Source organism: Saccopteryx bilineata, chromosome 9, assembly GCF_036850765.1.
Source record: "Saccopteryx bilineata isolate mSacBil1 chromosome 9, mSacBil1_pri_phased_curated, whole genome shotgun sequence".
Classification (NCBI taxonomy): domain Eukaryota; kingdom Metazoa; phylum Chordata; class Mammalia; order Chiroptera; family Emballonuridae; genus Saccopteryx; species Saccopteryx bilineata.
The window spans coordinates 24,721,277-24,983,528 of NC_089498.1; the positions used below are offsets into that span (position 1 = coordinate 24,721,277).

General features: G+C 45.6%; 3 protein-coding genes, 1 non-coding gene and 1 pseudogene across 22 annotated transcripts; 2 read left to right on the plus strand and 3 right to left on the minus strand.

The window, feature by feature from the left end:
* Nucleotides 1–16,041: 16,041 nt before the first annotated feature.
* On the plus strand, nucleotides 16,042–137,111 carry ZNRF1 (zinc and ring finger 1). Of its 4 annotated transcripts, none has more exons than XM_066244092.1 (5): nucleotides 16,042–17,134; nucleotides 124,699–124,794; nucleotides 133,233–133,338; nucleotides 134,932–135,023; nucleotides 135,220–137,111. In XM_066244092.1, exons 1-4 carry the CDS (start codon nucleotides 16,711–16,713, stop codon nucleotides 134,987–134,989), a joined length of 684 nt encoding a protein of 227 aa, XP_066100189.1. In that variant the 5' UTR covers nucleotides 16,042–16,710; the 3' UTR covers nucleotides 134,990–135,023; nucleotides 135,220–137,111. The 4 variants fall into 4 exon arrangements, with proteins under 4 accessions (XP_066100189.1, XP_066100190.1, XP_066100188.1 ...); XM_066244093.1 differs by having other exon boundaries at nucleotides 135,898–137,111; XM_066244091.1 differs by having other exon boundaries at nucleotides 16,043–17,134; nucleotides 135,452–137,111.
* TRNAP-GGG (transfer RNA proline (anticodon GGG)) lies at nucleotides 49,986–50,061 on the minus strand. The gene has a single exon. It is a non-coding gene; the product is annotated as a tRNA-Pro (tRNA).
* Nucleotides 137,112–137,540: 429 nt separating the features above from the next.
* On the minus strand, nucleotides 137,541–145,734 carry LDHD (lactate dehydrogenase D). 8 transcript variants are annotated; one of them, XM_066244088.1, is made up of 12 exons: nucleotides 145,613–145,734; nucleotides 143,925–144,037; nucleotides 143,564–143,705; nucleotides 143,231–143,372; nucleotides 142,926–143,085; nucleotides 142,404–142,603; nucleotides 142,181–142,309; nucleotides 141,975–142,102; nucleotides 141,441–141,531; nucleotides 141,251–141,362; nucleotides 141,002–141,158; nucleotides 137,541–138,311 (listed from the first exon to the last, which is right to left on the minus strand). In XM_066244088.1, exons 1-12 carry the CDS (start codon nucleotides 145,685–145,687, stop codon nucleotides 138,309–138,311), a joined length of 1,452 nt encoding a protein of 483 aa, XP_066100185.1. In that variant the 5' UTR covers nucleotides 145,688–145,734; the 3' UTR covers nucleotides 137,541–138,308. The 8 variants fall into 8 exon arrangements, with proteins under 8 accessions (XP_066100185.1, XP_066100180.1, XP_066100179.1 ...); XM_066244083.1 differs by lacking the exon at nucleotides 137,541–138,311 and adding an exon at nucleotides 140,171–140,438 and having other exon boundaries at nucleotides 141,007–141,158; nucleotides 141,251–141,308; XM_066244082.1 differs by lacking the exon at nucleotides 137,541–138,311 and adding an exon at nucleotides 140,171–140,438 and having other exon boundaries at nucleotides 141,007–141,158.
* A 12,520-nt stretch (nucleotides 145,735–158,254) lies between these two features.
* On the minus strand, nucleotides 158,255–160,121 carry LOC136313587 (NADH dehydrogenase [ubiquinone] flavoprotein 2, mitochondrial-like; annotated as a pseudogene).
* Nucleotides 160,122–163,374: 3,253 nt separating this feature from the next.
* On the plus strand, nucleotides 163,375–218,349 carry ZFP1 (ZFP1 zinc finger protein). 9 transcript variants are annotated; one of them, XM_066243030.1, is made up of 5 exons: nucleotides 163,387–163,505; nucleotides 164,272–164,389; nucleotides 168,162–168,218; nucleotides 212,526–212,652; nucleotides 215,073–218,349. In XM_066243030.1, exons 3-5 carry the CDS (start codon nucleotides 168,204–168,206, stop codon nucleotides 216,149–216,151), a joined length of 1,221 nt encoding a protein of 406 aa, XP_066099127.1. In that variant the 5' UTR covers nucleotides 163,387–163,505; nucleotides 164,272–164,389; nucleotides 168,162–168,203; the 3' UTR covers nucleotides 216,152–218,349. The 9 variants fall into 9 exon arrangements, with proteins under 9 accessions (XP_066099125.1, XP_066099127.1, XP_066099126.1 ...); XM_066243029.1 differs by having other exon boundaries at nucleotides 164,280–164,389; XM_066243028.1 differs by lacking the exon at nucleotides 164,272–164,389 and having other exon boundaries at nucleotides 163,375–163,505.
* The last annotated feature ends 43,903 nt before the right edge of the window (nucleotides 218,350–262,252 follow it).

The following is a 262,252-nucleotide window of genomic DNA, read 5'->3' on the forward strand; positions in this document are numbered from 1 at the left end:
GCTTGCCTGGTCAAGGCACATATGGGAGTTGATGCTTCCAGCTCCTCCCCCCTTCTCTCTCTCTGTCTCTCCTCTCTCTCTCTCCCTCTGTCTCTCCCTCTCCTCTCTAAAATGAATAAATAAATAAAATAAAAAAAACCAAACAGCTGAAGATGCTACCTAAAACCAGTGGGGCTTCTAGAAAATTTCAGTAACTTTACTAAAACGCTTATTGCTAAAGGTTTAATTTTTAATTTATTTATTGATTTTTAGAGGGCGGGGGGGGGAGAGAGAGAGAGAGAGAGAGAGAGAGAAAGGGGAGGAGCAGGAAGCATCAACTCCCACATGTGCCCCGACCGACCCCGGCAAGCCCAAGGTTTCGAACCGGTAACCTCAGCGTTCCAGGTAGATGCTTTATCCTACTGCGCCACCACAGGTCAGGCCCTTATTGGCTAAAGGTTTATTCGCAACCAATTAGAAAAATTTTGCCAGCAGGAAAGGAATAATTAAAAAGGCCAGACTTAGAATATATTACAGGAGGCATAATATCTGAGTGTTTAGTTTATGTCCAAGTAAATACTAAGCAAGTAAGAAAATTGTAAAAAAAAAAAAAAAACAGGGAAAAAGGAACTTTCCCAAGTAAACATTTAAAAATAGACTTTACTGAAATAATTAACAAATGAATAGAAGCTTATCCTACTGGAAGTGGGGCCACAGTGACAGTTGTTAGAAAGTTGCTGTGTGAAATTCTTTCCAGATTTAGCTTGCCCATTCTAATGTTAGACCTGCATTTGTGTCCAATATCTCACAGCTAGTAGGAAGGGAACCCAATATTAATTAGAACTTAATTAAAAATTACATTGTGCCTACAGACCCCAAAATGTTCAGGATAGGTAGAATGCATGAATCAAATAGTGAGGGAAACTTGAACCACATTTGTTTTTGAAACCGTGAAAACTGGCCAACCTTACTCCCACTGGCCCTCCTTAGGGCAAGGTGTACCCCCCATAGAGAAGAATTTACACCTTTTGAAATAATGTTTGGAAAGCCCCCTCCCTTACTACCAAAACTCAGAGAAGAGATAAAAGCTGAGTTAAGTAACCACTCCTTCCTTAAGTACTTGCAGAATCCATAAATTACTCAGCAGTCTGTTCAAAAGACTGTTCAAGAGGCACTTCCAGGCCTGACCTGTGGTGGCGCAGTGGATAAAGCGTCAACCTGGAAATACTGAGGTCGCCGGTTCGAAACCCTGGGCTTGCCTGGTCAAGGCACATATGGGAGTTGATGCTTCCTGCTCCTCCCCCCTTCTCTCTCTCTCTCTTCTTTCTAAAATGAATTAAAAAAAAAAAAAAAAAAAAAAAAAAAAAAAGAGGCACTTCCAGCACTGCCAGGAGATTCAGTACATCTTTTTCAGCCTGGAGACTTAGTCTGGGTAAAGAAGTACATCACCCAAGAACTGAATCCCATGTGGACGGGTCCACACACCGTGATCCTGACCACTACCACTGCTGCCAAGGTAGAAGGCATGGCCACCTGGATCCACGATAGCCAGTTGAAACCTGTAGTCCCAACAGAGACATCTTTGTGGACAGCAGAGACTGACCCCACCAACCCTTGTAAGTTAACCCTGAGAAGGACAGCATGCCCTGCTCCAGCCACAAACCAGAAGCTGGTTGGTCTATGGATGGCTAATGCATGAAGAAACTTACTAAGGACTCCTTTTGTGGGTTTTTGTGTTTTTTTTTGTATTTTTCTGAAGTTGGAAACAGGGAGGCAGTCAGACAGACTCCCACATGCGCCCGACCGGGATCCACCTGGCATGCCCACCAGGGGGTGATGTTCTGCCCATCTGGGGTGTTGCTCTGTTGCAACCAGAGCCATTCTAGCACCTGAGGCAGAAGCCATAGAGCCATCCTCAGCGCCCAGGCCAACTTTGCTCCAATGGAGCCCTGGCCGCAGGAGGGGAAGAGAGAGAGAGAGAGGAAGGAGAGGGGGAGGGGTGGAGAAGCAGATGGTCGCTTCTCCTGTGTGCCCTGGCCGGGAATCGAACCTGGGACTCCTGCACGCCAGGCTGATGCTTTACCACTGAGCCAACCAGCCAGGGTAAAGACTCCTTTTAGCCTGACCAGGTGGTGGCGCAGTGGATAGAGCATCAGACTGGGATGCGGAGGACCCAGGTTCGAGACCCTGAGGTTGCCAGCTTAAGTGTGGCTTCATCTGGTTTGAGCAAAGCTCACCAACTTGGACCCAAGGTTGCTGGCTCGAGCAAGGGGTTACTCGGTCTGCTGAAGGCCCACGGTCAAGGCACATATGAGAAAGCAATCAATCAACAACTAAGGTATAGCAACGAAAAACTGATGATTGATGCTTCTCATCTCTCTCCGTTCCTGTCTGTCTGTCCCTATCTATCCCTCTCTCTGACTCTCTCTGTGTCTCTGTAAAAAGAAAAAAAGAAAAAAAGGACTCCTTTTAATCAGACTTTGAGGAAGAAGGGAAGCAGAGGTAAAAGAAAACTAGCTTGGTTGTCACTAAAGGTCAAGATTTTTTAAGAATTTTGAGGCTGGCCTGACCTGTGGTGGCGCAGTGGATAAAGCGTTGACCTGGAAATGCTGAGGTCGCCGGTTCGAAACCCTGGGCTTGCCTGGTCAAGGCACATATGGGAGTTGATGCTTCCGGCTCCTCCCCCCTTGTCTCTCTCTGTCTCTCTCTCCTCTCCTTCTCTGTCTCTCTCTCCTCTTTAAAAAAAAATGAATAAAAAGAATTTTGAGGCCCTGGCCAGTTGGCTTAGTGGTAGAGCGTCGGCCTGGCGTGTGGAAGTCTCAGGTTCGATTCCCAGCCAGGGCACACAGGAGAAGCGCCCATCTGCTTCTCCACCCCTCCCCCTCTCCTTCCTCTCTGTCTCTCTTCCCCTCCCACAGCCAAGGCTCCATTGGAGCAAAAGATGGCCCGGGCGCTGAGGATGGCTCTGTGGCCTCTGCCTCAGGTGCTAGCATGGCTCTGATTGTGGCAGAGCGACACCCCGGATGAGCAGAGCATCGCCCCCTGGTGGGTGTGCCGGATGGATCTTGGTTTGGCGCATACTGAAGTCTGTCTGACTGCTTTCCCATTTCCAGCTTCAGAAAAATACAAAAAAAAAAAATTTTTTTTTAAAGGAAAAAAAAAAGTATTTTGACTAAAAAAGGAATTGTATAATTTTAGTAACTAAAGGTATAGGGTATGAAAACACTTTCGAAAGAGAAAGGAAGAACATTTATGAAATTAAGAATTTATATAAATTACATAAAATTTGTGCAGGTTGTAAGAAATAAATCAATAGTATTTGTTTCTTCAGTAGACTGTATTACTATTAATAAAAGCATCAAGTCTACCTGATAAATATCTGTTGCATGTTATAGGCTGATATTCCTACTCAACAGCCTCATGCACCTCGTTAAAAATAAGTCAAGGATTTGACTCAGGATATAAAACCAGTGGGGAATGTGGTAAGGTACCAAAGAACTGTAAAACTTAGTATTGGCAATGCCATTTTATTATATTATATTTATTTATTTATTTATTTTACAGGGACAGAGAGAGAGTCAGATAGAGGGATAGATAGGGACAGAGATAGGAATGGAGAGAGATGAGAAGCATCAATCAATCATCAGTTTTTTGTTGTGACACCGTAGTTATTCACTGATTGCTTTCTCATATGTGCTATGACCAAGGGCCTTCAGCAGACTGAGTAATCCCCCGCTCGAGCCAGTGACCTTGGGTCCAAGCTGGTGAGCTTTTTTGCTCAAGCCAGTTGAGCCCATGCTCAAGCTGGCTATCCTGGGGTCTTGAACCTGGGTCTTTCTGCATCCCAGTCCAATGCTCTATCCACTGTGCCACCGCCTGGTCAGGCAGCAATGCCATTTTATAGAGGAAAAGTCAGGCTTTCTGTCCTGTCCTTTCTTTGGAAAATGGAGGGAAAAGGATATAGAAATCTTTTGACTTGCTAGGACAACTGGGTCATTTTGTTTTAGCTCTCTGAAAGGATTAAAGTTATCTGAAGAACTTTCTTTCCCTTTCAATAAGAGACAAAATTTACATACCACCCTACACTGATTTTAGCTCTCCCTCCCTTCCTGGAATCCTGAGATTAATGTGTACCTCTAGGCAAAGGAGGAAACATAGACACTATAAGGTTTATGAATGTATTTTGATATGTAAAATGACATCACCATTGTGTTACCTCAAAAGTTTTTTTTTTAAAGATTTTATTTATTCATTATAGAGAGGAGGGGGGGGAGAGAGAGAGAGAGAGAGAGAGAGAGAGAGAGAGAAAAGGGGGGAGGAGCAGGAAGCATCAACTCCCATATGTGCCTTGACCAAGCAAGCCCAGGGTTTCGAACCGGCAACCTCCGCATACCTTGAAAGTTTTAACGTTTTTTTTTAAATCCCCTAGACAAGTGTTATAAGCTTGTGTAAAGCCAGTAGCCAGGGCCAGACCCACTATCATAGCAGCCCGGTCCATGCAGGTTCGCATTGGATTCGGACAGTCGGCAAAGAAACAACGGAGCCAAAAACTGATGGACCATAGTTTTTAATTCTAGCTTGCACCCGGCGGGCAAGTAAAAATACACACTGGGCTCCAAAACCCAATCACACTCAGTGCTCACAAAGCCACTGACTTATCTGAGTTTCCTAGAATCAAAGGTTTCTAGCTCACCAGCTTTATTCTCCTCAGTTCCCCATCTCCTTCCTTATCCCAGATACAAACTCTACACAAACTGGCATCTCACTCAGCACTCCACCATCTTGGCTGCTTTTCCTGGCCTCCTCCACGTGGCCTCCTTCTGCTCTCTGAAATGATCTCTCTCTGCTCTCTCATGCTAATCATCCCAGGAACCAAGAGCGCCCCAGCTCCTGTTCTGCCCCTATTTTATAGTGTAGCTTCACAACCTCTAATCCAATATACAAAATAGGGAAGTCTCTAATACAAAGTCACTTTCTGAGGCATGATAGGATTGTACCGCCCTACATCAAAAAGGGTGGGAAAGGCTTAATCCCAAAACCAGGCTACAAGGATTCTCAACACACATTAATATCACCTGGGCGATGGCCTCACGTGGGCAACGTCATCTTTAACAAAGTGAGCATAATATATTTTATCTGCCCAACAGCTTGTTAATGATTGTCATGTATCCCCCCCCCCAACCTGTATGTGGTCAAAGGGTATATAACCAGCCTCTGAGATATATTTGAGGCCACATGATTTGGGTCAGATATGCCCCGTGTTAGTCATATTTGGCTTGCATATTAATAAATCTCCTCCTTTTAATAAAACCCTTCAAAATTCATCTAGACTTGATGTCTCTACATAAACCCACGGAAGGGAGGTACGGTACTTTACAACATCATTGCTGGCCTGACCTGTGGTAGCGCAGTGGATAAAGCATCGACCTGGAAATGCTGAGGTCGCCGGTTCGAAACCCTGGGCTTGCCTGGTCAAGGCACATATGGGAGTTGATGCTTCCAGCTCCTCCCCCCCTTCTCTCTCTCTGTCTCTCCCTCTCCTCTCTAAAAAAATGAATAAATAAATAAATAAATAAATAGATTTATGTTGGGCAGATAAAACGTATTATGCTCACTTTGTTAAAGATGGTGCCTCCCACGTGGAGGCAGTCGCCCAGGTGATATTAATGTGTGTTGAGAATCCTTGTAGCCTGGGGCTTGGTTTTGGGATTAAGCCTTTCCCACCCTTTTTGATGTGGGGTGGTACAATCCAATCATGCCTCAGAGAAGTGACTTTGTATTGGAGACTTCCCTATTTTGTATATTGGATTAGAGGTTGTGAAGCTACAATATAAAATGGGGGCGGAAAGAGAGTTTGCGCTCTTGGTTCCTGAGGTTAGCATGAGAGAGCAGAGAGAGTAGAGACAGCAGCGGAAGGAGGCCATGTGGAGGAGGCCAGGAGAAGCAGCCAAGATGGTGGAGTGCTGAGTGAGATGCCAGTTTGTGTAGAGTTTGTATCTGGGATAAGGAAGGAGATGGGGAACAGAGGAGAATAAGGCTGGTAAGCTAGAAACCTTTGATTCTAGGAAACTCGGATAAGTCAGTGGCTTTGTGAGCACTGAATGTGATTGGGTTTTGGAGCCCAGTGTGTGTTTTTACTTGCCTGCCGGGTGCAAGCTAGAATTAAAGACTATGGCCCACCAGTTTTTGGCTCCGTTGTTTCTTTGCCGACTGTCCGAATCCAATGCGAACCTGCATGGACCGGGCTGCTGTGATAGTGGGCCTGGCCCTGGCTTCTGGCTTTACAATTTATTTAAAAAAAAAAATCATTGTTCCCCATCCCATCAGGATATGATCCATGGTTCTCAGGACGCTGCTGTCTGCCCTGAGGACTGTTAGATTCAGGGAGTACTGACATGCTGGGGCTGCCAAGAGTGTACAAGGTCCCTGTGACACTGAGAACAAAGAGTTCAGCAACATTCTGCATTGAGTCAGAGACCCTTATCAGAAGTTTATGTTTGAAATTCTCCACTGAGTAATACCCCCCCCCCGTAACTGCGCACAACCTCCCTAGCCAATGACTAACAGCCACATCAGCTTCTGTATGATGCTTGCTCACCCTAGATAGCCACCCTATAAAAAGGAGCCATTTTAGAAGCTCGTGGCTGCAGTACTCCAGTCTCTTCGGAGGCGTGGGTTGCCTGCAGTCCCTGTGCAGGTTTGGGGGGCTGCAGTGCTCCCTTGCGTGGGTTGCCTGCAGTCCCTGTGCAGGTCTGCAATAAAACATATAAAATTCACTTTGTGTCTGCTGTGGCCTGTCTCCTAGGATGTAACAAGGACCAGCTTCATCTTTGACTCCTACCTTCTCTCATAGTAGTTCTACCATATCCTTCAGTTCCTTGAAGATGCCATGTTCTTCAGGCCTTCAAACACGCCGTTTCCTTTGCTTGGAACTGTCTTCTCTTCCAAAAAACACAGTTCTCTCCTTCTACCTCATTCTGTGGCTAATGTCCAGCTCACCATTTAGGTTGTTAAACAGAAAACCACAAACCCCAAATGGCCATCACTCCTGCTGAAAGCCCATGATACCAAACCTAGATTTAATAATACCTGATTCTAACTTCAGTTTCAACCTTTCCTAGAAGCATAATCTTAATCAATCAGTCTGGAATTTCCTGATCAATACTAGTGAGGTAATCTGTGTGATAAGATATCCCTGCCTTTTCCTAAGGGAAGGTTTGCTTGCCTGAACCCTTTGAATTTTTATTTTAAAGATTACTCATTTATTTATTTATTTTTATTTTTATTTTTATTTTTTGTATTTTTCTGAAGCTGGAAACGGGGAGAGACTCCCGCATGCGACCGACCGCAATCCACCCGGCACGCCCACACGGGGGGGAGCTTTGCCCACCAGGGGGCGATGCTCTGCCCCTCCGGGGCGTCGCTCTGCTGAGACCAGAGCCACTCTAGCACCTGGGGCAGAGGCCAAGGAGCCATCCCCAGCACCCGGGCCATCCTTGCTCCAATGGAGCCTTGGCTGCGGGAGGGGAAGAGAGAGACAGAGAGGAAGGAGGGGGGGGTGGAGAAGCAAATGGGCGCTTCTCCTATGTGCCCCGGCCGGGAATCGAACCTGGGTCCCCCGCACGCCAGGCCAACACTCTACTGCTGAGCCAACCGGCCACGGTCTGAACCCTTTGAATTTTTTAGTCCCACCTTCATCCATTGTTTTTAACTTCTTAGTCCCACCCTCTTTCTGCTTATAAAAATCCTTCATTTTGGGTCGTGGCCACGTGGCTTAGTGCACAAAGTGCCATCTTAGTACACTAAGGTCGCATGTTTAACGCCTGGTCAGGGCACGTATGAGAAGCAATCAATGAATACACAACTAAATGGAACAACTTTAGTAAATAAGCCCATGCTTCTCCCCCCTCTCTTTTTTTTTCTCTCTCTCACATTAATGGAAAAAAATTTTGGGAACCTTTCATTTCATACAGTTCATTCATGCATTCTTTAGTAAACCTATTAGATTTTCAAATTTACTTGGTCGAATTATGGGGTTTTTTGGTTTTTTTTTTTGGGGGGGAGAGTCAGAGAGAGGGACAGATAGGAACAGACAGACAGGAAGGGAGAGATGAGAAACATCAATTCTTCATTGTGGTTTCTTAGTTGTTCATTGATTGCTTTCTCATATGTGACTTGACCGGGGGGCTATAGCAGACCGAGTGACCCCTTGCTCAAGCCAGCAACCTTGGGTTCAAGCTGGTGAGCCTTGCTCAAACCAGATGAGCTTGCACGCTCAAGCTGGCAACCTCGGGGTCTTGAACTTGGGTCCAACACATCCCAGTTCAACGCTCTATCCACTGCGCCACCTCCTGGTGAGGCCGAATTATGTGTTTTTTTTGGTTTTTTTTTTTTGGTGGTTTTTTTTTTTACAGAGAGAGAGTCAGAGAGAGGGATAGACAGACAGGAATGGAGAGAGATGAGAAGCATCAATCAGCAGTTTTTCACTGCAACCAACACCTTAGTTATTCATTGATCGCTTTCTCATATGTGCCTTTGCCATGGGGTTACAGCAGACCGAGTAACCCCTTGCTTGAGCCAGCGACCTTGAGTCCAAGCTGGTGAGCTTTGCTCAAACCAGATGAGCCCGTGCTCAAGCTGGCGATCTCAGGGGTCTGGAACCTGGGTCCTCCGCATCCCAGTCCGATGCTCTATCCACTGCGCCACCACCTGGTCAGGCCGAATTATGTTTTTTTTTTGTTTTGTTTTGTTTTTTTGTATTTCTCTGAAGCTGGAAACAGGAATAAACAGTCAGACAGACTCCCGCATGCGCCCGACCGGGATCCACCCAGCACGCCCACCAGGGGGCGATGCTCTGCCCCTCCGGGGTGTTGCTCTGTCGCGACCAGAGCCACTCTAGCGCCTGGGGCAGAGGCCAAGGAGCCATCCCCAGCGCCTGGGCCATCTTTACTCCAATGGAGCCTCGGCTGCGGGAGAGGAAGAGAGAGAGAGGAAGGAAAGGGGGAGAGGGGGAGAAGCAGATGGGCGCTTCTCCTGTGTGCCCTGGCCGGGAATTGAACCCGGGACTTCTGCACACCAGGCCGACGCTCTACCACTGAGCCAACCGGCCAGGGCCCCGAATTATGTTTTTAAACAAGGTTTTAACCTGACCAGGCAGTGGCGTAGTGCAGTGGTGCTCAACCCCCGGGCCGTGGACCAGTACCGGTCCGTGGGCCATTTGGTACTGGTCTGCAGAGAAAGAATAAATAACTTACATTATTTCTGTTCTATTTATATTTAAGTCTGAACAATATTTTATTTTTTAAAAATGAGCAGATTCCCTTTGTTACATCTAAGACTCACTCTTGACCCTTGTCTCGGTCACGTGATACATTTATCCATCCCACCCTAAAGGCCAGTCCGAGAAAATATTTTCTGACATTAAACAGGTCCATGGTTGGCCCTGGCCAGTTGGCTCAGTGGTAGAGCATCGGCCTAGCGTACAGGAGTCCTGGGTTCGATTCCCAGCCAGGGCACACAGGAGAAGCGCCCTTCTGCTTCTCCACCCCACAGCCCCTCCTTCCTCTCTGTCTCTCTTCTTCCCCTCCCGCAGCCGGGGCTCCATTGGAGCAAGGTTGGCCTGGGCACTGAGAATGGCTCTATGGCCTCTGTCTCAGGCGCTAGAATGGCTCTGGTCTCAACAGAGCAACACCCCAGATGGGCAGAGCATTGTCCCCTGGTGGGCATGCCAGGTGGATCCCGGTCGGGCGCATGCGGGAGTCTGTCTGACTGCCTTCCCGTTTCCAACTTCAGAAAAATACAATAAATAAATAAATACAAACAAAAAAAAACAGGTCCATGGCTCAAAAAAGGTTGGGGACCACTGGCGTAGTGCATAGGAAGTCGGAGTGGGATGCAGAGGACCCAGGTTTGAAACCCTGAGGTCACCAGCTTGAGCGTGATCTCATCTGGTTTGAGCAAGACTCACCAGCTTAAGCCCAAGGTCGCTAGCTTGAGCAAGGGGTCACTTGGGTCTGCTGTAGCCTCCTCCTCACCCAGGTCAAGGTACATATGAGAAAGCAATCAATCCATAACTAAACAGCTGCAACAAAGAATTGATGTTTCTCATCTCTCTCCCTTCCGGTCTGTCCCTATCTGTCTGGTTTTAGCTTAGAATCATTGTGTTTGTGCCTGTCTCCTTCCATCAGAGCACACTGTTTTACTCTCCTAGCACCTAATCATTCATTCATTCACGCGATGAATATTTATTAAGTGCCAGTTACTTGCTAGACACCTTTCCTAGGCTTATCTTTTACACCAGTGGTCCCCAACCTTTTTTGGGCCACAGACCAGTTTAATGTCAGAAAATATCAATATTTTCACGGACCGGTGTGAAGCCAGGAGCCGCCATTGTGGCCATTCACATGCAGTTTCGCATTGGATTCGGACAGATGGTAATGAAATAAGAGCCAAAAGCTGTTGGGCCATCATCTTTAATCCTAGCTTGCACCCGGCGGGCAAGTAAAAACACACACTGGGCTCCAAAACCCACTCACATTCAGTGCTCACAAAGGTACTGACTTATCCGAGTTTCCTAGAATCAAAAGTTTCTAGCTCACCAGACTTATTCACCTCTCTGTTCCCCATCTCCTTTCTTCTCCCTGCACAAACTCTGCACAAACTGGCTTCTCACTCAGGACTCCACCATCTTGGCTGCTTCTCCTGGCCTCCTCCACATGGCCTCTCTCTGCTCTCTTCTCTGCTCTTTCCTCTAATGCTAATCTCAGGAACCGAGAGGGCAAGCTCCAGGTCTGCCCCCCTTTTTATAGTGTAGAAATCAAAACCTTTAATCCAGTATACAAATAGGAAAGTCTCTAATACAAAAATCACTTATCTGAGGCATGGTGGGATTGTATCACCACATCAAAAAGAGTGGGAAAGGCTTAGTCCTAAAACCAAGCCCCAGGCTACAAGGATCCTACCTGCCCACAGCCTGCCTCCAACACACATTAATATCACCTGGGCGATGGGCCTCTATGTGGGCAGCGCTATCTTTAACAAAGTGAGCATAATATATTTTATCTGCACAACAACCCGCCTTTAGAGTGGGACAGATAAATGTATCACGTGACCGAGACAAGCGTCAAGAGTGAGTCTTAGACGGATGTAACAGAGGGAATCTGGTCATTTTTTAAAAATAAAACATTGTTCAGACTTAAATATAAATAAAATGGAAATAATGTAAGTTATTTACTCTTTCTCTGCGGACTAGTACCAAATGGCCCATGGACCGCTACCGGTCTGCAGTCCGGGGTTGGGGACCACTGTTTTACACTGTATTGTTCCTGCCTGCTTCAATACTTCACATGCACGTGTGTGTGTGTGTGTGTGTGTGTGTGTGTGTGTGTGTGTGTGTGTGTATTACACTGTAATTCACATACCATAAAATTCATACATTTAAGTGAATAATTCAGTGGTTTTTAGTATATTCACAAGGTTTGGCAACCATCACCATTATTTAATTCCAGAACTTTTCACCACTGCAAAAAAAGGAAACCATTAGCACATTAGCAGTCATTCTACATTTTCCCCTTCCCCTAGGCCCTGACAGCCATGAACATTTCTATCTCAATGGATTTGCCTATTCTGGACATTTCATATACATGTAATAACAGAATATGTGGTGTTTTGTGATTGGCTTCTTATACTTAGTATAATGTTTTCAAGATTTATCCATGTTGTAGCATGTATCAGCACTTTTTTTTCCCTGTTAGCACTTTATTTCTTTTTATGGCAGAATAATAGTCTATTAAATAGATATACCATATTTGCTTTATTCATTTATCAGCTGATGGTCATTTGGGTTGTTTCCACTTTTTTAGCTATTTTGAATAATGCTGCTATGAACACTCATATACAAGTTTTCCTGTGAACATATATTTTCATTTCTTTAGGACTATACCTAAGAGTAGAATTCCTGGGTCATGTGATAACTCTGTTTAATCTTTTTGAGAAACTGCCAGACTGTTTTCCATAGCAGGTATACCATTTTACATTCTGTCAGTAAGGTAGAAGGTTCCGATTTCTGTACAACTCACAAACAAACACTTGTTATTGTTTTCTTTGATTTAGCCATCTTGGGTATGAAGTGCTTCTTCTAAATCTCTATGAGAATAGGGACTTCTCCATCCATTTAGGTCACCACTGTACCCCAGAACTAACTACAATGTCTGGCATTTATTAGATACTCATATTTTGTTTTAATTAATTTTTCTATTTACTGATTTTAGTGAGAGAGTCAGGGAGAGGGAGAGAAAGAGGGAGAGAGAGAGAGAGAGAGAGAGAGAGGAATATCAATATGTTCCTGTATGTGCCCTGACTGGGGATCGAACTGGCAACCTCTGCACTTTGGGACTGTTGGGCAGAGAAAATATATTATGCTCACTTTGTTAAAGATGGTGCTGCCCACATGGAAGCCCATCTCCCAGGTGATGATATTAGTTGCCCTTATGCTTGGAATGGGCGTAATTATATTAATGTGTGTTGGAGCTGGGCTGTGGGCAGGCAGGATCCTTGTAGCCTGGGGCTTGGTTTTAGGACTAAGCTTTTCCCACCTTTTTGATGTGTGGTGGACTTTGTATCAGAGACTTCCCTATTTTGTATATTGGATTAAAGGGGTTTTGATTTCTGCACTATAAAGTGGGGTAGACCGGGAGCTTGTTCTCTCGGTTCCTGAGATTAGCATTAGAGGAGAGAGCAGAGAAAGGCAATGTGGAGGAGGCCAGGAGAAGCAGCCAAGATGGTGGAGTCCTGAGTGAGAAGTCAGTTTGTGCAGAGTTTGTGCAGGGAGAAGAAAGGAGATGGGGAACAGAGAGGTGAATAAGTCTGGTGAGCTAGAAACCTTTGATTCTAGGAAACTCGGATAAGTCAGTAGCTTTGTGAGCACTGAATGTGAATGGGTTTTGGAGCCCAGTGTGTGTTTTTACTTGCCCGCCGGGTGCAAGCTAGGATTAAAGATGATAGCTCACCAGTTCTTGGCTCCATTGTTTCACTACCATCTGTCCAAATCTAATACGAACCTGTATGTGAATGGCCACGATGGTGGCCGTGTATACTGGCTTTACAGGGACGATGCTCTTAACCAACTGATCTATATGGCCAGGGCATATTTTGTTCAATACACTAAAAAGTGTTGAATGACTAGGTAAATCAAAAAGCTGGGCCTGACCAGGCGGTGGCGCAGTGGATAGAGCGTCAGACTGGGATGCAGAGGACCCAGGTTCGAGACCCTGAGGTTGCCAGCTTGAGCGCAGGCTCATCTGGTTTGAGCAAAGCTCACCAGCTTGGACCCAAGGTCGCTGGCTCAAGCAAGGGGCTACTCGGTCTGCTGAAGGCCCGCGGTCAAGACACATATGAGAAAGCAATCAATGAACAACTAAGGTGTTGCAACGCGCAACAAAAAACTAATGTTTGATGCTTCTCATCTCTTCGTTCCTGTCTGTCTGTCCCTGTCTATCCCTCTGTCTGGCTCTGTCTCTGTAAAAAAAAACAAAAAAAAACAGCTGGTTAGATGGTTACAATATATTGATTTTAAGAATGTAAGAAAAAAGCCTGACCGGGCAGTGGCGCAGTGGATAGAGCGTTGGACTGGGATGCAGAAGACCCAGGTTTGAGATCTCGAGGTCTCCAGCTTGAGTGAGGGCTCATCTGGTTTGAGTAAAAGCTCACCAGCTTGAGCCCAACGTCCCTGGCTTGAGCAAGGGGTTACTCGGTCTGCTGAAGGCCCGTGTCAAGGCACATAAAAAAAAAAAAAAAAAAAAAGAATGTAAGAAAAAAGTCAAAATGTTCCAATATCCAAAAAATTATCTGTAACTGCCTAAATGACAAATTTATGCACACCTAATATCCTAATGAGTGATCTAAGAAAAACAAGAAAGCTTTTATCTCCCTAATAGAGATCTCTATTTCCCCAATAGAGATCTTTTAAAGGGTCTGGTATTCTTTATTCTGCACAGTATTGAGCCAGCCCTTTTCTGTTACCATAGACTTTCTTCAGGGAAGAAATTGGGTTAAGTATAAATTTTCTTGTTTTTCTTTAGATCACTTAGGATCTGAAGTGTGCACACATTTCTCATTTATGCACTTAAAGATAATTTCTTGGGTATTGGAACTTTTTTTTTTTCATTTACATTCATTTTCTCTACAGAACTCTTGACTTCCTTCTGTGGCGCTTTTTGCTTACTCCCAAGCACTCCATGCTTGCAAATAGCCTTCCTCCTGTTTCATTCCAAGTTAGTCACACTGGGACAATCAATACCTATGACAGACTGAGCTTCATTTTTTTCCTTTTCTTTTTTTTGTTTTCTTTAAATATTTCTCTACACCCTTGTTGACATAAGAAACATCCAAACTACCTGACCAGTGGTGGCACAGTGGATAAAGTGTTGACCTGTAGCACTGAGGTCACTGGTTCAAATCCCTGGACTTGCCCGGTCAAGGCACATACGGGAAGCAACTAATATGAGGTAATGCTTCCTGCTCCTCTAATCCCCCCTTTCTCTCTGCTCTCTCTAAAATGAATAAATAAAACCTAAAAAAAATAAAAAAGAAACACTAGACAATTTTTGTGTGTTTGAGCTCTGGCAGAGTAGGTCAGTTGGTTAGAGCATCGTCCTGATATGCCAAGGGTGTGAGTTCAATAAGAGTCAGCCAATGAATGCATAAACAAGTAAAACAATAAGTAAAACAACAAATTTATCTTTAATTCGTCCTCTTTCTCTAAAACCAATAAATAAATAAATAAATAAAACTTAAAAAGAAAGGTATTCCAGCCAAACTGATGACAATTACTACCAGGAAGCAAGATCTCAAATGCTCTGGAGAATAAGAGTTTTGCAGCTTATACATTTGGAATTAAGGGGAAACATAAGGAAGAATACATAAGGGTGGCAGAAAGCAATGTACAGGGTAGTTAACATTATGTGCTCGCTTGAGGATGGTTATACCTTCCTTCAAGGGGTCTGAAAAAGAGGCATTTCCAAGGTGTGTTAACCTATTGTAGATGCACAGAAACAATGGACAGGGCTTGCTTAAGGGAAAGATAAAACTTTTACTAACGTGACTATTCATCATGACCTGCCCAGTTAGGGATTTCTGTTCAGATCACCCTGTGAGGTTACTTTCTCTTAGATTTACCACAGCGCCCCTTTTTTGTCCACACTGTTTCTACTCTTTTATTTGGAAGTCAGTTACACCAGAGACTGGGTGATGCTCATAGACAGAACTGAGTCATAGAGAATGAATGAATGGAGAACATGTGAGAGGGATGTGTTGCAAAATGCAGACTTGGTCAACAAATACTTATTGACTATCCATTGTGTCCCAGCCCTGTGATGCATGCCAGGATAAAAGGTAAACGAAACAGGAGACCTTCCTTGGATTAGGGAGTTTCTAAAATCACCGGTTCTAACTGCATTATTCCATTTCTATGTATCTTTTCACCTTTTATTACACAATATTTTAAGGATCACATTTTAGCTAACGTAACTACTCATTTACTTAAGCCCAAAATAAGTTCTGATCTGCTGTCAGCAAAATATGAATTCAAAAATGCCCCAGGGCGTTGTTTATCCCCAAATACTAAAAATCCCCCAAATGTTAAGCTTCCTGATCTTAGGGGTCCTTGGAGGGAGAACCTCCTAAAGAACCGACAAAGCGTCCACCAGAGGGTGCTGTGGGGGCAAATTTGCGCTGGGAGGGGAGCTTGACCAATGACCCTCAAGAGGTAGGTAGGCGTCTTTAGTAATCTTCAGTCTTCCTTATGTTTCCTTCCCAACCGCCTTGAACCATCGCCGCCCCTCCCCCATAGGTGGTTCCCTCTGAATAATTAACCACTTGCAGGGACTTAAGGCTTTCTTTGAAAAGACGCCTAGCTTCTGTTTCTGACGCCCCGTGCATCAGGCCACTCAGGTCACAGGCCCGCGGGGGCTGGGTGGCTACGTGGGGGCCTCCGGGGCGTCAGCGGCCAAGCGCCGCAGGGGCGCCGAAGGGGTTAAGCCGGCGGGGGGGAAGGGGAGGGGGCGCGGGCCGCGCCTGCGCTCTGCCGCCCTCCATTGTCTCCTCGGCGGCGAGGAGCGCCGGCGAGCACAGCCCGGGACTAAGCGGGGCGGAGCGGCTGGCGGGGCCAGCAGCAGCTGGAGCGAGAGCGCGACGCGAACGGACCGCGGCTTCCCGAGCTCCGCCTGGCCGCCCAGCGCCGCAGCCCGCCCGAGGCCTGGAAGGATTCGGGCCGCCGTCCGTGGTCGCGGCGTCCTGAGGCGGGGGACACGTCCGGCGCCCCCAGTCCTCCTCCGCCTCCTCCTGTCCGGCCGGCGGCCTCCTCTTGCGCCTCCCCGCACCCGCCCGCCGCCTCCCTCCTTCCTTCCCTGCGGCTCCCCCGGCTTTCTGGAGCCCGGGGGCCGCCCGTGGCGCGCTGAGCCCGCGCGGGACTGCGCCTCTTTGGACCTTGAGGGGAAACATGCGCTTGGCTTGGATCGTTTCAAATTCTTAGTTTGAGATCCCCGCCCGCCTGCCTCTTCCGCCCCACGGGTTTTCTTTTCTTTTTCTTTTTTCCTTTTTTTTTTTGGTTTTTTGCCTCCCGATCTCCTTTTTGACTCCCTTCCCCTTTATGCTCGCCCAACCCTCCCCCCGCTGCTAAGAAGTGGGGGAGGGTCTCGGCCTCCAGGTTCCCGCCCCATCGGGGCCCGGGCGAGCATGGGGGGCAAGCAGAGCACGGCGGCCCGTTCCCGGGGCCCCTTTCCGGGGGTCTCCACTGATGACAGCGCCGTGCCTCCGCCGGGAGGGGCGCCCCACTTTGGGCACTACCGGGCGGGCGGCGGGGCCATGGGGCTGCGCAGCCGGTCGGTCAGCTCGGTGGCGGGCATGGGCATGGACCCCAGCACGGCTGGCGGGGTGCCCTTTGGCCTCTACACCTCCGCCTCCCGTGGGACCGGCGACTCCGAAAGGGCGCCTGGCGGCGGAGGGTCCACGTCGGATTCCACCTATGCCCAAGGCAATGGTTACCAGGAGACGGGCGGCGGTCACCATAGAGACGGGATGCTGTACCTAGGCTCCCGAGCCTCGCTGGCGGATGCTCTACCTCTGCACATCGCACCCAGGTGGTTCAGCTCGCACAGTGGTGAGTTGGCGGGTGGTGGAGGCCTGGAGGGTGGAGTGCAAAAGAGGGCGCGCCGTAGCGCCCTAAATTGGACGCGTGTGCGAAGGTTTGGATAGAGTGTGCGACGTGGATCTGTGTGTTGTCCCCTTGGTTCCCGAAGCCAAAGGACGAGTGGGAAACCCTCTAGAAAAGAGGCTTTCTGCGAGGCTGTGGAGCCGGGCGTTTTAAGGACTTCAGACGTTGGTTCACTTGTGGATGGGCAGAGTGAAGCCTGCCTATTGAAGCCCCACTTATTGTCATCACCATCCTCAAGAGAAGAGATCTGGCCTGGCTTATAGCAAGTCAGGCTCGGTGCTTTCTGTAACTGCAGCATTGTGCCTGCCTCACCCTTACCAGACAGAGATCCAATTTGACCCAGCGGTGTCTCACAAACAAAGAGTGTGAAAAGAAATAAAATTGGGGCCAAGTGGTGGTTGAATTTGGGCTTTCTCTCTAGCTGGGAGAGAGGGGTGCCCAGATTTCTACCCTGTTGAATTGTTTAAAATGAAGCAAATATCAGGCTGCTGGCATAGACAGGTGTGGCGTGCTGAATGGAGGCCCAGCCAGGGAGCCTCCCTTCCATGCTTTGCAGGACTAGGGCTCTGATCACCCGTGCTGCATGCAGTAGGCTTGGCTCAATGACTTTCACATCCCTCCATCTTTTTTTCTTCTCCTCCATGCTAAATGCTTGATCTTCCAGGTAATCTGTATCTTTTTGTAACCAAGAGGTGGGATTTTATTGCCAGGCTATTGGTAAATGATGGGAAGAGGAGGATTCAAAGAAGCTGGATGAATTCATGTGAACTTCTGGTGACAGGCCAGCGAAAAGCTAGAGGAGGATTTCCCAGGCTCTTACTGGTAGGAGCTTCTAGAGGAAAACAGGTCTGTCTGCTCAGCTTACTTGAGAAACCAGGTTAGGCTTCAAGAAAACTGGTCAAAAGGGGTGTGTGGCTGCTATTTACTAATTGGTCGTGTTTTTTTTAATAGTCTAGAATTTTTTTTCAATTTTATGAACTTTAATTTGTGAGATAGTGTGTGGGGTTTTTTTGGTGGGGGGGGAGGACTAGTGATTGATTACAAGTAACACTAGAAAGTGGCTTTTTAGTTGCTAGGATAATATTTTACTACCTGAATGAATAGGACTCTTGCTATCATTGGAGCTTGTCTGACTTGTATCAAACTCTGCCCTGAATCAGATACAAGGCTTGACTGCCTTTGACACTTTTAGACATTAGATTGTCTTTAGATATCTTGAAGTTAACTCTTTCTTATAAAATTTGGTCCAGAAAGAGTCAGGTGTATTTGTGAAATGATGTGGTTAAGTTTTAAAAATAACTATCAGTAGTATCTGTTTTTATTTTATTTGTTTAGTTTTTATTGATTTGTGAGAGAGAGGAACATCGATTTTGTTGTTCCACTTATTTATGCATTCATTGGTTGATTTCTTGTAGGTGCCATGACTGGCGATTGAACCTGCAACCTTGGCATATTGGGACAATGCTCTAACCAACTAAGCTCTTGGTCAGGGCAGTATCTCACTTTAAATCGAAAGACTATAAAGGTTTTCCGAAGTAACAGAATTTTATGTGTTATAAAACAAATTAATCTCATAGAGGCTTGTCTGAGAAAGGAGTTTCCTGTTTGCTAAAATTTCTTGTCATTTACTAGAAACTTCTTTTTCCTCACTCCATCACCAGATTTCATGCTGGAATACTAAGCTTGCAATTGGATTTCTCAGCTGTGAAATCTTAATATTTTTTTCTCATCCAATTGTGAGGATTGGAAGAGCCACTGAACCATAGGAATACAGGCAAAGTGGGAGCATATCAATCCCTTAAGGGATTAATGTTTTACTTATTTATTTTCTGAGAGAGAGAGAAACACATTCACCTGTTGTTTCACCTATTTATGGATTTGTTGGTTGATTCTTGTGTGTGTCTCGACCAGGAATCGAACCCACAACCTTAGCATATTGAGACAATGCTCTAACCAACTGAGCTACCTAGCCAGGGCTAGGGTTTATAAGGCATGCGTTGGGATCTGCTCTTAATGTTCTGGGTAATAACTTTTTTTATAGGACCATCTTTCCTTTTGCTAGACATTAAGCATATCTGGCCCTGCTCACTAAATACCCTCAGGAACTTCTAAATACTCTTAATTTCTTTTTTTATTTTTTTTATTTTATTTTTTTTTATTCAGTGAGAGGAGGGGAGGCAGAAACAGACTCCTGCATGCGCTTGGACCCAGATCCACCCAGCAAGCCCAGTAGGGAGCGATGCTCTGCCCATCTGGGGCATTGCTCCATTGCTCAGCATAGGAGCTCTTTTTAGTACTTGAGGTGGAGGCCATGGAGCCATTCTCCGTGCCTGGGGCCAACTCACTCCAATTGAGCTATGGCTGCAGGAGGGGAAGAGAAGGAGAGGGGAGGAGAGAGAGAGAGAGAGAGAGAGAAAGAGAGAAAGAAAGAGAGAAAGAGAAAGAGAGAGAAGCGATAGGGGGAGGGGTGGAGAAGCAGATGAGTGCTTCTTCTGTGTGCCCTGACTGGGAATTGAACCTGGGCCATCCATATGCCAGGCTGATGCTCTACGCAAAGCCAACCAGCCAGGGCCTCCAAATACTCTTTTTTTTTTTTTTTTAAAGATTTTATTTATTCAGTTTAGAGAGGAGAAAGAGAGAGAGAGAGAGAGAATGAGGGAGGAGCAGGAAGCATGAACTCCCATATGTGCCTTGACCAGGCAATCCCAGGGCTATAAACCCACAACCTTAGTGTTCAGGTTGACGCTTTATCCAATGTACCAGCACTTTTTTTTTTTAAGCACCTTTTTTTTTTTTTTTTTTACAGAGACAGAGAGAGTCAGAGAGAGGGATAGATAGGGACAGACAGACAGGCACGGAGAGAGATGAGAAGTATCAATCATTAGTTTTTCGTGCGACACCTTAGTTGTTCATTGATTGCTTTCTCATACGTGCCTTGACCATGGGCCTACAGCAGACCGATTAACCCCTTGCTCAAGCCAGCGACCTTGGGTCCAAGCTGGTGAGCTTTGCTCAAACCAGATGAGCCCTTGCTCAAGCTGGCGACCTCAGGATCTCGAACCTGGGTCCCTCCACATCCCAGTCCGACACTCTATCCACTGCGCCACCACCTGGTCAGGCTCCAAATATTGTTGATGGGGGTATGGGAGGTACCATCTGGATTGAGAACCATTGGTGTAAGAATTCATTTTTTTAAAATTCAAATAAACTAATTAGTTTTTCCTGTACAGTTTATTTGAGATGAATCTTTATATTTCCATTCTTCTGCAGTGGTGGTTCCATCTCCCTTTCTGGAACAGGTCCTGGATCTTCCTTCCAGGACATCCTTTTCCTCTTTTGTTCATTGTTATGAGAAGAGAAACTCATTTCTATTTTGGAACCTTTGAATAAGGTCCAAGCAGTTTTTGTTCTTGTGTCGTAAAGCATAAGGGTAAAGATTTCAATGCAGTTAACCAGTTACTTGGAAGTTGATGTGATGCTCTTGCTTGTGTTTTCAAGGTGCTTTGGAACTCTTCAAGGGCACAGAATATAGTTGTCAGTGTGCAGGAGGCTTCCTTGAAGGGAGTGAGCTGCTGTTGTATCAGGAGGTGGGATCCTGGGGTCCCAGTTCCTCTAAGTAGCTGTGACCTTGGGTGAGACACATTCCCTTGAGCCTCATCTTTGTTATTTTTATTTATTTATTTATTTATTTATTTTTCATCTTTGTTATTTTTAATATGTATGTAGAGAGAGACAGAGAGGAAGAGCAAGAGAGAGAGCATTCATTTATTATTTCACTTAATTGTGTGTTCATTGGTTGCTTCCCGTATGTGTCCTGACCAGGGATTGAACCTATAACCTTGGTGTTTCAGGACAACGCTCTAACCAACTGAGCTAACCAGCCAGGGCTCATCTTTGTTATTTTTAAAATAGACGTGTAATCTTCTGCAGCCAGCCTTGTAAGGTTATTCCTCAACTCTTGTAAGGATTCGCAGCAGTCACATATGTCTTCTTTTTTGGTTCCTACACTTTCTTGGGCTGTGACCCTTGCTAACCCTGTTCCCTAAGCCTGGAATGCTTTTCCTTACTTCTGTACATGGATAGCTCTTCCTGACCCCTTATGGCTCTACTTAAATATCTTTTCAGACCACTCTTAAAAATTGGCTTCCTCCAGTCACTCATTTGTTTCCTTAACAGCCCTTATACTTTGTATTTTATTTATCCATTTACTTTTTAAAATTAATTAATTCATTCATTCATTTTAGAGCGGAGAGGGAGAGACAGAGAGAGAGAAGGGGGGGGAGGAGCTGGAAGCATCAACTCCCATATGTGCCTTGACCAGGCAAGCCCAGGGTTTTGAACCAGCGACCTCAGCATTTCCAGGTCGACGCTTTATCCACTGTGCCACCACAGGTCAGGCTATCCATTTAATTTTTTTAAATTTTTTTTTTTACTTTTTCTGTTTAGTTTGACCAAATGTTAAGGTCCATGAGAGCATAGTTGTGCCTTTTTTTTTTTTAATTTTTATTTATTTATTTATTTTTACAGAGACAGAGAGTGAGTCTCAGAGAGAAGGATAGACAGGGACAGACACACAGGAACGAAGAGAGATGAGAAGCATTAATCATTAGCTTTTCATTGCGCGTTGCAACACCTTAGTTGTTCATTGATTGCTTTCTCATATGTGCCTTGACTGCGGGCCTTCAGCAGGCCGAGCATCCCCTTGCTGGAGCCAGCGACCTTGGGTTCAAGCTGGTGAGCTCTTGCTCAAACCAGATGAGCCTACGCTCAAGCTGGCAACCTCAGGGTCTCGAACCTGGGTCCTCCGCATCCCAGTCCAACGCTCTATCCACTGCGCCACCGCCTGGTCAGGCCATAGTTGTGCCTTTTAATCACTTGTAATTCTTATACCATGTGTGGTTGGCACAAATATTTGTTGAGTGACTGAATTTGAGTGCCCTGTGCCCATCACCTCATTTAATCATCACTAACTCTATGAGGTAACTCACATTTTACAGGTGAGGAAACTGAGGTTTAGGGAGAGGTTAAGGAACCTACAAAAGTCAGCTAATAAGTGGTGGAGCTGGGATTAGAATGCAGGTTCAGCCTGAGTCAGGACCTGAGTTCTTTTTTTTTTTTTTTTCCCTTCATTTTTCTGAAGCTGGAAACGGGGAGGCAGTCAGACAGACTCCTGCATGCGCCCGACCGGGATCCACCCGGCATGCCCACCAGGGGGCGATGCTCTGCCCATCCGGGGCATCGCTCTGTTGCATCCAGAGCCATCTTAGTACCTGAGGCAGAGGCCACAGAGCCATCCTCAGCGCCCAGGCCATCTTTGCTCCAATGGAGCCTTGGCTGAGGGAGGGGAAGAGAGAGACAGAGAGGAAGGAGAAGGGGAGGGGTGGAGAAGCAGATGGGCACTTCTCCTATGTGCCCTGGCCGGGAATCAAACCTGAGACTCTTGCACACCAGGCCAACGCTCTACCACTGAGCCAACCGGCCAGGGCCAGCACCTGAGTTCTTAATTATTACACTGTACTGCCTCCCATTTTAAAATATAAGGAAGCTGATAGGGTCCTGGAAATTGCCCTGGCCTCTGAATCAGAAAACTATGCTCATCTCCTGATTGGGCTACTAATTAACTGCCTACTTGTGGCCTTGGGCAGGTGAGTCATTTAGCTTCCTAGTCACCATTCCTTCATCTGTACCTTGTTGAGTGTCCTGAGATACCGTTTGGAAAAGCCAAATTTAAAAAAAACAAAAAGAAGAAGAAAAATGCCAAATAATGTATGAATGGAAAGTGGTGTTCCTTTAGGGACATTTCTCCTATAGTTCTCTGCCTCCTTTTATCTCAGAATTTGTTGGGCATTGAGATTTAGAACTGTGTGAACTGTTTCCCCAAAATGGAAGTTCTACACTAAAATCTGACCTACATTGATGGGCTGTTCATAATAGTGAATGCCATTCAGAAGAGCTGCTTTATAGGATCGAAGTGAGATAGTCCATTCCTTTCCACATTAAAATGTAAGTTTTGCTGTAAGGTGTTTAACTACTAATAGTATCCTGTTTATCTCAGAATAAAGATTTCTAGATATAGGGGAAAAACTTATAGGGTCTATGTTGGACGGAAGAGGTTGCCTGTTTTCTGGGTTCTTCTATAAAATGGTTGGTCATTTAGGGTTTCACTCCAGCTTGTTAGTCATAAGTATGTATACACATATATATTCAGAAAAAGCTAAACTATTCTTTGTCACCAAGCCATCAACTGGGGCTGATAGAAGGTGACTTCATAAGTCTTTAAACATGTTAGCAGGGTATCTCATGGATTCTATTTTACTGTCACCCTAAGGTTCTCAAGTGATTTAATTTTCTCTATTCTTAAATAATCAGAGAGAGTTGTCAACTCCATTGGAGTGGATCAGAAAGCTTTTTGTGCCTCACCATAGGTGTGCTAGAGGTAATGGTCCTTCACATGGTTTCTGGAGAAGGAAAAGCATTCTGTGGTCTCCAAAGAGCATGATAGGTTCTATTCTTTTGTTTTTTTAAACTTTTTTTTTTTTACTTTTATTTTTATTTTTTTCTGAAGTGAGAAGCTGGGGGAGGCGGACAGACTCCTGCATGTGCCCGACCCGACCTGTGTCCACCCGCGTGCCTACCAGGGGGCGATGCTCGGCCTATCTGGGGTGTTGCTCTGTTGCAAACTGAGCCATTCCAGCGCCTGAGGCAGAGGCCATGGAGCCCTCCTCAGGGCCTGGGCCAACTTTGCTCCAATGGAGCCTTGGCTGCGGGAGGGGAAGAGAGAGACAGAGAGGAAGGAGAGGGGGAGGGGTGGAGAAGCAGATGGGCGCTTCTCCTGTGTGCTCTGGCTGGGAATCAAACCCAGACTTCCACACATCAGGCTGATGCTCTACCACTGAGCTAACCGGCCAGGACCTAAACCTTTTAAAAAAAATTGATTTCAAAGAGGCAGGAAGGGAGAGACAGAAACATTGATCTGTTACTGTATGTGCCCTGACCTGGGAGCAAACCACAACCTCTGTTTCGGGATGATGCTCTAACCAACTGAACTATCTGGTCAGGGCAAGTTCTATTTTTTTTTTTTTTTTGTATTTTTCTGAAGCTGGAAACGGGGAGAGATAGTCAGACAGACTCCCGCATGCGCCAGACCGGGATCCACCGGGCCGCCCACCAGGGGCAGGCTCTGCCCCTGGGGGCGTCGCTCTGCTGCACCAGAGCCACTCTAGCGCCTAGGGCAGAGGCCAAGGAGACATCCCCAGAGCCCAGGCTGGGCCATCTTTGCTCCAATGGAGCCTTGGCTGCGGGAGGGGAACAGAGAGACAGAGAGGAAGGGGGGGAGGGGTGGAGAAGCAAATGGGCGCTTCTCCTATGTGCGCTGGCCGGAAATCGAACCCGGGTCTCCCGCACGCCAGGCCGACGCTCTACCGCTGAGCCAACTGGCCAGGGCCGCAAGTTCTATTCTTAATGAAAACTTTTTTTAAAGAAGAGTTTTCAGTTCTCTATTAATCATGAGGACTTATTTTCTATAAAATAAAGAATTTGGCCCTAGCTGGGTGGCTCAGAGGATAAAATGTCATTCTGGCGAACCAAGGTTTTGGGATCAATCCCTGACCAGGGCACATAGGAGAAGCAACCAATGAGTGCACAACTAAATGGAACAACTAAGTGGAATGACGAGTTGATGCTCCTCTCTCACTCTCTTCTGCTCTCTCTCTTTCTCAATCTCTCTTTCTCCCTAATCAATGGATAATTTTAAAAAATAAAAGAAGTTCCCTCAGGAGAGGATAATTTCTTGAAGGTCACAATTTACTCTCATTCATTGAGGTTTGAAAGGTATTGCAAGAAATAAAAATTTCACTCTTACAAAGTCTTTGTTTTATGGGATGTGTACGTTTTGCTACTTAACAAAGACACACCCCAAATATGTCACAAGGAGTACTTTGAGCCAGGCTACTCTTTTTTCTTCCTTCTTCTTTTCCAGGTGAAAGGAGGGGAGATAGATTCCTGCATACACCCCAACCAGGATCCACCCAACTACCCCCATCTGGAGCCAATGTTCTGCCCATCTGGGGCAATGCTCTCAACTGAGTTATTTTTTTAGCACCTGAGGTGAAGGCTCCTTGGAGCTATCTTCAATGCCCCGGGCTCTTGTGCTGGAACCAGTCAAGCCACGGCTGTGGGAAGAAAGAGAGGGAGAGAGGAGGGGGAGGGGTGGAGACGCAGATGGTCATTTCTCCTGTGTGCCCTGCCTGTAAATCGAACCTGAAACATCCACATGCCAGGCTGACACTCTGCCACTGAGCCAGTGGGCCAGGGCCAACCCAGGCCACTCTTAACTGAAGAAATCCAACTCTAATTCCTTTTGGGAAAAGGAACATGACTGTTTCAAAATTGGAAGAAACTTTATAAGGAAGTGGTGGTCACTGAAATATGTCCTGTTTCTACTAAGCCTTAAGTAAGGGTGTTTTAATGACAGTGGGTCATTGAGGTTGTGGTACTAGAATCTTGAAGTTAACCCAAAACCTAAATCCTAATCCTAGTCTTTAGGAGTGATAGATGAGTATAAATTTCCATCTGTTTCTTTTCCAAGCTTTGTGGGTGCATCTAAATCAATTGGTTTCTAGTGATTACTGTGGGTATGAGTATGAGAAGAGACTTTGTGGATCCAGCACTTCTTAATCTTCACTTCTTATTAGTATACAGATTTATTTTCATTTTTTAATTTTAATTTTTTTTTACTTATTCATTTTAGAAAGGAGAGAGAGAGGGAGAGGAGAGACAGAGAGAGAGAAGGTGGGGAGGAGCTGGAGGCATCAACTCCCATATGTGCCTTGACCAGGCAAGCCCAGGGTTTCGAACCAGCGACCTCAGCATTTCCAGGTGGACGCTTTATCCACTGCGCCACCACAGGTCAGGCCTAATTTTAATATTTTTTAGTGAGAGAAGGAGAGGCAGAGAGATAGACTCCCACGTGTGCCCCAACTGGGATCCACCTGGCAAGCCCACTAGGGGGCAATGCTCTGCACATCTGGGGCCCTTGCTCCGTTGCTCAGCAACTGAGCCATTTTTTAGCACCTGAAGTGGAGGCCAGGAAGCCATTGTTAGTGCATGAGGCCAACTCGATCGAACCAATTGAGTCATGGCTGCAGGAGGGGAAGAGAGAGAGCGAAAGAGAGAAGCAAGAAAGAGACGTGAGAGGGGGAGGAGTAAAGAAGCAGATAGGTGCTTCTTCTGTGTGCCTGACTGGGAATCAAACCTGAGACATACACATGCCGGGCTGATGCTCTACCACTGAGCCAACAGGCCAGGCCCTACACAGGTTTATTTTTATTTTATTTTATTTATTTTTTGACACAGAGAGAGAGAGAGAGAGAGAGAGAGAGAGAGAGAAGGACAGACAGACAGGAAGGGAGAGAGATGAGAAGCATCAATTCTTTGTTGTATCTCCTTAGTTGTTCAGTGATTACTTTATCATATATGCCTTGATGGAGAAGGGCTACAGTGGAGTGAGTGACCCCTTGTTCAAACCAGTGACCTTGGGCTCAAGCCAGCAATCTTTGGGTTTAAGCCAGTAACCATGGGGTGATATGTATGATCCCACGTTCAAGCCAGTGACCCCTCGCTTAAGCTGTGAGCCTCCAGTCAAGTCGGATGAGCCCGCACTCAAGCCAGCGACCTCGACGTTTCGAACCTGGGTCCTCCGCATCCTAGTCTGATGCTGAATCCACTGCTCCACCTCCTGGTCAGGCTGCAGGTTTATTTTTAAATCTAGTGACTGAGTTCCTGATTTTGATAAGGGGTAAGTTGTGGGCGTGAATGAATAACTTGAAGACCAATCCTCAAATATGAAGCAAATAAAGAACCAAGTTTAATCTTAAAGCAGCAGCTAGGAGTTTCTAGACTGATAAGATGGTTTACCTTGAGCTCTCCCAAGAGTTGTTAGAATTGAGTGTACAACCTCCCTCTTTTGGGAATAAATAAGAAGGGTGCATTCACTGGGATCCCTGAAAATGCCAAGCTAGAGGAGACATGGGAAGAATTTCTAGTGCACTCTTTGATCTATATAATAAGGAAGCAGATACAAACAAGAGTTCTTTCTATGAATGGTTCAGAGGGTTTTCAAACTTCTCTCTGCCCAGTATTCTCTAGGGGGCTTGTTAACAATGCATTCACTCCCAGAATTCGGTAGAGCTAAGGAGAGACCCAAGAATCTGAATTTGCAAATGACTGAAGATGTAGTCAGAAGACCATCTATATCTGAACTTCAACTCTACCACAAATACAGCTTTTCTCTCCCCATACAGAGAAATGACTGATTTTTTAGGTGTATGCATTAGCATTATTATTATTTTTTATTAATTTTAGAGAGGAGAGGGAGAGACAGAGAGAGAGAGGAGAGACAGAGAGAGAGAGAAGGGGGGGAGGAGCTGGAAGCATCAACTCCCATATGACCAGGCAAGCCCAGGGTTTTAAACTGGTGACCTCAGCGGAATTTCCAGGTTGACGCTTTATCGACTGCGCCACCACAGGTCAGGCTGCATTATTTTTTTTAAAGATTTTATTTATTGATTTTACAGAGAGAGGAGAGAGAGGGATGGAAGGTGAGAAGTATCAACTCATGGTTGCTTCATCCTAGTTGTCCATTGATTGTCGTATGTACCTTGACCAGGTAGCCCAGGGTTTTGAACCTGTGGCCTCAGCATTTCCATGTCGAAGCTCTATCCACTGTGCCACCTCAGGCCAGGCAACATTATTTTCAATATTACTAAACCAAGCAGATCTTTCCCAAACAGGATTCATACAAATCTTTTCTTTTTTTTTTTTCTTTTTTTGAGAGAGAGAGAGAGTCAGGAACACTGAGCTGCTCCTGTATGTGTCCTGACCAGGGAATCGAACCAGCAACCTCTGCACTCCGAATTGATGCTCCAACCAACCAAGCTAACCAAGCTATCCAGCCAGGGCTTAATTTTTATTGATTTTTAGAAAAATAGAGAGAGGAAAGGGGGGGGGGGTGGAGAAGGGAAGAATTTTTTGTTCCACTCAGTCATGTGCTTTTTGGTTGCTTCCTATGTGTGCCCTAATGGGGGATTGAACCCGCAACCTTGTTGTTGAGTGACGATGCTGTTAACTGACTGAGCTAACCGGCCAGGGCCCATACAAATATTTTCATTTGCTCCCAGAAGGTAGATTCACCCAGCAAGAGCATTGTTCATTATTTGACTTTTTTTTTTTTTTTTACATGGAGCTAAGCGTTTTCCCCCTGCCCATAGGCCCAAGCCAATCTGAGAATTGAAGTTGCTCCAACAGAAGTTAATTGTGGCAATTTCCCCTTGTCTTCTGTGCTCGTCTTCCCATGATTCTTCTAGTGTGCAGCTGCCTTTAGCTTCTTGTGCTACAGAGGGGCTTATTACCCTTTTCTATGTTGCAACCTACAGCTGGGCAAGTCAAAATCTTAGGATGAATCCAGACTTTAAATGGACAAAATACCTTTTTCCTTTTTTCTTACTGACTCAAAGTGTGAGACTTTTGTGTATGTGTGTGGAAATTTGTTGACCTAAGACATTCATTTTTTTCAACTGCTCTTTGCCTCTAGTATTCTGACCTGTGTTTAGGGGCTGTGACTATATATAACATTACTTACTTTGTTCTTCCTGTTGAAGTAATAACATCCAAACCTGTAAAGAATTTTTGTTTTTGTTTTTATTTATTTTTCTTGTAGAGAGTTTTTATAAAAATTTGAGTCAAACAGAAGATAACACCTGGAAGCAATTTCTCCACAGACTGAGATAAATGCTTCTGAGAGATGACAGTTTGAAGCTTCTTTTATACATTTGGAATTGAGGGATCCTTAAGGAAGGCTGCCTGAAGGTGGGAGAAAGCAAGGTGGGGATCAGATTACAGGATAGGTAAGGTTATGTGTACTCTTGAGGGTGATTTAGAAGGAGAGGTCTGAAAAGAGGCATTTCAAAGGTGTGTTAACCTCGATGCACAGAAACAATGTACAGGGCTTGCTGAAGGCAAATATATGCCTTTTCCGAAAGCGGTTAGATGCTTGGAGCCTAACTAAGCACCACAACCTGCCCCAGTTAGGAATTTATGTTCAGATCACTCTGAGAGGTTACTTTCCCTAGAACCCCTTTCAGGTCCACTTTTCTAAGAATCTTTGTTTTCTGACTCCATAAGAGAGTCTGAATTTGCAGCTTGTGGAAGATTGTACCGTCTTTATCAGTTGCTCAGTTGACTAAACAAAGAAATTCACGGTTTTGTTTCTGAGGCTGCTACATGAATGATTACTTCCTCTCTACTCTTCACTTGTACTATTTTTTCTTTCCTAAGCCCTAGTTCTGGGTTGGGCAGGTGATCTTTTCTTTGTGGTTCCAGTCAAGTGCCTACTAAGGAATTCCTTCTATGTCCTAGTACAGCGTGGTCCTCTATCTTCTCAATGAGAAGATCAAAAGAAGAACTTTTTCAAACTCTTTGACTTCAGGGAGGATCTTTGTCATCCTTAGAGCCAATTTTCTTTTCTGGTCATTTAACACTATTTTCTAGAAGTATGATCCACCACCTATCTCTGTGAAATCTTTCCCAAATCACAAAACCCATAAGGAAATATAGGGAACAGTTTTCCTCCTTGGTCTTCCAAGTGTATGTCTCTGTTTCCAGTAATTTTAATTTTTTAAAAAAATTTATTCATTTTTTTAGAGAGGAGAGGGAGAGACAAAGAGAGAGAGAGGAGAGATAGAGAGAGAGAAGGGGAGGAGGAGCTGGAAGCATCAACTCCCATATGCGCCCTGACCAGGCAAGCCTAGGGTTTCGAACTGGCGACCTCAGCATTTCCAGGTTGACGCTTTATCCACTGCACCACCACAGGTCAGGCCTCCAGTAATTTTTTTTTCTTTTTTTTCTTCTTTTTTTTTTTTTTTGGCATTTCTCTGAAGCTGGAAACGGGAAGAGACAGTCAGACAGACTCCCACATGCGCCCGACCGGGATCCACCCGGCACGCCCACCAGGGGCTACGCTCTGCCCACCAGGGGGCGATGCTCTGCCCCTCCGGGGCGTCGCTTTGCCGCGACCAGAGCCACTCTAGCGCCTGGGGCAGAGGCCAAGGAGCCATCCCCAGCGCCCGGGCCATCTTTGCTCCAATGGAGCCTTGGCTGCGGGAGGAGAAGAGAGAGACAGAGAGGAAGGGGGGGTTGGAAAAGCAAATGGGCACTTCTCCTATGTGCCCTGGCCGGGAATCGAACCCGGGTCCCCCGCACGCCAGGCCAACGCTCTACCGCTGAGCCAACCGGCCAGGGCAGGCCTCCAGTAATTAAAAAAAAAATTATTTTAGCCTGACCTGTGGTGGCGCAGTGGATAAAGCGTCGACCTGGAAATGCTGAGGTTGCCGGTTTGAAACCCTGGGCTTGCCTGGTCAGGGCGCATATGGGAGTTGATGCTTCCAGCTCCTCCCCCCCTTCTCTCTCTCTCTATCTCTCCTCTCTCTCTCTCTCTCTCTCTCTCTCTGTCTTTCCCTCTCCTCTCTAAAATGAATAAATAAAAAATTAAAAAAAAATTATTTTAGAGAGAGGAAGAGAGAGGCAGCGATTTGTTGTTCCACTTATTTGTGCCCTTATTGGTTGATTGTTGTATGTGTCCTCACCTGGGATTGAAAACTCACAACCTTGACTATTGGGTCTATGCTCCAACTGGGCCATCTAATCAGGGCCCGTTTTAAGTAATTTTTAAAGTCTTGTTTATGATAGGTAGCACTAGGGACTAAAATGTCATTCCCCCTGGAATAATGATTAAATCTGTATTACAGTTGAGTATTTTTTGTTCAAACTAAAGAATTTAAAAGACTGCTCCATGCTGAGACACTTGATGCCACCTTTGGCTATCAGGTGATAGCTTAATTTCTGAAAGGTAATTTTTTGAGGAACCTCACCTTACATTTAAGAATATGTGCAGCATTTTTTTTTTTTTTTTTTTTTACAGAGACAAGAGAGAAAGTCAGAGAGAGGGATAGATAGGGACAGACAGACAGGAATGGAGAGAGATGAGAAGCATTAATCATCAGTTTTTCATTGCAACACCTTAGTTGTTCATTGATTGCTTTCTCATATGTGTCTTGACTGTGGACCTTCAGCAGAACGCGTAACCCCTTTCTTGAGCCAGCGACCTTGGGTCCAAGCTGGTGAGCTTTTGCTCAAACCAGATGAGCCCGCGCTCAAGCTGGCGACCTCGGAGTCTTGAACCTGGGTCCTTCCGCATCCCAGTCCGATGCTCTATCCACTGCGCTACCACCTGGTCAGGCATGTGCAGCATCTTGACCTTAGAGAATTAACCTTGTCTTAGCATGGCTCTAGCTTTTCTGGTGATAATAACTTTAGGCCTCAAAAAAGTATAGTTAGCCTGACCAGGTGGTGGTACAGTGGATAGAGCAATGATCTGGGATGCAGGTTCAAAACCCCAAGGTTGCTGGCTTGAATGTGGGCTCACCAGCTTGAGAACTGGGTTGCCGGCTTGAATGTGGAATCATAGACATGACCCCATGGTCACTGGCTTGAAACCCAAAGGTGCAAGGGGTCACTGGCTCAGCTGGATGGTCCCCCTTCCTTAAGGCATGTATGAAAAGCAATCAATAACTAAAGTGCTGCAATTACAAGTTGATGCTTCTCATTTTTCTCCCTTCCTGTCTGTTTATCTCTCTGTCTCTCTCTTGCTAAATATGTGTAAACAAGCCATGCCTCTCAAAGGGTTGTTCTGAAATTAGTCAGTTTTGTACTCCTGCACAGTATCTTTTCATTTTTCTGAAGCTGGAAACAGGGAGAGACAGTCAGACAGACTCCCGCATGCGCCCGACCGGGATCCACCCGGCACGCCCACCAGGGGCGACGCTCTGCCCACCAGGGGGCGATGCTCTGCCCATCCTGGGCATCGCCATGTTGCGACCAGAGCCCCTCTAGCGCCTGAGGCAGAGGCCACAGAGCCATCCCCAGCGCCCGGGCCATCTTTGCTCCAATGGAGCCTTGGCTGCGGGAGGGGAAGAGAGAGACAGGGAGGAAAGCGCGGCGGCGGAGGGGTGGAGAAGCAAATGGGCGCTTCTCCTGTGTGCCCTGTCCGGGAATCAAACCCGGGTCCTCCGCACGCTAGGCCAATGCTCTACCGCTGAGCCAACCGGCCAGGGCCTGCACAGTATCTTTTAAGGTCAAAGTTGACTTGTTAGCAGGTAGGAGAAACTTAGATCTGGAGTCACCCAGATGACCTGGGACAGAGATAGGAGAACCCAAGACCCTTTAGATCCCCTCTGGCATTATCATTTGTCCAAATTTCTCCGCTCTTTGGGATCTTTTTATTGTTTCCATCTCAAATACCTTTTTTACCTGCTAAGTGTTTTTCTTTAGAGCTATTAAGATTCTTTTATCCTGAGGTCTGCCTGGTACTCTGGGAATCCTACAAATATTTGAGGGAGTCCAACCTAAACCAATGAAGTACTTGGTCTACCATAAATACAAATTAGCTTTCTGTAATATTGTTCTGTTTGGATCATTTACACTTTTATTGCCCTCTAAGGTATAATAGCATCTAAATCAGCTTTTCAAAGAAACTTTTTGATAATACTGCCTACTACTGTAATGAGCATCACCAAATACCCATGTATACCACATGTTATTAGGGTTCCTCAGTCTGGTCAGATATGGTTGACCCAGTCATACCGTTGCAGCCAGTTGCCCTTGGGAAATACGGAAAGTGTAAGACCTGTGATGAAGGCTGGCTTGTGTGCTTGCTGCCTTCCCTCTTAATATCTGACGAGCCCAGTCATGTTGGCTGTTTTTAATTGATCCATTTCCTACCTCCTCTCTCAGCTCAGAGGCCAAGTGCAACATAAAAGGACAGGGAATTTAAGCATCTCCAGTATTTTGAGGTGTAGGGATCTCCTGTGAAAAAACAGACATTGAGAAATAGTACATATTATGAGCTGTTCTATGTTTGCTATGGCTTTGGAAAACCTTTGGATTCTTCTACTGAAAATCTGTTTGAAAAAAAAAAGTCTTTTTTAATGAAACAGTGTGAGTCACAAAGCAGGCACTCCTCATAATAGCATTTCTCACCAGGGGAATTTTGGGTAGCTGTTGGGGGAGGGATTTGAGTAGGTTGTGGATGTTAAATCCCTGGGTGGAACATAACCAGAGGCTGCCATATCAGAACTCTGGTGCTTTCCATGCTGACTTTGAGCCCTGAATTCAAAGTGCAGGACAGCAGAATAGAATGGGGAGGCCTGTGCTCAGTGAATTGCCATGGTAGCATGACCAATGAGATTGGAGTTTCAACATTCAAACTCGGTTCATTAAAATATCATTGTAGTATAATAGGATCATGAAACTGAGGCCTTGGGTCAGAGGGCCAAGCTATTTGCAGGAAAAGCATCATATTTCTGGATTAAGGGATGACTGTGGACCTAATGATGAGAATTTAAGAGCCATGAGTGTGTCTTCTTTATTATATTTGAAATATAGTGGCTTGTCACTTGCCACTGGGCATGAGACTCTTTTACAAAGAGAGGGTTCATTCAAGGTCATCTGTGCTCTGAGGATTTTAGGTCTAGGCCCTGGCCAGGTAGCTCAGTTGGTTAGAGCTTTCTTCAATATGCTAAGGTTACAGGTTTGATCCCCAGTCAGGGCACATACATGATGAAACGAATCAACCAATGAATACGTGGAAAAATAGATCAATGTTTCTTGCTCTCTCTTTCCCTCTCCCTGCCTCTGTCTCTCTTTCCCCCCCTCTAAAATAGATCAATCAACAAAATTGAAATAAAAAAAAAGATTTTAGGTCTAATAAAGCACTTAGAATGACACTCAAAGTGGGTATCACCCAGTCTCTGTAAGATGATGAGAAGGAAATGCTAGAGATATTAAGAATTGAGAACAAGCCAGGGTTGTGATAGCAACATCCAGAATGCCTGTGCTCAACCTCTCTGCCCGCCCATACCTGAGTTTTGACTGTTGTCAACTTCAGTAACTTACAGTTCTTTCGTCCTTGTGTCTGAACCACCATCTTATGTAAGCTACAGACTGAGGAAAGTCTGAAAGGTCATTACAACTGTGTTAAGATTTGCTTTCCTTGGGAGAGTCATAGCTGTCTTCACTCCATGTTTTCCTGGCTTTGTACTTTTCTTCAAAGCCTCTCACCAGTTCCAAGTCTCCAGACTTCAATAAAGGGGAACAGGAAGTTGGTGTTTGATGCCTAAGAGCCAGCAATAACTAGTAAGAGAAAAGGGCACAAGCACAGAATTGGAAGGGGGTTCTGGGCCTTGACATATGAGGCCTGTAGGATTATACAGACATCTTTCAAAGATGACTTTAACCAACTCTTTCAAACAAGGAAAAAGCCATAGGAAACTGTTTGAGAGGACTAATTTTCTTAGGTAGGGGCTCAGCATTTTTTACTGATGATATAATTAAGAAGTATCTTCTAAGGAGTTCAAAACACTTAAGGTAAAAATGATTATCACTTTTAAAAAATAGCAGAAATTGGCCCTGGCCGTTTAGCTCAGCGGTAGAGCATCGGCCTGGCGTGTGGGGGACCCGGGTTCGATTCCCGGCCAGGGCACATAGGAGAAGCGCCCATTTGCTTCTCTACCCCGCCCCCTCCTTCCTCTCTGTCTCTCTCTTCCCCTCCCACAGCCAAGGCTCCACTGGAGCAAAGATGGCCCGGGCGCTGGGGATGGCTCCTTGGCCTCTGCTCCAGGCGCTAGAGTGGCTCTGGTCGTGGCAGAGTGACGCCCCGGAGGGGCAGAGCATCGCCCCCTGGTGGGCAGAGCGACGCCCCTGGTGGGCGTGCAGGGTGGATCCTGGTCGGGCGCATGCGGGAGTCTGTCTGACTGTCTCTCCCAGTTTCCAGCTTCAGAAAACTACAAAAAAAAAAAAAAAAAAAAAAGCAGGAATCACTTCTCTGCCTCTCTTTCCCATTAGGGGCCTCAGGGTGCATCCTGTCATGGGATCCAGGCTGAAGCCTGACCCATCCTTTTCCTGGCTGGTCACTTATATGAGTTGAACTCTAAAGTTTCACTGCTGTGATGGCAAAATGGGAAAGTCACAGGGATTTGTGCTATTCCATATTTAGTTTCACTTGCCTGACCGGGCGGTGGCGCAGTGGATAGAGCATCGGACTGGGATGCGGAAGATCCAGGTTCGAGACCCCAAGCTCACCAGCTTGAGCCCAAGGTCACTGGCTCGAGCAAGGGGTTACTTCTTCTGCTGAAGGCCCACGGTCAAGGCACGTATGAGAAAGCAATCAATGAACAATTAAGGTGTTGCAACGCGCAACGAAAAACTAATGATTGATGCTTCTCATCTCTCCATTCCTATCTGTCTGTCTGTCCCTGTCTATCCCTCTCTCTCTCTCTGTCTCTAAAAAAAAAACCAAAAAACAATTGGTTTCCCTTGCACATTTCAGGAAATCAAATAGTGGTGTGACTGAATAGGAGCTCTGGTCTCTTGGAATCTTTTCAAAAAATGAACTGTTTCAAGCATTCAAAAGAGATAACGGGGCCCTGGCCGGTTGGCTCAGTGTTGGAGCGTCGGCCTGGCGTGCAGAAGTCCCGGATTCGATTCCCGGCCAGGGCAAACAGGAGAAGCGCCCATCTGCTTCTCCACCCCTCCCCTTCTCCTTCCTCTCTGTCTCTCTCTTCCCCTCCCGCAGCCAAGGCTCCATTGGAGCAAAGATGGCCCGGGCGCTGGGGATGGCTCTGTGACCTCTGCCTCAGGCGCTAGAGTGGCTCTGGTTGCAACATAGCTACGCCCAGGATGGGCAGAGCATCGCCCCCTGGTGGGCAGAGCTTCGCCCCTGGTGGGCGTGCCGGGTGGATCCGGTCAGGCGCATGCTGGAGTCTGTCTGACTGTCTCTCCCCGTTCTCAGCTTCAGAAAAATACAAAAAAAAAAAAAATATATATATATATATATATACATATATATACACACACACACACACACACACATATATATACACAAAAGAGATAATGTACTTTACCTGCTAAATAGATTAATAAATAAAACATTACAGATCTAATTGTCTGTACCCTCCTTAGTTCCTGTTTTTGGTCTTCCTCCTCCAAAGGTAACCACTGCCCTGACTCCCCTGTTTATCATCCTGTATGTGTTCATACCTTTACTGCATGTTATAACCAAAACAGTATTCATTTCATTTATATAAACTTTATCATAATGTTTGTCCTTTCATATTTATGTATGTAGCCCTGGCTGGTTGGCTCAGCGGTAGAGCATCGGCCTGGCGTGCGGGGGACCCAGGTTCGATTCCCGGCCAGGGCACATAGGAGAAGCGCCCATTTGCTTCTCCACCCCGCCCCCCTCCTTCCTCTCTGTCTCTCTCTTCCCCTCCCGCAGCCAAGGCTCCATTGGAGCAAAGATGGCCCGGGCGCTGGGGATGGCTCCTTGGCCTCTGCCTCAGGCGCTAGAGTGGCTCTGGTCGAGGCAGAGCGACGCCCCGGAGGGGCAGAGCATCGCCCCCTGGTGGGCATAGCATCGCCCCTGGTGGACGTGCCGGGTGGATCCCGGTCGGGCGCATGCGGGAGTCTGTCTGACTGTCTCTCCTTGTTTCCAGCTTCAGAAAAATACAAAAACAAACAAACAAACATATTTATGTATGTAGGTACCTCAAAAGGGATTTGAGATCTGTACATCCATTGTGCTGTTTATTGTTCTACCACATTCGTTTTCACTACTGTATTCTCTCATATGAGCATAGCACAAATATCACCATTTATAGATCTATTCTCCTATCAGTGGATTCAATGGATATTGAAGTTACTTCTTTTTTTTTTTTAATTCAGTGAGAGGAGTAGAGGTCAGAGACAGACCCCTGCATGCATCGGGACCAGGATCCACCTGGCAAGCCCACTAGGGGCGATGATCTGCTCATGGGGGGGGTTGCTCCTTGGCTTGGCAACCAAGCTATTTTAATGCCTGAGGTGAGACCAGGGTGCCATCCTCAGCACCGAAGGCCAACTCGCTTCAATTGAGGCATGGCTGCAGGAGGGGAAGGGGGGGGGAGAACCGAGGGAGGGATGGAGAAGCAGATGGTCACTTCTCCTGTGTGCCCTGACCAAGAATCGAACCTGGAACATCCACATGCCCAGCTGGCGCTCTACCACTGAGCCCACTGGCCAGGGCTGAAGTTCTTTTCTTTTTCTTTTTTTTTTTTAGGTTATTTTTAATTGCTTTAAGAATGTTTTTCTGTTATATATATGTATATGTGCAAATATATATAAGTATATATGTATGCATACATTTTTAAATGAGATTTTCTAGGGTACATCCTTAGTGAGGAAATACCTGGGTCATAAGGTATATGTATCTTCAACTCTTTTTTTTTTCTCGTGACAGACAGAGAGAGGGACAGATAGGGAGAGACAGACAGGAAGCAGAGAGATGAGAAGCATCAATTCTTCGTTGCGGCTCCTTAGTCTCCTTAGTTGTTCATTGATTGCTTTCTCATATGTGCCTTGACCAGGGACTGCAGCAGAGCCAGTGACCCTTTGCTCAAGCCAGCAACCCTGGGGTCACGTCTATGAGCCTACGCTCAAGCTAGTGAGCCTGCGCTCAAGCCAGATGAGCCTGCACTCAAGCTGGTGACCTCCGGGTTTTTTTTTTTGTGTTTTTTTTTTTGTATTTTTCTGAAGCTGGAAACAGGGAGAGACAGTCAGACAGACTCCTGCATGCGCCCGACCAGGATCCACCCGGCAAGCCCACCAGGGGCGACGCTCTGCCCACCAGGGGGCGATGCTCTGCCCCTCGGGGCGTCGCTCTGCCGCGACCAGAGCCACTCTAGCGCCTGGGGCAGAGGCCAAGGAGCCATCCCCAGCGCCCAGGCCATCTTTTGGTCCAATGGATCCTTGGCTGCAGGAGGGGAAGAGAGAGACAGAGAGGAAGGGCGGGGGGTGGAGAAGCAAATGGGCGCCTCTCCTATGTGCCCTGGCCAGGAATCGAACCTGGGTCCCCCGCACGCCAGGCCGACGCTCTACCGCTGAGTCAACCAGCCAGGGCCTGACCTCCGCATTTGAAACCGGGGTCCTCCACGTCCCAGTCCAATGCTCTACTGCGCCACAGCCTGGTCTTAATTAAATATTTCTCAGTAGCTATCCAGTATGTTTGTACCAATTTACACTCCCCAAATAGCATATTTTCACTTTTTTCATGTCCTTGCTAAAACTTGATGTTGTCATAGTTTAATTTTTGTCAAGCTCTGGTGGGTGTGAAATGATACATCATTGTGATATTACTTATATATTTGATATGTATTTGCATATATTAATATATTAATTTTGTATATTTAGTCATGTTTGCTCTTCATTGAAATGCCTGTTCATATCTCTTGCCCACGTTTATATTGGATAGTTCATCCTTTCCTTACTAGTTTGTATGAATTTGTGTTTTTTTTGTTCTGGGATAATAATTCTCTTTTTTTAAATTGAATTTGCTGTGGTGACATTGGTCAATAAAATTACCGTACATAGGTTTCAGGTGCTCCATTCCGTAATATAGCATCTGTATACTGTACCATGTGTTCACTACCTTAAGTGAGATAGTAATTCTTTGTCATATGTAATACAGATGTATTTCTCCTAGTTTGTGGATTATCTCTTTACTGTCTTTGTGATTTCTCTCTTTTCCTTTTTCTTTTTCTTTTAGATGAGAGGAAGGGAGATAGAGAGGCAGACTTCTCCTACATGTGCCCCAACTGAGATTCACCTGGCAACCCTTTTGGGGTTGGTGCTTGAGTTCTGAGCTATTTTTCGCACCTGAGGCTGATGCTCTCCTACCGAGCCATCCTCAGCATCCAGAGCCACGCTCAAACCAATCAAGCCACTGGCTGTGGGAGGTGAAGAGGGACAGAGGAGGGAAGAGGAAGGGCAGGAGAAGCAAGTGGTTGCTTCTACTGTGTGCCCTGACCGGGAATTGAACATTCATTCACTGGGCTAACACTATCCACTAAGCCACTGGCCAGGGCCTTTTTTTTTTTTTTTTTTGATCAATACAAATATTTTTTATTTTTTTACACCTATCATGCCATGAATTCATAGAGAATGGGTTCTAGCAGCTCTGGCTCCTTTCTACTGGTTTTCACCAACTGTGCTTCTCTGGGCAGATCAGGCTGATGGTTCAGGTGAACCCTGATACCTTTCTCTTTGGCTTCCTTCTTTTTCTGATCATTTTCCTTCACACATTTCAGGAAGCTATCTCTGCTCTTAGTGTGCTTAATATGCTCAGTACATACATTAATTCTCTTGGCAAGAATCTTGCCCGTAGCTTGTTTACAGTAATGCTCACTGCATGCTGGGTAACACTGTAGACTCTTCCAGTTTTGCCATGGGAACACTTGTAGGGCATTCCTTTTTAGACAGTGCCCATTTCCTTGATGTTTACAATGTCACCTTTCTTGTAGATTCACAGGTGTATGGCCAAACTTGAGAATGTATAGTGGGGACCTCTTCTTTCCCTTTGTGTTGGTCATTTTTGGTGAATTACTGGAAATGGTGGTTCCAGCCAAAAATTTCTTTGTAATTTCTTACTATTCTAGAAGTTTTTAAATTTTGCCTTTCATATTTAAGTCCTTAATCCATTGAGAATTAAATGGTAAGATAAGGATATATTTTCCTTTTTCCATATGAAAAACCAGCTTTCCCAGCAACAAGTGAGGAATGGTTAAGTTCTTTTCCGACTGACTTGTAAAGCTGCCTCTCTCATATATCAGATTTCCTGTCAGGCATGGATTTGTTCCTGGGCTTTTTCTGTTCCATTGGTCAATTTGTCTACCCTTGTGCTAATACTTTCTTAATTACTATAGTTCTGTCTTGCTTTGTAGAGGGGCAAATCCTTTCATCTTGTTATTTATTCTTTTTCAAAGCTCTTTTGTCTAAGTGAAGCTTTCTAGGGGACAAATACAGAATCTGGATAGAATCAACAAAATAAAGTACAAAGTACTAGGAACTGCTCTGTTTATAGCTGGTATTCTTAATGACAGGACATCTGGCAAACTGACCTTAATGGGCAGTTTTAATTTTTTTCCTACTATATTGTACAAACAATAACATTTCTCTATGTCTTTGTATTACAAACAGCAGAATAAACAGTTTTGTGTGTTACAGATAACAATAAAAGCAAAAAACAACTGGTTGGCTATTTTTTTTTTAAAGATTTTATTTATTCATTATAGAGAGGGGAGAGAGAGAGAAGGGAGGAGCAGGAAGCATCAACTCCCACATGTGCCTTGACCAGGCAAGCCCAGGGTTTTGAACTGGCAACCTCAGCGTTTCCAAGTTGATGCTTTATCCACTGTGCCACCACAGGTCAGGCCTGGTTAGCTATTTTGGGCACATTTTGCCTCCAGATAAATTTTATTTTGTTAATTTTTTTTTTAAGCGAGAGCAAAAGAGACACAGAGAGAGGGACAGACAGAAAGGGAGAGTAATGAGAAACATAAACTCATGGTTGCAGCACCTTAGTTTTTCATTGATTGCTTTCTCATATGTGCCTTAACTGGGGGGCTCCAGGCAAGCCAGTGACCCCTTGTTTGAGCTAGCAACCTTGGGCTTCAAGCCAGCAACTTTTGGGCTCAAGCCAGTGACCATGGGGTCATGTCTATGACCTCGCGCTCAAGCTGGTGACCTCGGGGTTTTGAACCTGGGTCCTCAGCGTCCCAGGCTAATGGTCTATCCACTGTGGCAATGCCAAATCAGGCTATTTTGTTAATTTATAAAAAACTTTTTATCCATTGATTTGAGAGAGAGAGAGAGAGAGTTCCATATGTTTATTTGTTCATTAGTCGTTTGTCTTTTTTATTATTATTGATTTTAGAGAAAGAGCGAGAAACATAAGTTTGTTGTTCCACTTATTTATGCATTTATTGGTTGTTTCTTGTATGTGCCCTGACAGGATCAAACCCACAACCTTGACATATTGGGATGATGCTAAATCAACTGAATCTCTTCTTCTTGTTTGATAAAATCTGTTTGTTTGGATTCACACACCTACTTACCAAATTCTTTGCCTGTTTTTTATTCTTTCATCATATTTCATCCTTCTGAGTTAAATTACTTTTTCCAGAGGTAGGACTTAAAATTTCTTCCAGTTACAGTCTATTAATGTTAAATTCTTTTTTTATTTCTTGTCTAAAAGCATTTTTAAATTTACCATAAACACTGAACGATAATTTAGCTGGATATAAAAATCTAGACTGGCAGTTTTTTCCCCCTCAGCAATTGGAGGATGCTATTCTTTTCCATTATCTTCTTTTCTTTCTTTTTTAAAAATTTGTTTTAGTGGGGCAGGGAAGAGAAAGAGAGAGGGGGGGGGGAGAGGGAGGGAGAGAGGGATAGGGGAGAAGGAGCAGGAAGCATCAACTCCCACATGTGCCTTGACTAGGCAAGCCTGGGGTTTTGAACCAGTGACCTCAGCATTCCAGGTTGATGCTGTATCCACTGTGCAACCACAGATCAGTATCTTCTTTTTAAAAAAATAATTTTAAAAAAATTTATTGATTTTAGAGAGAGAGGAGAGAGAGAGAAAGAGAGACAGAAACATCAATCTGTCCCTGTGTGTGCCCTCACTGGGGATCGATCTGTTCCATTATTTTCTGGCTTCTAACATTGCAATTGAGAAGTCTTTCTCTCAGTTAATCTGATTTTTTTTTCTTCTAGCTACTTTTATATCTTTTCTTTGTGTTTTGAAAATTTACTGCCATGTGTTCAGGGTTTGATTTACTTTTATCTGCTTACTGTTTGTCCTTGAATCTGAGATTTCATGTCTCTCAAAGCATCTGAGAAATTCTCAGCCACTCATCTCTTCAAATTGTGCCTTTTATTCTCTCCCATTTTTCCTCTTGCAAATTATTGAAGTCCTACCTTCTAATTCTATCTTGTATGGGTTTTTTTTTTAATTCTTTTATTTTATTTTATTTTTTTGTGGCAGAGACAGAGAGAGTCAGAGAGAGGGACAGACAGACAGGAAGGGAGAGAGATAAGAAACATCAATTCTTCGTTGCGGTTCCTTAGTTGTTCATTGATTGCTTTCTCATATGTGCCTTGACCATGAGCCTTCAGCAGACCAAGTAACCCCTTGCTCGAGCCAGCGACCTTGGGTCCAAGCTGGTGAGCTCTGCTCAAATCAGATGAGCCCGCACTCAAGCTGGCGACCTTGGGGTCTTGAACCTGGGTCCTCTGCATCCCAGTCCGATGCTCTATCCACTGCGCCACCACCTGGTCAGGCTTAAATATTTGTATATTAATTTTAGAGAGAAAGGGGGGAGGAGGAGATATGAAAGAAGAAAGAATTATCACTTTGTTCTACTTATTTATGCATTCATTGTTGATTTTTGTATGTGTCTTCACCTGGGATCGAACCCGCACCTTGGTGCATCAGGACAGTGCTCTGACCAACTGAGCTACCTGACCAGGGCTATCTTTCACATTTCTTAAACTCTTGTATTTTCCAATTCTTTATCTCTGTATCTACACACTGGGTAATATATTTGGGAGGAGGAGTAATTCCTTATCTCTACCTTTCAGTATACTCAGTCTTCACTTGCATTTTAGCCCATCTATTGAATTTTAAATTTCATTGAACTACATTTTAAATTCCTTTAAATAACTTAGTGGTTGTTTACTTATTGCCTTCCAATTGTGTAAAAATAAAAATAAGTAAATCTCCTTGTTTCTGTGGTTCTAGTTTTCCTCTTTGGATAAGTAAGTGGGAGTGGCTAGTTGCTTCCTTTTTCCTCCTGTTCAAACATTCCGTGAAGCTGCATCACTGGCATTACACTGTTGAGCAAACAAGCACTATGAACAGGAAGGCAGGAAGCTGGAAGTCCATCATCATTTTGTTCTCTGCTCCCAGAGGAAGAGCAGCTCCTGAGTCATGTAGGGAAACCATTCAGCACTGTACCTCTTGGGATCTCACAGCTGGGGCACGGATCCATTTCTATGGCAACATAGGCTTAACTCTTTCTCTGTACTCAGGATATGCAGAGGGAAGTTACAGGATAAACTTCTAGAGCTTTCCACTTTCTCAGGAGGCTGGGTTTATTCTCTTTTAGATAGCACTCTCTAACACAGTAGCCACTAGCCACATGGGGATATTTAAATTACAATTAATTGAAATTCAAAATTTAGTTTCTGAGTCAAACTAGCCACATTTCAAGTGCTTAATATCCAAAAATTGCTAGTGACTGCTATAATTGGGCAGCCCAGATATAGAACATTCCTGTCACTTTAGAAATTTCCTTTGGACAGTGCTGTTCTGAACTCTTCCACAGTATTCTTAATAGTACACAGAGAATTGATACATCTGTAGTTCCAAAAAACAGATGTAGTGAACCTGTTGCTACCCTGAATCTAGAAGGCTCTCTTTAGAGTTACTGCCACTCTGCATTGTCTTTGTGTAAGAAGAATTCAGAGAGGACATTCCATTCCTTTTTTTTTCCTTCAGGTGAGAGGAGGGGGAGAGTGAGGCCGCCTCTGCCTCAACTGTGATCCACCTGGCAATCCCAAATGCCTAGCTATTTTTAGCGCCTGAGGCCGATGCACTTCAATGGAGCTATTCTTAGTGCCTGGGGTCATGCTCCAATCAAGCCATTGGCTGCAGGAGGAGAAGAGGGAGAAAAGGGGCAGAGGGAAATGGAGGAAAAAACATGGTCACTTCTCCTCTGTGCCCTGACCAGGAATTGAATCCAGGATGTCCATATGCTGGACTGATGCTCTATCCCCTGAGCCACTTGCCAGAGCCAACATAGCATTCTCAGAATGATTAATGGGATAAAATGGTGAACCCAAGCTTCCTTGTATTACCTAGAATTTGTTGCCCTGGGAGGAGGGGAAGCCAGTTAAGTAGAAAGGCAAATGAACCTCTGATGTTAAATAAACTTTTGGGAACATGAAGAAAAATTACTGCATGGGTATATTGATTTTATGCAGTTGTGATTAAACTGAGAATAGGGAGGATGAGTTTGTGAGGTGATTGGAGGAAACCAGCCCAAGGTCTTATTACTTGAAAATTTTACTCAGGCTGGAAATTCCTTGTAATGAAATCATCTTTATCTACCTCCTTGCCATCTCACTCTCCTTTTTTAAAAAGTAAGTTCTTTTTTAAAAATTTATTGATATTAGAGAGAGAGGAAGGGAGAGTGAGAGAGAAACAGTGATTTGTTCCACCCACCTATGCATTCATTGTTTGTCTCTTGCATGTGTCCTGACTGGGTATCAAATCTGCAACCTTGGTATATCGGTAAGTGCTCCAACCAGCTGAGCTATCCAGGCCACAGCATCCCTCCTATAAATTTAGTCTTCTCATAGCATGATTAAATGATCAAGTAGAAAGAGCCCAGAGCTCAGCCCCAACTGCAGAGGACATTGGGTAAATGAATTATACCAGGCATTAGGATTCATAGGAGCTCTTGGTCTTACCCTGCCTTCAATTCTGAAGCAATCCAAATACACATCTAACTTGTTCCCAAGTTCACTGCTCCTTCCCTTTTTTTCCATTTTTATTTCAGATGGGATGGTTGCTTCTGTCATCGCTAGACCTAAAGCCTAAGAAATTTTTACCTTGGAGGCCCTGGCCGGTTGGCTCAGTGGTAGAGCGTCGGCCTGGCGTGCAGAAGTCCCGGGTTCGATTCCTGGCCAGGGCACACAGGAGAAGCGCCCATCTGCTTCTCCACCCCTCCCCCTCTCCTTCCTCTCTCTCTCTTCCCCTCCTGCAGCGAGGCTCCATTGGAGCAAAGATGGCCCGGGTGCTGGGGATGGCTCCTTGGCCTCTGCCCCAGGCGCTAGAGTGGCTCTGGTCGCAACAGAGCGACGCCCCGAAGGGGCAGAGCGTCGCCCCCTGGTGGGCGTGCCGGGTGGATCCCGGTCGGGCGCATGCGGGAGTCTGTCTGACTGTCTCTCCCTGTTTCCAGCTTCAGAAAAATACAAAAAAAAAAAAAGAAGAAGAAATTTTTACCTTGGATCCATGATCAGAGCCACTGTAAAAGAAAATAGGAGGTGAACACACAATATAGTATACAGAAGATGTGTTGTAGAATTGTGCACCTGAAACCTGTATAATTTTGTTAACCAGTGTTACTCTAATAAATTGAATTAAATGAAAAAGAAAAATTTTAAAACAAAAGAAAAGGCCCTGGCCGATTGACTCAGTGGTAGAGTGTCAGCCCAGCATTTGGATGTCCGGGGTTCGATTCCTGGCCAGGGCACACAGGAGAAGCACCCATTTGCTTCTCCACCCTCATCCCTCTATTTCCTATCTTATCTCTTCCCCTCCTGTAGCCAAGGTTCCATTGGAGCAAAGTTGGCCTGGGCGCTGAGGATGGCTCCATGGCCTCCTCTCAGGCGCTAGAATGGCTCTGGTTGCAACAGAACAGCAGCCCAGATGGGCAGAGCATTGCCCCCTAGTGGGCATGCCAGGTGGATCCCAGTCAGGCACATGTGGGAGTCTGTCTCTCTGCCTCCCTGCTTCTCACTTCAGAAAAATAAAAAACAAAACAAAAATACCCTGAGATAAAATGCCTGGCTGGTGCCAGGGATGGAGACATTTCAAGCAAGGCCTGTTAGAGGCAGCTAATCATGGTTCTGCACTCAGCAGGTGGCTTTTGCTTCCTTGGGGTGCTGCAAATGGAAATGCAAACAGGCAGCATGCTGGTGGTGACTGCAGCAATCCACTGGGACCTAGACACTTGTCTGAGATTATATCCCACAAGGGAGTCTCTGATTGGCTCAATTCCCACAGCCCTATAGTCTGAGTAGCTGTCAGGTGACCGGCAGGCAATGTCTGATCCTCCCCTCTCCTTCAGTGACCTGTGGATAATAAAACTACCAATAACCAAGCATCTTACTAGAAGTGTAAAAGAAGTCTAGCCTATTCCTAAATGAACATGTGAAATATCACTAAATAAGACAAAGCATCCTCTCAAGACGGTTTTTAAAAAAATTTTATTGATTGATTTTAGAGAGAGAGAGAAGAGAGAGATAGAAAGGGGAGGGTAGTAGTGGAAAACATTAACTTGTAGTTGTTGCTTCTCATATGATATATGCCTTGACCAGACAAGTCTGGGTTTTCAAACCGGTGACCTCAGTATTCCAGGTTGCCACTTTGTCCATTGCGTCACTACAAGTCAGGCTCAAGATGTTTTTTGTTTTATTTTTATTTATTTTTTTCAAGATGTTATTTAAAAAATTTTTTTTTAATTTACTTTTTAAATTTTTTAAAAAGATTTTATTTATTCATTTTTAGAGAGAAAGAGACATTGATTTGTTGTTCCACTTATTTATGCATTTATTGGTTGTATGTGTTCTGACCAGGGATCCAACTCATAACCTTGGCATATCTGGGCTAATGCACAACTCAGTTACCTGGTCTGGCCTATAACAATCTGGTTTTTGTTTGTTTGTTTTATTTATTTTTTTTATTTTTTTATACAGAGACAGAGATAGAGTCAGAGAGAGGGATAGACAGGGACAGACAGAAAGGAACAGAGAGATGAGAAGCATCAATCATCAGTTTTTCCTTTTGACACCTTAGTTCGTTCATTGATTGCTTTCTCATATGTGCCTTAACCGCGGACCTTCAGCAGACCGAGTAACCCCTTGCTGGAGCCAGTGACCTTGGGTCCAAGCTTGTGAGCTTTTTTTTTTTTTTTTTTTTTTTTTTGCTTAAGCCAGATGAGCCCGCGCTCAAGCTGGCGACCTCGGGGTCTTGAACCTGGGTCCTCCGCATCCCAGTCCAATGCTCTATCCACTTCGCCTCCGCCCGGTCAGGCTATAACAATCTGTTTTTGCTGGTTACTGCATCTTTTAAAAATAAGAAACATGCACTATTTTTTTAATTTATTTTTCTGAAGTTAGAAATGGGGAGGCAACATGAGACAGAATCCTGTGTGCACCCGACTGGGATCCACCTGGCATGCTCACCGGGGGGCAGTGCTCTGCCCATCTGGGCCATTGCTCCATTGCAACCGAAGCCATTCTGGCACCTGAGGTGGAGACCATGAAGCCATTGTCAGCACCGGGGCAAAATTTGCTCCAGTGGAGCTTTGTCTGCGGGAGGGGAAGAGAGAGCTAGAGGGAAAGGAGGAGGTAAGGGTGGAGAAGCAGATGGGCACTTCCCCTGTGTGCCCTGGCTGGGAATCAAAGTTGAGACATCCACATGCCAGGCCAATGCTCTACCACTGAGCCAACCTGCCAGGGCTGAAACATGCACTATTTTAAACAGTAGTTAGTCTACAATAACAGTGTTACTAATGGCAGATATTTATTGTTTGCTAAGTGCCAGGCACAGTTGTAAATGCTTCTTATGTATTAACAGTTTCAATTCTCATCCTATGAGGTAGTTACTATTATCATTCCCATTTTACAGATGAGCACACTGAGTCCCAGCAGTTCAGGAACTCGCCCAAGAAGGTGATATGGCTCTAATAAGTGGTATCTGTATTGTTATTAAGTTGCAATCAGTTTGGCCATAAAAAATTAAATTGCAGGAAACTGTCCTTCCTTTCAGTTATGAGCCTATAGCATTCTTCATAGTTTTGTAAAAATTATAGAGAAATAAAACACATTTTCTTATCTTCTCAGCTGTCAGAGGTACCACCTGTGACTACATTTTTCTGTTCTTTATCGTAACAACAATCTTCTCAACAATCTCTGATTCTAACAGGATCCACAGTTCATTGATCCTATTTCCTTCTTCTTGTCTCTCATCTCCTCATGCCCTTACTTTTCTCCTTTAATAACTTGAATTCCAAAGTTGGTTATTAAAATCACTGCCTCATGTAATACCCTCTCATTCTTTCTCCCCCTCTTTTGCTTTGTCATGCTTGCTTGGCAAAACTATAACTCCAGTTTAATCGAAGATTGCCTACTCTGTGGGTGTACGTCTGGGCTGGAGGAAACACCCAGCATGTTCACTGGGCTCACACTTAATTCATGATCACTAACCTCAAGCAGGTCCTAAATGCTGCCCAGGAATTCTGTTATATTTCCAATAGTCCATTCATCCTCCTAACCTCCTAGAGGATGTTTCCATACTTTCTCCTCTTCTCAAAATTTCCTTTTCAGCCTTTGGTTAATGACCTTACTTCCTCTTTCATTGAGAAAACAAATTATTGGCCCTCACCACCATATATACCCACATACTTGCATCTCTGCTACTTTCTGCTTTCCTGTATCTCGTAAGTCTGAGTTGTCCAGCTCCTAGCAAGAGCCAAGACCTCCACCTGTGCACCAAGGTTGCTTGCAATCTCATTTGAATTTTAGGATCAGCTTATCTATGTCTATGAAAAAGGCAGTTGGGTTTTGGAATGAGATTACATTGAATTTAGATCAATTTGGGGAGTATTTGCTACCTTAGCAATATTAAGTCTTCCAGTGCATAAATATGAAATGTCTTTACATTTATTTAGATTGTCTTTTAATTTCTTTCAACTATGTTTTGTAGTTTTCAATATATGTCTTACACTTTCAAAGTTCATTTCCCATCCCCACCCCCCTAGGTGTTCCAGCACCAAATGTTAAAGACTATATTTCCTCTATTGAATTGCTGCAGAACCTTCATAGAAATCCTATTAACCATTTATGTATAAGCCTACTTCTGGGCTCTATTCTGTTCTTCTCTATATGGCTGTCCTCATTCCTATGCCACATTCTTTTGATTACTGTGATGTTACAGTAAGTCTTGTTTTTTGTTTTTTGTTTTTACAGAGACAGAGAGTCAGAGAGAGGGATAGATAGGGACAGACAGACAGGAACAGAGAGAGATGGGAAGCATCAATCATCAGTCGTTGGGACACCTTAGTTGTTCATTGATTGCTTTCTCATATGTGCCTTGACCGTGGGCCTTCAGCAGACCGAGTAACCCCTTGCTCAAGCCAGAGACCTTGGGTCCAAGCTGGTGAGCTTTTGCTCAAACCAGATGAGCCTGCGCTCAAGCTGGTGACCTCGGGGTCTCGAACCTGGATCCTCTGCATCCCAGTCCGACACTATCCACTGTGCCACCGCCTGGTCAGGCTTATTCTTTTTAATAATTGTTTAGGGTAGCCTTGAGCCTTTGAATTTTCATATACATTTTAGAATCTACTTGTAAATTGCTAGAAATAAAACTGCAGGAACTTTGATTGGGATTGAGTGAAATTTCTCAATAAATTTGGGAAGAGTTAAATTTTGGGAAAGTGGTATTGCTGGGTCATATGGTGATTCTATTTTTAATTTAGGAACTGCCATACTGTTTTCCATAGTTACTGTAGCAATTTACACTTCCACCAACAATGTGCAAGGATTTCCTGTTCTCTACATCCTCACCAACGTTTGTTATCTTGTGTCTTTGGGATACTAGACATCCTAACAGGTGTAAGGTGCTATCCTTGCACTTCCCCAATGTTTAGTGATGTTGAAGATCTTTTCATGTGCTTGTGGCTATTTATATAACTTCTTTGGAGAAATGTCTGTTTAAGTCTTTTATCCTTTTTTTTTTTTTTTTTTTTCTGAAGCTAGAAACGGGGAGAGACAGACAGACTCCCGCATGCCCCCGACCGGGATCCACCCTGCACGCCCACCAGGGGGCGATGCTCTGCCCCTCCGGGGGCGTCGCTATGTTGCAACCAGAGCCACTCTAGCGCCTGGGGCAGAGGCCAAGTAGCCATCCCCAGCGCCCGGGCCATCTTTGCTCCAATGGAGCCTCGGCTGCGGGAGGGGAAGAGAGAGACAGAGAGGAAGGAGAGGGGGAGGGGTGGAGAAGCAGCGGGGTGCTTCTCCTGTGTGCCCTGGCTGGGAATCGAACCCAGGACTTCTGCACCCCAGGCCGACGCTCTACCACTGAGCCAACCGGCCAGGGCTCCTTAGGTTGCTTTTTCATCCTGTTTTATCCTTTGATGCACAAAAGTTTTTTGTTGTTGTTGTTGTTTTTTTGTATTTTTCTGAAGCTAGAAACTGGGAGAGACAAGTCAGACAGACTCCTGCATGCGCCCGAATGGGATCCACCCGGCACGCCCACCAGGGGCGATGCTCTGCCCCTCCGGGGCGTCGCTCTGCCGTGACCAGAGCCACTCTAGCGCCTGGGGCAGAGGCCAAGGAGCCATCCCCAGCGCCCGGGCCATCTTTGTTCCAATGGAGCCTTGGCTGCGGGAGGGGAAGAGAGAGACAGAGAGGAAGGAGAGGGGGAGGGGTGGAGAAGCAGATGGGCGCCTCTCCTGTGTGCCCTGGCCGGGAATCGAACTCGGGACTTCTGCACGCCAGGCCGACGCTCTATCACTGAGCCAACCGGCCAGGGCCTTATTTTATTTTTGACAGAGACAGAGAGAAACAGAGGAACACATAGGGGACAAGCAGACAGGAAAGGAGAGAGATGAGAAGCATCAATTCTTCATAGCAGCTCCTTAGTTATTCATTGATTGCTTTCTCACGTGCCTTGACTGGGTGGGGGGGGGGGGCTACAGCAGAGTGAATGACTCCTTGCTTAAGCCAACAACCATGGGGTCATGTCTCTGATTTCACACTCAAACCAGCAACCCCGTGCTCAAGCCGGATGAGCCTGCGCCGAAGCTGGCGACCTTGGGGTTTCAAACCTGGGTCCTCTGCATCCCAATCCAATGCTCTATCCACTGCGCAACTGCCTGGTCGGGCGTATGTGCTTCAGTTTACCTGTTTTTACTTTTATTGTCTGTGCTTTTGGTACCATATCAGTTGACGGTATTATTATTTTTAAATCTGTTTTTTAATAGTTTGTTGCTAGTCTGTATAAATACAATTGATTTTTATATATTGCTCTCATATCAAATGACCTCGCTTAATTCATTTAATTGCTTCTAGTAGCTTTATGTAGTCCATAGAACTCTCTATACACATAATTACATTATCTGCAATCAAGACAGCTTCCCTTCAGATCTGAATTCCATACTTCATTGCACTGGCTAAGATCTCCAATACAATATCAAATAGAAGTAGCGAGATAGACATCCTTTGCTTACTCCCAGTCTTAGGGGGAAGCATTCAGTCTTCTATTATTAAGTATGATGCTAGCTGTAGGTGTTTATAAAGTTTCATAGTTGCTTCACTTTAGTTGTACGTTGATTGCTTCTTATACATGCCTTGACCAGGGATCAGACCTTGGGTTCAAACTGAGCCAGGGACCCCTTGCTCAAGCTAGTGACCTCTGGGTTCACACCAGCCACCTTCGGCCAACCTTTGTGCTCAAGCTGGGATCTTTGGGATTGTGTCAGTGATCCTGTGCTCAAGCCAACGACCTGTACTCCAGCGGGAGACTTCAGGGTTTCAAACCACTGACCTCAGCATTCCAGGTCAATGCTTTATCCTCTGTGCCACCACTGGTCAGGTTTCAATTATTTTGGAGAGAGAGAGAGAGACAGAGAGAGGCAGGAACATTGATCTGCTCCTGTATGCGCCCTGACTGGTCATCAAACTGGCAACCTCTGCACTTCGGGATGATGCTCCAACTAACTGAGCTATCTGGCCAAGGCGGTCAGGTTTCAATCTTACTGTTTTAATAAATTTTGGGGTTTCACCTGACCAGGCAGTGACACAGTGGATAGAGCGTCGGACTGGGATGCGGAGGACCCAGGTTTGAGACCCCGAGGTTGCCAGCTTGAGCGCTGGCTCATCTGGTTTGAGCAAAAAGCTCACTAGCTTGAGCCCAAGGTTGCTGGCTCAAGCAAGGGGTTACTTGGTCTGCTGAAGGCTCGCAGTCAAGGCACATATGAGAAAGCAGTCAATGAACAACTAAGGTGTTGCAACGCGCAACGAAAAACTAATGATTGATGCTTCTCATCTCTCCGTTCCTGTCTGTCTGTCCCTGTCTATTCCTCTCTCTGTCTCTGTAAAAGGAAAAAATAAATAAATAAATAAAAATAAATTTTGAGGTTTCATTGGTTTTCTCTGTTTTTCTTCCTTCTGTTTGGTTGATTTCTACTTTTTATTTTATTTTATTTATTCATTTTAGAGAGGAGAGAGAGGGGGAGAGAGAGAAAGAGAGACAGAGACAGAGACAGGGGGGAGGAACTGGAAGCATCAACTCCCATATGTGCCTTGACCAGGCAAGCCCAGGGTTTCGAACCGGCGACCTCAGCATTTCCAGGTCGACGCTTTATCCACTGCGCCACCACAGGTCAGGGATTTCTACTTTTTATTTCATTCTCTTTTCATTTATTTTTTATTTTTTTCTGTAAGTTTAATTTGCTCTTTATTTTTGTATTTTGTATTTCATATATATATATATATTTTTTTTTTTTTTTTTTTACAGGGACAGAGAGAGAGAGTCAAAGAGAGGGATAGATAGGGACAGACAGACAGGAACGGAGAGATGAGAAGCATCAATTATCAGTTTTTCGTGGCGACACCTTAGTTGTTCATTGATTGCTTTCTCATATGTGCCATGACTGTGGGCCTTCAGCAGAAACCCCTTGCTTGAGCCAGCGACCTTGGGTCTAAGCTGGTGAGCTTTTTGCTTAAGTCAGATGAGCACGCGCTCAAGCTGGTGACCTCAGGGTCTCGAAGATGGGTCCTCCTCGTCCCAATCCAACGCTCTATCCACTGCGCCACTGCCTGGTCAGGCTATTTCATATATTTTGATGTATTGTGTTCTTATTTTATTTCAATATCTCTTATATTTTTTGTGGGTTTTTTCCCCCTCCTATGACTCAGAGGTTACTATTAGAAGTCTCTTATTAGACCCTGACTGGGTAGCTCTCAGTTGATTAGGGCATTGTCCGGATACGCCAGGGTTGCAGGTTCAATCCTCAGTCATGACACATATAAGAATCAACCAATGAATGCATAAATAAGTGGAACAACAAACCGATGTTTCTCTCTCTCTCTGTCTTGTCCCTTCACCTCTCTCTAAAAATCAAACAATAAATAAAAATTTTGTAAGAAAGGAAGTGTTTTGGCACTGGCTGGTTGACTCAGTGGTTGAGTGTTGGCCCAGCATGTGGAAATCCTGGGTTCAATTCCAGTTGAGGGCGCACAGGAGGCATGACCATTTGCTTCTCCACCCTCTTTCCCCTTCCCTTTCCTGCAGCCATGGCTCTAATGAGCAAGTTGGCCCCGGGCCCTGAGGATGGCTCCATGGCCTCACTTCATGTGCTAAAATAGTTTGGTTGACGAGCAACAGAACAGTGGCCCCAGATGGGCAGAACATCAGCCCCAGATGGGGGTTGCTGGGTGGATCCCGGTCGGGGCGCATTCGGAAGTCTTTTTCTCCACTTCCCTGCCTCTCACTTGATAAAAAAAAAAGAAAGAAAAACAAAGGAAGCATTTTATTTAATTGCTTAATATCTGGGTATTTTCCAGGTATCTTTCTGGTATTGGTTTTTAATTTAATTCTGTTGTGATTAGAGTATACTTTGTATGACTTGAATCTTCATAAATTTTTTGATGTTTGTTTTTGGTTCAGAATGTGTTCTATTCTTGTGACTATTCCACATGCATTTGAAGATAAAGTGTTTTCTGCTGCTCTTGGGTAGATTTTCTATCAATGTCAGTTAGTTCAATTTGGTTGGTAGTGTTGTTTAAGTCTGCTGGAACTATACTGATTTACTGCCCATTTGTTTTATCAATCACAGGGGCAGTGCAAAATCGTTAGCAATAATTATAGCCACTCCAGTTTTCTTTTGATTAGTTTTCGCCTGGTTATCTTTTTCTATTCTTTTACTTTTAACCCATCTGTGTCTATTTAAACTGGATTTCTTAGAGAAAGCATATAATTTTCTATATGCTTTTAACTGGAATGTTTGTATTTAATGCAAGTATTAATGTGATTGAGTTTAAGTTAACCATCTTGGTTATTTGTTTTCAATCTCTCTATTTTTTCTTTTCTTGACTTCATTTGAACTGAAATAATTTTTTTTGTTGCTTTACTATTTTTTTTTTTGAGAGCGAGAAAGAGAGAGACAGAGAGGAAGGGAGAGATGAGAAGCATCAACTTGTAGTTGCGTCACTTTAGTTGTTCATTGATTGCTTTTCATATGTGCCTATGTGCCTGGACCTGGGGGCTCAGATTGAGCCATTGACATTTTGAGCTTCAAGCCAGCATCCTCTGGGTTTAAGCCATTGACTTTGGGATTATGTTGATGATCCCACGCTCAAGGCAGTGACCCTGCTCTCAAGCTGGCAAGCCTACACTCAAGCCAGATGAGCCCATGCTCAAGACAGCAACCTCCGGGTTTTGAACCTGGGACTTCAGTTTCCCAGGTCAATGACTCTAGCCACTGCACCACCACCAGTCAGGCTTTTTTTGTTTTTTTAAAGAAAACAGATTTTATTTTATTAACCAGCAATTAATAGTATTCAAACATGTACTTTCTACATAACATTTGTGCAGTGATCAATGTTAAGTAAAATATTTTCATCATTTCCTTCAATTTATGCCTTCTTGAGCAGTTCTTTGTTTTTCTTTCCAAAATGTCACGTGCCACACCAGAGGCAATGAAGGATTTTTAAATACCACAGCCAAGAAATGGAACATTCATTCATCTGCAGCTACCTGGATGCTTGTTAGGTGCAGTTGTGCCCCTCGGGGTTTAGTCATCTTCCGTGATAAGTTTTTGGAAAACATTCATCATGACAACCTTTATTCATCTTCAGATCACAGGCTCTGTTGTGAGTCAGGAAGCCTGGCGACAGGCAGGGGCACTGCTGCCCGGCCTGCACACACTGTGGCCAGTGTGGTACCTCACATGACTTCCTCCCTCCACAGCCTGGCTGAAAAGCAGAGAAGTTTTTTATTATTTCATATATCTCCATTATGGACTTACTAACTTCGTACTTCTTTGACTTATTATTTTAGTGCTTGCCCTAGGTTTTACACTACACACCTTTAACTTATCACAGTGTATCTTCATCACTTCATGTATAGGGTAAAAACCTTGCAACACTATTCTTTCAGTCATTGGCCTTTAGTATGTCTTTGTTTAAGACGTCTCTTCAGTCTTTTATCACTGTCCCAAGGTCACCCAGTGTACCTGAAGGGGATAGCGAATAAGCAGGCCTTCAATAATAACACTCAGCTTTCACAGTTCGTATAGCAGACATAAGATCTTGGGTAAATCATATGAAGCTGAGACCTGAAAAGTACATATAATCCATTTTTCTGGTTCTGTGGTTCAAGTGGCTGAAAGACCACGGGAAATTACAGTATAACAGAAACAGGTGAAGACTGAGCTATAATTAGTAGGAGGCTGGCATTATCAGTTTATATTTGCATGTGTTTTTTCTTTTATTTTTTTTCTTTAGCTTTTTCTGTTTTTATTTACCTTTATTTTTCAGTTTAATGTCAGTTAGAGTAGAGGATTAAACTTTTACTGTCTTATGTAAGAATCAAGAGGGATCACACTGGGAATTTTGGGTCTCCTAAATCCTTAGCAGAACTAAAAGCTCCTCTATCTGCCAGCATCCTTTTGAGTATGAAAACTATTTGCCTTGTTTTAACCAAAGCTTTCCTCTCTCAAGCAGGAGACTCAAGGATGTGCTTCTTCTCAATGCTCAAGTGTTCACTAGCCAGCTCACCATTGTGAGTTGAGAACATGAAGACTTGCATAGCTGCTCTGGGCTCAGCTCATCTCTGCAGTTTTCCTTTTAAGGATCCCTCCCTAGACAAGCACGGTCTGTTCTCTGGCAGTGAAGTTATCTGCTGTCTCATCCAAAGACCTTTGGACAACCTGTCCAGAAATATAGGAGCAACTTCATTCCCCCTCCCCCCCCAGATATTGACATTTTAAACACTTAAAAGGGATGGCGATACCTGTATGGTGCTTGGATGCACCTGAGTGATACATGTTTATATATACAAATATATGTTTAATTCCCCCTGAGCAGTATGAACTGAGCCATATATAATTCAGTTTCTTCATTGTGTTAGCCTAGAGTATATTCAAGAAAATCCTTGGGCTATGTAACACTTTATAGGTTCAGTTGCATTGATTTGGGAGGGGAGAGAGATGGGAAACGTGAACTTGACGTTTCCCGGGTGCTTGTTTGGTGCCCGGCTTCTCATCTCTAAGATGGGAAACGACAGAGAGAGTTTACATCTGCCTGACTCCAGCAGCATCTTTTGCAGCCTCTGTGATAGGTAGCATTTTAGACATTATTGGGTTTAAACTCTCGCTCTGATTATAAAATTGACAGGAGGTGCTGCTGTGTTGAGGGAAGAGCAGAATGGATGATAATGTTGAAATCTGCATCGTCAGGATCTTTTGTTTCATGTATCAAACTCTGAAGGGTGGAACCACATTTGGTAGTTTGGTGTGTAACGGCAGTCCTGTACGTCATTAGCCTTTAGAAAGGACAGAAAGCATTCATATAACTTGCTTTTTTCATATAAAATTTGGAAAGCAGCAAAACCTTTGCTAACAGATTTGGAAAAGTCTATAATAAGGAAGTGAATTGGGCCTGGCTTGTGAACATTTATTTTCTTCCTTCTGATAGCAAGATGTCAGGCTCCTCCCCATCCTCGAGGTGTAGAGACCACATCCATACATGTTGACTATAATCTGCCAATCATTTACCTAGAACAGGGGTCGGGAACCTTTTGGCTGAGAGAGTCATAAACAACACATATTTTAAAATGTAATTCCGTGAGAGCCATACAACGACCAGTGTATGTTAGGCATTAGCCAATAAAAATTTGGTGTTATCCTGGAGGACAACTGTGATTGGCTCCAGCCACCCGCAACCATGAACATGAGCGGTAGGAAATGAATGGATTGTAAAACATGAGAATGTTTTATATTATTTATTTATTTATTTATTTTACAGAGACAGAGAGAGAGTCAGAGTGAGGGATAGACAGAAACAGACAGACAGGAATGGAGAAATGAGAAGCATCAATCATTAGTTTTTCGTTGCGCATTGTGACACCTTAATTATTCATTGATTGCTTTCTCATATGTGCCTTGACCATGGGCCTTCAGCAGACCAAGTAACCCCTTGCTTGAGCCAACGACCTTGGGTCCAAGCTGGTGAATTTTTTTTGCTCAAATCAGATGAGCCCATGCTCAAGCTGGCAACTTGGGGTCTCGAACCTGGGTCTTCTGCATCCTAGTCCGACGCTCTATCCACTGCGCCACCGCCTGGTCAGGCATGTTTTATTTATTTATTTATTAATTTAATTTTATTTTTTGTATTTTTCTGAAGTTGGAAACGGGGAGGCAATCAGACAGACTCCCGCATGCGCCTGACCAGGATCCACCTGGCATGCCCACCAGGGGGCGATGCTCTGCCCACCTGGGGCGCTGCTCTGTTGCACCCAGAGCCATTCTAGCGCCTGAGGCAGAGGCCATAGAGCCATCCTCAGTGCCCGGGCCAACTTTGCTTCAATGGAGCCTTGGCTGTGGGAAGGGAAGAGAGAGACAGAGAGGAAGGAGAGGGGGAGGGGTGGAGAAGCAGATGGGCGCTTCTCCTGTGTGCCCTGGCCGGGAATTGAACCCGGGACTCCTGCACACCAGGCTGATGCTCTACCACTGAGCCAACTGGCCAGGGCCTGTTTTATATTTTTAACGTTATTATTGTTTTATTAAAGATTTGTCTGTGAGCCTGACCAAGCAGTGGCGCAGTGGATAGAGCATCGGACTGAGATGCTGAGGACCCAGATTCAAGACCCCAAGGTCGCCAGCTTGAGCTTAGGCTCATCTGGTTTGAGCAAAAGCTCACCAGCTTGGACCCAAGGTTGCTGGCTCGAGCAAGGGGTTACTCGTTCTGCTGAAGGCCCTCGGTCAAGGCACATATGAGAAAGCAATCAATGAACAACTAAGGTGTCACAATGTGCAACGAAAAACTAATGATTGATGCTTCTCATTTCTCTGTTCCTGTCTGTCTGTCCCTATCTATCCCTCTCTCTGACTCTCTCTCCGTGTCTGTTAAATAAATAAATAAATAAATAAATAAAAATTTGTCTGCGAGCCAGATGCAGCCATCAAAAGAGCCACATCTGGCTCATGAGCCATAGGTTCCCGACCCCAGACCTAGAAGAATGTTCAAGAGCAGACTTGAAACCTGTTTTTGTTATCTGTTGTTAAGTCATAAAACCTACCCCCAAATTTAGTGGCTTTAAGACTGCAGCCATTAATATATTTGCTCATAATTCTATGACTCAGGGATTTAGGCAGATATCAATTGGGCAGTTCTTCTCTGTGTGGCCATAACTAGGACATCTCATGAAGTTATTGTAGTCAGCAGTGGTACGTGGAACATTTGAGATGTCTTCGCTCACACAGTGGGCGCCTCAGTGGGCAGTGCTTGGAGGCAAGGACCTCTCCTTCTCCACGTGGCTCTCTCTCTTCTTGTAGCTGGGGTTTCATTACATGGCAGCTGGATTCTAAGCAGTAGAAGCACAGCTGCCATTCTTTCAGGACCCAGCCTCGGAAGCTACATGCTGTCACTTCCTCCTCATTCTGTGGGTCAAAACAAAAATCCCGGCTGCCCTGTGATGAGGGGAGGGGCAAGGCCATTGCAGAGGAGCCTGTGGGATGAACAGTATTGTTGCAACTATCTTTAGATACATAGTCTACCACAGAATTCTTTCCTTGGAGAACTTGGGCCCCAACCCAGGCCAATTCAGTCAGAATCTGAGGAAACTGAAGTTTTCTTAGGGAAGTGCTATGTGTGACCCTTTTTAAAATTTTCCATTGATTTGAGAGAGAGAGAAAAGAGAGAGAGAAGCATCAACTCTAGTTGTTCTCCTTAGTTGTGCACTCATTGATTGTTTATCGTACTTGCCATGACTCTGGATCGAATTCATGACCTCGCTGTGCAGGGACAACACTTTATCCATTGAGCCACCTGGCCACGGCCCTGCAAGTTGACTCTTTTAAGCATGTTCACATTGAAGTCCTCAGTCTGGCTCTTTCTGGCTCACGCAGCATGGTAGGTATTCCAGTGTGTGAGACCACTCCCCCTTCTTTGAGCCATACTGATAAGAGAAATTGAAAATAATTTAAATGCTATTATACTTTTTTCTAGGCCACAGTCCTGCTACCATAAAAAAATTTTCCCTGCTTGCTTCTGCATACACTGATGTTGAATACTATTGTTTGTACGATTGTAAAAAGTATAGTGAATTCCTAGTAAGAACTAGGTCATCTTCTGTGTCTAACTGTGTCTTCTGATAGCACCCCATTAGATTTCAGTAGGTATACGGAAAGTCTTTGAATTGTACCATTTAAAATGGCCCTGCTGCTGAGGGTTATCCAGTGCTTCGTCAGAATTGTGGTCCTAAAGATCAGACAATTACATATTCCTTCTAAGAATTTCAAAAAACATGTGATCTTGCACTTGAACAGATTTAAAATTAGATTCAACTTGAAAAGTGGCCCAAACATTTTAAAAGGGAAAACATTTTTTAAAATCTGGAAGCATATTTAAAATACTTTGAATAAATATCATTTACTTCTCTGCAAATTATTTAGACAAAACTCTTCTGACTTTGAGCCATTTAAAATACAGGACATTTATTTTGTCATTCTCAACACAGGAACACACAAATACTACTCTTGAAACTACTTATAAAATTATTGGAGTTGATGGTATACAAGAATGTTATAGCTGAAGGAGTGCTCAACCATATAAAATTGATTAAAAGGTTCTCCCTGTACCTGTTTGAGGTGTAGATTCCCACGTCCTTCTTCCTAAAGATTCAGTGTAATAGAGCTCTGGTGGGACACTGGAATCTGTATTTTTTATTACAGTAGTACCTTGAGATACGAGTTTAATTCGTTCTGTAACCGAGCTCATAAGTCAGTCAACTCATATATCAAACAAATTTTTACCATTTAAAATAACTGAGAGATTTAATCCATTTCAGCCTTGTGAAACATCCCCAAACCATCCTAAATTATGAAAAAAGACAGGTTTTTAATTAAGAAACACACATGCATACTTTACCAATGCATAACAAAATATATGAAATAAAAGAAAAAAGTGTTATTTAGTATTCTTACCTTGGAGACTGACGAGTGTGGCTAATGGAGGTGAATGGCAGAGAAGAAGGGAGGGAGGAAGGGATGCAGGCACTGTAGACACGTAAACTAAAACTGCACCTTCTTAATACTGATGTAAACTAAAACTGCATTTTCTTTACTTTAAACAAAACTAACAATGTTTTCTTTACTTAAAATGAAAACACACAAAAAAATGAAACCACAAAAACTTAATTGTAAAAAAAATGCACTTTCTTAACTTTAAACTTAACCTAAGCTTAACATTATGTATTTTTCATTTAATCATCACCTGTTTTTGCCTTTTTGGCTACACTTTCGGCACTTTCACTTGCAGGACTTTTGAATAAAAATCTATCCAAAGAGGTTTGCTTTTGCCTGCCTTTTAAAATATTATGGAAATGTGACAGACAAGTGTCATTAAAAAGTGCTGAAGGATGACCAATTGAAACTTTTTCTGGGTGTTTCTTTTCAATGAAACTTGAAAGCTTTTCCCATATTGCCAGCATGTCTTTAATTTCACTTATAGAAATCACTTCCTCTGACTTGACCTCCTCCTCACTACTAATCTCTTGCAGAAGCTCCATATGTTCCATCATCTGTAGCTCCTTCAACTTCTCAGTTGAGAGTTCCTCCTCATGTTCCTTGACGAGCTCATTTACGTTGCCCTCATCTACCTCCAGACCCATTGACTTTCCGAGGGACACAATCTCCTCCAACGCTTCTACCTCAATCTCAGTCTCTGGTTCGAATCTTTTCCTGTCTGCAACAACATCAGGCCATAACTTTTTCCATGCCGAGTTCAAGGTTCTTCTTATAACCTCTTGCCATGCCAAGTCAATGCATAAACAAATCACGATGGTGTAGTGATATTTCCAAAACTCTTGAAGGGTAGGATTTGTATTCTCAGTCACCTCAATGCAGTGGCGGAACAAGTGATTTGTGTAAAGCTTTTTAAAATTGGAAATGACCTGCTGATCCATAGGTTGCAAGATTGAAGTTGTGTTGGGTGAAAGGTAGAGGACTTTCACGAATTTGAACTCATCGAGAATGTCATGCTCAAGACCAGGTGGGTGGGCTGGAGCATTTTCAAGAATTAGTAATGCTTTCATTGGGAGTTTATTTTCTTGAAGATATTTCTTCACTGCGGGACCAAAGATGAGATTTATCCATTCAGTAAAAAACTGCTGTATAACCCATGCCCTAGCACTGGTGCGCCACATAACCTGCAGTTTTTCTTTAAGAATCTTGAGTCTTAAAGGCTCAAGGATTTTTGGAATGATACACTATCAGTGGCTTTACTTTACAGTCACTGCTAGTTTGCACACAATGCAAGGGTCAGATGGTCCCTCATGGGTTTATGGCCTGGCAGCTTCTTCTTTTCTGCTGTGATGAATGTCCCCCAGGGCATTTTTTTCCAAAACAATCCTGTTTCGTCACAGTTGAACACTTGTTGGGGGATGTAGCCTTCCTTTGCGATAAGCACAGCAAAACGTGCAATGTACTCCTCAGCTGCCTTAACGTCAGCATTCGCAGCTTCACCATGCCTCACTACCAAGTGGATGCCAGATCTCTTGAAATTTTCAAACCAGCTGTGACTTGCCTTAAAAGTATCCTCTGTTGCCTCTTTTGAGGTTGATGGTTCCTTCTTCTTCAAGTCACCATAAATGATACGTGCCTTTTCACATATTACAGTCTCCGTCACTGTATCACCTGCCAGCTCTTTCTCTTTCACCCACACCAGCAGAAGCTTCTCCATTTCTTCAAGGATATTTGTCCTTAATTGGGACAGAATTGTAGTTCCTTTCGCTGAATTTGCGCTTTTGATGGCATCCTTTTGTTTAAGGATGGTACAAATTGTAGATGTATTGCGGTCATACAGCCTTGCCAGTTCAATCACTCGTACACCACGCTCATGGTTTTCTATTATTTCTGGCTTTACTTCTATCAACATCATTTTCTTCTTCTTCTCACCACTCTCCTTTACACTCATTTTCTTTGGCCCCATGATAGCACACAAAAAAGTTAGTAAAAAATGTAAAAATGATGCAAGAATGAGTACGGCACACAAGATTCGACTTGATTCTGCGGGTAACACGTGACACAGAATGAGATGCTGCTGTTGTGCTGCCAATACTGGACCCGTGCACCAACGCGCCAACTAGTGGCAGCTTCCCAAATCACAACTCATATCTTGGAATTTCACCCGATCTCTAACAAAAATATGGACCGAGTCGCAGCTTGTATCTTAAAAAATTTGTATGTTGGTCTGCTCTTATCTGAAGGTACTACTGTATTATTGTTGTTGTTGATTATAGAGAGAGAAGAAGAGAAAGAGAGAGAAACAGGAACTTTGACCCGTTCCTGTATGTGCCCTGATGGAGATTAAACCACTAACCTCTGTGCTTCTGGTCAGTGCTCTAACCAACCTAGCTATCTTGCCAGGGCTAGAATCTATATTTTTGCTGAATGTTCCTGAAGCTTTTTAGAAGTACAAATTAACGGTCCCCATCCTAAGCCTACTAAATTCATATATGGGGTAGGGGGATATCTGGAGTGTCTGTTTTAACAGGTTTCTCAAGTCATTTATACATGTGCTAAAATTGGATAAACACTGTTATGAAAAATTTATTTCTTAGTCCTCTGCTGGAAAACTCTTATTTGTTCTAGAAAGTATCCCCAAAAGATTTTCACTGTGTATAGGAACCTGCAGTTAGGGACCCTACAGATAATGAGGTGACTGGTTTTGGGTTTCTTTCACTTTTTTTTTGTATTTTTCCAAAGTGAGGGGGAGGGGAAGAGACAGACAGATTCCCAAATGCACCTGACTGGGATCCACCCGGCATGCCCACCAGGGGGTGATGTTCTGCCCCTTTGGGGCATTGCTCTGCTGCAGTCGGATCCATTCTAGTGCCTGAGGCGGAGGCCATGGAGCCATCCTCAGCACCCAGACCAACTTTGCTCCAGTGGAGCCTTGGCTGCAGGAGGGGAAGAGAGAGACAGAGAGAAAGGAGGGGGGAAGGGTGGAGAAGCAGACTGGTGCTTCTGTGTGCCCTGTCCTGGAATCGAACCCAGGACTTCCACACACCAAGCCGACGCTCTACTGCTCTACCACTGAGCCAACTGGCCAGGGCCTGGTTTTTGGTTTCTTTTTTAAGTTGAAGTGTAATTTACATGCCATAAAATTTATCTATTGTTAATGTACAATTCATTGATTTTTTTTATATTTTGGGGGGGGGGGGGTTGGGTTTTTTTTTTTTTTTTTTGTATTTTTCTGAAGCTGGAAACAGGGAGGCAGTCAGACAGACTCCCGCATGCACCCGACCGGGATCCACCCAGCATGCCCATCAGGGGGCGATGCTCTGCCCATCTGGGGCATCGCTCTGTTGCAACCAGAGCCATTCTAGCACCTGAAGCAGAGGCCACAGAGCCATCCTCAGTGCCCGGGCCAACTTTGCTCCAATGGAGCCTTGGCTGCGGTAGGGGAAGAGAGAGACAGAGAGGAAGGAGAGGGGGAGGGGTGGAGAAGCAGATGGGCGCTTCTCCTGTGTGCCTTGGCCGGGAATCAAACCCGGGACTCCTGCACGCCAGGCTGACGCTCTACCACTGAGCCAACTGGCCAGGGCAATTCATTGATTTTTAGTAAGCGTATAGAATTGTGCAACTTTCACTAAAAGTCTATTTTATTTTAATTTTTAAATTTTATTTAGCAAATTAACTTGAACACAGTGACATTGATCAATAAGAGTACATAGGTTTCAGGTAAACATTTCTATAGCATTTAAACTGTTGATTATGTTGTATATCCATCACCCAAAGTCAAATCATTTTTCGTCACCTTATATTTGTTCCTCTTTATACCCTTTTCCCTCCCCACATTCCCTAAAATTCAATTTTATAATACTTTATACCCCTAAAAGTTCCCTCATGTCTATCTTTAGTCAGTCCCTGCACCTACCCTCAGCCCCAGACAACCATTAATCTGCTGTGTCTAGATTTGTATTTTCTGGAAATTTCTTGTGAATGAAATCACAGAATATGTAGCCTTTTGCATTTGGCTTCACTTGCTTAGGTTCCTCCATATTAAGCTGCTTGTTTCTTTTTATTGCTAAGTAATATCTCATTGCATGAATTTAGCATATTTTATCTATCCATTCACCAGATGTTAGACCTTTGGATTGGTTTTAGTTTGAGGCAATTATGAATGTTGCTGCTGTGAACATTCATACAGTGTTTGTATGGACATGTGTTTCCATATGGTAGGTCTATGTTTAACCTTTTAAGAAATTGACAGATGTTTCCAAGGTGGCAGTACCTTTCAATAACGTGTGAGGGTTCCAATTTTGTCACATCCTCGCAACACCTGGTTTTGTTAGTCTCATGAATTACATACAGCCTTTCTAGGAGGTGTGTAGTGGTGTCTCATGGTGATTTTATATTTTCCTGAAGTTGGAAACGGAGAGGCAGTCAGACAGACTCCACATGCACCTGACCGGGATCCCCTGGCACGCCCACCAGGGGGCAATGCTCTGCCCATCTGGGGTGTTGCTCTGTTGCAACCAGAGCCATTCTAGCACCTGAGGCAGAGGCCACAAAGCCATCCTCAGCGCCTGGGCCAACTTTGCTCCAATGGAGCCTTGGCTGCGGGAGGGGAAGAGAGACAGAGAGGAAGGAGAGGGGGAGGGGTGGAGAAGCAGATGGGCACTTCTCCTGTGTGCCCTGGCCAGGATCGAACCCGGGACTCCCGCATGCCAGGCCGACGCTGTACCACTGAGCCAACTGACCAGGGCCTCATGGTGATTTTAATTTGCCTTTCCCTAATGACTATTGAGCCTTTTTTCATGTACTTACTGTTAACAATTCATATCTCATCTTTGGTGAAATGTCTGTTCAAATCTTTTTTTGTTTTGTTTTTTTTTGTTGTTTTTTTTTTTGCATTTTTCTGAAGCTGGAAACAGGAAGAGATAGTCAGACAGACTCCCGCATGCGCCCGACTGGGATCCACCCGGCACGCCCACCAGGGGCTACGCTCTGCCCACCAGGGGGCGATGCTCTGCCCATCCTGGGCGTCGCCATGTTGCGACCAGAGCCACTCTAGCGCCTGAGGCAGAGGCCAAGGAGCCATCCCCAGCGCCCGGGCCATCTTTGCTCCAATGGAGCCTTGGCTGCGGGAGGGGAAGAGAGAGAGACAGAGAGGAAGGTGCGGCGGAGGGGTGGAGAAGCAAATGGGCGCTTCTCCTGTGTGCCCTGGCCGGGAATCGAACCCGGGTCCTCCGCACGCTAGGCCGACGCTCTACCGCTGAGCCAACCGGCCAGGGCCAAATCTTTACCCATATGTTTTGTTTTGTCTTGATTTTTAGAGAGAGGAAGGAGGTAGAGAGAGAGAGGGAAACATCAATTTGTTGTTCCACTTATTTATGCATTCATCGGTTGCTTCTTGTATGTGTCCTGACTAGGGATCAAACCTGCAACATTGGTATATTGAGATGACACTCTTAACTAATGGAGCTACCTGGTCAGGGCATTCATTTGTGTTCTATTTGTTGTTTGTAATCTTATTGAGTTCTAAGAGTTCCTTATGTATTCCTGATACAAGTCTTTTATTAGATATATGATTTACAGATATTTTATTTTAATGTGTGGCTTGTCTTTTCATTTTTTTATATTGTCCTTTGAAAAGCAAACACTTTTAATTTTGATTAAATCCAATTTATCAGTGTTTTTATTTTATCATGTGTTTGGTGTTATATATAAAAAAAAAATCTTTGCCAATCCAAAGTCACAAAGATTTTCTCATGTGTTTTCATTTAGAGGTTTTATAGTTTTAGTACTTAACATATGTCTGTGTTCCATTTTGAGTTAATTTTGGATATGGTGTGAGATAGGGTCTGACTTCCTTTTATTTTTATTTTTTTACACATATACATTCAGTTGGCTTAGCACCATTTGTTGAAAAGACCATCCTTTCCCACTAAATTCTCTTGGCAAAATTAACTGACCGTAAATGTAAAAGATTATTTCTGGACTCAATTTAGTTCCATTGACTTATATGTTTATCACTATGTTGGTTACTTACAGCTTTGTAGTAAGTTTAGGAATCTGGTAGTGTTGATTCTTTTTCAAAATTGTTTTGGCTATACACAATCCTTTGTATTTCCCTCTGAATTTTAGGATTTGTTGATTTCTACAAAAGAGTTCTCTGTTCTTGAATCCTGATGTTTAAACTCAGGAGTGTTTGTGACTTCTCAGAAAGGAGCTGAAACTGATTCACTGCTCTTTGAGAGGCTATAATAAAGGTCCCTGAGAGACACTTGATGTATTGGCATTTCTCCAGGTTAGCGACATTAGTTTTAACAGCTAGTGAGAACACAGGCCGTGGCCAACTCCAGAGAAGCAATGGACTGGGGTGTTCTACATGCCAGTAGTTGGCATACCATAAAAACTTAATAAGAATGAGAGAGCATCTTCAGTGAAGAACAAGGTGAGGATGATGGGTTTATCTTTTCTCTCTCTTTTTGATCCTTCCTTATTTATTTATTTATTTACAGAGACAGAGAGAGAGGCAGAGAGAGGGATAGATAGGGACAGACAGGAATGGAGAGATGAGAAGCATCAATCATCAGTTTTTCATTGCAACACCTTAGTTCATTGATTGCTTTCTCATATGTGCTTTGACTGTGGGCCTTCAGCAGACCAAGTAACCCCTTGCTCTAGCCAGAGACCTTGGGTCCAAGCTGGTGAGCCTTGCTCAAACCAGATGAGCCCGCGCTCAAGCTGACGATCTCGGGGTCTTGAACCTGGGTCTTCCACATCCCAGTCCGATGCTCTATCCACTGAGCCACCACCTGGTCAGTCTGATCCTTCCTTATTTTAAAGCCACCTTTATACCAGTGAATTCTGAAGCAGCCTGGCCAAGTCTGGTTTTCTCATCACTGAGGCAACTTCGTGGCTGGTTGTTTTTATCAGATTTTTTCACTTGCTCTTGCCTGGGCCTGTAAAACATTATCACTCAAACCAGACATGCTTTTATCTTTTCAGAAGCTTGCGAGAAAAGATAAAAGCATCCTAGTCCGACGCTCTATCCACTGCGCCATCGCCTGGTAGGCCAAACTGTGTTCTTACCTTTCATTCACTTCATGAGGCCTCTAAGTGCAGGACCCACTTAAACCCAACTAATATTTGAGTGTTTGACTGTATGCAGGGTATCATTTTAGGCCCTAATTGATGCACAGAACTGGATAAAACATGGGCCATGTCTCCATGGGGCTTATGGTCTGGTCAAAGAGACAGGTAGCCTAAGTACACGAATAGCTATGGAAGGTAGCTTATAAGGGGCCAGGAGCAGATTGGGCTTGGGTAGAGTGCTGCTTTTTTAAGGAAACTGCTTTGAGTCAGGCTACTTTTGCTTCATATTTTAAAACCATGATCCTGACTTTCAGAATTTAATTCTTCCAAATCTCTTGCAGTGGTTTGGCTATCAGCCTTGCTGAGTATAGGACAGAGAGTGCTTGACTTTCCGACCTCCTCTTCCTGTTGACACACTTTGCTGCCGCCGGTTTTACAAGGCTCTAGGATATACTGTATTTTTAATTAAGTTGTTTGATGGGCATTCTGTTTTTCCCTTAGGGAAAAGAGTGTGTGTGTGTGTGTGTGTGTGTGTGTGTACATAACAAATGAACTGGAGTGACGTACTTAAATGGAGTACCATAATATTTTAAGCACCTCACCTGTTATTTAATATATTATTACCTAAAGGGAGTTTAGCATGGTTCTGTCACTCATGGGCTTCTTGAAGGTTGAGTCTTTTCTCCCACATTGTGTAATACTTCCACCAGACGGAGGATGTGGCAGACGACTGAAAGAGTGATTCTGTTAACTGCCTCTCTTTCTCTTTCCATCCTGTGGGAAACCCTGTCTTCAGATTCCCTGCAGGAATCTCCTTAGGTGTCCTGGTTGGATTAATAGGCATCACTTGTCTGATGGCCTCATGGATCTGGTTAGGGACTTGTTCCTGTTCTTTGTTTGTTTTTAATCTCACCCACACCCAAGCAAACCGGGTTCCCCATGCCAGTACCAGAATAACCCTGGCCAGGGCTCAAGAAAAATCTGGTAACTGACCTAAAATTAAATGCATGAACTCTGCTTGCCCTTTGCATTATGGTTTTTTGTTAGGTATTACTGACTGTTTTTCTTTAGGAAAAGGATGGAAAATAGAAGTCTGAGTCATTCCTACGTATAGAGAGGGATGGATGAGGGGGGAAGGTAACTGCTAATAAGCATAGCTGGGTCCAGTGCAAATTCTACTGGATCTAAGTTTGTTTTGTTTTTGTTTTAACCCAGCAGTGAGGATTGCATGGTATTATCAATCACCAGCTCTATCTAAGTGATCTCTATTAGGGTCATAACTTGACTTTGAATTTGAACCATATTGCATCTGGTGCCCATAAGCCTGTTTTGCTCTTTTGACTCAGCCAAGTTTTTCTTTTAATGATCTCGCTGAGTACTCCCAGGTTGCAAGTGTGATATATTTATTCCTGACACCTTTCATATTATAGGAGATCACAGAAGCCATGAAAAAAGGGCACTACCTTAAGTTGGTCTTTATTCTGAATTAAAAATAAATTCCTGGGGGTTGCCAGAGGGCAGGGGGCTGGGGACTTGGGTGAAAAGGTGAAGGGATGGAAAAGTACAGATTGGTAGTTAGTTACAAAATAATCATGGGGATATAAAGTACAGCATAGGAAATATAACCAATAATATTGCAATAACTGTGTAGGGTACCAGGTGGGTACTGGAAATATCAGGGGAACACTTTGTAAAGGTATGATTGTCTAACCACTGTGCTGTACACCTGAAACTAATACAAAATAATATTGTATGTAAAGTGTAATTGAAAAAAAAAACACAACCAAGCCTGACCAGGCGGTGGCGCAGTGGATAGAGCGTCGGACTGGGATGCGGAAGGACCCAGGTTCGAGACTCCGAGGTCGCGCGCGGGCTCATCTGGCTTGAGCAAAGAGCTCGCCAGCTTGGAACCAAGGTCGCTGGCTCCAGCAAGGGGTTACTCGGTCTGCTGAAGGCCCACGGTCAAGGCACATGTGAGAAAGCAATCAATGAACAACTAAGAAGTCGCAACGCGCAACGAGAAACTGATGATTGATGCTTCTCATCTCTCTCTGTTCCTGTCTGTCTGTCCCTGTCTATCTCTGCCTCTGTAAAAAAACAAAACAAAAACAAAAACAAACAAAAAAACAACCAAGCATCTTGAAAATTAAATCACTTTCTTTGCTGGTATTACCTTCCTGCTGGGGTGCTGGTAGTATTGGAATGAGCTTAGGGTCCCTTGAAAAAGCAGGTGTTTACAGATAGTAGAGAACAGTATTGTGGGACTTTTAAAAACATTGTGAGTCCCTTAGAATTTAATATTTGCATTTATCTATACCACAAAGAGTTTTACATTTTTACAAAAAAATAAAGCAGTTTCAAATATACAGAACAATACAGAAAATAATACGGCAAACATCTATATGCCTGTCACTAAGGTGAAATAGTCACATATATTTTTTATCATTCCTGTAAATTGATCTGTGTTTATTCCACTTCTATGAATACCCATGATTTTGTGTGTATGTTAAAAATAGAAAGAAATATCTTTTTGCCACTTGTTTTTTTTTTCTTTTCTCTCTCTCTTTTAGTTTTTAATTCAGGTATGCTTTTGAAATGGATCTTTGTAGATCCAGCTCATTATAAGGACACTAATCATACTGGATTAGGGCCCATCCTGATGACCTTATGTAACCTGAATTACCTCTTTAAGGTCCTGTCTCCAAGTATAGAGTAATATTCTTGGTAACAGGGGTTAAGATTTCAGCATTGGTTTTATGGGGCACACAGTTCAGCTCCTAACACTGCTGGCTCAGCTGATGCATTCACTCCTGATTTAAAGCAATGATGGTGTGCATTCTGGGTTTGTTCCTAACCACAGAGGGATTTGTAAAGAGAATTCCTTAAAGTTTCACTGAAAGTGGTTGTTGCTTTGAGTTTGTAGATAGTTTTCACTGGGTTAAGGAAATTGCTTTCTGTACCTAGTTTGCAGTTAGGGATGAATGTTGGAACTTTCCAGTCCAACCCCATGAGCCCTGCCTTCTCCAGTTAGAGCTCAGGAAATTTAAATACCTGGCCTTCCTCACTACAAAATTCAGAGAGATGATCTGGGCTCTGTCCAAAGGCTAATTTGGAAAGAGCAACTTGACAGGGTCAAGTTCTAGCAAGTAGCAGGTTCAAGCTCTAGCATATAAATGGCATCAAGGATGGTGTGATGGTGGCGTTTTTCTCAAGAAAGGCTTCTTATCAGTCCAGTTCTGTGGTGTTTTTTTGGCTTTGCCCCTAGAAGCTTAGCTTCCAGTCCCTGTTACTTACTCTGCCACCATCTTATTAATTCACATCTTTTCTGCGCAATCACCATGGTCCTTTTTTGCTGGTTGCTGTGAGGAACCTTTTTTGGCCCAGATCTCCCTTCCACTCTTTGGGTATGTTCTATGCATCTTTCCTAGGTTTTTGAGTTCAACACTAATGACTTTCAATTATCTTACATGCATTTTTCACAACATTGTTGAGATATGATTCCCATACAATTCACCCATTTAAAGTGCATACTTAAAAGTGTTTTCTAAAGTATATTTAGAGTTATGCAACCATCACCACTGTCAATTTTAGAACATTCTCATCACCCTAAAAGGAAACCTCACAATCTCTAGACATCTCCCATTTCGCCCCACATTTCCCAGTATCAGCCAGTCTACTTCCTGTCTGTGTGAATTGCCTGTTCTATTACGTGCATTTTCAGTCCCCACCCCACCCCCCGGGTTCTGCTTTGTTGTATCCACATACTCTTTTCAATCATACATGAATTATTTTTTATCCCCTTTTATTTCCCCCCCTAAAAATTACTTTGATCCTAACATAAGAAATCTATGCTAACTTAGTATTCAGGATTCATGGCTATAGAATATATAATGAAAGTGTTATTGTTAGATCTTTTGGTGAAGTTGGCAGTTACATTTCCTTAGATGATCGAATACAAATTAGTGTTATCTGCTTTGTTTTAAGTAATATGGAACCCAGATCCCCTAAAATGATCTAACTCTCCATCAGATGATGTCCTGAGGACTTTCTTTTTTTTTTTTTTTGACACAACTGTTTTTTGTGTTTGTTTTTTTTTTTGCATTTTTCTGAAGCTGGAAACGGGGAGGCAGTCAGACTCCTGCATGCGCCCGACCGGGATCCACCCGGCATGCCCACCAGGGGGCGATGCCCTGCCCCTCTGGGGCATCGCTCTGTTGTATCCAGAGCCATTCTAGCGCCTGAGGCAGAGGCCACAGAGCCATCTTCAGCGCCCGGGCCATCTTTGCTCCAATGGAGCCTTGGCTGCAGGAGGGGAAGAGAGAGACAGAGAGGAAGGAGAGGGGGAGGGGTGGAGAAGCAGATGGGCGCTTCTCCTGTGTGCCCTGGCCGGGAATCGAACCTGGGACTCCTGCACGCCAGGCCGACGCTCTACTGCTGAGCCAACCAGCCAGGGCCTATGAGAACTTTCTTATTGCTAAAATTTACTTGGATTGGAACCATTTTATTTATTTATTTTTTAATTTTTTTAATTTTTTTTTAATTTTATTTAATTTTACAGAGGCAGAGATAGACAGGGACAGACAGACACGGAGAGAGATGAGAAGCATCAATCATCAGTTTCTCGTTGCGCGTTGCGACTTCTTAGTTGTTCATTGATTGCTTTCTCACATGTGCCTTGACCGCGGGCCTTCAGCAGACAGAGTAACCCCCTGCTGGAGCCAGCGACCTTGGATCTAAGCTGGTGAGCTCTTTGCTCAAGCCAGATGAGCCCGCGCTCAAGCTGGCGATCTTGGGGTCTCGAACCTGGGTCCTTCCGCATCCCAGTCCGACGCTCTATCCACTGCGCCACCACCTGGTTAGGCAAGGATTGGAACCATTTTAAATCATTAAGTGCTACCAATTCTTCATTCCTTCTTTTTTAGCCCCCACACTCATTACCGTACTTGTCTTGATACACATATATGTTTTTATCTTTATAAATGTATAAGATGTCTTTTCCTCAGCTTTTTATTTTGCAAAATTTTAATCCTTCAGAAAACTTGAAAGAATAGGACAACGAAGACCTATATACACCCGTTACCTAGATTCAGTCCATTAATGTTTTGCCATATTTAAACTTCTCTTCCCTTTCCCTGCTTCTCCCTCTCTCCCTCCTTTCTTTCTTCCTCTCTCCCTCATTTTCTTCTATAGCATCTTACTCTTTGGGATTTTGAATCCTTTTATGGCTTTGATCTTTCTTTTTTTTTTTTTTTTTAAGAAATTCACATTTTTTAAATTTTATTTTATTTATTCATTTTAGAGAGGAGAGAGAGAGAGGAGAAAGAGACAGAGAGAGAGAAGGGAGGGAGGAGCTGGAAGCATCAACTCCCATATGTGCCTTGACCAGGCAAGCCCAGGGTTTCGAACCGGCGACCTCAGCATTTCCAGGTCGACGCTTTATCCACTGCACCACCACAGGTCAGGCGCTTTGATCTTTCAATATACTTATTTTACAGGATTTGTTAGATTGTACTGTTTTTCGATTCCTGCCAGTAGTGGATTGCTTCCTTTTGACTGTAAGCTCATTGCAGGCAGGGCACAGGAAGTGCAGGCCCATGGACACAGATCTCTGGGGAAACTTTTTTTTTTTTTTTAATTTTAGAGAGAGAGGAGGGAGGTGAGACAGAAACATTGATCTGTTCCTGTTTGTGCTCTGAGCAGGGATCAAACCTTCAACCTTTGCATTTCAGATGGATGCTTAAACCAACCAAGCTATCCTGCCCCAGGCAGGAGAAACTTGTCTTTCTCTGCATATAGGACAGGCAGATAAGCCTCTTTCCCTGCCCTTACTTTCGCTTTTTTGGCTTGTTTTTTTTTTTCCAGTTCTCAGTTTCTGGCACTTGGGGATTTCCAGTTCTTTTTACTTGTTCTCCAATAGTATCAGATATTTGTAGCAGTAGGGTTTTCTGGTTATCTAAGCTGTCTTATTACTGTAACTGGAAGTTCCCCTGATTTTCATTTTCGCAATTGAAACTTGGCATGTCAAAGAATTTTAAACACACACACACACACACACACATAGATTGAATGATTGACTTTTATCAAGAGAGGAAGGGAGAGAGAGAGAGAGAGGAACATTGGAACGTTGATCTGTTCCTGTATGTGCCCTGACTGGGGATCAAACCGGCAACCTCTGTGCTTCAGGATAATGCTCTAATCAACCGAACTATTTGACAGGGCTCAAAGAATTTTAAGGCTTCTGTGAACTCCCATCTGGTGACTAAAGTTGATATCTTTCTCACAATTTAGTAAGTCCTAGAATCTTAGCTTCCTAAATGATTATTCATCCTGATTACGAAGCTCTTACAATTATTAATTTATTTTTAATGGTTGGGGTTGGAGAAGAGATGGGGTGGTAAAAAGTAGTAGGGAGGAGAGTGAAGTTGTTAAATTGCTTAGCCACTGAGTTTTTTGTTTTTGTTTGTTTTTCAGTCTTTCAGTTATTAAGGGCATCAGTATATCAACATTGAAATGTATCATAATGGTTTCCTTTTCAATATGATCAAGCTGGAACAAAGTTACTACATTTTGAAAGATGAATAGTGGTTCACTCCCCTGCTGAGGTTATAGTTTGAAGGATTTATAACTTTTTAACATTATCTTTTCTATATAGGACCTTATTTTCAGCAACACAGATGAAAATAACTGTGTCTAGGAGCATGTTCCCTATTGCTTCTTATGAAATTTACCAGCAAATAATTGTTTGGGAGCTCTCAAAGCTGAGAAATTCCCATTTTGACAAACCAAGTCTTGGGTATGATGTGTGTGAAACACTCAGTTTAAAAACAAAACAAAACTTATTTATAATTTTCATTTTGCAAACTTGCAACTTCCCCAATGTGACTATACAAATCATCTGTTTTTGTTTCTTCGTTTGGCTCACATGATCTATCTTTTTCCCCCAAAAATTTGAAGGATCCTCAATCCTAGTATTTCGTGTAATGCCAAGATTGCTACCCCAAAGAAGAAAGGGATGAGGTCTTTAGGCATAAATGGCTCAGAAAATGAATGAACATTTCTGGTACTTGATTAACTTACCTTTAGTTTTAGAATTTGAAAATGAAGATGTTTGTGATTGAGAAACCCCTGTGGAGTTTGTTTTTTTCTCTACAGTAAGTGGTCAGACTAGATTAGTAGTTCTTAACCAGGGAAATGTTTTGGCATCATCTGAGGAATTTGTATTTAACTTTTACTTTGAAATAATTGTAGATTCTGGCTCTGGCCAGTTTGCTCAGTGGTAAAGCATTAGCCGGGCATGTGGATGTCCCGGTTCGATTCCTGGGCAGAGCACACAGGAGAAGCGACCATCTGCTTCTCCACCCCTCCCCTCTCCCTTTCCTTCTCTCTCTCTTTCTTCTCCCAAAGCCATGGCTCAAATGATTTGAGCAAGTTAGTCCTGGGCGCAGAGGATGGCTCCATGGCCTTGCCTCAGACACTGAAATAGCTTGGTTGCTGAGCAATGGAGTAGTGGCCTCAAATGGGCAGAGCATTGCCCCATGGGGGCCTTGCTAGGTGGATCCTGGTCAAGGCATCGGGCACATGTGGAAGTCTGTTGATGCCTCCCTGCCTCTCACTTAATTAAAAAAAAAAGGAAGAAAAAAATAATTATAGATTCACCGCAAGTTATGAAATAATAGTGTGGTCCCATGTACTTTCACACAGTTTCCCCCGATGGTACATGTTACATAACTATGGTACGAGATCAAAGCAAGAAAATAGAGGTTGGTATCTTTGGTACAATCCACAGAGCTTATTCAGATTTCACCAGTTTGTCATGTGCCCATTTATGTGTAGTTTATGCAGTCTTATCACATGTGTAGGTTAGAGTATCCATCACTGCTGTTAAGATGCCAAGTGTTCATCACCACAGAGATGCCTAGTGCTTCCCTTTGTAGTCACATACCCCCCCCCACACCCCTGGCAACCAGATCTGTTTTCTATAATATTGACATTTTGTTAATGCTCTATAAACTGAATCATACAGTATATAACCTTCAGGATTGGCGCTTTTTTTTTTTGACAGAGACAGATAAAGGGACAGATAGGGACAGACAGGAAGGGAGAGAGATGAGAAGCATCAATTCTTTGTTGGAGCTCCTTAGTTTCTTTAGTCTCCTTAGTTGTTCATTGATTGCTTTCTCATATGTGCCTTGACTGAGGATCTGCAGCAGAGCTAGTGACCCCTTGCTCAAGCCAGCAACCATGGGGTCATGTCTCTGATCCCATGTTCAAGCTAGTGACCCTGCACTCAAGCTGGTGAACCTGCTGGTGAACCTGCACTCAAGCTGGATGAGTCCACACTCAAGCTGGCAACCTTGGGGTTTCAAACCTGGGTCCTCCGCATCCCAGTTTGACGCTCTATCCACTGTGCTACTACCTGGTCAGTTTAGGATTGGCTTTTTTTTTTTCATTTAGCATGATTCTCTTTACAAGTTATGTGCATCTATACTTCATTGAGTTTTTTTCTGCTAATGTGTATTCCTTGGAATGGATGGACTAGTTTGTTCAATTTGGTTAACCCACTTGAGGAACTTTTTTTTTAAGTTTTTTTTTTTTTTTTTTTTACAGGGACAGAGAGAGAGTCAGAGAGAGGGATAGACAGGGATAGACAGACAGGAACAGAGAGAGATGAGAAGCATCAGTCATCAGTTTTTCATTGCGACACTCTAGTTGTTCATTGATCGCTTTCTCATATGTGCCTTGACCACAGGCCTTCAGAAGACCGAGTAACCTCTTGCTCGAGCCAGCAACCTTGGGTCCAAGCTGGTGAGCTTTCTGCTCAAGCCAGATGAGCCCGCGCTCAAGCTGGCGACCTTGGGGTCTCGAACCTGGGTCCTCCACATCCCAGTTTGACGCTCTATCCACTGCTCCACTGCCTGGTCAGGCCACTTGAGGAACTTTTAAAAAACACTTGTCTTGCCCTGGCCGGATAGCTCAGTTGGTTAGAGCATCGTCACGAAACACATAGGTTGCTGGTTTGATCCCCGATCAGGGCACATGCAGGAACAGATTGATGTTCCTGTCTCTCTTTCTCCCTTCCTCTCTTGTTGAAATTAATAAATAAAATTAAAAAAAAAATAACACTTGTCTGCTGGGACAGCCATCCCACCACCTCCACCACTGTCCACCCCAAATACACCATTTTTACTATGCTTGCTTTATCTTTATGCAGCTATTCATATATCCACTCATTAGTCTTATTTTCTGACTCATTTCAAAGTAAATTGCAGACTTCTGTATGCTTCCCTCTAAATATTTCAACATATAGGGGCAGGCTAATGTAGATTTACAGTTGTAATACAAATAAACAATACAATAATTAATAAATAATAATACAAGAATAAACTGTTTCACATACAACTGTAAACCTACTTTGGTCTGGTCCTGAATATACCATTATCTGGAGTTTAGTATTTGTTTGCAGTTTCTCTTAATGTAAAGCTTACACGCAATGGAGTGCACACATTTTAAGTATATGTTCACTGACTTTTGACAGATGCATTCACAAGTGTAACTCATACCTGTATCAAGATAGAAACATTACATCACTCTACCAAGCTAGACTGTGGGTCATTAAACTTACAGTGGGGCCCAAGCTTGAGTTGTTTGTAAAAGGTCCCTAATCATTTTTAAATTTATTTTTTGATTACAGTTGACATACAGTATTATATTAGCTTCAGGTGGACAACATAGTGATTAGACATTTATACAGTATACCTCATGAAGTCATCACCTCGATAAGTCTAGTAAGTATCTGAAAGGCCCCTCATTTTGACAAGGCTGATTCTGATGCATGCCCTTGTGAAGAACTCTTGGTGACTCGAAAAGCCTCCTTCAGCCCAGCAGGCTTGTTGAAGGTGAGGCCAGGTTTTCTATCCCAGGGGTGTGAGTGACATCCACACTCCTGCAAAGCCATCTCCATCCTCAAGCAGACAGGTCTGCCAGGGACAGTAAAATGGAGAAAACTGTGCAGTGAACATCCGTGTAACTACCACCCGGTCTTTATCACAAACCATTCACCTATGAGTCCCCCATTTCACTGCATTTCCCGGAATGCAGTTTAATCTCTGCACGATCTCTGTGATTTGACTCCTTTGCAGCACAAACTTACAGAATTAAAACTGAGCTGGTGACCCATGTGTAAATGAGGAGAATCTGAACCTGAGAAACATTTCTGTGTGCTGCCATTGGGGATATGACGTGTTTGTTCCCGAGGCTAGACATTGGTGACTTAGCTCCATGAGGCACCTATACTGGAAGAGGGGAGGAACCTCCTGAAGAAATGGACTCTTTCTTGAAGTCCTGACTTAGGTAGGCTGACTGCCTTCTGCAAGTTCTATTTATAGACTGCAGAGGAAATCTAGGGAATTTTATCTCACTCCCTAACTTACCTTATAAAATTAGTTCAGGTGGGTGGATAGAATCTTAACATTAAACACCAATTCTCTATATATACATATAAGGTGGGAGCAAAGGGTCAGAAAAGAATTATATTCTCCAACTTGAGTATCCTAGCTGGAAAGATAAAAAGGCAATGACCAATGTGTGGTCTGTCGAGGGCTCCTTGTGAACCTGGAGGTGTTCCCTTTGCAGCCATAATTCCCATCACAGGTGTGCCTCATGCTACAAAGCACGATACACAAATTGAAAAGCACACTTGACTCATGTATATAGTTTTCCTCATAAGCTCAGATTAAGTCTTTTCAGTTTGTTCTTGGGTATGACACCTCACATTTTCTGAAAATCTGGACTACAGAAAAGAGCCTTTTAGGGTATGCCCTTTGGTTCTGGGTTCCCTGCTCAGGTTACATCTACTGTAGTGTCCACTGGCTTGTTTGGCTCATCCTGGTGGCTCAGGTTTTTTCAGTATATTCCCTTTGGTGGCCATTGTCTTCCCAAGCCCAGGTCAAAGCTTTGCTTTTGGTTGAATCAACTAGGTTTGCTTCCATTTTCAATTCTTTCTTGACAGTTCACTTTGTGCTCCACTCCCTGAGCCAGGCCCGTTAGTTTCCTTTGGTTTTGTGGTTCCTGTGGAAATGGCAGGAGCCCATGTAGAAAATAACCGGCCTGCTGTGTGTGTTTTCAACAGCATAACATTTTTAAATATATATTATTTATTGATTTAGAGAGAGGAGGTGTGGGGGGAGTAGAAAGCTTCATAGTTGCTATAGTTATTTCTTGTATGTGCCTCCACTGGGCAAGCCCAGGGTTTCAAACCAGGGGTCCCAGCATTCTAGGTTGACGCTCTATCCACGGCACCACCACAGGTCAGGCCAGCATAGCATTTTTACATGCGCTTTTTTATCTTCCACAGTGAAGGGCCTTGTAAACTATGTTGATCCAGAAATGTGGCTACTGGTTTGGAGAAGGGAAATAAAACCCAGTAACTGTTGTTGTGAGGATAGGGTACTCTCAGGGGTCTGGTCTGGAAGCACAGTCAGGTGAGGGGCGGCCCTGCTGGGAGAAGTTGATACCACTTCTTGATACCCTGGCTGTGCTGGTGCCTCACTGACCTCTGTGAGGCAAGAGGCAAGCCAGCCCCTGGCTCAGCGTCTCTAGTCTTAGATCTTGGGCAGATTTCCCCACAGGCGTGGGCGAGAGGGAAGAGTGGCGGTGGGGGGAAGACCAGGGGTGGATACAGGCACAGAGGGGATCCCTGTGAGCCTCTCAGGCCTCAGGCTGAGTTTTCACCTTTGACTTTGGGCCCTAAGTCAAGCATGCCTGGTTAAGGATCTAGAATCATTGCTTTTTACTTTTAAGAAGTGACTTAATAATTTACCAGTCAGTAACACTAGTACTCTGTGCTTCCCTGACCGTCTCCTCCATCTAAGTTCTGGGATGGCATTACTGTATCACTAGTGATTTCTCTCCTGATATGAATTCCACTGGGAGATCAGCCTTACCTATTCACGTGGAGCGTGAGACTGCTCTGTGGAAATGGTTTTCACTGATCCCATCAATTGAACAATTTCAGCCCCTCCCTGTCTCTCACACCTGGCCTTTTATATTGGTCAAGTCCAAACAAGAGGGTCTGACTCTCTTCCTGATCTGTTCTCCTATGTAGCTCCTTGTTTTCAAGCAGTAATTAAAGGAGCAGGTCTGGATGAACCTGTTACTGCGATCTTATCAGTTTCCCAGAGCAAATGCAGAAAGACGGCCTTTGTCACAGGCAGAGTGGGTGGGTCCATGTTCATTTGCAGAGCGGGGCCTCTCTCTCCAACCAGCAGGGCCAGGCATTGTCCCAGGCTGCGTGGTGCAGGAGGAGAATTGAGAAGTGTGGGAACATCATTTAGACTTTCCCCATTGCTCTCATTTTTGTGTTTTCTAAAGGAACTGTTTTGCTGGTTTAAATAAATCAGCGTTAGTTAACTCGGATTGAGAACCAACCAGCCCTCCCTTTGTGCAAACTCACTTCTCTTTCCCAGTACCTCACCTGTGATTTAGAATTTCACCTTTCTGTCACAGAACTAGGGTCCTGATTTAAGGTCCTGGAGGTCTTATTGGGAAGACTTTGGTCCCCACTGCTTCCCATGCCACTGGACCAGGAACAGGCCATGCTCTGTCCTTAGACAGGTCTCCTTGGAAAGACTGCGGGCTTGATGATGAGCAGCGCCGGTCCCTGGGGGAGAGAGGTCTTTCCTCTCTCCACAAGCCAAAGGCACTGTGGACACACCAGCACGGGCTGGAGGGAGAAAGGCATGAGAAGGCCACATCACTGACCTCTTCAAGTGTGCCTGGAGACAAAGGACTTTGGTTTTACAGAAGAAAAACAGCCTAAATGCATACATTCATTGTCTTGTGGCGGGGGGGGGGGGGGGGGGGGGGGGGGGGTTCCAAGTGAAATGAGCTTGGACCAAGAGAGTGTGTCTTGCATCACAAGCTTCAAAGAAAACAAGTAATATTTCTGCTCCAATGTTTCCTTAACAATGACATTTGCTACTCGGTGACCCAAAGCTGTCCCCGAGCTGCTCAGAGTTTATATCCATTCCTCTGCTGAGTTGGCATTTTATAATTTATTTGTAATTGGGACTGTTTGCTGTTGGAGAATATTCTGAAGACTGCTCTCCTCTTAGGTATTAATAGCTGATGGTTATTTCTACATGTCCCTCTCTCCATATTCCCCATATCACTTTAGAAGTCTTTTTATTTTATTTTATTTAAATTCTGGTTTGACATATAAGGATCTGTAAGATGAACTGGAATTTTCCACTGGGTCCCAGTGGCTGTGTTCGAATTTCCAATAGGCAGCTCTAGCCAGTGGACTCTGGAAATTGGGCTGAGGATACCATCATTTTCAGTGACAGTACTGCCTATAAGTTCTAGTGGTCATGACCAGAACAGGTTTGAAAGTCAAGTATAGACTATTTGATGTTGGTGGTGTTTGCTTTCTTTGTTAAAGAATAATCCAGGATTGGCACTCTTTAACAAGAGTGGAAATTATATGCTTATACAAGATTTAAAGATACTGAAGTTCACGGGTAGTGTGTGGGAGAACAGCCTGTCATGGAATTGTCTTTTTAAGAGAGACTTTTAAACCCTAGGTTCAACCATGCACTGTGGGAATCCCTTTGAGAAGCAACCAGAAAAGTCGAGTTCTCTGGCTTTGGCCATTTTATTGCCAGAGAACTAAGGCAAGCAGGATTGCAATGTGTGGACGTCCTTCTTCTTTTTTTAAAGATTTTATTTATTGGCCCTGGCCGGTTGGCTCAGTGGTAGAGCGTCGGCCTGGCATGCAGAAGTCCCGGGTTCGATTCCCAGCCAGGGCACACAGGAGAAGCGCCCATCTGCTTCTCCACCCCTCCCCCTCTCCTTCCTCTCTGTCTCTCTCTTCCCCTCCCGCAGCCGAGGCTCCACTGGAGCAAAAGATGGCCCGGGCGCTGGGGATGGCTCCTCAGCCTCTGCCCCAGGTGCTGGAGTGACTCTGGTCGCAACAGAGCGACGCCCTGGAGGGGCAGAGCATCGCCCCCTGGTGGGCAGAGCGTTGCCCCCTGGTGGGCGGGCCGGTGGATCCCGGTCGGGCGCATGCGGGAGTCTGTCTGACTGTCTCTCCCTGTTTCCGGCTTCAGAAAAATACAGAAAAAAAAAAGATTTTATTTATTCATTATGGGGGGGGGGGAGAGAGAAGGAGGGAGGAGCAGGTAGTATCAACTCCCATATGTGCCTTGACCAGGCAAGCCCAGGGTTTTGAACTGGCAACCTCAGCGTTTCCAGGTTGATGCTTTATTCACTGCGCCACCACAGGTCAGGCCACGTCCTTCCTTCTTATAATCCACTAAAGCAGGGGTTCCCAAACTTTTACACAGGGGGCCAGTTCACTGTCCTTCAGACCGTTAGAGGGCCGGACTATAAAAAAAAACTATGAACAAATCCCTATGCACACTGCACATATCTTATTTTAAAGTAAAAAAACAAGCCCTGGCCAGTTGGCTCAGCGGTAGAGCGTCGGCCTGGCGTGCGGGGGACCCGGGTTCGATTCCCGGCCAGGGCACATAGGAGAAGCGCCCATTTGCTTCTCCACCCCCCACCTCCTTCCTCTCTGTCTCTCTCTTCCCCTCCTACAGCCAAGGCTCCATTGGAGCAAAGATGGCCCGGGCGCTGGGGATGGCTCCTTGGCCTCTGCCCCAGGCGCTAGAGTGGCTCTGGTCGCGGGGCAGAGCGACACCCCGGAGGGGCAGAGCATCGCCCCCTGGTGGGCAGAGCGTCGCCCCTGGTGAGCGTGCCAGGTGGATCCTGGTCGGGTGCATGCGGGAGTCTGTCTGACTGTCTCTTCCCGTTTCCAGCTTCAGAAAAATACAAAAAAAAAAAAAAGTAAAAAAACAAAACGGGAACAAATACAATATTTAAAATAAAGAACAAGTAAATTTAAATCAACAAACTGACCAGTATTTCAATGGGAACTATAGGCCTGCTTTTGGCTAATGAGGTGGTCAATGTTCGGTTCCATATTTGTCACTGCTAGCCGTAACAAGTGATATGACGCGCTTCTGGAGCGTCCCACATCACTGGAAGTAGTACTGTATGTGAGCAATGCCGCGCTTTGCGGCGCTGCCACATACAGTACTCCAGGAGCACAGGATGCGGTCAGTACTCTCACTGACCACCAATGAAAGAGATACCCCTTCCGGAAGTGCGGTGGGGGCCGAATAAATGGCCTCAGGGGGCCGCAGTTTAGGGACCCCTGCACTAAAGTGAAAGTGAGTCAGTGTCTCCTGGTTTATTGCTTTGAGAATCAGTGGATGTCTTTCCATTTGTTCAGAGGTAAAATTTACCAGCAGGCTTGTTTGTGGTTCTTAGAATAATACTCCGTTGAGTATGTAAAGTGTTGACTCTTTGAAGGGCAAGTGAGGATTCCCTCAGACACCCTTGGACTAAGCATTCTTGAGGATGGCGGTGAAGATGACATCTGTGGAACCCCTGGCTTTTGTTGAAACATCTCAGTTTTCGCAGGGAAACTTTCCTCCCTCGATACATTCATTCCATCCTGTGGCTTCTTCCGGTTCAGTTGGAACTCAAGATACAAGGTTCTTGTCATGCTATTTCTCCTTAGAGAGACATATTATTATATTTTGTTTTAGATTTGTTCAGAATCTCCTGTGGTTTACTCCTCATTGAGAATCCATTGGCTCCAGGGCTTCTTTGAAAATCTTCACCCTGCCAGCCTCCTCCTCCAGCTCCCTGCTCCTTTGACTCCTGTGTAACTCAAATACTTGTTTTGTGCTTATTCATGCCAAGCAGATTTCTGATCTGAACAGACTTCACTGAGGTTATTCCAGTACAAACAGAGATGGCGACAATTTCATTTTCTTGTTTGCTCAGCAAGAATCACAGGTTTGGTCAAAACCTGGAGATTTTATAAAATGATTTAATCTGGTCCTCATTTGAGAAGCACTGAGGGAGACAAGGTCCTTCAGTTCCGAGCCTCAGGGGCCTCCGTGTACCAAGGGCTTGGCTGGTTCCGGGTGGCGGGTGACCGGGTTCCTTCTGTTCTTCCACGGCCTTTCTCTGGGTCTCTATCACCCTTGAACCTTCCAATTCTACTACCAAAGTCAGAAAGGTCTTAGGGTACAAACTGAAAACTTTGCAGGAGAAAATGAAAACTTCATAAACAACCAAGGGATTCATCTACCCCGGCCTCAGGATCGTCAGGAGCAGCTGCTTTGCAAGGAAGTCAATGGGATTGGTTCTGTCTGCCTTGGTAGCTGCATTTTAGCAGTGAGCTGTGTGTGGAGAGGGTAGGGACCATTGTAAACCCCTCAACAAATGAGGGGACTGAGAGGACAGCTCTACTCTGCTCCTCCCATGTTACCTTCCCCTTCTCATCAGTGGTATTCAGCTTTTTCCTTTTTGGCTTTCAGTAGCATCATAATAAGGGCAATTTGAGAATAACACCACAATAACAGTAACATCCAGGGTTATTTCCCTATACCTGCTGGCACAGGACCACTGCAGGCAGCAGAATTAACAGGATGAAAAGTGGTCAAGGCCTCAAAAAAGAGTGAGAGAAATGGTTCAAGATGAGGACAACTTGAAGGGGAATTGGAGCCCTACTGGGCAGTGGGGATCCCAGCCCTTCATGTTGTACTGGGGCAGAAAGTAAGCAGCCAGTCCATCACGTTGCTTTGGAAAGAAGTTTGGTATAAGTTAATCAGAGGTTAGATAGCAGTAGCTAGTATCTCTTATGCTTGCTTGGGTGCAGCTCTGGCTGGTTGGGTCCAGGAGAATTGTTCCACGTGATCCTTTTCCTTTTCTAGTTTAAATAAATCAAGTCTTATCACCAGAAGATGCACTGAGATTCCTGCACACCTTAATTGAGAGTTTTCAACTATATTGGTTTTTTCTTGTTCTGGTTCTGAGTTTCTTACTGCCATCCCAGGGGCTGCTACCTGTTAGGCTTTTCATATTTGAATATAAATGACTTGTTACTGGCCTTGATCTCCAGCTGAGGAGCATTTGGGAGCTGTGAAGGAAGTCCTCAGAATGTCTCAGACCTGCCTGCCAGTGGGAAGAGCCTGCTATCAGAACTGTCTTCAGGTTAAATAAGGAGGACTCATTATAGACACTTTGCAGTTAGTTACCCTTCCCCATTGAATTTTAAAAAGATCAGAATAATAAATCAAGATTGCGCTTTATAAATTTCTGATACTGCGGGGTATCAGAGAAAACTAGTCTTTTTCTTTTGTTTGTGGTGAAGTGGCTTGGATGGCCGAAGAACCCCCCCTTCCTTCCATCAGAAGCCTTGTCTCTTAAAATGTGTTCTTAGGTCTCGCGTGATCCTTCTACAGTGTATCTGTCCGTAAAGTCATGGTGCACTTTTGACCGGTCACAGGAAAGCAACAAAAGACGATAGAAATGTGAAATCTGCACCAAATAAAAGGAAAACTCTCCCAGTTTCATACCTATTCAGTGCAGTTCGATGTGGGCTCACGCACAGATTTTTTAGGGCTCCTTAGGTAGCTGTCCCATATAGCCTCTACAGACTCGTCACTGACTGATGGCCTACCAGAACGGGGTTTCTCCACCAAACTGCCAGTTTCCTTTAACTGCTTATCCCACCGAGTAATGTTGTTATTCCTATGTGGTGGCGCTTCGTTATAAACGCGCCAATATTCACGTTGCACTTTGGTCACGGATTCTAATTTAGTGAGCCACAGAACACACTGAACTTTCCTCTATACCGTCCACATCTCGACTGGCATGGCCGTGGGCTGCTCCGCTGTATACACAGTGTTACGTCATCATCTGCGCATGCGCATATGCTGCCACATCATCCTACAGAAACTGGGAGGATTTTCCTTTTATTTGGTGCAGATTTCACATTTCTATCATCTTTTGTTGCTTTCCTGTGACCGGTCAATAGTGCGCCATGACTTTACGGACACACTGTATTTCTAGAGGTGAGCAGGCAAGTATTTGGAGCAAAAGTTTGAGGTTTTTTTACTCTACTTACAGTGATTAGAAGTTGCATACATAAATTTTAAAAGTATACTAAAGGTCTTAGACTGATAGATTTGACCTCTCCTTCAGGCTGGCTTTGTTCACTGGACCCTTAGAAAGCATATTGTTTATGGCCTTTCATCTTCCCTCCCTGTCTTCTTTCTCCCTTCACTCCTTTGCACTTATAAAATCTGGAGGAGTAGATAGAGTTTGGGTGAGGTTGTATGACAAAATAACCTGGTTTGATTATTTGGTACAGTCGAGGATATTAAAATACTCTGTCAATTGTAGAAAACTCAGAAGCATTTGGACTGGCTACTGCTGAACCCAAGTGATGGGGACCGTGAAGTCCATTCTAGCTCATCAGCCTCAAAGGCGAGAGCAGGAGTCTAGAAACCTGGACTTTATACCTGGCTACACCTTTCATTTGGGGAAAGACTTCAAAGATCATCTCTTTATTTCTCCTTTATAGTGTGAGGATACTGGGGTTTCTTAACTGCATGAGGAGGAGGCTGAGAAAATGAGACAAGCGATCTCAGCAAGGCTGCCCGGTGCCCACTTCCTGTCAAGGGGCGCGGCGGAGTCAGACCTAGCAATGAAGCTCTGCTGTTCTTGTTGGTGGGTTTTGTGATGGCTTAATCAGAAGTGACTGAGGAGGGAGGATATGAAAAGAATGAGACTTCTCAATTGATCCCTGTACTCCAGTATAACTTTCACTCCACCAGGTTTCTTAGCAGAATTAATCATCTTGTCACCAGCTTGGTTTAAAGTGTCAGTTTGAGGCATCAGCTGTGTAACAGCTCCTGACCTAGCCTAGGCCTTTTCTTGAAAATTGGCCCAAGTGTAGTAATACGGTGGAGGTTTCCGTTCCTGGGAGCCTGACTGCTGAGACAGTGGAAAACGCTGGTTTACATTGTATTTCCTGCAAGTTTAATCTGTGAAAGAAAGTTAAAATTAGGTTACACTTCTGACTTGACGGTGTATCAGTGTTCTCACTGTTAGGCTGCTGAGGAGGATCTAAGCAAATAGCTGTTCAGTGACTTCAAAAGAATCGAGCCAGTTTAAAGAACTTGCTTTGACAGATCTGTTATATCTCATTTATAATAACATGCTTAGAACCTTGTTTGTTTAAGAACATCTCAGAAGAAGGTAATGCCTTCTAGTTGTCTAACTGGCAAGCTCTACTAAACACAACTCTGGGAGGTTAGGGACGCCTCAGGTCTCTAAAAAAAAAAATGCACTTCTTAGTCATGTGAGAAGTCCTGCTCCCTCCCTAGAACCTCTCCAAGCCTAAATAAAGGCTTATCTGAATCCTGAGGTGTTTCAGCTGATAGAGGCTCAAGGTCAGGGCTTTGACCCTTTGCTAAAGTTGAGAGTTGCGGAAGCGAGATGAGTTATTATTTATTAGAAAGAGCTGATTAAAAGAGCTACGTTAAAGGGAGTGCAAATAGGGAATGTCTTTACCTTTTCTAGCAGCTTTGGTCGCATGCACCTGCATTCACCTTGCTGTCTATGATCCCAGCAGTACGTGTGTAACAGGGTCTTCCGGGATCTGGTTGTTCCCTATCCGTCTCCTCTTGGTACTTGTGGCAAGGTGAATGTCCCTGCTGTGCTTCTCGGAGCCTCTCCTTCAGGTCACTGTAGGTGATGGCGGTTTGGGGGTAGGATGCTGTACAAGTGGTCCAGGGAGGTATCAGAGGAGGAAACAGGAAGAACTTTCTGAAATTTAACATTGTGTGAATGGCAAATATCCCCTTGCCATTTCTAATAGAGGCTCTTATAAAAACAGCAACAATAACAACAAAAAACCCCCAGGGTATCAATTCGGAAAATATTTTAAAAATATTTGCCATGGTGTGAGGCCTGCAGGCGAACCTGCATGAGCTGGGCTGCTCTGATGGTAGCCTTGGCTGCTGGCTTTACAGCTTCCCAGTTCCTTTTGTTCACCTGGGAACAGTACTGTCTTTCTTCAGGGAAGAAGAACCCTCAGTAGGGAAAATATGCCCTCGTAATCCCCAATTTTAAACCTGTAAGACTTAGAATTAGAAGGAATCTTAGAGGCACAAATCAGTCTCCTCACTTCACAGGTGGAAAACGGACACTCAGAATTGCTAAGGTTTGTCCAGAATCACACAAGTGGTTAGACACAGACCCTTGATGAGAATGCACATATTTTTAGCTCCCTGCTTAGTCCCTTTAGTACCACCCCACCCCGCCCTGCCCTGCACCACACAGCACTCACCACACACCACACCACACTGGGAGCAGGCTGGACACTTGGAGCCAGATCATGTGCAAGGAGTGCCCCTGGGAGGCTGGGGAGGAGTCTCCAGCCTGCTGTAGGGATGTGAATTTGCATTCCTAGAGTCCAGGGGTAGATTCCTCGATTGGGATGGGTATAGACAGCCAGCCAGCTCCACCTGGTTTTATGGTTACCTTATCCTCTTTCATCTCTGAACCCCCTCCCACCTTTACTCCCCTACTGGGTTCAACATTTGCCTTGGACAAGTGTTTAGGAAAAAATTGGATGGTAGCATTTCATTTGTATGTTTTAAATTTTAGCTGAAAGATCTTGATTTTATTTATTTTTTTTTAGAGGGAGAGAGGAAAGGAGAGAAATGAAAAGGATCAACTTGTAGTTGCGGCACTTTAGTTGTCCATTGCTTGCTTCTCATATGTGCCTTGACCAAGGGGTTTGTAGCTGAGCCAGTGACCCCTTGCTCAAGCCAGAGACCTTGCGCTTAAGCTAGCTACCTCCGGGCTTTGAACCTGGGACCTTAGTATCACAGGTTGAAGTTTTATCTACTGCGTCATCATCACTGGTCAGGCTTGATCTATTCTTGAAAGTATTTGAATTAACAGACGAATGAAGTTAATGCTCTGGTGGTTTTGAGAGTGAACCATCAAGTTTGTGAAGTTCATGTGAGCTCCAAAGTTTTACAGCTGTCAGACTGTGAATGCTTGTGAGCACATTGTCCCCCGTCACACAGCTCGGTTATTAAGGGAAGGACCTATTCCTATCAGAACCAGTATGAGGAGGGAGAACACTCCAGGCCCTAAGCACACCGCCTTTGTTTTCTGTAATAAAGGAGGGGGACAAGTGGTATTCCTTTGAGTCAGCTTTGACCTCCCTGTGTGTGTCTGCCTCCATCATGCCAGGTGGGCTAGGGAAAAAGTGAAGGTTGTCCCCAGCTTGTGATTTTTGTTAAAATACAGGGGTCCATTCCCTTTATTCTTACAGTTTTTCCTATATATTTCTAGATCACCCAAAGGAGTATAGGGACATCATTCCAGAAAACTTCTCCTACATTGAGTCTAACTTTAACTGATCTTTGAGGTATAGAAGCCTGATTTTAAATCAAAATTCAGTTGCTCTGTCCTTGATTGAAGAGGAACAAGTCTGTTTTGGCCAGCTTGTTGTATTTCTTCCTCCCTCCCTATCCCTCTTTCCATCTGGTTCTTCAGGTTGTCTTGAGGTCAGTCTGCCTGGGTTGGGATTGTGGCTCCAAATAACTCATAACTGTCTGACCTTCACTTTTTTGTGCTTTGATTTCCTCATCTGTATAGTAGAAATAATAACAGCACCTAGCACAAGGTTCAAGGAATTAAATGCAGTAATGCAAATAAGGTGCCCACAACCCATGCCTCTCACATAGGAGTGGCTCCAGCAATGCAGGCTCCTCCATCCCCTCCCACCATCATCCTGGGTGGATGGAAAAGCTACCTGAGCAGCAGACACAGAGCTGAGGATTGTGGCAAAAGGACTGAGACTTCTTCTGGCTGCTCTTGGCGATTCCTGAAGTACTAAGTACCCGTGTGTCTTGCACTGGTGGGAACCAAAGGGGCTCTTGCGGACTGATTGCCCTATCCTGCCTTTGGCTTGCTGTGTGTCCTTCCTTGGTGGGACATGTACCTGTCCTGTGCCTCCCACAGGGCCCTGTGAAGGGCAGTGTGGAACACCAGCATCTGGTGTTCTGGGTTCACACCTGGTCATGCAGGAGTATAGTGTTCAGTTCATTTAGACTGATGAGGCTGCTTTTCCTGAGGGCTCACGGGTGTTGCTCAGTTTACCTTATGTGAGGGATAGACCACACCCCCATAGCCTTTGCCCAGTACCTCTCTGCCTTCAAATAAGGAAAAAGAAAAGGTGCTTTTATGTATATAGTAAAAGACTACACCAATCCTATTGCTGTGGTGATTGTAGTATTGCCCATGCTAAACACAAGCAGCCAGAGCTGAAAATGGAGGAGAGGGAAGCAAAGATGATAAGAAAGCCTGAGGGAGACTCTGCACTGCTCCAGCAATGGGGTGGCAGGGCTGGTTGTGTTAAGCAGCTCCCGTACGGGCTGGCCCTGGGGTACTGCCATCCACTGTGAACTTCCCCAGTGTCTTCGAGCCAGAGTCACTCATCTGGGCCCAGACTGTTGGTTTTGCCCTTCAGTGAGTAGCAGTGCCAAGTGCTATGGCTTTTGTTAAGATCCATGGTAGTTGGAGTAGGGTTAGGAAGTACAAGGACTTAACAAAAATATCTCTTTTGGTTCTTATAATTATGAAAGTAATTTGAGTTCATTAAAAATATAAAATCAGCCTGACCGTCAGACTGGGATGCAGAGGACCCAGGTTCGAAACCCCGAGGTCGCCAGCTTGAGCGCGGGCTTGTCTGGTTTGAGCAAAAGCCCACCAACTTGAACCCAAGGTTGCTGTCTCCAGCAAGGAGTTACACGGTCTGCTGAAGGCCCACGGTCAAGGCACATATGAGAAAGCAATCAATGAACTAAGGTGTTGCAACGCGCAATGAAAAACTAATGATTGATGCTTCTCATCTCTCTCCATTCCTGTCTGTCTGTCCCTATCTATCCCTCTCTCTGACTCACTCTCTGTCTCTGTAAAAAATAAATAAATAAAATTTAAAAAAAAATCAAGCAACAGAGTGTTTAAAAGCTTATGTCTCTTCTTCCACTGCAGCCTCCCTGTCTGTGGGGGAACATGGCAGTCACTACAAAACCCAGGCGTGTCTGTTCGTGTGCTTATGCAAACACATGTGGGTTTGTTTTCTAAGGGTGTCGCACTCTACATATTGTTCTGCAACTTGCTTTTTTTTAAAAAATTCAGTTTGTGGATAAATTAATCTACAGAAGTTTTAACTCTTTATTTTGGCTGTCCAATAGCCCATCATATGAATTACAGAAATAATCAGCTCCCCTGTTCACCTTGAAAATAAAGGGGGTAGTAGGAAAGTCGGCATGAGAAGCCATTTGATTTTTTTTTTTTTTTTTTTTGACAGAGACAGAGTCAGAGAGAGGGACAGACAGGAAGGGAGAGAGATGGGAAGCATCAATTCTTCGTTGAGGCACCTTAGTTGTTCATTGACTGCTTTATCATACGTGCCTTGACCGGGGGGGGGGGGGGCTACCGCAGACCAAGTGACCCCTTGCTCGAGCCAGGAACCTACGCTCAAGCTGACGACCTTGGGGTCTCAAACCTGGGTCCTCCACATCCCAGTCCACCCTCTATCCACTGTGCTACCATCTGGTCAAGCATGAGGAGCCATTTGAATCTCCTCCATCAGATGACTACCCTTTCCCAGCCCCGCAGCAGTTGCAAGGTGTTGTCTCTGGAGAATTTGTGCAGGAGTTTATGGACCTGGCCAAGCGCCAGGGAAGGGAAGGTGGGAGTGAGCTGGCAAACCAGAGGCAGGGGGATCACACAGGAGATCTGCAAGGCTCCAGACTTTCCTATTCAGTTCTGGGAGGAGAAAGAAGAGTTTGAAGGGTCTTTCTTTGAAGAAACTGAACTACTACACAGAAAAGACCTATAGACATCTTTTGGGCACTCTATCACCAAATAATATTAACTAACCAATTCAGTAGTGTATTGAGAACATATATATCACAAACAAGTAATATTTTCCACAAAAATATAAGGATGGTTCAATATCAGAAAGCCTGTCATATCAATAGACCAAGGGAGGTAAAACATGATCTCATTTGATGCAGAAAAATATTTTGGTGCTTTTAGTACCATTTTATGTTTTAAATTCTCAGTAAACTAATGATAAAAGGAACTTTTTAAATGTGACAAGTTAAATAACAAATCTATAGCATTATATTTAAAGAAATTTGAGGTAGTAGAGGTCTTTTTTTATTGAATTTATTGGCGTGACATTGGTTAATAAATTTATATAGGTTTCAAGGTACGACTCTATGATACATCATCTGAATATTGTATTTATTGTGTGTTTACCACCCTGGTAGTTAGAGGTCTTGATCAATAGGTTAAGGAAAGAGAAATTAAATGTGAGAATTGTAAAGGAATAAATAATACTTTTAATTTTCAAATGATGTACTGTATGTAATCAGATACAAGATGAATCTATCAAATCAAATTGTATTTGGCTGGTTGGCTCAGCGATAGAGCATCGGGTCATCGTGTGGATGTTTCAGGTTCGATTCCTAGTCAGAGCACACAGGAGAAGCGACCATTTGCTTCTACACCTCTCCCCCTCTTCCTTCTCTCTCACCATGTCTCTTCCCCTCCCACAGCCCCAGGCACTGAGAATTGCTCCGCGGCCTCACCTTAGGTGCTAAAATAGTTCAGTTACTGAGCAACGGAGCAACATACCCAGATGAGCAGAGCATTACCTGATAGGGGGCTTGCTGGGTAGATCCTGGTCGGGGTGCATGTAGGAGCATGTGTCTCTCTGCCTCCCTGCTTCTCACTTAAAAAAAAAATTGTATGCCTGACCAGGCGGTGGCACAGTGGATAGAGCATCAGACTGGGATGCGGAAAGACCCAGGTTCGAGACCCCGAGGTTGCCAGCTTGAGCACGGGCTTATCTGGTTTGAGCAAAAAGCTCACCAGCTCGGTTGGACCCAAGGTCGCTGGTTCGAGCAAGGAGTTACTCGGTCTGCTGAAGGCCCGCGGTCAAGGCACATATGAGAAAGCAATCAATGAACAACTAAGGTGTCGCAAGGAAAAACTGATGATTGATGTTTCTCATCTCTCTCCGTTCCTATCTGTCTATCCCTCTCTCTGACTCTCTCTGTCCCTGTAAAAATAAAAAAATAAAAAAAAATTGTATTTCCCTTTGCCAGTGGTAATCAACTATGTATAAATATAAGAAGTGATAGCAAAAGAAACCATAACATTTTTGGTATTTAACTGAAACAGGAATATGTAGAACCTCTATGGGAAATGCAGATAAATGGAAAGATACTCTGTATTCTTGCATGAGATGTGATATTATAAAAATGATCGTCTTCCTTTCACATTAATTTATAAATTTAGTGCTATTCCATTAACAGTACAATAACAGATTACCCAAAATCTTATATCTTAAAAAAGCCTGACCAGTGGTAGCCTAGTGGATAGAGCATAGAACTGGGATGCTGAAGTCCCAGGTTCAAAACCCCAAGGTCACCGGCTTGAGCGTGGGCTCATCCTGCTTGAGTGCAGGCTCACCAGCTTGAGCATGGGGTTGCTGGCAGAGCATGGGATTGTAGACATGACCCCATGGTCGCTGGTTTGAGTCCAAAGGTTGCTGGCTTGAGCAAGGGGCCACTGGCTTGGCTAGAGCCCTTCCGGTCAAGGCACATATGAGAAGCAATCAATGAACAACTAAAGTGCTGCAACTACAAGTTGATGCTTTTCAGCTCTCCTTTCCTGTCTCTCTTGCAAAAAATAAAAATAAAAATTACTCTCTTTTACAATTTTTGTGAGCCAGTAATTTGGGAGCAGCTTTCTTAGGCATTTTTGGCATTTTGGCCTCTCATGAGGTTGCAGTGGGCTGTGGGTGGGACCATCTCAAAGGCTTTTTCACTTACATGCCTGGTACCTGGTCTGGGAAGACTGAAGCATTTGGGGACTGACCAGCTGGGGCTCCTGGGGCATCTCTACTTATGTATAGCAAGCTTCTACATGATCTCTTCAGCATGGTGCCTTCAGGGAGTAGCTGGATTTCTTGTATCTTGACCCACGGCTACCATAGCCTTTGTCCCAAGAGAGAACCAGATAGAAGCCTCTGTCACCTTTTTTGATCCAGCTTTAGAAGTTACCCATTGTCATTTCTGCACATTATCAGTTGAGGCAGGTGTGAAGGTCACTCTGCATAGAAGGAAAGGGAATATAGACCCCATCTGTCGACAGGAATGTTAATATCACATTGTAAAAGAGCATGTGAGATGAGACATACATTGGTGCAGCTATCTTTGGAAAATACAGTCTGCCACAAATGCAATTTCATTCAGAATTCTAATTGGATTTTTAAAAATGGAACTTTTAACTGCATTTGAAGTAACAAAGTCAACAGAAGAGAAAATTAAATGTGTCCTCATGAACAATCTAGTATGGGAGTTGCAAAGATACACAAAAAATATTATGCAAGACAGACTTTAGTTAAATTCTATTAACTGGTAGAAACCAAACTATAAGGACACGGGTCAGGGAATCATTGGTTCCTCCTCCTGCCATAGCATGTTGGGGGAACTGCTGCCTCCTCTATGTAGTTCCCTCTGCTCAGACCTTAGAATTGTTCTAATTTGAGGGATACTTGGCCTTAGACCAAAAATACATATTTTTAGAAGGCTTTATTGAACATAGATCTAGTCAAGATTCACGTACTGCGTTTGGTTGGTATGCTCTTTTTTTCTTTTCCCATTTCTCTAGACCCAGAACTCTGTGTTTATGGGGGTGGGGTATATGTGTGCATACCCACACACATACATATGACATGACTTCTTGTAAAAACCAGGACCAGTTGACTTGTACACTCCCTTGTTCTGGATTTGTCTTGAGTGTTTCTTCATGATGGCAATTAACCTCTTTATCTGTACTATCCCTTGTATTTCTATAAACATTGAAAGCTAGGTCTAAAGGCTTGATTAATTTCAGCTTAAACATTTTTGGCAAGAATACAGATGTTGTGCCCTAGCCCCGGTAGCTTAGCTGGTTAAAGCGTTGTCCTGACGCATCAAGGTTGCGGGTTTGATTCCCAGTCAGGGTACATTTAAGAATCAACCAGTGAATTCATAAATAAGTGGGACAACAAACTGATGGTTCTCTCTCTCTTCACTCCTGCCTCTCTAAAATCAATAAAAAATATATAGAAGTGTTTTTGCTACATACTTCATCTTGCATCGTGTAAGGAGACATGGAATGAGTGTCAAGGTTTTCCACCGTTAGTTCTGTTAAGTGTGGTCATTTGGTTAAAATGATGACTACCAGATCTTTCACTTGTAAAAGTACATTGTCCCCTTTTGTGGTTAGCAAGTTACTCACAGGGTGATTCATTGGTGACTTGTAAATATTCAGTTCTCCCAAAGCCAAATTATTTTAGCATTCTAATGGAAAAACCTAATGGTTTTAATATTAATGATGATTTTTGCCTGAATCAATCATTTTTTGGTGGATCACTTCAAAACTATTAATGTGTATGATTATGTAGTACTGTCCTGTATATTAAACTTTATTTATTTATTTATTTATTTATTTATTTTAGAGGAGAGAGAGAGAGAAAGGGGAGAGGAGCAGGAAGCATCAACTCTTATATGTGCCTTGACCAGGCAAGCCCAGGGTTTTTTTGTTTTTTTTTGTTTGTTTGTTTTTTTTTACAGAGGCAGAGATATAGACAGGGACAGACAGACAGGAACGGAGAGAGATGAGAAGCATCAATCATTAGTTTCTCATTGCGTGTTGCGACTTCCTAGTTGTTCATTGATTGCTTTCTCACATGTGCCTTGACCGTGGGCCTTCAGCAGACCGAGTAACCCCTTGCTGGAGCCAGCGAGCTTGGGTCCAAGCCAGTGAGCTCCTTGCTCAAACCAGATGAGCCCGCGCTCAAGCTGGCGACCTTGGGGTCTCGAACCTGGATCCTTCCGCATCCCAGTCCAACGCTCCATCCACTGCGCCACCGCCTGGTCAGGCAAGCCCAGGGTTTTGAACCAGCAACCTCAGCGTTCCAGGTTGACGCTTTATCCACTGCGCCACCACAGGTCAGGCTGTCCTGTATATTAACAGAGGTATTATGACATCACCTTTCTTAAGTCTGCAATAATCTGAATTCCACACTCTGGCCCCGAGGTTTGCAGATAAGGGGCTACAAACAAGTAGGAAAAATGCAGACTATCTTTGTGTCACAAGAGCAGAGAAGGACTTCGTAAAGCACAAGTAAGGCAGAAAAATGCACAGGTGGTATTGGATTAGCTTCATATTCATCTTGAAATATCTCCTAATTTTTATGAGCAGTATATTTAAAACCTGGTGACTCAGAAGGGAGAGGATGTAGAAAGGGAATAGTAAAGGGTCACGTCTGAGCCTTAAGGCACAGACTGTTGAGTGGCTGGAAGGAAGAGGAGGAGGAACCAGAAAAGGCGACAGGGAGCAGCCAGTGGCATAAGAGGAAAACTGAGTGCAGTGTAGAAGCCAAGTGAGGAAATCAGTCAAAGGGGGGGTGATGACCTGATTAGTGCTCCTCTGAGAGGTCCGGTAGACAAGGACCAAATGGTGACTGTCCATGTTTAGCAGCATAGGACCATGGTGCCCTTGCTGAGCAGTTTTGATAGAATGGTAAAGGCTAAAGTCTGGTTGAAGTAGGTTTAGGGTGAAAGGGAAAATAGACATTGGTGCATATAGATAACCTTATGGAGGAGCTTTGATGAAAAAAGATGCAAAGAAATGGGGAGATGGCTGTCAGAAAGTGCAGTCAAGAGAAAGTGTTTTTCCAAAATTGGAAAAATATCAGCATATGTGTTTGCTGAGGAGAATAATCCAGTAAAGAGCAGAAAAATCACCTAGCCAAAACGACAGTCAACATTTTGCAAGCGCACCTATAACCCAGAGGATGCCCATCGAATACCTTTAAATGGGTGCTTTTAGAAAAGAAGGTCTGCAGGGAGGAGAGTGGAATGACCCTGGGGATGAAAGGAACAACAAAAGAAAGTGGGACCAGATCAGCCCTTGCAATGGGAAGATAAAAACAGAGGGAGGGGTAAGAGCCCCCTGAGAGCTCTCACATATTGCAGTGAAACCACCAGTCCGCCAGTCCCTACCCACAGACACGTGAGGATAGAATGAAGTCATTTGTAGGATCTCAAATGCAAGGTCTCAACAACCATACCCTTTTCCAGAAAACTGGGGGAGGATGTGCTTACTCTTAATGAAGGAGTAAACCAAGACAGAGGAAAACCCGAAATGCAGGAAAAGGTAGATCTGGCAAAGGAGATATCTGCATACTTCACAAGGCTTTTACTTTTTCTTGCACCCTTTTATAGTAGTAGCAGTTGTAAAGGATCTGCACCTTAGCCAAACAGCTTTACTCTCTGAAATTAGGGATGAAACCAGACAATGCCCAAATGCTGCCAAGATGCCTTGTAGCTTCTAATACTAAAACACTGGAAACGACCTAAATGTCTATCTGGAGGAAAACTGATCTCCATCTAGTAGAATGCTACATAAGTGTTTCTTACAAGAGAGGAGGGATGTTACATTATTTCATGGAAAGAAAATGTATTTCTAAAATGAAATAAACCAGATTTCAAAATAGTATAGATGTAAAAAGAAATACTTTAGTTTAGAATTATATTTAAAAATAAAATTCTTGTCTACACTGGAGGAAAGGAGAGTGTCACATAAAAAAAAGGCCTCAAAATTTAGCGCCAAGTGCAGTGTTGTTCCTCAAGAGCACAGTGCCCGTAGAGAGCCTTGCGCTGGAGGAAGATGGCAGTTAGAACTGGTGAACGTTTTGTAATATGCTGAAGTGATTGGGAAAAAGCCCCAGGCCTGAGCGCCATCCCCAGCAGTGGGAAGAAGGTGCCACTACGAGGCAGGGGTTGTGGGGGGCGGGCGGGTGTGGGCCTGTGTGCAGAGCAGCTGCACTCATGTGACAAATCCCTTTCTCAGGAGGCCTCCTTAGGTTGTAATCCATACCACTGCTGCTTTTTCATGGATTGTCAAGTTGATTGGTTGTGCCTGTTACAGCCAAACTCAAACATTCATCTGGCCAAAAAGTTAAGCTTGTGGAGTGTGACCTCTGGAGGAAGAGTGCCCAGGTATGCGAGGGCCTCCACCTGCAGCCGAGAGGGAGGCCAAGGCTGCCTGGAGCCTGTGCAGCGGCTTTGGCTTTGGCATCTCCAGCCAGGTGTCCTGCCTCCCTCAGGGCATGAAAGGTAACCGCCAGGATCCAAGTTTAAAATTTCGCCCTCGTGTCCAGAGCTGAACACTTCCCTTTTCGCCCTTTTCCTTGCTTGTCTGAGCCTGTTTCCTCTCCTGTAAGAGGCCTGAAACCATCTCACCAAGTTATTTTGGGTGCACTCATAAATGTGAGGGCTTATTTCCCCCTCCCCAGCTCCATTCAGCAAATGGATGGAATCATGCTGATGCCTGAGGAGAACCAATGGGGCAGAAGAAAGTGAGAAAAATGGCACTTTCTGCTGCTCTTAGCCAGAGAGGTGAACTCCTTTTAAAGATCTGAGTAAAAATTACACTACTGTCTTCCCAGAAAAGAAAAAAAGGAAAGACGGAAGGCAAGAAGTTGCTTTGCAGATAGCTATCTATAGTTTGGGTGCTTTGTCGTCTTGGCTTTTTGTTCCGGGTCCCAGGGATATGGGCCGTAAATACTATTCTTAGCTGCCCCCTTTTCCTTACCGGTGACTACCACATTTGCACATGTGTTTAAGTGGTCCCCTAAATGTTATCTCCCCTCAGGGCTCAGACCTGGATCCTTCTGTGTTCTCCTGGAGTGGACCTACCTGTTTCCAAGGCTTTTTGTTTGTTTTTAAAACGGTTTCCAATTTAGTATCTGTCTCCTTTCCAGATCTTCCCAGTGGACCTCAGCTCTTTATACCACAGACACCAGAGAGAACCTGCTATGTCCCAAACTGACCCAGTTATCTTTATCCCTGCCCCCTTTCCGTAACCTGTCCTCCTTCTAGGAATTCACTTCCCCATGAAAACCACTGTTTACCCACTTTCTGAGGCCAGAAACTTGAACATCATTGTTAGCTTCTTCTGCACCCATTTCTCTGACTTGCAAGATAACAAATCCAAGAGAATGAACACTTGAAAGATCTTTTTAATTTGTATACTTTTCTGCCAGATTTGGGCACAAAGTATAAAAAGGGATGCCAAAAACTCAGTAATCAAGATCAATAATTGTTCAGAGTTGAGTCTTCAAGATGGCCCATTGGGCATCCAATCCAGAGGCCTTGATAACATCAGGGAACTGAATGTTTACTAGGGGTCAGCAGGGCAGCGGGGTAGCCCAGCTCAAGCCTGCTTCTCTCTGTTCACATCATCTTTGGCCTGGATGACTGTTGCAGCATCCTTCTAACTGCTCTGCAGGCTTTCAGACCTCCCCAACCCATCTACTGCACTGTGCCCAGAATGGCATTTCTAAAATGTAGCCCATCTCAGAGTGGTATTTCAAGAATGCCACTGCCAGATCCTCAGGGCACCCTACAAGGCCTTATCAGATCTGATCCCTACTTAGCTCTTTAGCTTCCACTGGTTTTTGTTTGTTTGTTTTTTGGCCACTCTGTCAATGTTTTGAAAGAGGAAACTTCTTTTTATTGCAGTTGATTGTGCATACAGGAAAGTCTATATATTACATCGTAAAGGTACATCTTAAACGATTTTTCACAAACTGAAATCTGTAACCAGCATCCTAGGATAACCCCCCTGTGACCCTTTCCAGTCACTGCCCTCAGAGCAGGTAACAGCTCTCCTGACTTGTAACATCATAGATTTGACTTATTTTTGTACTGTAGGTGGATAGAATCATATTGTATATGCTGTTAGCTCTGCTTCCTTTACTCAACAGTGTGTTTGTGAGAGCTCTCAATATTGTTAGGTGTGGTTCTTCCCTTTCACTTTGCTATAATAGTTTTCCATTATGTGAAAACGCTGTATTTTATGTATCCATTTGTTCTTATACTAGGACTGCAGAACAAAATACCCCAGAACTAAGAGGCATAAAACAACTTTTTATTTATCTGTTGGTTGGCTGTTTGCAGAGGGCACAGCTAGAGCAGCTTGTCTCTGCTTCATGATATTGGGACCTCAGCTGGATGGCTGGGCGCTGTGTCTTCTGATGGCTCTGGGCCAAGCCCTCCCCCATCTCGGGCTGTCAGCCAGAACGCTGACATGTGTGGCCACCCCATGTCATCTGGGGGCTTGCTCATGGGTGGTGGCTTGGCTCCAGGGCGAGGTCCTGAGAGAGAGCTAGGCAGCAGCTGTATCTTTTCAAAGGACAGCCTCACAAACCAGAGCATTTTGGCTGTACTTGATTGGTCAAAACCGTCACAAGCCCTCCCAGGTTCAACAGGAGGGACAACTGACTCTAGCACTTAATGAAGAGCTGCAAGGTTCTGGAAAGGCATCTGGGACTGGGACTGGGATTGGGACTAAGGCAATTTTTGGAAAATAGAGTCTGTGACACCATTCAGCTGGTGATGTTTACCTTTCTGATGCAGCCACACTGATACTAGTTCTTTGAAAGAACAATCATTCTTCACTTCAAAGCCCTTGCACATGCTATTCTCCTCTGTGTGGACCCCTCTTCTCCCTTTCCTTCCTCTCCCCTTCCACCCACCCACCCTAGTGGCCTGGCTAGCTTTTGCTTATCCTTTTTTCTCAGCATATCCATCCCTTCTTCCAGGGAGCCTCTCCTGACATCACTGCCAACTCAGCCCCGGTCCCAAATTCTCAGTGACGACTCCTCTCCCAGTTCTGTCTGGCACCTTGTTCTGCCCCTACTGTAATAGCACTTATGAGGTCATGCCTGTGCCTGTGTTTGTGTGTGCCCCCCATCAGAGTCTAAGCTCCATGAAAGAGCTCTTTCTGCATCGTATGCTGATCAGTGCCTGGCTCTTAGTAAACCTCAGTAAAGTGGGGAAAATGGATTCAGGCTTCAGCCACTGTTCACCCATGAGAGACAGTGACATGCACAAAACTGAGCATCAACAGTTCGATTCATAGGATTGGCAATGTTGTAGGACACACACACACAGGCAAGCACCATGTATTAGAGCAGGGAACAATATTAGGTTTAGATGTCCTAGCACCACCACCCCCCCCTTTGCAGATAAGAAATATAAGTGGCCCTGGCTGGTTGGCTCAGTGGTAGAGCGTCGGCCTGGCGTGCAGAAGTCCCAGGTTCGATTCCCGGCCAGGGCACACAGGAGAAGCGCCCATCTGCTTCTCCACCCCTCCCCCTCTCCTTCCTCTCTATCTCTTCCCCTCCCGCAGCCAAGGCTCCATTGGAGCAAAGATGGCCCGGGCGCTGGGGATGGCTCCTTGGCCTCTGCCCCAGGCGCTAGAGTGGCTCTGGTCGAGCGGCAGAGCGAGGCCCCGGAGGGGCAGAGCATCGCCCCCTGGTGGGCGTGCCGGGTGGATCCCGGTCGGGCGCATGCGGGAGTCTGTCTGTCTCCCCGTTTCCAGCTTCATAAAAATACAAAAAAAAAAGAAAGAAAGAAAAGAAATATAAACAGAGGTGTGACATGAGTCACCCAACTGGAAGCAGGTGCCTCCAGGCCCAGCAATCCCGGCCCACACTGTGAGGGGAGACGTTCCAATGGATGAGAGCCCTCCCCCTCCCTTCACGTCTGAGTTGCAGGGACTGTTGGCCCAGTGATGAAGCCCAGATATTGCCGTTCATCGTACCGTTCCCATGTGCCAACAGCAAGGAATGAGGCATCCTCTTTCAGTCTCTCTGCTCTCTCCATCCTGGATCCCAGACCATTTTGTCAACCAGGGAGCTAGTTCGGTGAAAGAAAGCATTTGAAAAATCGAGTCCAGCCATCTTCATCTCACAAGCATTGATCATCTGCTTGGCTTTTATTAAAAGTAAGCTCCCCCCCCCCCTTTTCTTACCTTGCTCAGTTGTAGAAGGTTGTGTTAATACTGTTGCTCAATTTGTGGCATATTGTCATTGGTCTGGGCGAGGCTGTTCTCTCAGTTTTATTCATTTGTACGTTGATTTACTCCCATTCATTCCTCATCTCCACAGCCAACGTGAATGTGCTTGATGTGTATTCTCTTAATGTATTATAAGTTGTTGCCTGGATGGCTGTATGGAGTTTTTATTATTGTTTTTGGATTTGGACTTTAGTGAATCGTGTGCATACGTCTTTCACTTAAGTAAATGACTTGGTGCCACAGACCCTTTGGTTGATTCCTATAACTCAGCACCGTGTTCAGATCTATCCTGTGTCTGCGGTTAGTCTGTCACTGCTGCCTGCTGCATACTGCTTCATAGTACACATGCTCTACGTGGTCTGTGCCCATTCCCCATGCACCGTCTGGGCTGCCTGCTTCCCCACTCGATGCTGTACTGCCTTCTGCTTGGCCTGTGGGAGACTTTCTCTGGGAAACGTACCCAGAAGTGGCCTTGCTGGATCAGAGACCAGTGAACTTTGTAGAATCAGTTCTTCTAAGGACTCAAAAGAAGTGATTGTATCCCATTTCTCTCCCTATTTTCTCCTAAGTGCTAGGAAGGTAGGTTGCTTAAATTACCCCAGCTGTTAGCCTGGCTCTGGAATCTTGCAGTAGTACCGTATAAGCAAAGGAGAGGCAGAAGTCGGAGTCTTATTCTCTTTGAGGTTTGAGTTGAATTGTTCAGATTTACACTGCTCCTTCTGTGTCCCCATATAAAATGAGTTGTGACAGCAGAGGTCTGGCCTGGTGTCCTGTTGTTCATGACTGATTCTGGCGTCCTGTACAGCGGCAGCGTGGTACAGTGGAAGGAGGCCATACAGTGCAGTCAGGCATCAGCAACCCTGGGCTCCTCCACACGTGTGCCAGCCCATCCATGAGCTGCAGTCACGTCATTGGCCTCAGGGTGGGTGTGGAGGGCCTGCACACAACCATGTAGCACAAAGCCTGTCTGGGGGCCATTCTGGCTCCCTGCTTATGACACATGAAAGCTCCCAGCAAGTGATGGGAGGAAAGAGCATAGTGTTTCAGGTGAAAAGGGTGTTGAGCTGTACTAAAATCTTCGGTATCACATCACAAAATATTTATGGATGGACTTAGCCTGGAATTTGCTTCAAAATAATTTGGGCATGGGGGAATGGGTAGGAGTAAAGATCAGGTGGCCATATAATCTGTGGTCCAATCCCAGGCATATCTGAGACTGAAAGAGGGGGCTACTAATTATACCAGGACAACAAGCTTAAACCAAGGTTGTCCGGGCAAACCAAGACACCGCAGGAGAAAATGAGACAGAATCAAGACTGAGTTCATTGTTGTTGAAGCTGCGTGATGAATAACTGGGGGCTCATTATAAACTCTTTTTTTGTTTGTTTGAAAACTTCCATAATAAAAAGGTGTTTTATTATTTTTCTAAAGGAAATATGTCTATCAGACTGCTGAAGCATTCAGAAGTCCCCACTGTTTAGGAAGTAACCCCCAGACAACCCCAGCCTCTGGGGTAGGAGGCCCAGGTCACCCAGTACTGCTCTTCCAACACTTCTGGACATTTCCATTGGGCCTGAGTAGGGAGGAGTAGATAGAGAGGCCGTGCCTGCTCTTGTTGGTTGAGCCAGGGGTCAGGGCTGCCCTGTTTCCTGCCCCCAGGACTCCCAAGGCCTGCCCAGGTGTTAACCGAAGCAGATTCCTTCACATCTGCTGCATACCTCATTGCTGGTGGCGGAGGTGCGTGCAGCTTGTGCATATGCATGCTCACATGTGACTGTTATCTGCATCCCTTATCAGAACCATGGGTTGGGCAGGAAGCAGCATGACCACAGTGGGTTTTTAACTGACATTCTGTCTCACACACACTATACCGTCCTACTGAATTGAACCCTCACCGTGGTATGGCAGTTGCTGAGCCTTGGGTAGAAGGTAACCACTGCTGGGAGTAGACTAAAACGTTAGTCTAACGTTCCCTTAATCTGTTATCTCTTTTTGCTTGGGCAGCTGGGCCTTTCTACACAATTTCACAAAGTGTGATATTTATTCATCCAACAGATATTTACAAGAGCTTATTATATGCCATGCTTTGGAGAAACAGCAGTTAAAGAAAAAGACTCTTTCGTGGCTGGTTAGCTCAGTTGGTTGAGAACATCATCCCGAAGCCTGACCAGGCAGTGGCGCAGTGGATAGAGCGTCAGACTGGGATGTCGAGGACCCAGGTTCGAGACCCGAGGCCTGAGTTTGCCAGCTTGAGCGCGGGCTCATCTGGCTTGAGCAAAAAGGTCACCAGCTTGGACCCAAGGTCGCTGGCTCGAGCAAGGGGTTAGTTGGTCTGCTGAAGACCCGCGGTCAAGGCACATATGAGAAAGCAATCACTGAACAACTAAGGTGTCACAACGAAAAACTGATAATTGATGATTCTCATCTCTCTCCGTTCCTGTCTTTCTGTCCCTATCTATCCCTCTCTCTGACTCTCTCTCTCTGTACCTGTAAAAAAATATGTAAATAAATAAATAATAATAAAAAAGAACATCGTCCCGAAACAACAAGGTTGTGTGTTTGATTCCCGGTCAGGGCACACATGAAATGACCAAAACATGCACAACTTAGTGGGGGGGGGGAATGCTTCCCTCTCCCTCCCCTCTCTCTATTTTCCTCTCTTTGTCTCTCTAAAGATCGACAGAAGTTAAGCTCTGGTTGTATAGCTCTGGAATGTCGTCCTAGAGCACGGAGGTTGCCAGCTCAATCCCCGGTCAGGGCACATGCAGGAGCAGCTTGATGTTTCTGTCTCTCTCTCTTACCCCTCGCTCTCTCAGGAAAAAAAAAAGAAGAAGAAGAAGAAAAGATACTGCCTTCAAGGAACTTGTAATAGGGGTGACAGACAGCAGATGCAGTTGTGGTAGTGCTAAGAAGAAAATAAATTGGGTTGTGGTGGGAGTGGGTTGAGAGAGGTGGCTGTTTTAGATGTGTTGTTCAAGAAAGTTAGAGGGAACTAGCAGATGTGAGACAGGCATGTGGGGACCAAAATCAAGTGCAAAAAATGCGAAAGTGGAGGAGGAGGGTCACCTTTCTTATATGCTGCTGGTTGTTGGAGAATTGACTTTAGGATACCACTGTGTGGAGGTCATTGGTAACCTTGGAAAGAGTAATTTTGGGGATTGGAGTAGTTCAAGATGGAATGCAAGGAAAGGAAGTGAAGAAGCCCATTGTAGACAACTCTTTGCAAGTGCTTGTCATTGTAAATGGAGCAGTTGCTAAAGATATGGGTGGGGCTGAGTGCTGTGTAAGGTGGGGGCTGGCACACACATGCTGCAGAGGAAGAGTATGTGTTTAATGAACTCCTCCTAAGTGACCCCCCTGGGGCACTTCAGCAAATGTTAGATGATCGTGAGGTAGAGCCCTGGAGGGCTTCTTTCCGTCTAATTCAGTTTGCTTTTTCCCTTGGATTTTCCTCTTCTACACACTAAAAATAAGTCTCAAATGTTTGGACTGGTCTCAAGACATCTATTATATATTATAACATGCTTTTATTCTTCTATCTATAATCTTTCTTTCTTTTTGTCCTGTAAGCTGACATTCACAGGTTACAAGTGTTAGGATATTGACATCTTTGGGGACCATTATTCTGCCTGTGATACATTTGTGTGACTGTTCATACCCCTGTTCTCATTTAGTGGCTAGTTTGGTAAAATTATTCCTGTGTTACAAATGAGAAAATGGAAACTCGGGAAGATTAGGTGATATGTCCTTGGGCCACATGACCTTGTGACTTGAATGCTGGAATTCTGAACCAAGATCCATGTTGTTTCATTCTATTTGGCTGCTTGTTTTTTAATTTCCTTATTGTCCATAGATTTCAATAAGTGGCATTTGTGAATATTTAGGTTCCTGATGGCAATATCCTGGGAAGTTGATGTGCTAGTTTTTAAATGGGAAAGTGTCAAAACCTATGTAAAAATAAGTCATGGAGGCAAAATATTTAAGTGAAGAAGGAATTCCCAGTTTATAAAGTTCAGTATGGAGCCTCCTTACTGGCTTAATATTTTGTCTACTGACATACAGTTGATTTTAATGTTATATCATATTACAGAGTTTTGCTTGCCAGCCAGCCAGATTACTTCTTTTCTATTATTAGGAGATCCCTGGTTTCTTTCTTTTTTAATTGTAAGATGAAGTTTATTAGAAAGTAACAGTTAGTAGAAGTGAGCCAGGTGGGTTGTGTAGGCTCAGGGACAAGTTATAGAGGCAGAAAGGAACCCCTGGAGCTTAGGGGGAAGGAGAAGGGGGAGGGGAAAGGAGCAGTCCTGTTCCCTGGAGGGAGCATTCCAGGGGCCCCTGGTTTCTTAACCTTGGGACCATTTTCCTTTTTCTTTAATTTATTCATTTTTTAGAGAGGAGAGAGGGAAAGAAGGGGGGGGGAGCAGGAAGCATTAACTTTAATATGTGTCTTGACCAGGCAAGCCTGGGGTTTTGAACCTGCGACCTCAGCGTTCCAGGTCAACACTTTATGTACCGCACCACCACAGGTCAGGTGGCACCATTTTCATGAATAAAGGTATGGCCATCCATGCTCCTGCTATCTTCTTGGAGTCTCTTCTTGCTATACCACTTCTCCCTCTCCCATCTTTGTCTACCAGACTCAATATAATTTGAAACAGGAATGAAGAAATCCAGTGTAGTAGCACACTCTGCCTTAGAATTATCGACCTTTTTTGCTTATGCTTTGTGTCTGGAGGGTCTCTGGGAAATCCTTTTTAACTCATTAGTCACTACATCGTAGCTGTCTGGAGTCTTTCCGTTTCTTTCTGTGTGGTACTCAGCCATGGATGCCAGAAAAGCACGAAGCACGAACCTGAAGCACGAAGGCCTTCTCACACACTGACAGTTGTTCCCTTGATGGAACTGATCATTCCACTGCTGTTGAGTTCTTAACAACCCCATTCTATTCTTTTGGCTTCTTCCTGGTTAGATGCCATTTCAAAGCACAGTTGTAGCCTATAGGACCATGTCCTCTGAGTTCTGCCTCCATCTACTTCTGTGTTGGAGGTACAGCCTAGCAGAGCATGCCCTGCTGAGAGGGGGCCAGGGCTGGTCCCAGGCAAGAAGCCAGCCTGCGTTCATTCTGCCAAACAGCCATGCTCAGCCATGCTCAGCCTGCGGTGCTGCTGCACGCCCGGGCCCAAGCTGTGACGTGAATACAACAGTACGTGCTCTGCATCCTGAGCTTATACCAGAGACACGAAGGCCAGGGCTGTCAGTATCAACAGATGCAAGTTCCACAGTACCAGGCAACTGGTGTTTTTCAATATGAATAGTCACTTAGATTTGAGTGTCAGGTCCATTTGCCTGGTAAGTCAGATACTGGCTGAACATGAGCTAGCCTTGTATTCAAACATTTTCCTTCTTGTCAATGAAAAATCCCTATCTTACATGTAGAAATTGGAGTAGACAGTGTCTGCAGGAACCCAGAAATAAACTATCGATCCTGTATAGATTTTTTGTGAGACTTTCCTTCTTTGTCCTTTTCCCTTCCCTTTTCTCCTTCAACCCCACCTCCAACCACTCAATAGGAGTGTGTATGTGTGTGTGTGTACGCGCATGTGCACATGTACACACACACACCCTGGCCAAGTAGCCCAGTTGGTTGGAGCATTGTCCCAATATGCTGGTGCTGTGGGTTCGATCCTTAGAGCACATACAGGAATCAACCAATGAATGCATGGATGGGTGGATTGGCAAATAGCTGTTTCTGTCTCTCTAAAAAGCAAAGTCAGTTAAAGGTTGGGATTTTTAAATATATCAATAAAGATCTCAGGACTTGGAAAAGATGATATATTCAGGGGAGAAACAGGCCAGCAACAGGGTGGTTTTAAGCAGTCCTGTTTCTGTAGGAACCTCTGCTGAGGGCACCTGTGGAGTGAGACTAGACCTGCATGGCTAGTGTCCTGCTCAGAGAACAGCCCACTCTGGAATGGAAGAAGTGAGGCTTCCTTCTGTTGCCAATGTGGAGGCAGTCCAGAAATCCTTGGGCAGGGTGGGCGATGGGGCAGGCGGGCTGATAACCAGATTTATTCTCCCTTTGACTGTTTTGAGGGGAAGTGGTCCTTGGCCCCAGTCCTTGCTGTTGAGTCTATGAAAAAAAAGACTACAGAGCCCTGGCCGGTTGGCTCAGCGGTAGAGCGTCGGCCTAGCGTGCGGAGGACCCGGGTTCGATTCCCGGCCAGGGCACATAGGAGAAGCGCCCATTTGCTTCTCCACCCCTCCGCCGCGCCTTCCTCTCTGTCTCTCTCTTCCCCTCCCGCAGCCAGGGCTCCATTGGAGCAAAGATGGCCCGGGCGCTGGGGATGGCTCTGTGGTCTCTGCCCCAGGCGCTAGAGTGGCTCTGGTCGCAACATGGCGACACCCAGGAGGGTCGCAACATGGCGACGCCCAGGATGGGCAGAGCATCGCCCCCTGGTGGGCAGAGCATCGCCCCTGGTGGGCGTGCCGGGTGGATCCCGGTCGGGCGCATGCGGGAGTCTGTCTGACTATCTCTCCCTGTTTCTAGCTTCAGAAAAATGAAAAAAAAAAAAAAAAAAAAAGACTACAGAATTTTGGCTTGTCCTAAGAGTATTCTCTGGCATTGCTCAAACACTGGAAAGCTCACTTAAGAAGCTGCTGTCAGTATTGGATCCAGGGGATATAGTGTGCAATGTGTTGGGTATTGGAATGTGGAACAGTCATTGAGAGGAAAGCATGGTATGCAGCTAAGGAACTAGGCTTTTCCTGGCCAGACTTGTCTGTCCCATTGTCTAGCTTGTAGGTAATCCCTAATGTCTAAGAATTTATATAAATTCTGGCTTGACCCTTTGGATACTAGACAATCCTCCTCTTTGAACAGATGGTCCATCCTTTAAATAAGACATCTCTAAAATAAAAGCCAAATGTTCCTGAGGAGACTACATCCACACTTTCTGAGTCATGATTGGATGCCCCTAAACTTGCCCAAGTGTGGTTGCTAGGTAACAAGGGGTTATAATTCGATATTCATCTTTCCTGGCCAGTAGTTGGGGACTTGATCACATGCTGAGGCTTTCATCTTTTTTTGTATTTTTACTGCTCAGGCTCAGGTCCTATACCTTGGTCTCCCCATCATCACCCTCCTAATAGACCGTCCAAGTCCTCTCTGGAACTAATGGGTTAGAGGGTCAAAGGGAACAGGACCAATTAGTAGCCGTAGTTCTGCTCCTGGCAAGTGCTTTTCCCCATTCTTCACTTGGCTGGAATGCTGTTGTGGGGCTCCACCTGCCAGGCTTGCAGCCTGGACTTGCTGTAACAGCAGGAAGGGTTGGATGTCATCAGACACACATACATGTGCACACCCTGCAGTTTTTCCCTTTGTGCCCACTGTCAAAGCTTGTCGATGTCTTCACTGAGCCTGTTCTTGTTTGTAGTAAATGAACAGAAATAAATGTGTTGGTTTTGTGATTGGGATTAGTCACTTATTTTTTTTTTCTTTTTTTAGAGACAGAGAGAGGGATAGATAGGGACAGACAGACAGGAACGGAGAGAGATGAGAAGCATCAATCATCAGTTTTTCGTTGCGCATTGCAACACTTTAGTTGTTCATTGATTGCTTTCTCATATGTGCCTTGACCATGGGCCTTCAGCAGACCGAGTAACCCCTTGCTCGAGCCAGAGACCTTGGGTCCAAGCTGGTGAGATTTTTGCTCAAACCAGATGAGTCCACGCTCAAGCCGGCGACCTCGGGGTCTCAAACCTGAGTCCTCCGCATCCCAGTCTGATGCTCCATCCACTGCGCCACCTCCTGGTCAAGCCAGTCATTTATTTTTTTAATACCCCTATATAGATTTTTCATGCAGTCATTGATTCTAAGCCACATGCATTTCACAATATAACAACACTAAAATCGGGATGTGTTGTTATATCATCACTTCTTAAAATTAGAATTGGCAGCTTCTCTCTCTCTCTCTCTCTCTGAGGATCATGATGGTGCCTCTTAAAATTGATGACATCTGTAAGTCCACAAAATACATTATGTAGGGCCAGCTCATTTTTCACTCCTTTGCCTGAAGAATTTGTGCATTTCTTCAAATCGGCAGTTTCACCAAACATTCTCAGTATACTTGAGTTGCACTGGATGTAGATAAACTTGCACTTGCCCTGGTAAAATGGCCACCCCATATAGCACAAGTTTTTCTTCACACAGAACACTCCCACGGTATCTTTGGTTGGGCTTTAGAACAATACTAACAGTAGGCAGTAGGCAGGGACTATATGCAAGTATTGCTAAGTAGCTTGTGCAAAGCCACCTGGCTAATGATTGGGAGAGCCTGTTTCTCCTGACTCCTAATATAATTTTCTTTCTTCCAAACCAGTCAGCCTAGAATCCAGAAACAACAAAAATATGTTGGGGGTGGAGCCTGACCAGGAGGTGGCGCAGTGGATAGAGCATCGAACTGGGATGCGGAAGGACCCAGGTTCGAGACCCCGAGGTCGCCAGCTTGAGTGCAGACTCATCTGGTTTGAGCAAAGTTCACCAGCTTGGACCCAGGGTCGCTGGTTCAAGCAAGGGGTTACTCAGTCTACTGAAGGCCCGTGGTCAAGGCACATATGAGAAAGCAATCAATGAACAACTAAGGTGTTGCAACACACAATGAAAAATTAATGATTGATGCTTCTCATCTCTCTCCATTCCTGTCTGTCTGTCCCTGTCTATCCCTCTCTCTGACTCACTCTCTGTCTCTGTAAAAAATTAAATAAATAAATAAAAATTAAAAAATATGTTGGGGGTGGAATACACCATGCTGAGCGTAGAGGATGAAGATCAGCACTGAGAGAATTTTTATAGTAGGTAAACACTGGGAATCCAAACATCGCAGAAGAAAATAGCTAAACAAGGCCCTGGCCAGTTGGCTCAGTGGTAGAGCGTCAGCCTGGCGTGCAGGAGTCCTGGGTTCAATTCCCGGCCAGGGCACACAGGAGAAGCGCCCATCTGCTTCTCCACCCCTCCCCCTCTCCTTTCTCTCTGTCTCTCTCTTCCCCTCCCGCAGCCAAGGCCCCATTGGAGCAAAGTTGCCCCGGGCGCTGAGGATGGCTCTGTGGCCTCTGCCTCAGGCGCTAGAATGGCTCTGGTTGCAACAGAGCGACGCTCCAGAGGGGCAGAGCATCGCCCCCTGGTGGGCGTGCCGGGTGGATCCCGGTCGGGCGCATGCAGGAGTCTGTCTGACTGCCTCCCCATTTCCAACTTCAGAAAAATACAAAAAAAAAAAGAAAGAAAAGAAAATAGCTAAACACAACATATAACTGTAGAATACATACACATGGCAAATGACAAGCATGTGGATATGGCTGATACAGAGAAGTATGTGTATTTAAAGAGCAGAATATGAATAACCAGGCCGAGGTACCGTATCTCTCTCTCTCTCTCTCTCTCTCTCTCTCTCTCTCTCTCTATATATATATATATATATATATATATATATATATATATATATATGACTCTCCCATGTATAAGAGGCACCTTAATTTTGGGGCCCGAATTTTGGGGGGGAAAATGTATTACATAAAGTTATCGAACTCAAGTTTTATTCATCATAAAATTCATACAACTCCTCCACAAGTACGAAAAGGCGGGAAATGCAAGTTAAAAAAAATCTACAACCACTATATAAGATACACCCAGTTTTTAGACCCCAAATTTTTCCAAAAAATGTGCATCCTATACATGAGGGAATACGGTATTCTGGGGAGGTAGTGACTGGAATGCATGTCGTATCTCTGATCTCTTCCAATGCTAAGTAAGGGGCAGGCAGGCAGGATCTAGGGGTCAGAAAGGCTGAACTCCTGAGAAAATGCTGAAGTAGAAGTTATGGAGAAGATGATAAGAGACATGGAAGGTGGAACCAAGACATTTGACATGTAAGTAGAAAGAGACAAAGGCAGAGGAAAGGTGTATCAGCCAGGGCAAGCTAGTAGAGCTAGGTTATAATATAATAATAACAAAACAGTCGTATAAGCTCTGTAGTTTAACTCAACAGCTTTATTTTTCCCCCCACACTGCAGTATCCAGTGCAGGTCAAGAGTGGGGGTGCTCTGCTCATTGTTGTTACTCAGGAACCCCAGGTGATAGAGGCTGCATCACAAGACAGCAGTGCAGGTACCATGGCGAATCATGAACCTAGTGCTTAATGTCCACTTGGAAGTACATATGTTACTTCTGCTCACATTTCACTGGACAAAGCAAATTATAAACCCACCTTTAACTTCAAAAGGAGCAGACAAGTTCAGTCCTACTGTGTATTTGGAAAGAGGAAAGCTGGAAATACTTGGTGAATGGCACTCATGACTTACCAGTAGGGGAAATAACTAAGACACGTCCAATTATATTTTGGTAACAGTACTGAACTCTGAGGATGAAAAGAATGTTTCAGGCTTTAAGGCCAAAGGAACATGTTATCTAAAAAAGGAAAAAACAGCCTGACCTGTGGTGGTATAGTGGATAAATTGTTGATCTGGAACACTGAGGTCAACGGTTCGAAACCTTGGACTTGCCTGGTCAAGGCATATATGGGAGTTGATGATTCCTGTCTCTCTCTCTCTCTCTCATTCTTTCTCTCTGTCCTCTCTAAAAGGAATAAATATTTTTTAAAAAAGGAAAAAACATTACAGTGGCATTATATTTTCTATTAGTAGTACCAAGAAGCTAGAAGATGATAGAATTCTATGTACAGATCACTGAGGGAAATAAAGGAAAGCAACATAGGAATCTGTTACTCAGGCAAACTTTTATTCAACTAGTACTAGAAGCTCTAGCCAGAGCAATTAGGCAAGAAAAAGAAATCAAATAATTCAAATTGGAAAGGAAAAGGAAAATATCAAATGGCATGATATTTATATAAAAAAACCTAAGGACTCTTCCAAAAAACTGTTAGAATAAACAAATATAGTAAAATCAATGAACTGTTGAATAAAGAAATTAAGAAAACAACTCCATTTACAATAGCATCAAAAGAATAAAATACTTAGGAATGAATTTAAGGTGCTGAAAGATCTGTGCACTGAAATCTATAAGACACTGAAAGAAATTGTAAAAGACTCAAATAAATGGCAAGATATTCCCATGTTCCTAGATGGGAAGAATTAGTATTGTTAGGCATCCACACTACCCAAAGTGACCTACAAATTAAATGCAATCCTTATCAAAATTCCAGTGGCGTTTTTACAGAAATAAAAATCCTAAAATTTATGTGGAATTGCAAAAGACCGTAATAGTCAAAGCATCTTGAAAAGAAGAATAAAACTAGAGGCATCATACTTCCTGCTTTCAAACTATGTTACAAAACTATTATAATTAAAACAATGTGGTATTGGCATAAAATAAACACATAGACCAATAGAACAGAATAGAGAGAGAGTCCAGAAAAAAACATATGTGGTCAGGTTTTTTTGTTTTATTTTGTTTTGTTTTTGTGACAGAGAGAGAGACAGATAGGGACAGACAGGAAAGGAGAGAGATGAGAAGCATCAATTCTTTGTTGTGGCACCTTAGTTGTTCATTGAGTACTTTTTCATATGTGCCTTGACCAGGAGCCTCCAGCCAAGCCAGTCATGCTTTGCTCAAACCAGAAACTTTGGGCTTAAGCCAGCAACCTTGGGCTTCAAGCCAGCAACCTTTGTGCTCAAGCTAGCAACCATGGGGTCATGTCTATGATCCCATGCTCAAGCCAGTGACCCCACATGCAAGCTGGATGAACCCATGCGCAAGCCGGTGACCTCAGGCCTCAAACCTGCGTCCTCTGCATCCCAGTCCAATGCTCTATCTACTGTGCCACCTCCTGGTCAGGCTGGTCAGTTAGTTTTTGACAAAGGCACAATGGAGAAGGGATAATCTCAGTAAACAAAGGTGTTAGGAAAACTGGATATCTACATACGAAAGAATGAAAGTGGACTCCCTGGGTTTCACCATGTACAAAATCAACTCAAAATGAATTAAAGACTTGAGCACAAGTCCTGAAACCATAAAATCCTATATTGTGTTATTGATATTTACTGAGATATTAAAAATTCTCACTGCTCACCCTCAAAGAAGTGGTAACTATGTGAGGTTATGGATGTGTTAATTAACTTGATTGTGAGAATCTTTTCACAATTTATACCTGTATCAGATCATCATGTTGTGGCTCTAGCTGGTTTGCTCAGTGAATAGAGCATCGGCCCAGCATATGGATGTTCCGGGTTCAATTCCCAGTCAGGGCACAGAATAGAAGCGACCATCTGCTGTGCTCCCCTTCCTTCACCCCCTTCTCTTTCTCTTCTCCTCCTGCAGCCAGTGGCTTGATTGATTCTGAGTGTCAGCCCTGGGTGCTGAGGATAGCTCAGTTGGTGAGCACATCAGCTTCAGGCCCTAAAAATAGCTCAGTTGTGAGCATTGGCCCCAGACAGGGGTTGCAGGTGGATCCCAGTTGGGGTGTTTATGGGAGTCTATCTCACTGTCTCCCCTCCTCTCACTTAAAAAAATAATCATAATCATCATGTTGTGAACTTTAAATATATTATCATTTTATTTGTCAGCGTGACCTTAATAAGGCTGAAGAGAGAAAAAAAAAGAATCCTACAGTTAGACAAGATATTCATTCCAGCTGCCAGAATAAAAGAAAGATATTTGAGCCCTGGCCAGATAGCTCGGTTGGTGGAAGCATTGTCCTGATGCACAGAGGTTGCCAGTTTGATTCCCGGTCAGGGCACATACAGGAACAGATTGATGTCTCTCTCTCAAATCAATAAAATAAGCATTAAAAAAAAGAAAAAAGGTATATATTTGAGCATAGACAGAGTTAGAGAGCCCACTCTTGCCTGCTGCTTAGGAAGTATATTTACTGTGCCTAGTGACTTGGCCCTTGCTTTTCTTCTAGCACAGTGGTCCCCAACCTTTTTTGGGCCACGGACCGGTTTAATGTCAGAAAATATTTTCATGGACCGGCCTTTAGGGTGGGACAGATAAATGTATCATGTGACCGAGACAAGCGTTAAGAGTGAGTCTTAGACGGATGTAACAGGGAATCTGGTCATTTTTTAAAAATAAAACATCGGCCCTGGCCGGTTGGCTCAGCGGTGGAGCGTCGGCCTGGCGTGCGGGGGACCCGGGTTCGATTTCCGGCCAGGGCACATAGGAGAAGCGCCCATTTGCTTCTCCGCCCCCCCTCCCTCTCCTTCCTCTCTCTCTCTCTTCCCCTCCCGCAGCCGAGGCTCCACTGGAGCAAAGATGGCCCAGGCGCTGGGGATGGCTCCTTGGCCTCTGCCCCAGGCGCTAGAGTGGCTCTGGTAGCGGCAGAGCGATGCCCCAGAGGGGCAGAGCATCGCCCCCTGGTGGGCAGAGCTTTGCCCCTAGTGGGCGTGCCGGGTGGATCCCGGGTGGATCCCGGTTGGGCGCATGCGGGAGTCTATCTGACTGTCCCTCCCCATTTCCAGCTTCAGAAAAAAAAAAAAAAAGATTAAAAAATAATAATAAAACATCATTCCGACTTAAATATAAATAAAACGGAAATAATGTAAGTTATTTGTTCTTTCTCTGCGGACCTGTAGTGGTCTGCGGCCTGGGAGTTGTGGACCACTGTTCTAGCACACCGAGGTATCTGCTTACCTGTCATTCCTTCATAGAGGCCTTCCCTGACCATTAGTCAACTTAACATACATCTTACGGCTTGACACTTTACAGTGTTTTGTTATGAAATTTTCAAACATACTAAAAAGTTGAAGTTTAACTTATTAATTAATCTTATTTTTTATGTATTTTTTAGTTTATTTTTAGAGAGAGGAAGAAGGAAAGAGAAATGAGAAGCATCAGTCATAGTTGCTTCACTGTAGTTGTTTACTGATTGCTTCTCATGCGTTAAATTTTTTTTAAAGATTTTATTTACTGGTTTTACAGGGCAGGGGAATGAAAAGTATCAGCTGATAGTTGCTTCACCTTAGTTGTTCATTGGTTGCTTGTTGTACGTACCTGGACCAGGCAAACCCAGGATTTCGAACTGGCAGCCTCATCTCAGCGTTCCAGGTCAACACTCTTATCAGCTGCGCCACCATCATGCATTCCTTTTTTTTTTTTTTTTTTTTTTTTTTTTTTTTTCATTTTTCTGAAGCTGGAAACAGGGAGAGACAGTCAGACAGACTCCCGCATGCGCCCGACCGGGATCCACCCGGCACGCCCACCAGGGGGCGACGCTCTGCCCACCAGGGGGCGATGCTCTGCCCATCCTGGGCGTCGCCATATTGCGACCAGAGCCACTCTAGCGCCTGGGGCAGAGGCCACAGAGCCATCCCCAGCACCCGGGCCATCTTTTGCTCCAATGGAGCCTTGGCTGCGGGAGGGGAAGAGAGAGACAGAGAGGAAGGCGCGGCGGAGGGGTGGAGATGCAAATGGGCGCTTCTCCTGTGTGCCCTGGCCGGGAATCGAACCGCATTCCATTTTTAATGTAGACATCAGTACGCCTTCCTCTGATGCTTCATCATGTTTATAATTAACTACAATTCAGTATTTATTTATACTTTTTTTCTGGTTGAGGTACAGTTTACAAACAATGAAATCTCAAATATTTTTTTAAAGGATTTATTTTTTTATTTATTTTTTTCCAGAGACAGAGTCAGAGAGAGGGATAGACAGGGACAGACAGACAGGAACAAAGAGATGAGAAGCATCAATCATTAGTTTCTCATTGTGCATTGCGACACCTTAGTTGTTCATTGATTGCTTTCCCATATGTGCCTTGACCGCGGGCCTTCAGCAGACCTAGTAACCCCTTGCTGGAGCCAGCGACCTTGAGTCCAAGCTGGTGAGTTTTGCTCAAACCAGATGATCCCGTGCTCAAGCTGGCGACTTCAAGGTCTCGAACCTGGGTCCTTCCACATCCCAGTCCGACGCTTTATCCACTGCGCCACCACCTAGTCAGGCTGAAATCTCAAATATTAATAGTGCATTCATTGAAGTTTGATAAATGCATGCATGTAGGTAACCTAAATCCTTCTTGTGATTTCAAACACTGTAATCACCCCAGAAAGTTCTCTCATCCCTTTTTCAGTCAATCTGTGCCCCAGCTCCTACCACAGCCACTGTTCCAATTTTTCCCACCATAGATTAGATTGCTCTGTTCTAAAACTTCATATACTTGGAGTCATAACATGTGCTCTTTTGTGTCCTTCATCAGCATGTTCTTAATACTTATCAATGGCATTGCATGTATCAGTTGTTTGTTGCTGTTTTATTGCTTACCAGCGTTCTGTTGCAGTCCATGATTATATGACAGTTTGTTTATCCATTGATGGGACAGTTGGGTTTTCCTGTTTTTGCCTGTTATTTATAAAGTGGTAATAGACAATCCTGTATGTATCTTTAGGCATATGTTTATATTTCTTTGAGGTAAATATTTAGATGAGGAATTGCTCGAGTTGGGCTGGTTGTATATTTTGTTTTATAAGGAACTACTAGATCTTTTCCCAACGTGATTCATTTTCTACTCCCTCCAACAAAATGAAAATTCCAATTGCTCCACATCCTCACCAACATTTGATGGTGTCAGTTTTCTAAATTATTATTATTTGGCATTTTAAAAGCATGCGTTACGGTTCTCTAGAGAAACAGAACCATTTGTGTGTGTGTGTGTGTGTGTGTGTGTGTGTGTGTGTGTGTGTAGATAGAGAGAGAGAGATTATTTATTTACCTTTTTTTTTTTCAGGGACAGAGTCAGAGAGAGGGATAGACAGGGACAGACAGGAACGGAGAGAGATGAGAAGCATCAATCATCAGTTTTTCATTGCGAGACCTTAGTTGTTCATTGATTGCTTTCTCATATGTGCCTTGACCATGGGCCTTCAACGGAGTAACCCTTTGCTCGAGCCAGCGACCTTGGGTCCAAGCCGATGAGCTTTTGCTCAAACCAGATGAGCCCGCACTCAAGCTGGTGACCTCAGGGTCTCGAACCTGGGTCCTCTGCATCCCAGTCCGATGCTCTATCCACTGCGCCACCGCCTGGTCAGGCTATTTACTTATTTTTATTTATTTTAATTTATTGTGTTTACATAGATTCTAGTGTTGCCCTGAATGCATCCCCCTCCCCCATATTCCCCTCAACATCTCCCTTGCCCCCCTCCCCATCACACCCTCCCCCCTTCCCTTCAGGTTTATCCCATCCTATCATCCCCTTTCCTTCTGTCTCTTTTCCTCTGGTCCCTTTGATGAGAGAGAGATTATTTATTAAAGGGAATTAGCTTTTGCAATCAAGGAAGCTGAGAAATCCCTTAATCTGCCAGAAAAACCCAGGACAGCCTATTACCTTTAGTTCCAGTCTGAGTCTGAAGTTTAAGAACCAGGAGAACTGATGGTATAAATCCTAGTCTTGAGGGCAGAAGACCAGTGTGTCACTCAAATAGAGAGCCCAAATCTCTATTCCTCCAGCTCTTTATTCTATTCTTTGATGGATTAAATGATACCATTGTGTAGCCCCCCCCCCCACAACCCATCTGCTTTACTTAGTCTACCAATCAAATATTAATCTCATACAGAAACATCCACACAAGCACACCTAGAAATAATGTTTAACCAAATATCTGGGCACTCCATGACCCAGTCAAGTTGATGCATAAAGTTAACTCACAACAGATAGGTTAAGAAAAATATATGCGCGCACACACACAACTATATTGTTTTTAATTGTCTATGTTGTTCTCTTCTGATGTCTGCTCATGAGCATTTTCTTACCTCCTGGGAAACAGGTATGCCCCAGGCCTTAGAACAGAAGTCTAGAGACTAAGTCCAGGAAAGCAGTGTTGAAAAAGGCAGAAATCAGAACTTCTGGGCCTTTCCCTAGTCTAGAACATTCTCCGGGAGAGACCAACCCACACCTTAATAAATCATAGATTGGGCCCTGGCCAGTTGGCTCAGCGGTAGAGCATCGGCCTGGCGTGCGGGGGACCCGGGTTCGATTCCCAGCCAGGGCACATAGGAGAAGCGCCCATTTGCTTCTCCACCCCCCCCCTTCCTCTCTGTCTCTCTCTTCCTCTCCCGCAGCCAAGGCTCCATTGGAGGAAAGATGGCCCCGGGCGCTGGGGATGGCTCTGTGGCCTCTGCCCCAGGCGCTAGAGTGGCTCTGGTAGCCGCAGAGCGATGCCCTGGAGGGGCAGAGCATCGCCCCCTGGTGGGCGTGCCGGGTGGGTCCCGGTCGGGCGCATGCAGGAGTCTGTCTGACTGATTGTCCCCGTTTCCAGCTTCAGAAAAAAAATACAAAAAAAAATACAAAAAAAATAAATCATAGATTGTGCAGTGGTTTCCAGTTATTTCTTAGAGAGAGGGGGATAGGCGAGGAGAATGTGAGACCTACAGCCTCTGCTTATGGGGACACATCTCTGCAGTAAAAGGAAGTCATCCCATGTTACTTATTGAAATAAGACATTTGTAATCAATCCCACTTAGTCAAACTCATTTAGTCACGTCTCATTTTACAGACATTAAGCACCACCAGGGTGTGAGAGGGAAGATCCCAGCTAGAAGCCAGGAACCGGGCAGTAGGGACTCATTATTAGGGAGTAGCGTCTCTGAGCCTCTAGGTGAGAGGAGTCCACATCTGCCCCTCCTCCCTGGGACTGGAGGGCCTGCCTGGATGCATGGCTTCATTTTCCCTGGTTGCTTCTTTTGATTCTTCTCCGTTTAGGTGATCCCAGAGAAGGCAGAACTGGGGCAGCGTTAAAATAGCGCATCAGCATAGGAGGGAGGGTCAGGGAGGGAACTGGGGCAACATGCAGAGCACAGGTCCTGAGAAATCAGGTCTTAAAGGAGAAGGTTGCATTTTGCAAAAAAAAAAGTATATGGTTCCCAGAGCACAAAAACTTTATGTTGTAAGATACATGTTGAAAAGGACTGGGAGTGTAGTCGTAACTTGAGCCAGTCGGCCTGTCTATCCTGTTGCTCTGTCAAATAGAAGGGTCTGGATGAAGTCCAAGGGGCCCAGTTAACCGAACCCAAAAAGATGCTTGATGCACGTGACCATGTGCAGGTTCCTGGGGTCACTGTTGATTTACCTACCGGCAGGCTTACCCTTTGGCCTGGCAGTAAAAAGGAGTCAAGACTCTGCACTTGGTGGCAAATGCAGGCTTGTCATCTCTCAGTAACTGTTCACAGGTCTCTGGTCCAGCTGAGGATCCCCCACTTAGGCAGGACACTGTTGAAAGACAGGCAGCAGCTGGGTTCTGGCTGCTCAAACTGTCCTCAGCTCTTTTGGTTGTATAACCTTGAGCTGGTCTTTTGGCTCACTCCCTTCACTTCATCAGTGGCAAACGGTAAAGACACCACATGTGCAGGGCGCTGCCTCTGCATATAAATTAGATGGAAGAGAGGAAGGCGCCTGGGTGTACTTACAGCCTGTTCACCTGGCTTCCAGGGCGACGGGCAGGCTCGAGTCTCAGATGCAGTTAGAGGGTCTCCTGGAGATGCCACCTGTTGCTTTCTCCTGAGGGAAAATCAGGCATTTCTTATACATGCTTCCTGAGTGCCGACGAAGGTCTCATGGAATTTAGCAGAGTCATGTCGGTTGGACAGCATTTCAGGCCTTTGTTTGCAGGTATGATTTTAATTTGACTTGGACATTTTTCCAAAATGGTGTCAACATTTCCTAGATACCGTAACTTTTAGCTAGCTCATAAAGATCACAGTATTTATCATTCCATAAGGCTGCTGGTGCTGAGTCATGCCTGGACACTTAGTTATGAGGAAAGATTGAGGCAGGTGGGGTCCATCTTGATCATTGGATGACCTTTGAGGAAAAAAGGTAGAAAAGACATTAGTTTTTTTTCCCCCTTAGCTCTCCATATTTCCCCATTTCTCTTACCTTTTGCCTTTTAATTTCCATTTAAAAAATAATATACAAACTTAGCATCTTATAACCAGTGCTCTGACTCCTGTGCCAAGTGGAAGGCAGAACCCAGTTTTTCCATTTTAACAATTACCAGGAAAAAAATTGTTTCAGTTTATGGAATTATCCAGGACCCTAGATTCTTCAGGAGAAACTGGGACAAAGTGGGAGATTTGGAATTAGTATTTACCCTCACCATATTGCAGTTCACTTTTCACGGATTCCCTGTGTTATGGGTTTTTAAATTGTATATATCTAATTTTGTATTGTGGATTTTTTGCTATATCATGCAGTATATAGGTATTTTTACTTTTTTTGTGGTAAAATAAGCATAGGAAGTGTTTATAAGAGTGTGAGAAAGGTTAATAACAGTGTGGGAAAGGTTTATAAGAGTGTGGGAGGGTTTATAAAGCCTTATATATATATATAAATAATAAAATAAATATAAGGTCGCTACCTCGCAGATTTCCGCCTGTCGCCGGGGGTTCTGGAACCTAACCCGCACGAGAGACGAGGGACTACTGGACTGTGTCTGGATGTCTGTGCCGGCTCCGGCTCTCTGGCTAGGTGGTTACCTTGGGCACGTGACTTACCTTGATGTCCTGTCCTACCAACTAGAGTTAACTTCAGTAACCACCTCATCCTGTATAAACAGGAAGACATGTAAAGCCCAGTGGCTGCCCATGGTAATGACTCAGTAAACGTGACCTGTGGTTATCATGTGCAAGAGTGGGTGCCATGGAGGTTAAACAGGCACGTGGTTCCACATTGGCTGTGTGGGAAATGTCATACAAGGTGCTCAGAAGTTTAAAGGAAACAGAGAGAGGACTGGCAAGGATAGGCACGGGCCGCCCCGTAGCACACTTTGCATGACCGTGGCCTGTGTGCCCTAAGCTCCATCACCCCGTCTCCAGGCCCCCAGATCCTTCCTCCAGCCCTCCTGTTCCTTGTCAAGTGCCACCATGTGTGATGATGAGGATACCATGTACACTTAATCAGCCGCTTTTTAGAGTGCTTTCAGGTTTCTTATTTGCTTCTAGCAAGAGTAAGGTAAATAACTCTTTTTCAGATGAGGAAACTGAGGCTCAAGGAGGGTAGATAATTGCCAAGGTCTTAAGGCCAGAAAACCCAAGTCACAAATGGCTTTTCCCACTTTCATAATAGACTTTGAGCTATGTCTTGAGCCTTACCCCTCCCCCCAGTTTGGAGGTAATGTTCCAGTGGCACTGACCATGCTTTTGCTAGAAGGATGGTCTCTTCCTACTACAGCGAACTTCCGTCCACTCCACTTCCTTCCTAAAGTCCTGTTCTGAGGTATGTTCTGAGGTATGAGGTATGTTCTGAGGTATGGTGAGGTATGTCACCACCAAGCAGTTAATTCCGAAACGACCTAACTGGAGATAGTATCAGATCTCACAGGTTATAAGGACTCAGTCCCACAAGACTGCCTCCCCCCACTTCAGACACCAGTGCCAAGTCCAGGTTGTCACCTGTGCCTCTGGCCGACTGGCTATTAATCAGAGGTTCGTACCGTCCTCTCCTCACTTTCATTTAATTTGTTAGGACAGCTTATAGAACTCAGAGAAACATTTCACGACTAGCTCACCACTTTATTGTAAAAGGAGATATAGGACTCAGGCACAGGCAGGTAGAAGAGGTGCATAGGACAAGGTATAGGGAAAGGGCCTGGGGCTTCTAGACCCCCCCCAGGGGCACCGCTCTCCCTGAATCTTTCTGTGTTCACCAACCTAGAAAATTTTCTGAACCTTGTCCTGTTGGGTTTTTATGGAGCTTCGTTACATGGTCATGATTGATTAAATCATCGGCCATTGGTGGTTGAGCTCCATCTGCAGCCCCTCTCTCCTCCCTAGAGGTTGGGGATGGGACTCAAAGTTCCAATCCTCTGATCAGCTGTGGGTTTCCCTGGCAGCAAGCCCCTATCCTTAGTTTACCAGAAGTCACCGCATTCACGTAAACTCTGGTGTGGCTAACAAGACACTCCTTTCACCTTATGGCTCTGGAGCTATTTTAGGAACCGATGACAAAAGACCAAATGTTAGTGGTCTTAGGATTTTAGGAAATTGCAAGCGTTTTAGGAGCTTTATGCCAGAAATGGGACAAACACCAAGTATATATATTTCTTATTATGAATCACAGTATCACACCTGTGCACAACTTTCCTCTGCTGGAAAGGATACAGATTGGGAGCTAAGAAGTCTGATTCTAGTCTCCACCTTGCTCCCTCAGTTTGACATGAGGGACTGGTTTAAACCCGTGAGTCTCAACTTTTTTTCTAAGACATAAGTGTGCAGTGGCTCACTTCCCAGCTCCTCAGCGGTAACCCGCTTCCTTCTCCTGCACTCAGGGAATCACGCTGGGGTGCAGGGACTGGCTGGTGCTGTTATAGCAATAACTATGAATCGTTCCACGTTATCAGGAGAGTGAAGAATGTGCGAGGTGTAAGGCTTTTTATTAGTAACAAATCACTTTAACACCTCTCCAGTGACTGTGTCAAGGCCTGATCTGAGCATATCACAGCGGCCCTGGCCTGCCCACAGCCCTGGGCCCTCAGTCTACAGACGAGTGCTAACTTAGCAAGTTTAAAGTCGAAGTGTCCTGTAGTCACTTAAATGGTTATAAAACTACATATTTTGAATTAGAAAAGAAGGTGAACCAATCTCTGAAGAAAATGAGACAATCTTCTAATGGCTGGCCATCCCTGTGGAATGTTATTTGACACTAGTATAGGTTTATTTATAGCAGGCCACTGGCATGAGGGCAGATCCAAGGTTGCAGAAGGACTTAGGTTGGATGTGAAGACATCCTTCTTCCACAAGACTCAAGTTTATTGCTCACCTGTCCATCACGTGTAACACTAGGTCTGAAGATTTCTAAACTACATTAGGAAAGAGCCTGACACGTTGGAGATCCAGTTAGGCGAGAAAGCTGGGACTGGGCCCTTCCCACCATGTTTCTTTTCAGTCGTCTGGTTTTGTTATTAGTGGATTCGTAACCACACAAAGATCAGGAAATACGGCACTTTTTCAAAGTGTGGCCAGGGTCCTTGGGTTCATGGCACTAATAAGACTTTTCAGCTAAGATGCTTAGTTGCTAAAGATCTTTGAGGAAGGGTGTCAGGGGAATAGGATCTGTGCTTCAGAGTCTGAAGCCTATTTGTCCACATTTAACCAGACCCTGGATCTTCTGTCTGGTGCTGTAGTTCAGAGCATTGTTGTTGAAGGGAGGAGGGCTCAGAGAAGACTTTAAGCCCGGTGCTTGTGACCTACGTGGAATGTGGGAGTGGGCTTGCTTCCTGTTCCAGCCTCACCTGCAGGTGGGGTCCAGGGCTTTCCATACAGCATGAGTGAGGCTGCGCGGAGGGGGAAGACACTGGTGAATGTGCGGAATCTTCCTCTGTCGTGGGGAAACTAACAGTCAACACGAACCCGCAGCCTTTACCAGCTGCCTAAGGAATGTTGCTGATAGGTATTACCAGCATCCAATAAAACCGTGCATGGAACATTCTGACTAAGAATGAACAAAAAAGCCAAATCTTCACAACATTAACTTTTTAATAATATTGGATCTTTCTGGTAGAATGGGAAAGATTCCATTTGAAAATAATTTCAATGAAAGTAAAATGGGGGAAATTGGGAATAGTTTATCTATTTTAAAAAATCACTTAAAAAAATAAGTCAAGGAACTGTGTTTGCTTAGTAGAGTACAACTCAGTAGAATCTCAACTGAAATCTCCAATATGATGCGATTCTGATGAAGCCCCAGGTGTATAATCAGTCTACACTCGGGGAAAGAACCTTGTGTTCACCCGGTGCTTTGAAATAGCTGTTACTCTCAGTGGCATATGGCCAAGGCACGTGTGACATTTGGGAGTGCTCTGGCGGGCCACCTCACTGCTTGCACACTTTCGGGGGACAGCTGCCTTAGCCACAGGGAGGCAAAGGTGCTCTGAGTGCAGATGGAGGTGCAGGTGACAGTAGAAATTCCTCCCGCAGGACACTCAGCCAGGTGGTATGAGGGCTGTGAGGCGGAAGGGTTTTCGATGCTTTATTGTTCAAAGATGGGTTATTTAGTTGTCCTGATTAGATGCCTGCCTGTTCCCACTGCCCCTTTGACCCCCTAGGGGAAGGGTCTAAAAGAAAATTCAAATCAGCAGTCAGTGACTTTTTTACTATTTTATTTCTTGATTTTACACAAAGGGGTGATAACAAGAAGTATCAACTCATAGTTGCTTCACTTTAGTTGTTAATTGGTTGCTTGTCATTGACTGGGCAAGTCCAGGGTTCCTAACCAGTGACTTCAGCGTTCCAGTTCAACCCTCTCTCCACCACGCCACCACAGCCAGGTGTCAATGACTTCTGATACACTTCAACGAGGGGCCTATCGCTGGAAGAGCACTAGTAAAAAAGGGGTGGGGCTGGGGGCTGTAATAAAAGAACAACATTTTGAGTGACTATGAAGGAAAAATCAAGTCTAGGGTGCAGCTAGATTTGAATTCTGCATGCCAACTCTGGCCCCGCATGGTCATGGTCATTTAAGAGTATCTGCATTTATTATGAATATACTTGGTTTGGAAAACCTTTCATCCTGCTTTCCTCTTTTTCAGGTTTCAAGTGCCCCATTTGCTCCAAGTCTGTGGCTTCCGATGAGATGGAAATGCACTTTATAATGTGTCTGAGCAAACCTCGCCTCTCCTACAACGGTAAGGGCTTGGCCGGGAGCCTCTGAGTGAGGGTCTTGCCAACCCCACGTGGCTCGGGGCAGCTTCTCCACCCCACTTCCAGCAGAAATTCCTGAGTGCTGATGGGACACCTGACTGTTCAGGAAGTCTTGCTGTGCCAGTCAGAGAGGAAGAGGGATGGGACCATGAAGGAAGGCCAAGCGGTCAGGCCCATAGTACCAGGAAGTCTCTTGGGTCACTCAGTCCTTCTGCCCTTTCTTCTGACCTCTTGTTCCTTGGACCTCTGGCTGTGTGATGCAACTTCTACCCATTCCCACACCTGACAGGAGAGGGCCCGGAGTGTGTTCCCTTTGTTTTTAGGGGACGGGGAGTTTGTGCCCTTGGTTTGCATGGATTGCTGAAGCTCTGGCTCTCTGTGGCAGAATTACTGTGATATGTGGACACCCTTCAGGGAATACAAACACTGAGCTGCCACAGGCAGCTCCCAGCATCATACTGCTCTCTGCTATGGAGGCTGCTGTGGAGCTAGGCAGCGAATACATGGGGGGAGACTGGTTCAGGGATTCCAGGAAACCCAATCCCCCGAGCGTGGCACCTCTGTGGACAAAATGAGTGTCAACATCTGCCTGGAACGCCATGGGTAAGGGTTTGGAGGCTCGGTGAGCTTAGAGCCTACCTCTACCGCTTACTCACTGTCCGATCCTGGACAAGTTGCTCTATTTAGCAGAACCTTGGTTTTCTGGCTCATGAAACGGGGATAGTAATACCTGGTTCATAGGGTTATTGTTCAGATAAAGTAGGATATTGCAAAGAAAACCCTCAGCACAGAGCCTGGCCCCCGATCAGTGCTCAGGAAGTCACAGCGCCCCGAGAGCGGCGATACCATCGTGGGTTTCTTTTCGTCATTTTGCAGAGTGGACTGCCTTCTCTTTAGTGCTGCGCGCCCTGTGCTGCCGGCGGCTCTCTGGTTCCCCCTTCTTATGTGCTTAGTCTGGTCTTCAAACCATGTTCATCAGAAAACTGTGTCTTCTACAAGAACAGGCCCTGGATCTGAGTCGGGTGTGCCCTGACCACGGCAGTGGGTCCACCTTCTAGGATTAAAGTCACAGCAGTGCTTAGGAAAAGAGTTCTGTGACGTCTCAGAGAGTCTGAGGACTGGACGGGAGGTGAGCCTGGATTGCTTTGCGCCCATCCTGATGGTGAAGGTTCCCGGGGTAGACTCGACAGACCTGTCCTTGGGCTCCTGCCTCCTCAGACCCCCCTGTGCGTCTTCCCCCACCCAGCATGAGCCCGGGAGGCCTAGTGATTCCAGGTTTTTCCTGTGAAGTGAACCAGACGTACCTGATCCACTCACTTCTCCTGAAAACACATCCTACTGTTCTCTCATCTCGGTTTACTTGCTCAGCCAAAAAACTCTGGATGCGTGCTGGCGGGCCGTTACCAATTGTCTTGGTTACACACAGCCTGGTAACCTTTGCTCAGATTGGAGGACCAGCCACAGGGAAGGTTGTGGCCCTGTCTCTGTCCCCAGTGTTTCTCTCCCCTTCATATTCTCCTCGAGTCTGGGAAGACCTCTTCTCCCTTTGGACAGCCTCTCCCTGTTCCTGGGGACTGATGGCCGCTGAGCCTGACTCTGTTTCACGCGTGGTCTGGGCTTTCCATTAGACTTGTCAGTGTGTGTCCTCCGGAAACTACTCCGGCTCCACTTTGTTCTGTCCCTTGTCTCTGTCTGGGACCATGGATGGAGAGGAGTCTTCTCCTCAGCCGCGGCCTCAGAAACTGTGTTCGCCTATTTTCCTCAGTGTGCAGAGCCCTCCTAAAGACAGCTTTTTGTCCTGTGGGTTGCTCGGGAGAGATCTCTGTCGACACTGCCTTGTGTCACAAGAACACAAAGCAGCCTCAGACTGGGCTCACCCGAGAGGACTGGGCTCTTGGTGTCATCAGGGAGAACCTTGCAAAGGCAGCTTTGGGGGACAGAGTGCTCTTGATGGCCACCTGAGAACGGAGTAGCCAGCCCCCCCCCCCCCGGGAGAATGGCGAAGGGGAGGGCTTTGGGCTGTATCCCCCGGAGAGCTGCCCAGTGCTGCCATACCGCAGCCATGGGGAGGGGTCCTCCTTTCCTCTCCCCTCCCCCTTCATGGGAGAGCAGGCCTGGCAGCCCAGCCTGAGCACAGGTCACCCGAAGCAGCCACACTCAGAGTCTCCGAGGATGAGGAGTTTGGCCAGCCAGCCTGAGAAGTCACTGTGGCTATTCTCTCTGTTTCCTTTTTCCTGCTCCTCCTGTAACTGAAAAGCCATTCCATGTGGGGGGGGGGGGGGGGAGGGACTGGAGGCTTTAAACTCAAGGATCTCTTTTGCAAAAGCCAGTCTTTTACCACCATATGCCAAGAGAGGACATGTGCCTGGGTCCTGTCGGTGGATTTCTCATAAGGTGGTGAAGGTGCTTCAGAAACAATGGTTCAGCCCCATTTTTTCTGAAGACAGCTAGACCTTCCTGGTAAGAAGGCCACGTGAGGACTGTGTATGGAGTGGAAATCTCCAGGATGGTCTAGGTCCTGTTCTTGTTCGGATGAAGCACAGGCCGTTCTGGGTCCATAGGCCAAAACCCCCAGTCAGGACCTCTAGGTATTTATTTTGGTTTTGCCGGTGAAGTATTTTACCCATGATATCTGTCATCCCAACCTCCTGGCTTCTCTTTATCTTTTCTAGTAAAAAAAAAAAAAAAAATGTAAGGAGACTTAAAGAGTCTGTGAATTATAGAGCTCTCAGACTCTTTCTGGAAAGGGGGCGGGATGTCTTTCCTAGTGGATAGAAAGAAGTGCTATTTTCTTAGGAAGATTCACTAGAACTCCTGGTCACTCCCCTAGAGATTCCCCGTCTACACATAAACACACAAACTTTCTGTAATTGCTGGTACCAACTGGGGAATTTTTTAGGAAATTTACAGCGGTTATATAATATGAAATTTAGTTAACCACCAAAGGAAAAAAGTAGAAACCTCCTAAATGAGGCAGATAGAAAGTAGTATTTTTCTTATTATGAGGGTTGGCCTGAGCTGTGGGTTGGAAGGCCTCCAGTAGCCGCCTGCCAGATTAAAAAAAAAAAAGCCAAAACACAAAAACCCACATTTAGGAAAGGCAAGACTAGTTCAACTGGTTTGCCCAGTGCTCAAGAGAAATGTGAAGACCAGTAACCTGTGCTCCCAGGACCAGCCTAACCCCCTGCTGGAGGGGCAGGGAGAGCGCTAGACCCCCCAAGCAATGAATGTCACATTCTTCCTTCGCCTCTTTTGAGCGGTTCTGAACCCAAGACTCACAGGAGATTAGGAAGGAGTTGGAGGGACCCATTTTCCTGGGTAAATGTGGTCAGCTTAAATGGGCCTCTTAATGTCTCTCTTGCCAACATCTGTTTGTGGTTCTGAGACTGGGAGAACTCGCCCTCAAGAATATGCACTCAAATTTTGACCAACAAATTGTTCAGCTAGCTGAGTGAGCCTGGAGATGGGGGACCTGATTTTGTTACAAACAGAGGAGAGTCATGTATGAGAGTGGTGGAGGGGCACAAGCGATTGCCCATTGAGAGCATAGGGGGCAGGCCCTGGTTGCAGGACAACCAAGGGTTCTTAGCCCTGGGAAATTCTGGTGTGTGGCAGGTTCCTTTGCCAGTAGTATGAGGGGAGCTTGGTGATGTTCAGAGCAGCTTCAGAGGATTCTCTCTCCTTAGCTTTCTTTGGAGGCATAGACCCCATGCCCTGTTTCTTCCAAGTCCTGACTGCTCTCCCCTCCTGTCTGCCAAAGGTCATTGTCCTCAACTTCAGGGCTCTTGAAATGCTGAATGTCTCACAAGGTTTCAAGGAGAGGGAATCTGGCTCTCTTAAAAGCAGGAGTGCCTGCTGCTAGTTCACCCCTAGCACTGAGTGCCTGCCTGGTGCTTATTTGGTCTGTGTCTCTACTGAGACCCTGTTTTTGGGGTGGAAATGCCTTTTCTTGGGTCTGGGGGCACCAGGCTCTGCCTGAGGACTTTGCCTAGCCCAGCAGTGGAGTGACGCCAAGAGCAGTTGTTCAGTGCTGGAGCGTCTGCCAGTCTGGCTGCAGAGATGTCTGTCCTGGTGTTCCTCCTGCAGGGGGGAGGGAAGAGGCCAGGCTGCTGGGTGAATGAGGAGTGGGTGGGAGGGAAGGAGGCCGGAGGAGGGGACTGAGTGGGGTCCCTGTGGAGAGCCTCTGTAAATCGGAGCCCTCTGGGCCTGAGCTTTGGTGGCTCTTTCCTCTGGGCTGTCATCATCGCAGCCCATCTCTCAGAAACAATTGGACCACACCTCACAGTACTGGAGTGTTAGGGTGGGGATCCTACTGCTGGTAGGGGGCTTTCTCTACTCAACGTTTCTCCTTTGTCTAAAGCTCTCCCAGGAATGGAGCTGGCAAGTCTTGGCATTGGTGGCACTGCCCCTTCCCATCCCCCAGGAGATTAGGCCAGCAGCTCTGCACATGCCAAGAAGCTGCAAGACTAGGCTCTTCCGCACCTAGGCTGGAAATGAGGCCAGGGGGTGGAGCCTGTGTCTCTGCGTCATTTGCTGGGGGTTCTCCCTCTGACTCCCACCTTCCTTCCCACCAGGGCCTTGCCTGCCATCAGGCACAGGGAAAGCGTATTATGAACAGTCCCACGCTCAGCTGCTGGCTGTGAGCTGTACAACGGCCTTCCCTCCCGGCTGCAGGCAGAAATGTGTCTATAGCTGCTTGGGCTTCTCCACCCCTCCTTACCACCAGCAGCTCTGGGGTCCCATTTTGGCTCTAGGGAACTTCACCTGCCACTCTGGTTTGGATCCCTGGTCTGGTTGGAGGGACAGACATGGGCACCATTTTGCACCACCCCCAGCTAGGCCAAACACTTCCGAACTCCCTCCTGGGCTTGCACAGGATATCAGGATGCTGGGAGGGGGCTTGGGAGGCAGTAAGAGAAAGGCAGAAAGCACAGCTTTGTTCCTGTGTTCCCATCAACCAGCACTGGTTGAGCCCCCTCCTTTGGGACCTGAGGATACTTGGGGCATTTGAGTCCATCTGTAGAGTGGCCTCAAATTGTGCCAGGCCCAGCGTCCTTGGCTTTGTGCCGTGAGGTCCTCCCAGTGGGCAGCAGGCTCCCAGTTGAGATGTGGAAGCTTCAGCTTCAGTCATCTCTGCTTCCCTGCTAGGCTCTCAGAGACATCTGGGGGCTGCTGATTCCAGGCCCCAGGGACTGGGACAGGAAGTTTTACTCAGCCCACTCAAGCATGTTTCTGCCTTCCACCGTGGGAAGAAGGCTGCTCCCTGGGCATGCACTGCACTGGGTGTGAGCTCTGCTGGCTTCCGCATGCAGTCAGATTCCAAGCCCCACACCAGGAACCTTCAGGCAGCCTTTGGGTCAACAGAGAAAATGACCAGAGATTATCTGGTGGCCGAGAAACTGAGAGTGACTTCTCTCCCAGCTCATGGGCATGGGAACTGATATATTAAATTGTTTTTTTTCTCGGGGTTCCTAAGGAGGAGGGGCTTTGAGCCACCATAGCCTTCTATCTAGGCCACGAAGAATCCTCATTTTATGGTCCCCAGAAGTTTCTCTTTCCACCCAAGTAATCAGAGGGCACAGGAACAGCAGTGGAGGAGAACACCGAGCAGAGGGTCCCAGCCTGCGTGCCTGCTCACAAGACCTTTGACTTAGACAAGATGTCCAACTTGGCTTCAGTATCTTCGTCTAGAAAGTGAGGCAGCACCATGTGCCCTGCCTAGCACACACACGTGAAATCTCAGGATGTAACATGGACAGTATTCACGAGCAATTAAAATCTTAATAGTGGAGAACTGATCCTGCTTTAAGCTCCCCTTCACATCCATAACCCCACTCTCTCGGTGTTTCTCCTGTGGCTTTGAGAACGTCTGGGCAACCTTTGCTTACTTCATCTCTTTCACCAGCCTTTCAGATATGAAGGTTGACCAAGGTTTGTATTCTGCCTTCTTTGGATTTCAGTCTGAACTTTCTCCCCAATCTCTTTATGTCATATCTACGACCTGTCGCCCACAGCTCTCTTCTAAACCCCAGATGTAGACTTGAACGGACTCGGACTTCCACTAGCGTGTCCCAGTGGAGATGTCTGGTCAGCACCTCCCTCCCACCCGGGTCTGAATCTCTCACTTCCTTCCCGTGCCTGGCCTCCCCCTCCAGCTTCCCTCTCGTAGTGGATGGAAGGTGCCTGCCATTGGCCCCACTTCCCTGCGAGTGCACCATTCCTCCCTTCCTGCCTCCACTGCAGTGCAGGCCTTGAGTTCACCCACCCTGCGTTGCTGCGTTGGCCCCCAGATTGTACTCCCCATCTGTGGGCTTTTCCAATCCCTCCGCCAGTAGTTTCTGGATACCATATGTGATCGGAGCACATATGGTGCTAGGGCCTCTCAGTGAACCGCAAAGAACCCAAGCGCCACAGCAGACAGCACGAGTTTGGTCTCTTCCCTCGACTCCTATGGGCCCCGGAGTCTGCACCTGCAACAGCAAACTTCCTGCAGTTCCCAGGTGTGCAGCTACTGTTCCCTCTGCCTGGAGTATCCTTCCCCGAGCAGTCCCCACCCTGATTAGGTGTCTTTCATTCCTCTCATACCTGGGTCTGTGTGCATCATAAGATGTCCTAGGAATTCCTTTGCTGTTTGTTTCCATTTTCTTACTCAGCCTCTCCTGCTTGACTGTGAGCTTCTTGCATCCTGAGTTCGTGGCTTATTCACTGAGTCACCAGTGCCGGGAATGTCACAGAAATTTAGTAAAGGACCCTGGCTTGGCTGTGGTGCTCTCCTTGTTCTGCTTGGCTTTTCTGGGGCCCACGGTGTGCAGCAGCTTCCTTCCACTCGTTCTTTCCTGTGTGGGGGTGGAGGGCCTTTTTTCTATTGTTCTTTTTCTTTAATTGAATGTTACAATTTAGTAGCATTTAGAACATTCATAGTGTTGTACAACCACCCTGTCTATCCATCTTACATGGTTCTACTTGTATGTGATAGTTAAGCTATTTAAAGTAGAGCCGGGGGGCCCTGGCCAGTTGGCTCAGCGGTGGAGCGTCGGCCTGGCGTGCGGGGGACCCGGGTTCGATTCCCAGCCAGGGCACACAGGAGAAGCACCCATTTGCTTCTCCACCCCCCACCCCCCTCCTTCCTCTCTGTCTCTCTCTTCCCCTCCCGCTGCCGAGGCTCCATTGGAGCAGGGATGGCCTGGGCGCTGGGGATGGCTCCTCGGCCTCTGCCCCAGGCGCTGGAGTGGCTCTGGTCGCGGCAGAGCGACACCCTGGAGGGGCAGAGCATCGCCCCTGGTGGGCAGAGCTTCGCCCCTGGTGGGTGTGCCGGGTGGATCCCAGTCCGGCGCATGCGGGAGTCTGTCTGACTGTCTCTCCCCGTTTCCAGCTTCGGAAAAGTGCAGGAAAAAAAAATAAATTAAAAAAAATAAAATAAAATAAAGTAGAGCCGGGGGATAGAATGATGGTTGCCAGAGGCTGAGGGGAGAGGGGAATGGGAGTTAATACTCCACAGGCCTAAAGTTCCAGTTCTGCAAGATCAGTAAGTTCTGGAGATATTGTATAATATTGTGCCTGTAGTTAAGACTGTATTGTACACTTAAAATTTTGTTAAGAAAGCAGGTCTCATGTTAAGTGTTCTTACCACACACACACACAAAAAAAAAACCCTTTGCCATGAAATAGTTACTCCATTCTTTCCTGCCCTTAGTCCCTGGTCTACTTTTTGTCTCTATCAGTTTGCCTCTTCTGGACATATCATGTAGTGGAATCATGCAACCGGTGGCCTTTTGTGTCTGGCTTCTTTCACTTAGTGCATTATTTTTGAGGTTCATACACATTGTAGCATATATTGGTTCTTCATTCATTTTCATGGCTGAGCAGCATTTCATTGCATGGATATACCATATTTTGTTTATCTATTATTTGGTGGGCATTTGTTTCCTCCCTTTGGCTCTTGTGAATAGTGCTGCTATGGACATACATGTACAAATATTTATGAGAGTACCTATTTCTTCCATTCATTCTTTTCTTGTACTACTTACTATACTACTGTTGCGTCGTCATGTTTTCCCAAGCCAGAAATCAGTCAGTGTACTTGGTCTGTGTGTATGTTTAGGGGAAATGTCTATTCCGGGAAATAATTTGCTGCCTCTGCTACACATCTATCCCTCTCCAAGTCCCCTAACTCTGGGCCACTTATTTGGTGATTAATCCCATTTTGTCTTTACATAATTAATGTGTGATATGCATGTCTGGTCTCTGCGGTCAGGGCCTGTAGGTCTAGGTTCATTTTGGGCTTCTGTGTCCCCCACAGTGCCTTGTGCATGTTGGGTGACCCAAGCAGTCCCCACCAGTTCTAGACCCCTCCCCGTTCCTGCTCTGTGCCACCTGCCGTCTGGTGCCTGACCCTCACCCACTGTCCCATTTCCCTTTGCAGATGACGTGCTGACTAAAGACGCGGGTGAGTGTGTGATCTGCCTGGAGGAGCTGCTTCAGGGGGACACGATAGCCAGGCTGCCCTGCCTGTGCATTTATCACAAAAGGTACAAGAGGGTGGCAGGGCCAGCTCAGCCCCATCCCGGACCCCAGAGGGCTCCTTCTTCACTGTGGGCGGGAGAGAAGGGCAGACCCTCATCACTAGCCCTTCTGTTCCCTTTGGTTGTGGGACGGCGCCTGCCCCACCCAGCTGTGAGTGGGGTTGGGCTGAGGCCCCGGGCTGAGCCAGACTGCCAGAGGTTTTGCTCTGGGTTGACGATGGCCCCCCTGGACAGTGGGGGTGATGGCGAGACCTGTGGAGCTCCACAGGTTGGAGGCCCTTAGGGTCCTGCAGAGCCAGAGATTCCCTCCTTTGGAAGGTTGATCTTTCATCCATCTTCCCAAACCTTTTCTTCCTCCATGGTCCCCTCTGCTCCATGGGCTGAGAGGCTTCTCCTTTGTGCAAGAGAGGCAGCACGGAGGGGTGTGCCTGCTGCTCCCCACCCCCTTCTCCCCAGAAGGCCAGGAGTCAGGAATAGCCGCTACCTGTGGGGCCACAGCACTGAACCCTGCTATAATTAGCAGGGCTGAGATTTGTCCTCAGGCTTCAACATGAGCCTTGTTCTTGTTTCCAACTGGAAAGAAGACACCTCCCTACCCAAGACGGAGGACGCTCTGTGCTGCCTGTGGCCACCACCTGCTCTTGGCTTCTCGAGCCTCAGCACTTCTTCCTGACACACAGGTTTTTCCAAGCCCAGCTCACAGGGCCACCGGCCGCAGGGCTGTCGTGGTGCCTGGCAGGCAGATGTGGCTGACGCAGGGGAGGCTCAAGGTTGGCCTGGAGGGAGGGGTCTTGGTCTGGGCCCAGCACAGAGTACTCCAGTGTCCTGGCCAGGCACCAACCAGAACCAGAAGAAGGGAATTTTTGGCTCTGGGGTGAATTATGCAAATTACCTGTCTGGATCCTGTCTTTGAAAATAACCGGATGTTGGTTTACAAATCAGAAAGATGTCTTGGGGCGATCTCTGTTCCCTCTCTGGTTGCAGAAGGTCCTTTCTGTAAACGCTGGAGACCAGGGTCTCGCTGCCAGCCTCCTGTCCAGCTCCCCTTAACAATATCACTGAGCCAGGGGGCTGTCCTTCTCTGGGAAGGACTCGATGCTGGCTGCTGACCACAGCCAACTGAACCAGGTAGCTTGGGGGTCTCCTAAGAAGCCACCCCTGGAGAAGGAGCCTCAAGGCTTCTCCTTTGACCCAGAACTCAGAGTAATAGCCAGCCTTCTGGGGCTTGGTTCCCACTTCCTGTTCCTCAGCCTTAGGGACAGCTGACAGCTGTCCTGCACCCCCACACACACACTAGTAGCTGTTGCCATCCTGCTAGGCTCTGTGCAGGTAAGGTCTTGATCCCTCTCAAGGCCACACTTCCCCCTTCCAGCATTCAGATCCACCCAATCCTGTACCCACTGTGCCAGGTTGCTGCCCAGGCTGAGCCTTCTTGCTGCTTCAGAAAGCGGGTATCTGGGGACACGCTTGTTTTCCCCTGGGGTCCTCGCAGGCCAGATTTAGGAAAGCCTTGCTCAGAAACCTGACCCTTGGAGCGAGCCCCCTAAGGAGTGGCCCGGTCAGCGGTAACGTGTCTCCCCTTGCCGCCTCCTGCCTCAGCTGCATAGACTCGTGGTTTGAAGTGAACAGATCTTGTCCAGAACACCCTGCGGACTGACCCTGCTGGGCTCGCTTGCTGACTCCTCTCAAAGGTGAGCCTGTGGTCGGGGAGCACCCCAAGCTCAAGGCTTGGGGTCACGTCACTCCAGGGGCGGGGGCTGAGTTGCCCTACCCACCCCGGGGAGGAGAGCATCTCATCAGTTAGTGTTTCTGTGGGGTGAGGGTGATTCTGAGAAGGCTAAAAGATACAACCTTGCATGATTATGAAGAAGAACCTGCTCGGTACAGTTGATTCTTCGGGGAAAGGCCAGTCTGTCCAGACGTCTAGGGTGAATCTCCCTGGAGAAAGTTCAGGGAGAGCCCCTTGGAACATGCCAGGTGGGAGGAGCCACACCAGCGCGAGGACCTGGACTGCACCTGCCGTGTGTTTGCTGAGCGGCCGGGGCAAGTCCCTACTCCTCTCCCACGTGTGGGCATCACACTAACAAGACCGCTGTTGGCCGGCGTGTGTCCCCTGCAGTGCTCGTCAGCCATCATCCCACGGCTGTTCTTCCCGCCCCAGGCCACCTCCCTCACGCAGGTGCCAGATGGATCTGAGACCTCCAGGCCAGACTCAGCCCACCCTTCCCAGAGCACAGGTCCCTGACTCCTCCACAGGCCAGTCAACTGTCTTCCTGTCCAACACGTGCACACACGGCCCCCTGTAGAACCTTCCGGTCCGACCTCTCCATTTCTCCAGGGCACCCTGCTTTACTGCCGACTGTCCTTCCCTGTTCCCGTCTCACCTGTCCCTTCCAAATTCTGGGCTGGCAATTTTTTTTTTCTGGGAAACAGATAAAACCCCCAGAAAACCAAAACCCTGACTGCCCCCCTCCTCTCATATCCAAAGGTTTGGGGGCCTCTCTTCTTTTCTCTCTCTTGTTTTTTGTTTTTGGTTGGGTTTTTTTTGTTGTTGTTCTTTGTTAGGTTTATTTTATTTATTCCAAGTAAACTCCCAGAACAGCTGACGATGGCAGACAAATCAGGGACATTGCTCTTTACCTTCACCTCAAACTCTGAGGTCATGGGGAGAAGCGCGAGGGTGAGAGTGAGGCCGAGGGCGCGGAGCCCAGCACCTCAGCCACGTCCGCATCCGCGTCCTGGCATGATGCTTGCCTCCTGGGGCCCAGACTGGACCACAGGTGCCCCAGCCGCCTGGCTTCACGCTGCCCGCCGGGAGCACGACTGACGTGTTATGGTCCACGCAGGGACAGCCAGCCCTGTTCCTGAGAGGAGGCTCGGACACTGGGGCAGAGCTGAACTGGGGACACCGGTGGGAACAGGGCACCCCTGCCACACTGGCTTCCAGAGAATGGTTCTCCCTTTCTCCCTGAGGACACCAAATCGGATGAGCTGCAAGTTTGAGAGAAGAAAGAATCGACCGCCATCCTTCCCCACACCCTTCATCCCAGGAGGGGAAGGGCATTTTCTTTTTCACCTTTGAAAGGCATTGTGAGTCTGTCTCTAAAGTGTTTACAAAAAAAAAAAGCATAAAAAAAAAGTCTAGTGTCGACTGGTGTTTTCCCCCGTGATGTTTACAGATTGCTGTCCGCTGCCCAGCTAGAGCCCACTCAGTGACAGAGATGAACAGAGCCAGGTCTGCGTGCTGATGGCACGGGGGCCTGCCCGCACGGCCCTCCTGTGCCCGCACCCTGTCGGTTTGGCCCTCTCTGTCGCCAACTGCTCGGCCTTGGGGGTTTTTTTGTCCATTTTTCTGGCTTCGTTTTTCACTTTTCTCCCCTGGGGACCCTGAGATCTTGACTTCGTTGCCAAAATATCCAAGCTTCTCCCCCTCTAGTCTCCAGTCTTGATTCTTCTCCCTCCTTCCCTCCTGGTTCTGGTCAGTTCAGAGGATTTAACAATCACAAGTGTCCTGCAAAAATGCCTGAACACTTTTCTTAGGCCCTTGTGTTGTTTTTTCCCCCCCACAAAACTTAGACACACAAAAGACTTACTAAAGGAATATGTACAGCTACCCGTTTTCAGGCACTCTGAGAACATTTTAGCCATCAATGTTCAGATGTGGCGTCAGCCCATGCAAGATAGGTTTCTGTATTTATATATTAAAATACAAAAAAAAAAATACACCCTTATAAAATGTTTAAAAAAATGTTCGAAGCTGGGGGAAAAGCTTTCTTCATTAGTCAAGATGTTTTGATATGGTATTAAAATAATGTCTAATAAAAAGCTGCATTGTGTGACTTTATTTTAATGATGTTGTTACACAATCAGGAAATGGGGGTCGTACACCTATCACCCATTCCCTCCCCTCCCTCCTTAGCCTTCCGTCAGCATACTGCTTGGGACTGCCAGTGGGATGGGGTTTTCAGAGCAGTCACACCTGGGCAGAGGGAGCATGGCAGGCAGGTGAGACTCCAGGCCCACAGGTTAACTGACCCTCTCAAGCATCATGGAATTAATCTGCCATCACTTGTGGAGTGGTTGTAATAAAACTCTTCTGCAAGATCTGCAGGGGCAAAGATCTTGCAGTCACTGGCGGCTGCAAGGATGTGGGTTCGTCCAGGTGTTGGCCCAGCACCCTACCCCCGCCCCCCTTCATCCTTCACTCCCCATCCCACATCCTGCCTGCCGGTCGCCTAGTCCGTGTCTCAGTGCTGACTCATGGGCATGCTTCATTGAGGCCCAGAGATAGGCCCTGTTTTGGGGCTAAGCCAGCTCAGAGCCACTCGGGGCTCACAAGAGTTGGCACAACTCGGCTGGACGGGAAGCCTGGGGCACTGGGTAGCAGTGCACAACCGGCCTCAGTCCCCATGCCAGACGGGCTCCCAGAGCAACATTCCAGAGCCTCCTGCCCAGTCTGCGAAGGAAAGCTCCGGAGCGAGAGGACTCCACACCGCCTCTGCTCTTCTCAGGCCTCCAAGCACGGCTGCCTCTGTGGGCTCCAGCCCCGCCGGGCCCAGGCTCTGCAGCCATCCCTGTCCGACGCTTCCTGAAGCACCTACTCAACAAGGGCACTGCAGGCCGGTGGGACATGTGAGCTAAAGTACAGGCACCCTCCGCATGTTCAGATAAATGTTTATACTAAAGAAGAGTATTGGGACTCAGCCTGGGCCCTGGAGTCAGACCCTTCTGCAGTAGAAGTCCCGGGGCACCAGCCATCACCATGGTGGCCAGAACGTGAGCTCCAAACTGTCTGCACGTGGCTTCTCTGGTCCTTGGCAGAATGCTTTTTGGGGAAATGACTTCATTTGTCTAAACTTCAGATTCCTCGCATGTGAAGTGAGGATAGAGTCACGCAGCTCAAAGGTCACTGTGAGGGTCAGGGCGTCTGCCCAGAAGCCCCTGGCACATGCATGGCAGGCTCCCTTGTAGCCTCATCACTGCAAAGAGCATTGTTCTATTCACAGCACTGCCTGCTTCTGCCTGGCAACTGTGTCTCCCTGTTCTATATTTAATTCCTCCAGCAAAGCTGGCCCGGAAGGAGATCTCCTTGCCTGACCCCCGGGCCTGCAGGCAGAGGGCTGTATGCCCACCTCAGTTGCTTAGACCTGGCGACCTTGGCAGCATCCTGAGTGAGCTATGTAGTCATGAGCCAGCTGGGGCAGGGCTGGAGCCCACGCCAGGTGCTATTCCAGCCTCCTGAGGCTGATGCTAACCCCTTTCCTCACCCCCAGCGACTTTCATTCCCACCTGGCACACTGCAGCCCTCTGCTGATGACCATGTCCTTCAAACTCAGACTTAGATTGCCAGGTCCTGGGGTGGAGGGTGGGACAGGGGTGCCTAGACTTCCCAGGTGGAACTGGTATCTGTCATCTTCCATCTAGACCAGGGGTCCCCAAACTTTTTACACAGGGGGCCAGTTCACTGTCTCTCAGACCATTGGAGGGCCAGACTATAAAAAAAAAAACTATGAACAAATCCCTATGCACACTGCACAGATCTTATTTTAAAGTAAAAAAAACAAAACGGGAACAAATACAATATTTAAAATAAAGAACAAGTAAATTTAAATCAACCAACTGACCAGTATTTCAATGGGAACTATGCTCCTCTCACTGACCACCAATGAAAGAGGTGCCCCTTCTGGAAGTGCGGCGGGGGCCGGATGTGGCCCGCGGGCTGTAGTTTGGGGACCCCTGATCTAGACAGCTCTCAGAGAGGAGAGGATGGGCAGGAGCTGGGAGGCAAGTTCCCCTCACTGCCATTGGTGGGTTTCCAGGGGTACCTCACATATAAATCCTGTAGTAGCCTTTAATGTTAAGGCTTTTAGGAGACAGATGGTGAATTATATAGGTGAATGATGTCAAGAAATATGTGGATTTCAAATGGGTTTCTCCAAAATACAGCAAATGAGACAACAGTGTTCCTTGAATCTTAGTGGCTGGTATGTCGGTGAATAGTGTACTCGTTCTTTCAGCTCTTCTGTATGTTTGGAACTTTTCCTAATAAAAATGTATGGGGAAATGGCCACTTGCTGAGCACCTGCTAGCTGCCAGGCATTTAAGAGAAGAACCCTGCCCTGCAGAGGAGAAACCTGGGGCTGCCCAGGGGGCCCCTAGGGGTGGGGCCCAGTGAGCCGTGTCTCGGGGGATGCAAGAGGCTGGCCTGGTTTGGGGAGGAAGCCCACAAGACTGGCCCCATACCACCCCTTGGCAATTGTTCCCATCCAGGGCAGCCAGGGGACAGGAAAGTCACAAGGAGCAAACTCCAGGCTCAATCCAGTGTTAACACTGAGGAAGGGGTCCTGGAACCAAGTGGACTGAGGAGTCACAGAGGACTGCGCTGCCCAGGGCCTGAACAGCTGGTGGGGAGAGGTGAGGGGGGTTGGAGCGTGGGGGCAGGGAAAGAGCTCAGAGATGGTTTGGGAGAGAGAAGAGTGAGGCAAGAAGGAGGGTGCCCCTGCTTGGCTAAGGGCGAGGGGGTGAGGGAGTTGGGCCCACACAATTGGCTCCTGGGACCTGTGGGGTGGGTAGAGAGCTTAGAGTTGGGCTGTCAGTACACTAGGCCCTCCCCAACCCTCAGAAGTAGGGGGCTGAGAGCTGTAGGCCCTGACAAGGGAAAGCTGGGCGCACAGCTCCAGCAGATGCTGTGGTGTCTTGAGTTTATGGTGTCAGGCGCCCTCTCGTGGGCGTAGGGGGGACAACCAGGACAGTATCTCTGGCCTGGGTTCCCAAGGCAGGGGTACGCCCCCTGATGGACAGACTGCCTTCCAGGGCAAAAGAGTTGGGGAGTATAATAAATCATGCCTGGAGATTTATTTTTTTACTTCCACTTCCGATGATTGGTAGCAGCTGTTTAAAGAACATGTTCAGAATGTCCTAAGGCCCAGCTGGGGCTCAGTGGGGGAGTCTGTCATAAATGATGTTCACCATGGGCAAGTGCTCAGGCCCTGGGGTTCCTACCAGCAAAACAGTTTTGGGATAGAGACCTGGGTTCCTCAAAGTGACCTTCATCTGTAGTGTGAGCACCATCCCCTCCCCAGGCCGCAGGAAGTCAGAGGACAGGTCTGGAACGAAGGATGAGGGTATCACTGGCCAAGTGACCGGGGGAGGGGGGGTACACAGGCACAGGAGGCCATTCACAGGTACAGCCTGCTCATCTCCAGACAGCCACAAATGGGGTTCAGTTTATTTTAGGGACCTAACAAGAACTATTGAGATCCTTTCCGACACCAAGACAGCAGTGCCCCTGTCACGAAGCAGATGGAGTAGGGCTAAGTGCTGGCTTCCTCAGGCTTTGTCCCCAGCAGGGGGGGGACCTGAATGGAGGGGAGTCATCTTAATCTCTGGGGTCACCCACACCACCTCTCCCAGCCAGGCCAGGATGTGTAAGAGCAGAGAGGAAGCAGCTTCACCAGAAATGACCCTGAGCCATTTACTGGACCAAAGGCTCCCGAGGACAGCACGCGGGCAGGGAGGAGCCAGGCCTGCAGGCTTCTCTCCCTTCCTCTGGCCCTGGGCTCCAGATAAGAGACAAAGGCAGAGCTATCCCATGGCAGGAAGAAGGCCCACCAAGATGTCCCATTGTCTGGGGGCTTGTGGGCCTAGTGCTCAGAGCCCCTCACAGCACCTTGCCTGGGTTCATGAGGCCTCGGGGATCCAGTGTGGCCTTGAGCTGCCGCATGGTCTCCACGCCCACGGTGCCCACCTCCTCCTGCAGCAGCTGCCGCTTGCCCAGCCCAATGCCATGTTCCCCGGTGCATGTCCCGTGGAGAGCCAGTGCCCGCCTGGGAAGCAGGGGAGGAGAGACCATCAGCGGGGTGCTCCTCCCACTCCCTTCGGTCTCCCCTCTCCTCCCTGGTCCCGGCTTTGCTCTTACCTGCCCAGCTGATGTGCAAAGGCCTTAACCCTGTGGAGCTCCTCAGGGTCTTCCGGGTCTACCACCAGGATACAGTGGAAGTTGCCGTCGCCCACATGTCCAATAAGGCCTCCTGGGGACCCAGAGGACACAGCTGCTGCCCCAGCCAGCCCTCCTCCCCTCCCGCTCCTCCAGCAGTGGGGGGCAGAACCTGTGAGCCTCGCCGCCTTCAGGTCCTCCTTGGCCTGCACCAGGATCTCCGGCAGCCGGGAGATGGGCACACACACGTCAGTGGAGTAGCCCTGGGACAGGGGGCAGGCCTGTGAGGTCCTCCCCTCACCCCCGGCCTGCCCAGAGGTAAGGGGCCACTGTGGTCAAGGTCTGAGGGGGCTTGGCCTCTATCAATCAATTTGCCTGCTTTTCTCTAGGCCCCGGTTTCCCCTGGACGACAGGATGAGGGCTGGGCGTGCTCCCCAGGCGCTGCCGGCTGAGGCTTCCACAGCTCTCCTTGCTCCCCACCCGCACTGGTGTTGCCCCCGCTTCCCTGTGCCCACAACCTGGCTCAATGTAGAGGCGCCCTCCTGAGGGTTTGGCACAGAGCTCTACTTTCCCTCTACATAATGAGAAACAGGTGGGGGCAGTCCTGCCTGCTATGGGCCTAGGCTGCTGCTCTGGACACCAGGGTAGTGGCTGAGCCGAGTCCGTGGGGCTGAGCCATAGGTCCCCTCCCCTCAGCCTGGCTCACCTTGCAGCCGGGCCGCAGGGCCAGGGCTGCATACCAGGCATTGTGCCGGGCAGCCCAGAGCTGGCTGCGCTCCTCCGCCTCCTTGGCCCAGGAAAAGTGGGAGGCTCCGTGGTACTGGGTGATCTCCTCTGTGGGGGGGCAGGGGAGTTGACACAGGGCCCTACTCTGGGCAGCCCATGCCCCCTGCCCCCAGCATCCCAGCACACCTGCCCGCTGCACCTGCTCTGCCAGGGCCTGCTGGGAGCCATGGAACTCGAGGAAGAGCGTGGGTGCCACAGAGCAGTTCAGTTTGCTGTGTCTGTTACAGGCGTCTATCATGACATCATCCAGGAACTCTGGGACCAAGGAGAGGGCAGGTGAGGTGAGGGCTGCTCTTGAAAGGGGGTCTCTACTGAGGAGCCCACCTGGACTGCCCAGTTTCCAGCTCACCAATGCGGGCCACAGGCACTGCAGCCTGGAGGATGTTCACAGTGCTATCCACGGCTGCCTGGACACTGGGGAACGCACAGGTGGCGGCCACTGTGGCCTCAGGGACAGGGTGCAGGCGCAGAGTGGCGGCTGTGATGAGGCCCAGTGTCCCCTCGGAGCCCACGAAGAGCCCGGTAAGGTTGTAGCCAGCTGCACTCTTCCTGGGACCCCGGGGACACACAGGTAGGTGAGTGCCCAGGCCACATGAGAACAGATTTCTGGTCAGAAGCTTGGAGCTAGGAGCTGGGGCACTGTCCTCCACCCCCCACCCCCCGCCCCGTTCCTGCCAGGTAGGGTGCTGAGCCCGAGGTCTGGGCTGGCCCCCTCCACCCAGACTGCCATCAAGGCGTGTGTTCCTGGCACAGCCCCCATCAGCCTCGAGAAGGGACAAAATCCAGTACCCTCAGGTTTGTCCCACATGGCAGTTTCAGAAGCCCGGCCCACCTATGGAGGAAGCCTCGTCTCCGGGTAGAGGGTGCTCACCGGAAGTGGCGGCCCTGGCCGGCGGTGTGAAGCAGCTGCCCACCAGGCAGCACCACCTCCAAGTTCAGCACGTTTTCCCGAATGGTGCCATAGCGTACAGCGTTGGTTCCCGAGGCCGCAGTGGCTGCCATGCCACAGAGAGAGGCGTCTGCCCCTGGGTCTGGAAGGCAAAGGGCAAGCAGAAGGCAGCTAGGGGCATTAGGGGCAGGTGCCTGGGGGCAGAGGGCTTTCCTCAAGCTCCAGAAAGAGTCCTGCCTCCAGGGAGCCCTCAGGGCCCCAGGGAAGGGCCTCGAGTCCCAGCCTACCCACAGGAAACCAGAGGCCACTGTCCCGCAGGTAGGTGTTGAGTGCTTTGCGGGTGACTCCGGGCTCCACCACCACAGAGAAGTCTTCTGCATTCAGTGCCAGGATTCGGTCCATATGGGTCAGATTGATGCAGACACCACCCTGGCGGGAGGGGTGCCAAGGGGCCAGCTGACCTAATTTTGCTGCCAGGCCACAGTCCCCAGGACCCCACCTTGAGGCTAACCACCCAGCAGCCAGACCAAAGCCTCAGGATGGCAGGTAAGAGGATTAGACCTGAGCGACCAGGCTGTGTGGGGGGGGACCAGAGCCTGGCCAGCAAGGGGCCACCATACCTGCATAGCACAGACTCCGCCTTCAAGCCCAGTGCCCGTGCCAAAGGGGATGATGGGCACGTCTTGGCTGTAGCACAGGGCTGCCAGCCGGCTGACCTGTTCCACATTCTGCGGCCACACCACGGCGTCTGGAGGTTGGCACCTGGAACGAGACCCTGAGCAGTAGGGGGACATGGGACTCTCTGGTCCTGCTCACATTTCAAGGATCTCCAAGATATTACAGGGCCTGGGGCAACACACTGGGACTGGGGTGTGGAGCAGAAAATGCCAGAGTACCCCAAAACAGACAGGTAGGGAAGAAGCCAGCCCAGAACCTTCACTCCCAGTCAGGGTCTCTGACAGAGAAGGGGACCCCCCATACCTGTGGATTGACTCATCGTGCCCATGCTGTTCTAGGACTGCAGCAGCAGTAGACACGTGGGGGCTCCCCACAACTGCCTTCAGAGCCTCCACAAAGTCCTTGCTGAGTTTGCCCTGCAGAGAAGAAACATGTTGCCAGAGTCACTCAGACACCTAGGGCCCAGGCCTGCCCTGCGGCAGGTGGGAGGGGTGGGGCTGGAGTAGAAGAGGGGCTGCTAGGTCTCTGGCCTCTCCCCCACCTCCCACTGACACAACCTCCAAGGCCCAGACCTTGCCTGTGGGCCCACCAGAAGCAGTTCCTCTCTACAGGTATGCACTTTCTTTCCTTTTCTTTCTTCCTCTCTCTGTCTCTCCCTCTTTCCTTCCTTTTCTTTTTTTTTTTTTTTTTTGGTCTTGTTGTTCATTGTTTTAGGCATAACCATTCCCAAACAGAGCCATGGGAGTCAATATTTCACTTCAGGAAAACTGCCGCCTGGTTAAAAAACAAGACCTAGATTCCCTCCACAAAGAGAGGTGTCCGGGCCCTGGCCAGTTGGCTCAGTGGTAGAGCGTCGGCCTGGTGTGCAGGAGTCCCGGGTTCGATTCCCGGCCAGAGCACACAGGAGAAGCGCCCATCTGCTTCTCCACCCCTCCCCCCTCCTTCCTCTCTGTCTCTCTCTTCCCCTCCCTCAGCCAAGGCTCCATTGGAGCAAGGTTGGCCCGGGCGCTGGGGATGGCTCCATGGCCTCTGTCTCAGGCGCTAGAGTGGCTCTGGTCGCAACACAGCGATGCCCCAGATGGGCAGAGCTTCGGCCCCTGGTGGGCATGCTGGGTGGATCCTGGTCAGGCGCATTCAGGAGTCTGTCTGACTGCCTCTCCGTTTCCAACTTCAGAAAAATACCAAAAAAAAAAAAAAAAAAAGAGGTATCCGGCCCTTGATGGATAGCTCCAGTGGTTAAAACATAAGCATATCATCCCAAAGCGCAGAGGTTGCCAGTTCAATCTCTGGTCAGGGCACATACAGGAGCAGGTAGATGTTCCTGTCTCTCTCTCTCTCTCTCTCTCTCTCTCTCTCTCTCTCTCTCCTTTCTCTCTTTCTCTCTTTCTTTATCTCCCTCTCTCTTTCTAAAATCAATAAAATGAACATTTTTTTAAAAAGCGTCCACTGGTTCCATGACACAGCCAATCCTTCCTTAGTCATGCTGTCATCTCTGCCCCACCTCTAAGCCAGGACTGCCCTAGCCACACCGGGGACACAGAGCTTGATAAAGGAAGGACAGGAAGAAAAAGTTCCATTACCCAACAACTCCAGTGCCCCCACCCCCACTCCATCTCAACTAGGGGATTAGAGGGTTCTTGGAAACTTGAGGATTTCTTCCCATTTTACAGATGGGAAGTATAGGCCAGCAAGTCAAGAACAGAACCTAGCCTAGAACCCCAGTCCCTGCTTCCCAAGTACTCTTTCAAAAGGTGTGTGTACACTTGGGTGCCCCCTTAGGGCACCCTGCAGCCACTAACCTTTCATTTGGCACCCCCGAACCCCACTCATGATGGCTGTGGGAGCCTTGGTCCAATCTCACTCAACATCCACACCTGATACAGGGTGAACCCACGGATCCTCGGCTCAAGGTTATAGGGTGCGGAGGCAGCACAGAGCCTGGTGGGAACTTGGCATGGGGGGCCAACCGCCAGGGGTCTTCCCCTGCCTACCTGCCTTACACTGGAGCAGTAGCCCCTCCAGGGAAACAACCTCCAGGTTGCTGCAGCCCTGAGCAGACTAGCCATAGCTGAACAGTGACTAGAGAGTGTGGACACTTAAGCTGGGTAGCTGCACCACCAGCCCATTGGCTGTGCTCAGGGTGGAGCCTGCTTAAGGTGGCACTCCTTAAGGTGGCCCTGCCAGACCTTGCTGAGTCCAGTATGTCTGCCAGTATCAGTACTTCTAAAGGAGAGGTGAGGCTCATCTAACACAAGGGGAAACAGAAACAAAGGCAGGCTCCTTGCCATGGCCATAAAGATCCTGCCAGTTCCTGCTGACCTCTCCATCTACCCACTTCTTTCCAATCTCCTCCTTGGCCTCTGAGCTCAAGTTTCATTTTCCCTTCCTGTATATCCCTAGCTCCAGCCAGGCTCAGGGCCCTGGCACACACCCTTGCCTTTCTCACCCTGCAGGTCTCATCTCCAGTGTCACAGAGTAGGTGAAGTCAGGGCTGGATGGAGGAAAGGTTCAGGGGATTAAATAGAGTAGGGCAGTGAGACAAGTCAGGAAGCCTTCCTGGAAGAAGAGAGCTAAGGATTCATAGCAGTTCACCAGGTAAGTGATGGATAAGACTATTGCATCACTTTCATCTCCACTCTCCCACTGGGCAGAGCCCAGGACCATCCTGAAGTGATGTGGCTCCTGCTCTCGAAGGTAATTCCAGCTCAGTTTTCCTCCCACCACAAATTTGAAGGAGCCTGTTGCTAACATTACTGAGATAAAGCTATTCATAACTTTGTTTTTCTTCCCAGTCAAATCAGGGATACAAACATCTACCATATTTCCCCATGTATAAGACACACATTAATTCTGGGGCCCAAAATATGAAAAAAAAAAAAAGTATTACATAAAGTTATTGAACTCAAGTTTTATTCATCATAAAACTCATACAACTCCTCATCCACACGAAAAAGCAGGAAATGCAAGTAAAAAAATCTACAACCACCGTATAAGACACACCCAGTTTTTAGAACCCAAATTTTTTGAAAAAGGGTGCGTTTTATACATGGGGAAAATACGGTACTTAGGCCCTTTTCTCCAATCACATTTGAACGAGCTCACATTTCTACTCTGAATGTGTTTCGTAACTAGCTTGTCTCAAAAAAACAACAACCCTTTTTCACAGTTGGTTAGTTCGGATCATCACGATCCAGTGAAAGTCCACAAAATCCATTTGTTTAATGTGTCTCATAAATAAATCTCTTTCAATCTGTGACAGTTTCCCTCTTGCCCTTTGTTTTCCATGTCATTTATTTGTTAAAGAAGCTGGGTCACTTGTTCCGTAGAATTTTCCACATTCTGTTTTTGGATGACTGCATCCTTGTGGTATTGTTTCATATATTTCACTAATTTTTTTTTTTATTTTACTAATCTTATATTTTTTTTTTTTTTTTTTTTTTTTTTTTTTTGTATTTTTCTGGAGCTGGAAACGAGGATAGACAGTCAGACAGACTCCTGCATGCGCCCAACCGGGATCCACCCGGCACGCCCACCAGGGGGCGATGCTCTGCCCCTCTGGGGCGTCGCTCTGTTGCGACCAGAGCCACTCTAGCACCTGGGGCAGAGGCCAAGGAGCCATCCCCAGCGCCCGGGCCATCTTTGCTCCAATGGAGCCTCGGCTGCGGGAGGGGAAGAGAGAGACAGAGAGGAAGGAGAGGGGGAGGGGTGAAGAAGCAGATGGGCGCTTCTCTTGTGTGCCCTGGCTGGGAATCGAACCCAGAACTTCTGCACGCCAGGCCAACGCTCTACCACTGAGCCAACTGGCCAGGGCCATATTTCATTTTTTAAATTATTTTATTTATTGATTTTCTAGAGCAAGAGGAAGGGAGAGAGATGGAGACAGAAAGAAATACTGACTTGTTGTTCCAATTATTCATGCCATCATTGATTGGTTGATTCTTGTATGTGCCCTGACCAGGGATCAAACACACAACGCTCTCACCAGCTACCTGGCCAGGGCCTAATCTTGTCTAGAGGTGGCACTGTCCAATACAACTTTCTATGCTAATGGAAATCTTCAATATCTGTGCTTTCCACTATGGTAGCCATTAGCCATATGTAACTAATGGTATTAGAGCTCTCTGTGGTAGGGGAAGAGGTTCCAGGTAGAGAGCATGGCAGACCCTCAAAGCACCACGATGTAGATCTGTAAAGTTCTGGACTAGGGCTGTGACATCTACAACAGAGCATTATACCCTATTCAAAAAACTGCCCCTGGCTATGACTAGGTCCCAGTTAAGATGGTGAATGTGCCTGACCAGGCGGTGGCACAGTGGAAAGAGCGTCGGACTGGGATGCAGAGGACCCAGGTTCGAGACCTCGAGGTCGCCAGCTTGAGCGCGGGCTAATCTGGCTTGAGCAAAAAAGCCCACCAGCTTGGACCCAAGGTCACTGGCTCCAACAAGAGGCTACTCGGTCTGCTGAAGGCCCGCTGTCAAGGCACATATGAGAAAGCAATCAATGAACAACTAAGGTGTTGCAATGTGCAATGAAAAACTAATGATTGATGCTTCTCATCTCTCTCCGTTCTTGTCTGTCTGTCCCTGTCTATCCCTCTCTCTGACTTACTCTCTGTCTCTGAAAAAAAAAAAAGATGGTGAATGTGACCCCCCAAGACATCAAGTGACCATGTGGCCAAAGCAGGCCATCATGTACTGTATTCTGTCAGATCTACCAAGTCATAAAGACAGGCAGGTCCAAAACAATTCAGTATAGATGAGAGGGAAACAACATGGGGCACAGATGGGGCCCGTGGAGAAAGTACGCTGCATGAGTAGGCGGCCCAGACACCCGTGTCACCAACCATCGCTTAGCAACACTTGTCCCTCAGCTCACACCTATGGCTGTAGGGGATGTCTTATGACAAGCTGGCAGAGGTAGAAAAAGTTCAAGTCTGAGTCATGAATGGGTTGGCTCAATATGAGGATGTAAGCTGAAAATGGACTGATGCTGCTCTACAGCCCCACTTAGCGGTAACCCTGAAATCCTCCCAACTGGCAGAGCTCCAAGTCACCTACTTGGTCATCCCCTTTTGTAGAAAGAAAAGTGACCCAACAGAAGAACATATATGGGCACTGGTGATTGGCATGGCAGGTTGGCCAGGGGCCTATGACGAGAAAGATTTGGAAAATCAGGGTTAAGGAGGAAGCAACATGTAGTTGGAGCTATAGGAGCAGGTACAAAGTGAGATTTTTTTTTTTTTTTTTGACAGAGAGAGAGTCAGAGAGAAGGACGGATAGGGACAGACAGGAAGGGAGAGAGATGGGAAGCATCAGTTCTTCGTTGCAGCTTCTTAGTTGTTCATTGATTGTTTTCTCATATTTGCCATGACGGGGCGGGGGCAGCTACAGCAGAGCAAGTGAACCCTTACTCAAGCCAGTGACCTTGGGCTCAAACCAGCAACATGGGGTCAGGGCCATGATTCCACGCTCAAGCCAACGACCCCGTGCTCAAGCTGGTAAGCCCGCACTCAAGCTGGATGAGTCCGTGCTCAAGTCAGCAACCTCAGGGTTTTGAACCTGGGTCTTCCGTGTTCCAGTCCGTACTCTATTCACTGCGCCACCGCCTGGTCAGGCCAAAGTGAGATCTTTATATCACATGTATCCCATGTTAACACCCACCAGAGAACATCTACCACATAAGAGACTAAATGAAGTAGATAGCAGAATTCAGCCAGTTGTCATCGGCCAAGCTCTGAATAATCAACTCAATGCTGGCACAGTGGTTGTAAGGCTACAGGTAATAGTGGGCCTACCAGCATAGACACCCACTCACTAAAGCTGATTTAGCTACCACCACTGCTGTGGGTCTAGCCTACTGCAACACTGAGCCCCAATATGACACTATTCCTCAGGAAGTCCAGCCAGTCAACTGGTAACAAGTTGATTATATTTCACTTGGGAAGGGGAGCAATTTATCTCAACTGAAATCAACACACATTATGCGTACAGTCTGCCTCTGCTGTCAGCATGGCCTCCACTCGCTGTCTCACAGTGTTTGATCCACCAACACGGTACAAACTTGGCATCAGCTCAGTCCAAGTGACTCACTGTTTATCAAAGCAGGTATAGTAGTGGGGAAATGACCAGGGGATTCACTAACCCTAATGTATACCTCACCATCCAAATCACCAACCTGACACAGTGACAGGAGGCATGGCCTTCAGAAGGTGTACCTAAGGCACCAGCTTAGAAATGCATCTAGTCAACCATAGTGCCAGAAGAGGACATTTTTATATAAATAACAGATAAAGGTTGAGTATCCATATTATTTTTAACTTTTTAATTTGAAGTGATTTTACAACTTAACAGAAACATTGCAAAAGTAGTAGAGAGGAATCTTATATACTCTTCATTTAGTTTTTTTTTTTTTTTTTTTTTTGTATTTTTCTGAAGCTGGAAACGGGAAGAGACAGTCAGACAGACTCCCACATGCGCCCGACTGGGATCCACCTGGCACGTCCACCAGGGGCGACGCTCTGCCCACCAGGGGGCGATGCTCTGCCCCTCCGGGGCGTCGCTCTGCCGCGCGACCAGAGCCACTCTAGCGCCTGGGGCAGAGGCCAAGGAGCCATCCCTAGTGCCTGGGCCATCTTTGCTCCAATGGAGCCTTGGCTGCGGGAGGGGAAGAGAGAGACAGAGAAGAAGGAGGGGGGGTGGAGAAGCAAATGGGCGCTTCTCCTATGTGCCCTGGCCGGGAATCGAACCCGGGTCCCCCACACGCCAGGCCGACACTCTACCGCTGAGCCAACCGGCCAGGGCCCTCTTCATTTAGTTTTCATGAATATTGACATCATAGATAACAATAATACCATGACCAAAACTAAGAACCGGGCCCTGGCCAGTTGGCTCAGCGGTAGAGCGTCACCCCGTGTGTGGAAGTCCTGGATTTGATTCCCAGTCAGGGCACACAGGAGAAGCGACCATCTGCTTTTCCATGCCTTCCCCATCCCCTTCTCTCTCTCTCTCTTCACCTCTCGTAGCCATGGCTCGAACAATTGGAGCAAGTTGTCCCCGGACACTGAAGATGGTTCCATGGCCTCTCCTCAAGTGCTAAAATACTCAGTTGCTGAGCAATGGAGCAGCAGCCCCAGATGGGTAGAGCATCACCTGGTAGGGGGCTTGCCAGGTGGATCCCAGTCAGGGCGCATGTGGGAGTCTGTCTCTGCCTTCCTGCTTCTCACTTAATAAGAAACAATACAAAAAAACAACTAAGAACTGGTAAAATACTAATTGGTACAGTTAGAGAATTGGTGCAATACTAAACTACAGATTGGATTTCACCTATTTTTCCACTGATATCCTCTTGTTCTTTTATGACGGGGAGGGGATGTTTGTTAGTTTGTTTTGTCTGGGATTTAATCCAACATCATACACTGCATTTAATTGTCGTTGTCTCCTGCAATCTGTGACAGTTCCTCAGTCTTTCTTTGTCTTTCTGACCTTGACCTTGTCAGTACTATCAGTTCCTTTATAGAATGTTCTTCAATTTGGGCTCTCTGATGTTTTCTCATGTGATAGAGGTCATGTGTTTTTGGCAAGAATACCAAAGAAGTACAGTAATGTGCCTTTCTCAGCATATCAGCAGTATAAGATGTTGATTTGTCTTATTACTGTGATGTTAACCTTGATCTTGGATGGTGTCTGTGGGGTTTCTGCACTAACTTACTGTTTTTCTCTTCAAATTTAATAAATATATTGGGGGAGATTCTTGTAAGACTTTAATCAAGTCATCAAGCCAGCCTCATTTGAAGAAGTGCAGAAGTAGACTGCACCTTCTGGTAAAGGAAACCTGTCAAGTCATGTTGCAGAGGGCAAGTAGACAGGTGGGCCATTCATTGGGGCCACTCCTTTCTCATAGTGACCTCCAACTCCAATTGAGATATCAAGTACCTCTGATTCAGAAATAAGCTTCCTTCATGCTGTTTGGCAAATGTGGCCAACAGCTGGACACAAAGAAGTGATTGTGTATAAGGGAGGAGAAGATGATATTATCTCAATGTTCTTCAGATGGCTTTCCTGGATAAACAAAACAAAATAAAATACAAAACCAGTTTCCCATGGAATAAAAAAGCATTGCAGGTCATTATGCAGTAATGGGTTAACTAAGCAAGTCTGGATTATCTAAACCCTGTGCCTTATGAAGAAAGAATTAACTATTGCCCAGCTTTACGGAGCTCTAAGCTCATGGAATATCTTGCCTGATAAGAGTGTCTTTCTTTACTTGGAGGCCTTGGACCAGCCAGATAGTCTATGCTAAATATGTGATTTATGCTGGAGGCCTTGGTCCACATGGTATCTGCTTGACTTCTGCTGGGTTTGAAGACTAAGAGCAGCTGTTATGAGCAGTCAGACATACCTATATGGCCACACCCCAATAAAAAACCTTGGACACCGAGGCTCTGGTGAACTTCTGGTTAGCAGCACTTTCTATGTGTTGTCATGCATCACTGTTGAGAGAATTAAACTCTGTCTGCATGACTACACTGAGAGAAGACAACTGGAATCTTGTGTCTGGTGTCTCAAGGATCCTGGCCTTTGTGCCTTTTACCATTACTTATTTTTTAAAAGAGAGAGAGAAACATTGACTTGTTGCTCCACCCATTCCTGCATTCACTGGTTGATTCTTGTAGGTGCCCTGAAATTAATTTATGTTAAAAATAAAGGAAAGGGCTCTGGCCAGTGGCTCAGTGGATGGAGTGTCCGCCAGGCTTATGGATATCTTGGGTTCAGTTCCCAGTCAGGGCATACAGGAGAAGCGACCAACTGCTTCTCTCTCTCTCCCTCTCCCCCTTCTCTCCCTATTCCCCTCCCACAGCCAGTGGCTTGGTCGGTTCGAGCGTAGCCCCAGGTGCTGAGGATGGCTTGGTTGGTCCAAGTGAGCATGTCAGCCTCACACACTAAAAATAGCTTGGTACTGCCTGACCTGTGGTGGCGCAATGGATAAAGTGTCGACCTGGAATACTGAGGTCGCCGGTTCAAAACCCTGGGCTTGCCTGGTCAAGGCAAATATGGGAGTTGAAGCTTCCAGCTCCTCCCCTTGTTCTCTCTCTCTCTCTCTAATAAAAAAAAATGAATAAATAAAAAATTAAAAATTAAAAATAAAAATAGCTTGGTACTCTGCATTGGCCCCAGATGTGGTTGCTAGGTGGACCCCAGTAGGAGTGCATGTGGGAATCTGTCTCATTCTCTCCCCTCCTCCCACTTAAAAAAAAATGTTGCTAACATTTCCCCAAAATTCTTAAACATTGACCTAAAGTTCAGAGCCCATATAGGAACAGAAAATTGATAATTAAAATTTAAGGTCATCAAGAAAATCCAGACCACCTGGAAATTCTTCAGAAACCCAGTGTTTTCAGCATATAAATGTCAAAGAATAAAAAGAAGTGGAGGGGGAAAGTTCTGTCCCTTTCTATCACAACAAGTTTTGACACGTAAGCACATGTTTATTTGGCGAATGTGTGCCTCTCTATTTTTATCACTTAATGTATACATACTGACATAGCAAATTAACTAAAACAAAGTTGATTCACGTTAGTCTTATGTGTGAAGCGATAGTGTACCCCTGGCTACTGATAAAGTTCATTTACGCCACTGTATTGTATACAAATTTCAACGAGGAAGAAATGCTACAGAAGCATGTAGAAATTTATTGAAAGTGTTTGGTGAAGGTACAGTTTCTGATAGGACATGCAAAAGATGGTTCGAAAAATTCGAAACAGGTGATTTCTACCTTTCTGATAAGCCACGTTCTGGGCGACCATCTTTGATCGATGACGATGTTGTTAAGACCATGTTGGAGCCTGGCCTGTGGTGGCGCAGTGGATAAAGCATCGACCTGGAAATGCTGAGGTCGCCGGTTCGAAACCCTGGGCTTGCCTGGTCAAGGCACATATGGGAGTTGATGCTTCCAGCTCCTCCCCCCTTCTCTCTCTCTGTCTCTCTCTCCCTCTCTGTCTCTCTCTCCTCTCTAAAAATGAATAAATAAAGTTAAAAAAAAAATTAAAAAAAAAAAAAAAAAAAAAGACCATGTTGGAGGCCCTGGCTGGTTGGCTCAGTGGTGGAGCGTTGGCCTGGCATGCAGAAGTCTCGGGTTCGATTCCCGGCCAGGGCACACAGGAGAAGCGCCCATCTGCTTCTCCACCCCTCTCCCTCTCCTTCCTCTCTGTCTCTCTCTTCCCCTCCCACAGCCAAGGCTCCATTGGAGCAAAGTTGGCCCGGGCACTGAGGATGGCTCTATGGCCTCTGCCTCAGGCGCTAGAATGGCTCTGGTTGCAGCAGAGCGATGCCTCAGATGGGCAGAGCGTCGCCCCCTGGTGGGTGTGACGGGTAGATCCCGGTCGGGCGCATGCAGGAGTCTATCTGACTGCCTCCCCGTTTCCAACCTAAAAAAAAAAAAATTAAAAAAAAAAAGACTATGTTAGAGCAAGATCCTTTTCTGACAACATTGGAGATCGCAGAAAGGCTTAATTCAGCTCAGCAAACCATTTTGGACCATATTCGGAAGATAGGATTGGTGTGGAAATATATTATTTAATAAAGTTTATTGACGGTAAGAAAAATTTGTATTTTGTTTTATTCCAAGAACGAACAGAACTTTCTGGTAGACCTTTTAAAAGACATCAGTCACATAGTGTGGACTCATTTAGTTCTTGAGTGTTAAGAATTTGAAGAATTGTATAATGTTTATAAAAGGAATTTGGTCTAGGCCTGACTTGTGGTGGCGCAGTGGATAAAGCGTCGACCTGGAAATGCTGAGGTCGCCGGTTCGAAACCCTGGGCTTGCCTGGTCAAGGCACATACGGGAGTTGATGCTTCCAGCTCCTCCCCCCTGTCTCTCTCTCCTCTCTGTCTCTCTCTGTCTCTCTGTCTCTCCTCTCTAAAATGAATAAATAAAAATAAAAATAAATTAAAAAAAAAAAAAGGAATTTGGTCTATGAACACCAAATGACTGTTTGAATACTATTAAGGAAACATTGTTAATTTTTTAGGTGTGATAATGTCATACAGTGATTGTGCTTTAAGTGTAACCTGAAGATGCCTGGGTTTTCCAAGACACTCTCAGGGGGATCCAAGAAGTCAATGTTATTTAATCATAATAATAATATCTAGACATTATTTTCCTATTTCATTGAGTTGACATTTGCACTAAGGATACAAGAGCAGTTAGTGGAGGACCCTCTTGGACCACAGCAGGATTCCAGACAGTGGCACCAAACTGACCAGCAGTCATTGTATTCCACACTCTCACACAATTCCAGAAAAGAAATGTTAGTTACATGTAAGACTGACCTTAATGGAGCAGTAAGAATTATTAACTATATTAAGTCTTAATCTTTGAGTGTATGTCTTTTTAATATTCTGTCTGATGAAATGAAAAGTGCGCACATAGTACTTCCACTGCACACAAAAGCATGATGGTTGACTCCAGGAAAATCACCTTTGCAGTTGTTTGAGTCGTGAGTTGAACTAGCAGCTTTTCTCATTCTCATGGAACACCGTTTTTATCTAAACATTTGACAATCAAATAAAGGATGAATGTTGGCATTTTCTCGACAATGAATGACACGAGAGCTGTCACTTCAAGGAAAACAACTAACTACGTGTCTCCCAATGATAAAATGAGCTTTCAAGTGAGAAGTACGATTTTGGTAAAATCTACTTCCCAACACTTAAAATTTTTCTGATGAGAGCAGTGGTGATATTGTTGTGGCCATTTGATACTATATAATAAAATGGCTGAGCCTTTGCCTGACCTGTGGTGGCGCAGTGGATAAAGCATCCACCTGGAAATGCTGAGGTTGCTGGTTCAAAACCCTGGGCTTGCCTGGTCAAGGCACATATGGGAGTTGATGCTTCCTGCTCCTCCCCCCCTTCTCTCCCCCCCCTCTCCTTTCTAAAATGAATTAAATTTTTTTTTAAAAAATGGCTCAGCATTTTTTTTTTGTATTTTTCTGAGGTTGGAAATGGGGAAGCAGTCAGACAGACTCCCTCATGCGCCCGACCAGGATCCACCCGGCATGCCCACCAGGGGGCGATGCTCTGCCCATCTGGGGCGTCGCTCTGCCGCAATCAGAACCATTCTAGCGCCTGAGGCAGAGGCCACAGAGCCATCCTTAGTGCCCGGGCAAACCTTGCTCGAATGGAGGTTTGGCTGCGGGAGGGGAAGAGAGAGACAGAGAGGAAGGAGAGGGGGAGGGGTAGAGAAGCAGATGGGCGCTTCTCCTGTGTGCCCTGGCCGGGAATCGAACCCGGGACTCCGCATGCCAGGCCGACGCTCTACCACTGAGCCAACCGGTCAGGGCAAAAAAGCTCAGCCTTTAAAAGAGCCTCATGACTCAGTGAGCCAATATTTTTCAAATAACCAATGACTGATCCTACAAAATCATTCAGACAAATGATCCATTCAGTATACAAGAAAAGTTTAAAAAAAGGAAAGAAAGAAATCCAAAAAACAGAGTACAAGATAGGCCAATGGATTTTAATATAACAGAGTACAAAAAGTTCATTGTTGAGGTCATGTTTTGTATATGAACTGTGCCCCATGGCAATGTCATTTGAGCAAGTAAAGAAAAAAAAGTTAGTATCTGTAAATAAACTACACTGTTATTTATGTGTTTTGAGATATTTGCTGTGCTTTAAAGAGTCACTATTATTACAGTTAAAATCTCCCTGCATCCTATAGCAGTGCCATCCATCCATCTACTTAATATCAGTGCTAGGGCTTGTTGGGACAGAAGTGGATATTACAACAGGTATGGGAGGTCACACAACCACTCAGATATGCTGGGTAGCTGAGAAGCAAGCACTCCATGAACCTTAGTGGAAAGTCAATAAAATTAAGAGCAATATTTAAATAAAAATATGCAAAGGGATTTTCATAAACATCCTCTATACTTTATTCATAAGGGGAAAATAATAGAAAATAATGAAGTTATGAATATTTTTCAAGTATTTCTGAAATAGTCCACACAGAATAATACTGTGATGTTATGTATAAGGCAGTAGGGAATTTATTTTGTGTGTAAGGGTGTGAGGGAAGTTTCTTCCTTCTTTTTGTACATTTCAGTAATCTTCAAAATATATGTAATTTTTGCAAAAATGGGATCGCATTCTATCTTGTCTTGTGTGATCTACATTTTTAAATTTCTGAATATATTAGACACTTCCCCCATGTACTTAGTATACATTATCATTTTCATTGTCTCCCATATTATATATACATAATTATATGTATATATTATTATTTTTTCTTTTTTTTTACGTTATTTTACTTTTTTATTGAAAGATTTTTAGATTGTTTCCAATGTTTTGCAAATGTAAGCTGAAATATAAGAATATTATTTGCATGCATCTTTGTACAAGATTAAAGGCTATGATAATTTTAAAATTCTGATACATGAAGCCCTCAGAAAGATTTTATGTATTATAGTCCTACCAGGATTATATATATTTTTTTATTTTTTTTTTCTTTCATTTTTCTGAAGCTAGAAACAGGGAGAGACAGTCAGACAGACTCCCGCATGCGCCCCACCGGGATCCACCCGGCATGCTCACCATGGGGCAACGCTCTGCCCACCAGGGGGCGATGCTCTGCCCACCCTGGGCATCGCCATGTTGCGACCAGAGCCACTCTAGCGCCTGAGGCAGAGGCCACAGAGCCATCCCCAGCACCCGGGCCATCTTTGCTCCAATGGAGCTTTGGCTGCGGGAGGGGAAGAGAGAGACAGAGAGGAAGGAGAGGGGGAGGGGTGGAGAAGCAAATGGGCTCTTCTCCTGTGTGTCCTGGCCGGGAATCGAACCCGGGTCCCCCGCACGCCAGGCCTACGCTCTACCGCTGAGCCAACCGGCCAGGGATGGCCCGGGCGCTGGGGATGGCTCCTTGGCCTCTGCCCCAGGCGCTAGAGTAGCTCTGGTCGAGGCAGAGCGACCCCCCGGAGGGGCAGAGCATCGCCCCCTAATGGGCAGAGCATCGCCCCTGGTGGGCGTGCCGGGTGGATCCCGGTCGGGCGCATGCGGGAGTCTGTCTTTCCCTGTTTCCAGCTTCAGAAAAATACAAAAAAAAATAAAAAAATAAAAAAAAATTCCCCAAATTGCTTCAAACCTGGATAGCATTATATTGGCCAAGCTTATAGGTCAAAATCATATTACATATTGCTCTTTTTTATTTATAGTAAAGAAAAAACATTCTTGATAAATTTATTGTTCTATGTATTTTTTAATTGGCTATTTATAGCCTTATCTTGTTTTTCATATTGGAATTAAATTGACTTTTTTTTTTTCCTATTTTGTATTTTTTTTTCTGAAGCTGGAAACTGGGAGGCAGTCAGACAGACTCCCACATGCGCCCCACCGGGATCCACTCGGCATGCCCACCAGGGGGTGATGCTCCGCCCATCCAGGGCGTCGCTCTGCCCCAATCAGAGCCATTCTAGCGCCTGGGCAAACTTTGCTCCAATGGAGCCTCAGCTGCGGGAGGGGAAGAGAGAGACAGAGAGGAAGGAGAGGGGGAGGGGTGGAGAAGCAGATGGGCGCTTCTCCTGTGTGCCCTGGACGGGAATCGAACCCAGGACTCCTGCACGCCAGGCCGATGCTCTACCACTGAGTCAACCGGCCAGGGCCTGGAGTTAAATTGACTTGTAAGAGAAGTTTATAAATTAAGATGATCAGATCCTCACAGTACTTGACATTTATTTGAACCATTGGTGCATTTACACAGGCCCCTAAACATTCCACCTCTAGAAGAGTAAAACGTTTGTTGGGTATAGTCTCGCCAACCTTTATTCCAATATTTTTCTGAATGGCTTCCAGGATGCTGTTCAAGTTTCAAAGCATGCAAGGTATAGTGTAGACCTGAATGTGATACTTTCCAACTGGCTTTATTTTATTTTTTTTATTTAGAAATTAAATTTGCCTGACCTGTGGTGGCGCAGTGGGATAAAGCATCGACCTGGAAGTGCTGAGGTCGCCGGTTCGAAACCCTGGGCTTGCCTGGTCAAGGCACATATGAGAGTTGATGCTTCCAGCTCCTCCCCCCTGTCTCTCTCTCCTCTCTAAAATGAATAAATAAAAATAAAAAAAAAGAAATTAAATTTAATGGTGTGACATTAGTCCATAAGAACACATAGGTTTCAAGTAAACATCTCTATAGCATTTGAACTGTTGATTGTGTTTTGTGTTATCACCCAAAGTCAAATCATTTTCTGTCACAGTATATTTGTCCCATTTTACTCCTCTCTCCCCCACCCCCTCCCTCTGGTAACCACTTCACTTTTCTCTATGTCCATGAGCTACAGTTTTATATCCCACCTATGTGTGAAATCATATAGTTCTTAGCTTTTTCTGATTTAGTTATTTCACTTAGCATAATATTTTCAAGTTCCATCCATGTTGTCATTAATGGCAATATGTCATTATTTCTTATGGCTGAGTAGTATTCTCTTGTATATATGTATGACATCTTCTTTATCCAATCCTCTATTGAGGGATACTTCGGTTATTTCCATGTCTTGGCCACTGTGAATAATGCCACGATGAACATGGGGGTGCATGTGTCTTTGTGTACCAATGTTTTCGAGTTTTTTGGGTAGATACTCAGTAGAGGGATTGCAGGGTCATATGGTAGCTCTATTCTTATTATTATTTTTTTGTATTTTTCTGAAGTTGGAAACGGGGAGGCAGTCAGACAGACTCCTGCATGTGCCCGACCGGGATCCACCCAGCATGCCCACCAGGGGGCGATGCTCTGCCCATCTGGGGCCATGCTCTGTTGCAACCAGAGCCATTCTAGCACCTGAGGCAGAGGCCATAGAGCCATCCTCAGCGCCTGGGCCAACTTTGCTCCAATGGGGCCTTGCCTGCAAGAGGGGAAGAGAGAGAGACAGAGAGGAAGGAGAGGGGGAGGGGTGGAGAAGCAGATGGGCGCTTCTCCTGTGCGCCCTGGCTGGGAATCGAACCTGGGACTCCTGCACGCCAGGCCGATGCTCTGCCACTGAGCCAACCAGCCAGGGCTTCTATTCTCAATTTTTTGAGGAATCTCCATACTGTTTTATATAATGGCTGTACCAATTTACATCCCACCACCAGCAGTGCCAACTGCTTTTTTATTATACATTATATAAAAAGTTGCTACTTCATATACTCTCATTTGAGGTATTTGTAAAATTTCTGCAACCTTGTTCCTAGCAGAGATGTGGCAGCCATCCATTCTGTTGTAGGGATAAATCCAGGACTAGAAGCCCTTCTGGATATATATATATATATATATATATATATATTATTTATTTTATAATTGCCTCTATCCTCTTATGGTTTTCTGGTGTGAAATGGAGTATCTAAGTTATTCTCAGGAGTATTTGTGCACAAATAAGCCTCCTCCAGCTCCATTTGGCACAGCTGTCTTATACAAATACTTATGTCTTCCCTACTGGGTGATGAGGCCAACTTCCCTGGCCCAGAGCATCATGGAGAGGAGTACATGTATCTTTTTGAGATTATATATTGTTTTATTTATTTTAATTTAATTTAATTTTTTGTTTTTTTCCAAAGTGAGAAGCAGGGGTGGCAGACAGACTCCTGCATGTGCCCCACAGGGATCCACCTGGCATGCCCACCAGGGGGTGATGCTTGGCCCATCTGGGGTGTTGCTCTGTTGCAGCTGGAGCCATTCTAGCGCCTGGGCCAACTTTACTCCCATGGAGCCCTGGTTACTGGAGAGGAAGAGAGAGACAGAGAGAAAAGAGAGGAGAAAGGGTGGAGAAGCAGATGGGCGCTTCTCCTGTATGCCCTGGCTGGGAATTGAATCTGGGACTTCCACACGCCAGGCCAACGCTCTACCACTGAGCCAACCGTCCATGGCCCTAGCAGGGGTTCCCAAACTTTTTACACAGGGGGCATGTTCACTGTCCCTCAGACCGTTGGAGGGCCACCACATACAGTGCTCCTCTCACTGACCATAAATGAAAGAGGTGCCCCTCTTGGAAGTGCGGCGGGGTGCCGGATAAAATGGCCTCAGGAGCCACATGCAGCCTGCGGGGCTGTAGTTTGGGGACGCCTGGATATTGTTTTAATTGAAAGCTTGTTGCTACCACTACACACCTATTAGAATGGCCAAATTCCACTGACAACACCAAATGCTATCAAGGATGTGAAGCAACAGTAACACTCATTCTTTGCTGGTGGGAAGGCAAGGTGGTACATTTTTAAAGAGAGTTTGGAAGTTTTTCTACAGAATTAAACATTCTTTTTTTTATTTTTTATTTTTTATTCATTTTAGAAAGGAGAGGGAGAGACAGAGAGAGAGAAGGAGGGAGGGGAGCTGGAAGCATCAACTCCCATATGTGCTTTGACCAGGCAAGCCCAGGGTTTTGAACCGGCGACCTCAGCATTTCCAGGTCGATGCTTTATCCACTGCGCCACCACAGGTCAGGCTACAGAATTAAACATTCTTTTCTTAATTTTTATTTTATTGATTTGAGAGAGAGAGAGAGAGAAACATTGATCTATTCCTGTACAGGCCCTAAGGATCAAACAGGCAACTTCTGAGCTTTGGGATAATGCTCTAACCAAACGAGCTATCCAGCCAGGGCCATATTATTTTTTTAAAACATTTTTTTTATTGATTTTAGAGAGAGAGAAAGGGACACACAGACACACAGACACACAGACACACACACACACACACACACACACACATTGGTCTGTTTCTGTATGTGCCCTGACTGGGGATTGAACCCTCAACCTCTGCATATCCAGATGATGCTGTACGATGCTCTCTAACCAACTGAGCTATCCCACCAGGGCAAAAACTAAACATATTCTTACCATATGGTCTAACAATTGTGATTCTTGGTATTTACCCAAACGTGTAACTTATTTTATGACCACATGAAATCCTGCAAATAGATGTTTATAGCAGCTTTATTTATAATTGTCAGAACTTGAAAGCAACCAAGATGTACAATAAGTGAATGGATAAATTGTGGTACATCCAACCAATAGAATATTATTTAGTGCTAAAAAGAAATGAGCAGCCCGGGTCGATTGGCTCAGTTGTAGAGTGTCGGACAAGCGTGTGGTTGCCCTAGATTCACTTCCCAATTAGGGCTCATTGGAGAAGTGCCCATCTGCTTCTCCACCCTTCCCTCTCTCCCTTCTCACTCTCTCTCTTCCCCTTCCACAGTCAAGCATCCATTGGAGCAAAAGTTGGCCTGGGCGTTGAGGATGGCTCCATGGCCTCAGCCTCAGGCGCTAGAATGGCTCCAGTTGCAACAGGGCAATGCCAGATGGGCCGAGCATCGCCCCCTAGAGGGCATGCCAGGTGGATCCCAGTCAGGCACATGCAGGAGACTCTCTGCCTCCCAGCTTCTCACTAAAGAAAAAAACAAAACAAAACTATGAAGCCTTGAAAAAGATATGGAGAAGCTTTAAATACATATTACTAAGTAAAAGAAACCAATCTGAAAAAAGGTTACATACTGTATGATTCTAACAACTAGTTGACATTTTGGAAAAGGGTAAAACTGTGAAGAGTGGTTACAGAGTTTCAGGGAGATGGCTACAGGAATGAATAGATGGAGCACAGGGGATTTTTAGGGCAGTGAAACTATTCTGTACGATACTACAGTGCCACGTGGATATATGTTATTACATTTTTGTCAAAACCCATAGAATGGACAATGGAGCGAACCATTGCCTCTGGATTTTGGGTGGTGTGTCACTATATGTTGGGATTGTTAGAAATGTTCCACTCTTAGCCCTGGCCCGTTGGCTCAGCGGTAGAGCGTCGGCCTAGCGTGTGGAGAACCCGGGTTCGATTCCCAGCCAGGGCACACAGGAGAAGCGCCCATTTGCTTCTCCACCCCTCCCCCTCTCCTTCCTCTCTGTCTCTCTCTTCCCCTCCCGCAGGCAAGGCTCCATTGGAGCAAAGATGGCCGGGGCGCTGGGGATGGCTCTGTGGCCTCTGCCTCAGGCGCTAGAGTGGCTCTGGTCGCAACATGGCGATGCCCAGGGTGGGCAGAGCATCGCCCCCTGGTGGGCAGAGCGTTGCCCCATGGTGGGCGTGCCGGGTGGATCCCGGTGGGGCGCATGCGGGAGTCTGTCTGACTGTCTCTCCCCGTTCTCAGCTTCAGAAAAAAAAATAATAAAAAAAGAAAAGAAATGTTCCACTCTTGTAGAGGATGTTGATAGTGAAAGATATACATGTGTGGAGGCAAGTGGTATATGGGAACTCTCTGTACTTTCTCCTCTTATTTTACTGTGAACCTAAAACTGCTCTAAAGAAAAGAAAAAAGCTAGTTACGGCACATACAAATAGTATTTACATGGCCAATTTTATTTTCAAGGTGTGAATTTAACACAATTATCTTTGAAAAGTGAGATTACGGTTATTTGCTTTCTTTTAGACATATATTCTATTTCAAATACAGATATCATAGATTACCTGTGTAATCTCTAAAAGGCAGGCTTTTGTATTGGGGGAAGATAGTGATTGTAACTCATAACTCAATCCAGCAGAAATAAATGAACAGTCCAAACCAAGGGATTATCTTGGTCAGCGCTCACCGAACCATTAACAAGGCGAGGGCTTTCCTGAGAGTTCCTACGTCACGGCCCCTCGGATTTATGGGAAATGTAGTCTTGAAAGACCGATGGACCACTCCTCGGAGGACCCTGGGACGGCGAGCAGCCCATACATAAGCGCATGCGCAAGGCTGCGAGCGCGCCGGTGGCTGCCCTTCCCCCACCTTTAGCCGCGAGTGGGTGATAGGGCCCCGGTTTCCACGCGTCTTCCCCGCGCCGTGACCGGCCTGGCACTGAGCCACAAGTGGAGACTGTGCCCCTCTAGGTATGAGGGGAGCTGCAGGGCAGCTCCGCGGGGCCTGAGGGCCGAGGGGAAGAAGATGAGGGATGGGCTCGTGCCCGCGCGGGGTGGAACCCAAACTTCGGCGGCTCGCAGGAAGCGGTGACCCTCGGGGCGGCGTCGGGGGGCAGCTCGGCGCTCTGCTGGGCGTAGAGTTGGCTGGGCTCACCCGGCCGGACGTGCGGGGGCGGGGACAGCGGACGGGAAGGGTGGCTTTCAGGCTTCCCTTCCTCCCTTTGTCCGGAGAAGCGCCACCGACCGGCGGCGACGGTCCGGTGGGGCGGGAGGAAGTGCGGAAGGTCCGTTCGGGCGCGCGCGTGACTAGGCCGGGGAAGTACCGGGCGAGGCCGGGGGCGGGGCCGGACACACCTGGCAGCACTTGGAACCCGCGTGCTGCGGGCGGCGGCCTCGCCGGCTGGAGGGAGAATTGGAAAGCAGCAAGCAGCACGTTTCCTGATGCACACGACGCACCGATTGATGAAAAGCTCTTGACTTCTTCGCAAGAGCCTTTTCAGCTAAGTGTTGACCTAATCCTCACACCTACCGTGGGACTTCGCTGGTATCTCAGTTTCAACAGAAGGAAGACCGAGGCTCGGAAAGGTGAAGTGATTTGCTCAGGTTACACAGCCAGCTGGTACTTTATTTTATATGAATGACAAATCTCTTTTCATTTGTCTTTTGGCGTTGCTCACTGGTGGTTTTTGCCAGGCAGGCATTTTTATGTTGTTTTTTTGTTTGTTTTGTTTTTGAGAGAGACAGAGAGGAAAGGAGAGAGATAAGCGTGAACTTGTAGTGACGCCAGCCGCCATGGGATCGTGTCGATGATCCCACGCTCAAGCCCGGGACCAGGTGCTCAAGCAGTGTCCCAGGTTTGTGCTCTATCCACTGCGGCACCGGGTCGGCGCCATGCGTGAGTTTTGAATTTCTCTGCAGTTGAATTTTCCGGGCTTCTCTTTCATGGCACCCAAAGCCTTCACCACGTTTTCTGATGGTTTCCAGAATAACATTTAAAAAAAGAATGTGCTGATACTTCTGTTGTGATCCCATTAATGGGTACATTAAATTAGAGGGAATGTACATCTTTATGATGTTGGGTCTTACTATATAGGCCTTCCCCTTTGTTCAAGTCCTCTTTTGTTTTGCACCTCCCCCAGCAGTATTTTATAATATTTATAAAAGAATTGCATTTTCCCTAACTTTATTCTTATGTAGTATTTTATTGCTCTTGAAAATGAAATCTTTTCCATTTTATACTTTTATCTTGTATTTGAAGTCTGTTGTTTAATTTCCAGATATTTGGGGATTTTCCACATCTCTTTCTATTATTGGTTTCTGGTTTAATTCTGTTTTTTTTTTTTTTTTTTTAAGAATATACTCTCAAATTTCAGTTCTTGAAAACTTGTTGAGATTGTTTTATGGTAAAAAGTATTATTTATTTTTGATGAATGTTTCATATGTACTCTAATGACTATTGTGCTATTCTGGTGGAGTCATCTAGAAATACTAAATGGGTCAGGATAGTTGATACTATGGTTCAGTTCTGTATCCTTACTTAGTGGTTTTCTATCTGGTCTGTTACTGAGAAAAGAGTATTGAAGTCTCCAACTATAATGGTGGATTTTTCTATTTTTCCTTGTTCTATCAACAATTGCTTCCTGTATTTTGAAATTATTTTGTTAGGTATCTATACATTTAGGGTTGTTATGTCTTCTTGGTGATTTGACACTTTTGTTATTATGAACTATTTCTCTTTATCCTTGGTAATACTCCTTTTGAAGTTTATTCTGATACTTATATAATCACTTCAGCTTTTAGAGTTTACAGGGTCTTTTTTCATCCTTTTACTTTTGACCTAGCTGTGTTTTCTTATTTAAAACGCACTACTTATATACAATATATAGTGTGGTATTGCTTTTTTATCCAATTTGACAAACTGTCTTTTAATTGGTGTGCTTATACCAGTTGTTGATGTGACTGACTTAAAAATCTACCATCTTGCTATTTTTCCCCTATTTGTCCCATCTGGTCTTTGTTCCTGTTTTCCTCTTTTTCTGACCACTTTTGGATTTTCTGAGTATGTTTTGTGATTCTACTTTTTCTCACTATTGACTTACCATTTATCCCTCTTTAAAAAATATTTCTGTGATTGCCCTAGAGTTTACAGTAAACATCTGGGTTAATAACAGTGGATCTTTAAATAATATTCTGTGTAATGTAAGATCCTTAAAATTGTATACTTCCAATTTCATGACCTCACTTTTTGTGCTGTTAATTTATTTTTATTTTTAACCATCTCAGAGATCTTTATTTCTTGGTACAGATCCAGGTTTTTCTGTCTGGTATCATATTCCTTATATCTGAAGAACTTACTTAAATATTTCTTATAGTACAAGTCTATTTTTGTTTGAAAACGTTTTCTTTTTTATTTTGAAAGTTATATTTGCTGGGTATAGAATTCTGGGTTGATAAGTTTTTTGTTTTGTTTTTTGTGTTTCTTTTGTGTTTTTTGCTTTTTAAAAGCATATTAAAGATGTAAATATGTTGTCTTTTAACCTGTATATTTCCTGATGAGAAGTTGGCTGTGATTATTTTTACCTCTGTATATGTCTGTTTTTCCTCTGGCTGTATTTTTTTTTTTTTAAATGTGAGAGGAGGGGAGACAGTGAGGCAGACTCCTATGTATGCCCCAACTGGGATCCACCTGGCAACCCCCCTTCTAGAGCCAGTGCTTGAGTACCCAGTGTATTTAGTCCCTGAGGCTGATGTGCTTGGACCAACTGAGCACCAGGCTGAGGCTTGAACCAATCAAGCTACTGGCTGCAGGAGAGGAAGGGAGAGAGAATGGGGGAGAGACGCACATGGTCACTTCTCCTGTGTGCTCTGACTGGGAATCGAACTCGGGACATCCATACACTGACATGCTATCCACTGAGCTACTGGCCAGGGCCTCCTCTGAGTGCTTTAAAGACTTTCTCTTTGACTTTGGTTTTCAGTGGTTTGACTCTGATGTGTCCATGTGTGTCTTTGTTTTGTATTCTTTTTTTGGGGGGGTTAGCCTCTTTGAATAAATTATCTGAACTTCTTGGATCTGTGTTTTGATATTATTATTTTTTTGAAAATTCTTGGCCAGCCTGACCAGACGGTGGCGCAGTGGATAGAGTATCGGACTAGGATGTGGAAGACCCAGGTTCAAGATCCCCGAGGTCACCAGCTTGAGCGCGGGCTCATCTGGCTTGAGCAAAAGCTCACCAGCTTGGACCCAAGGTCTCTGGCTAGAGCAAGGGGTTACTCGGTCGGCTGAAGGCCTGCGGTCAAGGCACATATGAGAAAGCAATCAATGAACTGAGGTGTTGCAATAAAAAACTGATGATTGATGCTTCTCATCTCCCTCTGTTCTTGTCTGTCCCTATCTATCCCTCTCTCTCTGTCCCTGTAAAAAAAAAAAAAAAGAAAAGAAAAGAAAATTCTTGGTCATTATATCTTTAAATACTTCTGTCTCATTCTTCTTTTGAGATTCCAATGTTTGTTAAGTCATCTGATACTGTGCCACAGCTCTTAGATACTCTGTCCTTTTATTTTTTTTATTTTAGCTTTTTTTTTTTTTAATTTTTATTTTTTACAGAGACAGAGAGTGAGTCAGAGAGAGGGATAGACAGGGACAGACGGGAACGGAGAGAGATGAGAAACATCGATCATTAGTTTTTCATTGCGTGTTGCAACACCTTAGTTGTTCACTGATTGCTTTCTCATATGTGCCTTGACCGCGGGTCTTCAGCAGACTGAGTAACCCCTTGCTGGAGCCAGCAACCTTGGGTTCAAGCTGGTGGGCTTTTCCTCAAACCAGATGATCCCACACTCCAGCTGGAGACCTCGGGGTCTCGAACCCGGGTCTTCTGCATCCCAGTCCAATGCTCTATCCACTGCGCACCGCCTGGTCAGGCTATTTTAGCTTTTATTTATTCATTTATAGAGAGAAAGGAGAGAGAGAGAGAGAGAGAGAAGGGAGGAGGAGCAGGAAGCATCAACTCCCATATGTGCCTTGACCAGGCAAGCCCAGGGATTCAAACCGGCAACCTCAGAGTTCCAAGTTGATGCTTTATCCACTGCGCCACCATAGCATCCTTTTATTTTCTTCCATTTTCTCTTTGTATTTATTTCCGTTTGGGTTATTTCTTTTGACCTATGTTGAGATTTTCTGAAATTTCTTCAGCTCTGTTGTTTCTTTTTTCAACCTGGTTACTGTGCTTTTCTTAATGTTTCCATCTGATTTTTTTTTCTATCCCTTTCCATCTCTTCTGAAATTTCTTAACTTATTCATGTTGTCCACCTTCCCCATAAAAGCCTTTAGTATATGAATTATAATTGTTTTAAATTCCCTGTCTGATATTTTCATCAGTTGAGGTTTCTGTTGATTACTTGTTCTCGATAGTGGGTAGTCTTGCTCATGCCTTTTTGGGTGTGTCAGAAATGTTTGACTGAAGGTGGGTGCTGCCCGTATGATCCTTTCTGCCCCTCTGGAAGAGGTAAAGTGGCTTGCAGGATGTGGTGTTCTTGTTCTGCTAGGTGATGTGCTGGGATTTCTAGGAGTTCTGAGGCAGATTAGATCTTTAATAACAATACCTTCCTTTTGCTTTATTCTAGGTCGCTCTTCATATCTCTACCTTTACCCAAAAGCTGTAGAAAATGAACAAATCCCAGGTGAGTTGTTTTGTTTATTCCCAATGTTGCTGTTTTAGGAGATTTGAGAACATTTATAAGGATCAAGAATATGAAACAAAAGTATAGATGAGTGAAACTTAAGGAAAACAGTGAATATAAATGATTGATATCAGTAGCTGAAAAGCAAACCAGGTTAATTAAGTGTCTTATGTTAGTTGTGAATACCATTTTCTTGGCTGTCTAGCATTAGGTCTGAATAAATCTTACCTTCATTTACATGTTTTGGACAGCATCTGCAGAAATAACCCAAACTAAAAGGTTTATCAATTTGTCTATAGTTATTTCATATAGTATTCTTTACTGCAAATGCAGGATTTTATTATGTGTATTTTATTTTTCTAATCAGATTAGCATGATGCCAGAGAGCTCAGTAAGCATTTGGGTATGTGTTTAAATACTCTCCAAACGGTCACAAGTATCACTATTGTTACCTTTTTTTTTTTTTTTTTTTTAATTTTTATTTATTTATTTTAGAGGAGAGAGAGAGAGAAAGAGAGAGAGAAGGGGGGAGGAGCTGGAAGCATCAACTCCCATATGTGCCTTGACCAGGCAAGCCCAGGTTTTTGAACCAGCGACCTCAGTATTTCCAGGTTGACGCTGTATCCACTACACCACCACAGGTCAGGCTGTTACCTTTTTTTTTAAGTGAGAGAGAGAGAGAGAGAGAGAGAGACAGGAAGGGAGAGAGATGAGAAGCATCAACTCGTAGTTGCGGCACTTCAGTTGTTCATTGACTGCTTCTCATACGTGCCTTGACCACTCCAGCTGAGCCAGTGACTCTGGGCTCAAGCCAGTGACCTTGGGGTCATGTCTATGATTCCATGCTCAAGCTGGTGAGCCCACGCTAAAGCCGGCGATGTCAGGTTTTTGAACCTGGGTCCTCAGCATCCCAGGTTGACGCTCTATCCACTGTGCCACTGCCTGGTCAGGCATGTTATTAACTTTCTTGAGTAGCTTTCCAGAATTTATTTACATATTTACAAATATTTACATAGGTTTATATACAATATGTATTTACATATTTACATAGGTTATTATAAGATAGCACATTAATTATACTGTTCTTTTTATATGTGTTTTGTTTTTATTTATATTTTTTTGGAGAGGAAGGAGGGAGGAGGCGGGACGGGGAGGAAAATATCAGTTTGTTGCTCCACCCATTTGTACACTCATTGGTTGATTCTTCTTTTTTTTTTCTTTTTTTTTTGTATTTTTCTGAAGCTGGAAACGGGGAGAGACAGACAGACTCCCGCATGCGCCCGACCGGGATCCACCCGGCACGCCCACCAGGGGGTGTCGCTCTGTTGCCACCAGAGCCACTCTAGTGCCTGGGACAGAGGCCAAGGAGCCATCCCCAGCGCCTGGGCCATCTTTGCTCCAATGGAGCCTCGGCTGCGGGAGGGGAAGAGAGAGACAGAGAGGAAGAAGAGGGGGAGGGGTGGAGAAGCAGATTGGTGCTTCTCCTGTGTGCCCTGGCCGGGAATCGAACCTGGGACTTCTGCACGCCAGGCCGACGCTCTACCACTGAGCCAACCGGCCAGGGCTGGTTGATTCTTTTATGTGCCCTACCTGACTGGGAATTGAACCTGCAACCCTGGTGCACTGGGACAGCACTCTTAACAACTGAGCTACCCATCCAGGGTTATATGTGTTTTGTTTTTAATTACTAGGCTTCATTTTTTAGAGCAGTTTTGTCTTTACAGACAATTTGAGTGGAAAGTATAGAGTTCCTGTATACTCCCTCCACACATACAGTTTCTCCTATTATTAACATCTTTTTGTTTGTTTGTTTGTTTTGTTTTTTTGGTATTTTTCTGAAGCTGGAAACAGGGAGAGACAGTCAGACAGACTCCCGCATGCGCCCGACCGGGATCCACCCGGCACGCCCACCAGCGAGCGATGCTCTGCCCACCAGGGGGCGATGCTCTGCCCCTCTGGGGCGTCGCTATGTTGTGACCAGAGCCACTCTAGCGCCTGGGGCAGAGGCCAAGGAGCCATCCCCAGCGCCCAGGCCATCTTTGCTCCAATGGAGCCTCGCTGCGGGAGGGGAAGAGAGAGACAGAGAGGAAGGAGAGGGGGAGGGGTGGAGAAGCAGATGGGCGCTTCTCCTGTGTGCCCTGGCTGGGAATCGAACCCAGGACTCCTGCACGCCAGGCCAATGCTCTGCCACTGAGCTAACCAGCCAGGGCTTCATCATTTCTTATGGCTCAGTAAGTAGTATTCCATTGTTTGTGTGTGTGTGTGTGTGTGTGTGTATGTGTGTTTGTGTGTATACACATACATATATGTACCACATCTTTTTTTTTTTTTTTAATTTTTTTTTTTTATTTGCTCATTTTAGAGAGGAGAGGGAGAGACAGACAGAGAGAGAGAGAGAAGAGACAGAGAGAGAGAAGGGGGAGGAGCTGGAAGCATCAACTCCCATATGTGCCTTGACCAGGCAAGCCCAGGGTTTCGAACCGGCAACCTCAGCATTTCCAGGTCGACGCTTTATCCACTGCACCACCACAGGTCAGGCACATCTTCTTTATCCAGTCTTCTATCAAGGGACACTTCAGTTGTCTCTATGTCTTAGCCATCGTGATTAACGCTGCAGTGAACATGGGAGTGCTTATATCTTTGTGAATAAATGTTTTTGAGTGTTTTGGCTGGATACACAGGGGAGGCATTGCTGATTTTTATTCTTTTTTTTTTTTTTTTTTTTAGAGAGGAGAGGGAGAGAGAGAGAGGAGAGACAAAGAGAGAGAAGGGGGGGGGAGGAGCTGGAAGCATCAACTCCCATATGTGCCTTGACCAGGCAAGCCCAGGGTTTCGAACCGGCAACCTCAGCATTTCCAGGTTGACGCTTTATCCACTGCGCCACCACAAGTCAGGCCTATATGGTGATTTTATTCTTTTTTTTTTTTTTTTTTATAAATTTTTATTTTAATGGGGTGACATCAATAAATCAGGGTACATACATTCAAAGAAAACATTTCCAGGTTATCTTGTCATTTAGTTCTGTTGCATACCCATCACCCGAAGAGAGATCATCCTCCGCCACCCTCCATCCAGTTCTCTCTGTACCTCTCCCTCTCCCCCTCTCCCTCCTTCCCTCCCCCCACCCCCCATAGCCACCACACTCCTGTTCATGCCTCTTAGTCTCGCTTTTATGTCCCACCAATGTATGGAATCCTGCATTTCCTGTTTTTTTCTGATTCGCTTATTTCACCCCGCACAATGCTACCAAGACTCCACCATTCCGCTATAAGTGATCCGATGTCACCATTTCTCCTAGCTGAATAATATACCATGGTGTATATGTGCCCCATCTTCTTCATCCAGTCCTCTATTTTTTTTACAGTGATTAACAGCCTTTAAGCAAACTCTTGGCCAATACAGCCAGAATCCATGAATGAGTAGTGTCCTTAACATGTTCCCCAAGTCCAAGTTGGCCCCATCACCATGCCAAATCCCTGAAAAATGCAACCCAACCACAGTTCAGTCTGTTAGGAGCTGTCACAGGGAGCAGGAGTCCAGGAAAGTTCCCCACAGGAAAAGTCCGCATGGCACTGGAATTGTTGTCACCATTCTATACTTTGCAGCTCATGTCCAAGTCCCAATGACCGCTGCTTCTAGCTGGTAATGATTCAGGCAGACTGGAAAAAGCCATTTGCAGCATGTGTGGATATGGAGCTTCTGTTCTTCTCTGCCTGGAGAGTTGAGACCAGGTTGCTTTTCCCTGGAGCTCTTGTGACTGTGGCCTGGTAAAGAGAACCTTGGGATACACTAAGCTGGGTGGCAAAGGTAAATTCATAATACAAGTTGGCAAAAGGAAGAAAGAGAGCTCTAAATTAAGAGTAGGTCTCAGCCTGAAATATGAGTGGGGCATTGAAGTAGGAGGGATAAAGGAAACACTATATATTAAGCAAAGCAGCAGAAAATAGGACTATCAACACCCACAACAGAGATCTTTGAGGGAAGAATAAAAAACCTGACTATTTAGGCAAAACATAGTTAAGTGGCCCTTGTGCAAATGAGATCAGTTTACCTGCTTCTTGGAAGAAATACCCTAGGCTCGTCCACAGTGTCGTAGATGGGGTCGACGGCCCTGGGCACCTTCAGCCTTCAGTGGCAAACCCCAGCTTTCTGGGCAAGGTTAGGTCATAGGTGGCTGGAGCAGGGCTGGAAGAGACTGAACCCTCCCTTAGAGGAGCGAGGGGGAAGCCTACCTTCCAGTGTCCCTGTTTCCTCACAGCAGAGGCGAGTAAGCCTGGCAGGCTTTAGTTCAATGACCTTCCTTTCCACTATTGAAGCAGGACCCGGTGATTTTATTCTTAATTTTTTGAGGAACCACCAGACTCTTTTCCATAGTGCCTGTACCAGTTTACATTCCCACTAGCAGTGAATGAGGGTTCCCTTTTCTCCACAACGTCTCCAACATTTACTACTTATCTTATTGATAATTAGCCATTCTAATAGGTATGAGGTGGTATCTCATTGTAGTATTGATTTGCATTTCTCTAATAGCTAGTGAAGTTGAACATCTTTTAAATTTATTTACTGTATTTATTCTTTCAGTGAGGGAAGGGGAGGCAGAGAGACAGACTCCTACATGTGCCCCAACGGGATCCACCTGGAAAGCACACCAGGGGGTGATGCTCTGCCCATTGGGGGTGTTGCTCCATTGCTCAGCAACCGAGCTCTTCTTAGTGCCTGAGGCAAAGGTCATGGAGCCATCCTCAGTGCCTGGGGTCATCTTGCTCCAGTTGAGCCATGGCTGCAGGAGGGCAAGAGAGAGAGAGAAGCAAGAAGGGGAAGGGTAGAGAAGCAGATGGGCACCTCTCCTGTGTGCCCTGTCCCGGAATTGAACCTGGGACATCCACACTCTGGGCCAACGTTCTACCACTGAGCCAACCAGCCAGGGCATGAAGCTGAACATCTTTTCATATATCTGTTGGATGTTTGTCTTCTTGGGAGAGGTGTCTGTTCAGGTGCTCTGCTCATTTTTTAATTGAATATTTTGTTTGGTGGTGAATTTTTTGAGTTCTTTATATATTTTGGATATTAACCCCTTTTGGAGTTGTTTGCAAATATCATCTTACATTCTGCCCGTTGTCTTTTTGTTTTATTGTTGCTTTCTTTTGCTGTACAGAGCTTTTCAGTTTGATACAGTCTCATTCATTTCTTTTTGCCTTTGCTTCCCTTGCCTTTGGGGTCAAATTCATTAAATATTCTCTGTGACCAAGGTCCATAAGTTTAGTACCTATGTTTTCTTTTATGTTATTTATTGTTCCATGTGTTATATCATATTTAGGTCTTTGAACCATTTCGAATTAATTTTTGTACATGAGGACAACCTAGAATCTAGTTTCTTTTTTTTTCTTTTTTTCCAGAGAGAGTGAGTCAGAGAGAGGGATAGATAGGGACAGACAGGAACAGAGAGAGATGAGAAGCAGCAATCATTAGTTTTTTGTTGTGACACTTTAGTTGTTCATTTATTGCTTTCTCATATGTTCCTTGACCGTGGGGCTACAGCAGACTTAGTAACCCCTTGTTCAAGCCATTGACCTTGAGTCTAAGCTGGTGAGCTCTTGCTCAAACCAGATGAGCCCGCGCTCAAGCTGGCGACCTCGGGGTCTCGAACCTGGGTCCTCCGCATCCCAGTCCGATGCTCTATCCACTGTGCCAGCGCCTGGTCAGGCGAATCTAGTTTCTTTTGCATGTGGCTTTCCAATTTTCTCAGCACCATTTATTGAAGAGGCTTTCTTTTCTCCACTATGTGTTTTTGGCTCCTTTGTCAGAAATTATTTACACATATACATGTGTTTTTATTTCTGGGCTCTCAGCTCTGTTCCATAGTTCTGTCTTTTTCTGCCAGTACAATGCTGGATTTTTTTTTCCCATTGATTTGAGGGTGTGGGGGGAGGCATCAATTTGTTGTTCCACTTAGTTTTTCCATTTAGTTGTGCACTCATTGTATGGCTCTTGTATGTTCCCTGACCTGGGATCGAACCTGTGACCTCACCAACCTGGGACAGTGCTCTGTCTACTTGGCAACCTGGCCAGGGCCAACCATGCTGTTTCAATTATTGTAGTTCTGTAGTATAATTTGAGGTCAGATAGTGTAATACCTCTGCCTTTTCTTTTTTCTCAGGATTGCTTTGGCTATTCGGAGTCTTTTGTGGTTCCATACAACTCTGATGAATTTCTGTACTATTTCTTTAAAAAAATGACATTAGGGTTTTGATGGCAATTACATTAAATCTTTATATTGCTTTTGGTAATATGGCCGTTTTAACTGTTGATTCTTCCAATGCGTGAATATGGAATATCTTTCCATTTCATTGTGTCTTTTTTTTTTTTAATTTTTTTCTTTTTTATTCATTTTTTAGAGAGGAGAGAGAAAGGGAGAGAGAGAGACAGAGAGGGAGAGAGAGAGAGGAGAGAGGGACAGAGAGAAGATGGGGAGGAGCTGGAAGCATCAACTCCCATATGCGCCTTGACCAGGCAAGCCCAGGGTTTCAAACCGGTGACCTCAGCATTTCCAGGTCGACACTTTATCCACTGTGCCACCACAGGTCAGGCATCATTGTGTCTTTTTTAATGTCTTTTAATAATGCTTTGTAGTTTTTAGTATATAAGTACTTCACATCTCACCGAGTTCATCTTATCTTCCCCTAAAGTTATTGAGCATCCTTAAAACTAGTGGTTTGAACCCTGTATCTGGTAGAGTTCTTGTTTCCATTTTGTTTAGTTCTTTCTCTGGAGTTTTGTTATGTTCTTTCATTTGGAACATGTTTCTTTGCCTCATTTTTGCTGACTCCCTGTGTGTGTTTCAGTGTATTAGGTAGATCTGCTACATCTATTGGGGGTTTTTTTGTTTGTTTTTTTTAAATTTTTTTCTCTCCTCTTTTTTGTATTTTTCTGAAGCTGGAAACGGGGAGGCAGTCAGACAGACTTCTGCATGTGCCCGACCAGGATCCACCCGGCACGCCCACTAGGGGGCGATGCTCTGCCCATCGGGGCATCACTCTGTCGCGACCAGAGCCACACTAGCGCCTGGGGCAGAGACCAAGAAGCCATCCCCAGCGCCCGGGCCATCTTTTGCTCCAATGGAGCCTCGGCTGCGGGAGGGGAAGAGAGAGACAGAGAGGAAGGAGGGGGGAGGTGTGGAGAAGCAGATGGGCACCTCTCCTGTGTGCCCTGGCCGGGAATCGAACCCGGGACTTCACACGCCAGGCTCTACCACTGAGCCAACCGGCCAGGGCCATTTTGTGTGTTTTTTTGTGTTTTTTTTTTTTTGCTATAGACAGGAAGGGAGAGAGAGGAGAAGCATCAACTCATAGTTGCAGTACTTTAGTTATTCATTGATTGCCTCTCACATGTGCCTTTACTGAAGGGGGTTGCTCCAGCTGAGCCATTGACCCCTTGCTCAAGTCAGTGACCTTGGGCTTCAAGCCAGCCACGTTTGGGCTCAAGCCATCAACCATGGGATCATTTTTTTTTTTTTCTTTCTTTCTGAAGCTGGAAACAGGGAGAGACAGACAGACTCCCGCATGCGCCTGACCGGGATCCACCCGGCACGCCCACCAGGGGCGATGCTCTGCCCCTCCAGGGCGTTGCTCTGTTGAGACCAGAGCCACTCCAGCGCCTGGGGCAGAGGCCAAGGAGCCATCCCCAGCGCCCGGGCCATCTTTGCTCCAATGGAGCCTTGGCTGCGGGAGGGGAAGAGAGAGACAGAGAGGAAGGAGGGGGTGGGGGGTGGAGAAGCAAATGGGCGCTTCTCCTATGTGCCCTGGCTGGGAATCGAACCTGGGTCCCCCGCATGCCAGGCCGACGCTCTACCGCTGAGCCAACCGGCCAGGGCCCATGGGATCATTTTGATGATCCCATGCTCAAGCCAGTGACCCCACACTCAAGCTAGTGTGCCTCTGCTCAAGCTGGATGAGCCCTTGCTCAAGCCAGATGAGCCCATGCTCAAGCCAGCAACCTTGGGGTTCCAAACCTGGGACCTCAGCTTCCCAGGCCAACATTCTATCCATGGCACCACCACTGGTCAGGCCATCTCTTGCTTTTGATAGTGTGACCTTATGTAGAAGGTGTCCTGGGCGGCTCATTGTTGCAGTCCCCTTGGTCACCTGAGCAAGGTGCTCCATGTTTTTGTGAGTTGTATTACCCTCCTGTTGTAGTTGAGCCTCTATTGCTGTTGGTGTGTCAGTGGGTAGGATTGGCCTTTAGACTGACTAGCTGTGAGGCCTGGTGGTGACCACAACGGACAAGCTGTTGTTTCAGCCGCTGACCCTATGGAGCCGGAGTCACTTTAGTGGGCCACTGGTGACAGTCTAGTTCACCCTTCGGATGTCTCATTTGTGTAGCTGGTTGGGTGGTGCTCTGGTGTGAGCTGAAATCAGCCACCAGGTATGGTGGTTCTGGAGCCTCTTGGTAGGTGCTCTGGGTCAGGCCAAGGTTAGCTGCTGCTTGTGCCAAGCTGGGTTGGAGCTACAAAGTGATCTGTAGTTAGTTGCCGCTTGATCTGGGCTTGGAGGCACTTGGAAGAGGCTACAGTACAAAAGAGGCCAGCTGTTCATGTGTGCTGGGCTTGTCGCTTAATTGAAGCTATGTTCCAGGTCAGGGCTGGCTGCCACTTATGCCAGGTTTGGTACCACCTGATGGGAGATACAATACAAGTTGAGACTGGTCACCACTTGTGCTGGACTTGGAGCCACTTATCAAGAACTACAAGGCACACCAAGGCTGGCAGCTGCTCATTAGGGGTTTGTGGACCTTTGAGAGATTTTGGGAAAGTTCACAACGTGAGCTGAGGCAAGCACTTATGTGGCCAAGTCACTGGAAGAGGCTTGGGCCTGGTGGGCCTGTTGAGTGGGGCACAGTCTTAGTGAATCACCTGGATAGGGTGAACAGAATCACCAGGACAGAATAACTTGGTTAAGGTTATTGGAGAGCACAGATTTGGTGCCTGCCTGCATCTGGCCAGCTGTGTAGGAGGAGAGTTCAACAAAGGAAAAATGGCACCTTCTAGCACTTTCATCTCTATAGAGTTGACGTGACCTCTACTCCTCCAGCCCTTGTCCTGAAGTTTGGCAATATAGTTCCTCCCCTTATGTCCCTGGCTCTTTGTGTACTGCAGCCCCTGTGCTGAGCTTATAGCGAGTTTATGAGCAGTTGAGTCTCTGCACAGGCCCGTAAGACCTGCAGGGCCTCAGTCTCTACCAGCTCTTTGTCTTTCTTGGATACAGTCCCCTCTGGTTTTCACAGCCAGATGTGACAGGAACTCCTCTTTCCAGCACTGATGCCCCAGTTGGAGAGCTAGTGTGAGACTGGGACCCCTGGCTCCTTGGGGGAACTTCAGCAGGGGAGATTCTTATTCGCTACATTGTGGGTGTGGGACCTTTTTCAAGTCTCTGCCCTGCCTATCAGTCTCCACATTGCTATTTCTTTATATCCTTAGTTATAGGAATTCTCTTCAGCTAGTTTTTAGGTGGTGCTCAACGCTGGTTCTGTAATTAGTTGTAATTTTGATGTGGTTGGAGGAGGATGCGAGCACAGCATGTACCTCCTCCACCGTTCTGACCAGAGGTCCATTGTCTGTTTTTATGATGAATTCTCTGATTGAATCTTCCTTGTAGTTAGCTGCTATCTTTATATTTTTTTGTTAATCATTTTCTTACATCTGTTAAAGATTTTACCACTTATGTATGTATGTATGTATTTCTAATCAATATAAAATTCAGTTTTGAAACACTGTAAATGGATTTTATATTGCCTTGTTTTGCATAGTTGTCTGATTGGTGGAGGTTTTTTTTCTCTACCAGATAAGAAAGATTTGAAAGATTCATTTCATGCACCCATGTTCCATTTATTAAGACTTAGGGTTTTTGTTGCTGTTTTTTCAAGTTGCATTAGCCGTTGTTAGCTAAAGAGAGGCTGAGCCACTCATGCATTTCTGGTGGTAGTATAAAATGATCGTCTTCCTGGGGAGCAGTGGAGCAAAACTTATCAAGCAAGCACAGATCTAGTTGTGTCTAGAAATTTTGCTGGTATTGGACAAAGGCTTCTAAGAGAAGAGAAGCCGAAGAGTCTCTGGGTTTACAAAAATCTCATTTGGAGAAGTCACTGGCAAGGTCATAAGAAATATAGGAAAACATAAGATTGGGCCATCTGGCAGGGTCCAAGGGTGGATCAAGTTCGGCAGGAATATAAATTAAAGTGAGTAGGCTGCTCCTTAGTCTCTGCTTCTTAGCTCACTAGTCAACTGCCAACTGTCAGGAGTAGATCAAAGTGGTCTGTGAGATGAAATATATATCCACATTTGATCCAAGGCAGCCTGGTGTGAAGGGGAGAGATAGATATCAGCAAGTGCTGAAGATAAGCCAAACTGAATACACATAAGAATTTGGGCCAGGCTCACTCAGGCATTCTGCCCTCAGGTTGAGAATGTGATACAATGGTTGGCATCTTGATGACAGCCCTCAAAATCCTTGTTTTGAATCACACTATTCCAGTTTGTACAACAAACAATTTTATATTAGTAGAGACACACTGCCATCCTACAATCTCCTTCAAACCCCTCTTAGGGATTTCCTTAAACTCCTTTCTGTGGTGTTGTCATTGTAGGTTCTTTACTGGAGTATATCATTAAGTAGCTTCTTGAGAAAGGGTATATGAGAGATACATTTTGGGGGGGGATTTTGTATTTCTTAAAATGTCTTTGTTCTTTTTATTTTAAAAGAGAGAGCTGAGAAGCATCAACTTGTAGTTGCATCACTTTAGTTGTTTTTATTGATTGCTTCTCATATGTGCCTTGACCACGGGGGCTCAAGCCGAGCCAGTGACCTCTTAAGCCAGCGACCATCGGTCATATTGATGATCCCATACTCAAGCTGGTGAGCCCGTGCTCAAGACAGAAACCTCGGAGTTTTGAACCTGGGTCCTCAACATCCCAAGTTGATACTTTATCCACTGTGCTACCACTGATCTGGCTTGTTTTTGTTCTGATACTTGATTGATAGTATAAATGAAGATTTGTCCATTCCTTGCTTTAGTTTAGCTTAGTTCTGTCCATTTTAGCTTATGTAATTTGAAGCTATGTTATTGAGTACATACACATTTATTGGGTGTATGCACATTTATGAATGTTCCATCTTCCTAATGGATTTACCTTCCTATCATTTTGGAATGTCTTTACTTCTGGTTATAATCCTTGTCTGATGTAAATATAGCTACACCTATCTTTTTATGATTAGTGTTTTTAAGGTATATCTTTTTCCATTCTTGTTGTTTCAACCTATGTGTGTTCTCTTTTTCCATTCTTGGTGTTTCAACCTAAGTGTGTTCTTATATTTATAGTGTATTCCCTCTAAGTGGCACGTAGTTAAATCATGGCTTTTTAAAAATCAAACCTGACAATTTCTTTTTTTTTTATTTGTAATTAATGTAATTGTAGGCACAGTTGGATTTAAGTGTCATCTCACTGTTTGTTTTTAATGTTAGTTCTCTTTTCCTTTGTATCTTTCTTTTACTTTCTTAAGTGGTTTCTCTAGGGATTACAGTTTATAACTTTACTCATCTCTCAAATTGCTTGTGATTTTAAGTGCTTGTGTGTCAAGGATCCACTGTAGTATTCTTGAATTGTAGAGAAGTGATGAGCAGTCACTCGCGGGATTTTTTGCTTTAAATCACCAGCGGATATTTGAATCATGAGCTTCCACCACCCTCCACCAGATGGCCTGCCAAACGTTCTGAAAGGGAGGAAGAAACAGTTCTGAAAGGGAGGAAGAAACAAACTTCCATGGAAAGGTTTTTGTTGAAATGGCCTCTAAGTGAAAGTGAGGAAAGTGTGGCAAAAAAGCCAAATGTCAGTGAAGAAAATGATGATTGTTGGGCACATGAGTTTGTAAAATTTGTATTTTCTGAGTTTGCTCACTTTTATTGTTAAAAATGGCACTGGGTAGCTGTCTGTGAAATTGCTAATTACCTTCCTGCTTGGGAAATTGCTAATTATCTTCCTGCTTGGGAAGAGCCATTGTTATGCTGTCTCCTCCCCCTCCACCAGCATCTTTGCCTGACCTTGAAGGTAAATACACTTGATAAACTAGTTTATTTCTTTACATTCTCTCTTATTGTGTGTGTGTGTGTGTGTATTATTTATAAAGCACATTTTCTTATTTAAAAGCATATAAAACAAAAAATTCATGTAGCTTTTGGGGGCCGGAATGGATTAATTGCATTCCCATTAATTTAAATGGGGAAATTCAATTTGACACAGGAGCAAATTGAGTCACGAGCTCGGCCATGAAACAAATTAAATTCTTGTCAAGGTACCACTGTGTACAGTATATAGCCTGATCTCTGGTTTTGCAGTGGATCAAGTTTTGTCCTTCATTCTGAGGTCACTGGTTTGAAACCCTGTGCTTGCCTAGTCAAGGCACATAAAAGAGGCAACTACTACGAGTTGATGCTTTCTGCTCCTTCCCGCTTTTTCTCTCTCTAAAATTAATAAATGCACCACATTCTTAAAAAAAAATACTATATGGTATATAGTGAATTCTTGCATTTTCTTTATCTGTATGTGCTTTTATTTTTCCTTTTATTTTGAAAAGTCTTTCCCTGGGTATAGAATTCTAGGGTCTGTCTTTTCTTTGAATATTTTAAAGATGACATTCTGCTTTTGTCTCACTTCTCATGTGTTCATTAAGAAATAAGTATTCAGGCCCTGGCTGGTTGGCTCAGTGGTGGAGCGTCGGCCTGGCGTGCAGAGGTCCCGGGTTCGATTCCCGGCCAGGGCACACAGGAGAGGCGCCCATCTGCTTCTCCACCCCTCCCCCTCTCCTTCCTCTCTGTCTCTCTCTTCCCCTCCCGCAGCCAGGGCTCCATTGGAGCAAAGATGGCCTGGGCGCTGGGGATGGCTCCTTGGCCTCTGCTCCAGGTGCTAGAGTGGCTCTGGTCGCAACAGAGCAATGCCCCGGAGGGGCAGAGCATCGCCCCCTGGTGGGCAGAGCGTTGCCCCCTGGTGGGCGTGCCGGGTGGATCCCGGTTGGGCGCATGCGGGAGTCTGTCTGACTGTCTCTCCCCGTTTCCAGCTTCAGAAAAATACAAAAAAAAAAAAAAAAGAAATAAGTATTCAGCCTGACCATGCGGTGACACAGTGGATAGAGCATCGGACTAGGATGCTGAGAACCCAGGTTCGAGACCCCGAGGTCTCCAGCTTCAGCGCGGGCTCATCTGGTTTGAGCAAGGCTCACCAGCTTGGACCCAAGGTCTCTGGCTCGAGCAAGGGGTTACTCGGTCTGCTGTAGCCCACGGTCAAGGCACATATGAGAAAGCAATCAATGAACAACTAAGGTGTTGCAATGAAAAACTAATGATCTCTTTGTTCCTGTCTGTCTGTCCCTCTCTCTGACTCTCTCTGTCTCTGTAAAAAAAAAAAAAAAAAGGTATTCATTTTTATTGTTGTTCCCTGAAGGTAATGTATTTTTTTTCTTCTGGCTACATTTAAGATCTCTTTTTCTCTGGCATTCAGCAATTTGAATATGATATATCTTTGAATATGAATATGATATATCTCCTTGAGCTTTTATGAGTTTTTTAGATTTATGATCAATGTCTTTTATCAAATTTGGAAAACTCAGCTATTATTTCTTCAGATATTATGTCTATCCCATTCTTTTGTCTTCTCTTCTTCTGGAACTACACATTACCCCTTTTTTATTTTTTCTTTCAGCATTTTAAACCACTAATAAGTTAGATTTTTCTGACCACGCCTCACATCTCTTTTATGTATTCCTCCATTCTTTTCTCTCTGTGCTTCAGTTTGGATATTTTCTATTGAACTGTATTTGCGTTCACAATTTTTGTCTTCTGTTGTGTCCAGTATGCTATAGTCTACACAGGACGTTTTAGTTTCAGCAACTACATTTTCAGTTCTAGAATATTCATCTACTTCCTTTTATTTTATTTCTATGTTATTTTTTTGTAGTGAGAGGCAGGGAGGCAGACAGACTCCCGCATACGCTTGAGCGGGATCCACCTGGCATGCCCACTAGAGGATGATGCTCTGCCCATCTGGGGCATTGCTCCATTGCAACCAGAGCCATTCTAGTACCTGAGGTGGAGGCCATAGAGCCATCCTCAGCACTTGGGCCGACTTTGCTCCCATGGAGCCTTGGCTGTGGGAGGAGAAGAGAGAGAGAGAAAAGAGAGGGGGAAGGGTGGGAAAGCAGATGGACACTTTTCCTGTGTGCCCTGACGGAGAATTGAACCTGGGATTCCACACACCAGGCTGATGCTCTGCCACTGAGCCAACCAGCCAGGGCTTTGATCTGCTTCTTTTTTATAGATTCTGATTCTTTGTTACTATTCTCATCGTTTCATTCATGTTTCCATCCTTTTATCTGTATTTTTTTTAAAAAAAAATTTCCATTGATTTGAGAGAACAAGAAAGAGGAAATTGGGGAAATGGGGGGAAGGAAGAGAAGCATTGACTCATTGTTCCACGAAATTTTTCCACTTAGTTGTGCACCCATCAGTCACTTCTTGTATGTGCCCTGACTGGGGACCGAACCTATGATATTGGTGCACCAGGATAACACTATCCACTGAGACACCCGACCATGGCCATTTTTCTCTGTATTTTTTTTTTTTTTTTGTCTTTATTTTCCCGAAGCTGGAAATGGGGAGGGACAGCCAGAAAGACTCCCGCATGCGCCCGACCAGGATCCACCCGGCACGCCCACTAGGGGCGAAGCTCTGCCCACCAGGGGGCGACGCTCCGCCCCTCCGGGGCGTCGCTCCACAGCGACCAGAGCCATTCCAGCGCCTGGGGCAGAGGCCAAGGAGTCCTCCCCAGTGCCTGGGCCATCCCCGCTCCAGTGGAGCCCTGGCTGCGGGAGGGGATGAGAGAGACAGAGAGGAAGGAGGGGGGAGGGTGGAGAAGCAAATGGGCGCCTCTCCTATGTGCCCTGGCTGGGAATCAAACCCGGGTCCCCCGCACACCAGGCCGATGCTCCACCGCTGAGCCAACCGGCCAGGGCCTTCTCTGTATTTTTTTTTACATATTACTTTATAGTTAATCTGAAGTTTTTGTGTGACAACACTAATATATGGATTATCACTATATATAATACTTTTTAGCTGTTTCATTTCTTGATATTTTGTCTTTTTAAAAATTTTAATATTTTATTGATTGATTTTAAAGAGACAGAGAGGGGAAAAGAGAGCAGGAGAAGCATTCATTTGTTGTTCCACTTAGTTGTGTACTCATTGGTCACTTAATGTGTGTGCTCTGACTAGGGATCAAACTTGCAACCCTGGTGCCTCAAGGTGATGCTCACCGACTGAGCTGACCAGCCAGGACTGGTTGTCTTTTGTTGTTGGTTTGTTTGTTTGTTTTGCTTTTTCACATGAGATACAAAAAAAGTACTCTAAGTTTTAAAAGAAAGCAGGACTCAAAATCTAAGACAGGGGTCCCCAAACTTTTTACACAGGGGGCCGGTTCACCGTCCCTCAGACCATTGGAGGGCCTGACTATAAAAAAAAACTATGAATAAATCCCTATGCACACTGCACATATCTTATTTTAAAGTAAAAAAACAAAACAGAAACAAATACAATATTTAAAATAAAGAACAAGGAAATTTAAATCAACAAACTGACCAGTATTTCAATGGGAACAATGCTCCTCTCACTGACTACCAATGAAAGAGGTGCCCCTTCTGGAAGTGCAGTGGGGGCCGGATAAATGGCCTCAGGGGGCCGCATGCGGCCGTGGGCCGTAGTTTGGGGACCCCTGATCTAAGATGTAATCTAAGTGGGAGAGGACCTGTGCATAGAGAGAGTAGCCATGGGGGAAAGGGAGGAAAAAGAAATTGGGGTGATGTTGAATACTAGGCTAGTCGTTAATTTATTGCCATAGATAATGAATAACCATTTCTTTTATTTTTATTTATTGATTTTAGAAGAAGGGGGAGAGAAACATCAGTTTGTTGTTCCACTTATTTGTTGGTTCTTGTGTGTCCCCCTCACTGGCGATCAAACCCACAACCTTAGCACGTTGGGACAACACTCCAACCAAGTGAGCTACCCAGCCAAGGCCTTGGATATCCATTTTTTTCTTTCTATTTTTATTTTTATTTATTCAGTGAGAGGAGGGGAGGCAGAGAGAACAGATTCCTGCATACACCTCTTAACGTGATCCATCTTGCAAGCCCAGTAGGGGGCAATGCTCTGCCCATCTGGGGTGTTGCTCTGTTGCTCAGCAACTGAGCTCTTCTTAATACCTGACGTGGAGGGCATGGAGCCATCCTCAGCGTCAGGGGCCAATTCACTCCAGTCGAGACATGGCTGCAGGAGGAGGAGGAGAGAGAGAGAAGTGAGAAGGTGAAGGGTGGAGAAGCAGAGGGGTGCTTCTCTCATGTCCCCTGACCGGGAGTCAAACCCAGGATATTCACACGCCAGGTATTCAATGCTCTACCACTGAGCCAGCTGGCCAGGGTCTGGATATCCATGTCTAATCCGGGTTATTAGAGCTTTACCTTAGGAAAGTTATAGAAGCTTTAGGATGTGGAGTAAAAGAGAATAAGGGGAGATAAGAAATGAGTTAGGAAGCTTTTGTAATAGCTGGGGTGGCAATGGAAGTAGGAAGCAAAGGAAAGACTTGAGGGGTGCCTATTCAAGGTGAAGACAGATCCTAGTCTCTGTCTCCCTAGTGCTTGGTTTAGTCCCTAGGAAATATTTCCTAGTCATCCTGTTTTTGTTCTGTAATTTCAGAAGTGATCTGAAAATGGAGAGTAAATATTTACTGAGATTTTTTTTTGAGAGAGAGAGAAAGGAGGGACAGACAAGGATCAGCTCATTTTTGCGGTACCTTAGTTGTTCATTGATTGCTTTTTCATGTGTACCTTGACTGTGGGGAGGGGGCTCCAGCTGAGCCAGTGACCCCTTGCTCAAGCTGCAACCTTTTGCTCAAGCCAGCAACCATGGGCTCATGTCTGTGACTTCATCCTCAAGCTGGTGAGCTCATGCTGAAGCCAATGACTTCAGGGTTTTGAACCTGGGTTCTCCGCATCCCAGGTTGATGCTCTCTCCACTGTGCCACCATATATGGTCAGGTGCTATTGGGAAAATCTTGACTCTTAATTGTTGACCTTCATGGTATTGATCTCAGGCACAGATAACCCATCATCACCTCTGTTCTCTGCTCCCAAGTGGCTAAGGATTACTATAAGAGGTCATGAAATAGTGCTGTTTAGGTTACCTGCACATTTGAAAAGTATTACTAGGTCATTTGTAGTACAGTGCTCAGACCATTATCTTACCATTTTTTCCCCTCACTTCCTGTAACTTTTGAGGCTACTAGTTATGAGTGGGAAATGGTGAAAAGTTACTGGGGCAGGGGTTTTGAAGATGGTGACAGCATCATCTAGATTTTGGAGGTATGTAATCTTAGAGGGGCAATAACAGTTTGGAAGAAGTAGGAGGAGCTAAGGAATTGGAGGTCATAACTGAAGGTAAAAGAGATTCAAAAGAATATGAGTAGATAAGAGAATTCTATAGGCAGAGAAAAGTAAATTAGAGGTGATGATTTTAGATGTATGGATATAATGATTTAAAGAGTTAAGGAGAGGGTATTAAAAAAGGTTTGCCCTGGGGGTCAAATAAGCTCGGTATACCTCTCTCTGCTCATGGCCATGGAATTTCTACCCAGAAAATGGAATTCAGTTCAGATTGAAACTGTCATGACAAAAGCCTTTTAAGTTCATCATGTTTGACTTTTAGTGCTACACTATCAGAATTTGTTTTATCAACAATTTCTGGAGCAGTTTTTTGTTTGTATAGAACAGTGATTTTCAACCTTTTCCATCTCCTGATGCACATAAACTAATCACTAAAATTCTGCAGCACACCAAAAAATACATTTTTGCCAGTCTGACAAAGAAAATAGGTATACTTGTGTGTGTGTGTGTGTGTGTGTGTGTGTGTGTGTGTGTGTGTGTGACAGACAGCGAGAGAGACAGAGAGAGGGACAGACAGGAAGGGAGATAGATGAGAAGCATCAATTCTTTGTTGAGACACCTTAGTTCATTGATTGATTTCTCATATGTGCCTTGACGGGGGGCTACAGCAGACCGAGTGACCCCTTGCTCGAGCCAGCAACCCTGAGTGAGCTGTGCTCAAACCAGATGAGCCCTCACTCAAGCCGGCAATCTTGGGGTTTTGATCCTGGGTTCTCTGGGTCCGAGTTCGATGCTCTATCCACTGCTCCATCGCCTGGTCAGGCTATACTTTTGATTCATTCACATCAGATGGCTATTGTTGGCTGCTATAATTCTTTTATTTGCTAATCTAAGGGAAAAGAGGTCAGTGCCCCTGACTAGTCAGGGATTACATGTGTAAAAAATTCTTGCAGCACCCCAGTTGAAAATTGCTGGTTTAGAGTATGGAAAACAGCATTGTGTGAAAAAGTATTTTCATATTTGATAGAAGAATCAGTTGAATCATTGCAAATTGAGCCACAGTCAATGTGCTACAGGTTTATATCCTTGCTGGTCTGTCAGTGACCAACCCAAGTTGTTAGTGTACATCTATGGCAGAATGGATGGAGATGCTTTTGAAAATTATCAAATTATCTTTGGTGTTTTTTTCTTTTAACTTCTGGTTTTGATTAAATGCTTGGATTTCTGGCTCCTTTTGTTATTCTCTTCATATTTTTGTGCTTCAGCATTTCTTTTATTTCATGGGGATAAAGTATATTCACGGGGATAAAGACTATAAAATGTACATGGTATGTGTGTGTGTGTGTATGCATGCACACACGTCACCACCATTCAAGCCAAGAAATAGAAATTAGCCAGCATTCTAGAAGCCCTTGTGAAATGGTCCCTGTGTAACTATAATTAGTTCTTTTTTTTTTTAATTTAGTGAGAGGAGGGGAGGCAGAGACAGTCTCCCACATGCGCCCCAATCAGGATCTACGCAGCAAGCCCACTAGGAGGCAATGTTCTCTGCCCATCTTGTGCCCTAGCTCTGTTGCAACCAGAGCCATTTCTAAGTGCCTGAGGCAGAGACCGTAGTGCAATTGTCAGCGCTTGGGGCCAACTCTTTTCAATCGAGCCATGGATGCAGGAGGGGAGGAGAAGAGAGAGAGAAGCGAGAGGGAGAGGGGTGGAGAAGCAAATGAGCACTTCTCCTGTGTGCCTTGACCAGTAATCAAACCTGGGACTTCCACACTCCGGGGCAACACTCCACCACTGAGCCAACCAGCCAAGGCTGAAGTTTTTTGTTTTTTTTTTTAAGACTTTATTCAGTTTAGAGAGGACATAGAAGTGGGGGGGGGGGGAGCAGAAACATCAACTCCCATATGTGTCTTGACCAGGCAAGCCCAGGGTTTTGAACTGGCAACCTCAGTGTTCCAGGTCGATGCTGTACCACTGCAACACCACAGGCCAGGCTGCATTTTCAGTGCTTTGTAATGCCCAGTGGTTTTGATATACCACAAGAAATTAATTCATTGATGAACATTTGTTTATCCAACTTTGAATTCTTATGTAGAATGCTGCTGTAAACAGTATTTTTATAGACTTTTACGTTTTTATTTTTTAAATTGAGATGTAATTGATACATAACATTAGTTTCAGATGTACCACACAATGATTTGATATTTGTCTGCATTGCAAAGTGATCACCACAAAGTCTAGTTAACATCCATCACCATAGTTACAAGATTTTTTTTTCTTCTGATATACAGTGTTAACGATGCCCATCAGGCTGTTCATTATGTGTCCCCACGACATATTTATTTTATAACTGGAAGGTTATACCTTTTTTTTTTTTTAAACAGAGACAGCGAGAGTCAGAGAAAGGGATAGATAGGGACAGACAAGAACGGAAAGAGATGAGAAGCATCAATCATCAGTTTTTTGTTGCGACACCTTAGTTTTCATTGATTGCTTTCTCATATGTGCCTTGACCGTGGGCCTTCAGCAGACCGAGTAACCCCTTGCTGAAGCTGGTGAGCTTTGCTCAAACCAGATGAGCCCGCACTCAAGCTGGCAACCTCGGAGTCTTGAACCTGGGTCCTCCGCATCCCAGTCTGATGCTCTATTCACTGTGCCACCGCCTGGTCAGGCAAGGTTGTACCTTTTAACTCCTTTCCATCACCCCTCCTACCCACAACCACCAATCTGTTCTCTGTGAGCTCAGTTTGAGTGTTTGATTTTACATATAAGTGAGACAATGGTATTTGTCTTTCTCTCTCAGACTTATGACACAGCATAATGCCTCAAGGTCTGTCCATGTTGTCTCAAATAGCTATTTTTTTAAAGATTTTATTTATTCATTTTGGAGAGAAGAGATACAGAAAGAAGTGGGGGGAGGAGCAGGAACCATATGTGCCTTGACCAGGCAAGTCCAGGGTCTTAAACCGGTGACCTCAGCATTTCAGGTTGATGGCTCATCCACTGCACCATCACAGGTCAGGCAAGCTTTACTTTATGGCTGAATGTTACTGGACTAAAGAGATCCATTTGCCTGTGTGCATCAAAACCCATAAGACATGGATAGGGGTTTGCAGCAGAGAAAGTTTAAGGGTTTATTTTTAGGAAGTGGCCCATGCCAAGAGACAGGTTAGCTAATGCTAATGACCTGGCCTCTCAGGGCTTCCAGGGGATGGGTTATATGAGGGGAGAGCATTAATCGTGGTGACTAAGGGCGTTAGGGTTGTGGTCAGTCACAGTCATTACTGACTGGGCAGCAAGCACTAGAATGGGGGCTCACTTATCTCTGCATCTGGTTCTGGTGTTAGTCAGGTTTGGTTTCACCAATTTTCTGGACCTGGAGCTGACACACAACTTATGCCAAGATGTTATCTCTAGCTTGAAAACTCTGTCTCTGCGGTCAACAGACCCAGGTTTTGTTCCTACGATTATTTGATGCCAACCAGAACCTTATTTCCTGAGGGCTTAATGATTAGGGGAGAGGTTGTGCTAGGGAGAAGGAGCAGGTTTGGGAGAAGCCAGCTTGAAATCAAAAGGAAAGGAGAAAAATAGTTTCTGTGTGGTTACATGAATAATAATTGCATTGTGTACATACACTTCATTTCTTTTGTTCATTGATCCATTGATGGATGCTTAGGTTGTTTCTATGTCTTGGATATTGTAAATCATGCTGCAGTGAACATGGTGTGCATATGTCTTTTTGAGTTAGTGATATTTTCTTTGGTTAAATACCCAGAAGTTAATTTGCCAGATCATAAGGTAGTTCTATTCATATTTTGAGGCACCTCCATAATGTTTTACATAGTGATTGCATGATTTACTTTTCCACCAACAGTGTACATTCTTTTCTCCACATCCTTGCCAACACATTTTTTTCCATTTTTTTATTTTTGTTTACTATTTTTTAAACATTTTTGGGTTTTTTTTTCTTTTTATTTATTCATTTTAGAGAGGAGAGAGAGAGAGAGAGAGAACGGGGAGGGGGGGGGAGCAGAAAGCATAAACTCCCATATGTGCCTTGACCAGACAAGTGCAGGGTTTTGAACCGGCAACCTCAGCGTTCTAGGTCGATGCTTTATCCACTCCGCCACCACAGGCCAGGCCCCAACACATATTTTGTGTGTGTGTGTGTGTGTGTGTGTGTGTGTGTGACAGAGACAGAGAAGAACAGATAAGCAGGAAGGAAGAGAGATGAGAAGCACCAATTCTTTGTTGTGGCACCATAGTTGTTCATTGATTGCTTTCTCATATGTGCCTTGACTGGGAGGCTACAGCAGATCTAGTGACTCCTTGCTTGAGCCAGCGACCTTGGGTCCAAGCTGGTGAGCCTTCCTCAAACCAGATGAGCCCGCGCTCAAGCTGGTGACCTCAGGGTTTCAAACCTGGGTCTTCCGGCCTGACCAGGCGGTGGCGCAGTGGATAGAGCGTCTGACTGGGACGTGGAGGATCCCGGTTCGAGACCCCGAGGTCGCCAGCTTGAGCGCAGGCTCATCTGGTTTGAGCAAGGCTCACCAGCTTGAGGCCAAGGTCACTGGCTGGAGCAAGGGGTCACTTGGTCTGCTGTAGCCCCACGGTCAAGGCACATATGAGAAATCAATCAAGGAACAACTAAGGAGCAGCAACGAAGAATTGATGTTTCTCATCTCTCTCCCTTCCTATCTGTCTGTCCCTCTCTCTAACTCTCTCTCTCTGTCTCTGCCACAAAAATAAAATAAAATAAACAAAACAAAACAAATCTGGGTCTTCTGTGTCCCAGCCTGGCGCCACCGCTCAGTCTTATATTTTTAATAATAGCCATTATAACATGCATGTATTAGTTAATGTTATATTGTGATTTTTTTTATTTATTTATATTTTTTACAGAGACAGAGTAAGGGATAGACAGGGACAGACAGGAACGGAGATGAGAAGCATCAATCATTAGTTTTTCGTAGCGCATTGCAACACCTTAGTTGTTCATTGATTGCTTTCTCATATGTGCCTTGACCGCGGGCCTTCAGCAGACTGAGTAACCCCTTGCTGGAGCCAGTGACCGTGGGTTCAAGCTGGTGGACTTTTGCTCAAACCAGATGAGCCCACGCTCAAGCTGGCGACCTCAGGGTCCCGAACCTGGGTCCTCTGCATCCCAGTCCAACGCTCTATCCACTGCGCCACCGCCTGGTCAGGCTATATTGTGATTTTGATTTGCACTTCCTGATTGGTGATGTTGACCACCTTTTCATGTTCCTTTTGGTCATCTGTAGTTCTTTGGAAAATGTCTATTCAGATCCTCTTTAACTGGGTTGTTTGGTTTTTTACTGTTAAGTTGTATGAGTTCTTAGTATAGTTTTGATATTAACCCTGTAACATATATATTAACCCTTTAACGTATAAAATATATAATTTGCCTTTTCATGTTGTTGATTTCCTTTGCTATGCAAAACCTTTTTAATTTGATGTTATTCTACTTGTTTATTTTGCTTTTCTGCCATTTTTATGGCTTTGGTATGGTGGGGAGATCTTTAAACCCGATATTATGTCTTATAATTGGAAGTTTATCTTCTACCTTTAAATATGCAAATCCGAAAAGGGTTCCTAGACCCAGTACCAATGTGTGTGTGCATGCACATGCACCCTTTCGTACCAACAAGCAAATTTCAGACACCAATAGAGAATTCAGCTCAATTCTGTCACTGTCTACCTGGAATCAGATTCCACAGGTTAAGAGTTCAGTCCTACAAGACTGCCCCCCACCCCACAACTTCATTTGCCAGTCAGAACCTCAGGTAATATTACTCGTGCTTCTAACTAATTGGCTATAGATTGGAGGCTCCATCGATTCCCCCTGCCCCAACTCAGGATGTCAGTCACAAGCCCAGGATGTTACCTGTACTTCTGACTAGCTATGAAGCAGAGGTTCCCACACCACCCCTTTGGTTCATTTACTTTCATAGCGCAGCTTACAGAACTCAGAGAAACATTTTACTTAGTAGGTCATCGCTTTATTGTAAAAGGACCCAGTGCAGGGACAGCCAGATGGGAGTTGGGGAAAGGGCCCCAAGCTTTCCTGGCCTCTCCAAGGTGGCCCTCTCCCAGTGCCCTCATGTGTTTGCCAACCCAATCCTTTTGGTTTTTTAGGGGGCTGCATTACATAGTTGTGATTGATTACATTATTGACCACTGACAAATGGGTCTCTTCCCTGCAGAGGTCAGGGAGTGGGACTGAAAGTTCCTGGTGACCAGCCCCCATCCTTAGGTGCTTTCTAAAAGTCACCTCATTGACATAACAAATATCTTTGTCACTCTCAACAGGAAATTCCAGGGGTTTTGAGAGCTTTGAGCCAGGAGCTGTGCACAAAAGTCAGATACTTTGGTCATTCAGATAACCAAATATATATTTCTTATGAATCAATATCACAGTCTGCCCCTGATCTTCAAACACATTCTCTGTAGTAAAACAATCTTAAAGGTCAAAAGATGCTAGCACATTATTTGAATCCTAGCCAGTTACTGTCCAGTCCAGAGGTCGGGAACCTTTTTGGCTGAGAGAGCCATGAACGCCACATATTTTAAAATGTAATTCCGTGAGAGCCATACAACGACCCATGTACGTATGCATTATCCAATAAAAATTTGATGTTGTCCCGGAGGACAGCTGTGATTGGCTCCAGCCACCCGCAACCATGAACATGAGCAGTAGGAAATGGATTGTAATATATGAGAATGTTTAATAAAAAAATAATGTTAAAAATATAAAAGATTTGTCTGCAAGCCAGATGCAGCCATCAAAAGAGCCACATCTGGCTCGCGAGCCATAGGTTTCCAACCCGTGGTCCAGTCCATCATCATATTGTAGGAAAAGTCTCCCAGGCAGGTTCACTAAGGTTTGTAGGCTTCCGTTCAAGCTTGTCGGGTTCCAGAAGCTGGAGTGGTCTCAGTGTGTGGCTGCATCTTTTTGGTTTGGGGGAAGTGAAAATTTTTGTAGACTCTTCCAGGTTTTTCGGCTGCTCTGATAATCAAATTGGCATGAGACAAATTAGCAGAAGAAATGAAAGTTTAATAATATGTATACCTCGTATATACATGGGAGAGACCCAGAAAAAGTGAGTAACTCACCAAAATGGGGTGGTGGGGAGCAGGTTTGGGGAGGATACAGGAAAAGCGCAGAAATAGAATGAAAGTGAGAGGGAGGAATAGATATTGGGAGGGGAGATAGAATAGACATATGGTAAGCAGGTAGAGAAAGGGAGGAGTGAGAGAAGAGAGGGGGGATAGTGAGAGAGAGAACAGAATGAGGAGGGAGAGGGAGCTTGGGAAAAGAGTGAGGAAAGGGGGGAGGAGGAGAGAGATTGAGAAAGGGAGAGGGAGAAGTGAGAAAAGAGAGACTGGGAGTTAAAGAGGTTAGAGAGAAAGGTGTGAGGGGAGGGGACAGTGAGAGAGCACCGAGAGGGACATAGTGAAGGAGATGGAGGAGGAGAGCGTGTGGAGTGAGAGGACTGAGGCAGAACATACATGGAGTGGGAGATGGAGAAGGAGCTGTGAGAATGCACAGGCACAGTGAGAGGACTGAGGGAGAGTAGAGGGAGGGGGTTAGAGAGAAAGAGAGGGGTGAGGGTGGAGTGGCAGTAGCAAGAGAAGGGGGATGAGAGAACTGAGGTGTGAGTGGAGAGGACAGTGAGAAGTGAGGAGTGAGAGCAGACAGCAACAGATAGGTGAGAGGGGGTAGAGAAGAGTGAGAAGGGAGAAAGAAGAAAAGATGAGAATGGAGAGCATGAGAAGTGAGGAGTGAGAGCAGACAGCAACAGATAGGTGAGAGGGGGGTAGAGAAGAGAAAGAAGGGAAGATGAGAATGGAGAGCAGAGGTTGGAGCTAGAGAGGAGTGAGAAAGTGGAGCGGGATGCTGCTGGGCAGGGGAGAGACAGAGGAAGAGTGAGGGAGGGAGGAGACAGCAGAGACGAATGAGCTAGAGAGAAAAGAGGCAGAGTAAGACTAGAGAAAGTGCTGAGACAGCAGACGATTGAGAGAATAGCAGGGGGTGAGAGTGGAAACAGGATGGGAGAGTGTGGAGAGAGGAGTGGGACAGCAGAGAAGGGTGCATGTAGAAAAAGCGGAGGATAAGATGAGCAGTGAAAGAAGGAGAGAAGAGATGAGTGAGGGAGAGGTGAGAGAAAGGAACAAAAGGAGAATGTGGGGAGGAATGTAAGAATAGAGTGAGAGCCAGAGGGGGGTCGTGAGGTCAGAGGGAGACACTGAGGGGCTGGAGGAGGAGAGGGGGACAGGAGTGGGACAGGAGGGAAGAAGACAGGATAGAGGGAGTGAGAAAGGAGTGAGGGAGAGGGTAGAGCAACAGAAGGGAGGAGTGAAATAAGAGGCAAAGTGTTAGAAAGGAGTGAAAGACATAGGAATGAGTGGAGTTAGAGGACAGAGGGGGACAAGGAGAAGGAGGGAGCGAGGTGTGAGTGAGGGAGAGGGAAAGAGGAGAAAGGTTGAGAAGAGCATTATAGAGGAGAGAGGGAAAAGGGGAATGAGGAGTGTAAGAGGGGAGTGATAGAGAAAAGAGAGGAGTAAGGGAGATTAAAGATGAGTGAGGGGGGAGTGAGGCAGACAGGGTAAAGGAGATACGGAGGAGACAGTTGACTGGAAGGGTTGGAGAGAGGGCAAGAAGTTAGAGAGTGTAGAGGAGCCATAGGAGAGTGTTGAGCGGGAGTGGATGTGTAGGGCATCAGGAGAGAGTGGCTACAGCAGGAGCAAGAGTCTGGAAGAGACTAGAGAGGGAGTGAATGACAATGTGGAGAGGAGCAAAAGGGAGTGGAGATGGGGAGAGATAGTTGGGAGAGAGGAACCATAGAGAGAGGGGGGCATGAGAGAGTAGAGATAGAAAAGTTAGAAAGGGGGGAGGGAGATTAGGGAGGGTGGAGTCAGAGTGGAACGGAGAGAGGAGAGAAAGAGGAGTGACACAAGAAAAGGAGTTGGGGAGAGAAGAGTGAAAGTAGCCTGACCCAGGCGGTGGCGCAGTGGATAGAGCGTCGGACTGGGATGCTGAGGAGCCAGGTTCGAGACTCTGAGATTGCCAGCTTGAGCGTAGGCTCATCTGGTTTGAGCAAAAAGCTCACCAGTTTGGACCCAAGGTTACTGGCTTGAGCAAGGGGTTAATCGATCTTCTGAAGGCCCACGGTCAAGGCACATATGAGAAAGCAAATCGATGAACAATTAAGGTGTTGCAATGCGCAACGAAAAACTAATGATTGATGCTTCTCATCTCTCCGTTCCTGTCTGTCCCTCTCTCTGACTCTTTCTCTGTCTCTAAAAAAAAAAAAAAAGAGAGAAGAGTGAAAGTAGAGAGGAGAGAGAATTGAGAGAGTGGAAGAAAAGGATTGAGAAAGGGAGAGAGGGGCAGGTGGAGGGAGGGACTAGAGTGAGGGGGCGTTAGAGTAAGAGGAGATAAAAGAGAGTGAACAGTGGGAGAAAGTGGAAGAGGAGAGGGAGAGAGAACAGAGATCGTGGGGGCTAGTGACGGGCAAATGTGGAGGAGAGGGCATGAGAGGGTAGCAGGATAAGGGAGATTAGAGAGGAGAGGCTAGAGAGAAGAGTGACACAAATAGAGGGGAAGATCGGGAGAGGAGAGGCACACAGGAGACAGGCGAGAGTGAGAAAATTGAGAGAATGAATAGAGGGGAAGGGGTTAGAGAGTAGAGACAGGAGCAAGAGAGTAGAGAAAGGAAAGAGGAAGTAGGAAAACAGGTGGGACAACAGAGAAAGGGAGGAGTGAGTGAGAGAAAGCAGGTGGGAGGAGTGAGTACAGAGTAGAAATGAATGAAAGAACAGTGTAGAGTGAGGGAGTAGAGGGAGAAGAGAGAAAAGAGAATGAGGAATAAGAAAGAGTGGGGAGAGAAAGACGTGAGAGGAGTGCATGAGAGATTGGGGAGAGAGGAATGAGGGGAAGGGAGAGAGTGAGGGGGGGATGAGAAAGCAGAGATGAGAGGATACACAGAAGAGAATGAGCAAGAAGAGTTTAGAGAGTCCTCAGAGAGCAAGTGTAGGCTGGGAGAATAGAAAGGAGAGTGGCAATTTGGAGGGGTAATGAAAGGCAAATGTTAAGTAGCAAGAGAGTGGGAGAGAGTGAGAGGTGGAACAAACCATGAGAGGACAGAGAGACATTAGAAGAGGGAGGCAGATTAGAGAGAAGAGACAAAGAGGAGTGTGCCAGAGAAAGCAAAAGAACAGACAAGAATGAGGCTAAAGTAGAGAGGGAGTGACAGAGAAAAGTAGACAGATGGGAGAGGAAGACAGGGGAGAAGGTGGCAATACCGGAGACAGAGATTGTGAGAGGGAAAGTTAGAGGAGATGAGAATGAGAAAAGAGAGAGAGAGAGTGAAAGTCCAGTCAGAGTAAGAGGAGATAAGACAAAGGCATAGAGGGGAGGAGAGAGTGAAGGAGTGAGAGTATTTAGAGGGTATGGTAGGGAAAGAGTCAAGGAGTGAGACTAGTGAGAGGAATTGAGAGAGAGGAAGGAGAGAAGAGTGATGGGAGAGTAAGAGTAGTGAGGGAATCAGAGGGACAGAACAAAGGAGAGAGTGAAGGAGGAGTTAGAGTACTGACTCCTTTCAGATTTGATGTCTGCTGAGAGGGGATGGGAGAAAGAAGAAGGGGAAGTGAGAGGGATTAGAGGGAGAGTGGTGAGAGGGAATGGCACAGAGGAAGGGGGAGTTAGAGTAATGAGAGCAAGAGGAAGGAGGTAGACAGTGTAGGAGTATTGAAAGGGGATGTGAGAGAGAAAGGGATGAGTAAAGGAGGAGTGATTGCAGTGAGAGGATGAGGAGAGAAGGAGGAGGCAGATAATGAAGGATTGAGAGGGAATGGAGAAAAGGAGGGAAAACCGAAGGAGAATAGTGAGAAGAATGAAAGAGGAAGGATGGATGAGATTATTTATTTAGAGGAAATGAAATGGAGAGGAAGGAGGTAGAGAATGTAGGAGGAGGGAGAGTTGTGAGAATGGGAGATGGGAAGGAGGGGAGAATGAAGGAGTGAGTGTAGTAACGGGATTGGAGGGAGAGTAGTGAGGCAGTGGGAGAGAGGAAGGCGTGATGGAGGAGTGAGTGGTTAGAGGGGATGAGATGGAAAGGAGGTAGGGAGAGGGAAGTAGGAGTGAGCAGTGAGAGGGAATGGGAGAGGAAGCTGGGATGAGTGAGGGAAGTAAAAGAGGGTAAGAGGGAGATGAGGGTGGGAGATTGAAGGAGGATGGCAGCAGTGAGGGAATGGGAGAGAAAAAGCGGGGAAGACTGAAGGAGGAGTGAGAAGTGAGAGGGAACAAAAGAAGAAGGCGGCTGAGAGATTATTTAAGGGAATGACGGAGAGGAGGGAGTAAAAGAGTAGGAGGACAGACTAGTGAAAGGAAGGAGGGAAGAGATTAGTGGGAAGAAATAGAAGATTGAAGGAGGAGTCAGATTGGGAGGGGAAAGAAGAGTGAAGGAGCAGTAAGAGGAGTGATATTAGTGAGGGGATGAGAAGGAGATGAGGGTGATAGTGAGGGAATGGGAGAGAGGAAGGAGTGAGTGTAGTATAGGTAATTGAAGATATGAAATGAGAGAAGAATGAAAGCAGAGAAGGAGTAGTAAGAGGGGATGGGAGGAAGAAGGACTGAGATTGTGAGGGGTTGGAGAAGGGAGAGAAGAGTAAGAGTAATGAGAGGGAATGATAGAGAGGATGAAAGGGGGAGGAATAGTGAAAGTATTGAGAGAGGATTTAAGAGAGGCGTGAGTGCAGTGAGGGAATGAGAGGAAAGAAGGAAGAGTAACAGGAGAGAGATTAATAGGAGGTGGGGGGAGAGGTAGGAGGCAGAGAATGAAGGAGGAGTGAGTATAGTGAAAGGGAATGGGTGAGAGGAAGGAGGAGTAAGAATAGAGAGAAGGAAAGAGGAAGGAGGGATGAGTGAAAGATGAGAGGTTATGTAGAGGGATTGAAAGGGAGAAGAAGGAGGTAAAGCGTGGAGGAAGAAGGAGACTGGTGAGAGGGATTGGGAGACAGGAAAGAGATGGAGTGAAGAAAGATTTGTTAAGGGGAGTTTGGAGAGAGGAAGGAGGGAGAGAGAAAACTGAGTAGGAAGAGAGGATTCGAGGGAGCATTAAAAGAGAGAGTGAGGTAAGGAGTAAGTAGTGAGAGGAAGGAGATTAGTGGAGGGAATAGGAGAGAGGAAGGAGGGAGGAGCGATGAAGAAGTGTCAGTGAGAGGGGATGAGATGGAGAGAAGGGAGGAAGAGTGCATGAGGAGAAGAGTAGTGAGGCAATAGGAGAGCGGAAGAAGGAACGAGTAAAGGACGAGTGAGAATAGTGAGGGAGAATGAAAGGGTGGAATGGTGGAACAGGAAAGGAGGACTGAGATTTGTGAGGGGATTAGATAGAGAGGAAAGGGAGAGAATGAAGAGTGAAGGTAGTGAGAGAATGTGAAGAAAGAGGAGACAAGGAGAATGAATGTAGTAGAGGAAATCAAAGAGAAAAAGGAGGTAAGAGACAAGGATGAGTAGAGTAGTGAGAAGAGAGGTAGAGGAAGGAGGAAAAGTGTAGGAGTAGTGAAAGTATTGAGAGGTAGAGGAAGGAGGAAAAGTGTAGGAGTAGTGAAAGTATTGAGAAGTAATAGGAGAGGGGAAGGAAAGAGTTAAGGGGGAGTGGGAATAGGAAAGTAAGGAAGGAGTGATGGAGGAGTTAGAGGGGATGAGATGAAGAGGAGGTAGGGAGAGAGAAGGGATGAGTGAGATTGCTTAAAGGGGATGAGGGAGAGGAAGGAAGGTAGCGTGAAAGAAAAGTGAGTAGTGAGAGGAATGGAGAGGGGAAGATTGAGGAGGAGTGAGACTTGTGAAAGGGGATTGGATAGAGGGAACGGAGGGAGAGAATGAAGGAAGCATGAGAGGGAATGAGAGAAAAGAAGGAAGTCTGAAGGAAGACTAGGATAGTGAGGTGATTGGGGGAGAGGGAGGAGAGAGTATGAAGGAGAAATGAGAGTAGTGAGAGGGGTTGTGAGAGGAAGAAGTGAAGAGTAAATGGGATTGTAGTAAGAGGCAGTGGGAAAGAAGGAGGGAGGAGTGATGAAGAGTGAGAGTAGTTAGAGAGGATGAGATGGAAAGGAGGGAGAGTGAAGGGGAGGAGTAAACAAGGAAAGGAACTGGGATCGTGGAAGGAAGAAAGAGTGAGTAATGAGGGGATGGGATAGAGGAAGCAGGGAAGGGTGAGGGATGAGTGAGGGATGAGAGGGAGATAAGGGTGGGAGTGAAGGAGGAGTAGGCAGTGAGAGAGAAAGAGAGAGAAGAGTGAAGGAGGAGTGAGAGGAATGAGTACTGAGAGAAGTGAGGAGAGCAGTGAAGGAGTCAAGGGGAGTGAGTAGTGAGAGTAGTGAGGTGCAAAGAGGGAAGAGTGAAGGTTGAATAAGAGTAATACAGGGGGTTAGAGGGAGAGGAATAAGGGAGAGTGTAGGAGTAGTGTGAGTATTGAGGGGATGGGAGAGAAGGGGGGAGAGAAGGAAGAGTGAGAGTAATGAGAGGGAGTGTGAGAGGAAAAGAGGACAGGTTAGTGAGAAGATTAGGGAGAGAATGAAGGAGTGAGTGTAGAAGAAGGAATTGAAGAGAGGAAGGAGGGAAGAGTGAAGGATGAGGCAGTATTGAGAGGGGAAGAAAGGAATAGTGAATAGGAAGTATGAGCAGTGAGAAGGGAAAGACAGAGGAGTGAGAGTAGTGAGAGGAAGGAGGAAAGAGTGGAGGAGGAGTGAGAGTATTTAGACAGGATGATATGGAGATGAGGTAGGGAAAAGGTGAAGGAGTGAGTAGTGAGAGGGAATGAGAGAGGAAGGAGGGAAGAGTGAAAAAAGAGTACAAGTAGTGAGAAGGAATGGAGGGAAGGTTGAAGGAGGAGTGATATTTGTGAGAGGGGACCAGAATGAGAGGAAGGAAGACTAAACGAGGATTGTGGTTAGTGAGAGAGGAAGGAAGGAAGACTGAAGGATGAATAGAGTAGTGAGAGAGGAAGGAGGGAAGACTGAAGGATGAATGGAGTAGTGAGAGAGGAAGGAGGGAAGACTGAAGGATGAATAGAGTAGTGAGAGAGGAAGGAGGGAAGACTGAAGGATGAATGGAGTAGTGAGAGAGGAAGGAGGGAAGACTGAAGGATGAATAGAGTAGTGAGGGGATGAGATATAAGATGTACAGGAAGAGAGAGAGTTTAGGAGTACTGAAAGTATTGAGAATAAGAGAGGGGAAGGAAGGAAGAGTGAAGGGACAGTGGGAATAGTGAGAAGGAAAGGGCAGAGGAATGGGGGAAGAGTGAATAAGGATTGAGACTAGTGAGAGGAAATGGGAGAGAGTAAGGAAGGAAGGAGGAGTGATGGAGGAGTGAGTAGTTAGAAGGGATGAGAGGGAGAGGTAGGAGTTAGTGTCGGAGTAGTGAGGGGATGAGAGGGAGAGGAATGAGGGAAGAGTGATAGAATGCTTAGAGTAATGAGAAGGAATGAAGAGAAGGAGAAGATTGAAGGAAGACTGAGGATAGCGAGTGGGGATTGGGGAAAGAAGAGGGAGAGCGAAGGGTTGTGAGTAGTGAGTAGGATTGGGAGAGTGGTAGGAAGGGAGAATGAGGAGGGATAGTAATGAGGGGATGAAAGAGGAAAGGAGGAGAAGTGATAGAGTAGAGATGGAAGAGAGAGTAGTTAGAGGGCATGAGATGGAAAGGAGGTAGGGAGGGAGTGACAAGTGAGAGATTGGGATCAAGGATGGAAGGGAAAGTGAGGAGGAGTAAGCAATAAGAAGAGATGAGAGAGAGGAAATGGGGGTGACTGAAGGGTGTGTGACAGAAGTGAGAGGGAGATGAGGGTGGCGGAGATTGAAGGAGGAGTAAGCAGAGAAAGGGAATGTGAAAGAAGTACAGAAGGAGTAAGAGTCCTGAGACAGAATGATATGGAGAGTATAAGGAGAGAGAGAGAAGGGGGACAGAGTACTGGGAGGAGTGTCATAAGGGAGAGTCAAGGGGAGTGAAAGTAGTGAGAGGTATGGGAAAGAGGATGGAGGGAAGAGTTTAGGATGAATGAGAGTAATACAGAAGATGAGAGGGAGAAGAATGAGGGAGATTATAGGAAGAGAGTATTGAGGGGATGAATGAGAGGAATGTGGTAAGAGTGAAGGAGGGTGAAAGTGATTGGGAATGGGAGAGAGGAAGGAGGGAAAGAATGAAGGAGTGTAGTAGAGGGACTCAAAAAGAAGGAAGAGGGAAGAGTGAAGGATGAGTAGAGTATTGAGAGGGGAAGAAGGTGGAGAGTATAGAGTAGTGAGACTATTGAGAGGTAATAGGAGAGAGGAGGAAAGGAACAGTGAAGGGGAATGTGAATAGTGAGAAGGAAGGATGGAGGAGTGAGGAGGGAAGAGTGAAGGTAGAGGAGTGAGAGTAGTTGGAATGGGAGAGAGGAAAGAGGATGAGTGAGATTATTTAGAGGGGATGAGAGGGAGAGGCAAGAGTTAATGTAGGATGAGTGAATGGTGAGGGGAGAGGAAAGAGGGAAGAGTGAAAGTAGTGAGAAGGAAAGATTGAAAGAGGAGTGAGATTTGTGAGGGGACTGGAGGGAGAGGAAGGACACAATATGAAGGAAGAAAGTAGTGAGAGGAAAGAAGGAAGACTGAAGGAGAATTGAGGTTAGTGAGAAGAGATGGGGAGAGAGTGAAGGAAGTGTGAGTAGTGAGTAAAATTGGTCGAGTGCTAGAAAGAAAGAATGAGGCGGAATGATAGTAATGAGAGAGGAAGGAAGAAGTAATGGAGTGGAGATGGAAGAGTGAGAGTAGTTGGAGGGCATGAGATGGAAAGGAGATAGGGAGGAAGTGAAGGAAGAGTGAGAAGTGTGAGTGATTGGGTTAGAGCAGTGGTAGTCAACCTGGTCCTTACCGCCCACTAGTGGGCGTTCCAGCTTTCATGGTGGGCGGTAGCAGAGCAACCAAAGTATAAATAAAAAGATTTAACTATAGTAAGTTGTTTTATAAAGACTTATTCTGCCAAGCTTAGAGAAAATCCAACATAAAGTACTTGGTAAGTAATTATTATTATATGCTTTAACTTGCTGTAACTCTGCTTTATAAATTTTATAAAGTAAAGTTATTTCCCTACTTTATAAGTCACCATTACTGTGGAACTGGTGGGCAGTTAGAAAATTTTACTACTAACAGGTACAAAAATGGGCGGTAGGTATAAAAAGGTTGACTACACCTGGGTTAGAGGAAGGAAGGAAGAGTGGAGTGAGCGATGAGAGAGGAAATGGGGACAAGTGAAGGATTTGTGACAAAAGTGAGAAGGAATGAGAGGGAGAGATTGAAGGAGGAGTAAGCAGGGAAAGGGAATGTGAGAGAATAAAGAAGAATAAAGAACAAGTGAGAGTCCTGAAACAATGATATAGAGAGAAGAGAGAGAGATGGAATGAGTACTGAGAGGAGAAGAAAAGGAGTGTCATGAGGGAGAGAGTCAAGGGGAGTGAATAGTGAAAGGTGTAGGAGAGAGGAAGGAGGGAAGAGTGAAGGAGGAGAAACTAGTAAGGGAGAATGGGAGAGAAGAAGGGATGAGTGAGAATACTTAAAGGGGTTGAGAGGGAGAGGAAGGAGGGAAGAGTGAGAGTAGTTAGAAGGAATGGAGAGAGGAGGGAAGATTGGAGGAGTGAGACTTGTGAGGGAGTTGGACAGCGAGGAAGGAGGGAGAGAAGAAGCAGTGAGCGTGTAGAGGGAATCAAAAAGAGGATGGAGGGAATAGCGAAGGGTGATTATTGAGAGGGGAAAAGATGAAGAAGGAGGTAGAGGGTGTGGGGGTGAGTATTGAGACATGATAGGGGAAGGAAGGAAGAGTAAAGGGGGAGTGAGTAGTGAGGGAGGAGTAATGGAGGAGTGATGAAGTAAAGAGTAGTGAGGGAATGGGAGAGAGGAATTTTGGAGAATTGTTGGAGGATTGAGTAGTTATATGGGATGAGATGGAGAGAATGTAGAAGAGAGTGAAGGGGGAGTGAGAGTAGTGAGACGGAATGGGAGAAAGGAAGGGGGATGAGTGAAATTATTTAGAGGGGATGAGGGAGAGGAAGGAGTTACTGTAGGAGGAGTGAGAGTAGTGAGAGGGAATGTTAGAGGAATGGAGGAGGACTTGTTACTGAGGGGATTGGGAAGAGAGGAAGGAGGGAAGAGTGAAGGATAAGTAGAGTATTGAGAAGGGAAGAGAGGGAGAGGAAGAAGGTTGAGAGTGTAAGAGTAGTGAAAGTGTTGAGAGGGAATAGGAGAGGGGAAGGAATAGTGGAGGGGGAGAGTGAGTAGTGAGAGGGGAAGGATGGAAAAATGGAGTGAGAGTAGTGATGGAATGGGAGAGAAGAAGGAGATGAGAGATTATTTAGAGGGGATGAGAGGGAGAAGCAAGAGTTAGACAGTGAGTAATGAGAGAGGATGAGAGGAAGGGGGAAGACAAAGAATGAAAGTGTTGAGAAGGAATGAGGAGTGAGGTTTGTGAGGGGACTGGAGCTAGAGGAAGAACAGAATAAAGAGAGGGAGAATAGTGAGAGGAAAGAAGGAAGACTGATGGAGGGCTGGCATTAGTGAGTGGGGATTGGAGAGAGAGGAAGGAGGGAGAGAATGGAGGAGGAATATGAGTAGTGAGTAGTTTTGGGAGAGTAGTAGGAAGGAAGAAAGAGAGGGAGGGAGGAGTGAGAGTAGTTAGAGGACATGAAATGAAAAGGAAGTAGGGAGAGAGTGGAGGAGTGAGCAGGCAGAGGAATTGAGATAGGAGGAAGAAAGAGTGAGAAGTGAGTAATGAAAGGGGATGAGAGAGGAAGTGGGCAAGAGTGAAGATGAATGAGGGAAGTGAGAGGCTATGAGGGAGAGATGAATGTGGGAGAGAGTGAAGGAGAACTAAGCAGTAGAAGGAATGTGAGAGAAGAAAGAAGAAAGGGTAAAGAAAGAGCGAGTCCTGAGACAGAAGGGAGGGAGAGAGAGAAAAACGAGTGAGGACTGAGAGGAGAAGAGCAGGAATGTCATGAGGAAGAGAGTCAAGGGGAATGAGAGGTATGGGATAAAGGATGGAGGGAAGAGTGACAAATGAATGAGAGTAATAAGGGAGATGAGAGGAATGAGGAAGAAATGTAGGAGTCAAGAGTACTGAGAGAGGAATGTGGAAAGAGTAAAGGAAGGATGAGAGTGAATGGGAATGGGAGAGAGGAAGGGAGAGAAGGACTATTGAGAGGGGAAGAGAGGGAGGAAGATGGAGAGGGTAGGAATATATTGAGAGGTAATAGGAGAAAGGAAGGAAAGAAGAGTGAAAGGGTAGTATTGAGTAGTGAGAAGGGATGGATGGAAGAATGATGAAGTGAGAAGGAATGGGAGAGAGTATGGAAGGAGGAGTGGTGGAGGAGTGAGAATATTTAGACAGGATGATCTAGAGATGAGGTAGGGAAAAAGTGAAGGAGGAGTGAGAAGTGAGGAATGGGGGTGAGATTTTTAGAGGGCATGAGAGGGAGAGGAAGGAGGGAAGAGTGAAAGTAAGAGAAGGAATGAAGAAAGGAGGGAAGATTGAAGCAGGAGTGAGATTTGTGACAGGGTATTGAAGAGAGGAAAGAGAATGAAGGAGGAGTGAGTGTAATAGATAAAGAGAAGGGAGAGGAGTAAAGGATGAATAAAGTAATGAGTGGAAAAGAGGGTGAGGAAGGAGGTAGGGAATTTAGGAGAAAATATTGACAGATTATAGGAGACGGGAAGGAAGAGTGAAGGGGGATTGAGAATATTGAGAGGGAAAGGAGAGATGAAGGAGAGAGGAGTGATGGAGGAGTTAAAGTAGAGAGGATGAGATGGAAAGGAGGTAGGGAGAGTGAAGGAGTGAGTAGTGATTGGAGTGGGAGAGAAGAAGGAATGAGTGAGATTACTTTGAAGGAATAGGAGGAAGAGGAATGAGGGAGGAGTGATAGAGTAGTGAGAAGGAGAGAGGGGTGAAGATTAAAGGAGGAGAAGATTTGTGATAGGGGATTGGAGAGAGAGGATGGGGGAGAGGTAGAAGTGAGCAGTAAATAGGGGGGACTGTAGTAAGAGTCAATGAGAAAGGAAGGAGGGAAGAGTGATGAAAAAGTGAGTAGATAGAGGGGATTACATGGAAAGGAGGGAGAGAGTAAAGGAGGAGTGAGAAGTGAGGGATTGGGATCAAGGAAGGCAGAGTGAGGAGGAGTAACAAGAGGGGTTGAGAGAGGAAGCTGGGAAAAGTAAAGATGAATGAGAAGTGAAAAAGGACAAGAGGGAGAGAGTGAGGGGAGTAGGCAGTGAGAGGGAATGTGACAGAAAAAAAGGAAGAGTGAGGGAGGAGTGAGAGTCCTGAATCGGAATGACATGGAGCAAAGGGAGGGAGAGAGGAGGAGGAGTAAGTACTTAGAGGAGAAGAGAGAGTGTGAGGGAGATGGTCAAGTAGTAAGAGGTATGGCAGAGAGGAGGAAGGGAAGAGTGAAGGAGGAATGAGTGTAGTAGAGGGAACTGAAGAGAGGAAGGAGGGAATAGTGAAGGATGAACAGAGTATTGAGAGGGGAAGGGATGGAGAGGAAGGAGGTAGTGTAGTAGTGAGTATTGAGAGGTAATAGGAGAGGGGAAGGAGGGTGTGAGGAAGGACAGGAGTGATGAAAGAGTAGTTAGAAGGGATGAGATGGAGATGAGGTAGGGAAAGAATGAGGAGTGAGAGTAGTGAGGGAATGGGGGAGAGTAGGGGGATGAGTGAGAGTACTTGGGATGAGGAGAGGAAGAAGGCAAGAGTGAAAAATGATTGAGGGAAGTGATAGGTAGGAGGGAGATGAGGGTGGAAGAAAGTGAAGGGGGAGTAGGCAGTGAGAGAATATGAGAAGGAAGAGTGAGGAAGGAGTGAGTTCTGAGTCGAAATGGCTCGGAGAGAAAGAGGAGAGTACTGAGAGAAGAGAGTGTGAGGGAGATGGTCAAGGGGCTGAGTAGTGAGGTATGGGAAAGAAGAAGGATGAATGAGAGTAATGCAGGTGATGAGAAAAAGAGCAATGAGCAGGAGAGTGTAGGAGGAGTGAGTATTGAGAGGGTAAACGAGAGGCATGTGGAAAGAGTGAAGGAAGGGTGAGAGTAGTGAGAGGGAATGGGAGAGGAAGGGGGGAAAGAATAAAGGAGGAGGAGTATAGTAGAGGGAATCAAAGAGGACCTAGGGAAGAGTGAAGGATGAGTAGTGAGAAGGTTAAGAGGGAGAGGAGGGAAGTAGAGAGTGTAGTAGTGAGAGTATTGAGAGAGAATAGGAGAGGAGAAGGAAGGAAGATGGAAGGAGAATGTGAGTAGTTGAGAGGAAGGAGAGAGGAACGAGTGAGGGAATAGAGAGGAAGGATGGTGAGTGAGATTATTTAAGGGCATGAGAAGGAAAGGAAGGAGTTAGTGTAGAAGGAGAGGGAATGTGAGGAATGAGGAATAAGTGAAAGAAGAGTTAAAGTCGTGAGAAGGAATGGTGAGAAAAAGAGAGGATTGAAGGAGTGAGTAGTCTGTAGGTCTGGGAGAGGTAGAAGGAAGAGTGAGGAGATATAATGAGATGGGATGAGAGAGGAAGGAAGGAGGAATTACGGAAGAGTCAGTGCAGTTAGAGGGCATATGATGAAAGGTAGGAGGAGAGAAGTGGGAGTGAGCAGGTAGAGGAATTGGGGATAGTAAAAGGAAGGAAGATTGGGGCGGAGTGAGTAACAAGGGTTTGAGAGAGGAAGCGGGGAAGAGTGCAAGATGAGTGAGGGAAAGAGAGAGAATGGGAGGGAGACAAGGCTGGGAGAGAGGGAAGGGGGAGTAGGCAGTGAGAGGGAAGGGGAGAGAAGAAAGAAGGAAGAGTGAAGGAGGAGTGAGAGTCCTGAGTAGAATGACATGGATAGAAGGAAGGGAGAGAGAGGGAAGTTTCAGTAGTGAGGGAATCGAAGAGAAGGAGGGATGAATCAATTATGAGTAGAGCATTGAAAGGGGAAGAGGAGAGGTAGGAGGTGGAGAGTGTAGGAGTGAGAGTGTGGAGAGGTGGTAGAGAGGGGAAGGAGGGAATAGTGAAGGAGAAGTGAGTGCTGAGAGCGATTGAGAGAGGAAGTAGCGAAGAGTAAATAGAAGGGTGGGAAAGAGTAAGAGGCAGTGGGAAAGAGGAAGGAGGAAGGCGTGATGGAGGAGTGAGTAGATAGAGGGGATGAGATGGAAGGCGGTAGGCAGAGAGGGAAGGACGAGGGAGCAGGGAGAGGAATTGGGATCACAGAAGGAAGGAAGGAAGAATGAGGGAGGAGTAGAGTCCTGAGACAGAACGACATGGAGAGAAGGGAGGGAGTGCGAAGCAGGGTGAGTACTAAGAGAAGAGAAGGAGAGTGTGAGGGAGAGAGTCAAGGAGAGCGAGTTGTGAGAGGTATGGGAGAGAGGAAGGAGGGAAGAGTAAGTAATGAGAGGGAATGGCAGAGAGGAAGGGGGAGTATTGTGAGGATGAGGGAGAGGAAGGAGGGATGAGTAAGTAATGAGAGGGAATGGCAGAGAGGAGGGGGAGTATTGTGAGGATGAGGGAGAGGAAGGAGGGAAGAGTAATGAGAGGGAATGGCAGAGAGGAAGGGGGAGTATTGTGAGGGGATGAGGGAGAGGAAGGAGGGAAGAGTAAGTAATGAGAGGGAATGGCAGAGAGGAAGGGGGAGTATTGTGAGGGGATGAGGGAGAGGAAGGAGGGAGGAGGAAGTAATGAGAGGGAATGGCAGAGAAGAAGGGGAGTATTGTGAGGGGATGAGGGAGAGGAAGGAGGGAGGAGGAAGTAATGAGAGGGAATGGCAGAGAGGAGGGGGAGTATTGTGAGGGGATGAGGGAGAGGAAGGAGGGAGGAGGAAGTAATGAGAGGGAATGGCAGAGAGGAAGGGGGAGTATTGTGAGGGGATGAGGGAGAGGAAGGAGGGAAGAGTAAGTAATGAGAGGGAATGGCAGAGAGGAGGGGGAATATTGTGAGGGAAGGAGGGAAGAGTAAGTAATGAGAGGGAATGGCAGAGAGGAGGGGGAGTATTGTGAGGGGATGAGGGAGAGGAAGGAGGGAGGAGGAAGTAATGAGAGGGAATGGCAGAGAGGAGGGTGAGTATTGTGAGGGGATGAGGGAGAGGAAGGAGGGAGGAGGAAGTAATGAGAGGGAATGGCAGAGAGGAAGGGGGAGTATTGTGAGGATGAGGGAGAGGAAGGAGGGAAGAGTAAGTAATGAGAGGGAATGGCAGAGAGGAGGGGGAATATTGTGAGGGAAGGAGGGAAGAGTAAGTAATGAGAGGGAATGGCAGAGAGGAGGGGGAGTATTGTGAGGGAAGGAGGGAAGAGTAATGAGGGAATGGCAGAGAGGAGGGGGAGTATTGTGAGGGGATGAGGGAGAGGAAGGAGGGAAGAGTAAGTAATGAGAGGGAATGGCAGAGAGGAGGGGGAATATTGTGAGGGAAGGAGGGAAGAGTAAGTAATGAGAGGGAATGGCAGAGAGGAGGGGGAGTATTGTGAGGGGATGAGGGAGAGGAAGGAGGGAGGAGGAAGTAATGAGAGGGAATGGCAGAGAGGAGGGGGAGTATTGTGAGGGAATGAGGGAGAGGAAGGAGGGAGGAGGAAGTAATGAGAGGGAATGGCAGAGAGGAAGGGGGAGTATTGTGAGGATGAGGGAGAGGAAGGAGGGAAGAGTAAGTAATGAGAGGGAATGGCAGAGAGGAGGGGGAATATTGTGAGGGAAGGAGGGAAGAGTAAGTAATGAGAGGGAATGGCAGAGAGGAGGGGGAGTATTGTGAGGGAAGGAGGGAAGAGTAATGAGGGAATGGCAGAGAGGAGGGGGAGTATTGTGAGGGAAGGAGGGAGAGGAAGGAGGGAAGAGTAAGTAATGAGAGGAATGGCAGAGAGGAGGGGGGAGTATTGTGAGGGGATGAGGGAGAAGAAGGAGGGAAAAGTAATGAGAGGGAATGGCAAAGAGGAAGGGGGAGTATTGTGAGGGGATGAGGGAGAAGAAGGAGGGAAGAGTAATGAGAGGGAATGGCAGAGCGGAAGGGGAGTATTGTGAGGGAATGAGGGAGAGGAAGGAGGGAAGAGTAAGTAATGAGAGGGAATGGCAGAGGAAGGGGGAGTATTGTGAGGGGATGAGGGAGAGGAAGGAGGGAAGAGTAAGTAATGAGAGGGAATGGCAGAGAGGAGGGGCAGTATTGTGAAGGGATGAGGGAGAGGAAGGAGGGACAAGGGAAGGATGAGTGAGGGAATTGAGGGGATGGGAGGGAGATGAGGTGGGAGAGTGAAGTGGGTGTAGGCAGTGAGAGGGAATGTGAGAGGAAAGGGAGAGTGAAGGAGGAGTGAGATTAGTGAGGGGGTGCGGAGCTAGAAAGGAGGCAGAGTGAAGGAGGAAGAGTGAGCAGAGAGAAGCATTTGGAGAGTGAACAGAAGGAAAAATTAGTGAGGAATGGCAGAGAAGGAGGGAAGAGTGAGGAGGAGTAAGTAATGAGAGGGAATGAAGATAGAGTGAGAGTAAGGGACAGGGAAAGAGGAAGAGAGATGAGATTTAGAGGGGAGAGCGAGAGGAAGGAGGAAAGAGTGAGAAGAGTAAGAGTAGTGAGAAGGAATGGAGGGAGTAGAAGGGAAGATGGAAGGAGGAGTGAGAATAGTGAGAAGGAATAAAAGAGGGAGGAGGGATGAACGAAGGACTAGTGATTGCAGTGGAGGGAATCGGAGAGAGGAACGAGAGAAGAGTGGAGGAGGAGAGAGTAGTGAGGGGAAGGAGGGAGAGAAGGAAGAGTGAGGAGTGAGAAGAAATGAGAGGAAGGAAGGACGAGTGAAGGATGAATCAGTGAGGATTTGGGATAGCGGTAGGAGGGAAGATTGAGTGAGATTAATGAGGGAATAAGAGGGAGAGACTGAAGGAGGAGTGAGAATAGTGAGAGGGAATGAAAGAAGGTGGTGGGATGAGTGAAGGATGAGAGATTAGAGGGAATGAAAGGGAGAGGAATGAGGGAGTGTAGGAGTGAAGAGTACTGAGGGCATGAACAGTGAGGAATGTGAAGTGAAGGAAGGGGGAGGATAGTGAGGGAATGGAGAGGAAGGAGGGAGTGCAGTGAGGGGAGGAGAGAGTGGAAACGGGGTAGTAGTGAGGGAGAGAGTGAAGGAGACATGAGAGAAGGGAGACAAAGGGAGGACTGATGGAGTGAGTGAGAAGGGTTGTCTGAAAAAGATTTAGAAGGGATGGAGTGTGCGAGTCAATTTTTACTTACAGGAGCTTCCAAGGTTTCCCAGGATAGCACTGTCCCACACCACCAGGTGTTCACTCACCCAAAGGCTTCTGGGGACTCTGTCCGGGTGGAATTTTATGGAGACCTTATTACATAATGGTGATTAATGACATCACTTACCATGATGTTTGTGAACCTTGTATTGGCTACTGCCCAGGGTCACAGCATAGGGCTGTAAGTTCTAACCCTTTTATCACACGGTTAGGTCTAATGGCGACCATCATCCATCCCTATGTAATTTCTAAGAGTCACCTCATTCATTTAACAGAAACCTTTATCACTGTCAATTCTTAGGTAATTTTAGGAATTTGGTGAGCTATGAGTCAGGAACTATGGACAAAGACCAAATACATTTATTGTTGCTACTTTTTTTGTTTGTTTGTTTTTTACAGAGACAGAGAGTGAGTTAGAGAGAGGGGTAGACAGGGACAGACAGGAACGGAGAGAGATGAGAAGCATCAATCATTAGTTTTTCATTGCATGTTGCAACACCTTAGTTGTTCATTGATTGCTTTCTCATATGTGCCTTGACCATGGGCGGGCCTTCAGTAGACCGAGACCCCTTGCTGGAGCCAGCGACCTTGGGTCCAAGCTGGTGGGCTTTTCCTCAAACCAGATAAGCCCGCACTCAAGCTGGCGACCTTGGGGTCTTGAACCTGGGTCTTCTGCATCCCAGTCTGACGCTTTATCCACTGCGCCACCGCCTGGTCAGGCAATTGCTGCTGCTTTTTTTATAATAGCATTTTTAAAATTTTTATTAAATCGATTGGTAGAAAAGTTAGCATTGCGTGGAAAGAAAGTAGTAAAAAGACAGCAGGTAAGAGAGGAAACATCCAACCTCGACACTAGAAAATGAATCACATAAAAATGAGTTTGGTGTAGTTCTCTGCCCCACTCCAGGAAGAGCTTGTAAAAAAAGACTTTTGTAGAAGAAAGTAGGAAAAGTAAAAAAGAAGCAACTTCTCCAGTGTATTTAAATTTTCAAAATTTAAAGGTACTGGTTTCCCTGAAATACAGCAGAAGCAGAACAGGGAATCAGGTGTCATTCCTCTAAATCAGTGGTAGTCAACCTGGTCCCTACCGCCCACTAGTGAGCATTCCAGCTTTCATGGTGGGCGGTAGCGGAGCAACCAAAATATAAATAAAATGATAGATTTAACTATAATAAATTGTTTTTATAAAGATTCATTCTGCCAAACTTAGTGAAAATCTGACATAAAGTACTTGTTAAGTAATTATTATTATATGCTTTAACTTGCTGTAACTCTGCTTTATAAATTTTATAAAGTAAAGTTACTTCCCTACTTTATAAATCACCATTACTGTGGAACCGGTGGGCAGTTAGAAAATGTTACTACTAACAGAGATACAAAAGTGGGCGGTAGGTATATAAAGGTTGACTACCCCTGCTCTAAATGAAAGAATCTGAAAATGCTTATTGAAGATTTTATTTCACAGCTTGGAGGTGGCACCTGGTTGTTCAGAGCCATGATTAATGTGGTCCTGAAGCCAGCACATCCCAGGACATTCCCATCTCCACCACCCAGCACAGTGGTGGGCAGGGGTGAAACTGAACACTGTTCCTGTCTTCTAAACCTCAGGCTAATGAACGCTGATGTCAGGAGCAGTGCGAGCTGATTGGAGACATTACTAAGCCAAGTCCCTCTCCCACCCGGTCCCAGCAGCCAGGCTCCCAACCCCACCTGCGCTAGCCCCTGTCCTCAGCTCCCAGGCTTCTACTTGATCTTAAGTTCCACTCTCTGCACGAACTATTTCATTAAAGATAAAATAATACAGGACAGAAATACATTTTAACAGCTTTCAAAACAAATCAAACACATTTAAGCTTCAAAAATTAAAATTAGCCCTGGCCAGTTTGCTCAGTGGTAGAGCATCTGCCCGGCATGTGGATGTCCTGGGTTCAATTCCCGGTCAGGGCACACAGGAGAAGTGCCCATCTACTTCTCCACACCTTCCTCTCTCCTTTTTCTCTCTCTTCCCCTCCCACAGCCAAGGCTCCATGGGAGCAAAGTTAGCCCGGACACTGAGATGGCTCCATGGCCTCCACCTCAGTCACTGGAATGGCTCCCACCTCAACAGAGCAATACCCCAGATGGGCAGAGCCCTGGTGGACTTGCTGGGTAGATCCTGGTTGGGCGCATGCGGGAGTCTGTCTGACTGCCTCCCCACTTCTAACTTCAGAAAAATACAAAAAGAAAATTAACTAGAAAAGTGTTAACTTTGACTATGTCCCAAGAGAGGCTCCTGCAGACCCACCCGCCAGGGTGCCCTGTGGATGGGTCCTCATTGCAGAAATGTCCAAATACAGTTCTTATAATATCACCAACAGCGTAATTCTTTAATACTGTCTAGTTTGAGATCACAGAAACAATACCTCTGAGCACCGTCAGCACCCCGGTGCAGCCCTGCATGCTTATGACAAGGCAGCTTGTGTTCCTGTACACGTCTGCAGAGGGGACACGGAGCTACCTGCTGAGTGTTTTCCTTTATCTGTTCTGTATTACCATATGCTCCTCATTTCAGAATGAATAGTAGTATGCCATTTCAGGGATCAGTGACCTTCACGGATGTGACTGTGGACTTCACCCAGGAGGAATGGGAGCAGCTGGACCCGTCCCAGAGGATCCTGTACATGGACGTGATGCTGGAGAACTACAGCAACTTACTATCAGTGGGTGAGGACAGCCATCGGGGGGACTCGTGTTTACCTGGTCATGTGTCTGTCCCTTCTCAGTTACCAGAAATTATGAGCTTCTGAATTACTAAATGGTTGTCCTGGCCGGATAGTTCAGCTGGTTGGAGCATCATCCTGATGCACGGAGGTTGCTGGTTCGATCCCCAGTCAGGGCACATACAGGAACAGGTCAGTGTTCCTGTTTCTTTCTCTCTTAAATCAATAACTTTTTTTTTAAATCACACTTTAAAAATAAATAAGTTACTAAATGGTTTTGGCCTCCAGCTTCAGGTGTTAGAACTGAGAGAGGAGCTGCATTCTGTTAGCAAATTGTCTGGTGTTATCAAACCAGGTGGGATTTTTAAGTTGGAGCAACAGGCCTGACCTGTGGTGGCGCAGTGGATAGTCAACCTGGAACTCTGAGGTCGCCAGTTTGAAACCCTGAGCTTGCCTGGTCAAGGCACAGAGGGGAGTTTATGCTGCTTCCTCCTCCCCCCTTTTCTCTCTCTCCCCTCTCTCTTCTCTCTCTAAAAATGAATAAATTAAATCTAAAAAAAAAGAAAGTTATAAAAGCAACAGGAGTCATGACTGGCAAAGGTAGACTCACCCCTAGAACTTTCTAGGAAAACTGTGGAAGGAGGAGCACTAGAAATAATATCCCAAGGTTTATGAATGAGTTGGTACCTTTGACATATTGTTAGGACTTTTTTTTCAAATTCCCTACACCTTTAGAGATGGCTGCAAACCAGTGACCTGAGTGCCTTGGTTGTCCGAATGTTTTGTATTTTAGCTCACAGTCATTGGGGCAGTGGCCTCAGGGAAGTATTTTTCCAGTGCACAAGTCATGTTGTCCAGGATGCAGCTGGTCCCTGAAGCAGACAGCCTGCGGCTCACAAGGGCCAAAGACCAGTAATGCACAGAGGGCAGTGAGGCTGTCTGGGTAGAGCAGGGGTCCCCAAACTTTTTACACAGGGGGCCAGTTCACTGTCCCTCAGACCATTGGAGGGCCGGACTATAAAAAAAACTATGAACAAATCCCTATGCACACTGCACATATCTTATTTTAAAGTAAAAAAAAAAAAAAATGGGAACAAATACAATATTTAAAATAAAGAACAAGGAAATTTAAATCAACCAACTGACCAGTATTTCAATGGGAACTATGCTCCTCTCACTGACCACCAATGAAAGAGGTGCCCCTTCTGGATAAATGGCCTCAGGGGGCCGCATGTAGCCCGCAGGCCGTAGTTTGGGGACCCCTGGGGTAGAGGCTGGGTAAGTTTCTTAAGATCCCTTCCAATTACAGTAAGGATAAGGTTGGCTGGGGAAGAAGGTAAGCATGTTAAAAGAGAAAAAATAAAATATAATGATGAAAACACATTCTCTCTCCAAAAACTTGAATAGCAGCATTGAGTCTATCAAAAGGATCATGGCTTCTTGGATCAATTGTACATTTCCTACAGAATATATGAGTTTCTGGATTTTGCCATTCATTTATAAAAGTCTTATTTTAAAACAGCAATTTTTGACCTTTTTTATCTCATGGCACACATAAACTAATTACTAAAATTCTACAGCATACCAAAAAATATATTTTTGCCAGTCTGAGAAAAAAAATAGGTCTAATTTTGATTCATTCACACAGGATGGCTGTTGTTGTGCTGACTGTTGTCATTTTTAAATTTGATAGTCTAAGGGAAAAAGGTCAGTGTCCCCTACTAAATAGTCAAGGGTAGTGCATGTTTTAAAAATTCTTGTGGCACACCAGTTAAAAAATCACAGCTCTAGGGATTTGGAGCTCTGCAATAGGACAGTCTCTGCAAAACTGAGAAATGCTGCAGTAGGGGGTAGGGAGGCGCGTGGTGGGTGTGTGGAGGGGAGGGGAGAGCCTAGAGGCAGGAGAGGAGCTGCTGGCCACCACAGTCATTCAGGCAGAGTCGGGTTGCTGATCTCCAGTCTGCCTATGTCTTCTTCTTTAACGTGTCCATGCCGACCCTCCTGTCCCTGGGTTGCCAGCCTCCCCACGTCATGTTTCCTGTTTGCTACCCTTAGTTTTCATTTCACTTACCCCCCTTTTAAGGTCACTTTATAATCTGGCAGTGCTATTCATATTCATTGTCAGTTTCTCCCTTTTTTTTTTGACCACAGGCTTTTTCTTTCAAAGTTTAAGAGCTAGGAAAAATTTGCAATGGGGACCTTTTTTTTTTCTGAGAGAGAGACAGGAACATTGAGCTGCTCCTGTATCTGCTCTGACCAGGGATTGAACCGGCAACCTCTGCACTCCCAGACACGCTCCTGGGGACTTTTTAATAATGGCAGACTGGGTCTCACACTAAAACGTCAGCCCCACAGTGGGACACGTGGCGGCGGCGCATCCTCCATGCTAGTGAGGGGCTGACCGTGTTTCCTGTGCTCCCCTAGAGGTGTGGAAGGCTGATGCGCAGGCACAGACGGAGCACGGGCACCCCGAGGAGCAGGTGGGGCCGTTCATCATCTTTAAGAACCAAACCCCAATTGAGGACAGAAGTGACCTCTTTGGAAAATCATTCAATCTGAGCACCGACTTTGTTTCTTTAAGACAAGTGCCCTATAAATACGACTTATATGAGAGAACTTTGAAATATAGTTCAGACTTCCTTAACAGTAATAGCTATATAAGGAAGCACGCTGATGAGTATAATGGATTTGGAAAAGCACTTCTCTATCTAAAGCAAGAGAAAACCCATACCGGAATGGAATTTGCTGAATATAACAAAAGTGGAAGAGCCTTCGGCCACAAAGAAGCCATTTTTAAACATCAGAAAATTAGAAATTTGGTACAGCCTTTCATTTGTAATTACTGTGACAAGGCTTTCTCCTTTAAGTCACTCCTTGTGAGCCATAAGAGAATACATACTGGAGAAAAACCTTATGAATGTAACGTATGCAAGAAAACCTTCTCCCATAAGGCAAACCTCATTAAACATCAGAGAATTCATACTGGGGAGAAACCCTTTGAATGTCTGGAATGTGGAAAAGCTTTCACCCACCAGTCAAACCTCATCGTACACCAGAGGGCACACATGGACAAGAAGCCATACGAATGCAGTGACTGTGGCAAGACGTTTGCCCAGAAGTTTGAGCTCACGACACACCAGAGAATTCATACAGGGGAGCGACCCTATGAGTGTAATGAATGTGCAAAAACCTTCTTCAAGAAATCAAACCTCATTATCCATCAGAAAATTCACACGGGGGAGAAACGCTATGAGTGCAGCGAGTGTGGGAAATCCTTTATCCAGAACTCGCAACTCATCATACACATGAGGACTCACACAGGGGAGAAGCCCTACGAGTGTACGGAATGCGGCAAAACATTCAGCCAGCGGTCAACTCTGAGGCTCCACTTGCGAATCCACACGGGAGAGAAACCATATGAGTGTTCTCAGTGTGGGAAGGCCTTCAGCCGGAAGTCCCGGCTCAGTGTCCACCTACGAGTTCACATAAGTGACAAAGCCTGAGACTGCAACCAGGTCACACTGTGCAAAACCCTTCCACCAGAGCCCTCCCAGTGGGAAGAACCCCCCTAAGGTACTGAAGGAGCTTGGGAATTCATACTAAGCTGCAGTTAGCTCAAAAATGTGTACCACAGGGTCCCCTGAGATCATATACTGAGATTTAGATGTGATACCCAACTAAAGAATACATATCAGAATATATCCAATTGTAAATAGACGTACTCAACTATATTGCATTGAGCTTTTTAACATCTTGAGTGAATTATTCAAGAATGAAATAGTCTAGGAAGCAGCAGAAAGGATCTATAGACAGTACCTAGGAATTTAGTGATTGTATGTGTGATTATGCGACAAAAAATGCAAAAATATATTTTAGGCCTGACCGGGCGGTGGCGCAGTGGATAGAGCATCAGACTGGGATGCAGAGGACCCAGGTTCAAGACCCCGAGGTCGCCAGCTTGAGCGCAGGCTCATCTGGTTTGAGCAAAGTTCACCAGCTTGGACCCAAGGTCGCTGGCTTGAGCAAGGGGTTACTCGGTCTGCTGAAGGCCCAGTCAAGGCACATATGAGAAAACAATCACTGAACAAATAAGGTGTTGCAACGCACAACGAAAAACTAATGATTAATGCTTTTCAACTATCTGTCCCTGTCTATCCCTCTCTCTGACTTTCTCTCTGTCTCTGTAAAAAAATTAAAAACGTGTTTAAAAAAAAATACATATTTTAGATCTGCACATGTGAATTGAGCAGTCATTGGAAGTTTGAAATTCTTGTCCTCTGTAATAATTAGGACACATCAGACAAGATTTTCCATATTAAATATCACGCATGTTCTTCTCAGTCTCTCTATAACTCAGTATGCATTCCAGATGAAATATGGAACAGAGTCTAAAGTAGCATGTAACACGTTTCTCCTTTGTGTGCTGGTGTCGGAAGTCGGTGTAACCATTGTTACTGAGCAGCTGCTTTCTAAACGGAAAGCAATGTTCAAGTTTTAACCTGCTCTGGGCTTGCTGAAGTTTTAGGAACATTACAGAAATATGCAGATCAGGTAATTAAGAGGAGGCAGCTGTGGGCTGTTAGTGTGCAAAGGCTGTACGGAATAATGTAAGATGGAAATGGGCTACGGAGACCGTCCACCTGGACCTGCTGCTGTCATTTTGCAGCAGCTGACATGTCAGTTACCAGTGGTTGTATAACCCAGAAACCACCTGCATTTTTGTGTGTTTTGTTCCTATTTTATATGAATTGTCTTGTAAGAAACGGTAGGTGTGTGTGTGTAGTGCACAAATGTTAGTTAACTTTCAGAGACTTTAAAAGGAAAAATAATTTAAGAAACTGTCACATGTCTTATTGCTGTTTTTTCATTTCCATGTGAATAGTCCTTAGTTTTTGCAGTGTTCTGTGTAGGGAGGCATTTCTGCTTTCCTAAGTTCTATCATCAACCTCAAGCATTTCCCTTTGGAATCTGACTTAGCATAAGCTATACCTTTTCTTTAAAGGTTCACAAGCAGCTTTATAAATCACTCCATATATTTTTTAACCTACAAAAATTTATCTTTGCATAACTCAGATATACCATTTTAGGCTTGATTTAAGATTCATAAGTTTCTTTACTGTCAGTCACATATCATGCACTAGAATTGTAAATGGAAACCAGGACTGGCTTTTTAAATTAATTCTTGAAGACCCTTGACATGCTGTGACTATATGAATATGACTGACTTGATGAACAAATTTACTGGAACATCCATCATTCACTAAGTCTTTTTAAGTTGTCGTCTGATCTGCTAACAGCAAGGAAGCAGAGGAGATTAATTTTACCCTCTGCTGTCAGAATGTAAATTGTGACAGCCTCCTTGGAAATCACTGTGACTGTCTTAACATTAAGAAAATATATACTCTCCAACCCAGCAGTCCCATTTTTGGGAACCTATCCCTAAGCAAAAAAAATAAAGTGCCAGTACTTAAGGTTCTGTTCATCAATGTATATTGTATTTTTTGGTGAGGACAGAAGGAAACTGTAAATAGCCATCGGTGAGGGAATGACTGAATAAACTGTGGCAGAAACATACCATGGACGATGGGGTCCACAGAAAATGTAGGAGCAACACCTCCAGGCAGAGGAGGGTAGCAAGAGGAGAGTATATACCAAATTACGTATATACCAGATTTTGTAAAATAAAGATTTAAGAACTGTATGTGTGGGTGTATTTGTTTTTTGGGGTTTTTTTAATTTTAATTTATTGTGTTAACATGGATTCAAGTGTCTCACTGAATATAACTCCCTCACCCCCCACCCCCACCCCCGTGACCCTGTTTATACCTCCATTACCCCCCCCAACTCCCTCCCCCTTCCCTCTAGGACTTGCTGTCTTGTTATCTGTATCTATGTGTTATGTATATATAATTTCACTAATCCCTTCACCTTCTCTGATCCCATCCCCTCATTCCCCTTCCCTCTGACAGCTGTCCCTCTGGTCCCTGTGACCCTGCTTTTGTGTGGGTGCATTTATATATGACTATGGGCCTGGAGAATAGAATTCCCCTAAGTCAAAAATATAATTGCCATTAATTCCAGTGGAAAAATTTTTATGCATTTCTTAGTCCCTAAATTAACACTCATTTATACAAAACCACCATACCCCATTAAAATGGACAGTTTGTTAAATAGCATTAGTTAACATAGAGTGACAAGGCAGGCTCTAGCTCACGTGGCTGTGTTGAACACTTGAGCCTAGGTTCTCAATGGGAACCATATTTGACATTAATTTTTTTTTTCTTTTTCTTTTTGCATTTTTCTGAAGCTGGAAACAGGGAGAGACAGTCAGACAGACTCCCGCATGCGTCCGACCGGGATATACCTGGCACGCCCACCATGGGGCGACGCTCTGCCCACCAGGGGGCAATGCTCTGCCCATCCTGGGCGTCGCCATGTTGCGACCAGAGCCACTCTAGCACCTGGGGCAGAGGCCACAGAGCCATCCCCAGCGCCCGGGCCATCTTTGCTCCAATGGAGCCTTGGCTGCGGGAGGGGAAGAGAGAGACAGAGAGGAAGGCGCGGCGGAGGGGTGGAGAAGCAAATGGGCGCTTCTCCTATGTGCCCTGGCCGGGAATCGAACCCGGGTCCTCTGCACGCTAGGCCGACGCTCTACCGCTGAGCCAACCAGCCAGGGCTGACATTAATTTTTTTACTCAGTGGCAACTTTATGTACAAAAAGGAAAAACAGCAAAGATGGGAAAAACAAAAATGTCAAGGCATGCCAAGGTTACTATTACTATAAATTATAAATTACAAATGCTTTGCCTGACCAGGTGGTGGCGCAATGGAAAGCATCAGACTGGGACACAGAGGACCCAGGTTCGAGACCCCAAGGTCGCCGGCTTGAGCGCAGGCTCATCCATCTTGAGTGTGGGATCATAGACATGACCTCATGGTCTCTGGCTTGAGCAAGGGATCACTTGTTTTGCTGTGACCCCCAGTCAAAGCACATATGAGAAAGCAGTCAATGAACAACTAAGGAATCACAATGAAGAATTGATGCTTCTCATCTCTCTTCCTGTCTGTCCCTATCTGTCCCTCTGTCTCTGTCACAAAAAAACACACAAAAAACAAACCAATTACAAATGCTTTGAGAAAACATGTTACAACTGCAAAGGTGACCACAGGGAAGACTGTCCCTTCGTGAGGTTTGCCAAGGCCCTAGAAATTCAGGTCAGAACCTCTAATTTTTTTTTCAGTGTCTTGTAATCATAAACCATACTGGTTTTATATGAAACTCCTTCTAAAGACAGATTGATACAGCCTGACCGTAAGACTGTTTCATTTATCCTCAGCGGGCCGGGAGGTGGGGGTTATTGCTCTGGGGAGCAGCAAGCCAAGGGGAGCCGGTTTGCACAAAGTTCCCGCTAGCAGGGGCGTTTCCAGGCTCAGACGTCGACCTCTCTGACCCTGGAGCCCACACCTGCTGCTCTTGGCCCTGAGACCTGTTTTTATTTTTTATTCCACTGACATCTTCATTTTGAGATTTTTCTTTCCATTTTTATAACTGAAGTGCTTAAGTGTTTTGACATTTTCACATTGTTCTATGCTTTATAAATCTTAAATTGGGGATTATCTAATTGGTATAAATCTAATTGGTAAATCTGAGGACTTGTCAATCATATGGGGGATAAGGTGACAGGACTTGAGGCAGGAGGCACAAAGCTCGCAAAGACATGGAAGTGTGCCATCCGGTCCTGGGAGGGAGGGAACAGCTGAAGGTTCTGTCCCAGCCACCCCTGCCATCTCCCGTCACAGTGACCACCCTTGGCTCTACTGTCCTCATGCTCTTCAGCTTAGTGAACAACACAGCCCTGTTCTCACCTGCCTGCCTCAGAAGTCAGGAGTCTGTGCCACCCCCAGGCCTTTCTGGCTCAACTGGTTACCTGTCTAGTCTTGTTGGCCAAAGTACAGCAGCTTCTTGGTCTTCATTTACTGTGACTGCACCCGGTCTGTGGTCTGGTGGTTTTGAAGAGGAAAACTCCTATCGCTCATCCTGCCGAGCCGCAGTTCATGGCACACATCTGGGACCCTGCTGCCTCATTTTTGAGCTCTTAGCTCATTGTTGGTGACCTCCTTGCACTCGGGTCTTATCTCCCCCTTTCCTCAGAGAGGGGCTGCCCTTCAACCTCAGACACACATTTGAATCATGTTGTGTGTAACACGCATTTGAACAAAGGAGAATCTACCTCTCCCAGTTTTATAAGGACTGTCAGGTTATTAAAATACAGCGATAGCCCTGGCCGGTTGGCTCAGCAGTAGAGCGTCGGCCTAGCGTGCGGAGGACCCGGGTTCGATTCCCGGCCAGGGCACACAGGAGAAGCGCCCATTTGCTTCTCCACCCCTCCGCCGCGCTTTCCTCTCTGTCTTTCTCTTCCCCTCCCGCAGCCAAGGCTCCATTGGAGCAAAGATGGCCCGGGCGCTGGGGATGGCTCTGTGGCCTCTGCCTCAGGCGCTAGAGTGGCTCTGGTCGCCAACATGGCGACGCCCCGGAGGGGCAGAGCATCGCCCCCTGGTGGGCAGAGCGTCGCCCCGGGTGGATCCCGGTCGGGCGCATGCGGGAGTCTGTCTGACTGTCTCTCCCTGTTTCCAGCTTCAGAAAAATGAAAAAAAAAAAAAAATACAGCGATAAACCAAAGTACACCTATCGAGGTTAGGGGACTTGCGAAAGAACCCAGAGGTGGGTACTGAAGGACTCAAGTTATCGGAGAGTACAGGGAGCACAAAACCCCTGAGAAGCCAGACCATGGCTGTTGACAACCATGGCAGTGGACGTGGGGACATTCTTTCATTCTAAAATGACATCTTGAGCACTGATGAGGGAGCAGGCATGGTCAGCTGCTACAGATACTGTGGGGAATAGATTACATTATGACAGCAGCTAGTGCCCACGGGTGTTTACATGTTAGGGGTGCATCCCAGGAGCAGAAGACAGGCTACATGATGAAGCAGGAAATGCAAGGCTGAGCCTGTCCCTGTGAGAAAAATGTGAAGCCACCAGAGTAGCATCTTCTCCTTTTTAAAAAGTACATGAGCCCAATGCTAACTGGAAGGAGAATTTGGGTAGAGTCACCCACAAACAGAAACCCCCACCCAAGAAAAGCCTGAGGTTTTGCCAATTCAAAGCTCCCATTTCAGTTGCTTTCAACCCAACTCGCAGACAGCAATCAAGTGCTTCCTACTTGCTTCTCTCCTTTACTGAGTGCTGACAATTAGTAACAAATCGCCTCGCAAGGACCCTTGTTCACTTGAATTCCTTCTGCTTCCCTAGGTCTTCTAGTGTCTTTTGGTGTTTGCCCCATTTGTCCAGGAACTGAGCATTACCCAACCCCACCTCGAAACTCCGGAATTCTGCACCCAGAAAACATTGAGTAACTGCAGGTTGTCTATGGATAGGGTCAACATCGGCACTTCCGCTTGTTGGATCGATGCTGAACATGAGAAGTCATCAGAGAGGCCTGTGTCCCTATAGTTTGTTGAGGCCAAGTGAGAAAAGGAGGGGCAGCAGATAGGGGTTGATGCCTCTTATGAAAATAGAGGAAGAAGATAGAGGTGTGGGGAGTCTTGTTGTGACAGGGAGGATGCATTTGAAGGTGGAAGGAGGCCTCTGGGACTGTGGCCTCAGCTCACTCTGCTCAGAACAATAAAGCCAGACTGTGTCTGTGATGCGGACAAGGCTAGGGGCAGGCCTCAGACTGGCTGTGCTCAGCTGGCTTGGCCCAGGAGCAGCCTGAAGAATAGGCACAGGCCTGGGCAAAGAAGGGGCAGCCTGCTGAGACATACACTGTTATTGATGAGCAGGCCATCTAGAGCAATGGGAAGTCAACAGCGATAGAAACGCAAACTCAAGCTAGTGAGGATGCTCAATATGGTTCCCCTGTGGCCACAGGAGTTCAAACACTAGTAAAAACATTTACAACTAGCAGTGGTAATAGTACCCACAATATTATTATTGATGATGGTTTATTAATATTGCTTGTTCTGCTCTAGGCAGTGTGCTGCCACTATATGCATCAATAGTTCAACAGTCGGCCCTGGCCGGTTGGCTCAGTGGTAGAGCGTCGGCCTGGCGTGCAGAAGTCCCGGGTTTGATTCCCGGCCAAGGCACACAGGAGAAGCGCCCAGCTGCTTCTCCACCCCTCCCCCTCTCCTTCCTCTCTGTCTCTCTCTTCCCCTCCTGCAGCGAGGCTCCATTGGAGCAAAGATGGCCCAGGCGCTGGGGATGGCTCCTTGGCCTCTGCCCCAGGCACTAGAGTGGCTCTGGTCGCAACAGAGCGACGCCCCGGAGGGGCAGAACATCGCCCCCTGGTGGGCGTGCTGGGTGGATCCCGTCGGGCGCATGTAGGAGTCTGTCTGTCTCTCCCCGTTTCCAGCTTCAGAAAAATACAAAAAAAAAAAAAATAGTTCAACAGTCAAATAACCCAAGAGGTAAGTTTATTATTCTTGTGTATAAATGAAGAAAGGTTCAGAGAGGCTAAGGGATTTGCTCAAGTTACATGAAGTGGTACAATACATAAGGGTATGAAAAGTTAAGGTTGTATATTGTAATCTAGGGCAACAACTGAAAAAACTCACAGAAAGAGGTGTATCTAAAAAGCCAATAAGTAAGTTAAAAAGGAATTCTAAAAATGTTTTTGACCCAAAAGAAAGCAAGAAAGGAGGAACAAAGAAAAGGGAGGCAGGGAGGAGAAAAACAAACAGAAAACAAATAGTAAATGATTGACCTAAAATCCACCTACATAATAAAGGCAGAAATTGTCAAGTGGATTTTTTGAAAGCAAGAACTATGCTGTAAGAATCTTTTTAAAATTTTTATTTTTTTTAGGGAGAGAGAAAAGCATCAACTTATAGTTGCTGCACTTCATTGATTGCTTCTCCTACATGCCTTAACTCTGGGCGCCGGGGGGGGGCATTCCAGCTGAGCCAGTGACCCCTTGCTCAAACCAGCAACCTTGGGTTCAAGCCAGAAACCTTGAGCTTTAAGCCAGCGATATTTGAACTCAAGCCAGTGACAATGGGGTCATCTCGATGATCTCACATTCAAGCTAGTGACCTCAGGGTTTCGAACCTGGGACCTAAGCATCCCCGGTCAATGCTCTATCCACTGCCACCACCAGTCAGTTATCATTTTACACATAAAGACACAGATGGATGGGGAAAATATACATGTAACCAGTGAACATAAGAGGCTTGGCAAGGCACTATTAATATCAGATAAAAGTAGACTTAAAGACAGTGCTACCAGAAGTAAAGGGTAACCATGCTTATAAAAGGGGTCAACTGAAAAAGACAAATGTGCCTAATAACAGTTTTAAAATAGAAAAAGCAAAAATAGATTTAAATGAAGAAAAGACAAGCCCATGAGCATAGTTGGAAATCTTGGGCTTCCTGGTGGGACCTGCGAATGGACACTGGTGACTTTTCCTACTCCATCAAATGGTAAACACTCATCAATACCAACTTACACATGGCATGAAAAGCCTCGCCTGTCATTACAAGTATGAGACAGGAGTCAGTAGGCCCATTTAACCAGTACTTACTCCTGCCACTAATGAATGGTGCTTCACCACTACTATGGAAACCTCAATGCTTAGGTTCCCCCATTGAGGCTTCAATTTCAAGTATTATAGAACTTACAGTGGACCCAAGGAGTGTCCTTCACAGTTACTGACCTAGCTAATATACTCTATTCCGTTCCCACAGTGGAAGAATCCCAGGACCAATGTGCTTTCTTTTTTTCTTTTTTTTTCTTTTTTTTTTTTAAGAGCCGGGGAGATAGACTCGCATGCACCCTGAACGGGATCCACCCAGCAACCCATCTGGGACTGATGTTCGAATCAACCGACCCACTGGCTGTGGGAGAGGAAGAGGGAGGGGAGGGGGAGAGAAGCAGATGGTGGCTTCTCCTGTGTGCCCTGACTGGGAATTGAACCCTGGAAATCCATATGCTGGGCCTACACTCTATCCACTGAGCCAGCCGGCCAGGGCCCCAATGTGTTTTTATTTTGAAGGGACTTATTACATATTTATGTGGCACACAGTAGAATATTTAAACGGCCTTGCAATTGCATGTGCACTTTGCCACCTGGATTTAAATATCTTACAATTGGAAAAGTGCCATTTTGGGCATTACTGTATATTGACATTATGCTGAGGGGTCCCTCTGAGGAAACAATACAGGCAGGTTTGTGCTCTCTCTTGAAGCACTTAGACCAACTCGACTGCTCAGTTGCCCCTTACAGGATCCAAGTTCTACCTTCATCTGTCAAATTTGGGCATGATCTGGTCCTCTAAGGGCTGAGAAACTCCAAGTCAAAATATCAATTACCATTAAACCACCCACTATACTCAGGCATAACACACATAAGGACTTTTTATGTTCTGGAAGCAACACATGCCTCATCTCACTAGTTCTTTGTCCTGTATACACAATTGCATCATATCTGCCACCTCCCATCCCCATGTGCAACTTGGGAGCTGCCCACAGGCAACCCAGCAAGCTGACCAAAGATGAGTGTCTGGCTTTCTCTATGGTTTTGGACTAAGCACCTACTCCCACTGTCAGCCCGATATACTTCCATTGAGAGTCAGCTTTTAGCATTCTATTTGGCTTGCCCCAAAATAGCCCACAATGGTATATTGATTACTTGGTTAAAGTTATTTGACTTCGGTCAAGATGGTGGTATAGGTAAATGCCGGACTTGAATCCTCCCACAACCACACCGAAATTACAACTAAACTATAGAACAACCATCATTCAAAACCTGAAATCTAGCTGACTGGAGGCCCTACAACTAGGGATTTAAAGAAGAAGCCACCTTGAGACGGGCAGGAGGGGCAGAGACTCAGAATGGGAGAATGGGCTGGTCCCACAGCCATGTGTGGCAGATAAAAATTGGGAAGGTTCTGTCTACTGTGGAGGCTCCCCCTGAGGAGTGAGGGGGCCCCACTCAGGGTTCTAGAGCCAGAAAGAGAAGTCCCCATCAGTCTGGATGTAAAACCAGTAGGGATTGTGACTGAGACAGGAGGGCTGTGCATGGACCTCTTTGGACTCACTGATCTGAGCTCAAGCACTGGGCAACAGCTTAAAAGGAACAAGACACATATGGGAGGAACCAGATTGAAATGAAGGCAAGAGCTGGCGAGCAGCTTTCTGGCAGACTAAACTGTTGGCATAGGCCATTGTTCCTTTTCTAAGACCCCCCCCCCCAAACACACACACAGAGCTGGCAGACAGGCATCATATCTGAGTCTCTATCAACCTGGCTCACACTGTTTGCCCTGCCCTGGTAACCCTGAGACCCTACCCACCCAACTTGCAGCCCACCCAAGCCATTTCCAATGCCTTTTCCATACAAATGCCCTCTCGGCTCATACCTTGGACTTTCCTAAAATCTTTCAGACAAGCAGCATCCAGGCCTCTGTGTACCACACACCTCTTGGTAAGTGGCTCCAGGCCTGGCACTAGTGGCAGCCAGCCTTGGTTCACAGCTTGTCCTCTCCTGGCACCTTCCAGCCTGGCACGTAGCAGCCAGCTGCACAGCAAGCTGGAGCTTGTGCCAGGTGACCTCTCGCAGAGCACAGGTCGTGGCTGACTTTGCACATCCCAGGAGGCCCCAGAGTCAGTGCACCTGGTGGACAGCTTCAGATCATGACAGATAACAACCCTACCACTTCCATGAGCAACACATTCAAGGAGTGGACTCAGTGAGCACCAGAGCTCCACTGAAGCAAGTCCTACTCCATAGGGTTGACTTCTGCACAGCAGCTCCTTCACTATAGTCACAGCTAGTCCTCACAGCAGATTGGCCTGGGGGTCAGTCCCTCCCAGTGATGCCAGCAGCACCAAGGCTCAACTACAACAGAAGAGTGCACACAGCCCACACTGGGGTGCACCTGGAACACCCAGCTCGGGTGACAGGAGGCTATGCCATTATGCCCTACAGGACACCTACTACCCAAGGCCATTCTACCAAGTCTGGGAGACATAGCAGTTCCACCTAACACATAGAAACAAACATAGGGGAGAAGCCAAAATGAGAAAACAAACATGTCCCAGATGAAAGAACAGGAGAAATCTCCAGAAAAATAACTAAATAACAGAGTGACATCAGAGAAATGGCGCCATGAGGAGCACTACCAATTAAATCTCCCCCAAATTTCAACAAATTCTTCAACCAGAGACAGAAAAATCTATCCTTGGAGCATCTGGAAGTCCTATACACTGAAAACGAAGTGCTATCAACAAAACCACCCTCAGATGCCATTATGGAAAAGGAAGTAGAATATCATGGATACAAAAGACAGAGATGTAGCACAGATAGGTGAGGAAAAATCTATGGAGAAAAAATTTAATATATTGGAAACCTTGGAGCTAAATGACAGAAAATTTAAAATAGAAATCCTAAAAATACTCAAGAGATATACAAGAAAACAGGCAATTTAGGGAGCTCAGAAAACAACTCAATGAACACAAATAATATGTTACCAAGGAAATTGAAACTATAAAAACAAACAGAGATGAAAAACTCAATTCATGAACTGAAAAACGAGGTAACAAGCTTAGCTAATAGAACAGGCCAGATAAAAGGTAGAATTAGTGACATAGAAAACAAGCAACTTGAGGCACAACAAAGAGAAGAGAGAGAGAGACTCAAAAATTTTTTTAAATGAGAAACCCCTACAGGAACTGTCTGACTCCATCAAAAAGAATAACATAAGAATAGGTATATCAGAGGGAGAAGAGAGAGAAAATGGAATGGAGAACATATTTAAACAAATAATAGATGAGAACTTCCAATCCTGTGGAAAGAACTAAAGCCTCAAATTCAAGAAGCAAACAGAGTTTTCTTAACCCCAACAAACCTACTCCAAGACACATCATAATGAAATTGGAACAAACCAATGACAGAGGAAAAATTCTCAAGGCAGCCAGGGAAAAGAAGAATACAACATATAAAGGAAGGCCTATTAGATTATCATCGGATTTCTCAGCAGAAACTCTACAAGCTAGAAGAGAGTGGACCCCAATATTTAAAGTCCTGAAAGAGAGAAACTTTCAGCCAAGAATACTATACCCATCAAAGCTATCCTCCAAATACAAAGGAGAAATAAAAACATTCACAGATACAGAAAAGATGAGGGAATTTTTTATCAGAAAACCCCCACTCCAGGAAATACTAAGGGGGTTTTCCAACCAGATACAAAGAACAAAACAAAACCACAAGTAAAAGCTCCACCAAGAACACAATAAAACCAAATTTAAACTGTGACAAAAAAGGGGGGGGAGAGGATAGAGATTAATAGTAGCAAAGGATGATGGAGTGCAGAAGCACTCATAAGATAGTGTACTACAATGAACATGGTAGGTACCCTTTTCATTACTCAATGGTAACCACCCTTGAAAAAACTACCACAGAAGCACATGACTTAAAAAAGGTAGCAACAGAGGAAAGAAGTATGGAATACAACCAAACAAAAACAAATGCTAGAAAAACAAAAGAGAAGAATCAAACAAGATACAAAACTAACAGAAAGCAATTTATAAAATGGCAATAGGGAACCTCCAAGTGTCAATAATTATACTAAATGTAAATGGATTAAACTCACCAATAAAAAGACACAGAGTAGCAGAATGGATTAAAAAAGAAAATCCAACTGTATGCTGCCTACAAGAAATACATCTAAGCAACAAGGATAAAAACAAATTCAAAGTGAAAGGCTGGAAAACAATACTCCAAGCAAATAACATCCAAAAAGAAAAGCAGGTGTAGCAATACTCATATCTAATAATGCTGACTACAAGACAGAAAAAGTAGAGACAAAAATGGTCATTTCATAATGATTAAGGGGACACTGAATCAAGAATACATAACAATTCTTAATATATATGCACCAAACCAAGGAGCACCAAAATATATAAGACAGCTACTTACTGACCTAAAAACAAAAACTGACAAAAATACAATCATGCCCTGGCCGGTTGGCTCAGTGGTAGAGCATCGGCCTGGCGTGCAGAAGTCCCGGGTTCGATTCTCGGCCAGGGCACACAGGAGAAGCGCCCATCTGCTTCTCCACCCCTCCCCCTCTCCTTCCTCTCTGTCTCTCTCTTCCCTTCCTGCAGCCGAGGCTCCATTGGAGCAAAGATGGCCCGGGCGCTGGGGATGGCTCCTTGGCCTCTGCCCCAGGCGCTAGAGTGGCTCTGGTCACGACAGAGTGATGCCCCGGAGGGGCAGAGCATCGCCTCCTGGTGGGCGGAGCATTGCCCCTGGTGGGCGTGCCGGGTGGATCCTGGTCGGGCGCATGCGTGAGTCTGTCTGACTGTCTCTCCCCATTTCCAGCTTCAGAAAAATACAAAAAAAAATACAATCATACTTGGAGACCTCAATACACTGCTGACGGCTCTAGATCGTTCATCGAAACAGAAAATCAATAAAGATATATTGGCCTTAAACAAAACACTAGAGCACCTGCATATGATAGACATCTACAGGACATTTCATCCCAAAGTGACTGAGTATACTTTTTTCTCCAGTGTACATGGATCATTCTCAAGAATTGACCATATGTTGGGCCACAAAAACCACATCAGCAAATTCAGAAAAATTGAAGTTGTACCAAGCATATTTTCTGATCATAAAGCCTTGAAACTAGAATTCAACTGCAAAAGGAAAAAAACCTAAAAAAAAATGTGGAAACTAAACAACATACTTTAAAAAAATGAATGGGTCAAAGAAGAAATAAGCACAGAGATCAAAAGATATATACAGACAAATGAAAATGACAATACGACATATCAGAATCTCTGGGATGCAGCAAAAGCAACAATAAGAGGGAAGTTCATATCACTTCAGGCCTATATGAACAAACGAGAGAGCCCAAGTAAACCACTTAACTTCACACCTTAAGGAACTAAAAAAAGAAGAACAGACAACCCAAAACCAGCCGAAGAAGGGAAATAATAAAAATCAGAGCAGAAATAAATGAAATAGAGAACACAAAAACTATAGAAAAAATTAATAAAACAAGCAGTTGGTTCTTTGAAAAGATCAACAAAATTGACAAACCCTTGGCAAAACTCACCAAGGAAAAAAGAGAAAGTACTCATATAAACAAAATTCAAAATGAAAGAGGAGAAATCACCACAGACATCATAGACATACAAAGAATTATTGTAGAATACTATCAAAAACTATATGCCACCAAATTCAACAATCTAGAAGGAATGGATAAATTCCTAGAACAATACAACCTTCCTAGACTGAGTCATGAAGAAGCAGAAAGCCTAAACAGACCAATTAGCAGGGAGGAAATAGAAAAAACTATTAAAAACCTTCCCAAAAATAAAAGTCCAGGCCCAGACAGTTATACTAGTGTATTCTACCAAACATTCAAAGAAGACTTGGTTCCTATTCTACTCAAAGTCTTCCAAAAAATTGAAGAAGAAGCAATACTTCCAAACACATTTTATGAGGCCAACATAAATTTCATACCGAAACCTGGCAAGGACTGCACAAAAAAAGAAAACTACAGACCAATATTTCTAATGAATACAGATGCTAAAATACTAGCAAATCGAATACAACAACATATTAAAAAAATAATACATCATGATCAAGTGGGATTCATCCCAGAATCTCAAGGATGGTGCAACATACGTAAAACAGTTAACGTAATACACCATATCTACAAAACAAAGAACAAAAACCACACGATCTTATCAATAGATGCAGAAAAGGCATTTGATAAAATACAACACAACTTGATGTTTAAGACACTCAACAAAAGGGGTATAGAAAGAAAATATCTCAACATGATAAAGGCCATATATGATAAACCATCAGCTAACATCATATTAAATGACATAAACCTGAGGACTTTCCCCCTTAAATCAGGAACAAGACAGGGTTGTCCATTCTCTCCACTCTTCTCTTATTTAACATGGTGCTAGAAGTTCTAGCCAGAGCAATCAGACGAGATAAAGAAATAAAAGGCATTCATATCAGAAAAGAAGAAGTAACGGTATCACTTTTTGCAGATGATATGATCCTATACATCGAAAACCCCAAAGACTCCACAAAAAGGTTACTAGAAACAATAAACCAATACAGTCAGGTCGCAGGATACAAAATTAATATTAATATACAAAAGTCCATAGCCTTTTTTTGTTTTTTTGTTTTTTTTTTTTTTCTGAAGCTGGAAACGGGGAGAGACAGACAGACTACCGCATGCGCCCGACCGGGATCCACCCGGCACACCCACCAGGGGGCGATGCTCTGCCCCTCCGGGGGGTCGCTCTGCCGCGACCAGAGCCACTCTAGCGCCTGGGGCAGAGGCCAAGGAGCCATCCCCAGCGCCTGGGCCATCTTTGCTCCAATGGAGCCTCCCTGCGGGAGGGGAAGAGAGAGACAGAGAGGAAGGAGGGGGGAGGGGTGGAGAGGCAGATGAGCGCCTCTCCTATGTGCCCTAGCCGGGAATTGAACCCGGGACCTCTGCACACCAGGCCGATGCTCTACCACTGAGCCAACCAGCCAGGGCCTCCATAGCCTTTCTATATGCCAACGATGAAACATTAGAAACCGAACTCAAAAAAATAGTCCCCTTCATGATTGCAACAAAACAAAATAAAATACCTAGGAATAAACATAACAAAGAATGTAAAGAACCTATAGAACGAAAACTACAAAGCATTGTTAAAGGAAATCAAAAAAGATACAATGAGATGGAAAAATATTTCTTGTTCTTGGATAGGAAGAATAAATAAAATCAAAATGGCCATATTACCCAAAGCAATATACAAATTTAATGCAACTCCCATCAAAATTCCAATGACATTTTTTAAAGAAATGGAACAAAAAATCATCAGATTTCTATGGAACTATAAAGAACCCCGAATAGCCAAAGCAATCCTAAGGAAAAAGAATGAAGCTGGAGGCATTACAATACCTGACTTCAAACTATATTATAGAGCCAGGACAATCAAAACAGCATGGTATTGGCAGAAAAATAGACACTCAGACCAATGGAACAGAATAGAAAGTCCAGAAATAAAACCACATGTATATGGTCAAATATTTTCAATAAAGGGGCCAACAACACACAATGGAGAAAAGAAAGCCTCTTCAACAAATGGTGCTGGGAAAACTGGAAAGCCCCATGCAAAAGAATGAAACTTGACTACTGTTTGTCCCCTTGCACTAAAATTAATTCAAAATCCATCAAAGACCTAAATATAAGACCTGAAACAATAAAGTACATAGAAGAAGACATAGGTACTAAACTCATGGACCTTGGTTTTAAAGAGCATTTTATGAATTTGACTTCAAAAACAAGAGAAGTGAAGGCAAAGATAACTGAATGGGACTACATCAGACTAAGAAGTTTTTGCTCAGCAAGAGAAACTGACAACAAAATAGACAGCCAACTAAATGGGAAATGATATTTCCAAACAACAGCTCAGATAAGGGCCTAATATCCAGAATATACAAAGAACTCATAAAACTCAACAACAAACAAACAACCCAATAAAAAATATGGGAAGAGGACATGAACAGACACTTCTCCTAGGAAGAAATACAAATGGCCAACAGATATATGAAAAGATGCTCATCTTCATTAGTTATTAGAGAAATGCAATTCAAAACTACAATGAGATACCACCTCACACCTGTTAGATTAGCTATTATCAAGTCAGGTAATAGCAAATGTTGGAGAGGCTGTGGAGAAAAAGGAACCCTCATTCACTGTTGGTGGGAATGTAAAGGAGTACAACCATTATGGAAGAAAGTATGGTGGTTCCTCAAAAAACTGAAATTAGAACTACCTTATGACCCAGCAATCCCTCTACTGGTATATACTCCCAAAACTCAGAAACATTGATACGTAAAGACACATGCAGCCCCATGTTCATTGCAGCATTGTTCTCAGTGGCCAAGACATGGAAACAACCAAAAAGCCCTTCAATATATTATTCGATAAAGAAGATTTGGTACATATACACTATGGAATACTACTCAGCCATAAGAAATGATGACATCGGATCATTTATAACAAAATGGTTGGATCTTGATAACATTATACGGAGTGAAATAAGTAAATCAGAAAAAAACAAGAACTGCATGATTCCATATATAGGTGGGACATAAAAATGAGACTAAGAGACATGGACAAGAGTGTGGTGGTTACGGGGGAGGGGAGGAGAGGGAGGGAGAGGGGAAGGAGAGGAGGAGGGGCACAAAGAAAACTAGATAGAGGGTGATGGAGGACAGTCTGACTTTGGGTGATGGGTATGCAACATAATTGAATGACAAGATAACCTGGACATGTTTTCTTTGAACATACGTACCCTGATTTATTGATGTCACCCCATTAAAGTTAATAAAAATTTATTTTAAAAATTGAGCATAAAATAACAAAACAGAGGCAAGCAAACTCTCAGACACAGAATTCAAAATAATGGTTATAAGGATGGTAGAGATTAAAGACAAAGAATTTTAAAAGCAGCAAGAGAAAGATAGTCACCTACAAGGAAGCTCCCATATAACTTCAGCTGATTTCTCAACAGAAGTGATTGGCATGAAATTTTCAAAAGCGATGAAAGGCAAGGACATACAACCAAGGCTACTCTACTCAGCAAGGCTATCATTTAAAATTGAAGAAGAAATAACTTCCCAGACAAGAAAAAGCTAAAGGAGTGTGTTACCACCAAGCCAGTATTACAAGAAATGTTAAAGGGCCTGCTTGGAGGAGGAGGAGGAGGAAGAGGAGGAACATAATTAAAAGAATAAAATGGAAATAAATATGTACCTATCAGTAATTACTTTAAATATAAATGGCTTAAATGATCCAATCAAAAGACATAGGATGGCCTGACCGGGCGGTGGCGCAGTGGATAGAGCATCGGACTGGGATGCAGAAGGACCCAGGTTCGAGACCCCGGGGTTGCCAGCTTGAGCGCGGGCTCATCTGGCTTGAGCAAAAAAAGAAGGCTCACTAGCATGGACCCAGGGTCACTGGCTTGAGCGGGGGGGGTTGCTCAGTCTGCTGAAGACCCTTGGTCATGGCACGTGTGAGAGAGCAATCAATGAACAACTATGGTGTCGCAGCAAAAAGCTGATGATTGATGCTTCTCATCTCTCTCTGTTCCTGTCTGTCTGTCCCTATCTATCCCTCTATCTGACTCTCTCTCTGTCCCTGTAAAAAAAAATATTAAAAATAAACCGCTATCTTTCAAAAAAAAAAAAAAAAGACATAGGATGGCTGAATGAATAGGAAAACAAGAAGTGTAGATATGTGTGTAGATATATATATCTCTGCACACATACATACACACACACACACACACACACACACACACACACATATACTGCCTACAAGAGACACACCTCAGAACAAAAAGATACACACAGAGTAAAAGTAAAGGGATGGAAAAAGATTTAATGCAAATAATTAAAAAAAAGGAAAGAGCTGGGGTAGCAGTGCTTGTTTTGTGTCCTAACATGTGATCTAACCTAGAAAATAGTCCATGTACACTTGAAAAGAATGTATAGTCTTCTGCTTTGGGGTGAAATGCTTTGAAGACATCAGTTAAATCCAGATGAGGTAGTGTGTCATTTAAGGCCACCGTTTCCTTGTTGATTTTTTGTCTGGAAGATCTATCCATTGATGTCAAGTATCAAATTTAAGAAGATTGAAATTATATTAAGCATCTTCTTTGATCATAATAGTATGAAACTAGAAATCAATCACAAGAAAGAAAACAACACAAAGACATGAAGGCTAAATAGTATTTACCAAACTATTATCAACAAATTCAGGAAGGTTGAAATTATACCAAGCATATTTTCTGATCATAAGGCTTTGAAATTAGAATTAAACTGTAAAAAGGAAGTAAATAAACCCACAAAAATATGGAAATTAAACAACATACTTCTAAAAAATGATTGGGTCAAAGAAGAAATAAAGGAGATCAAAAGATATAGCCATGGCTGGTTGGCTCAGTGGTAGAGCGTCGGCCTGGAGTGCGGAAGTCCTGGGTTCGATTCCTGGCCAGGGCACACAGGAGAAGCGCCCATCTGCTTCTCCACCCCTCCCCCTCTCCTTCCTCTCTGTCTCTCTCTTCCCCTCCTGCAGCCAAAGCTCCATTGGAGCAAAGATGGCCCGGGCACTGGGGATGGCTCCATGGCCTCTGCCTCAGGCGCTAGAATGGCTCTGGTCACAACAGAGCGACGCCCTGGATGGGCAGAGCATCGCCCCCTGATGGGCGTGCCGGGTGGATCCCGGTCGGGTGCATGCAGGAGTCTGTGACTGCTTCCCTGTTTCCGGCTTCAGAAAAATACACACAAAAGAAAGATATATAAAGACAAATGAAAATGACTACACAACATAATCAAAATTTTTGGGATGCAGTGAAAACAGTAATAAGAGGGATGTTTATATCAGTACAGGCTTATATCAAGAAACAAGAGAGATCCCATGTAAACAACCTAACATCACACCTTAAGGAACTAGAAAAAGAAGAACAAAGGAAACAAAGTCAGCAGCAGAAATGAAATACTAAAAATTAGAGCAGAACTAAATGAAATGGAGAACAAAAAATAACTATAGAAAAATTAATACAACAAAGAGCTGTTCTTTGAAAAGATCAATGAAATCAACAAATCATTGACTAGATTAAGGAAAAAAGAGGGAGGACTCATATATACAAAATCCAAAATGACAGTGGAGAAATTATCACCGACATTAGAGATATTCAAGGGATCATAGTAGAATATTATGAACAAGTATATGCCACCAAATTCAACAACCTAGAGGAAATGGGTAAATTCCTAGAACTATACAATCTTCCTAGACTGAGTCACGAAGAAATAGAAAATCTAAATAGACTTATAAGCATGGAGGAAATAGAAACAACTATCAAAAATCTTCCCCCAAACAAAAGTCCGGGACCAGATGACTACACTGGTGAATTCTACAAAACATTCAAAGAAGATTTGGTACCTATCTTCTCCAAATCTTCCAAAAAATAGAAGAAACAGCAATACTCCCCAACACATTTTATGAGACCAACATAACCTTCATACCAAAACCTGGCAAGCACAACACAAAAAAAGAAAACTACAAACCAATATCTCTAATGAATACAGATGCAAAAATCCTAAACAAAAGACTAGCAGATCAAATACAACAACACATTACAAAAATAATACACCATAATCAAGTGGGATTCATTCCAGGAGTACAAAGATGGTTCAACATACAGAAATCAATCAACATAATACACCACATCAACAAAACTAAGAACCAAAATCATATGACCCTATCCACAGATACAGAGAAGGCATTCGATAAGATACAACATCCCTTTATGTTTAAAACACTCAATAAAATGGGTATAGAAGGAAAATACTTCAACATAATTAAGGCCATAGATAAACCATCAGCTAATATTATACTAAATGGTGAAAAACTGAAAACTTTTCCTCTAAAATCAGGAACAAGACAAGGCTGCCCACTCTCTCCATTTTTATCCAACATAGTTCTGGAAGTTTTAGCCAGAACGATCAGGCAAGAGAAAGAAATAAAAGGCATCCATATTGGGAAAGAAGTAAAGTTACCACTTTTTGCAAATGACATGATCCTGTACATAGAAAACCCCAAAGACTCCACCAAAAAAACCCCCAACTATTAGAAACAATAAACCAATATAGTAAAGTCACAGAATACAAAAGTCCACTGCTTTCCTAATATGCTAAGTTTTTCTACATGCTAAGACTTATCCCTGGTCAGCAAACGGTGGCTCATGAGCCACATGCGGCTCTTTGGCTCCTTGAGTGTGGCTCTTCCACAAAATACCACATGCAGGTGCTACCTCAATAAGGAATGTACCTACCTATATAGTTTAAGCTTAAAAAATTTTGGCTCTCAAAAGAAATTTCAATCATTGTACTGTTGATATTTGGCTCTGTTGAATAATGAGTTTGCCGATCACTGTCAGCTAAGTGATGAAACAATGGAAAATGAACTAAAAAAAGACTATTTCTTTTACAGTTGCAACAGCAACAAAAATAAAATGCCGGCCCTGGCTGGTTGGCTCAGCGGTAGAGCGTCGGCCTGGCGTGTGGGGGACCCGGGTTCAGTTCCCGGCCAGGGCACATAGGAGAAGCACCCATTTGCTTCTCCACCCCCCCTCCTTCCTCTCTGTCTCTCTCTTCCCCTCCCGCAGCCAAGGCTCCATTGGAGCAAAGATGGCCCGGGCGCTGGAGATGGCTCCTTGGCCTCTGCCCCAGGCGCTAGAGTGGCTCTGGTCGCAGCAGAGCAATGCCCTGGAGGGGCAGAGCATCGCCCCCTGGTGGGTAGAGTATCGCCCCTGGTGGGCGTGCCGGGTGGATCCCGGTCGGGCGCATGCGGGAGTCTGTCTGACTGTCTCTTTCCGTTTCCAGCTTCAGAAAAATACCAAAAAATAAAATAAATAAATAAAAATAAATAAATAAATAAATAAATAAATAAAATGCCTAGGAATAAATTTTTTATACTATTTTTTTTATTTTTTATTTATTCATTTTACAGAGAGACAGACAGACAGACAGAAAGGAGGAGCAGGAAGCATCAACTCCCATATGTGCCTTGACCAGGGAAGCCCAGGGTTTCGAACTAGCGACCTCAGCGTTTCCAGGTCGACACTTTATCCACTGCGCCACCACAGGTTAGGCCCTAGGAATAAATTTAACCAAGGGTGAAGGACCTATATATTGAAAACTACAAAACATTATCGAAAGAAATTGAAAAAGACACAATGAAATGGAAATATATTCCATGTTAATGGATTGGAAGAATCAACATAGTTAAAATGGCCATATTACCCAAAGCAATATACAAATTTAATCCAATCCATCAAAATCCAATGCCATTAAAAAAAAAAAACAAATTACCCTATTTGTATGGAACCATAAAAATACCCCCAAAAGCCAAAGCAAATCCTGAGAAAAAAGGATGAAGCTAGAGGTATAACACTACCTGACTTCAAATTATACTATAAACCCATGATAATCAAAACAGCATGGTATTGACAGAAAAAAAAGACATACAGATCAATGGAATGGAATTGAGAGCCCAGAAATAAAACCACATATTTATATATGGACAAATCATCTTCAACAAATGAGCCAAAAACACACAATGAAGACAAGGAATCCTCTTCAATAAATGGTGCAGGGAAAATTGGAAAGCCACATGGAAAAGAATGAAACTTGATGACAGTTTGTCCCACTGCACAAAAATTAAGTCAAAATGGATCAAAGACCTATATATAAGATCCCAAACAGTAAATTACATAGAAGAAAACATAGGTACTAAGCTCACAGACTTTGGCTGTAGAGAACAACTTATTAATTTGACATCAAAGGCAAAGAAAGTAAAGGCAAAAATAAATGAATGGGACTATATCAAACTAAAAAGGTTCTGCACAGCAAAAGAAACTGACAAAACAAATAGGCAGCCAACTAAATGGGAGATAATATTTGCAAACAACAGCTCTGATAAGGGGTTAATATTCAAAATATATCAAGAACTCACAAAACTCAGCAACAAACAAGGAAACAATCTAATTTAAAAATGGGGAGAGACCCTGGCTGATTTGCTCAGTGGTAGAGTATCAGCCCAGCATGTGGAAGTCCCGGGTTCAATTCCTGGCCAGGGCTCACAGGAGAAGCACCCATCTGCTTCTCCACTCTTCCCCCTCACCTTTCTCTCTGTGTCTTCCCCTCTCGCAGCCAGGGTTCCATTGGAGCGAAGTTGGCCTGGGCACTGAGGATGGCTCCATGGCCTCTGCCTCAGGCGCTAGAGTGGCTTCAATTGCAATGGAGAAATGCCCCAGATGGGCAGAACATCGCCCCCTAATGGGCATGCCAGGTGTATCCCAGTCAGGCGCATGTGAGAGTCTGTCTCTCTGCCTCCCAGCTTCTCACTTCAGAAAAATACAAATAATAATAATAATAATAATAATAATCAATGAGGAGAGGACCTGAACAGACACTTCTCCCAAGAGGACATACAAATGGCCAACAGATATATGAAAAGATGCTCATCTTCACTAGCTGTTTGAGAAATGCAAATCAAAACTTCAATGAGATACCACCTCACAGTTGTTAGATTGGCTATTGTCAACAAGACAGGTAATAAGTTTTAGAGAGAGTCTGTGGAGAAAAAAGAACCCTCATTCACTGCTGGTGGGAATGCAAATTAGTACAACCATTATGGAAGAAAGTATGATGGTTCCTCAAAAAATTAAAAATAGGCCCTGGCCGGTTGGCTCAGCGGTAGAGCATCGGCCTAGCGTGCGGAGGACCCGGGTTCGATTCCCGGCCAGGGCACACAGGAGAAGCGCCCATTTGCTTCTCCACCCCTCCGCCGCACTTTCCTCTCTGTCTCTCTCTTCCCCTCCCGCAGCCAAGGCTCCACTGGAGCAAAGATGGCCCGGGCGCTGGGGATGGCTCTGTGGCCTCTGCCTCAGGCGCTAGAGTGGCTCTAGTCGCAACATGGCGACGCCCAGGATGGGCAGAGCATCGCCCCCTGGTGGGCAGAGCCTCGCCCCATGGTGGGCGTGCCGGGTGGATCCCGGTCGGGCGCATGCAGGAGTCTGTCTGACTGTCTCTCCCTGTTTCCAGCTTCAGAAAAATGAAAAAAAAAAAAAAAAAAAAAAAATTAAAAATAGAATTACCATATGACCCAGAAATCTCTCTATTGGGTATCTACTTCCAAAACTCGAAAACATTGGTACATAAAGACACATGCACCTCCATGTTCATTGCAGCATTATTCACAGTGGCCAAGACATGGAAACAACCAAAGTGCCCTTCAATAGAAGATTGGATAAAGAAGATGTGGTACATATATAAAATGGAATACTACTCAGCCATAAGAAATGATGACATAGTGACATTTACAACAACATGGATGAACCTTGAGAACGTTATACTGAGTGAATAAATAAATCAGAAAAAGCTAAGAACTGTATGATTTCACACGTAGGCGGGACAAAAAACTTAAGACTCATGGACATAGAGAAAAGTGAAGTGGTTACCAGGGAAAGGGATGTGGGGGAGAGAGAGGGGAGGAGGTAGGGGAAGGCTGTAAAGAGGGACAAATATAAGGTGATGGAAAATGATTTGACTTTGGGTGATGGGTATACAGCATAATCAACAGTTCAAATGTTACAGAAATGTTTACCTGTAATCTATATACTCTTAATGATCAATGTCACAGTGTTAAAGTTAATTCTCTAAACAAAATTAAAAAAAAAATTTAAGCCCAAAATGAATACAAGGAAGGAAATAATAATGATCAGAACAGAAATAAGCAAAATAGAGTAAAAAAAAAAAATACAAGAGGTCAGTGAAACCAAGAGCTGATTCTTTGAAAAGATAAACAAGATGAACAAACCTTTAACCCAACTCAAAGAAAAAAAGAGGGCTCAAATAAATAAAATCAGAAATTAAAGAGAAGTAACAACTGACACCAAAGAAATACAAAGGATTGTAATAAAATATTACAGACTATAATATATGCCAACAAATTGGACAATCTAGACAAAATAAATATAAATAAATTCCTAGAAACACACAATCTTCCTAAATTGAATCAGAGAATTTGAATAGATTATAACTAATGAAATTGAAGCAGTGCTCAAAACTTCCAAACGAAAGTCCTGGACAGGATGGCCTCATAGGTGAATTCTATCAAGTATTCAAAGAAGTACTAACACCTATCCTTCTCAAACTTCTCCAAAAAATTCAAGAGAGAAGAGTCCCAAGCTTCTTTTAGGAGGCCAGCATTATCTTAATTCTAAAACCAAATTAAAGATACAACAAAGAAAGAAAATTATAGGCCAATATTCCTAATGAGCATGATGCTAAAATCCTCAACAATCTACAGTGTGTCCGTAAAGTCATGGTGCACTTTTGACCGGTCACAGGAAAGCAGCAAAAGACGATAGAAATGTGAAATCTGCACCAAATAAAAGGAAAACTCTCCCAGTTTCATACCTATTTAGTGCAGTTCGATGTGGGCTCACACACAGATTTTTTAGGGCTCCTTAGGTAGCTATCCCATATAGCCTCTACAGACTCGTCATTGACTGATGGCCTACCAGAACGGGGTTTCTCCACCAAACTGCTGGTTTCCTTCAACTGCTTATCCCACCGAGTAATGTTATTCCTATGTGGTGGCGCTTCGTTATAAACGCGCCAATATTCACGTTGCACATTGGTCACGGATTCGAATTTAGTGAGCCACAGAACACACTGAACTTTCCTCTGTACCATCCACATCTCGACTGGCATGACCGTGGGCTGCTCCGCTGTACACACGGTGTTACGTCATCATCTGTGCATACATGCTGCCACATCATCCTATAGAAACTGGGAGGGTTTTCCTTTTATTTGGTGCAGATTTCACATTTCTATCGTCTTTTGTTGCTTTCATGTGACCAGTCAAAAGTGCACCATGACTTTACGGACACACTCCGTTAGCAAACTGGATCCAACAATACATTAAAAAGATCATACACCATGATCAAGTGGGATTTATTCCACGGTTGCAAGGTTGACACAGTATCCACAAATCAATTAATGTGACACACCACATAAACAAAATGAAGAATAAAAACCACGTGTTCATATTAATAGGTGTAGAAAAAGCATTTGATAAAATCCAGCACTCATTTATGATAAAAACTCTCAGCAAAGTGGAAATAGAGGAAACATACCTCAATGTAATAAAGGCCATATTTGACAAACCCACAGCCAGTATCATAGTAAATGGGCAAAAACCAAAGTGTTTTCTGTAAGCTCAGAAACAAGACAGGGATGTCTGCTTTCACTCCTCATATTCAACATAGTACTGGAAGTCCTAGCCACGGCAGTCAGACATGAAGAAGAAAGAAAAGGCATCCGAATTGGAAAGGAAGAAGTAAAGCAGTCATTGTTTGCAGATGACATGATACTGTATATAGCAAATCTTATAGACTCGACCAAAAAACTACTGGTACTAATAAATTCAGTAAAGTAGCAGGATATAAAATAAATATCTAGAAATCAGTTGACCCCCACCTTTTTTGAGTGAGTAGGGGGTGCAGAAGATAATAAGGGAGAGAGAGATAAGCATCAACTCATAGTTGCAGCACCTTAGTTGTTCATTGATTGCTTTCTCATATGTACCTTGACCGGGGGGCTCCAGCCAAGCCAGTGACCTTACTCAAGCCAGAGACCTTGGGCTTCAAGCTAGCAACCATGGGGTCATGTCTATGATCCCACACTCAAGCCAGTGATCTGGTGCTCAAGATGGTGAGCCCACACTCAAGTGGAGACCTCAGAGTTTTGAACCTGGGTCCTCAGCATCCCAGGCCGATGCTCTATCCACTGTACCATCGCCTTGTCAGGCACAGTTGCATTTTTTTTGTTTCTGTTTTTGTGTGTTTTTTTTTACAGAGACAGAGAAAGAGTCAGAGAGAGGGGCAGATGGGAACAGACAGACAGGAATGGAGAAAGATGAGAAGCATCAATTATCAGTTTTTGTTGTTCATTGATTGCTTTCGCATATGTGCCTTGACCGTGGGCCTTCAGCAGTCCGAGTAACCCCTTGCTTAAGCCAGCAACCTTGGGTCAAGCTGGTGAGCTTTGCTCAAGCCAGATGAGCCCGCGCTCAAGCTGGCGACCTCGGGGGTCTCGAACCTGGGTCCTCCGCATCCCAGTCCAACTCTCCATCCACTGCGCCACCGCCTGGTCAGGCCACAGTTGCATTTTTATACATTAATAATGAACTATAAGAAAGGGAAACTAGGCCCTGGCCGGTTGGTCAGTGGTAGAGCGTTGGCCTGGCGTGCGGGGGACCCGGGTTCGATTCCCGGCCAGGGCACATAGGAGAAGCACCCATCTGCTTCTCCACCCCCCCCTCCTTCCTCTCTGTCTCTCTCTTCCCCTCCCGCAGCCAAGGCTCCATTGGAGCAAAGATGGCCCGGGCGCTGGGGATGGCTCCTTGGCCTCTGCCCCAGGCGCTAGAGTGGCTCTGGTCGTGGCAGAGTGACACCCCGGAGGGGCAGAGCATCACCCTCTGGTGGGCAGAGCGTCGCCCCTGGTGGGCGTGCTGGGTGGATCCCGGTCGGGTGCATGCGGGAGTCTGTCTGACTGTCTCTCCCCGTTTCCAGCTTCAGAAAAATACAAAAAAAAAAACAAAAAAAAACGGGAAACTAAGAAACACTCCCATTCACATTGCTTCAAAAAGAATAAAATATTACCTGAAGAGGGAAGAGGTGGTGGCGCAGTGGATAGAACATCAGTCTGGGACAATGAGGACCCATATTCAAAGCCCTGAGGTTGTTGGCTTGAGTGCGAGCTCACCAGCTTGAGTGTAGGGTCACTGGCTTGAATGTGAGATCATAGACATGACCCCATAGTCACAGGTTTGAGCCCAAAGGTCACTGACTTGAAGCCCAAGATCACTGGCTCAGTTAGAGCCCCCCCCATCAAGGCACATATGAGAAAGCAATCAATGAACAACTAAGGTGCCGCAACTATGAGTTAGTTGATGCTTCTCATCTCTTTCTTCCTGTCTCTCTGTCCTTCTGTCTGTCCCTCTGTCTGCCACAAAAAAAAAAAAAAACCCTAATAAACTACCTAGGAATCAATTTAACCAAGGAGGCTTTTGGGTAATGGGCACAGTGTTATCAATATTTTTAAAATATTTTTTTATTAATTTTATTTTTTTATTTTTCATTTTTGTGACACAGACAGAGAGAGGGACAGAAAGGGACAGACAGACAGGAAGGGAGAGAGATGAGAAACATCAGTTCTTCATTGCGGCTCCTTAGTTGTTCATTGATTGATTTCTCATATGTGCCTTGACCAGGGGGCTACAGCAGACTGAGTGACCCCTTGCTTGAGCCAGTGACCTTGGGCTCAAGCTGGTGAGCCTTGCTCAAACCAGATGAGCCTGTGCTCAAGCTGGCGACCTCAGGGTCTCAAACCTGGGTCCTCTACATCCCAGTCTGATGCTCTATCCACTGTGCCACCGCCTGGTCAGGCTTCTTTATTTTTTTTTAATTTTTCTGAAGCTGGAAATGGGGAGGCAGTCAGATAGACTCCTGCATACGCTTGACCAGGATCCACCCAGCATGCCCACCAGGGGGCGATGTTCTGCCCCTCTGAGGCGTTGCTCTGTTGCATCCAGAGCCATTCTAGTGCCTGAGGCAGAGGCCACAGAGCCATCCCCAGCACCTGGGCCATCTTTGCTCCAATGGAGCCTCGGCTGCGGGAGAGGAAGAGTGAGACAGAGAGGAAGGAGAGGGGGAGGGGTGGAGAAGCAGATGGGCGCTTCTCCTGTATGCCCTGGCTGGGAATCGAACCTGGGACTCCTGCACGCCAGGCCGACGCTCTACCGCTGAGCCAACTGGCCAGGGCCAGGCTTCTTTATTAATTTTAGAGAGACGGGGAGAGGGAGAGTGAGAGACAGAGGGAGGGAGGAAGGAGAGGAAAAGAAAGACAGTAACATTGATCTGTTCCTGTATGTGCCCAGACTGGGGATTGAACCAGCAATCTTTGTGCGTGGGCCTACACTCTATCAACTGAGCTATCTGATCAGGCTAACAATTCAATGGTTTGTTTTTTTTTTGGTTTTTTTTTGTTTTTGAATTTTTTTTAATCTTTTTTCTGAAGCTGGAAACGGAAAGAGACAGTCAGACAGACTCCCGCATGCGCCCGACCGGGATCCACCCAGCACACCCACCAGGGGCGACGCTCTGCCCACCAGGGGGCGATGCTCTGCCCCTCCGGGGCGTCGCTCTGCGGCAACCAGAGCCACTCCAGCGCCTGGGGCAGAGGCCAAGGAGCCATCCCCAGCGCCCGGGCCATCTTTGCTCCAATGGAGCCTTGGCTGCGGGAGGGGAAGAGAGAGACAGAGAGGAAGGAGGGGTGGGGGTGGAGAAGCAAATGGGCGCCTCTCCTATGTGCCCTGGCCGGGAATCGAACCTGGGTCCCCCTCACGCCAGGCCGACGCTCTACCGCTGAGCCAACCGGCCAGGGCCTCAATGGTTTTTAATTAAAAAGAAAAGGAATTTTAACCAAGGAGGTAAAGACCTGTACTGGGAAAATTATAAGACACTAAAGAAAGAAATGGAAGAAGATACAAATAAGTAGAAGTATAAACTATGTTCATGGATAGGAAGAATTAACATCATTTAAATGTACCTACTACCCAAGGCAATCTATAGATTCAACACAATTCCTATTGAAATACTAACAGCATATATCACAGAACTAGAACAAATATTTATATGGAACCACAAAAGACCCCAAGTAGCCACAGCAATCTTGAGAAAGAAGAACATAGTTGGAGGAATCATGCTACTACATGATATCAATTACTACAAGGCCATAGTAATTACAATAGCATGGTACCAGCATAAAAACAGGCATATAGTGTGGGACTATGCTATGAAAATATGCAGTTAGGTTAACAGAGACAGCAAGGTGCCCTACAGTGAAAGCCCTGAGCAGACAAGAGTCCAGGGGCCCATACTGGAAACGGTGCATGCCAAAAACAGCAAAACAGCAGGATAAGACTCAGTAACAAAATGTTTAGGCTCTCAGAACAGAGATTAGAAGTCAGCATTTTCCTTGTCCTCTACTTCACCCCCCAAAACTTCTGCTGTCTGCTTCCTTGAGTTATTTGTACTGGCTAATAAAATACCTGAGTAAGGCTGGTGACAAGGCTTCAGTCCTTCAGTCTGCTGACTGGGGCTGTTGCCTCCCCTCGGCCCTTCTAAGCATGTCATCTGGTCTCCAAGTAGTTCATTGTCACTGTGACAGTACAGATCAATGGAACAGAATAGAGAGCCCAGAAATAAACCCACATCTTTATAGTCAATTGATATTTGACAAAGGAGGCAAGAACATGCAATGGGGTAAAGATAGTCTGTTCAAAAAAAATGATACTGGGAAAATTGGAAATACATTAAAAAAATTAAACTGAACCTCCTTTTTTCACTATACATAAGAATAAACTCAAAATGAATTAAAGACTTAAATATTAGACTCAAAACCATAAAACCAGGAAAAAAGATAAGCAGTAAAATCTTGGACATGTCCCATAGCAATATTTTTTCTGATACATACCTTGGGCAAGGGAAATAAAAGAAAAAATAAACAAATTGAGACTATACCAAACTAAAAAGCTTTTACACAGCAAAGGAAACTATCAATAAAATGAAAAGACAATGCACTGAATGGGAGAACATTATTTGTCAACAAATCTGATAAGGGCTTAATATCTAAAATTTACAAAGAACTTATAAAGCTCAACACCAAAAAATCCAATTAAGAAATGGGCAAAAGCCCTGGCTGGCTAGCTCAGCAGTAGAGCATCGGCCCAGTGTGTAGGAAGTCCTGGGTTTGATTCCCAGCCAGGGCACACAGGAGAAGTGCCCATCTGTTTCTTCACCCTTACTTTCTCTCTTCTCTCTCTTCCCCTTCCACAGCCAAGGCTCCAGTGTAGCACAGTTGGCCTCGGCACTGAGAATGACTCCATGGCCTCCACCTTAGGCACTAGAATGGCTCCGGTTGCAACAGAGCAACACCCCAGATGGGCAGAGCATCGCCCCCTGGTCATACTGGGTGGATCCCAGCTGGGTGCATGCGGGAGTCTTGTCTCTCTGCCTCCCTACTTCTCACTTCAGAAAAATACAAAAAAAAAAAAAAAAAGAAACAAGAAAAAAAGAAACTGCCAAAGGACCTGAATAGACACTTCTCCAAAAAGGACATACAGATGACCGATAATATGAAAAGGTGCTCAACATCACTAATTATCAGAGGATTGTAAATTAAAACCACAATGGAATTTCACCTCATACCTGTCAGAATGGCTATCATCAATAAATCAACAAACAAGTGCTGGCAGGGATGTGGAGAAAAGAGAACCCTTGTGCACAGCTGGGAATGCAGACTGGTGCAGCCACTGTGGAAAGCAGTATGGAGTTACCTCAAAAAATTAAATATAGCCCTGGCCGGTTGGCTCAGCGGTAGAGCGTCGGCCTAGCATGCGGAGGACCCGGGTTCGATTCCCGGCCAGGGCACACAGGAGAAGCGCCCATTTGCTTCTCCACCCCTCCACCGCACTTTCCTCTCTGTCTCTCTCTCTTCCCCTCCTGCAGCCAAGGCTCCATTGGAGCAAAGATGGCCCGGGCGCTGGGGATGGCTCTGTGGCCTCTGCCCCAGGCGCTAGAGTGGCTCTGGTCGCAACATGGCGACGCCCAGGATGGGCAGAGCATCGCCCCTGGTGGGCGTGCCGGGTGGATCCTGGTCGGGCGCATGCGGGAGTCTGTCTGACTGTCTCTCCCTGTTTCCAGCTTCAGAAAAATGAAAAAAAAATAAAAAAATAAAAAAAAAATAAAAAAAAAAAATTAAATATAGAACTGCCCTATGATCCAGCAATTCCACTACTGGGAATATATCCAAAGAAACAGAAACACTAATTTGGAAGAATACACACACCCCTATGTTCACTGCAGCGTTATTTACGATAGCCAAGATTTGGAAGCAGCCCAAGTGCCCATCAGCAGATAAGTGGTTAAAAATGCAATGGTACATTTACACTATGGAATACTACTCAGCCATAAAAAAAAAAAAGATGTTACCTTTTGGGAAAACATGGATGGACCTGGAGATTATCATGCTAAGTGAAATAAGTCAGAGAAAGACAAGTACCATATGATTTTACTTACATGTAGAATTTAATGAACAAAATAAACTGATGAACAAAATAGAAACAGAGTCATAGATTCAGAGAACAGACTGACAGCTGTCAGAGGGGATGGGGGTTGGGAGGCTGGGTGAAAAAGGTGAAAGGATTAAGCCAAGAAAAAACACAGACAGACAACAGTGTGGGAACTGCAGGAAGGCAAGGGGGTGGAGGTAGGTGGAGGAAGGAAGAGGGGAATAGATGGTGATGGAGGGAGACTTGACCTGGGGTGGTGAGCACACAATACAATATGATGATGTATTTTAGAATTGTGCACCTGACACTTACATAATTAACCAAGGTCACCCCAATAAATTCAATAAAAACTTAAAAAGAAAATTAAAAAATAAAATTGCATCCAAAAAAGAAATAAGATACCTAGGAATAAATTTAACCAAAGAGGTAAAAGACCTGTGCTCAGAAAATTATAGAACACTAAAGAAAAAAAACTGAAGAAGATACAAATAAATGGAAGTATATACTGTACTCATGGGTAAGAAAAATTAACATCGTTAAAAACTGTCCATACTGCCTGACCTGTGGTGGCGCAGTGGGATAAAGCGTCGACCTGGAACACTGAGGTCGCCGGTTCGAAACCTTGGGCTTGCCTGGTCAAGGCACATATGGGAGTTGATGCTTCCTGCTCCTCCCCCTTCTCTCTCTGTCTCTCTCACTCCTCTCTCTCTAAAAAACCAATAAATAAATAAATAAAAACTGTCCATACTACCCAAAGCAATTTATAGATTCAATGCAATTCCTATCAACATACCAATAGCATATTTCATAGAACAACAAATAATCCCAGAATTTGTATGGAACCACAGAAGACTCTGAATAATCATAGAAATCTTGAGAAAGAAGAAAAAAGTTGGAGGAATCATGCTACCTGATATCAAGCTATACTTCAAGGCTATACTCATCAAAACATCATGTTACTAACATAAAAACAGACATCTAAATCAATGGAACAGAATAGAGATCACAGAAACAAACCCATGCCTATAGATGGTCAATATCTGACAAAAGAGGTAGGACACACAAGTGGCAAAGACAGTCTGTTCCAATAAATGGAAAAATTGGACAGTTCCATGCAAAAAAATAAAACTAGACCACCTTCTTACACCATATACAAGAATAAATCCAAAATGGATTAAAGGCAAATGTAAGATTTGAATCCATAAAACTCCTAGAAGAAAATGTGGGCAGTAAAATCTGATATTTCTTTTAGCAGTGTATTTTCTAACATATTTCCTTAGTCAAGGGAAACCAAAGAAAGAAAAACCAACAAATGGGACTACATCAAACTAAAAAGTTTTTGCACAGCAAAGGAAACCATCAACAAAATGAAAAGACAACCTGCAAAATGAGCAAAAATATTTGTCAACAATACATCTGGTAAGGGTTTAATACCCAAAATTTATAAAGAACTCATTCAACTCAACACCAACAAAATCCAAAAGAATCCAATTTAAAAATGGGCCAAGGACCCGAACAGACACTTCTTCAAAGAAGACATACAGATGGCCAATAGACATATGAAAAGAGGCTCCTCCATGTCACTAATCATCAGAGAGATGCAAATTAAAACCATAATAAGAAAGCACCTTACACCCGTCAGAATGGCAATCATCAATAAATCAAAAAACAAGTGCTGGTGAGGATGTGAAGAAAAGAGAATCCTCACACACTGTTGGTGAGAATACAGATTGGTGCAGTCACTATGGAAAACAGTATGGTAGTTACCTCATAAAATTAAAAATGGGAACTTTTTTTTTTTGACAGAGAAAGAGAGAGAGGGACAGATAGGGACAGACAGACAGGAAGGGAGAGAGATGAAAAGCATCAATTCTTTGTTGCATCATCTTAGTAGTTCATTGATTGCTTTCTCATATGTGCCTTGACCTGCAGGCTACAGCAGAGTGAGTGACCCCTTGCTCAAGCCAGCAACCTTGGGCTCAAGCCAGCAACCATGGGGTCATGTCTGTGATCCCACACTCAAGCCAATGACCCGCACACTCTGGTGAGCCTGCACTCAAGCAGGCGATCTCAGGGTTTCAAACCTAGGTCCTCCACATCCCAGTCCGATGCTCTATCCACTGCGCCACTGCCTGGTCGGGCTAAAAATAGAACTTCCATATGACCCAACAATTCCTCTACTGGGACTGTATTCAAAGAAAGCCAAAACACCAATTCGAGGACAATATATGCACCCCTGTGTTCACTGCATTATTTACAGTAGCCAAGATATGGAAGTAACCCAAATGCCCATCATTAGACAGGTGAATAAAAAAGTAGTGGTACAGCCTGACCTGGTGGTGGCGCAGTGGATAGAGCATCGGACTGGGATGCGGAAGGACCCAGGTTCGAGACCCCGAGGTCGCCAGCTTGAGTGCGGGCTCATCTGGTTTGAGCGAGGCTCACCAGCTTGGACCCAAGGTCGCTGGCTCCAGCAAGGGGTTGCTGAAGGCCCGCGGTCAAGGCACATGTGAGAAAGCAATCAATGAACAACTAAGGTGTTGCAACGCGCAATGAAAAACTAATGATTGATGCTTCTCATCTCTCTCCGTTCCTGTCTGTTTGTCCCTGTCTATCCCTCTCTCTGACTCACTCTCTGTCTATGTAAAAAATAAATAAAATTAAAAAAAAAAAAAAAGTAGTGGTACAGCCTGACCTGTGGTGGCACAGTGGATAAAGCGTCGACCTGGAATGCTGAGGTTGCCGGTTCAAAACCCTGGGCCTGCCCAGTCAAGGCATATATGGGAGTTGATGCTTCCTGCTCCTCCCCCCCTTTCTTTCTTTCTCTCTCTCTCTCTCTCTTCTCTAAAATGAATAAAAGAAAAGTAGTGGTACATATATACAATGGAATATTACTTGGTCATAAAACAGAATAAAATCTTATCATTTGCAACAGCATGGATGGACCTGGAGAGTATTATGCTAAATGAAATATCAGTCAGAGAAATACAAATACCATGTGATTTCACTTATATCTTAAATCTAAAGAATATAAATGAACAGCCTGACCAGGCGGTGGCGCAGTGGATAGAGCATCAAACTGGGATGCAGAGGACCCAGGTTCGAGACCCGAGGTTACCAGCTTGAGCGTGGGCTCATCTGGTTTGAGCAAAAAGCTCACTAGCTTCAACCCAATGTCGCTGGCTTGAGCAAGGGGTTACTCGGTCTGCTGAAGGCCCACGGTCAAGGCACATATGAGAAAGCAATCAATGAACAACTAAGGTGTTGCAATGTGCAACAAAAAACTTAATGATTGATGCTTTTCATCTCTCTCCATTCCTGTCTGTCTGTCCTTCTCTCTCTCTGTCTCTGTAAAAATATATATATATTATATATATAATATATATATAATATATATATATTATATATATATATTATATATATAATATATATATATAATATATATATATTATATATATAAATGAACACACAAAACAAACGGAATCATAGATACAGAAAACAGGCTGAGGGTTGCCAGAGAGGAAGGAGTTTGGGGAACAGGGTGGAAAAGGTGAAGGGATTAAGAAGTACAGATTGTTAGTTATAGAATTGTCACAGCGATGTAAAGTACAGCATAAAGAATATGGTCAATAATGTAATGACTTTGTATGGTTCCTAATGGGTACAGGAAATATTGGGGTATACACTTTGTAAAATATATGGTTGTGTAACCACTATGCTGTGCACATGAAACTAATACAAAATAATATTGAATGTAAACTATCATTGAAAAAAATAAAAATTTTAAACCAACAATGAGCCTTGGCCAGTGGCTAAGTGGATAGAGCATCAGCTCAGCATATGGACGTCCAGGGTTCTATTCCCAGTCAGGCATACAGGAGAAACAACCATCTGCTTCTCCGCCTCCCCCTTTTCCCTTTCTTTCTCTCTTCCCCTTCTACAGCCAGGAGCTCCATTGGTTTGAGCATGGCCCTGGGTGTTGAAGATGGCTTCAGGCACTGAGGATGGCTCTGTTGGAGCACATCAGCCTCAGGCACTAAAAATAGCTCAGTACTTGAGCATTGGCCTCGATGGTGTTTGCAGGTGGATCCTGGTTGGGGTGCATATGGAAGTCTGCCTCACTATCTACCTTCCCCACACCTAAAAAAACAAACCCTGCAATGAGATACCACCTCACATCTGTCAGAATAGCTATTCTCAATAAGACAAGTAATAACAAGTGTTGGAGAGGCTGTGAAGAAAAAGGAACTCTTATTCACTGCTATTGGGAATGTAAACTGGTAGAGACACTATGGAAAACAATATGGAGTTTCCTCAATTAAGAATAGAATAGGCCCTGGCCAGTTGGCTCAGTGGTAGAGCGTCAGCCTGGTGTGCGGAAGTCCCAGGTTCGATTCCCGGCTGGGGCACACAGGAGAAGCACCCATCTGCTTCTCCACCCCTCCCTCTCTCCTTCCTCTCTGTCTCTCTCTTCCCCTCCCGCAGCCAAGGCTCCATTGGAGCAAAGATGGCCCGGGCGCTAAGGATGGCTCTGAGGCCTCTGCCTCAGGCGCTAGAGTGGCTCTGGTCTCAACAGAGTGAGCCCCGGATGGGCAGAGCATCGCCCCCTGGTGGGCGTGCCGGGTGGATCCCAGTCAGGTGCATGCGGGAGTCTGTCTGACTACCTCCCCATTTCCAGCTTCAGAAAAATACGAAAAAATAAAAAATAATAATAAAAAAAATAAATAAAATGATCAATGTAAAGAGATTAGCCTAGAAAATAAAAATAAATTTAGGCCCTGGCCGGTTGGCTCAGTGGTAGAGCATCGGCCTGGCGTGCAGAAGTCCTGGGTTCGATTCCCGGCCAGGGCACACAGGAGAAGCGCCCATTTGCTTCTCCACCCCTCCCCCTCTCCTTCCTGTCTCTCTCTTCCCCTCCCGCAGCTGAGGCTCCACTGGAGCAAAGATGGCCCAGGCGCTGGGGATGGCTCCTCGGCCTCTACCCCAGGCGCTAGAGTGGCTCTGGTCGCAACAGAGCGACGCCCCGGAGGGGCAGAGCATCGCCCCCTGGTGGGCAGAGCGTCACCCCCTGGTGTGCGTGCCGGGTGGATCCCGGTCGGGCGCATGCGGGAGTCTGTCTGACTGTCTCTCCCCGTTTCCGGCTTCAGAAAAATACAGAAAAAAAAATAATAATAATAAAAAAAATAAGAAAAAAAGAAGGAAAAAAAAAAAAAGAATAGAATTACCGCCTGACCAGGCGGTGGTGCGGTGGATAGAGCATCGGACTGGGATGCTGAAGACCCAGGTTCGAGACCCCGAGGTTGCCAGCTTGAGTGTGGGCTCATCTGGTTTGAGCAAAAGCCCACCAGCTTGAACCCAAGGTTGCTGGCTCCAGCAAGGGGTTACTCGGTCTGCTGAAGGCCCGTGGTCAAGGCACATATGAGAAAGCAATCAATGAACAACTAAGGTGTTGCAACGCGCAATGAAAAACTAATGATTGATGCTTCTCATCTCTCGCCATTCCTGTCTGTCTGTCCCCATCTATCCTTCTCTCTGACTCACTGTCTCTGTAAAAAAAAAAAAAAGAAAAGAAAAAGAAAAAAAGAATAGAATTACCATATATATGACCCAGCAACCCCTATTCTGGGTATCTACCCCCAAAATTTGAAAACATTTATAAAGATATATGCACCCCTATGTTCATTGCAGCATTGTTCACGGTGGCCAAGACATGGAAACAACCAAAAAGCCCTCAGTAGAGGATTGGATAAAGATGTGGTACAATGGAATAGACTCAGCCATAAGAAAAGATGAAATACTGCCATTTGTGACCCTATGAATGGATCTTGAGACTATCATGCTAAGTAAGGGAAGTAAGTCAGATGGATAAAGTCAAAAACCATATGACTTCACTCACATGTGGGATATAAAATTGAAAGCAATAAATAAACAAGGCAAACAAAACTTCATAGTGACAACAGTCTGGTGGTGAGCAGCGGGAGGGGCTGGGGGAGGCAGTAAAGGGTAAAGGGGATTATGTATGATGTCGGAGATTTGACCTTGGCGGTGAGCACACAATACAACGTACCCATGGTGTATTATAGAACTGTACACTTAAAATCTATATCATTTTATCAACTCATGTCACCCAAGAAAGATTAACACAGTATTTTTTAAAATGAAATTATTTGACAAGCAGCCATCCCAAAAGAGCACCTTGACCCTCCCTCGTCTCCTCGAATTCTGGAAATAAACATCTCCTCTGAAAGGGGCCGTCCCTGCTCCAGGGGGCCGGGCGAGACAGCCCTATTGCAGAGCTGAGAGGCCCAGGCCCAGGCCCTGTGTAATCACCCCTTGTTGCCCCGTTATTCATTTACTACCCAAGCCCAAATTTTCTTTAGGTTCCTTGCTAAAAAATGCCCAGACCTCGCTTACATTCCTTTCTAATGAACATGAACTTCTTTTTTGGTCTTGTCAACTCTTCAAATTTGTTTTTTGTGAGTGTTTTGTTTTGTTTAATCTACAAGGACATAAAGTGGTAGCTGGTTCATGATGTCTCTGAGCATCATCTATGAGCTCAGAGTGCACAAATGTTAAATTGTTTCTCCTTCCTACTCTTTCTGGTTGTAATAATTTTATTTAGTCCAACCATAAGCACTTTAGGGGGGTTCTCCCCCTCCAAACAGTCTCTTTTAGAAACTGAGACCCAGTACTGCTCCTCCCCAGGTTCCCACAGTGCTCTGGGCCGGAGACGCCTCCCAGCAAAAGCTGGCACCCAGGATGCTCCCTGGTAAAATGGAAATGGCACCTCCAGGGGAGGCTGACCCTGACATTGAAGGCCCCAGGAGAATGTGACCTCCCCATGCCTGAAGCCTTGAGGAGGGGACTCCTTTCCCTCCTCCGACTACCTGGGGAGCCCCTGGGACCAGCTGTCTAAGATGAGCAGGCAGTTGGCCTCCTTCAGCAATAGGCACGCCACCACCATAGGCAACGCAGCTCCCTGGGGGCCCCCCACCCTCAGCCACCTCTAGTGGGGAGGACACTCCTGGCCCAGTCCAACCAGCAGGACGTGTAGCTAGCTGCTCAGCCAGCCTGTAAGGAGGTCATAAGCCGGGCCTCCACATTCCAGATTCCTGGGCCGTTCCTAACAGCTAGTGGTTTGGTCTGGCTAATGACTAAGGGGCAGTTTTCTCACGCAAGGCAGGCCCATCTGGGGAACCTAGATGTGGAAGGAATTAGAGGTCCATTTCCTGTCACTGTTACTCATTTCCACACACACTAACTGCTCTACACCAGAAACCATCTTCAATAACATTGCAGACTCTGGCAGTGAGCCCTACAGGCTGGCCAGGACACGCCCTCCCCACCCACTGGGGAAATGGGCCCTCACACCCACGGGTCAGCAGGGATTTCATGCCTTAACAACTTGGGCGGCAGCCAAGGCTGTGATAGACAAGTTCATTCTCTGCTCCCAAACCAAACAATGGTGACTATCTAGCCAGGGGACACAGCCCCTGGGAGGACCGGCTTGACTCCGCTGGCAGATGGGTTTCCTTGGCCCACTGCCCCTGCTGCCGGGGCTCCTGGATACACTGTCAGGGTCACATGTGCCCGCGTGGGACTCGCTTGGTGATTCCCACCCGGAATGCATCTCTTCCCTTATGACACTGACTGGTGCTCCCTTTGGGTCACCAGACATTAGGGACTCCGTCCAGGGTGCCCACTCTCCCTCAACAGCGGGCTCTCCGACACAATATTCTCTGGAACTTCATCTAGGCGTTCCCCCCACCCAGCAGCTGGCCTGGTTGAGCATCAGAACCACATTTTTTTTAAAAAGAGACTCTCCTTAAAGTCGCTTTCAGGTACGTGGTCCCCTAAATGGATTAAACTCTTGCCTCCTGGGCCTTCACAGTCCACATACCAATTAGTACACACGCCCCCAAATCCCACTTTTGGTTATCTCTGGCAATGCTCAAGTTTCTTCCTTCCAAGAGGATGCTTTTTATTTTGTCCTCTGACTCCACTCTCCCTCCCACCACGGTGTGCCATCATCCTGCCATCCGCTTCCTGCCGACACCCTGACCGAGAGCAGACAGTCCAGTATGATCCTCTCATTACTGAACGCCCCCCAGCCCAAAGCCCACCAAGCCAGTGGGAGATCATCTCGTTGGAAAGCCTGCCACTAGTGGAGATGCTGCGAGAGGAACCGCCCCCGTGCTGGCCTCTCCCCCTGTGCGGTGGCTACGAGGGCTGCTCATCAAGCTGCATTCCCTACCAATTTCCAGGAAGTAGAAATCGTCACCCTGGACCATCCAGTGGCGCAGTTCAAGTGTCTGAAAAAGAAAAAGAAACTCCAGTCGGCAGACATGAGCCAGATTTGGAGAGGAGTGTGTGCCACTGAAGCTGTTAAGTTGTGGCCCTGCATTCAACTAAGAAAAATAAACAGACATCTCAAAATGGAGCAGGTGCCGCCATCCCAGAGGAAGGGTCTGAAACGTCTTGTTTTTTGAACTTTGGAATTTTCAAGCAATTCTTATTGATTGATGTTTAGAGAGAGGAAGGGAGGAAGAGAGAGACACAGCAATTTGTTTCACTTATGCAGTCATTGCTTCCTTTCTTTTTTAATTTTTTTTTTATTTTTCTGAAGTTGGAAATGGGGAGGCAGTCAGACAGACTCCCGCATGTGCCCGACCGGGATCCACCCAACACGCCCACCAGGGGGCGATGCTCTGCCCATCTGGGGCATCGCTCTGTTGCAACCAGAGCCATTCTAGCACCTGAGGCAGAGGCCATGGAGCCATCCTCAGCGCCTGGGCCAACTTTGCTCCAGGGGAGCCTTGGCTGTGGGAGGGGAAGAGAGACAGAGAGGAAGGAGAGGGGGAGGGGTGGAGAAGCAGATGGGTGCTTCTCCTGTGTGCCCTGGCCGGGAATCGAACCCGGGACTCCTGCATGCCAGGCCGACGCTCTACCACTGAGCCAACCAGCCAGGGCTCATTGCTTGATTTTTATATGTGCCCTGACTGGGGATCGAACCCGCAACCTTGGCATATTGGGTTTATACTCTAACTGAGCTACCCAGCCAGGGCCAGAACTTTTGGAATGTTTGACTTGGGCAAAATAACCTTTGAACTGGGCCAGAGCAGCACTGTCTTTCAAATAACTGCTTATAGAGCTAACAGGAAAACAGACCTTCTGATCACAAGGACTGATGACTAGGACATTCTTTGGAATCAATAGTCCTGTATAGCTAGAGTATCACTTAACTCATTAGCACCATTAGAGATTCCTTCCTTCTATTCATGTAATTACTTCCCTTCCCTTTCTCATAAAAACCCGTTGCCCTCACCCCATAATAGGACACTACCTGGGTTTCTGCCCGAGTCAGTGCTTCCCAATACCATTCCTTGATCTCAGACAAATGCTTGCTGCCTCTCACTTTGGCTCTTCATTTTTAGGTTAACAGAACCCACAACTTTCTCCCCAAGAGCAACAACACTCAGGTTGGTTAATATACAAATAGCTTACCTGGAAGAAACCAGACCTAAGGTCATCAAATGACATTCTGTGGGGCTGTGGCTATGCTTAAGGCTTTGTCCGGCCGGGTGATGGGGTACTGGTAGAGCCCTCAGGCCTGGTCACCAACAGATCCATGCTGGAACAGTGATGCTCCAGCTCCCAGTTGCACCACAGGGTAGAAATCGGGGAGAGTTGGAGAGTCCTGCTGGAAAGGCTCAGGCCAGCATGACACCAAGTCTCAGCAGCAAAGGGCCCTCGGGAAGCAATGTCTAAATGTCATTTGCCTGACCCCACCCCCAATTTCTGTACATCCAACATTGCTACAAGCTAACTGGCCCTGTGACCGACCCTATATAAAATTCATCTGGTGACTATGTTCCTGTGATTCATCCATTCCTCTCACTATCGGTCCCAGGAATGCCTAAATAACACCCGTAGCCCAGGATATAAAAGCGCCCAGGATCATTATTACATGGTTTAGATGTGCTCTTCTGGGAATAAATCTGTTGCTGAATGTGCCCCTGGTGACTCCAGAAAGCTCACCATGTTCCACCAACAGCAGGCATGACCAACAAACACCCCAACTGGGTAGCCACATGGGACAGTCACCCACACTCTGAGTGACCATCACTCCAGAGGGCATATGACTCCACTGAAGACCTGGCCGCTCGCCCAGATGGCCCAAGATGTTAGTTAAAACACCCCACAATGTCACCCACATCTTTGAAGAGTCCCAGCCTCCCCCTCCCAACATCACTGATCTATTTCAGGGCTGGACCCTTCAAATTTGGGACAACAGCTAAGGACCAGATCTCATACTGTTGCCTCTAATTCTTACAGGATTTGCTACTACAATTTTAATTAGACGTGTACTTTCTTGGTTACAACATGCCCTTTGCCTGACTTTTAACATATCTGCTACCCACACTGTTACACTGGGTGGATTGTCCTGTAAGCTGTAGAGAATCCGATATTTACAGACAGCTGTCTCGAATAAACAGTGCCTACCACAGGAGATGAAGAGCCACCCCTTCCCCCTGAGGTTTCCTTTGTTTTGGAGACCGCTGATGGACTCAAGAAACTGGCCGCTGGTTTTTCCTTACCACATTTTAAACCCCACACTGATGTTTTACACTCACCGATCAAGAGTGGACTGGCGAAACCCTTGGCCCCACTCCGACCCCAAAAGCAGAACCGCAGGCCCATGCATCGCTGACGAGTTCCCAGCGATGCTGCTGTTGGGTTGAGCACCCCGTTTTGAGAGCCCCTGCTGAGCGGGGACCCGCTCCTGCCCTGCAAAGCTCACAATGTAGCTGGAGATGGTCAAGGAAACAGGTGAGCCCAGTGGAGTGCAGTTAGTGTCTAACAGGGGTTGCTGGGTGCCCATGGGAGCACGGAGGAGGGAGCATCTAACTCTGGTCAAGGCAAAAAAGCAGCCAAGTTCCCAAGGGTAAACCTCTACCTATACAGGTATGCTATGTCAAGGTCCCGGCCCTGCAGGGCGGGCGGCCCAGCATCGGCCCCACCTCGGCTCCTGGCGGTGACTGATGGTGGGCAGGGCCTGGGGTGAGAGGATACAAATTTGATAAAAGTTTGAGGTGCTGCAGAATGCCAGGTTTTTTACTGAAGCAACTTACTTAGCCTGCTGGCCACGACCTTGATTTCTTCTCCTTACAGAGTGGGCAGCACCTTTGCTAGCGGTCCTTCTGTCCCGCCCCAGGGTAGCCGGGCTCCATTCACTACAGGCCTAACTGCTGGGTCGGACCCCAGCTGCCACTCCTGATGGGAACTGCAGCCACCTGGCCCCTCTTACTCAGGTGCCCAGCACGCTGCATCTCAGCGTTGTAGTGCCTCCTACCAACTCCCTGGCCTAGGGAAAGGGCCACGTTGGGGCCGCTCTCCCCAGCGTCCTTCCTGCTTTGGTAAGTGGGTGCATCTTCCAGGCCTTCCTGTGAAAGTCACCCGCTGGGCGTTCTGCCTTACACAGCTCACCCACTCCGCCATGCCCATTTCTCTGAGCCTTATTCCACCTCCGACATGGTGATTCTGCTATCTCTACCTCATCTAACCTGGCCCAGGGCTGCTTGTATGCTTGGTGGAGCCATCTGGCAACATGCCCTGGGGGCCTGGCCAGGGTATTAAAACCTACATCTTAGGTGAGTGTGCAGAGCCAATAAACTCCCTTGTCCATGTAGGCTCTGCCCCCCGCCCGGACTGCACACTCTCCTGGCCTGGTCAGCAACGGCTGCCGGCTGCCCAGGCCCTAAGGCTCCCTGGGCAAACGTGCCCTGCCCACCGTCACCGCCAGGAGCCAAGGTGGGACCAATGCTGGGCTGCCTGTCCTGCAGGGCCGTGACCTTGACAGAGCATACCTTTCTGGGTAGAGGTTTACCCCCCGGGACTTGGCTGCTTTGTGACTTGGTTCTGGACCCGGTCCTCAGCTTCTCCACCGGGTGGCGTCCCACCGGGCAGGCATCCGCAGGAGGTGAGGGCCCTTCCGCGCTCCCCAGGAGGCTCTCGGGCCTCCACGGCTGCCTTTCATTGCCGATAAACCACTCAGCTTGTCCCCTTCCCAAAGGCTTCATTGTGCTTAGCAGCAGCCACACCACGTCCCTGTCCTCCCTCCATATTTCTCAAACCGCTGACACCTGGAACCCACAAGGGAATTCTCTTCAGCCAGAGTAGCACCCCAGTTCGTCGGTGGCAGACGCTTTAACAACTTCATTGTTACCTTGGGCCAGTGGTGAAGGGGTCCTCGTGGCCGGCCGCAGCCAGCGCTCGGCTCCGGCTCCAGTGATCCCACCCTGGCGCCACTTTCTGGGTTCCGCTCCTGGTCCCCACGGCCACCACTTGAGCTCCTCAGGGAACAGATTGGAGATGAAGGTTAGCGTTCAGCAAGGTTCTCAGAAAGCATTGCTGGAATCAACGCCTTGGAAGGGGCAGATGGGACGGACGGGACAAATGGATGAAGGGGCAGACAGGGGGTGAAACTAGGTTTCAGTACTACCCCAAGTTTAGGGGAAGAGACAGCCTTTAAAAGCCCCAGGGCCCAATCAGGGACATGGGCTGCCCAGAAAGGAGGTGTGGTCAAGATGATTCCCTTCAGCTGAGGAAATCTGCTGAGAAGGCGGACAGCTGAGGGCGGTAAGCCATTCCCGGAGGGCTGGGCACAGCCCCGCACAGCCCAGCACAGCGCCCACTGGACTGCAGGGGCAGGTGCTGGCTGACACATGACTGGTGAATGGTGTGACATTCTCTGGACGTGAATAGCGAACATCTCTTCTAAGCAATTCAAAAGTTTCAGTTAATTAGGAAGCAAGTTCAGGTGCAGTCAGAAAGTGGGAAGCATACCTTGTGTTGAACAAGGTCTAACTCAGAACAAGCATGCGTGGCAGCCTTGCCCTGGGGCGATGTCTGTTTGTACTCTGACACAGACTCGCCACCAAACATGGAACTTTTTGCTAAACTGTACATTTTAGTATAAGGCCAAATTCAAATAAGTATATTTGAAATAACTTGGGTATGTAAGTCTACTTTTTCAACTATCATCGTTATGAAATTTAAATGCAGATCAAGTATTCCTGATGAAAGTTTAGCATCTTAATTGAGATGTGTTGCAAATGTAAATTACACAGTGGACTTCAGAAACTTAGTATGAGAAAAAGAATGTAAAAGGTACCATTAATAATGTTAAAACATTTGAATACATGTTGAAATGATAACGTGGATATATTGAGTTAAATAAAATATATCAATAAAATCACATCACCTATTTCTTTTGACATTCTTAGTAAGTCTACCAGATAATTTAACATAGCTTATGTGACTACATTATTTCGCCACCAGGTGGCAACCTTATCCCAAGACTGCGGTTTTCAGACACCAGGAGGTCGTCTCCCCCCAAATCAATATTTTTTATTTTTTTCAAGATTAATCTTAGAGGAACTTTAGCAAGAAACATCAAGATGGGGAGAAACTGGGAGAGGAGACAATGGTTTAAACCAGGGAGTGTATGTAGTCATCTCTGTGAGCTTGGTTGTGGGAGGATAAAATGGAAAATGAACTGTTAGAATTGTCTGCTTCTCCCTCAGCTCCAGCACTTTGGGGCAATGGTTGCTGGCCCCAGACCCTCTCTGACAGCCGGGACAGTGTCCTCCAAATAGATGGGTGGGGCAGAAGCTCTGTGTAGGTGAGGAACCAAGGACAGGAAGAACACCCCCGAGCCCCACCCTGCCCCTTCCAACTTTTTATGGGCGCTGCTGAGCAGGAAGTGGAGCCCAGAGAAGTTTCTGAGTGGGAAAGCAGAGGACAGCTGTGGTTTTCTGGCACCTGGAGCTCCTTCGCTGCTTCCCACTCCTGAGCTCAAAGGACCCACACCTGCTAGGGCCTTTGACCTCTCTCCATGGGTGTTGCAGGACCTCGTAACCAGTGCCCCTGTAGAAATATGTATGCCTAGGCCAAAATAATGAGAATTATGAGGACCTCAGTTGTTTCAACAGAAATTCACAAATTGGAGCTTCAACAAGAAAAATAATTACAATGGATTGAAACCCCTAAATGTGTTTGAATCCACAAGTACTTAATGATTGTAAAAAACAAAAAATTAAATTGATTGGGCCACCTTTGGGAGACGATAGAGAACAAGTTCATTATCTTAAAAATCAATAAAGGCGGGAGGGAATGTAAAAAATAATCTGTAACAGAAGAAGTAAACTGCATGAACAGTACTGCTGGATAATTGAATGAGAGATGGAGAGCTCTCTCTCTCTCTCTCTCTGAAAGTTTCTAGTTGATAAATGAGGAAGCAATGTTAAAGTGAAGTCCCACCATTTTTCAAACCCCCAAAGACCTGGTAGTTCCAGGCACTGAGCATCAAAATTGGCTGACCTCACAGAAGAGAGAAACGGCCGTTCCTGGCCGCACGGATGGAGGGAGCCTGCCCCACCTCCAGCCTGGCCGGAGGGATTGCACCTGTGTCTGATCAAGCCTCTGGGTTTAACTGCTGAATCTCAGCCAGCACAGGGGCCAAGGAGAGAGCTGAAAGAACAGTGATGTCAACCGCTGGCCCTGGATTGATATTTCCCGAGCTACACAGGTTAGTGTGTGTGTGTACCATGTGTGTGCGGACCTGGGGTCTGGCGCAGGAAGAGTGAGGAGTCAATGCTTGTTCTGGGGCACTGGGTGTGGAGGGGGCTAAAGACAGAGAAAGGCGCGCGGAGCATGTCATGCAGTGGAAGGAGAAGCCTTCATGATTAGGGTATCTTGGTCCCAATGTGACCTGTCACAGCTATGGACTATAAAGCCTG

Coding starts and splice junctions, on each gene's coding strand:
- ZNRF1 (XM_066244092.1), top strand. CDS start 16,711: ATGGGGGGCAAGCAGAGCACGGCGGCCCGTTCCCGGGGCCCCTTTCCG. Junction 17,135..124,698: donor GTGGTTCAGCTCGCACAGTG/GTGAGTTGGCGG, acceptor CCTCTTTTTCAG/GTTTCAAGTGCCCCATTTGC. Junction 133,339..134,931: donor CTGTGCATTTATCACAAAAG/GTACAAGAGGGT, acceptor CTCCTGCCTCAG/CTGCATAGACTCGTGGTTTG.
- LDHD (XM_066244082.1), bottom strand. CDS start 145,687: ATGGCTAGTCTGCTCAGGGCTGCAGCAACCTGGAGGTTGTTTCCCTGG. Junction 144,038..145,612: donor ACTGCTCCAGTGTAAGGCAG/GTAGGCAGGGGA, acceptor TCTTCTCTGCAG/GGCAAACTCAGCAAGGACTT. Junction 142,103..142,180: donor AGAGCAGGTGCAGCGGGCAG/GTGTGCTGGGAT, acceptor GCCCCCCCACAG/AGGAGATCACCCAGTACCAC.
- ZFP1 (XM_066243024.1), top strand. CDS start 163,568: ATGGGCTCGTGCCCGCGCGGGGTGGAACCCAAACTTCGGCGGCTCGCA. Junction 168,219..212,525: donor AGAAAATGAACAAATCCCAG/GTGAGTTGTTTT, acceptor ATGCCATTTCAG/GGATCAGTGACCTTCACGGA. Junction 212,649..215,072: donor ACTACAGCAACTTACTATCA/GTGGGTGAGGAC, acceptor GTGCTCCCCTAG/AGGTGTGGAAGGCTGATGCG.